Below are 246,370 nucleotides of genomic sequence, written 5' to 3' on the forward strand. Positions count from 1 at the left end.
ACCTGTCGCACAAGCAAACGAAAGGAGGTACGAGATGCTGATAGGATGGTATCTAAAGAAAACAGCCAATCAAAACAACACTTCTGTAAAACGCGTAATTCCACTCCTGTCAAGTGAACGATCCCTTACGTCACTTCCTTTGCGCGATGTTCTCAAGTTCCCGCCACTGGGCGATCACTGGGCGATCGACGCTTAATCAAAATTGCTATTTGTACAGATCCCAGTTTGACATTCTGGCCTCATGGTCATGTGGCATTTGCACACCTTACGTAGCCTCCCAGCTACCCCTCGGGGGGTTGCTTGTTCTTTATCATAAAGAGACAGATTGTCTCACTGTAACACCATCCACACGGTAGTCTTTTTTTTTTTTTTTAAGAGGGGGGGAGACAGAGAGAGAGAATTTTAATATTTATTTTTTCATTTTCGGCGACCACAACATCTTTATTTGTATATGGTGCTGAGGATCGAACCCAGGCCCCACGCATGCCAGGCGAGCGCGCTACCGCTTGGAGACAATAGTCTCGCTAAGTTGCTGAGACTGTCCTAGAAGTTGCATTCTTTCTACCTTAGCTTCCCAAGTCATTGGGGTTTCAAGCGTGAACCACCATATTTACCACATTTACCAAATCTTGTGATGTGCTGTTATTTGCAGTTTTACAAGTGACGTAATTAAGACACAGAAAGGCTAAATTGTTGGAGTCTGCATTCAAGCCCAGGGAGGGTGATTCCATTAACCGGTGTGGTTACTGCATCTACTAGAACTGGGTCAAGAGCTCATAATGACAACTAGGAGTTCAGGCAAGAAAACTAAATATGGTGGGTTGGAGCAGGTAATTTTCAATAAGTATTTTTTTTCTATACTGTACAAAAACCACACAAGAATAATAATAACTGCTATAATAACTGTTGCTAGGTGCTTGGTCATCAAATTTTTTTTTTTAGAAGATGACAAATCTTTTTTCTTATGTCAAAATTTCTGAATTTGGGGCTGGGGATATGGCTCAAGCGGTAGCGAGCTCGCCTGGCATGCGTGCGGCCCGGGTTCGATCCTCAGCACCACATACAAACAAAGATGTTGTGTCTGCCGAAAACTAAAAAATAAATATTAAAGATTCTCTCTGTCTCTCTCTTTCTCTCATCTCTCTCTTTAAAAAAAATTCTGAATTTTACATGTTTATAAATAAATTTAACATTTTGAAAAAACATAATGTGGGCCAAACAAAAAGTAGCATCAGTCAGCACATCAGCACATGTTAACTTCTGTACCACTTCTTTCTTAGATTCTGTAATTCTATAAGCCCCCAAATCACCGAGAAATAAGATATAGCCAAGGACAGAAGACTGAGGCATACCAAGGTGGCATTAGTTTATTAAGCCAAAGGTAGTTGAAACATACAGTCTGCTATTAAGCATATTTTAATGTCTAATATGAATATATTTGAAATAAAGACTATAGCATTCTGGGGAATTTAAGATGAAGGTACACTCAAGTTCATTGGCATCACTTGGGGTTCAATTAGTCATAAATTCAACAAATAAGATCATAATGTTTAAAAATAAATCAGGAATCTGGATATGTAGCTCAGTGGTAGAGAGCTTGCCTAGCACGTGAGAGGCTCTGGATTTGATACTCAGCACAGTAAAAAGAAAAAAAGCAACTTTAAATCAAAATGTCATAATTTTGTTTTTAGACAAACAGGAAATACCCTGTCCCATGGACATAGCCCCACCCCTCCACTCCCCACTGGAACTAACATGACCACATACCCTAGAGAGGTGCTGTTCAAGGTTTCTGGCTGATTTATGAAGAATACCTACCTCATTATGTCATTGCTCCTGTGATTTTTTTTAAAGATAGAGAGAAAGAGAATTTTTTTAATATTTATTTTTCAGTTTTCGGTGGATATAACATCTTTATTTTATTTTTTTAATGTGGTGTTGAGGATCGAACCCAGCGCCCTGCACATGCCAGGCAACCGCATTACCGCTTGAGCCACATCCCCTGCTCAACTCCTGTGATTTTTTTGTTTGTTTTACTGGGGGATTGAATCCAGGGGCACTCTACCACTGACTTATGTCCTCAGTCCTTTTTTAAAAATATATATTTTTAGTTGTTGATGGACCTTTACTTTATTTATTTTTTATATGTAGTGCTGATAATCAAACCCAGTACATCACACATACTCTACAACTGAGCTACAACCACAGTCCCTCCCAACCTCTTTTTTTGTGGGAGTACTGGGGATTGAACCCAGGGGTACTGACAACTGAGCCACATCCCCAGCCCTATTTTGTATTTTATTTAGAGACAGGGTCTCACTGAGTTACTTAGTGCCTTGCTGTTGCTGAGGCTGGCTTTGAATTTTCGATCCCCCTGCCTCAGCCTCCTGAGCCACTGGGATTATGGGTGTGGACCACCTTTGACCTTTGAGAACTGCATCGGTGTACTTGGCCACTCTGGTGAGACTGAGTGGTCAGCCTAGTTACAGCTGTTAAATAGAGGAGCTGGGAGCAATTTCAGCAATGCATAACTCCTGAGCCCAAGTCTTTCCCACAATGCCTTGTCTTTCCTTATGCTTTTTCGTTGTTGTTGTTGTTGTTCATTCCCTCAACCTCGTTAGCACTTGAGCCCTCACTCGGTACTTTGGCACTGTTGTCAATCAAATAGTAACAAAAAGAGGCTTACAGTCACTTTGCTAAAAAGTTTGCAGTGTGTGTGTGTGTGTGTGTGTGTGTGTGTGTGTGTGTGTTGCTGGGGATGAAACCCTGAGGCTTTCACATGCCGGGCAAATGTTCTACCTCTGAGCTACAATTTTAGACTATCCGAGGGAGAAGTGTACCCAGGAGGTACAGACAGAGAAATCTACAAAGGGGTGATAGTGCCCAATCTAGTTGTCATGCCAAGAACTTTGTTTTTTCACCACAGCCATGGGGAGCCACTGAAGGTTCTAGAACAGGGGAGTTACAAAATCATTTCCAGGTTTTGAGATGATCTTGTGGGCAGAGTGAGGAAGTACTGGGGCTGCTTGAGATAAGAGGCAAGGAGATCTGTTAGGAAACTGGATTAACAGACCAAGGTAGCCACGGTGGGGGCCCAAACCACACCAGACACAGAGGGAAAGAAAAGGACGGATAAACTGGGCGCAGTGCACTTGCCTATAATCTCAGTGATTTGGGAGGCTGAGGTAGAAGGATTGCAAATTCAAGGCCAGCCTGGAGGACTTGGTGACACCCTGTCTCAAAATAAAAAATAAAAAAGGGCTAGGGATGCAGCTCAGTGGTGGAGCACCTCTGGGTTCAATCCCCAGTACAATAAATGAATAAAACACAGATAAAGCAGAAGTCATAGAAAAGGGGAAGATTTAAGGTGTGTTTGTCATTAATTTTTTTTATTCATCTAGTCAACTTCATTTATTTCAACATACATTTATTGGTTTTATGAGTGCATATCTTGTAGGAAGAGATGTGTTAACCCTGACCTGACTCTCAATGAGAACCTGGGTAACAAGGAAGTCTATAGGCGAAGAACCACGAATGAAGTATGTTTCCTCAGTGAATATTTGATTGTGCCCATATTGTCAGCTGTGGCCAAATTTAGAATTTCTCTATGAGATTTTTGTTTGTTTGTTGTTTTGTTTTTATTTTGATGCTGGGTATTGAGCACAAGGGTATTCTATCTCTTCGGTAAATCCCCAGCCTTCCTTTGTTTTTGAGACAGGGTCTTGCTAAATTACTGAGGCTGATCTCAAATTTGTGATCCTTGTGCTTCAGTTTTCTGAGTAGCTGGGATTACAAGCATGTGTCCCTGCACCTGGCTGTCTTTGAGTTCTTTAGAGAGCAGCAATTACAAAAACTCAGCTTACAGCAGAAACAACTCTATGGTATAATTTAAGGCCTCCCAGGTTCTGAAGTGGCAAAGACCTTTGTCCATTCCTAGCCTTTCTCAACTGAAAAATCTTAACTGGGCCTCTCCAGAAATCTTCAACATGGCTGATTTTAGGACTGTCAGTAGTCTCTGCAAAAGAGTCTCTGCAAAAGAGTCCAATGTAGATAAACTTACTATTTTCGTGTCGCCCTGTTTACTTGGCCACTAGCCGAGAAGATACCAGCACTCCAGGTGCTGGACACCCCCTTACTAGTTTTCACAAACATATCAAGTATAGTACTTTGAAGAAATATGCAAACAAGGCCTCTGGCCTTGAGCTGGGCTTCACAGAGATGTCTACATTTTTAAGATAAGTTACAATTGGGCTCCATGGTAACAGCTGGCAGGGGGAGGAAAGAAAGGGGAGAAGAAGCTCTCCCCTTCTCAGGTGTTGTCCTTAAAGAGTTAACTTGCCCAGAACAGTGAAAGAAAAAGCTGCTTTTATGTGAACTTCTGCAGACTGTGAACTTCTGAGCCCCTCCTCTTATACACTGGGTATAAAACTCTGAAACTCCCTGAACTTGAGGTTCAGGGTATTAATTGATTACAGCAAAAGCTGTGCCCCTGAACCTGGCTGCAGCCAAATAAAACTGTTTCCTGCTATCTTCAGTGCCTTGCCTCGTTTGTCCCTATAGTTCCATCATCAAATACTTATTCTTTTGGATCAGTCACTGCTGAAGAGGGAATATTTTGAATAATTATTCTATGATCTTTTCACTTCCCTGCTCCAAAACTTTCAGTGGATCCCTATGACCTATAGGAAGAAGTTCAAGGTCCTAGAATGGCATCCAAACCAGATACCAACACAGTTATGGTTTTTCATTTATCTGTGTGAATCTACCTAAAGCCTCTTTATCTCACTAAACTGTAAACATTTTTGTTCATACTTTTTTCACCAGCACCTGGCTGAGTATCTGCTAATAAACATTTGAAGAATGAGTAGATGAATGTATGAGGGCAAAAGAGCAATGTACCTTTGCTTTAGAGTGCTTGGGACTCATATCAGCATTCACAGATTCTGTCCCGACCCCATTCCTGATCTTCTTGGACTATGTTCTCTGTGAACTTGAACCCCAGATCTACCACAGCTGCAGCCTGCCTTCCCAGAGGCTCCAAGGCTAGGAATGGACAAAGGTCTTTGGCATTTGAGAGCTGGCCCCCACCCACCACTCCACTCCTTGGAGGAATTTGCCACCAGGGTTCTTGTTTTGTGTACACTGTTGATTTGATGGGATTGAAGGGGCTATGCAAAGGTGAATGTGAAGAATGCTTGCCTCTTATTAGTATCACCCCAACATACTTTTACCTTAAGAGTGATGGAGATTTTCTGAAAATTTTTTTACAGTTACCAAGAGTCAAATAAATGTTTTTGGTCATTTAAAGAAGAAGAAGGCAAAATCTAAACCAGGCCAGAGGTACACACCTGTAATCCCAGTAGCTCAGGAGGCTAAGACAGGAGGATCTCCAGTTCAAAGCCAGCTTCAGCAAAATCGAGATGCTAAGCAACTCAGTGAGACTATGTCTCTAAGTGAAATACAAAACAGGGTTGGGGACGTGGCTCAGTGTTCGAGTGCCCTTGGGTTCAATCCCCAGTACCCCCCCAAAAAAAAAAGCAAAATCTGAATCATTAAGATTTCGTTGATTTCTGATCTGTTTACTTCCCCAGAAAACCCAGCACAGATTGAGCCAGCTGGTCAGACCTGGCCCACCAAGTAGCCACTACCATTTTAGTAACAGGCTCCTGGTAAAGGGATGGGTGGGACAGGACTCCCTTCTGGCTCCATTTGGTGCCAGCTGTGTTCATCAGGGATAGGAGCATCTTTTCTTTTCCCTCTTCCCTTTCTTTTTTCCTTTCTGTTTGCTTATGTTTTATCTTTGTGGTGCTGGGGATCCAACCTGGGCCTCCACCCAGACAAAGGCTCTAGCTCTACCACTGAGTTACACTCTCAGCCCCTGAGGGAATCTTTTCCTAATTCACACAGAGGCCTAGAGAAGTGCTTTTTAAAACTTGCCTAAAGATGTCTTATAGGTTAGTAGTGGTGATGGTGATGGGGCTTTTGGGAATACTGACCAAAAAGCTGAGTGTTTAAAGGAAGCCCCTGTACCCCAGTCAAAAGTGAGTGGGATCCCAGTACCCTTCAGGTGAGTTTATGAGAATCTCCTGTGCTCCTGATTCTCCCCCTCATTCCAATTTTGAGTCTCATTGCCAATACCCTGCTCAGCCCTGGGGAGGTGATGGCCTTAGACCCCTCACCTGCCCTGCCCCCACCAGCCCCATTGGTTACCTTCTAAAAGGATCTCAGGATGTCCTAGACGCCTTCCAGAAGTTGTGAATCAGGCCACAGGTTTGTATACAAGAAAATTCAGCTTTATTTTTTTTTTAAATCAATACTATTTGGTCTCTGAGCCCAAGCCCTCTGGACTGGCAGAAAATTCAGTCTCGATGGTTATTTTTTTTTAATTTTTATTTTTTAGTTAGACATAATAGTTTTATTTTGTTTATTTTTATGTGGTGCTGAAGATCGAACCCAGGGCCTCGAACATGCTAGGCAAGCGCTCTACCACTGAGCCACAAACCCAGCCCTCATTGGTTATTTTTTTTTTTAAAGAGAGAGTGAGAGAGAGAGAGAAAGAGAATTTTTTAATATTTATTTTTTAGTTCTCGGCAGACACAACATCTTTTTGTTTGTGCTGAGGATCGAACCCGGGCAGAATGCATGCCAGGCGAGCGCGCTACTGCTTGAGCCACATCCCCAGTCCTCATTGGTTATTTTTGATGGTGTCTTTCTGCTTGGAGTGACCCAGGGCTCTGAACAGGAATGGAGCTTTAGTTTTAATGGTTTGTAGGCACTGCTGATACAGTCTGTACTGTTCCTGGGGGCCACAGTTCTCCTGCGGTTCTCGGCTCTGCACCTTGGGGGCTTTGTGGATTCATCTGGGTGGTGTCCATTCTTCTGCTGAATGCAAGCTCTACCAGGACAGAGTCTTCCATTACTCACCACATTGTCTGTAAGGTCTGCAGTCTAATCCACACTCAATATTTACTGAACCCAAACAAATATCCAAGGACTTCCAATGTGAGGATCTGCTAACTCCTAGAGACGACCTGGACTCTTCTGGAACACAATCTCTGTCTGCTCCCCACCCCACTGGTGTCCTCTCCCTACTTTTACTATCCTCACTAACAGAACAGAGGACAAAAGCCTGAAAGTGGCTATCTTCAATGTGCTATGGCTTTCCACTGTGCTCCCCACCCCACAAAAGCAATCTTGTCTATCTACTTGGAACAGGGTTTTAAAAAGCAGATGTAGAATTGGGATTGTAGCTTAGTGGTAGAGTGCTTGCCTAGTATATGTGAGGCTCTGAGTTCAACCCCCAGCACTGAAAGAAAAAAAAAAGGTGAGAACACAAATTACCTCAACTGATCAACTGTCATAGTCTAGTTAATTCCTCCCTACCAGTACTTATTAGTTTCCTAATGTAAACTCTCCCCACTCCTCATGAGGATTTCTGTTATGGTTTGAATATTTCCTCTTCTTCTTTTTTTTAAATATTTCTTGTTAGTTGTAGATGGACCAATAACTTTATTTTATTTTTATATGGTGCTGAGGATCAAATCCAGGGCCTTCCACATTCGAGGCAAACACTCTACCACTGAGCTACAACACCAGCCCTGAATATTTCTTTAAAATATTTTTTTTTAGTTGTAGATGGACACAATACTTTTACTTATTTATTTTTATGTGGTTCTCGATGAACCCAGCCTAATTCCATTTTAAGATTGGGAGCCTCGGGGGAGCTGGGGTTGTGGCTCAGTGGTAAAACACTTGCTTCACTTGTGTGGGGCACAGGGTTCGACCCTCAGCACCACATAAAAATAAGTAAAGATATTGTATCCATCTACAATTAAAAAAAAAAAAAAGATTGGGAGCCTTGATAGACCCAACCTGATCTTTTCTTAAAATTGGGAGCCATCTTGCCACAAAGCCATGAAAAGCTAATTTCGGCTTTACTATAAATTACTGCAAATTCTGAACCTGCTTGGAATGCCTGCCCGTGCCTTGAACTCACCCATGCCTGGCTGTCTGACCAGATAGCAGCCCTCTCTGAAACTTTAGTGACACCTCATAAATATTGGCCTTCCCTGGCCAGACAACGACCCTCTCTGAGGCTCTAATGGTCTTCATAAATTCTGATGTTGGAGCCAGCAAAAAATGTAAACTACCATTAGTGTGATGCTTGTCAGAGTTCTGTTATCTGTAACCCCCCTTTGTGTAACTTTCTGGGCTATAATGCTGGGCTGCAGGAAAGCTGGGGTTGCTGTCTTGTTCCCGCAGTTTTGGGAGGGAGAGGCAGCCCGGCCAGTTGAAATAATAAGCTTGCTTTAATTTGATTTTAATTGGAGTCAGTGGTCTTTTCTTGTGTCCTGGTCTAACAGCCTCATCACAAAGTCATGATCATTTTTGTTTTACTTTACAATACTAAGATTTCTATTTGGCCTGACCATACTTTGATGTCTTCGAAACTTGCCTGGGATTCCTGACCGTGCTTTGAACTTACCTGTGCCCATCTCTTCCTGACCAGATAACAACCCTCCCCGAAATCGCAGCTGCTCCTCATTGATGTTGGATCTGAGTTTACTCTCTACCTTGAGATGTCAAGCCATGTAGATCATTAATCTGCTCCCTGCCCTTGTATTATGCTTGTCAGACCCTGTTGGTTGTAAATTCCCCCCCTGCCTTAGATCAGACGCTGTCCTCTGGCCCTGTTTTTTTCTGGTGAGGCAGTTGCTGATCAGCTCTCTTGTGTACACAATGTAAGCTTGCTTTAACTTGGTTTAAAATTGGAGTCAGTAGTCTTTGCATCATGGTTCAACAGCTAAGGAACCAACCAAGTGCCTCACACATGCTAGGAAAGCACTTTACCACCAAGCTACAACTCCAGCCTGGTTTGAATGTTTGTCACATGTTGATCCAAGTGGCTCAGAAGGCTGAGGCAGGATGATTGCAGGTTTGAAGCCAACCCCAGCAACTTAGTGAGACCCTAAGCAACTTAGCATAAAAAGGGCTGAGAATGTTGCTCAGTGGTTAAGCACTCGTTCAATCTATGGTACAAAAATATGTTGAAATTTTATTGCCATTGTGGCAGTTTGGGGAGAAGGGGTTAATATTATTTATAAAAGAGCAAGTTGAGGGCTGAGGATTTGGCTCAAGTGGGAGTGCACTCGCCTAGAATGAGTGAGGCACTGGGTTCGATTCTCAGCACCACATAAAAATTAAAAAAAAAAAAATAAAGATATTGTGTCCAATGTAAAAAAAAAAAAAAAAGTTGAACCTTTTGTCCCTTGGCCTTTTGGACTTCTGCCATATGAGGATCTAACCTTCTTCCCCTCAGAGGATTTAGTGTTCAAAGTACCATCGTGGAGGACAGAATGGTCTCACTAGACACCAAACATGCCAGCACTTTGACCTTAGACTTCTCAGCTTCTAGACATGTGAGCCAATAAGTTTCTGTTCTTCATAAATTACCCAGACTCAGGTATTCTGTTATAGCAACACAAAATGGATCAAGACAACTTTTCTGCCTCAGGTTCCTTGCTGGTCGACCCTAAAATCCATCTTTTACAGAGTCAGCTTTCTTAAATGCAAATTGGGTTGTGTCTTGCTCCTAATTAAGACTCTTCCATGGCTCCTATAGCAGTAAGCTCAAACAGCTGAGCATATCTGGTTCTTGCCTGCTTTCTCTTTCCCTTGCTCCAAGAGCTCAGGCCCAACAATACCTGACAGTATTCCTGGGATACTTCAGTATCTCTCTGAGTTTCTTTTATCCTTTTTTTCCCCTTTTTCAGTACTAGGAATTAAACTGAGGGCCTTGCACATACTAGACTGGTACTGCACCACTGAAGTACCTGCCTAGCCATGGATTTTTTTTTTTTTTTTAAAGATAGAGACTCATTAAGTTGCCCCTAGGCCAGCCTCAAATTTACAATCCTCCTGCTTCAGTCTCTGAAGTAGCTGAGATTACAGGCATAATTTTGCCTGGCTATGGGCTGGGGGTGCGGCTTAAGTGGTAGCGCACTCGCCTGGCATGCGTGTGGCCCAGGTTCGATCCTCAGCACCACATATAAAATAAAGATGTTGTGTCTGCCAAAAAAATAAATATTAAAACTCTCTCTCTTTAAAAAAATTTTTTGCCTGGCTAAATTTCTTCCTTACTAGATATAAATATCAGTACTGTAAGTAAATAAATAAAGGCAGGGATGCTGAAGCATCCCAGGGTGTGCTCATTTGTTTGAGCTCGGAGCTGGGAGAGACACAGAAGAGTCTGGAGATCAAGAAGTAACACAATTTGTTTTAGAAAAGTTGTTCCTTCTTCCTGGGATGCTCTCCTCCCTGGTTTTCCCCTTCTGCTAACTCCTATTTGTGCATTAAGATTAAGCTGATTGATTGGGACTGTTGGTGTAGCTCAGTAGTAGAGTGCTTGCCTAGCAAAAGTGAGGCAAGTTTGATCCCCAGCATGCAAACAACAACTAAGCAAAGGCATTAAGCGGGGCTGGGGATGTGGCTCAAGCCGTAGCGCGCTCGCCTGGCATCCCTGTGGCCAGGGTTCGATCCTCAGCACCACAAACAAACAAAGATGTTGTGTCCACCGAAAAACTAAAAAATAAATATTAAAAAATTCTCTAAAAAAAAAAAATACAAAGGCATTAAGCCTGTGTTACCTCCTCCCAGAAGACTCTCAGGTTCCACTATCTGAGTCTGATCCTCCTCTGGGCTTGTCATTTCACTTAACCTGCTGAGCTGGGATCCAGAGGTTTACCCTGCCTCGGGAGGGCAGGTGCTAACCAGTCCCATCATTTCCCAGCTACATGGTTCCTGGCAGAATGAACTGTATGTTTTGGTTCATTTGTGTTTGAGCATCTTCTACTAGCAGTTAAGTTCTTTTGATGGCCAAAGCCAGCCATTTCATACGGGTTTTGTCAGTTCTGCTGGGATGGAGTAATGTAATTCAGAAAGTGGATATTTGCATTCCAGTGATTGAGGTTAAGTGAATTTTTGGAGATTGCAGTTGCTGGTTGGACTGAAACATTTTTAATCCTACTGAATTATTTTGAAGTAAATTACAGAGATTATATCCTCTTGCCCATAATGCTTCAGTGTATATCCCTAAAAGATATGAACTCTTTCTAACACACATCTCCTGGCAAGATAGCGCTGCTCCCACTGAAGAGTGCAAAGGCCGGCCTTTCTGCCCTGACCGGTACATCTCCTCCGCCCACACCCTGCTGGGCAAAGGAGGAAAAGCAAGAGAAACCTGTGCCCTGGATCACTTGGAACACAGGTACAGGACGGGAAGTCGTGCTCAGGCACGTGGCCTGCAACAACAAGCTGGGAAGTTCTGGAGAACTTGCTGCTGCTGCTGCTGCTGCTGCTGCTGCTGCTGCTGCTGCTGCTGCTGTGAAGAGATTGCCCAGCATGAGGTTGTTCAAATGGCTGACTTTCCTGGCCCACTGGGGTGTCACCTGGGCTGAACCAGGTAGGGCGTCTTCAGGAATGCCTGTGATGTCTTTGTTTTGTACTGTAAACTTGGATTTCAGCAGTTCCTAGAAGCCACAGGAAACAAAGTGCTGCTAAAAATAGCAAGGTTGGGAGGCTGTGGAGAGAGGCAGCAAGCCAGAAGCCTGAAGATTTTACCTGGGGCCAGGTATAGGATACTGACTTTGTTAATACCCTGTGTGTGTAAGAGCCTGTGGATTGGTAGAGGTAGGAAAGATGCATGAACTCATTCAAAAAACACTGGTAGAGGGCTGGGGTACAGCTTGGTGGTAGAGTGCTTGCCCAACATGCGCAAGATCCTGGATTTGATTCTAGCACCACCAAACAAAATAAAGCCAAAAAAATTGTTGGTGGTGGGCCTTCTCTGTACCAGATAGTCATTATTCTAGGATCCAGGAAGAAGGCAGAGAGGAAGACAAAGTCCTGGTCCTCACAGATCATTCCTTCACCTGGGAAGAAACAAACAAAAACCTAGATAAACAAATGCATAGTATTCCAGGAGATAAGAATAAGAAAATAGAATAGGGAGGTAGGGAATGCGGGGGAGGGGAGCATGCACAGAGCGTCCAAAGAAGAGCTGTCTAAGTGACATTCCCAACGATTCCTGAGGCAGTGAAGGAGAGAGCCATGTGGATGTCAGAACATTCCAGTAAGAGGTCAGAAGATGCACAAGCCCTAAAGTGGATGCATGGGTGATATGCATGAAGAAGAGCAAGGAAGTCAGTGTGGCTGGAACAGAACAGACAAAGGGATGAAGGAGGCGGGGGAAGACATGGGTCATCATCAGTGCAAAGGGGTTAGGGCCAGCTCACAGGTAACCTTGAGGACAATTTTAAGGACTCAGATCTGCTCAAAATAAAATGGGACATCATTCAAGGGTTTTAAACATAATATGATTTGACTTGGACTGTGGTATTGGGAAGAGAATGTAATGGGTTCAGGGAGTGTGACCAACTTGTCCTGGTTCATCTGAAACTTTCCTCCTTAAAGTCTAGTGCTTTGGGAATTCCCTTGGTCCTAGGCAAACTGAATAGTTTGTCTCCTGCTAAAGGAGAAGCAAGAAAACCAGGGGGAGGGGGCTGGGGTTGTGGCTCAGGGGTAGAGCATTTGCCTAGCACATGTAAGGCACTGAGTTTGATCCTCAGCACCACATAAAAGTAAATAAATAAAGGTATTATGTAATCTACAACTAAAATATATAATTATATATATGCAGGGAGGAGGCCACTGCTGTCATCCAGTAGACGGGGTGGAGCTGGGAGCAGGTGGTAGAAGCAGGGGTGAAGGGAAATGCTCCAATCTGGATAAGATTTGGCTGTCGGATGTCTGGTGCGGTGGTGAATGCCTGTAATCCTAGTGACTTGGAGACTGAGGCAGGAGGATCCCAAATTTGAGGTCAGTTTCAGCAACTTAGTGAGAACCTTTCTCAAAATAAAAAGTAGGGCTGGAGATGTGACTCAGTGGTTAAGCACCCCTGGGTTAAATCCCCAGTGTCCCCCCAATCAAAAAAAAAAAAAAAAAAGGATTGGTTGTGGGAGAGAAGGAAGGATCGAGGGCGACACCACTGTTTTTTGGCCTCAGCCAATGGAAGGATCTAACTGTCCTTTCTGAGGTGGGGACAACTGAGGTGCCGGACTCAGTTCTTCTGCATCCTGGCTGGAGTTCAAAGGGTCAGTGTCTCTAAGGAGCTCCTCTGGTCAGTCCACGTTCTTAGACACTCAAGAGTAAAAGGGACCTTGGCAAAGAACTTTGCTGGTGTGACCAGGCATCTGCAGAAGCCAGCAAGGAGGAACACCAGTGTTAGGTGGTCAGGAGGCAAGAGCAAAATGCCTGGGAAGGACTGACCTTCAGAAGCTGAGACTTAGAGGTGGAAGGTACCTCTAGGAAAATCCCTGAGAGGACTGTTCCCTGGGTGGGCAACCTGCTTAGGAGAAGGCTAAGAATGACAGTCCTCCTTCTGCCCTGGAGACAGATACCCCAGGACCCTGGGGGGACTTGACACTGCCCATCTGATTTGTGGTTTGGGAATGATAGAAAGAATCTTCCACTCCCTCACTCTTTCATTTTAAAATATTTTCTTACGAATCCAAATGCCAATTGGCACTTTCACCTCAGCCTAGGGAATCTCCTTCCTCCCTAATTGCACAAAGATATTCATTGTAGCATTGTGTATAATAATAAAAAATTGTCAGCAAGAATAAAATAGCTGAGTAGATTATGGTCTAACCATCTGGTGGAAAGTTTTCAAGACAATACAATGAAACTAAAAACAATAAATAATATTTAGTACAAGTCACCATTAAAATTTCTGCATATATTATTTTTGCATCATAATTTCACAACAGCTTTGTGAAGTATTATCATCCCCATTTTATAGACAAGGAAACTGAACTTTAGAAAAATATCTAGCCCAGGGTTATACATTTAAGTGTCTGAATCTGGACATAAACCCAGGCTGTCCAGTTACACTCTGTGTATAACACGATGCTATATAAATACAAGCAAGCCACTAAGGAAAATAGTAAGATTTATTCCAAATCTTTTTTTTTTTTTTTTTTTTTGGTACCATGGTTTGAATTGAACTCAGGAGCACTTGACCACTGAGCCACATCCCCATCCCTATTTTGTATTTTACTTAGAGACAGAATCTCACTGAGCTGCTTAGTGCCTTGCTTTTGTTGAGGCTGATTTTGAACTTGCAATCCTCCTGCCTCAGCTTCCCAAGCCACTAGGATTACCAGTGTGTGCCACTGTGCCTGGCAAAAATAGCAAGATTTAACACTTAGTACTTACAATGGGTCAGACTTGATATTAGGCACCTGGCATACACTATCCTTTTGAAACTTATTTGAAAAATAAAAGAAAAAAAACTTTTAATTTATTATTATTATTATTATTATTATTATTTGATTCAGGGTTTTACTATATTGCCCAGAATGACTTTGAACTCCCGAGCGGAAGCCTTCTGGGTGGCTGGACTTCAGGGGCATACCACCCTGCCCAGCTTCATTTGATTTGGATAGCCTCTGTAAAGTAGGTACTGTTACCCTTATACCCATTTTGCAGATAAAGAGTCCTTGGGAGACTTTGTCAAAACCAACACTTGCTGTACTTGTGCTAGCCACCTGAATTACTCCCCAGACTTTGAGATAAGCTTTGTATCTTTCTACACATTCTTTTGGGAATTTTTTTTTTTAAAGATGGCATCTTGCTAAGTTGCCCAGGTTGGCTTCAAATTTACGATTCTCTTACTTCAGCCTCCAGAATAACTGGTATTATAGGTGTGTGCCACTGCACCTGACTAGGATAGTAGATTTTTAAAGTATTATCTTCTCTCTCCAAACTTTCTGGGATGTACACATGTCTAATTTTAAAACAAAAGTAATTTAAAAATAATTCCCTTGCAAGTTTTTTTTTTTCCTCTTCAGATTCCACATCTTCAAGAGAACATTGAAACACTCAATCAGAGAGCAGCCTTCCCTGCTTACCTGAAGCTGGGGTTTCTACCTCTCCCTTCCTTGGCCAAGAGCTCTGGTGGGGGCCAAGCTGCTAGTGCCTTTTCCCCACCACATACCAGTGAAACTTTCCACTTGTTCCTCAGATTCAAATTGCAGAGAAACAGACAAGTTCTTCCAGTGCAGGTTAGCATGGTAACTGGAAACAGCCTCTCAAATCTGAGGGAGCAGGACCAGCTGGGGAAGGGGACTGATGGCCCCCAGAGTGTCTGGCCTGAGCCTCTGACTCCTTGTCTAACTTGGGGAGCTGCTGTGAGGGGAGTAGTCCAAGTGGCTAGCACAAGTACAGGAAGTGTTGGTTTTGACAAAGGAACCCTGTGTGGCTTATTTTACAGAGAAGGAATCATAATCCAAGTGCTTTGGTATTAATTGCTGAACATCAGTAGCCAAGGACTGAAATAAGAATCAGGATCCCTTTGTGGTGTGGGTTATAATATAATAAAAAACAAAGTCATAGTATCAAGGGGAAAAGGGAGAGTGAGAGAGAAAGAAGAAACTGAGGCCCAAAGGCTAGTTTGGCCCAGGGAATGAGCCCTGGCTAGCTTGCTCATCCCATGGCCAGGTGCTCCATAGGAGATAACTCAGTCACACAACCCACCTTTGCTGAGGGCATTCTCATTTTCATCTTCCAGATGAGGAAACTGAGGCTCAGCTAGGGAAATACCTGGCTCAAGTCACCATGGCCTATGTGGAGAAGTGTTGAGAGCCACAGAACAAGTCGGGATGAAGCCTGGCATTTTTGCCAGAAGGAGTGGTTGAGAGGTGACGCCAGCAAGCCATTAAGATGATGATAATTAAGTGAAGCTGTGTATAATTGCTGTGACTGGATGATGCTGGATTGAAACAGGCTGTGTATTCAGTTGTATATTAGACCCCTGCTGTCCAGCAATAGGGCGGCTCCTGCTGCCTGGGGCACCCGCTACTTTTGAGTTCTTGCGGAGTTCCGGCAGGTTGAGCTCTCCCAGGGATTCCTGGAGAGTTCGCATTGGTTGGCGAAGTTCTGGTGGTGGGAGTTCCGGTTGGTGTGTGGTGTTCCTGAAAGGGCCCCCGTGGGTGGCGTTTGCGGGAGTTCGGGCAATAAAGGAGTTCCTATTTGAACCTACAAGTGCCTCGTGGCCGCTCCGTTATTTTGTGCCTAGCTAGACTGCGGCAGAGGAGGCAGGATTCAAAATAAGATTTCCTTGATTGCAAATTTTATATATACTCTTGCAAAAACAACCCACTGCCCCAAACCGGTGGGTTGGATCCTGCTCTGGTCCTGCCTTGAATACCTATGTGACTGTGAGCCTCTCTTTTGCTATCTATAAAATAGGGATGATAGCAGAGGAAAGATTAAGTGTTATAGTTAAGTGATATTGTGCATGTACATAAGATGCTGTTAAAGTTTAAAGGGCCACATATAATAGATATAGATATAGGTTGGTAGGTAGATAGATAGATGTAGATACAGACATAGACATAAATATAGGTAATCTCCAAGGTCATATTGACAGCTAATAGCAGAGTACAGTGCACTATGATCATTTCTTTTTTTTTTTTTTTTAAAGAGAGCGAGATAGAGAGAATTTTAATATTTTATTTTTTAGTTATCGGCGGACACAACATCTTTGTTTGTATGTGGTGCTGAGGATCGAACCCGGGCCGCACGCGCATGCCAGGCGAGCGCGCTACCAGGCGAGCCACATCCCCAGCCCTATGATCATTTCTGTTCTTGAGAAGCTGAGGCGGATCACAGTTTGAAGCCAGCCTGGGCAATTTAGCAAGAACCTGTCTCAAAATAAAAAATAAAAATACTTGGATATGGGGCTGAGGCTGCAGCTCAGCAGTAGCACACTTGCCTGGCATGTATGAAGCATTGGGTTCAATTCTCAGCACCACATATAAATAAATAAAAAATAAAGTTCTATCAACAATTTAAAAAATATGTAAAAAAATACTTGGATATAGTTCAGTGATAGGGTGCCCCTGGGTTCAATCCCCAGTGTTGCAAAAAATTAAATAAAAATAAAAAATAAAACCTCATATAAGAGTTTACCGTAAAAGATTTAAGCATTGCAAGTCTGTATAAAGCCTCCTAACTTTAACAAGATACCCAGGTGAGGCATCTGTACAGTGAAGTTTGGGAAGCTCTTTCTAAAAGGTAGTGTTAGAATACAAAATTCCTTATACCTTCCTGCCTCACTCTTGGACCAGGGGTAATTACAGGTAACAGTATGGTATGTTGGAATTTTATCTCTACAAGCCATTTCTTGTTCATTATTTTATTTGATGCTCACAGGGAACAGGCCAGATATCAACATCCTTGGGCTTGGCAAAGCCAGGTGGCTTGGCTTGTCCAAAGTCCCTTGGGCAATACATGAAAGAGCTTGGATTAGAAACCAGATGACCAGGGTTAGGGATGAAGCTCAGTGATAGAACTTTGTTTAATATCAAGGCCTTGGGTTCGAACCCCAGTATCACAACAGCAAACAAACCAACACCCCCCCCCCATACAAACTCCAGAAAGAAACCAGATGGCCACCTCCCACCTGGGTGCTCCCACCCAAGGTCCTGGGGCCCAGGATTTCTCCAACACATGCTAATTAGGGCTTAATTCCTTTGGAGTAGGGCCTGAGCCTTACCACCTGCAGTCAATTCCAAAGAAAACTGTGGTTCCTATTCGCTTATGGTATGTGTATTATAACATCCTCCTTCCCCGGCCTCAAGTCAGCCAGAATGACCTCAGCCAGGTGCAGTGGCATGTGCCTATATTCCTAGATACTCAGGAGACTGAGGCAGGAGGATCACTTGAGCCTAGGAGTTGAAGGTCAGCCTGGGTAACATAGTGAGGGAGTGGGGGGGATGGGGGCTGAGGGTGTATATCCATGGAAAAGCCCTTGTCTAGCATGTGCAGGGCCCTGGATTTGATCCCCAGCAACACCACACACACACACACACACACACACACACACACACACACCAAAAAGAAAGAAGGAAAAGAAAAAATCCCCACTGCACACAATAGTTGCAAGGATACAGTGAGGCAAGCATTTGATGGGCCAGGTGCCTAGCTGACATTCTCCAAGTGCTTCCTGGTTGACTCATCCTGCCCATGGTCTGAGTACATATCGGCACATCTTCCACATTCCAGGCACTGTTCTAGGTGCTCAGGACACAGAAGGGAACAAGACAGGTTCTGTGCTCTCATGAGCTGACACTGTACACTGGAGAATGGATGATGAGCAAGCCAGCAAGATAACTCCATTTTTGAGAGTGCCCCAAAGAAAATAAAACTGGAGAAGGCCATAGCTAGTGACCAGATCAGGGAAGGTTTCTTTGAGGAAGTGACCTTTGGGTTAAGGCCTGAAAGAGGAGGAACAAACAACAGTATGAAGACAGGGGAAGACTGGGCACGGCTGGGGAAGACGCCCTGTGAAGAGAATGAGCCATGGCTGAGGAGGCAGAACTGGGCTTAGCAGCAGATGAGGTCACAGAGATCCAGGCTTCCACAATGAGGTCACGGGAGCCCAAGGAGGAAGAGCCACCTGCTTGGATCTCTAGCACTCTCTGCGGTTCTTTCCACAATCCTGGCCACCTCTGAAGTCAGGTCTTGGGGGATATGCGCGCGCACACACACACACACACACACACACCCAACAGAAGGAAGTGCCAGGAAGGCTGGCATGAGTTTCGGTTGTACACACTTGCTAGAAACTGACAACTGAAATGAGTCTCCGTCACCAGTTTTGGAGGTGGGGAAATGTTCACTGTGAGCTGATGTCACATCGGCCAAATTGCTCAGTTTTTGTGGCTAACTGACAAACAGCCTACTTGAAGCAGAGAAATATCTCCCGTCAAGGTCAGGGAAGTGTGGAAAACCACAAGAAGGACAAAGGCCTCTTGCTGCATCAGCTTGGCCAAACTAGCCTGAGGCTCAGACACAGATGTGACCCACTCAGCATGTGTCCAGTAGCTGTGCCCACCTACTAATCGGAATGGGGCAGTTTGATCTTTTACTCTAGCTTAGGGTTTTGCCCCACTATAGGAACGATTTCAAATACATTAGGGATCACAATATATGTGAAAGGGTTAAATTCCACCCATTATAAGCAAAGACTCAGTTTGAATTTAAAAAAAAATGCAGACATTTGTTGTCAACAAAAAAAGCACATCTAAAATAAAATGGCGGGCTGGGGCTATAGCTCAGTGGTAGAGTGCTTGCCTTGCATGTGTGAGGCACTGGGTTCAATCCTTGGCACCACATAAAAATAAATAAAGATATTGTGTCCATCTACAACTTAAAAAAAGGATTTAAAAAATAAATAAAATGGAATTGTTTTTACTCCCTTAGCAATCATGTCTCTCTGGGAGGGGAGCTGAACCATAGGCTACCCCCCACGACTGACCATGGGATCTGACACGTTGGCCTCCAAGCCTTAGTTTCCCATCTTTAAAATAGGATAATGATCAAAACCTCCCAGGGCTGTGGTGAAGATGACTGTACAGTGTACATGGGAGGGGTAATGATTTGCTTAATCAGTCATTTACACTTTAGTGTGAACAAGTTTCAGATCCTTTTCTGAAGGTTTAGATCAGTAGAGGTGGGCAAGAGCTCAAGAAGATCCAGGAGGAAAAGTCAAGAGAGTTAGGGGCCTGTCCTGGAATCACATGGAATATCCTGTGGCTTGGGTGAGGTCCTGGCTATCCGGCCCTGAAACCAACAGAAGGAGCCCAGACTTGGGTGAGAGATGTTGACTATGTGCTGTGAGTGACCCAGGAAGTGGAGGAGGAAGAGACAGCAGAAAAATGAGGATATCTTAGCCTTCACCCTAATCTTAGCCTTCACCCTAATCTTAGCTAGAAACACAGGATTTAGGGAACGGGCCAGACCTGTTCAATCCTCCTTCAATAAGCAGTCATTAAAGCTGCTCAGTCTGGGTACACGTGAGAAGCCCACTTTGTTTGACCTGTTCTTGGGATTCCTTTCTCCGTATGATGTCAAGAATATTTTTGTCATTTCAACTTCCCTTGGTTTGGAGCTGGGTGTAAAGGGAGTAAAAACAATGTTTACTCCCTTTTGTTAAGGGAGTAAAAACAATGCCATTTTATTTATTTTTTAAATCCTTATTTTAATTGTAGATGGACGAAATATCTTTATTTATTTTTATGTGATGCCGAGGATTGAACCCATGTCAGTGAACAGGACCACTCCCAGCTACTTGAGCTGCCACTCTGAATCCAGAATTACTGTGGGTTCACCCACACCGGAAACTTAGCCCACACTGAAATCACCTTCCTTCTTCTCTGATCTAGTACTCGAAGACTTTGTTGCTGCCCATATCCCATGGGGTTTTCGCTGGTGTTCATTAGTTAGATCTTCCAACTCATTTGGGGTACAAGTCTCCTCCAGTAAAAATTTTTGTATGTATTCCACTGGCAGATGACAGAATCTGGCTATAGCAATGGGCTCAGAGAGTGACCTTGCTTGCCTGGAGTCACACAGCCCATAAATGGCTCCAGAGCCTGAGCACTAACCTCTATTCACTCTTGCCTTTGCTTGAAAACCAGCACCCTAGTCGGAGCATGTTGAGGGTCATGAAGCCCTATCCCCCTTACGGCCACTATGGATGCTGGGGTGGGCAATAGAAAGGGTCTTGCCAAGGGGCACGGGTCAGGGATGGAGGAAGTCTTTTCTCTGCTCAATACCATCCTGGTCAAAGCCCGGCTGTTGGGCCCTCCTTCTTGAACCTGGGTTCCCAGAGAAGGCCTCCGTCCACCAGTGCAGCATGCCCGCCCCAGCCCAGCTTCCTCTGGACTTCTTTCCCATCCAAGCTCACGAAGGGATCAGCATTGAGGGAAGGTCTCTTTTCCTCTGCAGGGAAGTTCTGGCACATCTCTGACCTGCACCTCGACCCCAACTACACAGTATCCAAAGACCCCCTCCGGGTGTGCCCATCAGCGGGCTCCCAGCCGGTGCCCAATGCAGGACCCTGGGGTGACTACCTCTGTGATTCTCCTTGGGTCCTCATCAATTCCTCCATCTACGCCATGAAGGAGATAGAGCCGGAGCCAGACTTCATTCTCTGGACGGGGTAAGAGCAGTCATGACAGAACTCCCCTTCATGGGGCACCTTCCAACTGGGTCCCTTGTCCTCATATTCTCTTTTAGTTCTCCCATCAGTCCTGTTTCAAGAACTTAAGTAATTTGGCCAAGGGACCCTGGCTGATTCCAAAGACTGCCCTCAACCTCTGTGTTCTGGTCCCAGTGGATCACAGCCTTCACTGGAGCTGGGGACAGGGATTTAGCCCATCTGGGCGCCTGAAGAACTCAGGTTTTAAGCTAGGGAGGGATAAGAGAGCTACTCCCTTTGTGTTTTAGAGACTCTAAGCCTGAGAGATCCAAATCCAGGGAAGGAAGAAGGGATGAGGATTGAAAGTGGTCCAGCTTCGGGACCAAGTGTTCTGGTCAGCTGCATGCCACCCCTGGGCTTCCTGGTGGCCCTAGAGTACTTGCGGGTCAGGGTACTACTTGTTTTGGGGAGAGCTGGAGGGGTGATTCCCCTCAGCCACAGAGACTCACTTTCTGTTACTCCGACAAGGATGCAGCTGTAAGACCATCAACTTTCCTGGGCACTTGTCCTCCTCCTCCCTCAAGGGCTCCCCATGCCCTTGCCCACTCCCTCATTTGGTGGGTCAACCTGTCACATCCCTGGGGATTGGGGATGGCAAGCACAGACTTGCCTTCAAGGAGCTCACAGTCTTGCAGGAAATGCAGAGAAGCCTCCATTTATCACAACATCCCAGTGAGGAGAGAGAGTCACCTGGGGCATATGGGAGCTTCACAGGACACTTGACCCATGTGGTAGGATTGGAGAGGACATCTTTCAACAAGTGGTGAACCAGGGGAGCTGGGGAGAAGGGCTGGAGGGAGCTCAGACTTAGTGTTCATCTGCCAGCTTCCATGGACACTTCTGGAAGGCAAGATGAAGCCCACAATGCCCCTGGCTGTCCTCATTTATAAAGAAGTTTACTTCTCTGAGCTGCAAACCCTTGCAGAACAGCCCATGGAAATTGGATTTGTTTTCTGTGAGACAAAATAAAGGTATTGTGTCCATCTATAACCAAAAAAAAAAAATAATAATAATAATAATAAATAAAAATAAAAAGGGCTGGGGATGTGGCTCAGTGGTTAAGTACCACTGGGTTCAATCCCCAGGACCAAAAAAAGAAAAGACCCCACCATAAATTAAGCCAGCTGTGAGCTCTTAGTGGCAACAGTAGCATTAGTGGTTAGCATTAAGCTAATGAACTTCCCTGGGTGAGAACCTGGACAGCCATTGCCTCACTGTTCGGTCTAGCCAAGAGGCCTCAGGATATAGATTGTCTGGATTACCCTGCCTCCTGCTACCCTCCCGGAACTCTGCCTGTCACCATTCTCCTTCCTTCTCCCCTCACCCTGCTGAGATATTTAGGTGAACCTAAGAATTTAGGTCAGTTGAATGGGGGACAAAATGGCCTCAGCATGCCCTAGAGAAGATCTGAACCCTGCACAAAACAGAAATGCAAACATGTTTCTGCAACGATGTGATTCAGCCAGTGGGGGCCCTCACCAGAAACTGCACCAGACTGTTTGGACCACCAGTCTCCAAAACTATGAGCTAAATAAACCTCTTTTCTTTAGAAAGTAATAATGCTAATAACTAATATTTTTTTTTAAAGAGAGAGTGAGAGAGGAGAGAGAAAGAGAGAATTTTTAATATTTATTTTTTAGTTCTTGGCGGACACAACATCTTTGTTGGTATGTGGTGCTGAGGATTGAACCCAGGCCGCACGCATGCCAGACGAGCGCGCTACCCGCCTGAGCCACATTCCCAGCCCCGCTAATAACTAATATTAATGACAACCTAACAGATGCTGTTAATACATTATGTATGTTATACATACATGTGTGTGTGTGTGTGTGTGTGTGTATTTTTCATCTCTATTGAAGTCTCATCAGTACTCTTGAGTTGGTGCCTATTATTCCCTGTTTTAGAGATGAGCTAGGCTGGAATTGTAGCTCAGTGGTAGAGTGCTTGCCTGGCACACGTGAGGCACTGGGTTCAAACCTCAGCACCAAACAAACAAATAAATAAATAAATAAAGATGAGCTAATAGAGGCTCAGAGAGGTTAAGAACCAGGCCAGGGACCTACAGCAGGCAAATGGCAGAGCCCATGTTAGAACGCTTTTCTGTCTCTGCTCCAGCCTGACCATTCCCCTTCATGTGGATATGTGAAGCCCAGTTCCACAACTTTCTTCTCACTGCAGTGTTGTCCCTTCCTCTTCTTTTGTCCCTTTCTGCGTTTCCTACCCCCACTGTCTCTGTGGTGTTTTTCAGTGATGACACGCCTCACGTGCCCAATGAGAGGCTGGGAGAGGCAGCTGTGCTGGAAATTGTGGAGCGCCTGACCAGCCTCCTCGGGGAGGTCTTTCCAGGTAAGACTCTGCCATTGATTGGTCTCTGAACTCCAGATAGTGCCCGGCACAGGGGCAGGACAGCAGCAGTGAGGCTTTTCTCCTCTGACCATGATGGCTGCTGCCCAGGTCCTGTGCCAGGTGCTTCACAGTGACCATTTCTTACCTTCTGCACAATCCTGCAAGGGACGCGGAAGGAGATGCCTGTGTTTTACTACCTTCTGCTCCTTCTTTGTGAACACTAGACTCAAACCTTTCTCATTTGTCTACACTTTTGTGGTGTCTTTGGGTAAGCATCATGTGGCTTACACACATGTCCTACTATGTCCCTGGAGTCGGCATTTGCTGTCTTCAAACCATCCAGGCTGCCAAGGCCTCTGGGAAAAGCTGATTTCTAGCCAAGGTGCTGTCTGTGTGCTTTCAAGGCCTTGTGAGCCTGGCAGAACAGACAGAGATGGAGATGGAGTGAGGCAATGACTTTGGGGCACATAACAGGGAGGAGAGTGTCTATGCCTCATCTCATGTTGAATATGTGTGTCAGGGGCTCTGCCAAATGCAAGGTCCTGGGGCCTGAATCAAGTCCACAGGCTGCCAGCTGGGGATTTGAGATAGCTGCCTACACCCTCTTCAGTTCTAGTACAGCTGCTCCTTCTAAAAGTCTTAGTCATGGGTCCCCAGAATCCAGATATGGAACAATGATAATAAAAATAAGTAACAGTTGCATTAATAACTGAGCCAAGTGTCCATACTGAGAATTTCACATCTTAGCTCATTCATTGTCATGATAGTCCCAGAGAGGGAAGCTCTTACCTGCTTACCTTTACTACTGAGCCTTTGGGTCAAGTCCACTGGTCAAGGTCATATGGCAAGGGTGAGGCCCTAAATCCTAATCTGAACTCTGTTCTTATCATCACTCCCTCTGCCTCCTCCCCTTAACATAAAACAACTAGGTCAAAGAGATGCCTGGAAGCTTCCAGCTTATTTAACTCAACCTCTTCCCGTTTATTTAACTCATGCCCAACCCAGACGCATTTGGGCTTATTTATCTTCCAGCAGATGTTACTACTTAGGATCAAACTAGGACATCCTCCTCACCCAGCAATAGGTACGATTATTCCCAATCATACATAGGGAACTATGGCTCCGAGCTAGTCACTTTCTAGGGAAGAATTCATATTCAGGTCCAATTTGAGCCTCTTTCCTCTGCTCCACGTGGAACTTCTATAGTAGAAGTAGAATAATGTATAAGAAAATGTTTTTTTTGGCTCTGATTTAACACACAAATATAAATGATAAGATTTTGTAGTCTATGACACCCTGGCACCTTTATTAAATTTCCTAATATCTAAGATGTCACTGACTAAGTGATATGTCATTATTTTATATATGGCCAAGAAGACAATGCTACCTGTTGAAAATGGCATAGTGCTTTCTCATGACCATCATGGGAAGACACAACTCACTTTTAGAGATGTTAAAATGAGACCAAAATGGAAGAGAAGAAATGAAACATCATCTTATTGGAGAATTATAATAACAGAGGCCAAACAGAACACCCCCATTTTAAATAAGTAAGGTCAAACAATTTGTTCGAGGGTTCTGGAACTGTAGCTCAGTGGTAAAGCACTTGTCTAGCATGTACCGAGCCCTGGGATCAATCTCTAGCATCCCAAAAATAATTTTAAAAAAAGAGGAGGAAAGGACACAGTTAGAGATTCCGTGTTCTATATCACCTGTATGACCACCAGTCACTGAGGACACTGGCCCTGCCTTGCTAGCAAGCAGGTTTATAAAATTAAAAACAACAACAAAAACCAGAACCTAATTCTTACTCTGCCACATTCTGACTGGGTAATCTCATCTAGACTCTGTTTTCTTCCTGTGAATAAAAGAGAACACTGGGACCTATCTCTGCCCCCTGGGTTGTTATGGTGATGAAAAAAGGTAACCCATTTACTCTTTTGATTAATCAACAAATATTTATTGAGCACATACTATGAGTGAGACACTACTATAGGGGCTGGGGAATCGGACAATAAACAAGATACCAGGTCATGCCCTTGATGGAGCCATCATGTCCACTTGTGCCAGGGCAGTGGGGTAGGTTGCTGAAAGGCCATATGAAGTCTTGCAAGACACGCAATTTGTTGGGGGAAAGTTTACAAGAGATGAGTGACTGCTCCAAGGAAGTTCAGAGGCAACAGGCTGTCAGATAGCACCTCCTCCCTCAGGACACTTTGTCAAGCAGCGCCTCCTCTCCCCTGTGGCATTTGTCCAGTGTCCTGTCTGGCTGAATGACACAGATCCTTTCCACAGTACTCTCAGTTCTGCACCTGTCCCACTCAGAGAGGAGTTTTACATGTTGGGCTGCAGAAGCAGTGACATCATCGGCATTAGCTTAGTTCGCCTGTCTGATCAGCATCCTCAGGGGCAACTGTCCTGACGTAAGTGCAAGAAAGCTTTCTACAGCTTTCTACTGAGTGCCCTAGTCCCCAGTGTGTGTAAGAGAAAGCCAGTGTCCTTCAAGATATATGTATCTGAAACTTCTGGCCGAGGCTTCCCGTCATTGTTCCCTTAACTTGGCTAGGTTCTTGGGAATAGAAAGGGAGCATTCAGGGACATGATGTTTCACTGTTGCCTTTTTCTTTAGGGATGATACAGGACCTTATGTTTGCAAGGAACCTGGAACTTGGCAGGAGTTAAAAAAAAAATTGAAGAGATTCCTTCCCTTCTCATCTGCCTTTGGGACTCTGGGGTTTGTGCTTTTTCTTAAAATAATTCTTGCCTTTTTTTCCTTCACTTTTTTTTTTTTGCAGAGCTGGGGATTGAATCCAGGGCCTTGCGCATGGTAGGCAAATGCTCTACCATTGAGCTGCACCCGCAGCCCTTCCCAGGATTCTTAGTGGCTGTTGGCATGTACTTTAGAGAGCCGCTTCCAGGCAGTTAGGGTAAACCATTAAACAACCTCCTCCTGATGCAGAGCTCTTTGCATTTCCAGATCTTGTAGGTTATACATGGCAATGGGTTTGTTAGAGGCATTTCCCAGCCTGGAATTGAAGGCTTCTGTTTCTCATGGTGGTTCAAGGTCACTCCCTGGGATGTATCAAACTTGTATATGAGCAAGGCCCATGTCTCTGAGAACAAGAGGGTCTCCCCCTACCCCTTCTCTTTCTAGAGGAGTTTTTATTCATTATCAAATATTTGTTGTGCACCTACTGTGTGTCAGACATAGAGCCTAAAATAAAATAAAAGCAGTAGTAAGGCTGTTAACAAGGAGGAAATAAGTCTGCTGAGCTCTCCTATACCCACTGTACATATTCACAGGCCAATTCCTCAGGGAGGCATCCCCTAATTCCCTACTTTCAGACCTTCATTATCACTCCCATAGCAAGTAACCTGCCCCCCCCCAACCCTTTTTAAACAGCGCTCATACCTCTAATTACTCAGTACCTAGTAACTTACTGCGCTGCAGATCCTCTGGGACTGCAAGTGAGAACCTGGTTCCCAGATCTATGCATTGACACATAGTAGGTGCTTAATAAAAATTTGTTGACTTCATGAATGTGGGAAATTTCTTAGTCCTCCCAGAGTGAATGAGGCTGCTCCCCTAACAGTAAGATGGATCTGGAATTGACAAGGTATCAAGTGGCTGATGATGATAATGAATTATTTAGACCCTCCCACTTTCCCCTTATCATCTGGGGCCTCCTTTATGACCAGAAAATTTTCTGCTGGGAATGGGTTTAGGGGCTGGGATCAGGCAACTTGCTGCTCTTCCTTCCTTCCCAGACTTGATCAAAGTTCAGCCAGATTTTATCAAATGTGGTTTTTTTATACTTATTTTTGTGTTTTCTTCATCTGTTATTGTTCTTTCCCATCAGCTCCAATGGCCAGTAGTCAACTGAAAATGGCTAACTCCATCAAGTCTTTTACATATTTAAAAAAAATTTTTGTAGTTGTAGATGGACAGAATGCCATATTTTTATGTGGTGCTGAGGATGGAACCCAGTGCCTCACACATGCTAGGCAAGTGCTCTGCCACTGAGCTACAGCCCCAGCCCTCTTTTGCATATTGTAAAAATATTTCTTCCTTTCCTCCCAGACACTAAAGTCTACGCAGCTTTGGGAAATCATGACTTTCACCCTAAAAACCAGTTCCCAGCACAGAGCAACAACATCTACAATCATGTAGCAGAATTATGGAGACCATGGCTTAGTAACGAATCCGTCACTCTCTTCAAAGAAGGTACAAAAGCCATTTGCTACTGTAAGGAGCACTTACTGTATGATCTAATTTCATCTTCACAACAATTCCTTGAAATAGGTACTGATTTTATCCTTATTTTACAGATTAGGAGACTGAGGCCTGAAAGTATCAAATCACTTGATTGAGGTTGCACAGCTTAGCAAAGGCAAGCTTGAGAGCAGAATCCAGGACAGACTCCAAAGTTTGCGCTTTTAACCTCACAGTATTAATGATGGTCATAAGCCAATAGATATTCAGCATTTACTGTATGCCAGCGTCTCTTAAGCACAGTTCTAAAATCTTCACAGCAACCCTAGGAAGGAGCTGACCTTCAAGCTCAACCTGGTTTGACCCTTGCCACCATTGACATTGTGGCCTGGATGATTCTTTCTTATAGAGGGCCATCCTCTGTGAGAGTATTGTAGAGTATTTAGCCTCAACCCTGGTCTCTACTCACTAGATGCCACTCACACACCAGTTGTGACAACTAAAAATTTCTCCGAACATTGTCAAATGTTCCCTGGGTCAAAACTTTCCTGGTTGAGAACCACTGGTCCAGAGACCCAGCCAGCCCCAGGGATGCCTGACCCTTTTCTTCCCTTTCTTCTGTCTCCGGCTGCTGGGACTCCCCATGGGTCTAAACCAACCACAAGTCTGCAGCGCAGAAGCCCATTGCTTTAGTCTGAACAGGTCAGCTCCTGGAACAGATAGCTGAGTGGAGGAGGGTCAACAATGGATCCGAATGGCAAACACATTATTATTATTCCCATTAGAAGATGAGGAAATTAAGGCATAGAGAGGTGAAGTAACTTTCTCAAGTTGCACAGCTAATGAATGACAGAGCCCCTGGTCTTACTCCTCGCTGCCCCTCGTAGGGGAAAGGTGGGAAGGAGAAGGTGGGAGAGTGAGGTGGAATCCGGCAGGAGCCCCCTTCAGGTTCTCCCTGGCTGTGACATCCTAGGTGCCTTCTATTCTGAGAAGTTGCCAGGTCCGAGCAGGGCGGGGCGAATCGTGGTCCTCAACACCAACCTGTACTACAGCAACAATGAGCAGACAGCTGGCATGGCTGACCCGGGCCTGCAGTTCCAGTGGCTGGAAGATGTGCTGACCAATGCATCCCAGGCTGGGGAGATGGTGAGTGCTCCTGCTTCTTCCTCCCTCTCTTCTGGGTTACTTCCCGAACAAGTTTCCCACTTGGCACAAACTCATCTGCCCACACTGAGATGCACACATCTTAGAAGGGGCCGCTTCTACTCCCACAACAGCCCTATGGGCTAGGAGGGTCCTGGGTCCTGGAGCCTGTGTAGATGAAGACCTTGAGGCTCACGGGAACAGTGATGGTCCCAAGTCACCCAGTAAATGATGGAGCGGAGGTAGAACCCCAGTCTCTAGAACCCAAGTTCAGAGCTCTTTCCACTGCTACTACACCACCCTGGCCACCTGTACTGTGCACTAGATCTCAGGGGGATGCCCTGGCCTTGAGATATGTCCATCTAGTCTGCTGGGATGGCACCTCAAGGACTGGCACAGTGTCTCATGTGCCTGAGTCCTTGCATTGCCCAGAATGTTCCAAGAGGGTATCACAGCTGGTGCTCATGAGCACTCATGATGCCAAGCTCAGTGCTTTTTATGGATGATCTCATTTAACTCTGAAAACTCCACCAGGTAGCTGCTATTCCAGATGAGAGACAGCTGACACTCAGAGAGTGACACAGCTGGTGTCCAAGCAGCAGTTTGACTCCAAAGCTCATGTTCTTAATCCTGTCCCCTGTTCTGTCTCCTGCAAAGGTGGCCAAGTAGCCAAGGTTTATTAACCAAGTGACTTGGGGAGTGTAAGGCATGAACACACATGGCCACATAGCATGCTATATAAGAATGCTCAAGCTCTCTGAGAAGGAATAGGAAGGCTTTATGGAGGAGGTGATTTTGGAGCAATGATCGGAAGTAAGGGTAGGATTTTTAGAAAACAAGAAGGGTTCTCCAGTTGGCACGAATAGCATGGACAAAGACACAGAGGTGGGAAGGCATGTGGCACACCTGTTTTGGGGTATAGAGCAAATGTCAGGGGAGAGAATGGGAGGAATGTCAGGGATGAGATTCTTGTGAGCTGCCCACCTGCCTTTGGGGGAGATGGGCAGTTTTTTTTTTAATATTTATTTTTTTTGTTTTAGATGGACACAATATCTTTATTTTATTTTTATGTGGTGCTGAGGATCAAATCCAGTGCCTCACGCATGCCAGGCAAGCGCTCTACCATTTGAGCCACATCCCAAGCCCCGAGATGGGCAGTTTTAAGAGGTAGAAATGAGGATCCGGAGAGAACACCTCTGTCCTGGACACCTCTTCCTTGCAGGTGTACATTATTGGCCACGTGCCCCCCGGCTTCTTTGAGAAGACACGGAACAAGCCGTGGTTCCGGGAGGACTTCAATGAGGAGTACCTGAAGGTGGTCCGGAAGCACCATAGAGTCATAGCAGGGCAGTTCTTTGGGCACCACCATACCGACAGCTTCCGGATGTTCTACGATGATGCAGGTACTCGATCTGGAGGGCAAATGCCAGCATGCCCCCTCCTTCTCTCACCAACCTCTCTCAGTCCCACTTTCTCTCTCCTAAAAGGTGCCCCCATAAGCGTCATGTTTCTCACGCCTGGGGTCACCCCGTGGAAAACCACATTACCTGGAGTCGTCAACGGGGCCAATAATCCAGGCATCCGGGTGTTGGAGTATGACCGAGCCACACTGAAGCTGCAGGTCAGGGGCCCTGGGTCTGCTGAGGCCAGAGGAGGAGGGTGGGAGGGACTTCCTTAACTCTCAGCCAGCCTGCTTACCTGCTGCTGACCCTTGAGCTTCTCCCAAGCTACTTCCACTCTTCTCAGGATCAGGTTCAGAACCCTGGAGCTGCCTGCCACTAAAGCAGGTCAGTTCTTCCCCAAACTCCCCTTCGTCCAGGATGGTTGCCATAGCCTCCTTCCCTGTCTTCCTGCCTCCCACCCTGACCTGCATGCAATAACCCATCCACTACACAAAAAGAAGGGATTCATCTCTCTGAAGCACTGCTTTCATCCACATGAGTGGGATGCCTTGGTGCAAGCCTGATATCCCAGCAACTTGGGAGGCTGAGAGAGGAATAGCAAGTTCGAGGCCAGCCTTGGCAACTTAGTGAGGCCCTAAGCAACTTAACAAGACCCTGTCTCAGACATAAAAAGTGCTGGGGATGTAGCTCAATGGTAAAGTGCTTCAACGTTCAAGCAATCCCAGTAACAAAAACAAACAACAAACTCTCCAAATGGCATTCCAGTGCCCTCAAGACAAAGCTGGATCTCCTTGGCTTGGTATTTGAGGCTTCCCACACTCTGATCTCAAGTCCATTGCCCACTTCTTCCCTAATACTGAGTAGGCTCTAGGCCCTAACTTGTCAAACAAGCCCTCACCTCCTAAGATGGCTATGATTGTTGAAATGCCAAAGAAATACTATTCCTTTATCTGTTCAACAAAATGTGGAACATGAAGCCTCTGTGATATGTCTTGTTCTGGCTCAGGAAATGCATATGACAGCTAAACAAGCTTGCTGCCCTTTTAGACTTGATGTTCTGACAGAAGAGAGATAATAAATGAATAGGTTAAAATTGAGTAGGGACAGAGTGGAGCCAGGAAGAAAAAACGGAAGGAGGAGAAGGTTAGTGATGGTAAAGGGTTTTGTGTGCTCTTAGGGGGAAAGGGTCACAGGTAAGGTGACATTTGGGCTCTGAATCAATTGAGAGATTGAGCCAGGTGGACATCTTAGGAAGACAAAGGGAACAGCAAGTGAGAGGCCCTGGGGTGGGAACGTGCTGGGTGCATTAGGGGAAGAGCCCAGGGTGGCCACAGTGGAAGGCACAGGGAAGAGTGGAAGGAGTGAGGCCAGGTCATGAAGGGCACAAGGAAGACTCTGAATTGGGAGGGTTTGGGACAGAGCAAAAATATATTCTGATACAGTTTTACAGAATCACCACGTGTGCTGTGCCAAGAACAAGTCACCAGGGCCAAGGGGAGAAATAGAGGGGCAGTTAGGACATAAGTGTCACAGAAACCAACTGCAAGATGATGGTGGTTTGGGCCAGGGTGGTGGAAGGGCACTGGTGAGAAGTGTCTGATCCTGTAGGTATTTTGGAAGCAGAGTAGCTAGAATTTGCTAGTGGACTGGTGTGGGATATGGGGCGTGTCAGAGACGAATGGAGGATTCTGAGGCATTTGGCCTGAGCACTGAGAAGATGAGGTTTCTGGTTATTGAGACAGGGTGACTGCAGGAAGGTGAGGTTTCAGAGGGAAGATCTAGTTTGGCATCCAAGTAGAGATGGCTGGGAGAAGCCTCTGTCAACTGGCTACTCCCTTATAGAACAGAAAATGCAGTGGGGTAAACAATCTGGGTCCCAATTCTACCCTTGCCACTATATGACCCTGGTCAAGTGAATTTACTTCTTTAGGCCTTCCATTGCCTCATTAGTAAAATGGGAGTAATAAGCCCAGTTACCTCATCAGAGGATGTCTGCCAAGCATACCTGGTAGGTGGCTACACATTCACTAATAGCAGTCATTATTATGACTATAAAGAATCTAGGGGTAAATGCAAGGTATAGAATTAGGGGTGCAGCTAAACAACTGCTCACCTGACCCTGTGCCCGCTCTTCAGGACATGGTGACCTACTTCATGAACCTAAGCCTGGCGAACTCGCAGGAAAGCCCACGCTGGGAGCTCGAGTACCGGCTGACTGAGGCCTATGAGGTGCCAGACGCAGGCCCCCGCTCCATGCACGCTGCGCTGATCCGCATCGCCACCAACCAGGGCACATTGCAGCGCTACTACGTCTACAACTCAGTCAGCTACGACTTGGCATCCTGTGGTGAGCCTTGCCGCACAGAGCACGTGTGTGCCATCCAACAGGTTGCCTTCGAGGCCTATGCCACCTGCCTACAGGCTTTCGCCACTGCGCCTGCGCCCCTGCTGCCGCTCCTGCTGGCATCATATCTGGGCCTGCACGCACTGTTAGCACGGTGACTTTAGTTGTCCCCGTGCTTAGCTCGCCTTCCTCCTGGCAAATTGGAGCAGCATCACCCCCTCGAGACCTGGACTTCACCCCCATTTCCCCGCATCCGAGGGGAGTAAACTAGACTGGGACTGCCGGATCAAGAAACGAAGCCCCAAAGACTCCTCCAGAAGCACATTTCTTTAAAGTTTCATGTCTTATCCACAAAACAATGCTCATGGTGCATTTTATTCTGTACATTATTCCTTTTAATATGTAAATGATGTTTAAAGTGGGTCACTTGCAGTTACAAGTGCACTCAATGAACCACCATGTCCGTCCTGTGCTCCTGGTGTATCCCCTGCTCAAGTCTAAACTGAGCACCTGTAGTTTGCAAAAATACCGCATTTGGGGTCAGAATATGTCTTTCCCTCCCCGCGCCCCGCCCTCGTTTGGGTTTGCAATAATGTTAACGTAAAGGATCACGGTTGTTGCCTGGACTTTAGGTTCTAGTTTTCCCGCCATTCTCTCCTTCTGGAGTCTCCAGGCTCCTGAATGTAAAACCAGTCAATTAGGAGCCAGCCAAGCGAAAGGTATCGGTCTTCCTGGCCCTCGCAGCTCCACTGAGCTGGTCCGGGAAACCCCAAGGGCTGACAGGACCAGATTCGGGGGCGCCATTTGGGATGCGGAAGGGCTGGCTTGGGGGCTCGGGCAATACACCAGCTTCGCTCCTCCCCGGACGGGGCGGGATTGGGAAGTCCCGCCCAGCAGGCCCGGCCCGGGGCTGCCCTAAGGGCTGCTCCCGCCTCCTTCCTGCGACCGCGACCCTGGGATTGAGTGTGGGTCCCAGGGGCAAGGGGAGGGAGCGGGCAGAGGCAGGCGGGTCATGCCCTGGTCGTCCCGCGCCGTTCTCCTTCGGGATCTGATCTTGGGCGTTTTGGGCACCGCCGCCTTCCTGCTCGACTTGGGCGCGGACCTGTGGGCCGCCGGCCAGTATGCGCTCAGCGGCCGCTACCTATGGGCCGCGCTGGTGCTGGCACTGCTAGTCCTGGCGTCGGTGGCGCTGCAGCTCTTTAGCTGGGTCTGGCTGCGCGCCGACCCCGTTGGTCTGCACGAGTCGCAGCCTCCCGGCCGTTGCTTGGCGCTGCTGCACTTCCTGCAGCTGGGCTACCTGTACAGGTGAGCGCTGCGCTCTCGGAAAGGGGAGGGAGATCGGTACCTCCTGCACCTGGGCTATTAGTAGTAGAGGCGAGACTCCTGACACCCTGAAGGGGGTGGGAGGAGAGGATGGACGCCAGAAGAGGAACCAGATCTCAGCAGCTGAGCCTCCAGACCCTTAAGGAAAGAGAATCCAGGTCTAGAGTCCCCAGAGCTTATCTAGCTCTACCCTTCAGGTTCCGGTGAAGGAAAGCGGTGTTCAGGGAAGAGGGAAAGAGGGCTTAGCAGTCAGATTTTCTGGAGTCCGTGTCTGGCTATGCCACCTGTGACTTCCTTTCTGCGTTTCTCTGAGCCTCAGTGTTCTCCTCTATAGAAAGAAGCAGTTGCGGAGAGACAGGTCTGGCAGACAGGTCAGTTGTGAGGAGTCAATGGAAGGAGTAGGAAGGTACCTCAGGCTGTGCTGGCACTGTTCAGCGCTGCTGTTCCTTTTAATCCTGAGCAGGGCCTTGGGCAGGTCACTGACCTCTCAAGATCTGTTTACTCATTGCTGCAATGCCTGCTTCTCTTTGGTGAGGATTAAATGAAATGACACCTGTAAATTGTCCTGGCACAGTGTAAGCATCCAACAAATGCCATCTAGCTTCATGATTATGTGGGCCACCCTGTGAGTTTCAGCAGCCCTGAACCCCCAGAGCATGCTCATTCCCTCTCTCCTTTTCTTTCCCAGTTGTGTGCTTCTCCCTCAACACTGGCTTCCCATCCCCAGATGGAGCAAGAGGGCAGAGGTGTGCTGGGCTCCCTAATGAACTCCTGTAATCCCAGTGATTTGGGAGGCTGAGGCAGAAATATCAAACATTTGAGGCCAGCCTCTGCAACTAAGCAAGCCCCAAAGCAACTTAGTGAGACCCTGTCTTAAAACGAAAAATAAAAAATAAAAGGACTAGGGATGTGGCTGTGGTAATGTGCCTCTGGTTCAATCCCCAGTACTATTAAAACAACAACAACAACAAAGAGATCATGCAGTTTGACTTATCTAACACCCCTGGAACCAGCCAGAGCTGGGCACAGGCTGGGTCTCCGAAAATATGTGCAGACTATGCTCCTTTTTAGAATTAGCAGGGGCCTGTAGAGACAGCGAAACTGAAATCAAAGGGTCAAAGCCATGCCATGAAGTCAGGACTTCATTGTGTGGTCTGGGTTAGGATGGCTGGAGGCGAAATCTGCTTTGAAGTCCATTTTTACAAATTCTATTAAGATCTTGCTTTGACAAAGCTGCATGGAGTCTCCAGAAGTAGAGAGAGGAGCTTTGATGTTGCCATTTTTCCCGAGGAACTGCAGGAGACACCAGTAAAACCCTGATGGGTATGGAGGGGCACAGTATTACTGTCCCGGAGGCCTCACTGGGCCTGCGTTCATGAGTGCTTCATGCATCTTGCCTTCTCCTGTTTCTGCTGACTTTTGGCTTGAAAATAGGGTCTCTGTTCCTGCTTGTGACAAGGCTGAAGTGGGGGCTTCTGTTGAGGCATTAGAGGACCAAAGGCAGAAGCTCCTATGAGGGAGAGCCCCAACAGAGCCCTGCCTGCCTGTCGCTCAGTGTGTGTCAGGTCTATAGAGGCAAGTGACAGCTGGCATCTGCTGAATGAATTTGCATGGAGGGAATGGACTCTCCCCCTAGAGCCAAGTGAGATCAATTCTGGGTGCAGAACTACTGTCCCCTTAGGCCAGTTAATCCCTGAGGCCTGTGTGGACAACCTTAATTCTGCCCTAGTCTCTATCCCCACCCATCTGGGCCAGCCCTGCACCCCCCATTTGTCCCTGGGCTGTTTCAGAAATCTCTCTTTTTCTTGGGGGGGGTGGGGTTACTAGGGATTGAACCCCGGGGTATTTTTTCATTAAGCTGTATCCCCAGTCCTTTTTATTTTTTATTTTGAGACAGGGTGTTGCTAAGTTGCTTAGGGCATTGCAAAATTGCTGAGGCTGGCCTTGAACTTGGAATCCTCTATCTCAACCTCCTGGGTCACTGGGATTACAGGTGTGTCCCACTGTGCCTGGCTCCAGCATCCTCTTAAAATGGGATTTCTGCTCCACTGGAACTCTTCCCACCCTTCCTCCTCGCCCCAGCCAGTGTCTTCTAGAGCACAATCTGATCCCATGTTGCCCATGCTCAGAAGCTCTCCATAGTTCCTTGCCCACAGGATCCCAGGAGATTCTTAGGCATAGTAAAAGTGAGAACCACTGCCTTGGACAACTTTATAGCGTGCCTTTCAAATTCAAACAGTTTTGGGTCCCTTTCTGATTCCTTCACTGCTAGCTGCTGTTGCTGCTGCTGCTGCTTTTTTTTTTTTGTGATGCTGGGGATTGAACCCAGGGCCTTGTGCATGCGAGGCAAGCACTCTACCAACTGAGCTATATCCCCAGCCCCACTACTAGCTTTTTGATGCCATTTCCCGAGATGTAAAATGGGGCTCTTGTGAGGGGTAAACAGGACAAGGTTTGTGATGCTCTTGGGGCATCGCCTAACCAGCAGGACTAAAAGTTGTGTTTATCCCAATTTATAGATGAGGTTCAGAGAAGTTAGGTAGCTTGCCCAAGTCCTTCTACCATGTGAGTAGACAAGTTAGGATCAGAGACTGTCTGCATCTGCCAGATGGGTAAGAGGCTGAGGAATTCCCTGGACGCTGACCTGGCCCTGTGGGCATCTGTGTGTGCTGCCTAGATGCTTGCAGGGGCTACAGCAGGGGCTGTTGGTGTGGCAGCAGGAGGAGCCTTCCGAGTTTGACCTGGCCTATGCAGACTTCCTGTCCTTGGACATCAGCATGCTGCGGCTCTTTGAGACCTTCCTGGAAACGACGCCACAACTCACACTGGGGCTGGCCATCGTGCTACAGAGTGGCCGCGCTGAGTACTACCAGTGTGAGTACCAGGCCAGCAGCTGGTCCTCCTTTTATGGATTAGCAGAATTTCCCTTCAATGTCAGCAATATATTTGCTTTTTTAGAATAACTGTTGAGAAAATAGGAGACCAAACTTTAGACAGTGGATCTGGGTTCAAATCTGAAGTTAATCTTTAGCTGCATGAGTATGGAAGATTGTATAACTTCTCTGAATATCAGTTTGGCCTCATCTGAGAAATGGATATAATGTATGATCTTGCCAGGTGCAGTGCATATGCCTATAATCCCAGCTGCTAAGGAAACTGGGGCAGGAGGATTGCAAACAAGACGCTGCCTCAAAATGAAAAATAAAAATGGCTAGGGATATAATTCAGTGTTAAAGTACCCTTGGTTTAATCTGCAGTACCAAAAAAAAAAAAAAAATCCTACCTCATAGAACTGATGAAAGGGGGTGCTACATATAATGCTCAGTGGCACATAATAAATCTTAATTATAATTTTTATTACTTTGATGATATTAGATAAAGCATGTAGGGTACCTGATATATAATAAGCAACTTGTTATTCAATAAACAATTTATTGAGTACCTTCATACAGTCAAGTTTTTATTGAGCATCTCTTCTGTACCTGTCACTGTGCTGAGGACACAGCAGTGAGTAAGACACGAGGAGCCTCTGCCCAGCCAGGATGAGTGACTATAAACACAAGTAGTTACAATAAATGTGCTGAGTGACTGGAAAACAGAGGCAGGTGGCGGAGGCTGGCAGAGCCCCAACAACCACTGGGAAAGTTTGTGTAGTAAGGAGCCTTGGGAGGCTTTCTCGGAAAAGGGAAGTAACTTGCCCAAAGTCAAGGGTGGCCACGCTAGACTCCAACTCACAGCTCATTCAGAGTCCAGTGCCTCCGCTTTGCTTTTGCCACCCCTGTACATCCCAAAGCCCCCTGCTAAAAATGCCACAGCCTCCCAAAGAACCCAGTCCCCACCCTGCCATCACTTTCAGTGTGACACAGGAGTCCATCTTCACTTTATACCAGAGGAAAGAGGTATAAAAGGTGAAGTGACAGCCTGGGTCAGTCAGCATTCATTGGGTGCATTTTTTTTTCTCCTGTTTTAAGGTGCTAAAATATCTAGGACCACAGCCAAGTGGAGACAGACTATACCATATGTTGGGTGGAGGAGATTGATTTCCTCAACTTTTTATTTAGCAAACATTATCCCAGGTGAGCAAAATCTGCCTGCCTTTTGCAGTACTGGGGATCAAACCCAGGACCTCACACCTGCTAGGCAAGCACTTTACCACTGAGCTACATCCCCATCCTTTTTTATTTAATTTTGAGACAAGGTCTTACTAAGTTGCCCAAGTTGGCCTCAAACTTTTAATCCTCCTGTCCCAACCTCTCTAGTAGCTGGGATTATAGGTGTGCACCACTGTGTCCAGCCAGAATCTGTTCTCTACCCTCCAGGAACTTAGAAATAAGGAAGTAGGTAATAATTAGTGTGATCAGACTCCATGCAGAAGTGGGTGGGGTATTATAGAGATACCCAACACAAGGAGTGTGTGGGCTGGGTGACCCAGTGGATATTCAAGCTGGGGCTTATAGGGTGAGGAGGAGTGGGTCAAGGGAAGTGAGGCATGTGCTTCTGGCTTTACTAATAAACCAGACAAGCTTGTCAAAAGTCACAGGCTGTGGCATGCTGGACAAACTGGAAAAACTTTAGCCCTGCTCAAACCTAGAAGGTGGGTAGTTGGAGACAGGGATGGCCACAGATCTGATGGGTATATGATAGGTTCCCAATAAACATTTGAGTGAATTAGGTGGATGGGAAAGGGGAGGAAGCATTCTAGAGACATTTCAGGGCTGCTTCTATCTTTCCTTGGAGGTCCTAGTGCTTCCAGTCCAGGTTGGGCAACGAGGATGTGGGATAAATATCTTATCGTCAGCTTCTGGATCTTGGGAAAGCAAGAGCAAGGTCGGGCTGTCCATGGAAGGGAGCAGAGGGGAATGAGGAGAACTTCTGCCATGCTGCAGGAACATCTCTTCTCTCTGACATGGAGAAATCAGCCCCTTTCTGATGACTGATTTTCAGACCCAAGAAAAGCTTAAGCTCTTCTGAGAAAGGAAGGGTTATGGGGCCTTAGAAGATGCTCAGGGTGCAGCCAAGGCCCAAGGGTGCCAAGTTTCATATCCTCCCATTCTTGAAAGATGTCCCAGGATAGCACCTAAAGTAAAGCCTCCTGGTGAGGTCAGGCTACACAACTGAATCCCTGCCCTCTGGTTGTGTGAACTCACTGAATGTTCTGGCACAGCAGTTTTCCCGTCTACAAGTGGGGGCATTCTAATACCCAACTCAGGGCTGCTAGCAGAACCCCCAGGGAACCTGTGTGCCTGGGGATGCTAGGCAGGCTGCTCACAGAGCTCACCTGTTTCCTCTTATTCTTTATAGGGCTTAGCATCTGCACATCCTTCTTGGGCATCTCCTGGGCACTGCTGGACTACCACCAGGCCTTGCGCACCTGCCTTCCCTCCAAGCCCCTCCTGAGCCTGGGCTCCTCTGTCATCTACTTCCTGTGGAACCTGCTACTACTGGGGCCCCGAGTCCTGGCGGTGGCCCTGTTCTCAGCCCTCTTCCCCCACTATGTGGCCCTGCACTTTCTGGGCCTGTGGCTGGTGCTGTTGCTCTGGATCTGGCTTCAGGGCACAGACTTTATGCCAGGCCCTGCCTCTGAGTGGCTATACCGGGCGACAGTGGCCACCATCCTCTATTTCTCCTGGTTCAATGTGTCTGAGGGCCATACCCGAGGCCGGGCCACCATTCACTTGGCATTCCTCCTAAGTGACAGTGTTTTGCTGGTGGTCACTTGGGTGACTCATAGCACCTGGCTGCCTGTCGGGATCCCATTGCACATGTGGCTTCCCTTGGTCGGTGTCTGCTTACTTTTAGGTCTGGCTCTGCGCCTTGTCTACTACCGCTGGCTCCACCCTAGCTGCCGCTGGGAGCCTGACCGGGTGGATGGGGCCCGAAGTCTCTCTCCTTTGCCACACAGTCAGCTGCCTCAGAACAGGCGTATGATTCACTTGGCTCGGAACTTTTTCCCCAAGGCTAAGGATCAGGCTGCTTTGTCAGGGAAGGGAGAGGTGAATGGGGTCCTTTGAGGCAGGGTCAGACCAGCCTAGGGAGTTCAGTGTAATAAAATGAGAAGGCCTGGGCCCTGGACGGCCAAGGGTGCCAATTATTATGTAGGAGACACTTTTCTCCTTTTCCCCAACCAGTATAGCTGGTGTCCCAGAGCTTCCCATGGCTGGTATTTTCACTTTTCAAGTAATTGGTGGAAGTGCCATGCCACCCTTGTTTTCCTGATCTTGCCTAGAAGGCCCCAGGACACCTATGGGCTGGCTCTCTGGATTTTTTTCCCTGCACTACCCCATTTGTTCAGTTCATTCAACAAATGTTTACTGAGAGCACTTTATGTGCTGGGAACATTTTTCTAACTGTGGAACCAGCTGCTGCTCTATAGTTTCATCCTCTGCCTGCTCCAGCCAATCCTGAGTAGGATCTCAAAGGCTGGTGGACCAACTCTGCACGGCCCCTGCCAGCACCTCCAGGGTCTTAGCACAGCTGTTTCAGCCTGGGCTCCTCCAGGGGCTGCTTTTTGCCCAAGTGCCTTGTGGGCCTGTGGTCTGGACCATGCACAGCCCATTGAGTATTTTTATTCTTTAACCAGTGTACCTCCTACCTCAGAGTTGATGTGAGAGGAAGAGAATGTGTATATATACGTGTTGCTGCCAGTGAGGACACGTGTTATTTTTGTTTAACAGTATTAATATGTTATTATTAAAAACTTGTGCAATCCTCTGGTCTGTGTCGTTAAAGTCTACTACCTCTCCTGGAAAAAAATGGATCAGGGATGTGGAATCACTTAAAACTGGAACACTCCAAATTTCAGGAGCTGGTGAGCCTGGGTGGGCTGGCCCATACACTCAGCAGGGAATCGAAATCTGGATCTGGGTGGACTTGGTGCTTTCTCTTACCACGGCTCTGCTGCTGGGCCTAGCGGGAGTAGCTACAAGCATCTTTAGGATTAGGAAGTATGAGAGGCCAGGTGCAGAAGGTTCTTTGTTGGGAGCTCTTTGAGGTTATATTCCTTGGAGAAACAAAGAATAGGAAGAGGACACTGGAGTCTGAGAAGACGGTTTTGTTACCACTGTGATGGCATCTGGAATAGTTTAGTTCTGTTATTCATTTATTATAGTAGAGAGACACAATAAACAGGATTACTTATTAAGATAGTGTTAAGTGCTAAAAGAAAAATAAAGCAGGGTGGGGAAGGTGTTTGTATGTTGGGAGTGGGAGTTAGCAACTTTAGAAAGAATGGCCAAGAAAGACCTCCCTGAGGAACTGGTAATCCCTAAAGGTGAGGGAGAGAAGCTTTAGTAGTGACTGTACCCTGTTGCTTCTAAATGTGATAAGGAGCAGGACCTGGAGTCACTATTAAGATAAGGAAGATTGTAAACACTGTTCCTGAAGACTGCCGTTCCGCTGGATGAAGGAGTACTTATAGTGGTGTTGGCCTGAAGCTGAGGATTACCCAGAGCTGAAGGCTGCCACCAGGAAGAGGCTCCTGGAAGATGTTTTACATAGAATGTTATAGGAAGAAAGAATTTTGCAAATCCTACAGTCTTTGAGACTTCTGAATTTCACAGACCAGTCAAAAGGCTAACATGAGAATGGGCATGGTGGTGTACATCTGTAATTGCAGTGACTAGGGAGACTGAGGCAGGAGAGTTGAAAGTTTGAGAACAGCCTGGGCAAGATAGCAACACTAGGTCTCAAAAATAAAGGGCTGGCCAGGTGCATTGTGCACACCTACAGTCCTAGTGGCTCGGGAGGCTGAGACAGGAGCATTCTGAGTTCAGAGCCAGCCTCAGCAACTTGGCGAGGCCCTAAGCAATTCAGTGAGACCCTGTCTCTAAGTAACCTGCAAAAGGGGGCTGGGGATGTGGTTAAGTGCCCCTGAGTTCAATCCTGGGTATCATAAATAAATAAATAATAAAGGGCTGGTCATATTATAGTGAAGTAACCACATCAATGGTGATAGCAGCTTAATTCACAATAGCTAAGCTATGAAACCAACCTAGGTGCCCTTCAATAGATGAATGGATAAAGAAAATATTATTCATCCATAAAGAATGAAATTATGGCATTCGCCTGTAAATGGATGGAACTGAAGACTATCATGATAAGTGAAATAAGCCAATCCCCCAAAACCAAAGGCTGAATGTTCTGATATGAGGATGCTGACTCACAGTAGGGTTGAGGGGGGTGGGAGAGAGGGAGGAGTGGAGGTTCACTTGATTGGACAGCATCCATTGGGGGGAAAGGGAGAGGGGATAGGAATGGGAAAGATAGTAGAATGAATTGGACATAACTTTTCCTATGTTCATATATAAACACATGACCAGTGTAACTCCACATCATGTACAACCACAAGAATGGGAAGTTATATTCCATGATATCTGTTAAAATACATTTTACTGTTGGGCTGGGTTGTAGTTCAGTGGTAGAGTGCTTGCCTAGCACATGTGAGGCACTGGGTTCGATCCTCAGCACCACATTAAAAAAAAATAAAAATAGGGCTGGGGATGTGGCTTAAGTGGTAGCGCGCTTGCCTGGCATGCGTGCGGCCCGGGTTCAATCCTCAGCACCACATACAAACAAATGTTGTGTCTGCCGAAAAACTAAAAAATAAATATTAAAATTCTCTCTTTAAAAAAAAAAAAGGTATCGTGTCCATCTACAACTAAAAAATATATATAAAAAATACATCCTACTGTCATGTATAACTAAAAAGAACGAATAAAAAATAAAAAATATATAGGGCTGGAGATGTAGCTCAGTGGTAGAGTGCTTGCTTAGCATGCACAAGGCCTTGGGTTCAATCCTTAGCAACGTGCATGTGCGTGCGTGCGCGCACACACACACACACACAGAAGTAGGTAGTATGCTATAATACTATGGTTACCAATTTAACATCAGCAAAAAAGGTCATTAAAAACAACACTGATCTTACATCTTCATCATCACATAAAGGATATAATCATCTTTTAGTTGAATACATTAAGTCACTGTCATTTTCCTTCATTCATTCAGGGTCAAGACCTAGAGAAGGTAGAGGTTTGGCCAAGGTTTAGTGCCAACACTTGCCTTGGAATAGGCCTTAGACATTTTACCAAAATAGTAAAATACTACTTTACTTTTCTGCCACACTACTGTTATATGCAAAGACAAGGCTCAGGGGAGTAGCCATATTTCCCAATAGAAGACCTAGTGTTTTAGGCAACTCCTCATCCTGCCTCAAAGTCCAAAAAGATGTGCTTCAAACTATTTTGGGGTAAGCTCTCATTTATACTGCTTAGATGAAACTGACAAATGATGGTAAATTCAATGTATTATAGCATACTACCTAAAAGACTATGGAATTTGGTAGATGATTCATTTTTGTGAGAGAGGGTATTTTTTTGTGGTGCTGGACATCTAACTCAGAATGTGGTGCAGACTAGACAAGGGCTCTATTGAAACTACACCCCAGCCCCATTTTTATATATTTTTAAAGTTTACAGCATCAAGAATTTTAAGCCTGGAGTGGTGGCGCACTGTAATTCCAATAGCACAGGAGGAGCAGGTTCAAGGCCAGCTTCAGTGATTCAGCAAGGCTCTAAGCAACTTACTGATACCTTGTCTCAAAATAAAAGGGTTGGGGATGTGGCTCAGTGATTAAGTGCTGCTAGATTCAATCCCCAGTCCAGGAGTGGGGCAGGGAAGAATTTTAAAAAGATGAGTGTGACATTACTTGCAAATAGATACTTAAGATTGCCGTCAAGGATTTTTCATATGTAGAAAAACTTGTTTTTGAAGATTAAAAAAAACCTCCTGAATTGCTGATTTTTTACCTGCCATTAAACACTCGTAAGAGAAATGTGCATGCTTTATTAATTATATTAGGGTGAGATGGAGATGTTCATTTACTCTATGGGCTTAGAAATCGACCAGCACTCCAATGTACACTTACAACTGAAAAGGGATGTAAGCAACTATCAGGTTTTCTTCAACCATTCTTTTAAAGGGTTCAAAAATCGGCATTTAATAATGAAAATATTTAATAAATAGAATAAAGGCAGCTTCCTATTTTCTGGGCAAATTGATTTTGGGGAAAAACACAATTTATAGTCTGACATGTATGGTACTTGGAAATAGAACCTAATTCTAATTTCCTTCATTGAATAAAAGGCAAAAAGCCTTTTTGAATCTGAAGAAATGAAATACAAAAAGTAGCTGATGTGACAGGAAATCAGGCCAAATCACAGGAGGTTGATATCAGTTTGTCAGTTTTATTGCTTTTGTTAAGCTCAACACAGCAAGTACTGATTTTTCTCATTAATAATTAAAGTTCAGCACATTTGACAGCAAATGAAATTTCTTATCATTCCAGTTCTAAACCTTAAAAAGCAATGCCATTTAGAAACATTTCAGAAATAAATGCTCCCTTGCAAATTACTTAAAAATATTTATTTTACTTTCCCCATGTATGCTTATTTATACCAAGTGGTTAGTCTTACTTTCTTGGTGAAATTAGTGACCCACTTATTGAAAAGGTGACATCTTTCTAATAACCTCTTCAGAATACTTATGAAGTCCTGATGAGGAGCCGCATGGCTGACCAACTGAGCCGATCCTATTTAGAAAAGACACAGGAGAAAACTGTATAGAAAATAAAAACTTTATTTTTTTCAAGTTTATAAGATAGTTCCCATTACATATAACATTATGATCAAGGATTCTACAGCCACAAATGCCCGCAGTCACATAAATACATCCAATCCAATCAATGCCTTTCCAGTTAAAAGAGGCATCTGAAGTCCAGAAAGTCATGTTTGGAGTAGAGGTCGTCCTTAATGCGATGGCTCCTGTCAGTGCATTAGGAAGCAGCCACGGAGCCTTGCTTGCTAGAGCTGACTCAGAGCAGAGGAAGGGACAGACGGCCCGTTTTCAGGGTTGGGATACAACTCAATTTTCCCTCTTGTGATTAAGATGTTCTACAATCTCAGAATTCTGAGATTTGGCTTCTATAGTGTATATATACCTGGAGAGTTCTAACTTTCAGCTGAAAAAGGAAACCAATTTAGTGGTAAGAAATAGAAGCTTGCTGAAGGAGGGGCCCTAATTATTCCTTGCAGAGGAGCGAGGAGAGGCAGGCCCCAAGGTCACCTCTTGCTGGACTAGGCATGGCTCTCCCAAGAAGAGGGGGTCAGGCTCTGCCCTGTACTCCTGTTAGTCAGTGGCACTGACACCATTCAAGGTAGCGAGCATCTAGAAGCTCCATGTGCTGCAGCTCGAGTCTGTTAACCAGATCTACTTGGAGCTGTGGAGTTTGTATAAACTGCGAACAAGCTGTGGCAAGAGTCTCTTGGGACATTAGCTTTGTCCCCCAACTTGTGGAGCAGAAGACAGGCACACCCCAAATCAAACAAAAGCCCAAATAGGCATCTAAAATCTGCAGCAGGTGTCCATTCTCCTGGACACCACCAGCTGCTCCAGGGGCAATGGACAGGGTGACGCTAAGGCACGATCAGTTTTACATTCGAAAGTCAAGCCACCTCTTATCCCGGGGCACACCAACACTTCCAGAGTCATTAATTAACAGTCCTCACCGTAAGATGTCCAGACCACTTTACAGAGCCACAGTGCCTGGCTGGGGGAGGACTCCTCATCTGGCTAATTTTATGTGCACTTTTTCCAGTGAAGAGGGCTTCCCCTTGATGAAAGGACTCAGCCTCCTTTGGCCTCAGCTTCCAACTGAGCTCTTGATATTACCCACTTATTTTCCTTTCCAGGGCTTTGTGCCAAGGAAGAGAAGACGGTAAGAAGGGCAATGTTCCTTGGACAATTTCTCTGTGGAAATAGATAAGTTCCTGCTTTATGTCTGCTCACTGAATGAGGGTAGAAGCCACCAGAAAGGTGTAGAGGCTCCTCTCACCTCTTGGTCACACTCAAGTTCCTTTTGGAAAGAGCTAAGCAGGGGCAGTCAGACCAAGAGGAAATTCATTAAAAAAAAAAAAAAAGAGTCCAAGTCATATTCTAAAATAAATAGCCCGCCACAGGTGGGAAAAAGGAACATTTGTGTGTTACCTGTATGTGAGTGGGTGCCTTTGTGCAGCCTCATAATCCTGAAGCACAGCACAGCACAGTAGGTGGTCTTTCTCCAGGGGAAGAAACCAATAGCTAAACTGGCAATGTGGGGAGGGTCTGAGGCATTAAAGTAAAACCCACTCTAGAATTTTCTGAGATGGACCATCAAGCAAGGCAGAGCAGCAGGTGGCCAGCTGTGCTGAACACACAGACCCAGAAGGTCTGCCTCAGACTCCATCTCCCTCCTTCCACACCAATCTGGAAACAAGCCCAAGGTGGCCAAGTGACAGAACAGACTTCAGCTCCTTTCTCAAAACTTCCTTTCTAAACTCTGATTTATGAAGCATTGTCCATCAGTTCTGAAGAAATGTGTGTGCCAGCCGTGCTGTTGCTCTCTGGGTGACCTGGCACTCTTTGTGCTACTGTATCTCTAGAAATGGGTGCAGAGCATCTCTGGGGATAAGCAATTACAGTTGGGGTTGGTCAAGAAACTCCTCCCGAGGATCAAGGCTGCTTCTTTGAGGTGCTTATATAACCACCTCTTTCAGTTCTAGCAGAAGTTTCTCACATCTGAATAGGTACCCAAGTTGGTCCTGGAGGGATGGGGCATCCAATATACATGGATGGGCTAGAAGGCTGGGACTAGGGCCTGGATCCTCACAATTCCTAAGAGGCAGTCTGAGAGATGCTCCTGCATTTGGCCCAGTCTTTGGGCCAGCACCCTCATTTAAATCAGGAAAATCTTTCTGATCTCTTGGCTTCCCATTTTAGAATGGGATTTGAGAAACAGGGCATTCCATGGGAAACTGGGTTTGATTACAGAAATATGATCTCTAGTTCCAGGCAGAGATCTGGGTACATATATGCCTGGGACACCCTGCATGTGGCTGAAGAGCTTCCTTCAAGAAGTTGTTACAAGCCTGTTCTTAGACTTGATCTGAATTGAATCCAATGGGCAGGGACTGGCTGGAGATGCACTGAGGTGGATGTGAAGTGCAGAAGGCAGGAAGGGGTCAGAGCCCAGCATCTGTTGACTAACACAGAAGAGGCTGCAGACTGAGCATCTGTGGGAAAAGGTGCTTCTCTGCAGAAGGAATAGGTGGAATCTTCCTGTCTCAAGAGCCAAAATTCCAATAAGCCTGAGTCCTTTCTCTCCAGTCTGGAGGCTAAGCTTCTTGGGATATAGCCTTTGAATTAAGTTGAAGGCTTAGGATTTATTCCCTAAGGGAAAGAGATTCCAGGGTAGTGCCACATGGTTAAAAAGGAAGAGAGACTGGCAAGGGGGTTGAGGCTTGCAGGATGGGAAATGCCAAAGTCCAGTGCTCCACAGATGGAAAGAAACCATCCTGGAGAACAGACCACTGGAGCAGCCAAGGAGGTGGTGTCGACACAGAGAGGTATTTTTGATATTTCAATTACTGTTTTCATGAAAAAATTACATGTCCCTTTCTTGCTAGAAAAAGAAAAGGGGGAGGGGGAATCCTGCTTCAGAGACCAGACCCTTACCTATAAAAATAACATACACATTCACTGGAAATAAGTTCTACAGCTAAGAAGATCCTAAAGACTGCAGGAGATGTTCTTAAAAAACTCTGCTGCATTTATCCTATCACAAGAGCAGTTCTCTGTCTGGTCATGGACTAAGAGTACAACTCTGCCCCCCAAATTTCCTTTTTTTTTTTTTTTCTTCCCATTCTTTGAAACAAAATAGAAGAAATGTAAGTACTGTAGCTGCAGTAGTCAGTCCACTGTGCTCTTATCCAACTGTCTCCTGCATCTGTACAAGGATAAACACAGAGCTGCAGCTCACTCATAGCAAAAATTGCAGTTGTTGGTTCTGATTGTGTTCTCGCCAGCATTCCATGGAGAGAGAAAAAGAGAAAGAGGGAGGGAGAGAAGGATGGGAAGGAAGTTCCCAGTTGGTTCTGGCCTCTGGCTCCCTTCAGGAATGAAAAAGGAGCTCATGAGGAAGACTCCTCATTTCAGTTCTTAGAGAAAATCAAGCTCCAAAGCCTGGTGAAGGGACACTAGGTCTCCATGATTTGTGATCCTCCAGAAAGGCATATTGTGCTGGAAGAGAGAGAGGACAACTGGTTAACTCAACTTCTTTAGGGAGTTTCTACTTACCCATACACCTTTCTCCACAGCCCTTTCTCTGAGGTGCTTGGTAACTAATTACCCTGACCCATCTCATAGGGCTGCCATAAGGGTGAATTAAGTCATGTGTACAAGGACCCTGTACATTATAGGATATTTTATACATGGGAGGAATTTTTATCAGGCTTGAGTAGTAACTGTGTTTTCATGCTCCAACTATTATATGAGGTCTTCAGGATCATATAAAATAACCCAGATAAATTAGAATATAAGACTACATTATCAAGACAATTTTCTACAAATTTTAGATCTATAGGGCCCAAATATTGTCCATGTTCAAGAAGCAGAATCTATAGATCCAGGAAATAACAGTCCCATATCATGTAGTCAGAATCATGTCAAGAATATTGTGTGCTGTTCTGGAAGTCACAAACTCAAAGGAGGACTTAGATATACCCAAGTACTGGAAACCATGAACCATGAAGTTGAAGGCAATTATTTTTACTGACCGTCTTATTCAAATGGGTTCCATGTTCCTCGGAACACTGAGGTCCTAGAACACAGTTCTTTTGACACATGGCAGTTTTTTCAGGTCAGTGGCTCATGTGTGGTATTTAAAAGGCTATAGTAGCCGGTGCATGTAATCCCAGCGGCTTGGGAGGCAGAGGCAGGAGGATAGTGAGTTCAAAGCCAGCCTCAGCAAAAGCGAGGCACTATGCAACTCACTGAGTCCCTGTCTCTAAATAAAAATACAAAATAGGGCTGAGGATGTGGCTCAGTGGTTGAGTGTCCCTGAGTTCAATCCCTAGTACCAAAAAAACCAAACCAAACCAAAACAAAACAAAATAAAAAAATGCTACAGCATACAGAAAAGGAAGCAGACTTGTTATGCTACACTCAGGAACGCCAGGCTAGGACCAGTGTGTGAAACTTAAGAGAGAAATTTTTGTCAAATGGAAGGAGGAACACCCTAACCTCACTCTTGGGTACCTATTCACGCAGGGCCGGAGTTCTCTGTCAGAGAGGCTGTGGTAAAGATCCTTCACAAGGAGGAGGCTGAATTGGATAAGGCACTAAGGCATTTTTCAGTGGGTATATCTAATTTTATTTTATTCTTTAAAAAAATACTTATTTTTTTGTTTTATGTGGATACAATATCTTTATTTTATTTTTATGTGGTGCTGAGGATAGAACCCAGTGTCTCATATGTGTTAGGTGAGCACTCTACCACTTGAACCACAACCCTAGCCCTTATTTTATTCATTTTTGTGGTGCTGGTGATGAACTCAGGGCCTCGTGAGTGCTGGGCAAGCACTCTAACACTGAGCTACATCCCTAGCTCCTAATGGGTACATTTTATGGTAGATGATTACAGACGTGAGCTTAGAGATGTTGGCTCTGCTAATGACTCTTTTTTCTCCCCAACTTTCTTCTACAGACTGAGAAGTACTGACACTTTCATTCAGTATTGCCTTCCGCAAAGAGGGTAATAAGAAGTACTTTAGAATCAAAGCTTCAGTGACTATATATGTGAAAAAGAAAAGTAGTAAATGAAAACATAATGAAGCAGGTGGCACAAGCTTGTAATCCTAATGACTTAAGAAACCAAGGCAGGAGGATCACAATTTAAGACCAGCCTAGGTGACTTAGTGAGACTCTGTCTCAAAATTAAAAATACAAAAGGATGAGGATGTAGCTCAGTGGCAGAGCACCACTTGGTTCAATCCCCAGTACGGGAAAAACAAAAACAAGAAACAAAGGAAAAGAGAAGGGATGACGTGAGTTGGGACCTGTACAGTGATAGGGTTCCCATTAGAACAAACTTTCTGGGGCTTAAAAGCAGGAAGGACTTTCTCTATAAATATAAACAACTACAAACTGATTGAGCTGTTTTTGTTGTTTGTTTGTTTTCTGAAATTCTGAAGCTGAAAAAGTCAGAATGATTTGCCTTCTTGCAATTAAGTCTGATGCTCTTGAGAAGGTGTTGCCTTCTTAGATGAAGACAAAAGATGGGGCCCATATCTCAGGTTTAGTGATGGGAAATCTCTGTAACAGGTCTGGAAGCTTTTAAGATTTTTGAGTTGGCAGGGAGGAGGGGGTAGAGGATTTACCAATTTAAAGGGAAAACTCCATTTAAGGAAAAAAAACTATTGTCTTTCTCTTTCTTTAGAAGAAGATGGGAGAGGAAGAGAAGATGTTGAGAGCCACAGCCGAAGGGACCCCAGCAAACTTTCAGACTGCCAGCTGATGATTGGCTCACAGCGGCCCCAGCAACAGCTAATACAAAATAGATTGCTAAGATTTTGTAGTTTCTTTAAAAAACATTTTTTGGTTGTAGGTGAACAAAATATCTTTATTTATTTATTTCCTGTGGTGCTGAGGATTGAACCCAGTGCCTCACATGTGCCAGGCAAGTGCTTTACCAATGAGACACAACCCCAGCCCCAATTTTGTAGTTTTTACCATTTTCCTAATTGCTCCATACACAACCAGACCTTTTTTTAAAAATCAGTTACCTGTTTGGCGGCAATTTCTTCATCTCGTCCATCCCCAATCACTACATATGTGACTTTCTTTCCAAATCTTGACACAATTCTCTCAAAGCAACTCTCCTTACCTGAATGAAAAATGGAAATTTCCTATTAGGATATTTTTCTCCTATCTTCTTTTCAGTACCAGGGTTTGCTGCTACATTCACCTGTCAGTGCTTAACAGACTAAGTGGCACTATAGTTTGTTTGGTGGGAGTTAGGGGTGGAAGCCAGAGATCCAGTAGGCCCCTCTGTCCAAAGACTGAGAAACTGTGTCATTACAACAACAACAACAACTTATTTTAGGCTTTACATTGACGGTGAAGTTCCTAAGATCTTAATGTAAAGGATTTTCTAAAAATGGGAAGAGATGGGCTTAGGCTGTGTGACTGCTCTGAAACAGCTTTCTTCCTGAATATACTTCATATATCTCCTGTATTTTGTATCTTACAAAATACCTTTCTATTATTTCTTCACTTAATTCTCAAAATAATCTAGTGAGATACCATTCCTTACTTTTCAGATAATCATGGGACTTTATAGGTTTGGTGACTTGTTCCAGATTACAAACAAGGTAGTAGCTAGAATTGGGATTTGAAACCCAATTGCCATTATTATGCCACAACGAATGATTTTTTTTTTTTTTTAAATTTTGAGACAGGGTCTTGCTAAATTGCTGAGGCTGGCCTCAAACTTGTGATCCTCCTATCTCAGCCTCCTCTGCTGCTTGGATTACATGGTAATTTAATTTTGAATGATTCTGATAAGAAATAAAAGTGAAACCATAAGGTCCTGATTTATTTAGAAATAAATTACAGATTAAAAAAAAGTCATTTCCTTCCAATTCTTCATTTTCAGAAATGGTCTTAGTCATAGGTCTTATGAGAGGAGAGTGAGAGTAAAACAGAAAAAAGTGACCAAGTAATATGGCAACTGCATTTGCTACATCTGGAATTTCCTCACTTACTATACTTTTTGGCTGCAACTGAGATATTGCATCACTAAAACTGATCTTGGGAAATAAGTGACAGAAATCTACTGCAGACAGTTCTTTTTTTTTTAATGTATTTTTTTTAGTTGTAGGTGGACACAATATCATTATTTTATATGATGGTGAGGATCGAACCCAGTGTCTCACACATGCCAGACAAGTGCTCTACCACTGAGCCACAACTCTAGCCCTACTGCAGACAATTCTAAGGAAAACTGCAGTGTATCAAAATGCAAATTTCACACCAAGTGACATTGTGGACACCTTCTCAAGCCCTATTTCCTGCAGCTGGCTAGAAGATAGGACACACCTCACATGCCCACAGAATGGCAGGATCTGTGGGTCATCTCACATCCAGTGCAACAGAACACTTGGCGATCAGAACATGCTTCTGCACAGGGCCCAGTCTCTGGCACACACTACACAAGAAATGTTTGTTGGCTCTGTGGTGAATGCAAAAATGAATACTTGTATTTCGTGAAAGAATAAACAGCCTAACAATATTTTTAAAAAATGCAAATTTCATCTGGAACCTGACACCTAAAACCTGCACACGATGACATTGTGGGAAAGATACTTTCTGGGTGTAAATAAAAGGAAATCAAATCCCTTCTTGCTCTTTGTTTGTTTTGTTTTGTTTTTGTGGTGCTAGGGATTGAATCCATGGCCTTTTGCATATGAGGCAAACTCCTTACCAACTAAGCTAAATCCCCAGCCCCTTCCTTCTTTCTCTTTCTTTAGCCTTTTTTAAAAAATATTCATTTATTTTTAGTTGTAATTGAACACAATACCTTTGTTTTCATTTATTTTTATGTGATGCTGAGGATCAAATCCAGAGCCTTGCACATGCTAGGTGAGCATTGTACTGCTGAGCCACAACCCCAGCCCTCTTTAGCATCTATTGTATTTTATTTCCCTGCTTCTGCCTGCTTCAGTTAAGTAAGGTCCTAACTTTGCTTCCTTCTTCATCCTGCTCCATTAATCTCATTTTTTGTTCTTGCCAGTTGCAAAAGTACTTTGCACCAGGGTTCCTGTGAAAAGATAAAGGTGCTGCCTCCTCAAGATATCTGACTTTCATCTGCTGGAAAATGACTGTAATACATAACAAAGGCTGATCTAGAAAAACCATATACCTCTATACTTAGAAGTCCTGCTTGATCATCTGAGCATATACAAGCCAATGTGGCACCTAAAAATAGATGGACGGTCTCCTGAACCAGACTCTAATCCACTCTGGGTTTCAGTCTTTATAACACAAGGCTTGTTTTAGAGCACTCAGGTGCTTTCAGTGCTAATATTTCATAATAGCACAGTCTTACCTTACATTCTGAGGAAGCATTCAAATGTTGTTTGCTGAGTAAATGCATATTAATCTCACACATAGTTGAGTGTAGGGCTGTAGTCCATGTATTGAACCCTGATTTAGTTGAAACATTAAATAATTGAACTAATAATGAATACTTATTACATTCAAGGTGCTGAAGAGAGCCATTACACCTTTAAAAATTAAGCCAAGACTCCAAACCCACAGTCTAATGTGATCTGTCTATAGAAAAGAACTTGAGTCTGATTTCAGACTTTCTTCCAAGACCTAGCAAAATGAACCTCATATTTAAGGTTGAGGACCCAAAGACATTCTCACTGTCATGGAATGCACTGATCAAGGATGAAATGTGTGTAAATGAATGTCCCCTCTAAAAGGACTAAGAGACTAAGAGAGTTATTAGTTCAAATAAGCAAGCTACACACATTAAAAAAAAAAAAAAAAGACTCCAATGAAGTTGGTAAAATACTTGTATTCACATTCTCAGAACAATCCTGGGCTTTTCTGTCCAGGAAGAAAGAGGCTAGTCAGTTTAACAAAAGTCTAGCAACTGAACGTGGTGAACTGAAAGATCAACCAAACCTTTGGAGAATATTAGTTCCTGGGTTTTCTCTATCAAAATCACTGATATTTCCAGAAATGATTCTGAGAATTCTCTATGGTGTCTAAGATCACAGAATGAAAATCATAATTTTCAAATTATTTCAGAGGAACTGAAAAATATCTCCCATTTCACTGTTGAGGAAGCCTCAAAACTCTCACTGCAGTCCCCATGGCATCAGATCCCACTGCAGCTCTGCAGGTCAGCTGTGGGTGAACTGAGACTGAGGAAATTCACCAAACAAGCATAATTACTGTAAGAGAATAAAATCATTTCCAGTAGTTTGATGAGCCAGTACTCATGAGGACCACAGAAAATCTACCTCTTAGGTGTGGGAAGCTCATAATGAGTGCCCTGGGTTCTTATGAAGTGCACAGTCAAGTAGCAGCAACAGTGGCCGTATCTGAAGGGAGCTTTCAGGTCCATTTCCCCTCTACCCAGTCCCTTGTAAACAGAATATTCAACCACATGAAAAAGTATGCAGAATAAACAACAACAACAACAAAAACAAAGTAGTAGGTAGTAACTAAGCTACCTACTAATAACTCAGTTTTGTCAAATCTCAACACTTCAACAACACCAGTAATCCTAGTGAGTTGGGAGGATGAGACAGGAGGATCGCAAGTTTAGACCAGCTTCAGATCTTAGCGAGACAGACCTTCAGTAACTCAGCAAGACCCTGTCTCAAAAAAATAAAAAGGACTGGTGGTAAAGTGCCCTTGGGTTCAATCTCCAGTACTAAAAAACAAAAGCCAGGCATGGTGGTGCAAGCCTATAATTCCAGTGACTCAGGAGGCTGAGGCAGGAGGACCACACATTCCAGGTCAGCCTCAGCAACTCAGTGAGATTCTGTTTCAAAAAGGACTGGGATAAAGTTAAATGGTAAAATGCCCCTGGATTCAATCCCCAGTATCAAAAACAAAAACAAACAAAAAGCTCTTAACATTTCACTACTGCTTTAGATTAGAACAATAAGATATTACAGATTTACTTGGAATTTACTATGTACCCCTAAAAGTGCAAACATTTTAAAACCTTCATATAAATGTTAAACATATTCTATGTTAACTGCAATGTGTTTTTTTTGTGTTCAACACTTTTTCACCCTACTCCTTTCACACTTCACAGGTGTTATTGAAATTATAATTTAGTTTATTCACTAAACTCTGGGTACTGAATCTAGAGCCTCACTTGTGCTAGGCCAGGGGTCTACCACTGAGCTAAATCTCCAACCCTTGTACATTTACTTTTTTGTTTTTTGGGTACTGGGGATTGAACTCAGGGGCACTCAACCACTGAGCCACATAACCAGCCCTATTTTGTACTTTACTAGAGACAGGGTCTCGCTGAATTGCTTAGCACCTTGCTTTTGTTAAGGCTGGCTTTGAACTCTCAATCCTCCATCTCAATGTCTTGAGCAGCTGGGATTACAGGCTCTTAGTTCATTTACTTTTAACTACAAAATAGTATTTTATTGTTTGAATATTTCTATTTACCTATTTTCTGTTCATGGACAGGTTCAAAATTAATTCCTTTCTATTATAAATAATCCTTGCACATGTCTTATTATGCATGTGAGATTATGCAAGTGCAAGGGTCAGGAAACTTTTTTTTGCAAAGAGTCAGGATAGATATTTCAAGTTTTGTGGGTCATATGTCTCTGTTACACCTATTCAGCTCTGCTTGCAGTGTGAAAGCAGTTATATATGTGAAACTGCATAGTCATAAGGTCATGCACATCTCAAGATGCTTTTTATGGATTTGCAGGAGTTCTTTATGGATTCTGTGTGCAAACTGTCAATAAATGTTTTACAAATATCTTCTTTCCCAGTCTGTGACTCTCAATGTATAAAAAATTAAAAGCTTCATGGAATCAAACTGTTCTTTTTTTTTCTTTTTATACCTCTTGACTTTTGTAAAAGACATTAAAGATACTCTTCTATATTTCCTTCTGAAAAATTAAAAAGTTTTGCTTTTCATGCTAAATTTTTTGGCATTAGAGATTGAGCCCAGAGGCACTTAACCGCTGAGCCACATCCCTAACCCTTTTTTGTTTTTCAATTTTGATACAGGTTCTCACTAAGTTGTTTGGGGCCTCAAATTCCTAAATTCCTGAGGTTGGCTTTGGATTTGGGATCCTCCTGCCTCAGTCTCCCGAGTGACTGGGATTACAGGTGTGAGCTCATGTTAAATTTTAATCTACCTGGAATTTAACTTATTCTTTCTCAGCCTCCATTACCATAACATGGTCCAAGCCAGTCATGATCATAGGTTGAATTACTCCAGTGACCTCCTAACTTGTCTGCCTCAAGACCCCACACATCAGCCAAAACTAATCTGTTGAAAGTTCAAGTCCAATCATGTCACTCTTCTCAAAACCTTACAACAGGGGCTGGGGTTGTGGCTCAGTGGTAGAGCACTCGCCTAGCACATGCGAGGCCCTGGTTCAATCCTCAGCACCACATAAAAATAAAAATAAAGATATTGTGCTCAACTATAAAATAAATATTTAAAAAAACCTTACAACAACATTTCTTTTTTTAAAATACTTTTTTTTTTTAGATAGAAACAATATTTTTATTTACTAATTTTTCTGTGGTGCTAAGGATCAAACCCAGGGCCTCACACTTGTTATGCAAGCACTATCCCACTGAGCTACAACCCCAGCCTCTTATAACAGTATTTTATTTAATAAGGCCCTACAGAACTCTCCCCACTCTCCAACTTCTCTGACTTATTTCTTACTATTCTTTTCTCCCTTGCACTTCTTTGAAAATGCCTCCAACCTTTCTACTTTTCATTTCCTCTTCTTGGTTGGCTGTTCTCTGGAAAACTGCTAAAGGCTCACTCTCTCATCTTGTTTAGGTCTTTGTTCAAAAGATATCTACCCGTAGACAGAGGCTTTCCCTAGTCCTATTTAAAATATGATCCTAGAGGGGAGGGGGGATAGTAGAGGATAGGAAAGGCAACAGAACACAAGAGACACTAGTATGGCAGTATGTAAAAAAGTGGATGTGTAACCAATGTGATTCTGCAATCTGTATACGGGGTAAAAATGGGAGTTCATAACCCACTTGAATCAAATGTATGAAATATGATATTCTCATTTTATGTGAGAAAACTGACTATATCAAGAAAAAAGACAATTTGCCTATAGTAAAAGCTAGTAACTGGGGGAACTAGACTTAAATCCTAGTCCTTCGGGCTAGGGATGTGGCTCAAGCGGTAGCGCGCTCGCCTGGCATGCGTGCGGCCCAGGTTCGATCCTCAGCACCACATACAAACAAAGATGTTGTGTCTGCCGAAAACTAAAAAATAAATATTAAAATTAAAAAAAAAATCCTAGTCCTTCCTTTTTAAAAAACTGTGGTAAATATGTGCAACACAGTGAGAACCCATCTCTCTCTCTTTTTTTTTAGTTGTAGATGGACACAATATCTTTATTTATTTATCTTTATGTGGTGCTGAGGATTGAACCCAGTGTCTCACATGTGCTAGGCAAGCACTCTATCACTGAGCCATAATGCCAGCTGGAGAACCCATCTCTTAAAAAAAAAAAAAAGTCGGGGCTGGGGATGTGGCTCAAGCGGTAGCGCGCTCCCCTGGCATGCGTGCGGCCCGGGTTCGATCCTCAACACCACATACCAACAAAGGTTGTGTCCGACGAGAACTAAAAAAAAAATAAATAAATATTAAAAATTCTCTCTCTCTCTCTCTTTCTCCCCCCTCCACTTCTATCCTCTTAAAAAAAAAAAAAAAAAAAAAAAAGTATAACCTAAAATTTCTCCCTGGGTTCAATCCTCAGTATTGCCAAAAAACAAAAACACCATAAAATTTACTAATTTAATCTTTAAAATTTTTTTAGATTGTGGTACAAAAACACATAAAATCCTCCACTCAGCATTTTTTAAATGTAGTATTGGTGCATATTGTTGTGCAACAGACCTCCAGAAGTTTCCATCATGCAAAACTAAAATTCTAACCCATTAGACAACAACTCCCTATTTTCTTCCAATCCCTAGTACCAATGTTCTACTTTGTTTCTAAGAGTTTTACTACTCTAGGTATCACATATAAATGGAATCAATATTTTCTTTTTGTGACTGTCTTATTTTACTTAGCAAGGTTTATCTATGTTGCAGTGTGTGACAGAATTCCTTTTACTTTTAGGCTGAGTAATAGTTCAATTATGACAGTCACAACACATTTTGTTTATCTATTCATCCACTGATGGGACACCTGGTTTGCTGCTTTTTCTTGGCTATTATAAATAATCCTGTTATAAAAATGGGTATGTAGGGCTGGGGATATGGCTTAAGCAGTAACGCGCTCGCCTGGCATGTGTGGGGCACTGGGTTCGATCCTCAGCACCACATAAAAATAAAAATGTTGTGTCCACCTAAAACTAAAAAATAAATATTAAAAAACTCTCTCTCTTTCCTTGAGACCCTGCTTCTGGATATTTGGACACAACTCAAGAATCTGAGCCCCAATTCTTCTGCATATTTACCCAGAAGTAGGTATATGCTGGATCATATAGTATTCCTATTTTAAAGTTTTTTGAGGAACCATTATACTGTTTTCCATAGCAGTTGCATAATTTTACAATCTCACCAACAGTGTCCCACAATTTCAATTTTTCCTTTTTCACATTCTTTTCAACACTTATTATTTTCTGTTTTTTTTGGTAACAGTCATTGTACTGGGTGCAAGGGATTTTCACTATACTTAAGTATACAATTTAGTCCTTGATTTTTAATCCAGTGCTTTTCCTATCATACTACATATTCTATGTGAAAAAGAGAAACTTGAAATGATGCAAAAAAAAAAAAAGATTTCAAGGCTAGAAATTATGTTCTTTCAAATATGATAAAAGAAAGAAGCATATTCATGTGAATTATTAGCTGTGAGTTCTTGAGTGAGTAACATAATTGCCAAGCCTCAGATACCTCATTGTAAATGTCAGACAACTATTGTAGAGATATTATATAAGAAGTGTCTCACAGATGAACTGGTAAATAATATACAAATAGTAGAAAGTTTTATTGTAAGGCCAGTGATGAGAAAGAGAATGCAAACCATACCAATTTTGGTAGCACTATAGATGTTTTCAATAGGAAATATTTCTCCTAGTCCATATAGGAGAACCTTGGCCAGGGCTGGAACCAGCTGGGTGGTTGTGATCAGAACATTCACACAATTCTTTCTAGAAGGGAACAAGAAGGAAAAGAAAAATGTGAAACTAAACCAACCTAGGAGCAAGAATTCAAATGGGCCAACTTTTTATGATCTAACTATCAAAAACTAATCTCAAAGTAAGGTATTATTAGTGAATACTCTTTTTTTTTAAAATTTTTTTTAGTTCTTGGCGGACACAACATCTTTGTTGGTATGTGGTGCTGAGGATCGAACCCGGGCCGCACGCATGCCAAGTGAGCGCGCTACCGCTTGAGCCATATCCCCAGCCCAGTGAATACTCTTAAAACTTCAGTTTTCTGGGGGCTGGGGATGTGGCTCAAGCGGTAGCGCGCTCCCCTGGCATGCGTGCGGCCCGGGTTCGATCCTCAGCACCACATACCAACAAAGATGTTGTGTCCGCCGAGAACTAAAAAATAAATATTAAAAAATTATCTCTCTCTATCTCTCTCTCCTCTCTCACTCTCTCTTTAAAAAAAACAAAAACAAAAAAAACCTTCAGTTTTCTTTTCTTTTGGTAGTGGGGACTAAATTCAGGAGTGCTTTACCACTAAGCTACACCCTAGCCCTTATTTATTTATTTGTTGTAGTTGGACACAATATCTTTATTTATTTTTATGTGATGCTGAGGATCAAACCCAGTGTCTCACACATGTGAGGCGGGCACTCTACCAATGAGCTACAGCCCCATCCCCCTTTTTATTTTTAGAGAATGAGTCCCCCTATGTTGCTGAGGTTGCCCTTGAACTTGCAATTCTCCTACCTCAGCCTCCTGAGTAGCTGGGATTATAGGCATGCACCTCTGTGCTCAGCTCAGGTTTTATTTTCTAGATCAAAGGGCAGAGATACTGTTTGTTTATTTTGTCTTTCAGTAAACAAAGAGCAGCAACTTCATTCATGACTTATTTCCCTGCTGACCATGCTGTAGCTTACTTAGTCACTGATATTATACATTACAAATTATAACAGAGGTCTCACTTAGTGTTCTATTTAATCTAAATATAATTTAGTCCATAAATGAGATGATTTAAATTCTCTTTGCTCTTCACACAACAGCTACTCAGATTCCAGAATACATATTAATTCCATGAGTACTTTACCTTCACTGGATATCAACCCCTCAGTGTCAGTTTTACTGTTTATTTGGCTGTGGATTTGGAATTATTGCTTTGAGAGAAGGTATAAATATGGCTGCATTTATTTCCTAGTCTTAAGCCTCAAGCTGATAACTCCTCATTATGCTTAATGTACTCTTTTTCTTTTGAATCTTTCCTTCTTTAGTGGGCCTAGGTACATTTCCTGAAACTGTGATATGCCTCCTACTTGTATTCTTTGATTTTTTTATCTCCTGGGTGGAGATTATAGGTGAGTTTTAGTTTGTAAGCAAAAACCAAGGGAAAAGAAAAAGGATTTATGGGCTGGGATTGTGGCTCAACGGTAGAGCACTCACCTAGCACATGTGAGGACCTGGGTTCGATCCTCAGCAACACATAAAAATAAATAAACAAAATAAAGATATCGTGTCCAACTACAACTAAAAAGAAATAAAATATTAAAAAAAAAAATAAAAGGGGGCTGGGGATGTGGCTCAAGCGGTAGCGTGCTCGCCTGTCATGTGTGCGGCCCGGGTTTGATCCTCAGCACCACATACAAACAAAGATGTTGTGTCTGCCGAAAATTAAAAAATAAATATTAAAATTCTCTCTTTCTCTCTCTCTTTAAAAAAAAAAGAAAAGAAAAAAGGATTTCACATATAAATGTTCTCTTAAAATTCTAGGGTGTGGGCTGGGGTTGTAGCTCAAAGGTAGAGCGCTTGCTTAGCAAGGGTGAAGCACAGGTTTAATTCTTGATACCACATAAAAAACAAATAAAAAATAAAAATTAAACTCTTAAACAACAACAAATTCTAGAGTGTGCTGTTATCATAAAATAACCTTGCTGCCCACCTAAGTACTTGCCTCAATCATTTAAATATTTCTCACCCCTATTCTAATATTTATTTTAGGAAATGGGTTATATGGGACTAAGATAGGAGAGATCATCTCTCTGAGAGGATGAGACCTAAAAGAACCATTCCCATACCTGGACTGGATGAGAAGTAAGGACTTTAATGCAGTTCCTAACCAGGAATCAGTTAAAACTTCAATTTCTGCTCTTAATCTCTGTAGTGCTTCCTTTCTTTGGGGACTGAGGAGGCCTTTGGAAACAAAAGTAGACAAATTTATCATTTGACATCATATACTTGCTGATACTGAAAAAGCAACTTACAAATTCAATTTAAAAATAGTTTGAGGTGGGGCTAGGATTGTGGTTCAGTTGCAGAGCGCTTGCCTAGCACACATGAAGCACCACATAAAAATAAATAAAATAATGGTATTGTGTCAAATAAATTAAAAATAAAAAAAAAAAAAGGAAGAAAGAAAAAAGAAATAGTGTGAGGCCCTGAACTAATATTTCTCTTCTTGGGGCAATTTTAGAGTAGTGCTATTCAAAATGCCACTTTGACTTTCTTCATCAAAATTTTTGCTAGGGAGCACAATAACAAGATCAGCTGGCAGAAACAGCACAATTAGATTCTGATACAAGCTCCTTCTTTCATCACCAACTCTATAAATATGCAGAATGAAAAACTACACTTAAGTAGCACTGTTTCAGAACAGGATATAAGGAACCAAAGAAGGAGAAATAAGTATTATAGCTGGAAGAGTTTTCAGCATTTCTAATCTCTTTCTAAAGAAATCAAAGCATGATGGGCAAAGATTACACAGTAATTTAAGAGCTTATGGTCTCAGGCAGTCTTTCCACCACCACAACCCTATGGTGACTTCAATTCCATGTGCCTCAGAACATGATAGTTAAAAGACTTCAGGTTGAATAACCATTTTTCTGTACTTTACTCATTTCTGAAATAACTGATTAATAAGAAACTAAAACACTGCCTAAGACTACATAGTTAAAACAAAACAGAACTCATATAACAGAAGCATGTCATTAGACACCTGAGTTACAATATTTAAATAGCAAGTCTGGCTCAGAATTTTCTGTAGTGAAAGTTAAAAAAAAAAATACTGTGCTCTATTAACAATACTCCATAAAACAGAAGACATTTTGTGAGGAGAACCAGAAGTATAATTTATTTTCAAATTGATGGTTTCACAATGCAAGCCTGGAATTAGATGATGCTCTCATTTAACATTCTGGATAAAACAAACAACAAAACTAGTACCACATACTTAACTAAGGTATGATATGACACTTTTGTTAAATTATCCTGTAACCATACATTTCTGTTTTCCAAAGAAGTTTCAGGGAACTCTGATAAAAGGTTGCATCACTTCACTTATGAAACTAAGTCTAGGAACTGAGGCAAGGAATGAATCATAGACTTAAGTTGCAAATGAAATCCAACAAAACAAAGGCTAATGCATGAAGAAGAAAAGTAAAAAGACTTGAAGTTGCCAAAATATAAAGTATTGGCTGTATCATAAGAAGATATAATAAAAAGGGAAATCTGAAGAAAGGAAATTAGATTTCTAAAATCTGGAAGCCCATAATTTTTATGTAGAATTAAGAGGGGTTTAACAGGAATAAACCAAAATGAACTTTAAAGCTCTGTCTCTACTTTTACCATTCTGTAATGCAACATAATATAGTACTAAGATCTTGACTAGAAGAATATACCTATTGTGGTTTTAATTTGGAATGTCCTCCAAAAGCTCATGTGCTGAAGGCTTGGTCCCCAGTGCAGCACTGTTAGAAGTAGGGCTGTGCCAGGCACAGTGGCACATGCCTGTAAGCTCAGCAGTTTGGGAGGCTGAATCAGGAGGATCACAAGTTCAAAGATAGCCTCAGCAACTCAATGAGATCCTAAGCAACTTAGTGATACCCTGTCTCTAAATAAAATAAGGGATGAGAATGTGGCTCAGTGGTTAAGTGTCCTTGGGTTCAATCACAGGTATTAAAAAAAAAAAAAAAGTGGGGCTGTTGGGAAGTTACTGGATCACTATGGCTCTGACCATCATCAATAGATTAATCCATGGATGGATTTATATATAAATGATGCATTGGGAGGTGGTGGAAACTGGGAGGTGGTACCTTGTTGAAGGGAGTGGGTTTTGGGGTGTGTGTCCTTGGGGGCTATGTCTTGCCCCTGGCCCCTTCCTCTGTCTCTGCTTCCTGGCTGTCCCAAGGTTCATCTTGTTCATCTTCTGTCATGATGTACTGCCTCACCACAAGCCCAGAAATAATGGAACCAGTCAACTATGGATTGAAACTCTGAAACTGAGCCAAAAAAATCTTTCCTTTTAAGCTGATTTTCTCAGATGTTTTGTCACAGTGATGAAAAGTTAACATAATACCTCCAGTCTATGTAATTCCTGAAACTTCATGCAACATTTTTATGTGTGTACTTTTGTGGGGGATGGTTCACATCTTTAAATATTTTCTCAAAAAGGGTACCTCACTAAAAAAGGAATGGCATGAACTACACTGGACCAAAAGTCAGGGGATGTGATTTGGCCAGGCCACTAAGTTGCTATGTGATCACAGATATGCTGTTTCCTCCCCCAACTACCTCTATGATGAATGTTAATTTCTCAACTGCCAAATGAGATATTTAGATTAGATTTCTAATTTCCTTTCTAATTTGAGTAAAGTATGATTAATTAATTCCAAATAACAGATTTTTAGGAATGACATTTGAAATTTTTTTTTTCGGGTAGAAATAATTTCTAAGGTCTTTCAAATTACAACACATTAAAATTGCTAACCTATAATCCTAGAGCTAGTTTTCCAGCCACTACAAACATAGTAACTAGTTCTACTTAACTTGTCCTGATGGTTACAGAATTAGCCCTCCAAAATCTGGCACCCTATTTCTATATTGACAATGGTTGTGACTCAAGAACAAAAACATGTTATCAAACATAATCTATGTAAATCATTTCCTTCAAAAAGTCATCTGTCTAAAAAGAACTTTCCAAATTTATGCCAAGAGAAATTAGAAATGCAGAGCTTTTTCTATTATTCTAACTATTTAGTCTAATGTCCATTAGAAGTGCAGAGCTTCTTCCCCAAAGGGTTTTAATCACATCCGCATTTTTTTTTTTTTGGACACAATACCTTTATTTTATTCATATATTTTTACGTGGTGCTGAGGACCAAACCCAGGGTCTCGCAGGTGTGAGGCAAGCGCTCTACCACTGAGCCACAACCCCAGCCCACATCCGCATTTTAAAAATACAGAATTAACAAACTGCTGTGGAATAAATTAATAAGCAGTTGCCAGGGTTATCTAAAGAATCCCTAGAAAGGAAAGTAGGGAATCAGGAAGAAACAGAATTAGACTGATTGTATGCCATACTTACCACCCACGTTGCTTTTATGCTTATCATAAATTTCTCTCACTTTTCGGTAGCGGAAAGCCAGTTTTCTCATCCAGTCCACACCTCCCTGGACACCCACAGAGGAACCATGGCTACCACTGCCTCCTGAGCCACTGAAGCCATCTGTTGAGAAACTATAGTTGCTGCAAAGAGAGCGGATAATGAAAATCAAAATCTATACAGCATGGGATTTTTGGTTGAGTGCTACCTGGAATTCTCTCACTTATTCCTAATATCTGATAAATAAAGTTTATGGTTTTAAAAATCTTCTCACTAATCTTTGTATGTCAGAGTCTATCTTTAATTAGTCTTCTGTCTCACCTCTACTACTTCCATCAAAGAAAGGCCTGAGAACTGGAGTATAACAGCTCATTGTTAGATATAGTGGCACATTCCTGTAATCCAATGACTTGGGAGGCTGAAGCAGGAGCATTGCAAGTTCAAGCCTCAGCAACTTAGTGAAACCCTGTCTCAAAACAAGCAAAACATAAAGGGATAGGGATGTGACTTAGTGGTAGAGCACTCTAGGTTCAATTAAAGAGAAGAAAAAAAAAAGCAACAACTTAGTTCAACTCAGTGGTAGAGTTTATGTTTAGTATGCATGAGGTCCTGAGTTAAATATCAAACACCCCATTCCCACTCCCTCTCTAAAAAAAAAAAAAAGTACTGAGAGGAAGGAAGAGAATTCAAGCACCAGCATTCCCTAGAGGTTGGCTTGGGGTGGGGCATCCTTTTCATTAATGCCAGAGAATACTACAAAGTGAAAAAAAGCAAAATATAAAAATGATGGATACAACTACGTAAAAAGGAAAAAAAAATGGAAGGGGAAAAAATGGGAGGAAATAACCCAAAATTCTAATAATGGTAAGATAATGGCAGATGGTTTTCTTCAGTGATCTGTTAGCTGGTTTAAAATATGTCCACAATTTCTTTGATATTCCCTTCTTCTAATTCTGCTCCCCTTGGGTACCAGCTATAATTAGAATGCAAATAGAATGTGGTAAAAGTGACAGTGTCAGGATTCAAGAGACTAGGCTTCTCTTGCTTTTTTTTTTTTTTTGTACTGCAGATTGAACCCAGGGGTGCTCTACCACTGAACCACATCCCTAGCCCCCCATTTTAAAATATTTTATTAGAGAAAGAGTCTCGCTGAGCTGCTTAAGGCCTCGTTAAGTTGCTAAGGCTGGCTTTGGACTCTCAATACTCTTGCCTCAGCCTCTGGAGCTATTGGGATTACAGGTATGCACTACTGCGCCTGGCTTTGCTCTTTCTTGCAGTACTTGTTCTGGAAGAAGCCAGCTGTCATGTGAGGATACTTAAGCTTCCCCATAGAGAGGCACATTCAGTGAGGAACTAAGGCCTCCTGTCATTGGCCACATTTGAGAGACTTAACACAGGCCCTTCAGCTCTAGCCAAGCCTTCAGATGAGGGAACTCCAGCTAACACCTAGTTTCCAGAGACCTGAAGAACTACCTAGTTAAGCTGATTTTAAGCTCTTGACATATGAAAACTGTAAGACAAAAAACAGTTAATTTTTGTTTTGTTTTGTGGTACTGGAGATTGAAACCAGGGGTGCTCTACTACTGAGCTACATTCTCAGCCCTTTTTATTTAAGATAGGATCTTGCCAAGTTGCTGAGTCTGGCCTTGAATTTGTAGTCCTTTTCTCTTGGCCTTGCAAATCACTGGGATTAAGGTGTGTACCACTATGTCTGGCTAGTTGTTTTAAGCCACTAATTTGGGGGGGGGGGTAAATTATTATGTAGCAGACAATTAATATAGTTATATAAACTGGGAAGAACTAGTATTTCACAGTAAAGATTTAAAATGACTGGCAGAGGGTTGAGGTTAGGGCTGAATGGTTGAGTGCTTGCCTAGCATGTGTGAGGCACTGAGTTCAAACCTCAGCACCATGTAAAAAAATAAATTAAATAAAGGTATTGTGTCCATCTACAACTAAAAATAAATTAAGAGGGCTGGGATTATGGTTCAGTGGTAGAGTGCTTGCCTAGCACGTGGGAGGCGCTGGGTTTGATCCTCAGCACCACATTAAAAAAAATAAAATAAAATAAAGGTATTGTGACCAACTACAACTAAAAAAAAAATATTAAGAAGCTCCTCTAAGCTTTAAAAAATAAATTAAGGAAAAAAAATGGCAGAATTCACGATAACTTGGTTTAATCTAGTCAAAATGGTGTTCACTATATTAAATGTGAGTTTATATACTAAAGTTGTCAAGACATAAAATAGGTAATTATTGGTTAGTCACATGTACAAAAGGAAAAAAATGGGGTTCAGAGTGGATCATAAGGTGCTTGACTGACAACCATGCTTTTTCTTAAAAAGACTAAAAAAGTCTTGTAAGATTGATGCCCTCCATGGCTGTGCGATACATGATATGCACAACTGATGCTGTTCCTTAAAGTGAAATATTTCAAGCTTCTCAGCACTTTATTAGGTTCTTACTAAGGTGATATTTCTACTTCTGCCATGTATTTGAGAATTCACAGATGGGATACTTAATTTTAGGGTAGTCACAGGAAAGAATACTTTAAGAGGGATACAACTTTTTTTTAACCTTTATTTTATTCATTTTTTTTTATGTGGTATTGAGGACCAACCCCAGTGCCTCACACGAGCTAGATGAACGCTCTACCATTGAGCCACAGCCCAGCCCCAAGGAATAAAACATTAAGATAAATTAATACAAAAAGATGCAATAGTCTTTTTTCTAGTCTTTAAATATAAGAGATAAATTTTTGGATAATTCTTAGCTAGGACTATTAGGCCAGAAAACAGTAATCCAGAGAGAGAAATGAGGAGACTAAGCATGCATTTTGCCACTGAGACTTCCTTGGTTTAGTTTTTGCTGTAGTATAATGGCTAAAAATGTCTTTCCATAAGGTTATTCCTGACACCATCAGGCTCCTACAATTAGTTTCCTTGAAGAAATTAAAAATTTTTGATGTTTATTTGCATCTAAAACTACACAGTCTGGAAGCACACTTTCTTCTGACTGAAAATCTGTGCAGAGAGATCTCTTCAATGCTGTTTCCTCATTCCATCACTGCTACCCCCATTTTTTTGGGAAGGGGTTTGTAGGTGGACATATACCTTTATTTATTTATTTTTATGTGGTGCTGAGGATTGAACCCAGAGCCTCACATGTGTCAGGTGAGTACTCTACCACTGAGCCACAGTTCCAGTCCTGCTATTACCCATCAGAATTACTTCTCTGTTCTCCATCACATTTTCTATTGTCACACTCTCAAACTGCAGGTCATAGTTAACTATGCTTGTTTCTGCCTCCTCTAATAGATTGTGAACTTTTTCATCTTTCTTTTCCTCTGAACCCAGACAGTATCTTGTACATAATAGGTGTACTGATGTTCAAAACATCACTGTTTATCACCTCAAGTCTTGGCCATTGTCATCAGAAGCCACATCTTCCACATGCACCTGGTCACATTCCTGTTAAAAGACAAAACACTATTTTAGTTAGAGGGTAGGGGCAGAAGTGCTATCACCATCATGACATTATAAAGTGACTATTTACAATAGCAGGATAATGAAATACCTCTGGTCTCGAAGGATCACTCACATTTACCACCCCTTTTGCTGTACAACTTCCTTTACAGCCTGATTTACATCCCACAGTCTTCATGACATCTTCCTTAACTAACCCTTCTTTAATTTCTGCTCTTATCTCAATAGTTCATGAGGATAAGCATGAGCTCTTATAATATCAGGTGTGCTTATGCCCTACACTAGACTATAAATCCTGTTAAAGCAGGATGTTTGGGGAAGGACTTACATCTTAAATACCCTTTGCATTCTACTAGTCTTGTTTAGTGACCTTATATAGCATATAAGCAATTAATTTTTGTAGATGAAACGGATGCTGGTGGAATGTGTACCAAAAGTGAGAATGAATGAAACTGAAATTTACAAATTCAAATGTAAGTTTAAGAAGAGGTCACCTAAGCCAATCTCATATTCTAAAAGGGAAGTAAAATGATCTTCTTAGGATCATACAACTAGTGAGTGGCAGAAAAAAACAAGGAAAAAACCTAGGTCTTTTGCTTCTTAATCCAAGGCTCTTTCTACCAAGTGTATGCTACTACTGACATAAAACAGCACCCATTGCCTAACTTTGTTGGTTGTACTCCTGACGCCTCTAGGGTACCTACGTTAGAATCCTCTGGGGAAGTTTTTAAAAATGCATATTCTTGAGTCCATCCCAGACCTACTTGAATCAGAATTTCTGGGAGCGAAGTCTTAGAATCTCCATTTTTAAGAAGCTCCCCAGGTGATTCTTATGCCCCCTAAAGTTGAGAATCACTGACCTGGGGGGGCAGGAACACATTCAGGTCAAATTCTTCACAGAACTTTCAGTCCTGAGTGAGGACTATGTCTAGAAAATCATTACAAATACAATTTGGCAATAATTATTGTTACATAGTAGGTTTTCAATAAGTGTTTGCTGAATAAAAACTATGCTGTCCTAATTTATCAACATATGAAGTTGAGGAAAAATTAAAGCATTATGGAATTCAGATAAAAGCAGTAGAGTTTAGAGCCATATTAATTTGGGATGCTGGGGTACCGGGGATGGAACTCAAGGGCCCTCAACCACTGAGCCACATCCCCAGCCCTATTTTTTTTTATTTAGAGATTCTCACTTTTGCTGAGGCTGACTTTGAGCTTGCAATCCTCCTGCTTCAGCCTCCCAAACTGCTGGGATTACAGGTGTCTACCACTATGCGTGGCTTAGAGTCATTTTTAAATTTAATTTGCTTGAGAAATGGCTGTTGAATAGAACTAGATTGTATTTAAATAGAAGTAGGATTACTTTGTGTTTGTGAAATGTCATTTTATTTTACTACAAAATCTTGACTACTTTTTAAAAACTAGGTAATACATATTGTATACATTTCAGAATTCAAACACACAAAATGAAAAGTCTGGTCCCTTCTGTTTCTCACTAACCCTTTACCTTAGACAGATAACTATTAGTTTCTTCTATAGGATAACTGCTTAACTGTGGCCCCGGATGGGAATATAAGTTTCCCAACTTGAAACTCACATTCTGGTCTTTAGACTCCAGGTCTGTGATCCTTCTACGATATTATTTTTACCTCAAAGGTAACTTCAATATCAAAGCCAAAAAAACTTTACCATGAAGCTCTCAGTGTTTCCTGATTTTCCTGGTACCTAGCTATAAAATGATTCTGTATATCAAGCTTAACTTATATATGAATAATAAATGTGTAAAAAAAATACAATGAGTTAGAGCAATCATTTACAGATTGGACAAATTAAAGGATTATCATTTAAGAAGGTATAATTGAAAAATGGTCAAAATATAATTGAGAGTATTAATTAAGCCCATTATATATATTATTTAATACTTATTAATAAACTGGAATATTCGTTTACATTTCAGGATTTTCCCCGATAAGTTGGCGTTTCCCTTAATACTATATCACTTCCAAATATGCAGACAAAAATGAAAAATCTGAGCCAATAAAACTGAGGGTCTGAGGAAAGAATCAAGACTGTAGAACTTCAACCATGATATTCCTCTAAGACTACATATGTGTGTGGCTGCTTGCCATTCCAGCCTGACTCTGTATTACCTAGCCTCTCCATCTTACTCTGTCTAAACATTTATCTTCCACATTCAACAGGCATAGGGTCTTAAAGTTATTGAACCAAACATCTCACTGAAGCACAGAAAAAAATTTTTACATACTTACTTCTAAGTCATTGAAAAACAGATGTGTATCAGCCACTTCAAAAATCATTTCTTCCATTGTTAAACCTGAGCCAATCACTACTGTTGGGTCCTGTAAGACAGTAAGAGAAAAAAGATACTTGACTTGGTACTCACAGTACTGGTTCATTTTCAAATATTTCAAAATTATTTTGGGTCAAGGCCAAAACAACACAGGTCTATAACAGTTCTTCAAGTATTATTGATAATATTTCACTGACATCTAAGAATGTGGATTGTTCAATAGAGAGGATATTAGAAATGTCAAAACTTTAGTTTGTGGAAACTAATATTTTCATAAAAGTAAAAGGAATATATTTTATACAGAGAATATATTTAAGAAATTAACTCACTGCTTTGCAGTTAAAATTGTATTTTTATCATTCCCTTTGGTGTTTTTTCCTCCACTTAAATTTTTTGGGAAATTCTCTGTTCCAGAGGAACTCCTAACTATTGCTAATATGAGATGCAATATCTCCCTGTCAAAAGCCGCCTGCCACACATGCAATATAACATCAGACGTCTGACAATTTCAACAACCAGAAAGTAAAGAAAGGTAAAAGAGTCAAAATATTTACAGGAAAATCAAGGCAAGCTGCTTTGAGATGAATTATCAGTCCTTTACTGAGAGTCTATATTTTTAAAGTCATCTTAGTAACATAACTTATGAGTTTATATCAGCTGGCCAGCCTAGATAGTAAGAGCCTGTGGAAGCACTCCTAGAAAAAAGAGCAAGTGATGAGATAAAACAATTGGGAAGTGTGAGATAGCAAGGGAGGTAGATATTTTTATAAAATTCTTAACCCAAAATTGAAAAATATGATTCTGGAGATAATTTGGCATAGAAATACAGTCCTAATCTTCTCAAAACAGCTCATTATTCTGCCAAAATTAAAGATTAAACAAATTAAGTTTTGTTAGGTATATTTGTTTTTTTAAAAAAGCATGCATGTATTTTAAGAAAGATATTTTATCTATATGCTTTATGTCTAACTTTTGTTTGGCTAAATGAAATGCTTGGTTTGGGTTATTAAAAGTGACTTAAGGTGCTGGGTGTGGTGATACATGCCTGTAATTCTAGCAACTTGGGAGGCTAAAGCAGAAGAACTGCAAGTGCAAAACTAGCTTGGACAAACTAGCAAGCCTCTGTCTCAAAATATAAAATTAAAAGGGCTTGAGATGTAGCTCAGTGGTAGATATACTTGTGTTCAATTCCCAGAACTCAAAAAAATAAAACAACCATGTAGCTGAAGGTTAAACAAATCATGTCTCTGCAAACAGAATCCCGAGAATACTCTGTTTTGAGCCTCATTCCTATACTTTATAAAATGCAACTTCAACTCAAACAACTTCAGCTTTCAACACTGGTCCTAGGACTAGTATCTGGCTTTATCATCAATTCCACTTGATCATATAGCTTGCCTGGTACAAGCCATCTGGTGAAATTTTACATGAGAAGTTAAAAGCCAACAGGTAAGATGAGGTAGCAGAAAAAAAATTTCTGCTCATATAGCCAGAGGAGGGATAGTTATAACAAAAGACTACCCAAATTACCTTTCCATACTTCTGGGCATAGGATCCAGTAAGAAGGGAGTGAAAGATGATGATGGTTTCATCCAAGTCCCACAGAAATACCCGCTGAAGGAATAAAATATAAAGCATAATGAGTATCTTCCAGTAACAAGGAAAATACATATATGACACAATCTTAAATAATGGGAACAAACTGTAAGTGGAATTAGAAAATACCTTGTGATGAATGAAAACACAAACACAACATATTAAAACTTATGGGATACAATGAAAGCAGTGCTAAAAGGGATGTTATAACTGAAAGTACATACATTAAAAAAAGAAGAAATAGGGCTGGGGATGTAGCTCAGTGGTACAGTGTATGCTTTGAAAGCACAAGGCCCTGGAATAAATCCCCAGCACCAAAAGGAAACAATTAAAACAGAAAACGAATAGAGAAAAGTCAATGAAACCAACAGTTGGATCTTAGAGAATATCTACAAAATTAACAACCTTTAGCTAGACTGACTATGAAGAAAAAAATAGAGAACACCAAGATCACTAAAATAATTATTACTAATTATTAAGATTACTAAAAGTAGGAACACTATTACTGATTTTATATTTATAGAAATAAAAAGAATTAAAAGGGGATACTGTAACAAACTAGGTAACTCAAATGAAATGGTCAAATTCCCAGAAATACACAACACAAGGTACCTAACTAAATCAAGAAGAAACAGAAAACCTGATTAAGACATATAAATAATAAGGAGATTGAATCAATAATTTATAACATTCCAACAAATAAAAGCCTGTTATGAGACAGCCTTGGGCAGTGTGTGTGAGCTATGGGCATTTGAGTACATGAGGGGACTAGACTGATGTTGCTGCTCTGACTGGGCCGTGAGACATATGTGTCCTTTTCCCTTGCTCTGCTTATGATCCTACACAGCACCTGAGATGGGTGTGGCCTTCCAAGATGTCAGTAAATTTGCTGACCGCAGGACATCACCAAGCAACCCCCTGAAACCCAATTCCTTGCCTTATTTGGGTTGAACTTTCTTGAATGTCTTTTTCCCCCCAAAATAGGATGGTTTCAGGCTTGCTCTCTATCTTCTGCCTGTCTCTTGCCTCCTCTGTGAGAGATGGGGCAGAGGAGCTGTCAATGAACCCCAAGAAAAAGGTACTTTCTGCGTTTGCGTTGTTATTTAGTGCCAGCCCAATTCACCTGGAATAACTCTGACTATTTTGTCACGTATACTTGCAAAAGCCCAGGACCTGATGGCTTCATTTGTGAATTGTACCAAACATTTAAATAAGAATTAGGGGGATGGGGGCATAGCTCAGTGGCAGAGCATTTGTCTAGCACATGCAAGGCCCAGGGGTTAATCCAAGCACCACAAAAAGAAAAAGAAAAGACTAGATTTAACACCAATCTTCTTGAAACACTCCTAATTTATGTAATGAGACCAACATCACCCTGTCAGACTACATTTGTAAGAAAACTATAGAAAATTTTTTTTTTTTTTTAATTTTTATTATTTATTTTCTAGTTCTCGGCGGACACAACATCTTTGTTGGTATGTGGTGCTGAGGATCGAACCCGGGACGCACGCATGCCAGGCGAGTGCGCTACCGCTTGAGCCACATCCCCAGCCCACTATAGAAATTTTTAAAACTTTTTCTCTTATGCTAATTGATGCAAAAATCTTTAACAAAATAAGAGCAAACCAAATTCAGCAGCACATTAAAATAATTATACATTGTGACCAAGTGGGATTAGTTCTTGGTTCATTCAACATATAAAAATAAATGTAACATATTCATAAAAGATGAAAAGACACATGATAATCTCAATTGATGCAGAAATACATTTGACAAAATCCAACATCCTTTCGTGAAAAAAACAATTCAGTAAAGTAGGAGTAAAAGGGAATGTTTTCAATATGATAAAGGCATATATCAAAAACCTACAGCTAAAATGATACTCAGTTGTAAAAGACTAAAAGCTTTATCCATTGGATAAGGAATATGCTAGAATGCTTTTTCATCACTTTCATTTAACATAGTAATGGAAGTTCTATCCAGAGCACTTTGGTAAGAAAAGGAAGAGAAAAAAAAAAAAGACATCCCAATTGCAAAAGATGAAATATAGTTATCTCTGTTTTCAGATGACATAATATTATTTGTAAAAAAAATCCTAAGGAATACACAAAAAATTGAAATCAAATCAGCAGTATTTCTGTTTATAAGCAATAAATAATGAGAAAAGGAAATTTAAAAAGCAGTAAATATCATCAAAGAATAAAATACTTATGGGACTAGGGTTGTAGCTCAGTGGTACAGCGCTTGCCTAACATGTGCAAGATGCTGGGTTCGATCCTCAACACCACATAATAAATAAAAATAAAGTATCGTGTCCAACTACAACTAAAACAAACAAACAAACAAACAAAAAAAAACCTTAGGAATAAATTTAACCAAGGAAGCAAAAGACTTATATTGTATGTTGAAAACCATTAAGATTTTGAAGGAAAGTAAAGAAGACACAAACAAATGGGAAAGATACACATATTCACTGATTAGAAGACTTAATACTGTTAAGATGCCAATACTATACAAACCAATCTATAGATTTATTGTGATCACTATCAAATTAACCATAGAAAAACTCATCCTATGGGCTGGGATTGTGGTTTAGCGGTAGAGTGCTTGTCTAGCAAGTGCAAGGCCCTGGGTTCGATCCCCAGCACCACATAAAAATAAATAAATAAATAAAGGTATTGTGTCCAACTACTTCTTTTTCTTTTTCTTTTTTTTTTTAGAGAGAGTTACAGGGGGAGAGAGAGAGAGAGAGAGAGAGAGAGAGAGAGAGAGAGAGAGAGAATTTTTTAATATTTTTTTTCTAGTTTTCGGCAGACACAACATCTTTGTTTGTATGTGGTGTTGAGGATCTCGAACCCGGGCCGCACGCATGCCAGGCGAGCGTGCTACCACTTGAGCCACATCCCCAGCCCTCAATTACTTCTAAAAAAGAAAGAAAAACTCATCCTAAAATGGAATCTCAAGACCCCAAATAGTCAAAACACCCTTGAAAAAGAACAAAACTAAAGGATTCATGCTTCCTGATTTTAAAACTCACTACAAAACTTCAGTAATCAAAATAGTGTGGTGCTAGCATACAGACCAATAAAACAGAGCTTAAGCAAGAAATAAACTGTTGCGAATTAATTTTGACAAGGATCAAAAATAAAAAAAATCATCCAATGGAGAAAGGAATTCGTTCCTTTGTTCATTCATTCATTCATTCTGCAGTACTGGGGATCAGACTCAGGACCTCATTCATGCTAGGCAAGTGCTCTACCACTGAGCTGCACCTCTGGCCCAGGAAAGTCTTTTCAACAAATGATGCTGGAAAAACTGGACATCCATATGCAAAAGCATAAAATTAGAACTTATACAAATTAACTCAAAATAAATTAAACACCTAAATTTAACAATAAAAATCTTAGAAGAAAATGGATGTAAATCTTCATGAGCATATTATGCTAAAAGCAGAGCAATAAAAGAAAAAAAATGGGACTTCATCAAAATTAAAAACTTTTATGCTTCAAAGGACACAAAAAAAAGTTGAAAAGACTGAGTGAAAAGTGTAATTTGGTGTTGAGTGTTTGCCTAGTATGCTCTGGGCCCTGGGTTTGATTTTCAGCACTACAAATAAATCTCTCTCTCTCTCTCTCTCTCTCTCTCTCACACACACACACACACACACACACACACACACACACACATACACACACACACACACACACCCAAAAAAAGAAAGAAAGCAAACCCAATAGGAGAAAATATTTTGGATCAATAATATGGAATATATTAATTTAACAGCACCAAAAATCCCATTTAAAAAATGGGCAGAGAGCCAGGTGCTACTGCAGAAACTGAGGCAGAAAAATCACTTGAATCCAGGGAATTTAACACCAGGCTGGGCAACACAGTGAGACTCTACCTTAGGGTGGGGGTGGAAGAGAAGGAAGGAGTTTAAAAGATCTGAATAGGTATTTCTCCAGAGAAAATATGTCAATGGCAAATAAGCATGTGCAAAGATGCTAAATATTATTAGACATTAGGGAAGTAAAAATCAAAACCATAATGAGGTATCACTTCACATCCATTAGGATGGCTTCTATCAAAAAATGGGAAATAACAAGTGTGATGAAGATGTAGACAAGCTGGAACCTTTGTGAATTGCTGGTGGGAATGTAAAACTGAAGACAATTATGGTGGTTCCTTAAAAAGAGGAAGACAGAATATGATCAAAATTAATATTCCTTTGTGGAACCCAAAAGAACTGAAAAGACAGACAAGAGGGACTCAAATAGGTAACTGCACACAGTCAGTATTCAAAGAAGTACTCATAATAGCTCAAAGGTAAAAACCTCAAGTGCCCTTCAACAGATGAATGAATAAAACAAAACATGATACAACACACACACACACACACACACACACATATACGAAATGTAATATTAGCTAGCCATTTAAAGGAAACGAAATTTTGACACATGCTACAACATGGACGAACTGTAAAAGTGTTATGCTTACTGAAATAAGCCTGACATAAAAGAATAAATATTGTATGATTCCACTTACATGAGGTATCTAGAATAAGCAAACTCACAGAAGGAGAAAATAGAACAATAGTTGCAATGGGCTAGGAGAACAGGAGTATGAGAGATATGGCTTACTTGGTGTAGAGATTTTGCCTAGAATCATGAAAAAGTTCTGGTAACATATAGTAGTGATGGTTATATAATAGTGGAAATGTATTTAATGACACTGAATTGTACATGTTAAAATAGTAAAATTTTACGTTATGCATATTTTGCTCCGATTTTTAAAAATGAGCAAGTTCTCAGTTTTCCCTAAGAAATGTATCAAAATTTTAGTTTCTCTTTCATGTTCCTTTGTTCCCAACCCAGGAATGAAAGATAACAGGCTCTAAATACGGCTTCAATTTACCTATGTCTTAGGGCACCTATCTCAATGGACTTATATTCAAATATATCTTTTCCCTTTATTAAATAATAAATAATTTTTTTAGAAAAATTAAAAACAAACCCCACTATTATTAGAATTTTTTATCTTTCTAGTCTTTAAAAAAAAACATTTATTCTTTAGTTTTGGTGGACACTATACCTTTATTTAGTTTTTAATGTGATGCTGAGGATCAAACCTAGTGCCACACACACATGCTAGGCGAGAGCTTTGCCTCTGAGCCATAATCACAACCCCTAGTCTTTTAAAAACACGTCCATAATAAAGTCTCACAGTGCTTACAGGCACAAAATAAATCAGTGTCAATGTCATTAAGAAGTTACCAGATCTAATTGTGTGTCTCACAGAAACTTGGGTTTGAAGCTCTCATTTTCCTTTTAGATTTCTAAATGGAGTGCACTATGACATCACTTGTGGCTCCCTCTGTTTTCTGAATAAGATGAACTGTTCTTTCTGTTCTCTAGAATACAGAGAATTGTTTGTTCTTTCCATTAAAAAACTGCCTTGCTACCTAAATCCAGCAAAGCTTTTTTAATGCTTTGGTGAAAAGCATCTGAAAGTGATATAGTAAGTTATGGACATGGAGAAACTTTGTTTTTCTTACCATTTTTCTAATTTACTTGGTCAATGCAGTTTCTTTTGCATAGGAATTAAAGAGCATACAACACACAACCACATAATCTCTGTGAGTTTCAGATATGTGTTTGATAAATTCAAGAAGCAAGAAAAAACAAAGAAAAAACCAAAAAAACTAGAATGAGTTTCTTCTCATACTTCCAATTCACTGTCTTGAGAAGAACTGGTATCAGCTTTCCTCTTGCCCCGGTTCTTGCTAGTCATGTTTTTCCTGGACTGATCATCAGCATCTTTACTTGGTGTAGTTTGGGACAAAGCTGGGCTTGTAGAAGCGTCTCCTGAAAAGAAAAAGTGGGACATGTACTGCCAGTAGTCACAGCCTATATGAACCAGAGCATGAAGAGGGCTGGCAGATTCTCTGCCCTTATGAGTCATAACTAAGGGAGAGAGTTTAGATAACTAGACTTTATGTAAAGCAATCTAGGAATGTAGATCTAGGCATTAAGCACCTACAGTGGCTAACATCATAAAAAGAGTCATAATCATGCTTTATATGCATGCCTTCTAAGTCCCTCAAAGTTATTTTTTGAGATAAGTTCATACTGTGTTGCCCAGGCCAGTCTCAAATTGCCCTCACATTGAAAATAGCTGGGACTACAGGTATGGGCCACTATACACAGCTCATCAAGTTAGTTTGCCAAAAAAAAAAAAAAGAAGACCCTGTTAGTCTGACCTGTGATTCCAAAGCTGGAGCTGGGATAGCAGGTCTGGTACTGATTCTGACCAAGAATAGTATAGGTGGGATAGATAATATAGGCCAAAGGGAACAGGGAGGAAACCAAGAGTCTTAGAAAGAACATAACTGCTGCTCTACTACTGGATTACTGGATCAGGATTTGCCAATTTGGCATAACTGACATTTTGGGACGGTTAATTTTTTTGTTGAGGGGGATATCTTATACTTTTTGGGGTATTTAACTAAGCAGTATTCCTGATCTCTACTCACTGGATGCCAGAAGCATCCCCGACCAATGTGACAACAAAACTATTTTCCATGTTGCCCAAAAGTTCCCTGGGGGGCAAAATCATCTCCAGCTGAAAACCATAGCTCTAGATCTATTTAATAATTTATAATAAAATACAGAAGGCAGAAAACATTATAAAACATTCTATAAGGATAAAACAAATCACAAGGGGAAAAAAGATTGGGGGAATTTGTAGGCTGAAAGAGCTGGTAGGGGTTGGAAATACAGTATAGTCTTTTCATTGTTGGTACTTTTCTATTCTTAGTATCAGGCAGACATCAGCCACCCATGACTCATCATAGCCTGCTTCCAAAGTTTAAATACTCACCTAGGAGGGAAAGCCAAGAGCATGATGAAAGTGGCTGATATCAGAACAAAATTATCTTCCCCATCACCTGACAACACCTTTTGGATTAAGTGCCCTTAATTTTAAGCCAGTTTTCTGAACTACGATACTTACCAGTTGAAAGTCGCTGGGCTGCTGGAGCAGGAACCATGACATTAGGTTTCTCTGCCTGGTATGTGGTAGTTGCTAATGTGGTACTCTCAGTATCACTGTTAGTCTGGCCTGTGACTCCAAAGCTGGAGCTGGGGTAGCAGGTCTGGTACTGATTCTGACCAAGAATAGTATAGGTGGGATAGTCCTGTAGGCCAAAGGGAACAGGGAGGAAACCAAGAGTCTTAGAAAGAGCATAATTGCTGGATGTAGTGGCACACACCTGTAATCCTGGCAATCTGGAAGGCAGTGAGACAGGAGGATTGCAAGTTCAAAGTCAGCCTTAGCAACTTAGTGAGAACCTGTCTCAAAATAAAATATAAAAAAGGACTGGAGATGTGGCTCAGTGGTTAAGCACATTTGGATTCAACCCCTGATACAAAAAAAGAAAAAACCCCCGAGAGCACACATATTAAATTTCAACCAAAGGGTTTCTTCTCCCTCTTATTCATAATTATTTCCCTAAAACATTAATTTGACTTCTTGTTTTCTAACAGTCTCTCCAATGAAAACAATAATTTAAAAATACATTATTTTTTAAAAAAAAATATTTTTCAGTTTTAGATGGACACAAAATATCTTTATTTGTTTATTTATTTTTATATGGTTCTGAGAATTGAACCCAGTGCCTCACATGTGCAAGGCAGGTGCTTTGCCACCGAGCCACAACCCCAGCCCCTCAAAATGCATTCTCTAGAAATATGAGACCAGAAAAAAGAGCTGCTATAATATAAGGAAGGCCGAAAGGGAAGGTTCCTGTGTACTTTTATACATATACATACTATGTCCTTTCCAATTTTATGTACCGAATTTCTGCTAGAATTTCTAAACAAAAATGTCTATTCTTTAATAAGGTTATAAACCCATGCATTAAACGGCAGTGTTTATAAGGGCAAATTAACTTTAAAAAGTATATACCCTACACTAAAGTTTCTTATTTCACAAAACTGATAATCTTTTTTTAAAAGTTTTCTTTAAAAATAAAAGTTTCCCTAAAATATCGAGAGGAAACTTTTGGTCATTTCACAAACATATATGCCAAAATTTATCAAGCCATACAATTTAAATCAATATAGTTTGATGTCTATTATATCTTAATAGAGCTATAAAATAAAACTGAGTGTGACACACCTTCAAAAAATTCCACTGACACTGATATTAGTGACAAATAGGACGACACTAGTTGACCAAACTAATTCTTTTTTTTTTTTTCTATCTTTCTTTTCTTTTTTCCTCCTGCCTTAGTCACTGGAATTATAGGCCTATGCCACTGTGCCTGGTTATGACTTAGATTCTTTACGCAACAGTATTATAGCTTGTCTGAATCAGAAAATGGGAACTCTCAAATTAAACCAACAGTAAAAACAAGAAAAAATTCTGAGCAGATGAGTAACTTCATAAATGGTAGCATTTGCAAAAAATTTAATCAGTATTTTAAAGAACAGACAGCACAGGGGAAAAAAATTAGAGATGAAATAAGCATTCAGCCACAGTAATTCAGTATTAAAGGAGGAAAAAACACAAAGTAACAGAAATGATAGCAAAATAAAAAGGGAAAATTTTGAGAAATGGCTGGGTTAGGGAAAGGTAGGAGAAATGAAATGGAAATCAACCAGTCTGATTTTAGGACTTGGTTAATTAAGAGGAAAAAAAAAATGGTGCCATTGACAAGAATTCAGAAATATTAAAAAAAAGTAGTTATATTTCTGGAAAAAAAGAAGACAGAAAAAAGGGTAGAACAAAGGTCTTGTCTAGATACTCTGAACTTAGGAAATAGCAAGATATCAAAAAAAAAGTAACCACCAATCAGCTGGAAGCCTGTAAACATCATGTAGCCCAGAATCTTCATCTTAGAGACAGTTTATCAGTACAGTTAAACACTCCTGAGGATGAAATTATTAAATGCAGAAAAACTAAATAGAGATGGTTCACATTAGAAGATAGAATCAAAAAGAAGAGATAGGAATGCCTGTAGCTCAGTGGTAGAGCACTTGCCTAGCATTATGTGCAATTGATCCCAGCTGAGGGGGGAGGGAGAGAGAGGAGGGAGAGGGGAGAGGGAGGAGGGAGGGGGAGAGGGAGAGGGAAGAGGGAGGAGGGAGGGGGGAGAGGGAGGGAGGGAGAGATGGATAGATTTATGAGAGATACAAAAAGAAACAGAGTTCCTATGAGAGTGCTAGGTTCAAAACCAGAAACTCAATAAATATTTGTGGACTAAAAGAAAGAACAAATACAAGGACAGTGAAACACAGAAAATGAACCAGAAAAGTAATGTTAATTGTGAGCAGAAAAAGATTCACAGAAGTGGTGAAAAACAGAGAAAAACAACACAAAAACAAAACAACAACAGCAAACCTTCTAAAACACTGAAGATGTTACCAGTGATCTTGTAAGCAGAGTTAATGTTAACAGTGATCAAGACCAAATTCCAAGGAATTCACAATGAAGTGAGTGCCAGGCCTTTTTGTAGGTTTTGGGGAATACATATATGAACAAAATAGAAAAGTAAGGGCTGGGGATGTGGCTCAAGCGGTAGCGCGCTCGCCTGGCATGCGTGCGGCCCGGGTTCGATCCTCAGCACCACATACAAACAAAGATGTTGTGTCCGCCGAAAACTAAAAAATAAATATTAAAATTCAAAAAAAAAAAAAATAGAAAAGTAAATCCTAGCCTTCATGGAGCTTGTTGGGAGAAGATTAAGAGGTAAAAACACATACAATAGATAGAGCAGCAGATATAACCATATTCAGAGAGGCTTAATAGAGAATAAGAGAAACTGATGCAGCTTAAGAAGCCATCTAGGGTTTAGTTCTGAGGGCATCCAGAAAAAGGGTTCCATAACCCATATTATTCCTGGTTATTTCTTAGATAGGCAAATTGAACAGAGAAAGAAGAGAGAAAGAGCAAACTAGATGAATTATACTGTACCTGGTTTGAGATGCTGGCAACTGCTGCTGCTGGAATATTGGCAATTGTGGATGAAGTGGATATCAGGCTGGCGTTTGTGCTTGAAGCTACAGAATTGAGAGTTTAAGAGATATTAGTTAAAGATACCATGTAAAAGTCTAGAAGATATTAAAAAAATACATTGTCTTAAGTGAACACATCTACAAGGAGATAAGAAAATTAGCAAGAGAAACAAATGCTCATTTTGCTTTTTTGTATGTCATACCTCAATTTAGACTTGATTAGAAACAAAACACTTCAAACGTCTTTCTGTTTCAACTTGAGTCTTCAACTCTTCCTACTAAAGTCCTAGAAGGATACATATACATTTCACAGCTCATACTAAAGATACCAATGAAATCAGAACTAACCCAGATTATTCCACTTCATATCTCTAGAAGCTGAAAAAAGACTCACCTGCAGTGTGACCTACTAACCATCAGTGGAGCTCTGATAAATCCTACACTATGATATTATCATTTACTATTACTTGCCTCAAATTATGCCTTTCTTGATGCAAGATAATTATTCTGAGAAATAATGCTCCAAATTCTAAAGTGCTTGGAAATTACTTCTTGAGTTCTACTCAAATAATGGATTATTAATGAGGAACAAAAAGCACCATGATCTGGCATTTAGAGACTTTATCAATGAATATACAAAAATTAAGAAAACATTAAATATATTCTAGTCAGGAGAAATGTACTTGGTAAACTACTTGGGCTGGCTGTCTTAAGACGAGGAATTTGGATTAAGTTTTACATTTTTTAAACACAGATTCTATCAGGGTTTTAGAATTTCTCTGTAACTAGTAAATAACACAAGGACTTTTGTAAATGTAATGATATGAGATAATAGTTTTCAACTCTACTCTTTCACTTATCATAAACACTGATGCATGATTTCTACTGTAATCATAAGTAATCCAAGGGTCCACCATTGGGTAGGGCTAACTGACTACCAACTCTATTAAGGGCAGTCAATAAGAAAACTATTTAGAACAGGACTGGAGCCAGGCATGGTGGTACACACCTGTAATCCCAGAGGCCCAGGAGGCTGAGGCAGGAGGCCTGCAAGTTCAAAGCCAGCCTCAGCAATTTAGCCAGGCTCTAAGCAATTCAGTAAGATTCAGTCTCTATAAATACAAACATAAAAAAGGACGGGGGATGTGGCTCAGTGGTTAAGCGCCCTTGGGTTCAATCCCAAGAAAGAAATTAAACAATCTTCAGTCCACTTACTAAATCGGGCTGGTGGTGAAAAACATTTGGCCACATACTCTATTATTCTTGCTAGGAATCTTAGTAACTTGATTTGCTAGTTGATAAGTGTCTGAGTTTTAAACAAGTACCAAGCTACAAATCAACGTTTTCTCCCAATAATAAGGGCTTAGGTGATCTCGGCCTACTAACCTAGAAAGTTCACAGGGTCCAATAACATTTTTCTTCTCCAACATAACCAAATAATTTCTAACATGTGTCATTCATTTATTCAGCAAAACAGAAAGTATATCAGCGTCTACTATGCACTAGAAACTTTTCCAGCCACTAAGGAATAAAATAGTGAGCAAGACAAAGTCCTTAAACTTATGGAGTTCAAATTCTAGTGAGGGATTGTTAGTTAATAATTAAGTAAGTAATACCTTTTAGTCTCTGTAACTATCACTGAACTCTCATTAAACTCATCTAAAAGTGTGCATAACTACTGTATGTTCTATATCATATACAACAATGACTAAAAGACCAGGAATTTTCAAAAAATGTACTGATTATCCTGCATATATATGTATATAAAGATATATAAAAATATGCTGGTCTCCACACATACAAAAAAAAGTTGCAACAACAAAATACGTAACAAAAGTACAAAGTTAGAGAATAAAAAATTTAAATGGTAGCAATTATTATATAACTAAAGGCTATCAGAATTCTAAATATCAATGGCATGGCCAACTGTATGTAGGTAGTCCTCACTCCTGAAAATGGAGCTGCAAAATCAGAAAAACAAAGCTTCTAAGAACCATGCCCCATTAGCTCAACCTAATATAGTCAACATACATAGCTTTGATCCAAAGGATGGTTACAGATTGGTGAGTGGCATAGCAGAATTAAGTGATATAGCCCCAAAGTTGAAAGGTTAACCCAAAGGGTAATGGCACATAAAAGTTTGTGTAAGATTTAGTTTTTACCTACCTGCCTAATTTTATGACATGTCTCTCCATCTACCTTGCTCTGGCTTTCTCTGAGTTACTCAAAAAAAAAAAAAAAAAAAAAAAAAAAGGACAAGGTCTTTATCATTCCAGCAACTCTGCAATATTGTTCTCTCTATCTGGACTGTCTTCCCCTCCAGTCCTCTGGCATAATGGCACTTCTCCTCAGCTTGTCTCACTTCCTCAGAGATGCTCTCTCTGACCTTTTTATTAAAACAAGTCCTTGGGCTGGGGTTGTGGCTCAGTGGTAGAGCGCTTGCCTAGCATGTGTGAGGCACTAGGTTCGATCCTTAGCACCCACATAAGAATAAATAAATAAAATAAAGGTTAAAAAAAAAAGTCCTTTCTTGTTTTCCCAATCATAGCAATCTACTTCGTTTTTCTTTCAGAGCACATTTCAATCAGTGGTTAAATGCCCTTATTTATTCATGTAAAAATTGTTTTTTTATCTCCCCCTACTAGACTATAAGTTCCACAAAGGTGTATCTTCTTATTTTATTACTTTTAGTGTCTAGCAAGGCACCTGGCATATGGTAGATGACACTCTATACATAGTTATAGGATGCACTAAGTGTCTTGCATACAGTAGGTATGAGGGGGCAAAACCACTATTTTCTGCTAGAGGTTGACAGTGGGTGGATTTCTAAAACTTACTTTCAGTGTGTGACCAATAAACCTGACCAAAAACTCATCCAATTCCTTTGAGACCCAGTAAAAACTGTGCATATTTGGTTAAGTGATTGTTTACGTAGGTTGCTCATCCTCTCATTTATCAGATAATATTGAGTGCAAGTACTATTTCATGTGTGTGAGTTGCATCAATGTATAGAACAAAGAAATCTGTTCACAAGGAGCTTAATAAATCAAAGTAATTTCCTGAACAACGTTTCTTAATGTTTGGAGTACAGATTTACAGCAGCAAGAAATAGAGTATAGGATGATTTATGTGATAATGGATTAAAGCTAGAGAATTCAGTAAGAACTCATGATTAATGTAACATATAGACTATTACATATAGAAATATTTTTACATATGTGTACTTACATAGGTTAGTATAATATGTATATTTCTTTCTCTGTTAATTAAAAGAATCTTAAAGAAATGACACTGAACCAAGTGGAGTGGTGCATTCCTATAATCCCAGCAGCTTGGAAGCTGAGGTAGGAAGACTCCAAGGGAGGCCAGCCTGGGCACCTTAGTGAGACCCTATCTCAAAGTAAAACAAGAAAAGGGCTGGGGATGTAGCTCAGTGGTAGAGAGCTACCCTGGGTTCAATCCCTAGTACCACAACAACAAAAGAAGAAGAAGAAAAAAGACATCTGATACTCCAGTAGCAACAAGCATCCCTCATGCCCATATTTTGGTTTCTAATATCATCTTTTCCAGTAAGAGGAACCAGGTCTCCTTAGAGAAATAGTTGATTATAGGACTTGGACAGGTAATATACAAGATGAGACTGGAGCATCTCATAGTGCCAAAAATTAAGGAAGTACTGAAAACAGAAACCAAAAAAGTGGGGCTATGTAAAAAGGCATAGGATTCAACCAAAAGTGTTCCTGGTGGTTAAGTTGAAACAACAAAATACACTTAACACTCTCAAGGTCATCAAAAACAAGTAGAGTTGGAGAAACTGCAAAGTCTAGAGGAACCTAAATGTACTGTGGTATCCTACATGAGATCCTGGAACAGAAAAAGGACATCAGGTAAAAATTAAGAAAATCTGGGGCTGGGGTTGTGGCTCAGAGGTAGAGCGCTCGCCTAGCATATGTGGGGCACTGAATTCGATCCTCAGTACCACATAAAGTAAAATAAAGACATTGTGTCCACCTACAACTAAAAAATAAATGTTAAAAAAAATAAGAAAATCTGAATAAACTATATACTTAGCTGGTTCTTTAATTGTAACAAAAATAACACATTAACGTAAGGTGTTAATAATAGGGGAAGTGTCTGCAGGGTATGTGGAGAGAGAGATGAAAACTCTCAGTACTATCTATCCAATTTTCTATAAATCTAAAACTATACTAAAAGTAACGTCTATTAATAAAAATGAAACAAAACACAAACTCCTGGTTAAAGAAAGACTATTGTGAATAGTTACCACAATAGTAAAGCCCAAAGACATTTAATAAAAGTTAAAATTAATTTTGAAACATCTTGATTTTGGCATTTGAATATTATTAGTTAAGCCACTTCAGCTGAAGAAAATGACTAAAGGCAGAGACATATGGGTTCCAGACCTTTAGGAAAAGACTAATACAAAAAGTCAGATCTGATCACTACCCTGAGGATCGGGAGGGAAAATAAGAAGTCATATCTACTTATTCAAAGATAAGTCATATCTACTTATTCAAAGATTTTTGTAAGTACACTAGAGCTGTCCTTTCTCACAATGGTACTACTGAGGTATAAACTTAAGAAAAGTTTTTTTAAAAATTTTTTTAGTTATATATGGACACAATATCTTTGTTTTATTTATTTTTATGTGGTGCTGAGGATTGAACCCAGTGCCTCACACATGCAAGGCAAGCGATCTGCCACTGAACCACAATCCCAGCCTAAGAAAAGGTTTGATTAGAGTTAATCAAGCCAGAAGAGGATTTGACTTTGATGTAATTTCTTCAGGGAAGATAGGTTGCTATTAATGCTTTGGAACAGGATGCTTTGACCACTTTTAACAAAATTGAGCTAGGCCAGCTCAGCAACTTAGTGAAGCTTTCAACAATTTAGAGAGAACCTGTCTCAAAATAAAAAATAAAAGAACTGGAGATGTAGCTCAGTGGCAAAGTATCCCCTTGGTTCAATCGCCACACCAAAAAATAAAAAATTAAAAGTTGATACACTGGGGCTGGGGTTGTGGCTCAGTGATAGAGTGTCTACCTAGCATATGAGAGGCCCCGGGTTCGATCCTCAGCACCACATGTAAATAAATAAAATGAAGGTATTGTGTCCAACTACAACTAAAATAAACAAATACTAAATATTTTAAAAATTTGATACACTGTACTTGTCTTTATTGTTTAATGACTGAGCAGTTATTTAGATGGAAAGCAGCAGCCCTGAATAACTACCCTTCATTACCATGCTAAAGTAAAGATAAGGTGGGTAGAGGTGGGAGACAGTGATAATGAGGAACCCAGGCAGTTCAAATTCACCAATAATATCCATATTTCTTTTTAGCCGATAGTTCTTCTTTTCTTTTTTTAAAAGCAGTTTATTTTTATTGATTTATTTTTTTATGTGGTGCTGAGGATTGAACCAGTGCCTCAAGCATGTGAGGCAAGCGCTCAACCACTGAGCTATAACCCCAGCCCCTTAGCCAATAGTTTTTCTACTAACTTTTCCTTCAGAATAAATGGCACAAATTGACAACCTGATAGTTAATTTCTGCCTTATTTTCTACCGTGTGTCAAAGTGTTAACAAACATTAAATGAGAGGAAAAATAAATTTATATTATGTTAGTACAGGTTTTCAAAATGGGAGAGGTGATACAGATAAGATGATTTCAATACTGAAAATCTAACAATTGCAGTCATGATCTGGGGTCAGAATACCCAACTTATATCCTGCCTATATTATTTACTCTATGCCTCTGGACAAGTTACTTAGCTTTACTGTGCCTCAGGTTCTCCATCTGCAAAATGTGATTAAAAATACTTCCTTATTGTGTTGTTTTAAAGATTACTTGAGTAAGTTGGGCATGGTGGCACATGCAGCAATCTCAGTTACTCAAGAGGTTGAGGCAGGAGGATAGCATATTCCAAGCTAGCCTGGAAAATTTAGTGAGATCCTATCTTATAAGAAGGGGGGAAGGGTGCTGGGCATATAGCTGAGTGACAGAGTGCCTGTCTAGCATGTGTGAGGGTCTGTATTCAATCCCCAGTACTAAAAAACTAACATGAGTAACATCTATCCATTGCTTAGAACAATATCAAGAATATAATAAGCACTTAACTGAATACAAGCAATTATCATTAATTGCAAAATAAGGGAAACCAGGTTAAGTAATCGCAAGAAAAAATATACACTAATACACAATAAGAAGAGTGGTTACTGATGTTTAAGCTTTTTTTTTTTTTTTGTACTAGGGAGGAGGAAGAAGTAAATATAGCTATCAAGATCTTCAAATTCAAGATACAACTAAAGAAGAGTTGTGGTTCTCCATCCTGGTAGAAAGTTATCAATATAAAAGAAGGGAACTCCTACTCTCACAAGGTTTAGCCATGAGGAATATACCTATTTAGGAGAGATGTGGCTACTTATTAACATAGAGAAACATTTCATAAAAATGAAAAGGAAAGTAGGGTGCTGTGGCACACACCTGTAGTCTCCATTACTATGGAGGCTGAGACAGGAGCATCACTTGAGCCCAGGAGTTCAAAGTCAACCTGGGCAACATAGCAAGACGCTGTCTCAGGGGAGGAAAAAAAAAAAAAGAAAGGAGGTAGTGAAGATAGACAAAGTCATGTTCTTGAGTTTTTCCCCTCTTGATTTGTTCCCAGCTTAGAAATAAAGAAGTGGAAGGAGACTAAGAAGGGAATATAAAGAAAGAGGAAACTTGATAAATGACAGGAGGTAAACATAGTGACCAATTCTGTTCCAGTAGACCAAACAGTAGTTCCACTAAACTGAAAGTCAAAATTTTGTTTAATTAACATAAATTTTTTTGTCATCACCAAAATTCATATTTTAAGAATACCTCACGAAAGTTTTAGCTGTCTATCATTTATCCATTTAGAGTCCATTTGTAAGAAATAAAAAGCCAGGAAAAAGGAGGCAGATGAAAAGTCAGGCACATGGACACTACTCCCAGAATAGAGCAATGACAAACTGCCTGCTCTGGATTTGGTAGGGTGGCAATTAATCCCATAGTGCCTTTGAGTTTTTTGTTCTCCTTCCTATTGTTCTGATATAATTTATCACCTTTAAAAAGAACAACTCAGGAAAGTAAAGTTACATAGAGTTTAATGCTAGGCTTTACATCCTGAAACAAATAAATACGAACTTTTTGAGCAAGAGAAATACTCTCACCAAGAAGTACTTAATGAGAACAGGTGCAACAAGGCCATAGCAGAAAAACAGCACGCAGCTCACATACCACTCGGACAATTCATACACAAGAGGTCAGCAAATTCAGACTTATGGACTCTTCTGTTCACTTATAAGATAAAATGCCACTGAGAACAGATTAGAACAAAATCAGAGAGGTTTTTTGGACACCAACATAAAAAAGGGAAGCTTCAAACTATTAAGCAGCTCACATCCAAAGGCTATACTACTTACAAACCACACTCTTTAGCTCTGATTTGCCTAATACAAAAAGCATGCACATATCACTCCTTTCTATTTAAGAATACAGAGCACCTGTATTATCCAATTTGTTTGGATATACAGGTAGATTTAAAATTAAAAAAAACAATAATAATAATAATTAAATAACACACACACAACCATGCCTATTTACCTTGAATGGGATAAGAATAATGTGCTGGGCTTGGCTGGCTTGTGGTTAACCCTGTAGTGCAGGTAAGAACACTGTGTTGACTTGGAGATGGAGTCTGAATTAAACCACTTTCAGGTTTCATACCTGGCCACAATGCACCTGAATCAGATAAATTGGACCAATTACAAACAATACACTGGGACTGAGGAGCATGGTTATGCTTTTAATTATTAGCCAGTAGGTTTAAAATCTAAATCTTAAAACAAAAATAAAATTTGCTTGTAAGAGAAAATTAAAGATTCTCCCACTTGTAATACACCACAAGCAAATACACTTTCAAAGAATTAGGAGATGGGGGTCATAAAAGCAAAACTCCTGCTAAAACCCCCAATATTTGTGTGTGTGTGTGTGTGTTTACGTGGTGTATACACACACATATGTTCATTTCAATGATTAAGGGTAACCAACTAGGGTTCAGAAAGAGTTACTGACACCAAACTGGAGTATCTGTCATAAAGAGTGTCTGATGTTCATTTATGCAAATTGTCAAGGTGGCAGACAATTTGGACAACTTCCACCCAAGTGTAAAATCCACTTACCCATTAAATAAAAACGGAATTTTTCTAAAATATATTAAATACTTCTCTGTTTCTTAAGCTGATTATTTATAACCTTTTTTCTTCTGATTATTACAAGACATACCTGCTTATTTTTATAAATTAAAAATATTACAGAAATATGTAACTGGGAAAAAAAGTAATATATAATTCTGTTGTTTAACTACTTTTAATAGATTGCAGAAGTGTCACCCAGATTTCTTCTACACATGTACTGATCTTTCTTATTTTTGATAAAAACAGATCATTTTATATATACCATTCATAATTTACATTTCCATATAATATCTGAGAGGCATCTTTTCATGTCAGAACATACAATCTGTTATACCATTATTCATAACTGTTCCCTTTTTTTTTGTACCAGGGATTGAACCCAGGGGTACTTAATCACTGAGCCACATCTCAGACTTTGTTGTTATTGTAGTAGTAGTAGATGGACAGTATGCCTTCATTTTATTTGTTTTATTTTTATGTGGTGCTGAGGATTGAATCCAGCACCTTACATATGCAAAGCAGGTGTTCCACACTGAGCCCAGCCCCAGCCCTTCATTTTTTACTTTGAAACAGGATCTCACTAAATTGCTGAGGCTGGCTTTGAACTTGGAATTCTCCTGTCTCAGTCTCCCAAGCAGTTGGAAACACAGGCATGCACCATTGTGCCTAGCTCACTTTTACTTTATTTTTATTATAATGCTTCTGAGTGACTATCTTCCCAAAATATATTTAGTCTTTTCCTGCCTTCTTAGCAAGGAAGAAATAGTGAATAGATGTTTCTCGGAATTACTGTTACAAACATCAATATTATGCTGTGATATATAAATATTAAAGTAAAGGCTACTGTAATATAAAGACATTTACTTAGTACTAAATAAAACTTGCTAATAGTTCTATGATTTTTAGGTTCTGAGATCACTGTTTTTTTTACCCAATGTATTGCTTCTTTACAATTTCCCATCTTCATTTGCACCTCTTTTAATTTGCAATAACTAGGAAACCATAAACAAAGATTTTATACATTGCAGCCTAATGGTATCTTTTGTGAGTGAAATACTCATCATTACATAGATTTGGTGACAATTCTGGCTATAAATAGGTTATTTTGTAAAAAAACAAAAACAAAAACAAAACAACAACAACAACAAAAAAACCACAACCCATTGCCTAGTTTTCCCACTATATTCTGAATAGCTATGGTTGCTGGAGTTGAAGCTGATATTAGGCACTTTGCATGTAATCAGTACTAACATCAAATATGGCTTCATTAATCAACATTAATTAACTTCATTTACTCCTAATATGATAAGAAATCTATATTCAACTAATAAAAGCAATAGAAATACTTTAATAAGGACCTTTGCTTCTTCAGGGTGCTAAAATACCTCAGTACAACTTGGACTTATCAATTCTGTTGATAAGAAAATCTAAGAATAGTAAAGGAGAAATGTGAAAATTTTGAATGGATAAAAAAATGTGGCATATATACACAATGGAATATTACTCAGCAATAAAAGAGAATAAAATCATGGCATTTGCAGGTAAATGGATAGAGTTAGAGAAGATAATGCTAAGTGAATTTAGCCAATCCCAAATAACCAAATGCTGAATGTTTTCTTCTTTGATATAAGGAGGCTGATTCACAGTGGAATAGAGAGAGGGAGCATGGGAGGAATAGATGAACTCTTGATAGGGCAGAGGGGTTGCAGAGGAAGGGAGGGGACATGGGATCAGAAATGATGGTGGAACATGATGATCATTATTATTCAAAGTACATGTATGAAGACACGAATTGGTGTGAATATACTTTGTACAACCAGAGATATGAAAAACTGTGCTCCATATGTGTAATAAGAATTGTAATGCATTCTGTTGTCATATATAAATTAAATAATAAAAAAAAGAAATGTGAAAATCTTAGGTTCACCTTGGAACATGGTTACTGCTTTGTCTCAAACCCTTAATGCATAAAAAAGATGCATATTCTTTTCTTATCTATGAACTTCATGAAATAACTTATCTGAGAAGATGGAATAATAATATCTTTAATATGAATTAGGAGAACTGCCTCTTCCATTTATTTCATGGTCATTTAACTACACCTTGTCCAGGTCAGCCAGTCCTAAGGTAATATTTGCTAAATTTGATTTTCAACAATAAAAATGTTCGAGGATTTATTTTTATTTACTTATTTATTTTGAGTACTGGGGATTGAACCCACAGGAGCTTTACTACTGAGCTACACCCCCAATCCCTTTTGTTTTTTGAGACAGGGTCTCACTACGTTGTTGAGGCTAACTTTGAACTTGCCATCCTCCTCTGCCTCAGCCTCTTGAGTCACTGTGATTACAGGCATGTGCTATCATGCCCAGTGAAGATATCATTTTAAAAACATGTATGATGTGAAATGACAATTATCAGTAAAGAAAATAAAAAGGAGATACAGAGACAAGATGCGGAGGCAGGAAAGAAAGATGGCAGAATGGCAGACAGGACAAGATGCCAAGCTTTATTTATATAAATAGGTTACTTTAGGCCATTGGCATCATTAGCACATATTGTTCATTGTATTACTGGGCAGGTTACAGACTTAGCAACATTATGCAGTTTATTCATCAGTTACATACTAAGTTGCATTATGCAACCTTAGGAGCTCTGTGTAGCTCTCAAGAAAGTCCACTGTATAAAGTTACTGTTAGCAGGTTTAGGCTCAGTGAAATAATGTGGTTGTCTAACAAGAGAGTTCCTTTATTCCCAGGAGCTGTGTGCCTGAAATCAAGGTCAAGGCTGATAAGACTCTAACACACAGTTTCCTCATGAAGGACAGTGAGTGTACAGCAGCCAGGCATCCTGTGTCTTTGCACAGAAGTTTTCCCAGCAGCCAGACATTTCTGTGTCTTTGCACAGAAACTTCCTAGCCACCAAGCATGCCACATTCATGAAGCTATCAGAGACCTCAATCCCAAACACAGAACCCCTACAAATATCAGTGCATTAATTCTTGGTGGTTATGTATCACACTTTTGGTAAGCAAATTACAATTTAAATGTCACAATTTCCAGATACATTGTAATCAATGTAATATCTTTTCTAAGCAGGTTTTGCCCATGAGGTATTAATTTGTGAACATATTGTTATAGTATATACTAAAGCAATGATAATAATTGATAACAATGTATCAAGTGAGAATACTTTTATTATTTAGTATGTGACTTAAATTTTATTTACCTATATTCAAACTGTACAATATTTATAAACTGGTCTCTTATAAGGGCACATGCATTTCTGGTCAGAAATACAATTAGATATTTAATATAAAATTATTTTATGAGAAACAGTTAAATAAAAGACAATAAAAATACTGCCTCCAGTATCACTGTAGTCCTGTACTTCAGAAATGTATGTATCTTTCATTAAAGGCACCTTGCACAGAATTCCAGTTAATAGGTAACATGACCAAATAAATGGTCTGACAATATAGAACTACCGCTTACAACAAAGAGAAAAACAAACTCTGGTTTCTTGATTCTTTTTTTTTGTCTACCAGTGACTGAACTCAGAAACACTCAACCACTAAGCCATATCCCCAGCCCTATTTTGTATTTTATTTAGAGATAGGGCCTCACTGAGTTGCTTAGCACCTTACTTTTGCTGAGGCTGGCTTTGAACTCTTGATCCTCCTGCCTCAGCCTCCTGAGCTGCTGGGATTCAGATGTGTACCACCGTGCCCAGCAGGTATCTTGACTCTTGGTACACTGTGCCAGGAGTATGACTAGAAAGCTTTTTGAGCTCTTTCAGGCTTTGGTGCACCAACAGCTGCTTAGAGAGACTATAGAAAAAGTAAATCTATACCTGAGTGTTAGTCTCCTGATGCCCCAGGGTGGGGGCCTTATCATAAATTCTACCACTCTAATCTGATCACTCAGTTTATAGTATATATCAGAGTCATGGCTCTTTAGAAATTAGTTTAATTAGGAAATGAAGGACACACATGCTAGGAAAAAAAATGTAAGACTATATTGGTTTGCTGATTCAATAACTAATTTGGCTGAACTATTTTATATACACTAATAGTGTAAGCTGAGTACTATTCCTGATTACAAAAGAAGTATCACAAAAAATATTACTAAGTGAAATGTAATGAACCATCCTTAAACATATCTCCAAATATTCCAACTCACATTAAATTTTTTTAAAGTAAATCAGAAGAGTGTCAACTAAGAACATATTGTATATAACCCTTAGAAATAAATCCTTTTCTTCACATAAAATTCTTCATATCACTAGGAATTAAGACTTCTAATCTCTTTTTCTATTCGACCATCCCATCCAACTCCTATAATAGTTCAGAAAAGAAAACGATCGGCATTCCTCATTTTTTAAAAAATATTTATTTTTTAGTTTTTAGTGGACATAATGTCTTTATTTAAATTTATGCAGTGTTGAGGATCGGACCCAGTGCCTCATGCATACCAGGCAAACACTCTACCACTAAGCCACAATCCCAGCCCATTCCTCATTTTTTAAAGATTATTTCTAACAAACCTTTCTAAAATTTCTTCTATTCGTTTCTCCTTTTTTTGAGAGGAAAAAACTTTTTAATTTCAGACATGATTCTGAGACCATCTTTTTGATACAGTTGTAAATTTATAAGTCCCTCTGGAATTAAACAGATGTAGGTTCAATTTTTATCCTGGGCATTTACTAATTGTATGACTTCGGGCTAGTGATTTAACCAAGTCTTAGTTTCCCTACCTATCAAAAGTGAACATGTTACCACTTACCGCTTAGGACTATTCTGAGGACTAAATGAGACAATAATATATGGTGTAAAATTGCTTGACAAAGTAAGTACTCAAAAAATAGATTATTATAAGAGGTTTTTCTCAAAGTCCTATTTATATCTGAAATAAAATAACAGACTAGCTAATCTTAAAATAGGCAGTACCAAAATCTTATTTTCAAAAAGAAATGTTTTCTTTCTTTTAAGTGAACAAACTGCCAAAATGCATGTATTAAAACCCAAGAAAATGTCTTTTAATGATACAGTAACTTTCAAAAGTACTACAAACATCTCTTTTTTTAAAAAATATTTTTTAGCTGTAATTGGACACAATACATTTATTTGTTTGTTTATTTATTTATTTATTTATTTTTATGTGGTGCTGAGAATTGAACCCAGCACCTTGCACGTGCTAGGCAAGCACTATACCTCTGAGCCACAACCCCAGTCCCATACAAATACCTATTATACACAGCTCCAGAAAAAAAAAAATCTGAGAATATGCTACATCCATCATTCATGTTACCTCAACCTAAATATCTCTTCCCCAGTAAGTGTCATATATTACTTAAAGTCAAGTTAATGACTATCTGTCTCTCTCATTTACTGACAGAAGAATTTATATAACACAAGCCTTTCTTACTCCGATATTAAACAAAAACAAATCAAGAGAGCCTTAATTATCAAATTTTTTTCTACAACATAAACAACGTTTCAATGTTTTGTCCAAGATTTTTTTTTGTAGTTGTAGATGGACAGAATGCTTTTGTTTATTTTTATGTGGTGCTAAGGGTGGAAGCCAATGCCTCACAGGTGCTAGGCAAAGCGCTTTGCCATTGAGATGTCCCCAGTCCTCCTCTACGTTTTTAACAGAATTTTATAAATATATATAATTTAGAAATAAATGATCATAATAGATATAATACCTAGGATCTTTATGCACATGGTATTATGTTAGCCATTCCATAAACTGAATTCAGAAATAATGGGAATCTTATTTCATATACAACAGCAGGAATGATTAACTGTTCAAAAATGTTGTAAATGATTTGGACTTGCTAATAATAAATTCAAATCAAAATAGAGGGTAAAAAATGTGAAAATAATTACTTTATAATTATTAGCTGTCCAAAAATTAGCTTTAATATACACAAATAAAAATAATCACAAAAATATTCTCAGAGGGTTTCTTTCCAAAAGGAAAGAGTCTTGGCTGGTTAAATATATGACTAAGAAGCTGGGAACAGAGGCATACTCCTGATATCCCAGGGACTTGGGAGGCTGAGGCAAGAGGATTGCAAGTTTGAAAACAGCCTCAGGAACTTAGTGATGCCCTAAGCAACTTAGCAAGACCCTGTCTTAAAATAACAAATTTTTTAAAGGGCTGGGGATTTTGCTTAGTTGTTAAGTACCCCTGGATTTAATTACTGGCACACACACACAAAAAAAACAAACCAAAAAAAAAAAAACACAAAAAACCACTCACTGACATAACATAAAAGACTATCCAAATGGGCCAGGAAAGATAAGAATGTAGAAATCAAAGGCAGGCAACAGTTAACACATCCAGAATCTATGTGGTGATTTTTGGAAATTTTTCTAATTCCCAGCTTGTTTAAATAAAGTCTACAAAGACATAATTTTATTAACATATTACATTTTTAAATTTTTCTCTCAATTTTCTGACACCAGTGCTAGAAAAATAGACAAGGGGCAATAAAGCACACTGCATATAGCTATCAATTTACACACACACACATACACACACACAGAAAAATTAGCATAGAAATTAGGTGCCCAAAAAACCTCAAGTTAACGTCTGATAAATCACTGATTTTCAGTTCATGTCCAAGATACCTAAAACCAATTAAAATAATTCCCTATGCACATTGTAAGGTTATAGAAAATTGGAGATTTTCTCGTTTTAAGATGACTTTTGGGGGGCTGGGGATGTGGCTCAAGCGGTAGGTAGCGCGCTTGCCTGGCATGCGTGCGGCCCAGGTTCGATCCTCAGCACCACATACAAACAAAGATGTTGTGTCTGCCGAAAACTAAAAAATAAATAAATATTAAAATTTTCTCTCTCTCTCTCTCTCTCTCTCTCTCTCTGACTTTTGGTTTAGCAGGACATTTGATCAGTTTGGGTCGGGGTGAGCATAGGCAGGAAAGAGAGAAATTGGCCCAAACCAAAAAGCAAAACCCCACAAACCATAGAGTATTTTACGAGGCATATTTTATCTGGACATTAAGACTACTGAATTTTAGCTGGGAGCAGAAGCGAACATCTGTAATCCCAGTGGCTTGGGAGGCTGAGGCAGGACAATTGAGAGTTCAAAGCCAGCCTCAGGAAAATTGAGGTGCTAAGCAACTCAGTGAGACCCTGTCTCTAAATAAAATACAAAATAGGGCAGGGGCTGTGGCTCAGTTGTCGAGTGTCCCAGTACTAAATAACATAAAAAAAAATCCAGACTACCTGGTTTGGGCAGAAAATTGGCCATTTCAAACTATACTTATGCTTACCTAACTATGGTACCATGCTATATATAAAGTAAGTTAAATCAACAGTAATTCTTTAAAGAGCTTTTCAAACATTTTAAAGATTTTAAGCTTTAGAATCAAAACTTTGGAAGTAGCTAAATTTTTGTGAGTGAACAAATGAGTACTGGAAAACAATTTTATATTACATGCATTACACATCCTGTATACCCAAGTTCTGAATAAGAACTCTGTAAAAGATGACACGTCTTTCAGCTTCCTGATTAGCCATGCTTGCTTTTTGAAGCTTCTGGAGTATAAAATCAACATTTGTAGAAATTGCTTACAATAGAATGCCTTACCAAAAGGAGGTAGTCCATATGTTTGTGTTGCCTGAGGATAGACAGCATAGGGTTGAGATTGCTGTAGTGTCTGGTACTGAGTCTGCCCAGGGTAAGCAGTTTCCGAAACAGGAACCGACAGAATATGTGCATAAGGTCTGGAAAAATTCAAGAAAACAAAAACTTTCATGAAAAATTCAAGAAAATAAAAACTCTGACTTATTTTAGTAATAAAAAATAGATAAAATAGTTAATAACACTAAAGTTAAAAAATCAGAAATGAGACAGCTTATCTGCCACATAAAATGGCTCTTATGGTCAGAAAGCTGAATGCTTTTTTCTTTTTCAGGTTCTACTACATCCACCTAAGGAAAAATTTTATGGAAAACTTAATACTTTCAAACATCCTTCCAAGTTCCAATTATTATCCTACAAACATCCATGATGTAGTACATAAAAGGCACTACGTGAGGTGAGCGAGGCACAAGAACTAAAAATATTTATGCCCTTATTTATGTCTTCATACAGAATAAAATCCTAAAATAATAGAAAACTAATTGGCAACTGGAACTCATTCTCCACCCAATTCCTTGGGCCAAACTAAAGTTCTGAGAAGGAAAGTTGGACTTGGAGACGAGGATGAGGCTGATTGAGAAAAGGCAAACGAGGGGGACTGGGGTTGGGGCTTAGTGATAGTCCACTTGCCTGGCATGTGTGAGGCACTGGTTTGATTCTCAGGACCACATATAAATAAAGAAAATAAAGGTCTATCAACAACTAAAAAGAAAGAAAAGGCAAATGACCACATCAGAAAACAAAGGGTAGGGGTGAACTCTAATATTCTCATATCAAGCTTATAAAATAAGAGCCAGGTTAACTAATAACATCTGGGAAATCTCAGATAAGACTTTATCTCCCCACTGATATTTAAGTAAGAGCAATACCATCACTAGTTGGTGGCAACCAATCAGGAATCCTTAAGGATTTGAATTCAGCAGGTAAGTCCCTGGGACTTCATACACTGGCTAGCTGACCTGGTCATTTCATCCTTGCAATTACACTGAATGTTTGAGTATCAGTTACTCTATTTGGTATATTATGATGTACTTCCAATGCAAGGAAAAAATGCTATTTGTATTATTATTGTATTATTTATGTAATAAAAACAAAATAAGGGTGGAAGGTATATGTTGTAGCAGGGGAAAAGATTTTTTTGCAACTTTGGAGGTAAAGGACAATAAGGGAAGGCTACAAAGAACTGGTATGTGAGCTGAGCAGATAGCATGTACACAAACAGGAGAGAAAGGGTGTTCTAAAAAAACATTTTCTGGGGCTGGAGATGTGGCTCAAGCGGTAGCGCGCTTGCCTGGCATGTGTGTGGCCCGGGTTCGATCCTCAGCACCACATACAAACAAAGATGTTTTGTCTGCCGAAAACTAAAAAATAAACATTAAAAAAATTCTCTCTCTCTCTCCTCACACTCTCTCTTTAAAAAAATTTTAAAAAATTAGAAAACAATTTTTTCTAAGGATGTTTCTAAAAAGAAACAGTATTCTAGAAGGAAAAAAGCCCTGGTACAGAGGAAGGAAAGCAAGGGTTTCAGTCTCTAAGGAACAAATACTATATTATTAAGGGGCAAGTATATGGAGAAGAAAAGTAATGAGCAAAAGACAGAAAGATTGGGGCTGGAGTTGTGGCTCATTGGTAGTGCACTCACCTAGCACATGCAAGACCCTGGGTTCGATCCTCAGTACCACATAAAAAATAAATACATAAAAAAATAAAGGTATTGTGTCCAACTACAACTAAAAAATAAATATTAAAAAATAAAAAAGGCAGAAAAATAAAGCAAAGCCCCTGGTTAAGAGTTCAGACACATCTGAAACAACTGGAAGGCACTAAATTGCTGAGCAAAGGAGGACAAGGTCAAAGCTATTCTTTAATAGTGGTTAATTTGACATTGTTTTTTAAAATGAATTAGAAGGAGGTAAAGCTGCAATGGAGGTCCAGTTAAAATCACAATACAATGTTTCTGATATGTAGTAAGGAGATCTGAATTAAGATAGAAAGCACAGCTAATAAAATGAATGTAGCAGGTATGCAAATACTTTGTTTGGCATATGTAACATATTCATGACTCAGTGGACCCCAACAGACTGTATTCATAGCTAGATCTGAGCTCAGGAAACAGTTCAGGTAACAGTTGCTATTCAAGTCATATGGGAACAGTCTGAAGTATTAGTGACCTTGGATGGATTCATTTTCAGAGATAAGAAAGATCACAGGGGGCTGGGGTTATAGCTCAGTGGTAGAACGCTTGCCTTGCACATGTGAGGCACTGGGTTCAATCCTCAGCACAACATAAAAATAAATAAAATAAATAAAGATACTGTGTCCATCTTAAAAAAAATTTGAAAGATCACAATTTTTTTATCCTTTTTCATGTGTCTGCAGATCTCAAAGCTCAAATGTGTTTTTATGTGTGTTTTTTTTTAATCTAATTTCTTCATAATAACCCCACAGAAAAGGTTTAATCATCTCACAGAAAAAACCACATGAAAATGACTAGGCAAGGCCATTAGTGTTAATATCAGATTAGAAACAAAAAACTCAATGAGTTGACTTTTTAATTAGTTTATTTTTAATACAAAATTCAAAAGAAAAAATGGGCACAACTAGAAAAAAATGCCAATTTCTTTTTACAACTCTCACAGGGGCACCTCTCACCATTTCTTTATGTCTCCTATGTTTGTAATGCATAAGGATATACCCTGGCTTAATAAGCATACTTATACTTGTCTATGCATGCATAGGTCTATCTCTTCACTAACTCACAATTGGTAATTTGGTATATATACTGTTCTGCATCTACCCATCTTGAGATGATTAACCTGGTTGGTCTTAACACTGACCTTACCTTACCTCTTAGTGACTTCAATCCACCAAATCTATCTAACTTTAATTTTAAGCGCAATTCTACTCTGAGGGCATTCCTCAAACAAGGAAATGAAATGAACAGAGATTAAGCTGAGAAGTGCCAAACCGGGGCCATCTTGAGCAGATTTTTTAATTTCTGGATTAAGGTAGAGGAAAGAGAAGGATCCCAGATCAATCAGTAGTATGTTTTGATCACTAACAGTATTTTCTTTTTCTTTTTTCTTTTCTTTCTTTTTCTTTTTTTTTTTTTTTTTTGGTGGTGTTGGGGATTGAACCCAGAGCCTTGTGCATGTGAAGCAAGCACTCTACCAACTGAGCTATATCCCCAGCCAACTAACAGTATTTTCCATTTTCAGTGTCTACTCATTTACAGTGGGTTCCTGTGTAACAATAATCTATTCCACGCAACTATCTACCTTTTAAAAGGATGTTGTAGCCAGGCATGATGGCACATGCCTGTAATCCCAGTGGCTCAAGAGGCTGAGGAGGAGGATCCCAAGTTCAAAGCCAGCCTTAGCAACCTAGTGAGGCCCTAAGCAAGAAAGTGAGACCCTATCTCTAAATAATATACAAAAATGGGTGGGGATGCAGCTCAGTGGTTAAGTGCCCCTGGGTTCAATCCCTGGATTAAAAAAAAAAAAAAAAAAGATGTTAGTTAGGTACAGCAGTGTGTGCTTATAATCCTAGCTACTCAAGAGGTTCACACAGGAGGATCACAACTCCAAGGCTAGCATGGGCAACTTAGAGAGACTCTATCTCAAGACCCTATCTCAAAAAATAAAAGGGGGACTGGGATGTAGCTCAGTGGTAGAGTGCCCCTAAACTCAATCTCTACTACCACAAAAAAAAAAAAAAAGGGTTTACATAGATTATATTTGGAGGAAACACAAATAGGAATAAAGACAGAGCATGAGAAGTGAAAAAGTATACATACTTTTCAAAAATAATCATTCAACTTACTTTGCAGAATACATTTGTGAGGTATAATCATTGGATGAGCGAGGGATGTAATCGGTGCATGTCATAACTGAAAAAAAGATATCACCAGGCAAAAAAGTTAGAACATTTCAAAAATGAAATGGAAAAACTGCACACTCCACTGCATAGTTGTTCAAACTAAATTAACAGAACAGTTTGGATATCACAAAGTTTAAAAGACTGTAGCAGAAAAATGCCACTTTTGTGTTTATAGACCTGTTTGTAGACTTTCAGAGACAATGAAAGAATTAAGAATGTGGGGTGACAGGGGTATGGAAAAGAGCCAAAGGCTGGTTCCAACTGATCATTATGCTTCTTCAGCTTATTCATTCTCTGGGTGCTTATTCTATTCTTAGTAAAAGACCATAAGAATGATCTCCAAATCTTTGGGGGAAGTAACCAATTTTATTAGAAAATTGTTGTTATTGTTGTATATAAAGAATGGTAAAATAGATGCAAGTACAGTACTGTTTTTTTTTTTTTTAATGTGCATAGTAAAGGCTTTGTTTACATTTGGCAAAGTAGAGACAGACTTAAGAAACTGACGAGATATTCTGATAAACTGTCAGGTACAAGTGACTTTACCAGGTGGTATCTCTTGACCCCCATGATTTTACATTGAAAAAGCTGCTGTGAAGCTATGACCCTTATGATTACATCTGAGATAAATGTTGTAAATATTTGATTCAAGTTTGATAGGTAGCTATATGCCATTCATTAGGCACTATTTCAGTTCACATTGTAGGCAGTTACATTGCAAAATGCTTTCATCAGACTCCTGAACTATTCAAGAACTTCCTTCAACAACAATAAAAGAAGCTATTCTATTGTCAACAGGGACTGGAACCAACTAAGTTTGTATCTAGCTAGGTTCACTGAAAGAGTACCTGAACCCAAAAGGAAACCCCAGTCAAGAACAGACAAGGGACCAATTCTTGCCCAAGGGCTAGGGCTGTAGTTCAGCGGCAGAGCGCTTTCCTAGTGTGTATGAGGCACTGGATTTGATCCTGAGCACCACATAAAAATAAATAAAATAAAGGTATTGTGTCCAACTACAACTAAAGTATTTTTTTTTAAAGAGTAAGGCAATCAATACCTGTGAGCTTATTATAGAAGATATTATCCAATGCCACTGTTTGAAGTCTTTAAAAATAATTATTGGACACCTGAAGGTCATATTCATCTATAATCATCATGTCAAAAATGAAGGGAATGGGCTGGGGTTGTAATTCATTTGGTAGAGTGTTTGCTTTGCATGTGTGGGGCCTTGGGTTTGATCCCCAGCACCACATAGACAAATAAATAAAATAAAGGTGTTGTGTCTGTCCACAACTAAAAAATTTTTTTTTAAATGAAGGGGATGTTTTTAATACCCATCACATATAATGAAAGGTAAGATCCTTTGACTTCTCCATGGTTCTCACTCTGATGAAAGGTACTTGACAAACTCAAAACTTTATTCCCCTCAACTTTAATTTAATCAAAACATTCTGGGAAAATTAGGCCAATTTTAACTCTCCTAGAAAATGAACAAAGCTTGATCTTGGCAATACTTGGGAATCATGAAAGGATTTTAAAGAGTCAAGGCATAATCTATCATTATGAATAGGAGGAGAAGAGAAGTAATATGTTGGCTTAGAGTAGAATATCAATAGTGAGCCAAGGCTTTGATACACACTCTGAAGGCACAACTAATGATGTTCTGGTGGGTTTGGGTATAGTAGGAAATAAGGAAAACATAGAATTGCAGGATGGTTTCTAGGTTTTTAGTTTGAGAGCGATGAGACAGTGATACCTCTTCCAATGATGGGCCAGTCTAGGAGATGAACAGACTTGATGGGAGCTTGAGGATAAAGCTCTTCTTCAGACATTTTAAGTATGACTTTCCTTTCAGACATCTAAGTAGAGATCTCAAAAAGGCAGTTGTATATTTAAATGAAATCAGGGGAGATTGGGGCTGGGGTTGTGGCTCAGTGGTAGAGCATTTGCCTGGCACGTGTGACACTGGGTTTGATCCTCAATATAACTTAAAAATAAATTATTAATATGAAGATATTAAATTTTTTTAATCAGGGGAGATATCAGACTGGAAATATAAAATTGTGATTCATTAATAATGTATTATATGTTTAAAGTAATGGGAGGTTTCTGAAGGAGAAAAGATGGCAGCTTTAGAACTAAGCCCTGAGGCCCATCAGTATTCAGCATTCTGCATGAGGAAGGAATGACCATCAAAGGAATAAGATAGAAGGAAATATGGTGGGAGGCAGAACATAAAAGAGATATTTCTACTACAATTGGCAATAAGAAAATAACAAATGACCTTGACAGGAGAAATCTCACTGGAAGAGTGGGGACATGAAGCTAAATTGAATAGGTTGAAGAGTGAATGGGAGATGACCAAATAAGGGCAACTCTTTTCAGAGCTTCTGATATGCCACAAAACAGAGAGAAAGTCTACAACTAGTATAAGATGTGAAACCCCAGGGGCTTTACTGGTGTGTGAAGATGGTAAATACCACAGCATATTTCTTTACTCTCCGGAAGGATTAAGAAGAGAAAAATAGGGCTGGGGATGTGGCTCAAGCGATAGCGCGCTCCCCTGGTATGCGTGCGGCCGGGCTTCAATCCTCAGCACCACATACAAACAAAAGATGTTGTGTCTGCCGAAAACTAAAAAAAAAAAAAATAATTAATTAAAAAAAAAAATAAGAGAAAAATATAATGATGTAGGAGTGGTGGGAGGATAACAACAGCACTAAAGTCCTTGAGAAAAATGAGACAGGTCGGACTACGGAACACAAGTAAAATGATTTACATCAGACAGGAGTAAGAATACTACTTCCATTACAACAACAAGGAAGCAAGAAAATAGGCAGATTTGAAGATTTGGTGGTGGTGAGATAATAAGGGAGTTTCCTGACCATAGCTTTTATTGGAGAAGGCATGATCATTCAAGAGAAAAGAAAAGTGAGTATTGGTTCTTTGAAAGAAGTGGTGTAAAATATTTAACAGAATTTGTTAAGGAAATGTAGGATTTCAAAGCACATTGAGTGTCCACCTGAAGTTCTATGACTAGAGTGCAAATAGTGACTTAGGTACATAATTCTATCCAATAATGTTGTTTGTGTACATTTTATGGGGAAGGTAGAAAGTTGGGTTAAATTAGGACTGGAGTATAACAAGGAGAATAAGGGTAAGAAAAGAGTTTATTATTAAAAGTTATTGAAAGTTGAACCAATAAAAATATGGAAAAATAAAAGTGATTATATAAAAAAAACAAAAAAAGAAAATTATTGAAAGTATATGTAAGGGAGATAAAAATAAAGGACGGAGAAATCTATGCTCAGTAAATAGGAAAATTAAAACAAAGAGAGATGAAGGGTACTAGCTAAGTAATCGATATCTATGTTAAAATCAGAGAGCTATAAAAGTTTGGATGGAGAAAAACAAAGAGGATCTAGTCTTTAAAGAATAAAATTGCTTGAAGTTCAGTCTAAGGTAAAAAGAAATGGGAAGGAAGGTAAAGATAAAGACTTCAAAAAAAACAAGAGTTTTTGAAGGAAAAATGAAGAGAGTGGGGTATGGTGGTGCATGCCTGTAATCCCAGTGGCTCTGGAGGATGAAGCAGGAGGATCTTGAGTTTAAAGCCAGCCACAGCATAAGTGAGACCTTGTCTCCCTAAATAAAATACAAAATAGGGCTAGGAATGTGCCTCAGTGGTTGAATGCCCCCAAGTTCAATCCCCAGTACCAAAAAAGAAAAGAAGAAGAAGACAAATTTTTTGGAAGGAGCAAAAAAGACTCATCTTACTTTCTGGCTGTGGTATGAGATTTTAGAGAATAGGTCTTTTTCTGGGAATTAGTATACTCAAGAAATCAGAGGAAACACTTCACTGATTCGAAGAGTTTCCCATATATACCAGACTGACCTAGTAACTTCCTGAAAATAAAGATTCCCCATTCATATTAGACTCTCTGAATAATAATACCTCTGAAAGTGAGCCTAGAATTCTGTTACAAACAAGCATTTCAGAATGATTCTTATGTCTTATGCTAACAGTTTAAGAACCACTGAAATAAAATCAGCTTTGAAGAAATAACATAGAACTCAAGATAAAAAAATTTTAAAGCCATGCCTTATTTAATTTCAGGAAGGAGTACTTGTCCTGGGGAGAAAAATTTAGCAGAGTAAGTGAGTTTGCTAGACAAAGCTATGTCTCTATAAGAAAAACACAGAACACTAGTGGGTGCAGTGGCACATGCCTGTAATCCCAGAGGCTCAGAAGGCTGGGGCAGGAAGATCATGAGTTCAAAGCCAGCCTCAGCAATTTGGTGAGGTCCTAAGCAACTCAGTGAGACCCTGTCTCTAAATAAAATATAAAAAAGAGTTAGAGATGTGGCTCAATGGTTAAACATTCCTGGGTTTAATCAAAAGAAAAAACAGAACACTATATATTTTGGGGGGGTATCTAATACATAAATATAATCAGGAGAGTGAAAATTGGTACATGGAGGGTTTATCTTATTAAGCTGGATCTTCCTCAGGGACCATTTATTTTCCTGACTAAGACTGATAGGTAGGATCACTTGCTTTTATTAGAAAGGCAGAAAAATACGAAGTCCTCCAGAGGAGCCATCAGGGGTAGGCCCACAAACTTTTCTGATTTGGGGCAAAGCACTATTACTTTTAGAATGTCCAACCTCAAAACAAAACAAAACAAAAGTCACTGAATATGACTGCTTGGGTAGGAAGATTCCATGTGATTTTTTCAGCTGGCATGTTAATAAAGTTTATAGGAGAGCACAAGTATGCACACACAAAGACTAGGAGAACCTTCTGGATATTCTAGAATAATCCAGCAATTAGAAAAAACCAATTATACAAGAAGAGCATTACTTGGTTATAGGAATGCCTCTTCCATCATGCATAGTACTTACTTTCCTCTGACATGGTAAGGTTTGAAGCAAGGCTCGATGTTTCAGGTTTCTGGTCACTGACATCCGGGCTGCTTACTTGACTGGGAGAATCAAAATGAATACATTAGCCCTTGGTCCGTTTGCTGCATTGCTAAAAGTGATGAGATTAAACTCATTTCCTCCTAGGCCATACAAGCAAGAAGCAAGGCAAATCTTCATGATATCCTTATTTGTGGTTTATAGCAACTATATGAAAAGAGCTAGGGACAGGGCTAGTACCCTCAGTATCCTACAGTTCTTTCTCATGGTCCTAGACACCTTAAGGGGGGAAAAAATTACACACACACACACACACACACACACACACACACACACACACATTTATCTATTTGGTACTGGGGATTAAACCCAGAGGTGCCTAACCATTGAGCCACATCCCCAGTCCTTTTATATATTTTATTAGAGACAGGATCTCACTGAGTTGTTAAATGCCTCACTAAGTTGCTGAGGCTGGCTTTGAACTTGTGATCCTTCTGCCTCAGCCTCCTGAGCCACTGGGGTTTACAGGTGTGCACCATCACGATTGGCTACATACATTTATTTTGTGTGTGTGTATGTATATGTGTATGTGTTTCTATTTGTTGTTACAACTAGGACCAGGCACCTTTTTTTTTTTTTTTTTGCAGTGTCTGGTCCTCACACATGCTAGGCAAGTGCTCTACCACTGAGCTTCATGTTCTAAGCATTTTTTAAAAAAAACATGTAGGAAAACAAAGAGAATTTTTAAAATATATATATTTTTTTACTTGTAGATGGGACACAATATCTTTCTTTCTTTCTTTCTTTATTTATTTATTTGGTGCTAAAGATACAACCCAGTGCCTCACATGTGCTAGGCAAGTGCTCTCCCACTGAGCCAAAACTCCAGCCCCAAATTAAGAGAAATTCTAAAAGGTAAATCAATGTGAGCTGGGAGGATATGTCATTATGTTAGATACTGTGATGATGGGAAGAGCCCACTGAAATTCTGGAATGGAAATCATTCCAACTTGAGTACCTCACAATGTTTCCCTTTTCCTCCTACTTCACATCCAACTCCCTAGTAATGCCCAACTTGTTAGTACAGCAGTGTGATTAATAGTAAATATTTTAGAGCAAAACTGCTCAAGTTTATATTCCACTCTTCCATTAACTAGCTCTATAACCTTGGATAGGTCAAAGTAGTTCTCTTCACTAATTTTTTGAATTGTCAATGAGAATAAAAATAGACTTCACTTCATAGGGCTGCTATGAGGATAATAATATCTTAGAAGTTCTTAAGAGCAAAGCTAAAAAACAGTTATGTACAATAAAATGGAACTATTATTATATTAAAACTTCTTTCCAGCCCAGGCACCCTTCCCATATTAACGCTCTCTAGAAAGAAACCTGCTTTGCTCTTCCATACTCTAAGAAGAGATAAAGGATGAAGTACCATAGCCTCCATATATCTGGAAAGATAATCTTGACTAATCAGAGGTTTGGGTAGTTTCTACATAAGAATATTTAAAGCTCCCATGTAATTTTTGAAACTTACCTCTAATACTGAAGTATTAATAAAAAAAAGGTTTTTTTTCTGGCATATTTTGAATGTTCAGTTAATTTTTTCTTAGTTGTATTTATTTTTAAAGCTAAATCCTTCAATGAAGTTTATATGAAATAGTTTTATCAATGTTTTCCTAAATTGCTGAATCATTATAATTATCTGAATTGGTAAAAAAATGACTTTAGCCCCATCTCATACTTACTTAAATAGAATCCTCATGGGGAAAAGCAAAAAACTGGACCAGAATTTCACATTTCCACTGTTACGACTAGGATATCTTCTGTGTGTACCTGGATAAATCTAGGGTTCACTCCACTGTTGAAGACTATTTCAAGATGGAAGACTATTTCTAGATCATGTATCTTACAAGTGCTATTTGTACAGCCTAGTATATACTGAGCCAGTTCCTAAGATCCTTTGGTCTTATAAACTTATATACAGCAAAATCCCCTACATATTCAACTGAGAAACTACAGACTAAAGAGAAAAACAGTACCAAAACAGTAAATTAACTATAGCACATAAGATGAAATGTGTTCTAGAGATGGATGGTGTTGATGGCTGTATAACAAAGTGAATGTACTTAAGGTCACTAAATTATACACTTAAAATGGTTTAAATGGTAAATTTTATACTATGCAAAATCATAATTTATTAAAATGAAGGAACAATAAGAGATTATCACAGAAAAAGGCAATGGTGGGAGGTTCTCAAGTACAAAGAGGGTTAGATTTGGATAAAAGCAGGAGAATTAAAGCCAGGCATGGTGGCACTCACCTGTAATCCCAGCAACTCAGGAGCTGAGGCAGGAGGATCACAAGTTCAAGACCAGCCTGGGCAACTTAGCCAAGTACTCTCTCAAAAAATAAATAAAGGGGCTGGGACTATAGCTCAGTGGTAGAGCGCTTGCCTAGCATGTGTGAGGCACTGGGTTCAATCCTTACCACCACATAAAAATAAAATAAAGGTATGCTGTCCATCTACAACCACACACACAAAATAAATACATAAATAAACAAGGCTAGGGGTATAGCTCTCAGTGTCATAGAACATCTCTGGGTTCAATCAGAAAAAACAAAAAAGAAGAATTAATTTCACAGAGAAAGAGCAACAGAGTATCTATAGAATAAGGTACTATGTTAGACAAATGAGGTATTCCTATCTAATTGTCCCGATTTTTCTTTGATTTAGGGAGCAAAATCCACAGCCAAGTGAATGAACATAGTGGGAAGAAAAGGGAAACGGAGGGAGGAAAGAAAGTAAGAAAGATAATTTTAAAGACTGGTAAATCATATACTGGGAATGCTGTGTACATGCCTAAGATATAAGCATGAATGGAAACTAAGACTAGTCAGTACGGTTTTGTATCTTTCCCTTACAGTGTTACAGTAATTGAGAATATACATAGAATAGGTGGATGGTTTGGTTTAAGCAAGATTATGGCTTTGCTAGGCAAGTATGATACAGAAAAAAAGAAAGTTAAGAATGTCTGCAAGGGTCTGATTACAGTATTAGATCTTATAATTTTAAGTAGCATAAGGAAGAAAATGAAGTTCTTTTTGAGGAAAAGGGTATAGAGGTGATAGTGAAAATGTGATAGATCATTTGATTGGAATGTGAGATATCATATGGCTAGCATGGCAGTTCTAGCATAAGTGAGCTGGAATCATAGTGGGTGGTGGTAAAAAAAAAAACAGGATTCTTGAAATTAATGTTTTAGAAGTGATGCAGTTACTGACTATCCTAGTTGGTGGACAAATAATAAGAGATAAAATCTGTGGAAACTGAAAACCATGGTGCCATGGAAGTCAGATCATGAGATGCAAAGAAACTGCCTCTTTCTATAGAGGTGATAAAGTTATTGACTAAGGCATCTCAGTCCCATTTGATAAAGCCAAACTCCTTGGATTTCCCTTATTTTGGTTCATGCTTTCTCTTCTGTAAACTGTACATTTGTGTGAAGAATATGGAATTTTTCATTTTTTACCGTCAAGTCTCCTGAATATAGTATAGTGCCTGATGTGTGTGTGTGTGTGTGTTTTGTGTGTGTTTATTACATGAGTTCAGTATACATTGTTGAATAAATAATAAATGCATAAGAAAAATAAAATCAGCATGTGAATTTTGGGGAAAAGTTATTTTGGAGGGAAATATTTTTGAGATGGGCTCTTGCTATGTTGCTCAGGTTGGTCTTGAACTCTTGAGCTCAAGTGGTCCTACTGTAGAGAGAAATTTTAACCTTAAATAAATTCAAAATGTGAAGGCTGCTGGTAAGAATCTTAAAGATGGCAGTAAACCCAAATGCCCATATACTAACCTACATATGAAAAAAAAATTAAAGTAGATCATTAAAAAGTACATCTATAATCCTAGCCATTCAAGACACTAAGGCAGGAGAATCACAAGTTTGAGATCAGCCCGGGGAACTTAGTGAGACCCTGTCTCAAAATAAAAAATAAGAAATTCAACTTTACATACCTTAAAGTTTGCTCTCCTGGTTCCTGCATCTTGGCTTTTTTCACCTGCAAAAACAAATATACAAACAAACTGATGCAGTGGTCTGTTTTTGAAATTACCTAGCTATTCAAATACAATTGGCTCTCAGTATCCTTAAGGGATTAGTTGCAGAACTCTTCATAGATACCAAAACCCACAGATGCTTAAGTCCCTCATTTAAAATGGTATAGTATTTGTATATATCCTATGTATATCCTCCTATGTACTTTAAATCATGTCTAGATTACTTATAATACCTAATAAAATATAAATACTATGTAAATCACTGTTTTATTGCTTAGGGCATACTGCCAAGGAAAAGTTGGTACATGTACAACACAGATGCAATTTTTTCTCCAATATTTCCAATATTGGAGTCATCCTATATCATTGGTTGAATCTACAGATGTGAATCCCAGAGACACAGAAGGCCAATTATATATTAATTAATAATATTAGAGGATAACTGTTTCATTTTGTTTGGCTTAGATTTATTTATTAATCCTTATTACTTTTGTTGGGGAGGGGGTACTGGGTGTTGAACCCAGGGTCACTCTACCACTGAACTACATCCTCAGCCCTTTTTTTATTTCGAGATAGTGTTTCACTAAGTTGCAGAGGCTGGCCTCAACCTTGTGATTCTCCTGCCTCAATCTCCCAAGTAGCTGGGATTACAGGTGTACATCACCATGCTAGGCTTCAGCTATTCTCTTAAAAAATCTTTATTTGATTTATTTTTATGTGGTTCTGACGATCGAACCCAGTGCCTCACATATGCTAGGCAAGCACCACCACTGAGCCATGACCCCAGCCCTCAGCTACTCTTCAGACTCAAAATAAAGTGTTTACCAAGAGTTTTACTCAATGTAGGATGTTTACCAGGATAAAGTATTCAAATGCGGATAAAAACTAGTTGGTTTTACTTTGTAAAGACATACTTAAATTATTACTAGATTACCAGTAATTAAAACAAATTTTTTCATACAATACTATCTTTTCTTCCATATTTCACTTTTTCTACTTCTCTGAGGTGAAGGCATTTCCATCAATAATTTAAGAGTCCGCAAATGAAAGATCAATGATTAAAGCTAATGAATTTCCCTGTTTTCATATTATAAAGAGTCTAATTTTAGAGCTCTCTAGTAAGAAAAATTGTAATAGAAACATGCTTAGTATGGTTAGTCATTCAAATTATGAATATTTAAAAGTATTTGGAGGTAAAAAAAAAAGAAGACAAAAACTCTACTAGTTAATTTAAAAAATATCTGGTGAAAACATAGTTATTTAATATGATTAACATTTCAGATAAGGTAAATAATAAAGACAAGGCCCAAAATTTCTCATTATAAAGATATTCAATTCCAAAATAAAATAAAATTAACCATTTTTGTTTTGTTTTTTGCTTATTGCATGTTAACTTGTGTTATATTTAATACTGCCTTAATTTTCATAGTTGTCCAGAAAGAAAAAAGAAAAAAGGGAAGAAAAAACTTCTGAATTTTTAAAAATATGATTCTCTAGTTGTTGATGGACCTTTATTTTATTCATTTATTTATTTGTGGTGCTGAGAATCGAACCCAGTGTCTCACACATGCCAGGCAAGTGCGCTACCACTGAGCCACAACCCCAGCCCAAAACTTCTGAATTCAAAAACCAATTATAGAGGCATTTTAAGTAGAAACCAAAACAAAAATCTTGAGGTAGGTAAATCCTTACCAAGCATGGTCCAAAAGCAATAAAGAAGAAAACAGAAGTGATTACATAAGAATCTGAAACTTTTGTATGATAGTAAATAACATAAACGAACTAGGTGCTTTGAAGGATTCCAGGATGGCATGCAGGCTGTGACCAGAAAAAAAATCTAATTATTATAAATGTATAATCTAATCTCATTGGAAGGGATGGGAGAAAATGAGCTGACCTAAGTATGTATTAACTACAAACTGTCAAACTAAAGATGGGAAAAAAATTCTACTTTCTAGATTATTTACCTGTCAAAATTTCACGAATTACAAACATCAACTCTTATTACAATATTCCATCCTTCCTACCTGAAAAGGATAGTATTTACATGAGGTCAGATAATAATGTACTTTTCTAATAGGAAGATAAGTTTATTTTTAGTGTACCCAAAGATTCTTTTTACTATCAAAGGAAAGTATTTATGAGCTGGTTGATTAAGTAACCAAAATAGTATATAGTCTCCATACAAAACAACAAACAAAATTTGTGTGGTGCTGGGGATTGAACCCAGGGCCTTGTGCATGCGAAGCTGGCACTCTACCAACTGAGCTATAATCCAACCTAAAACAAATAAATTGAAAAAAAAAAAAAAAAGAAGAAAGAAAGAAAAAAGAAAATTAGAGCATTCAAGGAATCTGATTTATTATAGAACTAAAAATTTAGCCAATCAACTTACAAAAAAAAAAAAAAAGTCTTGGAGCAAAACGAATTAAAAAAAAAAAGTAATACACCACATCACAATGTTTCAGTAAAGGACAAACCCAGACTGAATATACAGCAGTGGCCTCATAAAATTATACGGAGCCAAAAAATTCCTATCACCTAATGACATTGTAGCGACTATAATGGTGTTTGTGGATGCTGGTACAAAGCCCTATAAAAGTATAACATGCCAATTATATACAATACTTTATACTGAATAATTACAAACAATTATTTTACTCGTTTACATATTTACTCTCATAGCAGCTCTTAGCCTTTCCCAAACTGGTAAATACCCTATGATAGATTCTCCAATGTTAAATACTTATAAAAGGAGTTCTGGTCATAGTCATCCTATATCATTCATTCAACACAGCATTTTCTACCAAGTCTTCCTGATAATGATAAAAAAAAAAATACAGCCCTTGATCTTCAAGAATGTATAGTCTAGATGAAAAGACAGATAAGAAAATAGATCATAAAACAATTAGATTAAGGGTTCCTATAGAAATACAAGGTGCTATAGAACACAGAGAAAGGGTACCAAAATCTTTTTTATCAGGGCAGGTGGCCAGGGAATATAGGGACATAGTAAGGTAGAAAGCTGAAAAAACTTCTTGGAGGAAATGTTGTTTAAGACAGTAGTTTTAGGGGCTGGGTAAGGGCTGGGGTTGTGGCTCAGCAGTAGAGAGCTTGCCTTGCACATTTTAAGGCACTGGGTTCGATCCTCAGCATCACATTAAATAAATAAATAAACACACAAAATAAATAAAAGTATTGTGTCTATCTACAACTTAAAAAAAAGTATAGTAATTTTCAAGATTTTTTTTCTGACTCTGCATATGGACAATATATTCCCACTAGTTAACACTGCTAACAACATTCTGATTTTAATTCAATTGAGGACTTGAGGGATATACTAGATTTCAGCAGGAACTTACATCCAAAGTGGGAGGAAATACACTAATTCACATACAGGAAAGAACAAGTGTAAAAAAGGTTCACGGGAAAGAGAGAACATAAAATGCACTAAAAATTCACTATAACTGGGAGTAATGAGTCTGAGGGAAGGGATGGTAAAATTAGGTAAAATCAGGTAAATAGAAGCCTACTTGTGAAGAGCCTTATAAACCAGATTAAGGAGTTTAATGTTATTTTGAGAGTATCAAGGAATCTTCAAGTATTAGCAAAACAACATGATCCATTCTGAATTTTAGAAAGATCATTCAGATAAAGTACAGATGGAAAATAAATAGGAGGGGAACAACCCTAAATGTAAGAAAATCTGAAGAGGCTTTTGCATTAATTTAGATGAGAGATGGCCTAAAAATAATTCCCAGAGTGAAGATCACAACTGGACTGTGCTGGTTCTACTTGATTATCATAAATTTTTTTTTTTTAGCTCTGTGCTAATTTCAGAAATCAGAAACAAAATTGTTTAAATCCATGAAGTAAAATACCATTTGTGTATATATAAGCATACATGAAAACATTTATAATGTATCTATTCATACATACTTCCACTTACCTAAGTGGAATCTGATAACAAATGAGAAAAAAAAACCCCTTTCATCTATTTAATATTTTTTATCCCTATACAAACAGGACACAAAACTGGCATCCTTTAGTTACAACATCACAATAAAATAAAATGGATGATACCTACACCTACTTTCAGAGGAAGTGGCACTTCTACTAAGTAATGTTAATAGGCTCACACTTAGCTAATAATAATTAAAAAAAAACTTGAGCTTAAGTAATTTTGTTATCATTAGCAACCTTCTAAAAAATGCAATAATCCTATTTATAGATGGGGATACTCTGATTGACAATTGTGCAGTCTCTGCTTGAAAAGTACAGTATATGGAGCAGTACTAGGCCAAGCACTATGGCACAGCCCATAGTCCCAGCTTCTCAGGAGACTGAAGCAGGAGGATCAAAAGTTTGAGGCAACTTAGTGAGACCCTATCTCAAAAATTTTTTAAAAGTGCTGGGAATATAGCTTAGTGGTAGAGCATCCCTGGGTTCAGTTCCCAGTGCCAGGAAAGAGGGAGGGGAAAAACAAAACAAAACAAAACAAAAAACCTAAACAAAACTAAAAAAGCACTGCACCAACTCCGAAAATATCTAGGGACTGGGGACATCACTATGGGAAAGTGCCTGCTTAGCATGTGCAAGGTCCTAGGTTCAATCCCCAGGATCACAAGAGGAAACAAACAAATAAACAAGAATGACAAAAATCTTTGTACTGCAATTTACACAGTGAAAGTCCCTAAAGAAGTCATCTTATTACCCTTTGATACTTAAAAATATTATTTTTTCTATCTTTCTAGTGTCACACACACTTGATCCATTCATTCATATCCTAAAACTTGAAGCTATCAATTAATAGAAAATAATATACTTAGAAAATGATATGACAATTACCAGAAGCTAAGTATCCACAAAGGTCTAATCAATAATCTGCTTTAGAATGTTGTCATTAATCAGCATTAAGCTAGCACTACTCTATAGCTTTCAACACCTAATTCCTCTCTGCTATTGCTTTTAAATAAAAAGCAAACCAAAACAAAACAGTGCAACATTTATTTTCAGTTTCAAGACCCTTTTTGGAGATAAATGCTGGTTTGGCAAATGTTTGTAAGTTTCAGGTCTATGGAATTAAAACTTCCATCATGAGCCTGGAGGGTTAAACTCATTAGGTGCTTGCTTATATAAAACTAAAATAGTTTTTTTAAAAAATTCAATGGTCTGGGGTTGGTGTGGCTCAGTGGTAGAGTACTTGCCTAACATGAGTGACGGACTGGGCTAGATCCTCAGCACCGCATGTAAATAAATAAATAAAATAAAGCTCCATCAACAATAAAAATATTTTTTAAAAATTCAGGTATATTATCCTTTACAGTTTATTCATTATTTTCCTTGACAGAGAAGACAAAAAGAAATGTGAGGTTGAGTCAGTCTTTCTTTCTTCACTAGTTATTTCACCTCTTTCTTCTCTTTACTCTCCAAGCACCAAACAAAGATTTAAAGGTCCTTTCCACGCTCCACTTCTTTTCTATGTTTTAGTTTAGATTATACTTTGGCTAAATAAAATCATGTAGTACTTATTTTGTCTATGGAAAGTATAACTAATTTCTCTTTTTTAAAAAGAGAATACAAAAGGCATGAATGCTTTTTAAAAAATCCAAACTAAACAGATGTGTACAGAATAAATATGTGGATTTACTCTGCCCCACACACTGATATAATCAGTATCAAGTTTGGTATACAACCACCTAAAAATTTTTCCTATGCATATGTGTCATTTTAAAACTTGAATGATAGCCACAAAAGGGCTTGTGGTGGCTACCACAAAAAATTTTTTTAATGCTTCCAATTTACCAGGAATGGTCTTGTTTACATCTCTCATCCCAAAGCCAAGTGTAGTTAGTGTCCCCCTTTTACTCTTCAAAAGAGTCTAAGTTTGGACAATAGTATAAGCTGCTTCAGAGAAATTGAGTCAAATAAAGATAGGGAGAAAATGACTGAGAGATTTCAAAGTAAGCAGAATCATTCCTGTTTGCAGGGAGATGAGGGTTGATCAATAATAAAGAATAAGTGAGGTTAACGTTTTGTTGTGAATGCTAACCTGAACAAAATTTTTAGGTAGAACATGCAAGTAGAAGAAAAACAAGTGAAAAGGAATAATTCAGTAAGAAGAGTAAAAAACAATGAAATTAAAAACCCCAATATATTTGTCTTCCCATAGCTCTTTTCTGTGTCCTGACTGACATTGGTGCTTCCCTCTATGGGCCGAGGGGCATGCTGTACATCTTGTTTCCAGGAAAACTATGTATAATACTGGACTTTTCTTTAAGTGCCACTGACCCTTTCATGATGTCACATAATCACCTTTATAAATTTAGATCTGTGTACCAATCAGTAAGAAAATGATGCACCATGGCAATAACCATTTATAGTCAGCAACAAATTTATTTTAAAGTACTTCAATTTCTTACCTTCCTCTGAATTAGTTGCTGCATATCATATTATAGAAGTTGAATAAAATGACAAGGAAATGAAGCAGGGTAGAAGAGATAACCTGTCAGAAGGTTAGCCTTATTCTCATTACCTTAAATAGGTATGGAGTAACTAACAACAATACCATTTCAACGGTATGTCAACACTCATAAGTACCTTGAAAATGAGTAATTTTTGTCTTACTATAGTAAACACTTAATGACAGTTTTAATTTGTACATTTATTACTAAGCTATTTGTACCAATGGTGTGTATCCTACATACACAGCTCAGGATGTTTTTTTTAAATGGGATACCAGGTGATTTATTCTACATATATATTGTGCAATGTTTAAATCAGGCTAAACATATGTATCTCCTCAAATATTTATAATTCCTTTGTGATGAAAACTTTCAAAATTCATACTTCGAGCTTTTTGAAATATGCAGCACATTAACATTATCAATAGTCACCCTGCTGTTCAAGAGCACAACAGAACTTCTTTTTCCTATCTGGCTACATAAATAATTTATAGCTCCTTGATCAGCCTTTCTCCATCATCCCCTCTCCACCCATGCCTACAATATCTCCAGCTGCTTCTAACTACTCTTCATTTCAATGAGATCAACTTTTTTATAGTGCATATATCAGAGAGCTCACAAGGCACTTATCAGGATGATTTTTAATCTTACTGTTTCCCTGATTATTGATGTCCCACCAAGGATAAGAAATCACATTTTAAATGTTTCAAAAGGTCTTTTTATTAGTTGCTTATGTCTTCAAAGTTCTTACTTACCTCAAACAAGAAGGCTAAAAGAATAATGGCAAAGTAATAATCATTATTCAATTCTTAACATAAATAAAAATATTAAAATATTTCATTATTTAGGTGGAAGTGAGTGTATGCCTTTTTGTGATGTAAAGAATACATCTAGATTTTGAGCAACTAATAAAAAAATTTAAAAAAAAGAATACATCTAGAACACACACAAAAATACAATCTATTATCTGTTTTCAAGATTCATATTTTTGTAGGTTGGATCTTCATAAAGATAAGTAAATGAGACACAGTAGCACACACCTGTAATCACTATAGTAACTCAGGAGGTTGAGGCATGAGGATCACAAGTTTGAGGCCAGCCTCAGTAATTTGCAAAACCCTGTCTCAAAACTTTAAGAGAGATGGGGATATGGCTCAGTGGCAGAGTACCCCTGGGTTCAGTTCCCAGTGCCGGGGTGGGAAAAAATGAGTAAATAGGCACTACTCTGTATTCTCTTCTGCCTTTAAAATCAAAAAGCCCCACTCAGGATAGCAAATCAAATATGAACATAAAAGGAAAGACTCTTTAACATAAACTCATTTTGAAAGAAAAACACCCATAGGCTGGGAGTCTAGCTTAGTGGTAGAGTGCTTGCACATGTGAAACCCCTGTCTGGTTCCATCCCAGCACCACCAAACAAAAGAAAACAAACAGAAAAAAATCAAAACAAACAGCAACAACAGCAAAAACACATTTGCTTCATATTATTTACGTTAAAAGGTCAAAAAACAAAAAGAAGCCATGACAAAGCAAAAAAACCAAATTATTTGGAGACACTTAAATTTTTTAAAGAAGAATTCAATCTAGTCTTTAGGACCTTATCTATCTTAAAAATTACCTAGTGATCAAATTATACTTCCCTCACTACTACTCTTTTAAAAAATTAAGTCAATTAGGGAAATTTAGATAAAAATAAAATTTTCTAATGGAAATAGTGATGCCTCACTGGTAAACAGACATCCTTTTCTATTTTTAAAAAACTGTAACAGTAACCACTGATTTGTTAAAGAAAAATATAATGCAATATTCACTTTGTAATGCTGAATTTTCTGAATAATTTCTTAGCATTAATAGCCAAATATGAGTTTAAAAACATATAATATTGTTTTCTTAGAGGGAAACTAAGGAGCCTTTCCCTTATTTTCATTTTAAATTTGGAATCTATAACTGAGTAATATTTAAAATCTCTTAAAATTAGCTCCCCTCCTCTCCCTCTCCAGTGTTGGGGATTGAACTTGGGGCCTCATACATAATAGGTAAGTACTCCACTAGTGAGCCACATCCCGGTCCAGAATTAATTCTTCTACAATCAATTTTAAATTGTTAAAGGAAATACTTACTGGTTGCTCTGGTAAATCTTGCTCTTCTTCCATGAGGGCTAATAGTTCTTTACTAATAATTATGTGACTGGATTTCAAGTCTCTTTTTCCACAGTCTTCACAATCTGCTTTAAAAAAGAGGGGAATTCAAAGCTTTATATACTCTTAAAATATTATCATTGAGGTCATCAGAGAATAATTTTTTTAATATTTGCTACCCCAAGCTTTCTACATTCGTTCCAATCTCAAAAATCTCAAACTTGCACGTGGCTTTTCAAACTGACACGCTGCACCAAGTCAAGAGAGGTGTACACAATGACTTTTATAATACCTTGGAAAAGCCGACACGTGGAACCACTTTTGCTGGTTACTATAGTGCCTAATGAATTAAACATTTTACAATGACAGCCATGTGCAGATAATAAAATAAAATTTTTTTTTAAGGATTAGAGTTACATTTAAAATGATAGAGACTGGCCTAGCAAGTCAGTATGTTATGATAACATCTAACCTGCTTTAATGTGGAACATTTACGTAACTGTTAACACAGACACACAAAATCACTGTAAATAGGGCAAACTGGAATATCAAATAAATTCACAACCAACTATTTGTCTATATGTAGTGAATTTAAAGAAAAACTTAATTCTTCTGGATATTAATAATGAAAATAAATAAGTAAGGTGAAATCTTAAATATTTGAATTCAGGAAAAATAATCATGTAAAGCTAGGATCAAATTAAATTCTGAACTAATGAGCTCCCACTAAATATACTACTTAGTAAATTATTTAAGTAAAATCTTTATCTTTTCAGACTCTGCTCTTCCTGTTTTAATTTTCAAAACAAATAAAAGAAAAAAAAATAGGATTCTAAGCCCTGCATTTAATGCCACCTTTCTATGCCCTACTGACAGGAGACAGAAATTTAAAAACCAAATATGTTTTAAAAATGAAATACTCCATTTCTATTTAACTAAAATATGAATGGCTCACCTCCCAAACAGATGTGATTGCTTATGCTCTTAAAGTCGCACCTGCTTTCATTTCTTCTACTAACCACTATATCCATAGAAAGTTGAAGTAAAAATAGAATCTGTAGAAATAATGAAAATAGTTGGGTGCAGAGATGCACATCTGTAATTCCAGCTACTCAGGAGGCTGAGGAGAAGGGCTGCAAGTTCAAGGCTAGCCTGGACAACTTGGGAAGACCCTGTCTCAAAATAAAAATTACAAAGGGCTGAGTATATTGCTCAGTGGTAGAGTGCCCCTGGGTTCAATCCCCAGTGCTAAAAAAGAAAAAGAAAAAAAATAATGAATAGATAAAATAACATGAAACAAAAAACTTCAATTGTGCCAGGACCACCATTCTATTACTCTATTTTGCTGCAATACACTTCATTTTACAGCCACAGTTCAGAACAAGAAAAAGAAAGAAAACATGTGTAAAGGAAACAATTAGATGACACAGCATTACTCCCTGCCCTGGTCTAGAATGTCAAAAGAAAATTAAAAATAAGTTTAAAGGTCAGAAGTACTCAACGCACTCACGTGTAGCTCATACTCAGAGCCTCAAAAGCTAAGTTCTCCTACTACATGACGCAGACAGTGCTGTAGAATTACAGGGCAAAACTATAGCCCACAAAAGATCTTCCCTGCCTTGTTTTGCTCAATTCAGAAAAGCATAATCAATGTGACCATGAAATGGATTCATAATTATGAAAGATTAAACATTTTTGTTCTACCAGTTTATTTTATCTTAGTTTTAAATTGAAATGTCTTCTCCTACGGGATTATAGTACTATCCAAATGTACATTACATACATATATAATTTCAACCCCTACGAAAGTAAAACAGGGCCAAAGCATTAGGGAAATGTAATAAAGCCTTTAACAATTCATTTGTTGAATTTTTGTGTGACCAATTCCTATCTACACAAACAGTGATTAAACTCCATGTTTTCCCCAATTAAGGAACATGAAAGTAAAACTGCAATCTCTAATTTCTACATTTTTTTTAAATAAGAAAAATGGGAGAAGGGTTATAAACCCCATCTCTGCCTTAATTTTGTTTTTAAGCACAAAAACTAATTTATTTTAAAAAGTCTGAGCAACATTAAAATACAACATGAGAATATGGGATTTGTAATTGGTGTAAAGGGGTTATGGGTTCTCAAAAGTAAGGAACAGTATCTAAATAGTGGGGAAATAAATGTTCAGACTATACAAAAACTAAATATTAAAATTTCAAATTTTGTTTTTTAGATGTAAAATAACACTGACTTTATAGAAGAGAGGAATATGTTATTTTTCTTGAGTACATGGTCTATGATAGATAGTAAGACAATCTTCTTTATGGGAAACATTAGAAAGTATTCCTTTCCCCTCATTTTTTTCTTTGAAAATAAGCACCCTTTGTTGTTTCCATCTTAAAAATTATCATTATTTTCTCAACTTTTTAATTTAGTGCAATAGAAAAGGCATAATTTTTTTAAGAAAATAACTTAAAAATACGGCTTGATGCCTTAAACTAACAACCAATGATTTTAATCTTTTTAAACACAAAAAAGGCAGTCTAAAAAAAAGAATATGATTTATCACAGAATCTCCTGGGATTCTACTGGCCACATATTTGATTAGTTTGCAAACATACATTTTGGTCCATTTTGTGTATAAAATGTATCACTGATGACGAATTATGTAATTATGTAATTCTATCATAACATCCATCTAAAGACTATTTTTCATCAATACAGTATTATCCTTCCTTTCAGTAATTTGTAATCTGAAACATAAGAACATACTAAATATAAGAACACAATTTTATTCTCATTCTTGACCAATGTGGTAAAACTTTTAAATTTTATTTTGTGGTTCTAGGAATCAAACCTAGTGCCTTCAGCCACATCCCCAGTCCTAAAACTTCTTCTAATATTAAGATTTTACATCAATTTTTGCAAGTAACATGTGCTATGCAATCAAAAGTCACATTCACTAGCAATGAGATGAAATTGTTGTGTAATGTATACACAATGTTCCAGTACTTGATAATAAAAGTTTTAGTGTTCTCATTTCAATGTTAGTTCTATTGTTTGTTATTTATTTTACCATTAATGAAACCTGACATTATTCTACATTCAATGAGGTTTTCTCTTACAATATCAAATACTACAATGGTGATGATTTTTTAATATAATTAAAATGAATATAATCCAAACAGTCAAATAGTTGGTGAAATTACAAAACACACACAAAATTAATTTTTAGTTATGTACCTTTAGGGCATTTAAATTGTAAAGCTTTTCCACAATTTTTTAAATTTCAATTTTTACTACTGGTTTCTAAATACACTTGTTTTATCAACATTTTTGGAGATTGACCTTGTCAGTATCTATATGGCTTCATAGACAGAAGTCAGGGAAAATATAAAATTGAAAATAGAAACAGTATTTCTTAAGACTTCACATTTTCCTACCTGCAAAGGTTGACAATGAAAAGAACAAAAAATGGTTTGATAAAAAAAAAAAAGTCATACAATTTTATTTTGAGATGGGGTACATGTTGTTTGGGTTGGGCAATATGTTGTTGCCCTGGCTATCTGAAATTACTGGGCTCAAGAGATCCTTGTGCTTCAGCTACTGGTGTAGCTGGGACTACAGGCATAAGCCACTAAGCCTAATTTTAAAATACAGTGCAATTTCACATGTTCAAAAATAAAGGAAGATCCTTTATAAAAGGATAAAATAAAAGCTAAAAGATTTTATGTTCACTCCTTAGAAGATAGAAGGAAATAATAATGAATATTTTATTTTAAAAATCTAATAAGATGTCTACCTTAGAATATCTGTTTTGTACCAGCTTCAACACATAACTAGTAATTACAAATGGCCACAAGAACTCAGAAATTTAGGTTACTTGGATATGTTTTTATAACTCTCAGTAAGCTTACGAATGGAAAGTGTGCATACATATGTGTGTATGTGTGTGTATGTGTGTGTGTGTGTGAGGGGGGGGAGAGAGAGAGAATTGAATAAGGATCAGATTGTTTTTGGTGAAAATAAAATGTATATCATGCTTAATTACAACTTCAAAAGAATTGTCTAAATAGGTAAAAGTGTCTTAGAAGGGAAACTTGCATGCAACTATGAGTTCAGAGGACAACGAAATATCTTTGATATAGTCCAACATGAAAAGCAGGCAGCCCACAAATTTATCATTGGCTACAATTGTATTTTAGAAGTTCATTTACTACTCTTCCAAAGTGATTTTTAGAATACACCAAAGAAAATGCTACAGGAGTTTCCCTGGAGAAAATTAACAGCATCCTTCTAAACAAAATAAATTATATAACAATAATAGTTATAAACAATAGTAGGTTGAAGAAGTATCAAAAAATGCAGTGCCATCACTTCACTTAAAAAAAATTTTTTTAGTTACAGATGGACACAATTTCTTTTATTTATTTTTATGTGGTGCTGAGGATCGAACCCAGTGCCTCACACTTGCAAGAAAATGCTTCACTACTGAGCTACAGCCCTAGCCCATCATTTAGCTTTTAATTTGTATTTTAAAGTTTTTTTTTGTTTTTTTAAGATAGTAGGTTTGCCTCAAAATCCTGGGCTCAAGCTGTTTTTCCTGCCTCAGTCTCCCAGGTAGCTAGAATCCTGCCACCATTGCACCTAAGCTATTTATTACTGTGAGTTACTTTGGGACTTAAAAGAAATCAGTAATTAGTAAGTGACTACCATGACATCCTCAAATAAACTTTGTGTACTCAATGGTGAAGCATTTGCTTAGCATGGAAGGGCCTGGGTTCAATCCCCAGTATAAGGAAAAACAAACCAACCTATTTCTATGGCTTTAAGATGGTCCCTTCAAATATTGTTATTCAATAATTACTGATTTATTCTAAGGCATGTATTAATGAATTCATAAACAAGTATTCTGATACCCAAAGGTCCAAACCTAAAGCCTAAAGACAGCAAGCAGTTCAAAATAAATTATAATTTAAAAATTACTAGGAAGCCTTATAAGACAAAGGCAGAAAAGATGTCAGGAAAATGATTTTGACATGTAAGAAAATATTTCTGTAGTCACTTGTGGAACAGTGCTTATTACCAGGGTTAGTAGGATGATACTAGGTGGAAATTTGGGTTTCATAATCTACAGAATATATACATTTTCAAATAAGAAGAAAGGTTTACTGTACCTACAGATTTCTTAATGCAAATTAAGATAAAAATAACAATAAACATTTTGGGAGAAAAAGAGAATAAAAGAGGTCAAAAAGGAAGACCTCTGCTGCCCTACACTAGTCTTTAAAACCAATTATAGAAGGAAGGATAAGAAAATTCGCATTCACTGAACAAATACCCCAAGTATTTTTACCTTCACTGTCTCTCCACAATTATGCTAAGACACAGGTGGTGTGTTACACATAGGGCATCTGTAAAAAATTTTTTAAAAATCTGTCCCAGAAAAATATCAATAATGCTCAAGACTGAAGTGAAAAAGAGACTAGAGAACAATGATAGTTGCACATTGTCAATGTACCTAATGCTACCAAATTTTATACTTAAAATGGTTAAAATATTTAGTTTTATCACAATTACACACAAAGAAAACCCAAAAGACATTAGAAAAGTCAAGTCCAGGATAGGGCTGGGGATGTGGCTCAAGCGGTAGCGTGCTCGCCTGGCATGCGTGCGGCCCGGGTTTGATCCTCAGCACCACATACAAAGAAAGATGTTGTGTCCGCTGAAAACTAAAAAATAAATATTTAAAAAAAAAAAAAGAAAAGTCAAGTCCAGGATAAATTCTAGAAAGTACTTGAAATAGGAAATAAATGGAGAAAAACTGATATTTTAAAAATACTGTCAGAAAGACTCACTATCAATATGGAGAAAACATACCCACATCACATACTATGATTAATCCAATTATGTACTATGAATTCATGCCATGAAAAAAACAAGTAAAAGATTGAGAATAACAAATGCAAGCAATGTCTGCAATAATTACCATAAACAAAGCTTTATAAGATAAACCAAAACAAGTCAACATTTGCTGGTAATCTATCAAACAATGAACACAGAAACCTATCAAAGGATACAAAAAGGTAGTTTAAATAACCTAAAAAAATCCACTCAGCACTTAAGAAAAAAGAACCTCACTACCAAGTGAAGAAATATGAAGTGTAGTATTTTTAAATTTTTTTCAATCTTTTAAAGACATTTTTATTGAGGTATAATTTACATACAGCAAAATTCACTTTGGTGTGTGTGGGAGGGGTAATTGAACATAGGGCTTTGTGCACACTGGGCACACACTCTGAGCCATATCCACAGCCCCCCAAATTCACCTTTTTTTAAATTTAAAAATATGTAATTTTTTTAAGTTACTGATAGACCTTCACTTATTTATATACAGTGCTGAAATTCAAACACATGTGTGAGGCAAATGCTCTACCACTGAGCCACAACCCCAGACTCCAAAATTCACTTTTAAAGAATATACCTAGATGAAGTTTGACAAATTAAAATATATTTTCATCCCCCTAGCAAATTCCTTCAAGTTCCTTTCCATTCTCCAGCCCTAGTTCCTAATCTGACTTTGGTTCCTGTAGATTTGCTTTGCCATATGTCTTAAAAATGGAAACATATAGTACATATGCAGCCTTTTGTGTCCAGACTCTTTCTTCTAAGCATAGTGCTTTTCAGATTTATTCATGTCATTCGATGGTTCAATAGTCCATTCTTTTTACTGCTGAGTAGAATTCCATTGTATGGATGTATCCTAGTTTGCTTTTTGTTTTGTGGTACTGGGGATTAACCCATTTTGTGTGTGTGTGTGTGTGTGTGTGTGTAGGTGTGTATATGATGGATGGGTATTCCACTGAGCTACATCCCCATCCCTTTTTATTTTTATTTTAAAACAGGGTCTCACTCTGTTGCCCATGCTTGCCTTGAATTTAAGATGCTCCTGCTTCAGCATCCCAAGTAGCAGGATTATAGGTGAGCACCACCATGCCAGGCCTCAATTTGTTTATTCATTTATGAGTTAAAGAACATTGGATTGATTATAAAAATTGAAGTATTTTAAAAATACTACTTTGTACCTATCAAACTGCCAAAAATAAACCTAACAACAAAATCTAACGTTATAAGCTATAAGATAAAACATAGACACAGCTATAAAAATCACGGGTATCTTCAGATTGTTACCCAGATAATAGTACAAAAGGTCATAAAACTTGTTATTATTGCTAATCTAAGTAATCATGCTTAGATATTTTCCCAAGAATTACACACAAGGGGGAAAAAAGCCAATCTGTTTTTAAAAGTAATATAGCTGGTCATAATGGTACACATCTGTAGTCACAGCTACTCAGGAGGCTGAAGCAGAAGAATCACTTGAGCCCAGCTGTTTGAGGCCAACCTAGGTAACACAGCAAGATCCTTTCTCAAGCAAAACAAAACAGTATAAGTTTGTTGTTCACCAAAATGGAAAATTAAAAAACAACAAACATATATTCAATGGTTTAATTATACTATAATTCAATTGAATATTTTATATTTAAAACTAACTTATTTCAATATAAGCTTATTTAGAAGGTGAAAACATAAGTTTTGACATTATTTTAACAACAGCTTACATATAACTTGATAAAAATCCAAAAGCACCTAAAATTGTATATTCAAATGTTTATGTAGAAAATTGTTTAAGAACATGTTAAAAATGCTTCTAACAAGAGTGTTCAAGACATTAAGCTAAAATTGAATATAAATTCTGAAATCTTATCTGAACTTTTTCCTCATGAAAAAATTTCAACTTTGAGGAATAACAACTTAAAGAGCAATGATGCTCCTGTATCCTCAAAAATCTTAAAAGAAACTCATGACAATAATACAGGCAGGAAGATTCATATGATTTTCTTCCTTTTATTTCTTTCATAAGAAATCAAGTTACTTAAACACAGTACACAAACCCAGGGTTGCTTCACTTTATGATTCTGAGCTAAAATATTGAACTTCCAAAAGTTAAAGAATTTGCTATTTGAAGAGAGCTCACATTTGATTTCACCATTCTAGACAAAATTTTCTCTTGCAAACATAAGAAAATACATAACATGCTACAAGAAACTCATAGTATTGTAGATTGTTGGTGGTCATCATTATTTTAGAGTTGAGGAAATTAAATCCAAGAGATGAAGACACTGGCTCAGAACCTGTTAAACATCAGAATCAATGGCAGATCCTAAGATTCTGAGCTCCCTTGTCTGAAGCTCTTTCCCCCCTTTATACAGAATTGAGCAAATGGCCCTCCTTTTTGAAAATTATATTCCTAATATTATTACAGTAGGCTGCTTATTCCTTTTCTTTCACTAAATCTCTATTCTATGTTACATTTCTTTGATCTTAGGGTATAACAAATCTGTAAAGTTTTAAAATGTTTTAAATTTATAAACATAAAACTTCTTTTCCAATATGTAAGTTGGCACTGGAAGGACCTCCTAAAAATCCAAAAATGAGATACTTTTTATATTATTTATAAATTCCCAAGGAGTATAGCAAAAAAAAGTTTGATTTCTCTTTACGATCATAAATCCTTCATTTATTATGTACAGATTTTTATGGCCAGCCTCAGCAATTTAGTGAGAACTTGTCTCAAAATTTTTTTTTAAAAAAGGCCTGAAGATATGTGCTCAATCCCCAGAACCAAAAACAAGCAAACAAAAGCCTTCAAAATATGTAGAGGCACAAAAACTCAAATCTTCACTTTTCCCATTTTCATCAGGGATGCCTAAGTCATAACTTTGATTCTTTACAATGTTAAAACTAATTCAAGTAATATCATGTTGAAGTCTGTGTTAACTAAAAGTTCCCTTCAAATATAAGCGAAGAATAAAATATTTCAAATGAATTTTTTTGTGTCTGTGTGTGTGGTGCTGGGGATTGAACCCAAGGCCTTGTACATGCAAGGCAAGCACTCTACCCACTGAGCTATATCCCCAGCCCCTCAAATGAAATTTTAATGTCACATGAATAATAACAAGGGATCATACAAACTACTTACTCTGGGTTAAGAGCCCTTACATTTCTCCCTTTTAATTGGCTAAAGTTTTTAAATTAAACAAGAAAGAGAATGCAGCAAGAGAAGGAAGAGAGGAGAAGAAAGGCAAGAGGACAGAGGGAGAAGCTTCTTCCCCAAACACATACACATAATTATCACAAAATATATTTCCGGCCAAAGATGGTCCACATTCTAATGTCCAGAGAGGTGAATGGTACCTTATTTTGGAAAAGTGTCTTTGCAGATATAATTAAGGATTTCGAGACAATATTATTCTGGATTATCTAGGTAGGTCCTAAATGCCATGACAGGTGACCTTATAAAGGAAAGGATATAAATATAATACACAGAGAAGAAAAGGCATGTATAGATGAACAGACTGGAGTGATAACCATCAAGAAATGGCAAGCAGTAGAGCTTCTTCCAGAAGCTGCTAGAGAAAAGGAACAATTTCCCCTACAGCCTCTGAAGGGAGTGTCACCCTGCTAACACCTCAGACTTCTAGCCTTCCCAACTTTGAGAGAATTCATTTCTGTTGTTTAAAGCCTCCAAATATGGCCCAGTGACTCAGGAGACTGAAGCAGGAGGATGGCAAATTCCAGACCAGCCTCAGCAAATTAGCAAGACCCTGTCTCAAAAAAGGGCTGGGGATGTAGCTCAGTAGTGGAGCACCCCTGGGTTCAATCCCCAGTATGGGGGGTTGGGAGGCATGTCCAAGCTTGGTAAATTTGTTATAGCAGATACAGGGAATTAACACATTTAGCGAAAACATTTGTATTTTTGGTTTGTTTTTTGCTATTACCTCTTTGCCTGGGATTGTTGGCCATCTTCTGGCCATTGAATGAAATACACAAGCTGCAAACAAAGGTGGGAAATGAAGAAAAATATGTAAAGAAAAGAGAACATGAGTGTACATACAGTTAAAAAGGAGCTTCCAAACATTAAAAAAAATGGGATGAACATAAAACAACCAAAAACTTTCCAATTTGCCTCTCTAATAGAACTGTAAAATAACTCCAAAGTTAGCATTCTCCTGCTTTCACTCTGGGTCAAACCCAAATTTAAGCAGTAGAAGAAATACTCAAGTAATAGTAATTCTTGGCAGTTATGGGTTCTTCATGGATCTTGAGAAGTCTTACAGATATTTTCAATGTCTTAAGAACAAATTCAAGAACCATTACTTATAAGACAGCACTTAATATCAAGATATATATATATATATATTTTGATATGTTTTGTGAAATAAATTTACTGGTAGATAAATCTCAAAGATACACGAGTACACTTTTCTGATTGCTCTTAACCACCAATCTTAGGCAAACTATGGTACAAGATTAAAGACTGTATTTTTCTAACTTGAAGTTCATATTTTGTTTTGAGTTTTACAAAACTTTCATATTAGTCACCTTGCCATTCTCCACAAAAGCAATTACTAAACATTTGTTAATTCTGTAACACTGCTATGCACTGTACTAAGAATATTGATAAAAGCTGGCTTGTAATCCTAGTGACTCAGAAGGTTGAGGCAAGATGATTGTAAATTCAAGGCCAGACTCAGAAATTCAGTGAAACCCTCAGCAACTTAGCAAGATCTTGTCTCAAAATAAAAAAAATAAAAAGGCCTGGAATGTAAATGTAAAATGCCCCCGAGTTCAATCCTGTGTTTCCAACCCCCATTATACACACAAATTATCTATTGATAAATATGCTTGTGATCCCAGCTACTCCAGAAGCTGAGGCAGGAGGATCACAAGTTCGAGGCCAGCCTGGGCAATTTAGCAAGCTCCACCTCAAAATAAAATTTAAAAATGAGTGGGGATGTAGCTCAATGATAGAGCATTTGCCCAGCATATGCTAGGCCCTGGATTCAATCCTCAAGACCACAAAAATAAACAAACAAACAAACAAATCAAAGGATGGTACTAAATAATCAGAATTCTTATCATTAGAAAACTATGACTTTTCTACAACAGATGACTTTTTTTTTCTCATGTATTTCTTTCTTTGGAACTATGTTTCTTTTTTGTCTGTCTTGAACAAAGCCCTAAAATTCTTTCTAAACAAAATATCCATAGACTATATTGAGCCAGAAGAAAAACAGTGAAATAGAATCCATAGCATATTATGCCAAGTTATAAAGATGTATTCTGAAAGAAATAATAATTATTTTTGGTACTATGTGTCAAAAATTCATGTCAGTGTTGAATATACTATTTAACTTAACACCAAAATGTACATATCAAAACAATGAAAACATAAAGCATTAGCTAATTTCATCAACAAAAGCAAAGTAAATGTGAAGGGTAATATTTAGGGATTTATTAATTTTCTTGGGGAAAAAAAAAAAGCTCCTAATTGAGGCAATTTTCCCAGAGGTTCTTTCTACTGTTTTCTGGTTGCCTAAATAAGAGGACCCAATCTAGAGGCTAGCAATCCCAAACTCTGGAATCTCCTCAATGTAACACAAAAAGAATGATACAAGTTCATTCATCAAAAGAAAAGTACAGCCATAAGCAGAACTGGAGAAGCTGAGACAGGAGAATGAAAGCTCAAGGCCAGCCTCAGCAATTTAATAACACTCCAAGCATTTAGTGAGACTCTGTCTCAAAAAAAAAAAAAAAGTATATGATATTCAAAGCACTGTGAGATAGAGAAATTACACTAAATGCAAAGTGGTATCCTGAACTGGATTCTGGAATAGTAAAAAGGCACTACGGAAAAAGTAGTGAAATCTGAATAAAGTCTGGCGTCTACTAAATAGTAATGTATCAATGTTTACTGACAAATGTGCCATGTTTAAGTCAGATGCTAACAAGAGGTAAATTTGATGGGAATAAATGAAGGGTAAAATTTCTATCTCTGAAAGATCTGTGAAAATCTAAAACTTTTCCAAAATAAAAAACTTAAAGATGTTACTAACAAACCTAATAGAATGGCTAAAATAAAACAGACCAAGTGCTCTCAAGGATGTAGAACAATGAGAACTCTGTACATCTGGAACAATGTACAATTAGAAATTGTACTCTGCTGATAGGAATGTAAAATGGTACAGAGCAACAATTATGGAAAACAGTTTGGCAGTTCCTTATAAAGGTAAACATACTTTTACCGTAAAACCCAGTAATCCCACTCAGAGGTATCTACCTAAGTGAAAGGAAATCATTTCAGTGTGTTTCAGTGGCTTTTATATATATGTGTGTGTGTGTGTGTGTGTATGCCAAAATTTAGAAATAATTCAAATATCCTTCAAACTGTAAATAAATAAACAATCTGTAGTATAGCCATACAATGGTCTACTGCAACACAATTTACAGAACAATTTAGATACATTATGCTAAGTAGAAAAAGCCAGACTCAAGCCTACACGTTTTAAATTCCATTTATATGACGTTCTTTATATGATATTATTACAGGAATATAAAATAGATCAGTGGTTGCCAGGTGCTAGGGATAGAGGAAGAGTAGGCTACAAAGATGCAAAAGGGAAATTTGGGGGGATGATATAACTATTCTGTATCTTCATTGTAGCGGCAGTTACACAATTATAAGCATTTTTTAAACTCACATATGTATGTTTAAAGAAGAATTTTCTGTATGTAATTTATACCTCAAAAATTAAAATGAATTAAATTTTTAGGAAGAAAATCACATATGAAATTGATAAAATTCTATGCCTGGCCAGGCATGGTGGCACCAGCAGCTCGGAAGGCTGAAGCAGGAGGTTCACACACAAGCCAGCCTCAGCAATTTAGTGAGGCTCTGAGCAGCTTAGCGAGACTCTGTCTCAAAATAAAAAATAAAAAGGGCTGGGACACGGGATATGGCTCAGTGGTTAAGCACCCCTGGGTTTAATCTCCAGTACAAAAAAAATGACTATAATACAAATACATAAAATTATAAACACAGCTGGACCAACAGTTTTTAAGTACAGAGATCTGACATTTTGGCTAACAAAATTATAAACGGTTGGGTCAACAGTTTATTTATGAGTACAGAGATTTGAAACACTGGCTAATAAAATTATAAACAAACTTGGATCAACAGTTTATTTATGACTAAAGAGATTTAAAATGTAAACTATATTACCTGATATCATCATAACAGAAGAGTTTTCCATTAGACAGATGACTTAAATAAGGTCAAATTTTATAAATTCTTATTATTTTAAATGTGACTGTAGTGACAGAACAATTCTACCACTTTAAATTATTAGAGACCTATACAACAATCATTCAGAAACAATTACACCTAAAGCAGATATTGATAATCACTTAAAAAAATAGAAAAACTTAGATTTCTAGATTTCAGAACTGTGAGATAATAAATTTGTTATTTAAGTCACCCAGTCTGTGGTGACAGGGCAAACTAATATAGTTCTCATATTGTCCTTTAGTTCTTTAGATATGGTTTCCTTTAGTTAAAGTCTTTGCCTAGTTAAGTCCAATAACTGGGCTTTCTCAGGGACAGTTTCTATTATTGCTTTATTTCCTAAATATGGGCACATGTTTTATTGTTTCTTTGCAGGTCTTATAAAATAAAACTCTTCTGAAGACCAGGCATAAATAATACAATGTGGACAACTCAAGAAATCAGATTCTCCTTCTATCCAGTATTTGTTGTTGTTACAGCTTATTGTTTCTTTCTTTTAGTAATCTGAACTAATTATAGAAAGTTTGGGTTCTTTGTCATATGTAGTCATTGAAGTCTCTGCCATTAGTTAGTGGTTACCTAAGAGATTTCCTTAGGGTGGCTGGAACCAGTAAGTCTCCCAGTCTGTACTGATTGGCTCCTAACATATGTTAGGGCACACCTTTAACATAGTTAAACAGTTTCTAACTGTGTTAGCCTTCACTTGCTGCTTGCATAGAACCTCAAGATCAACCACAATTGACAGCTTAGGGCCTTCTTTGGTCTTTTTTAAGCATATATACAACCCCACACATATGAACAGTCTTCTAGATTCCCAGAAATCTAACAGTCTTACAAATTCCCTTAAGGTAATCTCATTCCCCAGCTTTTCCTTTCAGGTTTTTGAATTAGCCTTTTGTTTGCCCAACTGTTACTCACCATCACAGGCACTAGAGATATTAAACACTTGCTTTTAATTGTTTTCAGGGAACATTTGGAGGGGATGGGGAGGCTGTTTATATTGGGTGACCTTCAAGTCAGGTCAAATATAGTTGGTCTTGTGAATGAAGTCTTTGAAGAAACCAGCAGATTCATAAAATAATGACATTCTTGAGGAAAGCAGCTTTAAAGAAGCTCCAGATTTATTCTGTTCCTTCCACTGGCTAGTTTTTACCAGGCATGAGCTGTCAAGCAAGAGAATGAAATGATCTGATTTACATAGGCTGAATGATATGTGAAGAATAGACTTTAAGGAAATATATGCATTCCCTAGGCAAATTGTTCAATGTGTTTGAAAAGCATTTCCCTGGGCTTTATCCAGGGACAAACAGATGCTCAACACTGAGAGCAAGGGCCAGGACACTGATGAATTCTCTAGATACTCTTCCATTCTTCATATTTGTTTACTTGGAGTCTGGTACATTTCTGAAACTTCTACATAAACTTTCTGCTGTGAATTCTTCACCTAGTTTCTCCATCAATCCAATCTGTTTCCTATTTTTCAAAAAAAAAAAATTTAAATCTCATCAGTTGAAGCCAATCTTTCTTGATTGACATCTTTTGTCATCTTTTAAAAGTTAACATACAGAGCTGGGGTTGTGGCTCAATGGTAGAGCACTCACCCAGCGCGTGTGAGGTTCTGGGTTTAATCCTCAGCACCACATAAAAAATAATAAATAAAATAAAGGTATTTTGCTCAGCTATGACTAATATATATATATATATATATATATATTTTAAATACTTAACATACCTACTCAAAATCCTTAGTACTCATAGTCATGCAGAAGCAGACACAAACATCCAGGCAATCTAAATATGGCTGGCCTCCCTTCAAGGTTCCCTTTATAGTGATCCTAAGAGAGGTTTCCAGCTTCTACAAGGCTTCCAACAGCATAAAACACATGTCTATGGCCAAAAAAAAAAAAAAAAAATCACCTACACTGCAGATGCCCTGATGTACTTTTGACTGATGACTTTAAGCCATTACCATGCTGGTCTGCTCCCTCCATAAATAAACAGGCCAGCCAACTGACTGTGGTAAAGTTGGTGAATTCTTCTGGCTACTTTATTTGGGAAGCATGACTGACTAACATGTCACCGTATTGTCAGCTGTAGAGATATTTATAGTAACTTTACACTTAACAGAATACATCAGAACATACTGAGAAAGTTATATATATAGACTATACCAAAATCTTAATAAGAAAGATATTTTATCAGGAATAGAACTATTTTTATAATTTTTAACATTACTTCTTAGAAAATCATCCTTTGAAGTAATAAAAATATCCTTAATAGGGCTGGGGATGTGGCTCAAGCGGTAGCGCGCTCGCCTGGCATGCGTGCGGCCCGGGTTCGATCCTCAGCACCACATACCAACAAAGATGTTGTGTCCGCCGAGAACTAAAATAAATAAATAAATAAATTCTCTCTCTCTCTCTCTCTCCCTCTCTCCTCTCTCTTTAAAAAAAAAAAAATATCCTTAATAAAAATTAACACAAAATTTTGCCAGCAGTGTTGCATACCTGTAACCCCAGTTTCTTGGGAGGCTGAGGCAGGAGGCTCCTAAGCTCAAGGCCAGCCTCACCAATACAGAGGGACTCTGTTTCAGAATAAAAAATAAAAAGAACTGGGGATGAAGCTCAGTGGGAAGGTGGCCCTGGGTTTAATCTGTAGTACCAAAATAATAATAATACAAACTTTCCATCACAAGTTTTCAATAATAAAATAGAGAGATGTGCTTCACAGGAAAATATTCCAAAACCATAGCAAAAAAAAAAAAAATACTGAGAAGGGGCTAAAGTTATAGCTCAATGGTAGAGCGCTTGCTTTGCATGCATGAGGCACTGGGTTCAATCCTCGGCACCACATAAAAATAAATTTAAAAAAATAAAAATATTGTGCCTACCTACATCTAAAAAATATTTTTAAAAAATATTGAGAAGGAACTGGTTAATCTTAATTTTCTGTTACAAAGTGATCTTAGTAATAGCTCAACAGTTCTTCTACTACATTCCTTCCAGCACTCCTCAGACTTCCCTTCAGTTTTTAGTCATTTGTCAGTCACAGAACATTAGAACTCCTCTAATGTTTAAAGATCCAGACTCCACAGAACTCAAAAACTTGAGAACTTATTTGGAGATTCTAGCAGGGGAGCACAGCTACTCATAACCCCCACAACCAAAGAATGGTTTGAAAGGAAGGCACATGGAGAGGTGACAGAGGAAGGGAACACCCTCCTAGCCAGCCACATTAGCCAAATCAACCCTGGTGATCAATGGGGTGATAGATGTTGCAGCCAGATTACCCTCACATGCCAGACTCCACAGAACTCAGAAACTTTGTATCTTCATCCTTTAATCTGTGAACATTTTTAATAGGATCACATTATTTTTTATGTGGGTGTTGTAGCCTGACACATGAGATATACTCCAACATAAATATCTTAGAAATGTGTTGCTTCCAATTATACAGAAAAAAGTACCACATTTCATCTATTTTCTCACATTCTATATATCTATTTATCTTACCTACATGTCAATCCTATTTGAAATTGAAGAACATCTGAATATTTACTATGTACTATACTAATGGTAAAACTAAGTCTTTTGAAATTATATAATTTTTAGCTGTCAAAAGAACCACAAATCTAGGTTCAGTTCTCTTACTAATGTTATACTTCTCTAAACTTATTTATTTCTTTGAAAAACCTATACAACAAAAAAGCTATCATTCATAGTTTCAGTACTATCAACTCATTATTTTACCTTTTTCAACAAAATTCATCTAGGTAAGAAGCAGATTTGGCAAGCATAAGGAATTTTTAGAGCATAAACTCTGGGAGTGAGCTGGGATTTTGGCTCAGTGGTAGAGTGCTCACTTCGCATATGCGGGACCCTGGATTCGATCCTCAGCACCACATTAAATAAATAAATAAGTGAAATGAAGATAATGTGTCCAACGACAACTAAAAAATAAATATTAAAAAAAAAAAAACCCTCTGGGCGCCAGATCACTTAGGTCCATACTAGCTCTGCTATTAATGAATGGTATAGGATCTTCTTCTTCTTTTTAATCTAATGTGTTTTTTGAAACATTACCTTCATTTTATTTATTTTTTACTTTGTATGTGTTGCTGAGGATTGAACCTAGTGCCTCACACATGCTAGGCAAGCACTCTACCACTGAGCTACAATCCCATCCCTGGTATAAGATCTTAAGACTAGTTATTCACATTTCTTAGGCCTCACTTACTTCATTGGTAAAATGTGAATAGTAATAGTGCCTTTCTCATAACTTGTTATAAAGACTGCATAAGTTAATATCTATAAAACTCTTAAAGTAGTGCAAGACACATAATAAGCATGATGTGTGTTTTGGTTTAGATATTAGGTATCCCCCAAAAGCTCAAATATAAGACAATACAAAAAGTTTAGAGGTGAAATGATTGGGTTATGAGAGTCTTAACCTAATTGGTGTATTAATACCCTGATAAGGATTAACTGGGTGATAACTATAGGCAGGTAGTGTGAAGCTGGAGGAGGTGGGTCCCTGGAGGTGTGCCTTTGGGGTATATATTTTGTCCTTATTGAGCAGAGTTTTGTCTTTGCTTCATGGTAACCACGTCCTGAGCCACTTTCCTCTTCCACACTCTTCTGCGGTGATGTTCTGCTTCACCTTGGGCCCAAAGCAGTGGAGGTGGCCATTTACAAACTGAGACCCCTGAAATGGAGAGCACTAAATAAACTTTTTCTCCACTAAAATTGTTCTTGCTAGGTCTATTGGTCACAGCTACAGAAAAACATAGGCTAAACAGAAAAGAAATCTGGTCTTCAGTGAAAATCAATCCACTAACTAGTTCCTATCAGATTTTTTCCAAATGACAAAATATTAGAACTATCAAGGATAAGGTCCAAATAATAAGAGATTCCTATGAGAAAATAAATAAATTGGGCCTGTACGCCTGATAACTTTTGTCACTTGGCTTTGATTCCAAAACTCAACATAAGAACTTTCCAACCAGGTCCTAAAGAAAATATGTTTTCAAACTCCTGGGCTTATCATTAAATGTCAATCACATCCTGTTATTCAGCAAATACACAGAACTCATCACAATCACAGTCTCAGGAGATCCATCTGTGAGTCAATAATATTAATAGCTAACATTTATAGAATGCTTTTTTAATGGGCCAGGCACTGTTCTAAGTACTTCTCACATAACACTATTTTAATCCTTTCAAAATATCTGTAAGATAGATACTATTTAGTATCATCACCATTTTACAGATGAGAAAACTGAGGTAGAAAGATTAATTTGCCCAAGGTTATACATATTTAGTAAAGTAAGTGACCAACCTGGGATTCAAGCTCAGGCAGGGTAGCTTCAAAGCCTCAACATTCAAACCATAACTTGCCTCATAATGGAACAGCACAGACAACATTATTGATTTTAAAAGCCAAATGAGCTGAAAATGTGTGATATGCCATGAGTCACCAACAGCCAGGTAATGAGAAAATACTGAAAAGAAGGCAAGTTTTCTTTATTCATTCTCTTCTCTCTGATCTCCCGAGTATGAGTTAATACAAGTAAAGTGTTTTAAATAGTGCCTGGCACATAGTAAGCACTCATTAAGTGTTAAGAGGTGGTACTGGTAAAAATAGTGGAGTATGCCTACTGACCCTGTCTCACTCTAATGGCTAGGACAGACTAGGATAGCTATTGCTATCTCTTTGTCCCTCTGATTTCAAGAAATGAACTGAGACAATAAATAAATGCAGTCTATCATCACAAACCTCAATAATGTTACTTTAGCCTGACCACAAACACAAACTGTTTCACTCCTCATTCCTCTTTTCTTGGTTTACAAAACCTTTGGTGGAGCCAGGAGAAAAGTAGAATAAAGCAGCTTTATAACTGCTTGACTAGATGCCAAAAACAGAAGCAAGATTTGTGAAAAGCAACTGAATGGGCCTAAACATTGACTGTTAGATGGAAACTAGCAAAGGATTCTAATGACAGAAGCTTGGTATAAGACTGAATATTTTCAAACTCATAATTTTAGATTACCAGTTTTTATGTGCCTAGATCTGGTAAAGTGATGACAGGAACAGTATCAGGATAATAACACCTCTTTCTCTCAATTGTTTACAATTTTTTAGGCTAAAAGCTTTACGGACAACTTAGTGAGTCCCTAAGCAACTCAGTGAAACCCTGTCTCAAAGTAAAAGATTTTTAAAAAGGGGGCGGGGTGGGCGCGCACCTGGGGTTGTGGCTCAGTGATTAAGCACCCCTAGGCTCATTCCCCAGTACAAAAAAAAAAAAAAAATAAAACCTTTACAGAATCAGAATCAAAGTACATTTCAGGAAAGAAAACAAGCAAACAAACAACACAAACTAGCAAATCAAGCATTTCAATTCCCAAAAGACAATGTTGGGAAAAAAAACTAGCAGTCACTAGAAATTATTAAATTATCATAGCAACTTAGTGAATGAAGACCAGCAGTTGGTTTTAAATGAAATACAATATGACAAAATACAATAAAAAATATTAGGAACTTGAGGTATACCTCAGTAGTAGAGCGCTTGTCTAGGGTGCATAAGCCTGAGTTTTGATCCCTAGTACTCAAAACAAACAAAAATACATATATACATATTATAATGTACCATCAGTAGTAAAAATAAATATGGTTTCACAAAACTTGTTTCAATTTTAAATACTAATATGTACATATGTGAGTATGAATACTAACAATGTAAAATGCATCTTATAGTAAGCCATGTTCAAAAAAACTTTAAGTCACTTTACCAAAAACAAAAAACTGACCTGTCAAAAAAAAAAAGTAGGAAAATACCACTTCAAACTAAACACAAAGGTTTGGTGATTCTATAAATTATAGTTTTATTTGAAGAAAGCCTCTGAAAGAGAACAAAAGGGAAAACATCTGTGTATGAATCAATAGTTCAAGATTTAGTCCTAAACACAAAAAAATTTCACTTAATGTAAGTTCCTACACTAAAAATATACTAACAGGAGGGCAGGGGTATAGCTCAGTGGTAGAGAACTTGCCTAACTTGTATGAGGCCCTGGGTTTGATCAAATACACACACACACACACACACACACACACACACACACACACACACACACCCCTAAAAGGCGATATGGAAATGAGATAAAGCAAATACTTTCAATTCATCTATTTAATGGCCACCAAATATGAGACATGGCTATTCTCTGCCAAGCTCTAGTTCTCACTCCCAAGAACACTTAATCTGTCAGTATTATCTCATCACTGCTACCTAACATATAGCCAAGGAAGACCAAGAAAAAGCAGATTTGAAATTTTCTGCTTTACATTATCACAAATGTTCCCTAAATTTGACATCTTTAAATGTAAAAAAGAAAAATTCAGTAAGGTACCAACACAATGATTACTAGGGTGTTTTATAATACAAGACATTTATATGTACTATTTCTTTTTTTATACCTTTATTTTATTCATTTATTTTTATGTGGTGCTGAGGATGGAACCCAGGGTCTCACACATACGAGGTGAGTACACTACTGCTGAGCCACAAGCCCAGCCCCTTATGTTCTTTCTTATCCTAAATTGTTCTCTAAAGTCTGACATATTCCAAGACAAAAATTCGTACACACGTATTTTTAGATCATGCTGTCGGCAAAGTCAGATTATCAAATTTATATCATCAATCTAGTCAGAAAACATTAATATCACTGTGTTAAATATCACTCTTATTTTGAAAGGGGGAGGAAAGTAACAGATGAAGCTGACCTAAATCTTCTTTAAGTAGTATGGAAACTAAAGCATAAAGTATAATCCACCTAAGAGCTAATCATTCTAAAAGTACTGACCACAACAACCAACCACTTTTCCTAAACTCAGTAATTGCTACATTATTAAATTTCAGATGAAAGAAATCTATTAAGAATTTAAAAGACAAAATATCATCAAACCCTCTTATAAAAAAGAAAATTTATTTGAGCAAAAAGTTGAATGTTTAGGCAAAGGTAAAGGACATCTAAATCCCAACAAGTAAGTCACCACAGTAAAGCTTACTTTTTTCACTTTTCATAATAAAAGCCAAGGAGGAAAAAGTCAAGACAAAGGGGCTACTATTAAAAAAAATGTGCATTTAATTAATATCTGAATTAATAAGAGAAGTTAACAAATAAGAATTAAAATAAGTAGTATTTCTAATCAAGTGTTACTTCTTACTAGAATTATAATTTTTCTGTTAACCAGATTCCATGATTCTCAACTCTTCAAAATATTCCGAAAAATAATGTATTATTATCTGAGTACAAGACTAATATAAAATCATCTTCCGAAAAATAATGTATTATTATCTGAGTACAAGACTAATATAAAATCATCTTCTTCCCCCAGATAGCAATTGAAATGTTTTCATTTGAAATAATAAAGGCACAAAACAATAATACAATATTATTAAGCTCTAAATGGAGGTTATTTGCATTTTTTAGTTTAATGAGGACCTGGTTTTGGAAAAGTTTGGTTTTCTTTTCTTTTTAAAAATTTACTTATTTATTCTAATTAGGTATATATGACAGCAGAATGCATTTGGATTCATTGTACACAATTGCAAAAGTTTTCTTTTTCCTAAAGTAAAAATAAAAACACTATTACACTAATCAAATATATTACTACATATTACTGTATTTAGGACATGGTAGTCCAAAAAGATGGTGTGATTAAATTTTGCACAAATTTTCAAACCTGGAAATGAGACCAAAGGTAAGTCAGAAATTTCAGTTTCAGCCTTCTGTTATCATACTCAAAAGTTGTTAAATTCATTTGAGAGAACGTTAAAAGACTTTAGCATTTAAAGACTACTATATATTTAATATTCTGCAGATCAAAGACAGTAAAAACAAATATATGTGTACACACACACACACACACACACACACACACGCACATGTATGAAAACTTTAAGGGAGCATTTTATTAAAAACACTGCCTTTTCACTGTATAAGGTCCCAACAACTCAGGAGGCTGAGGCAGGAGGATTGCCAGTCTCAGCAATTTAGCGAGGTCCTAATAAGCAAGTTAGTGAGACCTGACTGAAAATAAAAAATAAAAAGGGCTGGGATGTGGTTCTGTGGTTGTGAAATACCCCTGGATTCAATCTCCAGAAGCAAAAACAAAAACAAAAGAACACTACCATTTCTCCAAGAAACTCCAAAGTAATTTCCATAAGACAACAATATTAAGAGGGGGAGGGATTTGATCAGTTTGCTTTCTAATATATGTTTTTTGAAATCAGAAAAATACATGTAGTAAAGGTTTACCATTTGTCTTAAGTCACCACTAATAAAAAGATGACGTAAAACCTTCCTCTAAGGTTCCCAACCAAAAGGAATATTATTTTGTGTTTCAGAGAAATTTGATTTTCTTTAAACCTTAACCTATAAAGAAGTAACTGAAGTAGTAAACCTTGTACAAAAAAATATCAGAAAGACTAAATTCAAATTCAAATCTAAATTGTTATTTTGGGGCAAGTTATATAACCTCTGTGTCTTAGTTTCTTCATATGTAAATTGAGGATAATAAAAATAGTACTTACTTCATAGGAGTAAGAATTAAAAGAGTTAATACATAGGGCTGGGGAGGAGTGCCTGCCTAGCTCAAATGGGCAATGCCAGTTGATCCCAATAACTAACACACACACACATACACACACACACACACACACACACACACACACACACACACAGTTAAAATAGGTAAACCAAAAATAGTTTCTTTTACTTTTTTACCACTCTGGATTTTTACAGTTCAGTTGTAAAAAAGTTTCCCAAATGAAAATTATTTAATTGTATCTATAAGGAAAGAACATGATTTTATACTTAGCTATGATGAAGATTCACACAAAAACCTTAAAACCCACAAATGATGAGAAATCACTGCTTTCAAAGCAACAGAAAATTATAATATCTAACTTAAAAATTACATGCCAACATCACTATAAAGAAGTGATACTTTTTCTCTGGTCCTCAGTGCTTAAATATATATTTAGGATTATGTTTTCTTTTTAGGCACCAGGAGCAAAAAAGAAAAAAAAACACTGAGCAATATTATCCCCAGCCCTTTTTACAAAAAAAAAAAAAAAAAAAATTTTTAGTTGTTGATAGACCTTTATTTTATTTATTTATATGTGGTGCTGAGAACTGAACCCAGTGCCTCAAACATGCCAGGCAAGTGCTCTACCGCTGAGCCTCATCCCCAGCCCTCTCCAGCCCTTTTTATTTTTTGAGACAGGGTCTTGCTAAGTTGCCTAGGTCTTAAATTGCTGAGGCTGGCCTTGAACCTGTGATCCTCCTGCCTTAATCTCCCGAGTTGCTGGGATTACAGGTATGTGCCACTGCATCCGGCTAGGATTTTACTTTAATTGTAATTAAGTATTATGTTCTTATATTTAATTCTGAAATGAACAATACAAACAAATTAAGAATTTAAATGCAAGGTGGGTGTGGTAGCAAACTCTGTAGTTCCTCCTACTTAGAAGTCTGAGGTGGGAGGATCATTTCAGTTCAAGAGTTCAGGACTAGTCTGGGCAACATTGTGAGATTCTATCTCAATTAAAAAAATAATGATTCAAATATAATTGTCAGTCCTATAGAATGTCATCTAGTTCATACGAACCTAGCCTAAATATGTATACTGTAATTGACAATATACAAATTATATTTTACTGAAAAAAAAATGTATTGCAGGGCTGGGTTGTAGCTCAGGGGTAGAGTGCTTGCCTAACACGCGTGAAGCACTGGGTTTGATCCTTAGCACCAAATAAAAATAAATAAATAAAATACTCTGTCCATCGACATCTAAAAAACATTTTAAAAAATGTATTGCAGGGCTGGGGTTGTGCCTCAGTGGTGGAGCACTTGCCTCGTACAGGTAAGGCACTGGGTTCAATCCTCAGCACTATAAATAAATAAATAAATAAATAAATAAATAAATAAATAAATAAGTTGTGTTCATCATTAAAAAAATAAATAATAATAATAATAAGTATTGCAAAGATACAATAGTTATTGATAATTATTTTCTAGGGAGGAAAAAAAATCCTAGACCTAGCTGGTACAAACATTAATAACCAAGCTTAAAAGTGCATCCAACACTACCTGTAGTAAGATCTTTTTTTTTTTTTTTTTTTTTTTTTGGTACTGAGGACTGAACTCAAGGACCACTGAGCCACATCCCCAGCCCTATTTTGTATTTTATTTAGAGACAGGGTCTCACTGAGTTGCTTAGTACCTTGCTTTTGCTGAGGCTGGCTTTGAACTTGCAATCCTCCTGTCTCAGCCTCCAGAGCCGCTGGAATCACAGGTGTGCACTCGGGTTGTAGTAAGATCTTTAAGATTTTAAATGCTGACTGCCTTGGACTGATCTGTTAACTTATTCACAATAAGTCAGTATTACTTAAACTATACATTTCCTTTTCTGATTCAAAATGTTTTTGCCTAGTCAAAAGGGGAAAACAGTAAAGACAAATGAAGTCCTGTTTTATGGTTTTTTTTTAATTTACCATGAATAACAGAAAATATCTTAATTAATTCTACTTTTAATAGGTAGCTATCTTAAGACTTAGTTGATGGGACTTAAAAAAATCAAGATGATGATATGTTCCATTATTTATTGTTTTCTGACAGCAAAGCATACCTATCAATAGAATAATTTGAGCCATACATACTATATAGGAGCATGCACTTGTATTTTAATCAGAAGATAAAGTCCACTTATTTTATTTTCTACTTTACTATAAATATAACAATTCAACTCTTTGGTATAAACCAATTAGATGACATATCGCAAGAAGAAACTGTTCCTAATATTTTAAAATATATATATTTCTATTTGAGCTCTTCTTCCATTTAAATCATGCATGAGCTAAAATATCCTCTAGTTATATGTAGTACACAAAAATCTTTCAAAAGAGGATGAAGTCATGAAGCAGCTTAGGCAGATCACAAAAACCACAATACAGCAAGGTACAAATAAATGGTAAGGACATGTTGGAGGTATATTTTGTTTTTTAAATATTTAAAGCTGTATCTTCCTTAAAACATATCATAGGAGGGCAGCAGAATAGAATAGACAATATGATTGATGTATGTACATTCCATGTATGTATTATATGTCAAAATACATTCTGCTGTCATGTATGACTAAAAATAAATAAATAAATAAAAATTAAAAACAAAAAACACATCATAGGATCCAAGGACAAAAATTAAAAGATGTAAGATAAGTACAGTACTAAAAAGATGGTAAAAAATTAACCAAAAAATTATCAACTCAAAATAAACAACTAATATGCAGAAATTATTTTTTTAGTTGTCAATGGACTTTTATTTATTTATATGCGGTGCTGAGAATCAAACCCAGTTCTCACACATGCTAGGCAAGCGCTTTACCACTGAGTCACAGTGCCAGCCCCAAAAATGTGTTTTAAATTGAGCTCCTGAATTTATAAACTAAGACTTTACCAAAGTAAGTTAGAAATGTCTATAGAAAACTAACAGTGAGCCCGGCACAGTGGCATACACCTATAATTCCAGCCACTCCTAGAGCAGAGGCGAGCCTGGAGTACCTAATGAGTGAGACCCAGTCTCAAAAAGAGCTGGGAATGTAGCTCAGTGAGAGTGCAGGGTTGGGGGGTGACACAGGTACTAAGCTGTCTCCAGTGATTTGGAAGGGGCTGGTAGTTAGGTAAGAGGGGCAGGCTTCTCAATAAACAGTCTAGTGTTCTAGACTAAGACCAGCAGCACAAAAACTGCTACAGTGAGAATGTTAGAATGCTCACTTTACTTGGTGGGCTCTATGCAGAATTTATATCATAACAGGCCAAAGTCATTTCAGAAGACAAAAGAGAAAGAGAATCCTAAAACTTTTCTATTTCTACTACTGCACAAAACAGTTTCCTTCCCTAGTCCCTCTTTAAAGGCAAAATGATTTTGGCACAGATTAAAAATCTGTGTCATAGATTTCTGATCCTAATAGCTTCATTCCTATGACATAAACATTTGAAATGACCAATTAAATAATATACTGTGTTCTCCATCTTACAGCTTCTGATATAACTAAAATTCATTACTCTAGTGAGTGTATATACAGGACTTCTTTACTTAAAAACAAACAAAAAATCTTGGGCCTGCAAAGTGGCACACACCTGGAATCCCAGAGACTTAGAAGGCATCCAAAATTTGAAAATGGCATCAGCAACTTAGTGAGACCCTGTCTCAAAAATAAAATTTAAACGGCTGGGGGTATAGTTCAGTGGTATAGGACCCCTGGGTTCAATCCCCAGTACTGGGGTTGAAGGTTCCTTGGGAAAAAAATATCAATTCTTTTAAGCCCCGATTTCCTTATGGGTAAAATGAAGGGGTATGCTTGAACTCTGTGGTTTCCTGAAACTGTAAACTAGAGAAATCTATACAGGTTTAAACTTAGTCATGCTCAAGAAATACAAAGTTCCGAAATGAGAATGGATGAAAGATGGTCTGGCATCAACACAAATATGGGGATATTTACAGAGTTGCCATGGCTTTGGGGAACAATATTCGCAAACCTACAGGTAAGGAAGCAAATGGAGTTAGCCATACTCATTAGGGTTAGGTTTTTAAGGATAGGAAATGATGGCCAGTTAAAAAAAAAAAAAAAAAAAAAAAAAAAAAAAAGCTAGTTTCCAGTGCAGATGCTGGGGAGGACGTACAAATTTCTAATGGGCTTCTCTCAGCAGTTACATTTTGATAGCCAACCAAAAGGGTTCTTCTTTGTGGCATCTAGCCTAAGGAGGCCAAGTTCCAAAGTCCTTTGCTAAAAATAAGCAAAGGTAAAGCCCAATTTTGGAATAAATTAAGGTCTATTCTGCACACTCATATGTATATGTATCATGTAATAAGGGAGAACTCCGCCAACAGGAAAGCAGATACTAATGTTGTATTTGTTCCGTTCACATTTAAATACTAAATTTTAGAGTGTAATTTATATGATTACAGAAACTGATCACACACAAATGAAAACCTTTGCAATCAAATGCTAGACATACATCATATACGCAACAAAAATAAAGATTATCCAACTCCTGTACCTCAAAATATACCTTAGACAACAAAATTTGAGAAATAGGATACCAGCCATCATTAAATCCAGTTCTTTCATGTTATAGATAATTTAAAACCTCCAAAGAAATTTAAGATAGATGACATGCCTCAAAATGAAAAGATATTTTTAAGACTAAGGTGATAGTGATAAAGAAAAAACACGTTAGAACATTTTAATATGAAAATTATTGTAATATGTGACTTAAGAAGAAGAAAAACAGAAAACACATTAATATGATAAAAATGAAAAAAATGTATAAGAAGCAAAGATAAGGATACATATCTGCATACTGCATTCAAGAAAAAATTACTTTGAAATTACCATAGTGAACTCTTTCGTCGTGGCAATCACAAAAACACACAAAAATTTTTGACAATAAATCTATAAGTTTGAGGCTAACAATCTCCCACAAACTCCATCTTCTGTCATAGCACTGTCTGCAAAATAAAGCTCATGCAGTACAAGAACTGACCGTCCCAGAACATCCGCATTTTTGCCACGGCTGTGCACATCCACTCTCCTGGGATAGCGAACACAAAACTGACAGAACTTCCTCATGACTTGTCAATTAACAAGATCACACAAGCCCAACCGCCAGCATTACCGTGTGCCTGCCACCTGTTAGCTGCTCTTGAGAGAGCCCCAAAACCGAGCTCCAGCAAAGCACTGGGAACGCCTTTGTTGTTCTCTTAACTACGGAAGCTACCAGAGTTCAGTCTAACCCCGCGCCTGAAAGCAAAACTTCCCCCAGGCTGGGCAAGTCTTCCAAGGTTGGGGCTTTGACAAAGCCCTCCTGTAGCTACAGCGAAGCACAAATGTCATCTGCTAGTCCCAGAAGGGGGTAAGGGTCAAAGGTGAGGAAAGTTTGGGGACGGATATCTAGGATCCTAATAAAAGCTCAGTTTCGCGGGGGAGGAGGGTGAGCACAACGAGGAGGTGGGCCGTCCCCTGGGTGAAAGAACTGTGAAATCCCGGCTCAGGGGTCGGGGAAGAAAGGTGCTAAAACGAGACTAGAAGGAAAACGGAGAGACAGTGGATCAGGCGAAAGACAAGAAACCGAGTTTAAAAGGGATGGTTATGCTGAGGAAAGAAAGGCTAAACTGAGGTGAAAGAGGCGAGGCCAGCGTGAAGGAAAGGGCCGAGATGAGGGAAGCACAGCAGAGACAAGGAACAGGCGGAGAGACCCCCATCCACAAGGTCCAAGGCAGAACTCTTGACCCGTCTTCCTACAGGATGTATTCGACTGGCTGCGCACAGACCCTGTCGGCAGCGGAGACTCACCCAAAGGCTGCAGAAGCCCCACAGCAAGACATGGGGACCGGTCCAGACCCACGGTAGAACCAGCACAGTGGAGGAAACCGCGGCGTTAGAGTAACCCGGATGCGCATCCTTAGGAACCGGAAATAAGCGACCAGGGTCACCTCGCAATCCACACCCCGTTAGGACCAGAAGCCCCTGGGCGCGTGTGTTGGGCCTCTGGGGGCGGGGAAATGCTTAGACCCTGCCCACTCCGCGACCCTGGCGAGCCCCGCCCCTGGTCACGCCCAGCTCGGCGCCCTCGAGTCGAGTAGCGAAGGCTGAGCTGATCCTAGCTGCGCTGCTAAGCCACAGTAGACCAGTTAAGGAGTACCACAGCCCTCTTTTTCAAGGAGGTCTTTTTAAAATGCGCGTCATCCCTGCCTCCCTAAAGGGAACGTGAGGAGAAATGCTGGATTTAGAAAAACTGTGGGAGTTAGAATGGGTGGGAAGTTCGGGAAGACGCTCGGAGGCTAGACCAAGATGATCTTTTTATGCCCATAGTTTATTCCTAATATTGCATTGAGCTTACAGTTAACCTCAGTTCTTGCACATTGTCTTCAGAAGCAAAATTTTTAAATTCTTCGTTAATTTTACATTACAACCCAAATATGGACAAAGGGCAAGGTTGAATTCAGGTTTTGTGTCCGAAGTATATTCAATTTAGGAGACCCTCTTTAAGAAAAAGAATCCAAAATTACACAGTATTAGATATAGAAGTGAGGTGTTTTTTATATAAGAGAAGAAATCACATTTTTTTAAAAAAACTCACAAATTAAAAATCGAGAAAAAAGCTCGGTGTGGTGGTACATACCTGTAATCCCAGCTACTCAGGAGGTTGAGGCAGTTCTGGGCCAGACTGTCCTGTCTCAGAAATAAAAAGGGCTGGAGATGTAGCCCAAAAGTACAATGTCCCTTGGGTTCGATCCCCAGTACCACCAGTAAATAAACAAATAAATATTTTAAAATCCAGAGGAAAGCCAATACTTTATTATCTTAGTGCTTCTTACATCTCTCAAATACATTTATCTATACTTTTTGGCTGTATACTAATTCCTCACCTCTTTTAATGACAATTTACTAAGAAACATCATTTGGTAAGATCCTTCACTCTTCTTTCTCACATCCCACATCTAATTCATCAGCATCATCTATAGGAGCTACTTTCAAAAATCTGTCCAGAATCTGTCCATTTACTGTCTCTGTTGTTATAAGCCACAAACTGTGACTCTGAGCGTCCTATTTATACCCTTGCCCTCCCACATCTGTTAACACAGTAGCGATGATTGGAGTTCAATCCCAGGGCTGAAAAGGCCTAAGCATACTGTATTCTAATTCCAAAGAAAGAACTTCCGAAACAACCAGCCATTAATACTGATTTAGTGATTACCCCAACAGGTGGGCTCCTGTTAAAACCTTAGTCAGATCATGTCCCTCTTTCAATGAATTCCTGTCTTCAAGTAAAAACCAAATGCTTAGGCTGATCTACAAGACCCTCAAGATTAGACACTCCCCCCCAGTACACCTCCATTCTGTCATCAGTCAGCTTAAGGCAAACTGGCCTCTTTGCTGTTTTTCAAACCTGCAGATAGGCTCGGGGCCTTTGTACTTGCTGATTCTTGTGCTTGAACTGCTTCCCCCCCCCCAAACACCTGCACCAATTCACCCTGTCACTTCATTTATGTCTTTTTTCAAATATCACTTTCCCAATGAGAACTTCCCTGACACTATAAACACCATCATCCTTCTTGTACCTTCTAACTGTTTCCCACATAATTTTTCTCTAATAAAGTGTTCTCCCCTCCAACAAGTAGCTTATAAACTTGATTTAATGTCCCTCCCTCCCCAGAAGAATATGAACTCCACAAGGGCATGTATGTTTGGCCATTTTGTTCATGGAAATATTTAGCACCAGAACAGTCTGGCACATTGTAGGTGCCCCCATAAGTGTTTGTTGAATGAAAGAATTAATTATTCATTTATTTGGGGGCAAATTGCTTATTAATTTGTTTTTGCTGTTGAAAAACCACCTAAACTTAACCACCAACTCCACCAGGGGGAGACCATGAGCGTGCAATGTGACATCTTCAGAAATGTTATTCCTGAAGCATTTAGGGTACATAAACATGATTCTAAAACAGAGCTATAAAGAAGCTCACAAATTCCTCCTCAAAGCAGAAAAGGCTGTGGCAATTAAAAACAAACAAATAAACAAAAACCTTCCAATGCCTTTTACAGTCCTTTGAGAATAAATTCTAAGCTACTTGCTATGGTTTTTAATAGGCCCTTCTTGGCCTGCCCTTCCCAGCTTTCAAATGGCATGTCCAGGCTCCTTTCCCTCACATATCCTGAGCTCCAGTCATGCTGGTACTTTTTTCTCTCTCTTTCACAAACCAAAATTCTAGCCTCAGGGCCTGCTATTCCCCGTCTCTCTCTCCCCAACCCTCCAATGCATGGTCCTTTTTATTTTAAATATTTTTTTTAGTTATTGATGGACCTTTATTTTTCATTTGCTTGCTCAGAATCTAACCCAGTGCCTCACACATACTAGGCAAGTGCTCTACCACTGAGCCACAACCCCAGCCCCCCAATGCATGGTTCTTTATACTGGTCTCAGTTAAATCTTACCTCTGAAGGTCTCCCCTCATTTCCTGTCTGTCTTCTTTTTCAAGTAGCTCCTTTGTCCCTTCTACATATGTTATTCTTTTTTAAAAATATTTTTAGTTGTAGATGGACACAATATCTTTGTTTTATTTATTTATTTTTGCATGTGGTGCTGAGGATCGAACCCAGTGCCTCACGCATGCGAGGCGAGGGCTCAGCCACTGTGGTACAACCCCAGCCCCTGTTATCATTTCTTCATGTTCCTATTGCCACTTTCAATTATCTTGTTTACTTATTTATTATCTGTCACTAAAAAGTGGAGTCTTTATCTCTCTTGTTCATTGCTTAATTGGAAGCACTGCATGAGTGATTGGCATATAGTGGGTGCTAAATAAACAAAACAAAGTAATTACTAACATTTACTGAAGTTTTTACTATGTGTCACTGACTTTACATAGTAAATATATAAGTGTTGTGGTTCTTTTTTAATTTTCCCACCAAACTTGGAAAGTATTATGATAATCTTCAGTTTACAGGTGAGAAAACTGAGGCAGGCTAAAGTTTTGTATTCCCTAAGACCATACTTGGGAGTATATTTAGGTTAACACTACTTAATAAACTATCTTAAAACTCAGTGACTTGAAACGGCAACCACTATATTATTTCCTTTGTTTGTTTGGGTTTTGTTATGTGGTGCTGGGGATGGAACCTAGGGCTTTGCACATGCCAAGCAAGCCTACTACCACTAAGCTGCACTCCTAGCCCAACCACTGTCTTATATCTCACATATTTTGAGTCAGGAATTTAGTGCTCAACCAGGTGATTCCTCTGTTCCATACAATATCAAGCAGAGTCAGTAGTGTTCTAGCTGGCAGTCTAGTAGGCTAGTCTGGAGGGTCCAACTATGTCTCTTACTCATGACACTGGAACTTAAAAGGAAGGACTGAAAGGTTCCCCTGGCCATGTGGTCTCAGAGCTCGCCACGTGGTCTCTTCATCAAGAAAGTTGAATGTCTTACAGGACAGCTGATGATGTCTCCAAAGAGACAAGTTGCAAACACTGTCATTCTTTTAAATCTCGCCTGGATGGCATAGCATCACTTCCATCCCAGTCTATTAGTTAAAGCAATCATAGAGCTCACCTAAACTCAAGGGAGGTAACATATACGCCACCTGCGTTGGGTGGGATGTCAAGGAATATGTAGTCTTCTTCCATCACCACAAAATATTTCCTTTGCCCCCTTTCTCTGATTCTTTTTTTTCTCTCTAGGGCTGCTGTCAGAATAACACAGATTTATTGCCGTTTCTGAAATCTATCTGATGTTCACCAAAAGAGTTTCTGAGAAAACATTCATTTTGGTCTGAATCTCCCTGCTTTTTTTTTTACCAACTACTTTGTAATAATTTAAGCTCTGAAGACAGAGTAAAAAATAAATCAAACAAACCCTCATGGAGTTCACATTCTTATCAATCCACAGACAGAACATGGTGTTGAATATATGCAGCTAAAGCTCAACTGAAGCTCATCATCCTTTTTCATTTCATTCTATGGAGCCTTTCCTAAACTGTAGAGGAAGTGCTCACATTTCTTTTCTTTTCTTTTCTTTTTCTTTTTTGAAATGAAATTCTATCTGGGTGTGGTGGCATGTGTCTATGTGGTCCCAGCTACTTGGGAAGCTGAAGCAGGAGGATTGCTTGAGCCCAGGAGTTAGGCACCAGCCTGGCATCATAGTGTGACCCCATCTCAAAAAAGGAATATGTAGTCTTCTTCCATCACCACAAAATATTTTCTTTGCTTTATGCAAAGCCCTGGGTTCAAACATATTTTTTTCCTCAGGCTCCAGATACAAACTAGATATTGTCAATTAGATGCTCTTGGGTAAGATTTTCAAGGTAGAGTTGAGGAAGAGGCATTTTCCTCTCCATTGGCTATTTCTGTTGGCCTTTATGATCATCAATAGAGACATGGGGTTTTCTAGAGCAGGATGTCAGTTTTTTTTTTCTTTTGTACCTGGATTGAGCCCAGGGGCACTTACCTACGGAACCACATCTCCAGCCCTTTATTTTTTATTTTGAGACAGGTCTTGCTAAGTTGCTTAGGGCATCACTAAGTTACTGGTGCTGGCTTCAAACCTTCTGCCTCAGCCTCCCGAGCTGCTGGAAGCACATGATTTTCTTGATTGTCCTCCCAGACAGTACACAACAGCTCCACAGCTTTCCAGGATTGAGTGGACATGCTGAGCTCCCTGGCCACAAGAAAACCAAGAACAAAATGTGTTTTATAGTAGAGGACAAGCCTTAGTAGCCAAAAACTACTTAGACACTTAGGAAGCAGCAATCCTAGTGTACTAGCTGTAGCGGCAGTCCCTTCAAAGTCAGGATGGCTGGGTCTATTCCTTGTTCCCTAGCAATGTTTGGCTATGAAATGGGATTAAGAACATTTTCCCTGATTTATGGTGCACTGTAAGCTGTATAGCACTATAAAAATAAAATCTATCATTCTTAATTACATCAGTGGCTCTCAAAGTATGATCTGGATTTCCCCTGGAGTTTTCAAAATACCATCAGGGAGTAAATTAAAATAGCACTGCTTTATGAATCAGGCTTGATGGTACACACCTGTAATCCCAGCTACTTGAGAGGCTGAGGCAGGAGGATCACAAGTTCCAGGTCAGCCTGAGCAATTTAGAAAGCCCCTGTCTCAAAATTTAAAAAGGGCTGGGGTTGTAACTCAGTGGTAGAACAATTGCCTACCATGTGCAAAGCCCTGGGTTCATTCCCAGTACCAAAATAAAATAAAATAAAATAAAAAAATAAACCTACTTTACTGCTTTAAAAATAATACTAACCCAGGGGTTGGGGATGTAGCTCAGTGGTAGAACACTAGCCTGGCATATGTAAGTCTTGGGTTTTATTCCCAGAACTGCAAAAGGAAAAAAAAAAAAACTAGCCCATTATTTGCCTTTTTCACTCATTCTTTCAAAAACATGGAGGTGCTTTCCGAACTATATGATGAAGTCCTTACTGATGAAAGTGATATAACTTGTAAATTTTTTGTTTTTAAATAAATTCTGACATTGTGGAAAGACAGAAATCTGTCCAATCCATATTAATGGCATAGCTCGTTTACAACATGTGACTCATATAAACAAAAGCTCTTTGGGGTCCTCAGTAATTTTTAAGAGTTTTAAGAGGGGGCTGGGATGTGGCTCAAGCGGTAGCGCGCTCGCCTAGCATGCGTGCGGCCTGGGTTTGATCCTCAGCAGCACCACATACCAACAAAAATGTTGTGTCCGCCGAGAACTAAGAAAAAATAAATAAATGTTAAAATTCTTTCTCTCTCTCTGTCCCCCTCTCTCACTCTCTCTTTAAAAAAAAAAAAAAAAAAAAAAAAGAGTTTTAAGAGATGCTGACGTCAAAACATTTGAGCACTGCCGCCCAAGGTCACTGTGTTTACTCATTCTTGTACTATCTGCAGTGGCCCCCACTTTGACCATTTCTGGATGCTTCATTCTACACGCAGTCATGCCGCTGCCGGGTCCAACCCTCTTTTACTAGGATGCCTTTCTATTTTGATTAACACACTTGCGACAGAATCTTCTTGCACAGATGTCCGATAACAGCTGTCTTGGCACAGCCTCAGACATAACTGTGGTCTGTTCTCATGAACAATGTTAGACCTGCAGACCAGTCCCTCGCCTTGCGGCTGCTAAATTATTCTTTCTGGCTGGACTCATCTTGTTACCTGGTTACTAACCCTGCCTTTACCCTACTGAGTGCTAGTCCGACACATAGCCTCCTGTTCCTACTTTTGATTTCCTTTCTGTTCAGATGACCCTTTGCTGTGGAGGTCATTTGTCAGCTGCCCACAACTAAGCTGGGCCATCCCCATCCTTATCCCTGTCCAATTCCAGAGTGTGAGCTGGGTCAAACTGAGGTCACTTGGAGGCTTCCACCCACCAGATAATGGATTAATATTTGCTTTTAAATATGGCTACACCTTCCCCCAAGATTGCCATTGTCTGTGCCTTTATATGCTGTAATCACTTAAACACTGTTAGCAATGGGTATTTCTTGTAGATGAATTAAGACAATTAATTCTTATATGTAACTGCCAAGGATGTTTTTTTTTTTTGGTGGAGGGTACTGGAGACTGAACTCAGGGGCACTTGACCACTGAGCCACATCCCCAGTACCCCACTTTTTAATCTTTATTTTGTTTTTATGTGATGCTGAGGATTGAACCCAGTGCCTCACATATGCTAGGCAAGTGCTGTGCCACTGAGCCACAACCCCAGCCTCCCCAGACCTTTTTGAATTTTGTCTAGAAACAGGGTCTCACTGAGTTGCTTAGTGCCTCACTTTTGCTGAGGCTGTCTTTGAACTTGCAATCCTTCTGCCTCAGCCTCCTGAGCTGCTGGGATTATAGGCATGCACAACTGCCTCCCCACTCCTGCCAAGGTTTTTTTTTTTTTCCCCTTCTCCTCCTCCTCCCTCTCTTCCCACCTTCTTCTTCTTTTCCTAAAGAAAGTATGTACAGTGATTGAGAACGAGACTCTGGAGACAGAGTGCATGTTTGAATCCCAGCTCTCCCCCTGATAGTTGTGTCCCATTGGATAGTTGTGTTTGATATTGTAAAAAGACACAAACATGTTCAGTCTGTGGACAGGTCAAGTAATCTCTTAGATCAAATAATCTCTCTGTGCCTCAGTTTTCTCCTGGGTAAAGTAGAAATTTTTTAAAGTAGCACTATTGAAAGGAAAAGAGAAGGAGGTTCTATGAGGATTAATATATGTAAAGTGCTTAGAAATGTGCCAGATAGGGCTGGGGATAGAGTATAGGGGGGAGGGCTTGCCTAGCATATGTAAGGCCCTGTATTCAATCCCCAGCACCATCCCCCCCACACAAATTATGCCAGATACATATAATATATAAGTGATTAAAAATCAGAAAAGGGCCAAGCACAGTGGCTCATGTCTGTAATTCCCAGCAGCTCGGGAGGCTGAGGCACGAGGCTGAGGCAGGAGGATCATGGGTTCCAAGCCAGCCTCTGCAAAAGCGAGGTGCTAAGGTTTCACTGAGTTGCTTAGCACCTCTTAGACATATTTTATGTCTCTAAATAAAATATAAAATAGGTCTGGGGATGTGGCTCAGTGGTTGAGCACCCCTGAATTCAATCCCCAGTTACCCTCCACAATCAGAAAAGAATGAAAACTATGAAATTTTCATTATTTATTTATTTTCTCTTTTTGGCAAAAGGGATTGAACTCAGATCTTGGGTGCTTTATCACCTAGCTACATCCCCTAACCTTTTTTTAAATTTTTTACTTTGAGACAGTGTCACGCTAAGTTGCCCAGGCTGAAACTTGCCAAGGCTGGCCTGAATCTTGTGCTTCAGCCTCCCAAGTAGCTGGGATTATAGGTGTGTTCTAGGGTGTCTGGTGCTTTCATGAGTTTAGGGATATGGGGGAAAGTTATAATAAACCTATTTTCAATAGGAAACTTGAGGTGAAACACTATTAACCTAAGGGCATTAAAGAGTGCCAAGCACTCCTTTGTTTAGAAAGATTAAGAAAGAAGGTTAGTGAATCTTTATATGAGAAGAATCATAAAATTTAAGCTAAATCTAAATGAGTTCTGAATCATGTCATTGTAAGAATAGTCTGCTTAATTAAAGAGAAAAAGAACTTTTCTGTAATATAAATTACTTTTTAAAATGATATTATATAAATTACTTTTTTTAAAAAGGTAGTATTTACTTGAAACCCTGAAGCTAACAATTTTTATTATAAGAGATTACATTTTTAAATTAATGTTTGTGACAGAAAATAGTGGTTATTCATTTAGAATGGTAAACTGCTAGGTGTATAGGAGCATGCCTGTAATCCCAGGGACTCTCGAGGCTGAGACAGGAGGATCTCAAATTTAAGGCCAGCTTCAACAACTTAGCTATACATTGTCTCAAGATAAAAATTAAAAGGGCTGGGGATGAAACTCAGTGGTAAAGTGTTTCTGGGTTCAACTCCCAGTACCCAAAACAAACAGAAAGAAAGTAGTAAACTCTGTTTATTATAGTGTTTACTCCAACTTGGTGACAAATTAAACTCTTGTGCTCTTGTGACCTTACCTTATTGATCTAAATATAATTAAGTTGGCCATTATAAAATTCTGGAAAGATTCTCTTAAACTTGGTAATAGATCTAAATACATTCCTTCAAGTGAAGAAAAGTGATAAGAAAATAAGTATAACAGTAAATTAAGGCTGGGCTGTAGCTTAATGGTAGAGAGCAGGCTTGCATGCATAAGGTCTTGGGTTCAATTCCCCACCACAAAAAAAAAAAAAAGCAGTACAGAAAATGAGATTCTGATACATGCTACAACATAAATGAACTCTGAAAATATTATGCACAGCACAGACAAAATTTCTAGCATGAGAAATCTATTGCTTTTATATGACAGTTTAATATTTTCCGGTCAAGAGACAAATTACAACTGTGAAATGAGTTGTGAACCATAAAACCAGTAAAAAGCATTCAGAGTGAGCAAAGGCGAGGTGAGAGAGGAATTATATTTACTCCCTCTCTTGAATACACTCCCACTTTCTTCCCAAAGTAGGAAATGGAAGAGAAAATAGAAAAAGATTTTCTGGCTCCCCTGAGAAGTAATCTCTCAAAAATATGATGCTATTTATGGAGCACCCATCCTTCCCTGCCCCATGTTAACCCTTCACGTGCATCCCTTCACCGAACCTCCCAACGACGCAATTAATTATCATCTAATAATATACTATACTAATATTTGAATATACTCAGGTTATCTCCACTTTCCAGAAAACTGAGGTTCAAGGTTGTGAAATCACTAAGCCAAAGTCCCAGAAGTCACAGCGTGAGACTCCAGCCCTGGGGTAGCAGCACCAAGCAGCTCCAGCTCCAGCTTCGTATTAGCATCCCTGAGACTTAAGCCCCGCCCCCTGAGGTTCCTGAACCAATCCGAGAGAGGCCAGTGGATATTGACCAAGTCTGCTTGTCTCCACCCACTCTGGACCCAAGAGCTTCCTAGAGCTCAACTGCTGGCTCTAACCTTGCCTGAAGGACTGGTTCTGGGTGAGCTGTAGCCACCTCTGTGTCCCATCTCCCAAGATATGTCACCTGCAAAGTACTGCTTCTCCAGGTTAGCATCATCTCCAGGTGCTGGGCTTCTCCCACTCTCGTTCACCTTGACTTAGTAAAGCCTGATGGTTAAATGAAGCAAGGAGTCTTAGGGTTGAACAGAGCTTCGTTCCAGTCTCTCCTTCACCACTTCCTCTGTAAGATTCTTCATGTACAAGGTACTCAACCTAAAAATAGGGATGGTAAATGCTATAGATTTGGAAGTGATTTGACCCTCAAAGGTTCATGTGCTGGAAAACTGAAAAACAAAACAACAGCAACAATAAAAAGGTTCATATGCTCGAAGCTGGGTCTGCATTGAGGTGTTGGAGCCTTTAAAGAGGTGGCTAGTGAGAGGTAATTAGGTCATGGGGGCTCCACCCTCCTAAATGGATTAATACTGATCTCTTGCAGAATGGGTTAGGTCTCACAGGAGTGAGTTAGGTCTCAAGATAGTTAGGGAGTTATAAAGCAAAGCCATCCCATAGGCTTAGCCTCTTCCACACAGTCATTTCTTTTTCTGTTACTCTGTCGTCTGTCACAACCAAGGTGGCCATGCCAGGATGCAGGCTCCCTGGGATTTGGATCTTCCATCCACCAAAATCATAAGCCAAATAAACGTCTTCATTTATAAAGTACCCAGTCTCAGGTGTTTTGTTGCAGCAACACAAAATGGACTAATACAATAGTCCTGCCTCTTTAGTAGGATGGTTGTGAGAATACATCTTTGGAAAATATCTGGTAGAGTGCCTGGCACCTTGTAAGCACTCAATAGACAGATTTGTCATTCTTAGGACTTTCATTGTTATCCCTGTGCTGTAGTCTATCCAGCCTCTCAGTCTCAATTTTCTGATTTGAGGCCTACACTTCATGTCTTCTCTTATCAGTATTTCTTCTCTTCCCTTCATATATACACACACACAAAACACACACCACACCTAAATCTCTCCATATATAGATATATGTCTCTGAATATATGTGTATATCTATCTATAGATAGGTATAGATACAGATACATATCTGAATTCAACCCTGGAGGACTCCCACTCACTGATGGGTACTTCTTCAACTATACAGACTTCCCAGAACCAAAAATTTGACCAGCCTGACTTTTCAATTATTAAACTTATTTCAGGTGGACATTTGATGCAAAGCCCACCAATTTTTATCTGAACGTAGGTGGTAGACCTCTGAGAGAACCGATAAAGGATTGGGGGGACACGGGGTGAGGCTAGAGCTGCGCTCTTGAGTCAGCTGGGCCTGATTTGGAACTTGCAGGCTGCGAGGCATGGATATACTACTACACATCTCTGAACCTCCATGTCCTCAGCTGTGAAGTGGAGGGTCTCACCATTAACTCGAAGGGGTGTGATGAGGATTCTGTGGGACAATGCTGGAAATCCTATGTGCCCGGCACAGAATAGGCATGGATGATGTTAGTGTCCTTCCTCCAGCAGCCCATCATTGTCTTGAAATACTGCCAACAGTATCCGAAAATAAAATGCCTCATTTCTAAGGAAATAGCAATGCTCCGTTTTCCCTGTTGTCCCCTTGACTTTCCACCCCATAGTCACTCCCTCCTTTCTCTAAAGCTTAGTCATTCTGACACAGAAAGGCTATTCCCAGGGACACAACCCACACACACACCCAAAGCAGCCCTGCTCAAATGCCACTTGGTCAGAAGCCAGACTTGCTCTTTAGAAAAGCACATCAGAGATCTGGGGACTCAGCTCAGTGGCAGAGAGTTTGCACCCACAGGCCCTGGGTTCAATCCCCGGTACTGCAAAACAAAAGAAAACCATGTTCACCCTGGGCACCACCACCTCAGGGAAAATTCTCCCAAGACTTTAAAAATTGCAGTAAAAATGATTCATGAGTTAGAGAATAGGACTTCTGAGGAAAATTACAGAATCTAGATTGTTTGGGTTTAGGAAGTAAAGGCTAGAGGAGACAGGGCTAGAGAGGCAGTGCTGAGAAACCATATTCAAGGACGTAGAGGCAGCTCAGCCTGGTGGCCCACACCTGTAGTCCCAGCTATTTGAGGGTCTGAGTCAGGAGGATCACCAGAGCCGGGAGTCTGAGGCCAACCTGGACAACCTAGTGAGAGCGAGACCTGGTCTAAAAAAAAAAGAGGCAGAATCAAAGATTCCTAGTAAGTACATGCTGTATGCTGTAGATTGGGAGGGAAAATGGCAGAGCATTAGAAGGGTCTTGGGAAATCCACTGAATCAGGAACAGAAGATGGGGGACCCTTTTTATTTTTAAATCTATTTACTTATTTGTATGTGGTGCTGAGGATCAAACCCAGTACTTCACGCATGCGAGGCAAGCGCTCTAGCAGTGAGCTACAACCCCAGCCCAGGGGGACCTTTCTTAAGACAAAGAATGAAAAATTATAAACACAAAATTGCTAGGGTCTTTCAGGCTTAAAAGGGTTTGGGGAAGGTAAGGGATCCTGAAGTTGAAGCTCTGCTGATTTCCCAGTAAATTTACCTCTAACCAGGAATGTGACAAGTGACCTGGTCAGAGGGCTGGGGACGTGGGTCAATGGGACAGGACCTGTCTAATATTCATAGTTTCCATCCCCAGAACTGCCCCAACACACACACACACACACACACACACACACACACACCACACACACACACACACACACACACACATACACACACACACACACACACTATGTGCTGGTAACATGGATTTGGGAAATGGTCTCAGTTTGTTCTATAACCCTGACTAGAAACTCCTTCTCTCCCATCTTCCTCTAAATCATGCCTAGTTAGTCTGCAAAATGCAACACAAGCCTGCCCTCCTTCCAGGAATCCTACCATTTGTGACCTTCCCCACCACAGTGACGTATTGCCCCACCTTCGTGTGTGCACCTGTTACACACTGTGCTTATCTGTGCCATTCCACTTGTGTTAGTTATTTATTGATGTGTACAAATTCCTCCAAAATGCAATAGTTTTAAACAATACAGCTTCATTGATTCACGGTTTCTATGGATCAGGTATCCAGGAGTGACTTTGCTATGACCTTTGTCAACCTAAGGCCTGACTGGAAAAGATCTGCTTCCTAGCTCACATGGTGATGGTTACAGGATTCAGTTCCTCTCAGGCTGCTGTATTAGGGTCTCAGTTCCTCAAGTGCTGCTGGCCAGAGGCCTCCCTGGGTTCCTAGCCATATGTAGGCCTCTCCATTAGGCGAGCATGGTAGCTTTCTTCATCAAAGTGAAGATAAACGGGGAAGGGATGTCGGGTAGACAACTAGCTGTTGCCCCCTTTACATAGGCACAGTCACCTCACTCCTTTTAGTCCCATACTTAGATGGCTTTACATAGCTCATCACCTGCCAGGCCCCTGAAGACATTTGACCTTTCAGTAGTGGCACAGGGTTGGAAAGTAGGAAAGATCATTTCTCATCCTCTATTTATCCATTGTTTTCCTATTTCTTCTAGCCAATAAAAAAAAAAAAAAAAAACTCTTCCCAAGATGTAGCAGGGTATATGGCTGCCAAGCTCAAAATCACATTTCCCAGCCTCTCTTGCAGCTAGTTGGATGTGACCACCTAACTAAGTACTCATCTTCAGAAAATGAATAAAATTGATATAAACATCATGTCTACATCTTAAATAGAAATTATTCACAATCTATTTCCTCTTTTCACTTTTCTAACAGGATGGAGTGTGGATGTATTGATGGAAGCATGTTTCCAAGGAAACAACAAAACAACATGATAAGGAACCTGTCTGCATCTCTGAATGACTACCTGTAGCAGATCTACTTACCTCCACTGACCCGGAACCACTCCAATGCTTAAAGAGATAAAGCAACTAGAAAAACTAGAAAAATAAACAAAAACAAAAACAAAAACAAAACTTCCGGGCAAGCTCTGGGAATTCCACTTGCAAAAACTTCTTGTTTCTCTAGGGTACTTTTCGGGGTGCAAAAGAATCGCCCGGAAGCGTTGTTAAACCACAAAGTGTTGAGGACTAGCCCTGGAGTTTCTGATTCAGTAGATGTGGGTGGAACCTGGGGTTTGGGATGTCTAACAAGTTCCCAGATGCTGTTGCTGCTGGTCTGGGGATCACAGTAAGAGAAGCTCTGCTCTAGGGGAAACACGTGAACTGACTCAGTGCCTCCTGCCTTTCATCCTGGGGTGTCTCCACATCTGGTTCCAAAGTCTTAAGAAAACCTAGTTGACCCAGGACTGAGACATTCCTGTGGTTCTGTGATTGGCAGCCCAGTGAGTATCACCTAGGGTGGGGTTGAGGGAGGTTTCCCCAAAGAAGGAAATACTGGACATACAAAACTAGATGTCTTCAAAGTGGTAGCTGGACAGACTCTCACCATCTGGAGCAAGGTTTGCTGCAGCAATGTCTCTTCTCAGAGCAGAAAGCACCAGAAGACAGAAGGGGTTGTGGGGGAGAGATTGTGCTCCTACAGCTGATTTATCTCTATTCAACCTCATTGTATTTTTCTGCCCAAGAGAGGGGATTTCTGCCTCTTAGAGGCCTGTCATCCATTTCCCAGCTGCTTTTGGTGACTACGGGTAGTGAGAGGAGGCAGGAGACTGTGTAAATCCATCTTGACCAGTTAGGCTGCCACCCAGGACAACAGGTCATCATGAGTATTGTAGATTTTCTCAACCTTGCAGATATTGACACAAACAGATAGTTCCTAAAAATCCTGATCATCTTATTTTCACATCATATTTTCTATGCTGTAGGAGAGGAGATACTTCCTTCTACGCTTTTAGGTCCCTGTGGATAGCCTCAGAATTAAACTGACATAAGAGAATAACAGTAGAAAAGGGTACAAATGTATTTAATATTTTTACATGTCTTAACACAGGAGTCTTCAGAAGGTGACTGAAGACCAGAAGAAGTCATTAGGCACAAAAGCTTTTATTCATTTTTACACAAAGAATGATAACATTAGAGCAACATAACAAAACAAAGGGGATTGGGTTAGGGGCAGTAAATTGTGGGACAATGACCAGAAAATATCTGGAGGAAAGTAATGGAAGATAAGGGTTATTTTTGGTTTGTTTGTACAGTTCTATTTTGGTGTCAGTCTGCAGTGTCTAGCAATGACTGCTCTTCTCTTCCCAGACAGGGAAGGAACCTTTCTTAGAGAATCTTTCATGAGATGCATTCAGGTGGAAAGGAGGAAGTCAGAGAGCTTTTCCTGAATCTGTTTCTCAAGGGCCTTTAGTTCATCATAATAAACATTCGAAAATGACACATTCTGGGGTGGCATGTCCTAAACCCCTTTACTCACAATTTCCCTTCTGAAAAACTCTGTACCCTGGTGGCACACACCTGTAATCACAATGACTTGGGAGGCTGAGGCAGGAGGATTGCAAATTTGAGGCCAGCCTCAGCAACTTAGTGAGAAAGAAGAAGGAGGAGGGGGGGAGGAGGGGGGAGGAGGAGGAGGAGGGGGAGGAGGAGAAGGAGAAGAAGAAGAAGAAGAAGAAGGAGGAGGAGGAGGAGGAGGAGGAGGAGGAGGAGGAGGAGGAGGAGGAGAAGAAGAAGAAGAAGAAGAAGAAGAAGAAGAAGAAGAAGAAGAAGAAGAAGAAGAAGAAGAAGAAGAAGAAGAAGAAAGGGCTGGGGATGTGGCTTAGTGGTAAAGTGTATCTAGAATCAATCCTTGGTACAGGAGTGGGGGTTGGGGAGAAAGAGAAAGAGAAAGAAAAACAAAAAAAGAAAAATTCAAAACAAAACTTTGTTACCCTAAGGGAACAAGCCCATAGTTATTTTAGTCTAGATTTTCATCCATCAGATTTTCTTAAGATGGGACCACTTGAGCTTATAAAGCCACATGATGGTTTAACACTTAAACATGAATGTGTTAAAACCATCATATTAATATTTACAGAGCAATCAATGTACTACACCATACTCTTAGAATAAATGACAAAAACAACATGATTTCTTAATAGACATTAACATTTGGAAGAAAGTGACATCACCCTTTCATGATAAAAAACAATCAACAAATGAGGAATAGAAATTTTAGTGTCTCAAACTGATAAAGGACATCTACCAAAACTTACTGGCTTAACATTATTCTTACTGGTGCAAGACTGAATGCTTCCCTCTGAGATGGGTTGTTAAGATTAATGGTTGTGGGCTGCATTGTGGCTCCGTGGTAGAGCACTCGCCTAGCATGTGCAAGGCCCTGGGTTCAGTTCTCAGCATCACATAAAAATAAAATATATTGTGTCCAACTACAACTAAAAATTAAAAATAAAAAAAGATTAATGTTTGGCATCCTCTGGAAAAAGGAAGAATAGAAGTTCAGTGGATTAGACAAAGAGGAATGAAGGGAAGGGAGTGGGGATGGGAATAGGAAAGACAGTAGAATGAATCAGACATCACTTTCCTATGTCCATATATAAATACATGATCAGTGAAGTTCCACATCATGTACAATCCCAAGAATGGGATTCTAATTAGAATAAGTTATACTCCATGAATGTATGTACAATATGTCAAAATACACTCTACTGGCATGTATATCTAAAAAAAAAACAAAGAAACAAAAAAACATATATTTAAGACGCAATGGACTTGCTCCTTTGTTTAGAAGGGCACTTTAATGAGCCTCTGTTGGTTGCCTTCAGCCTGTGATTTAGCCTGAAGTCTGGGTCAGAGAAGAAAGTATTGTGTACTCCAGAGAAAGAGAATTTGAGAAGTTGAGAGCTGGAGGCTAGAAGGAGCTGGAGAGAGGCTGGAGGGGTGGATGGTAGCTAGCTGATTCCCAGGGCAGGATGTGACCAGAAAGAAATTTTGACAGGGAAGGCCCATGAGATTTTAGGACAGTGACAATTTATGTAGTCAGCCCTCTAGATCCGCAAGTTCTGCATCCTTAGATTCAACCAACTACAAATGGAACATATTCGAAGTGAAAAACCCAGAAAATGTTGCTGACATATCGTAGTTAGGCCGACAACATATAAATCTATACAGAACATACATAGACGTTTTTCTTGTTGTTATTCCCTAGACAATATAGTATAATAACTACTTACATTAGCATTTACATTGCATGAGGTATTGTAGGTTATCAAGAGATGACTATGCAAATATAATAAGAGATTATATGCAAATATAATGCCATTTTCTATAAGGGATTTGAGCATCATGCATGGGTGTCCTATTGATCTGCCATGATACAGGGATGACTGTGTAGCTCTAAGTTGGTGTCGATACTGTATGTTGGCATTCTCCCTTTCTCCCCTACATTTCAGTAGAACATGCTAAGTGTTAGAGATACTTGGAGAAATGAAGAAATCAGGAATGTGCCCAGAAGAGACCAAAAAGGCCCGTGAGAAGCCCTGAGGTTGTAGCTCAGTGGTGGACCGCTTGCCTAGCATGTGTGAGGCACCAGGTTCGAATCTCAGCACCCCCATATAAATAAATAAAGTAAATAAAGGTCCATTGACAATTTTTTAAAAAGCATTAAAAAGAAAAGATATTGTGTCCATCTACAATTAAAATTTTGAAAAAAGACCTGTGAGGAAAAAATAATATCAGAAAAGCAGGTTAAACGGTGAGAAACAAGCTGTCCCTTGGCCTAGGAGGCAGGGGTTCTGGGTGAGGTGGGGTGAGGTGAGGATGGGTGTCACCCCATCATCTCCTTATCCCTTGCCAAAAGCACAGGAAGTTGGAGAAGAGGACTGGAGGGCAGGTTTTTGGCTACATGTAATTTTAAAAACCTGATTCAAAATTATTTAGTCAATATAATAAAGAAATATTATTTCATATAACAAGAAGTCCTAAATTAAGCTTCAGGGTTGGCTAATTCAGAAGCTTAACTGTGCCATCGAGTGTCTTTGCCTCTTGCTACTCTGTTACTCTTAGCTTGTTGGCTTGGCTTCTGGTCACCTCACATCCGGTCATCCTGTTTGCATATTAAAGTGAACTCCTACTGGTGAAAATTCCTTTGGTTCAAATGTCAGAAATCTAACCTAGACCGGCTTAAGAAAAATAGTCCAAAGAGACTTCAAACACATCTGGATCCAGGAGAGTTTCAGAGCTCTCTTTTCTTCCTTATTTCAGGATTATTTGATTCTGTTTGGCTTCACTTGCGACAGGCAGCAAGATGGCAGCTGGTGGTCAAGCCTTCATGCTGACCTCAGAGAGAGAGAGAGAGAGAGAGAGAGAAGGAGAGAGTGATTTTGTCTTCTAATGTCCATATAAGAAGCAACATGAAGGGACTCTGTTTAACTCACAGACCTGTCCCTGGACCAATCACTGGGACCAGTAAATAGAGAGCCTAGATTGGCCAATCATGGATCTTTTGAACACCCCTGGAACTGGGAAGTCAGGACCACTCAAACCACAAGGACTGAGCTGAATTTGTGTGTGTGTGTGATGGGGGGGAAATGTTTTCCCTTAGGTAGACAAGCCAAGCAACAGAAAATATGGCTGCCACTCCCCAGATGGCTTTAAAGGACATCCAGGACATTGGAACCTAAGGACAGCCAGGTTCCAATGCAAAATGATGCTAAATGGGCACCTTCCAAGAAACCAGAAGGAAAGAAGGAAAGAAATGTGGCTTTTTAGCCACTCTATGCTTTCCAAAGGCTGAAGAGCTAGAAAGTAGCACAATCTGGACTTAAGAGTTGATTTTTGATTCCAAAGCCTATGCTTTTAGCACTGGGGTGATTGTGTGTGTGCGTGCATGTATGTGTGTGTGTATGTACTGGGGACTGAACCTAGGGACATTGAGCCACATCCACAGCCCTTTTTTATTTTTAAGAAAGGGTCTTGCTAAATTCCGAAGACTGGCCTCAAACTTGTGATCCTCCTCCCTCAGCCTCCAGAGCTGCTGGGATTATAGGTGCTATTACACCTGGTTTAAGGTGACTGATTAAAGGCAGAGAGGCCAAGACAGAGAGGACTATTGTGACAAGGAGAGGTGCCCGGAAGGTGCTGTGGAGAGCACTTAGATCAGTCTGGAAGAACAAATCTGGGGAGCCCTTCTGGAGGACTTGATATTGTAACTGATCCTTAAAGGACTACAGAAATGTGTCCAAAAGGGTGAAGGACAGAAGTGAGAAGGAAGTTGGTTGGGTAAGTAGGGAAAGCCAAGAGTTTCAGCTTTGGACTGTCACTGTTTTCATGAGATGGGGACTTCCTCATCCTCCCTGGATCCTGCCTCCTCCCAGCTCTCTACCCCAGGCCACTGCATCACTATGACCCATCAGTTTTCCACTTGGGGGTTTTCCAGAAGCATCCTCAAAGTAGTGGGATGTGGCCAGGATTCTAGCAGCCTGCTCTTTGTGTGACCATTAGTTAAACACTTTCCCTCTTGGGAATGGAGCTCCCTTATTTATAAAATTATGATGGGTAAATCTACTATAACGATGATTGCCCTGTAGCTACACTAAAAACCACTGGTTTGTATGTTTTAAATGGGTGAATCCTGTGGTATGTGAATTGCATCTCAATAAAACTGTTTTTAAAAACAATTGCCGCGGGCCCAGTCATGAAGGAAGGTGACCTAAGGGCTACAGGGCTGCCACAATCCAGGTCTTGCTACTCTGCAGCCACGTGACCTTGGGCACAGTACTTTATCTCTTCAAACCTCATTTTCCTCCTCATAAGAGGGGAATTAGAGTCCTATTGTGCAAGGTGAAGTAGATGGTTAAGGGCAGGTGCAGTCTGAGGCTGGAGCAGCTGCTGGCACCCTGGCTCATCACTGCCTCTGCTTCCTCATTTAAATGGGGATGAGAGAACTACTTCATAGGGTACTTGGTACCTATAAGGTACAGGCATATATGAAGTTTTTACAACTATGCTTGGCACATAGTTCAATAAATAGTAGTAGTTTATTATATCTATTTTATATTCCAGATCCTATTTGGGCTCTCTGTGACAAGGTGTAACTATCTACCCAAAGCTAGTACTGAATTTTTACTCCCCAGGACTGAGTATTCCCTGAGTATTGTCTGAACCCTATCCTCAAGGTACTATGCAATTTGGGGTGAGGGAGTTCTTATAGCCCATGCTCCTCTTTTTTGAAAAATGCCCTTCCCATAGAGATGGGCTCCAATAACACTCAGCCATAACTAAATGGGAAGGGGTGGATCCCTCACCCAGTTTAGGCCAGCCAATTTATCTCTCCCAAAAATGTAGAATTAGGATTCTGGGATATGTTAGCAAATGGTGCTGGAGCTGAGGAGTGACATATCTTTAGGCTGGGGCAGTCTTTGGAGTCATATGAATATCAAGAAGCCAGAGAAAGAATCACAAAATAGATTTATGGAGAGTAACAAGAAACTCTGTAGCCTCTGAGGGAGAAGATCAGAGAGATCCTCTCATGGATTCTTCCTTGGTACATTTTCTGTTGCTATAACAAAATGCCCGAGGCTGGAAACTTTATAAAGAAAAGAGGCTTATGGATGGAAATGTAGCTTATTGCTTGCTTAGCATGTGCAAATCCCTGGATTTGATCTCCAGTACTGAATGTTCTGATATGTAGATGCTAACATGCAATGGATTAGACAAAGAGGAATGAAGGGAAGGGAGGTGGGGATAAGAATAGGAAAGACAGTAGAATGAATCAGACATAGTTTCCTATGTTCAAATATGAATACACCAGTGAAACTCCACATCATGTACAACTACAAAAATGGAAACTTACACTACATATATGTACAATATGTCAAAATACATTCTACCGTCATGTATAACTAAAAAGAACAAATAAAAAATAAATTTTAAAAAAATCTTAGGCCTCACATATGCTAGGCAAGCACTCTACCACCAAGCTCCATCCCCAGCCCGAGCTTACAGTTGAAGACTGAAAGTCCAATAATGGATGGCCCCATCTGTTCAGCCTCTGGTGAGGGGCCCTCCGCTAAGTCACATCATGGTGAGAGCACATGGGACAGGGAGAGATCACATGACAAAAATGGGTCACGTAGGGGCTGGGGTTGTGGCTCCGTGGTAGAGTGCTTGCCTAGTACATGTGAGGCACTGGGTTCAATTCTCGGCACCACATAATAAATAAATAAAGATATCTTGTCCATCTACGACTGAAAATATTTTTTAATATTTATTTCTTTTAGTATTCGGTGGACACAACATCTTTATTTTATTTTTATGTGGTGCTGAGGATCAAACCCAGCACCAAGCACATGCCAGGCGAGGGCGCTACTGCTTGAGCTACATCCCCAGCCCTAAAAATATTTTTTAAATGGGTCATTTAGACTATCAATATTCATCACTACTCAAGAGCATGGGTGAAAATTCTGCTAATTCTGATACAGAGAAATTCAGGGGGCCAGACCTTCTCTTTTATAACAATTCACTTTTTCAGGAACGACCTGGGTCCCATGAGAACTACTTCAGTGCCCTCCAAGGGTCGTGTCCCCAGGGAACTAATTGCCACTCTCCTCTTAAGTGTTCCACCACCTCTAACACCACCACACTGGGGACCAATCCTCCAGTGCATAAAGCTTTGTGGGACATACTATATCCAAACCACAGCAGACCGGAAAGCATTTCATTCTTCAACAAATTTCTTGAGCATCTTTTACATGCCATGCCCAGATATAGTGGCAAACAAGGACAATTTCCTGTTCTTATGAAGCCTACAAACTAGTGGGGAAAACAGTAAAGCAGTAAATAAAAGCTAAAATGTCAGGGAATTATGTCTACTATAAATTTTTTTAAAAGAATGAGCAGCTGGGGAGGGATGGAGGTGAGTGAAAGGGCAGTCATTTTATTTAGTCTGGCTGTTCAGGGCTGAGGAGGAGATAAGAAGTTAGAGATGAGAACCCCAGGATAGAAGGGCAGGGTGTCAAGGAGACTGGATATTCACAATAGCAGCAAGAAAGCCTTGAGTTTTGTTTTCACAAAAACCACTGAAAATTTTTGTACAGAGAAACAACACAATCTTACTGCTTTTTGTAAAAATGGCTCTGGCTGCTCTAAGAAGCAGGGACCGTGGGGGAAGGCAAGGGAAGAAACAGAGAGAATGTGTGATAGTGTGGGCCCTCATGGTGGCCGCCAGGACTCGGGGTCTTGGAGGGAGAAGGAAGAGTGGGAGTTGGGATCTATTTTGACAGTTCCAGTTCCTGCTTCTGGTTCCTCTTGAGGCCTGTGTACATCTTGCCCCTGAGTTCATCTGATTTCCTCTTTTTACACTCCCTTCAAATTTCCTTCCTGCTTGGGCTAGTAGGCAAGAAGGGTTCTGGTAGTAGACACTGAACGCATCCTGGCTAGACAGACCGGCTTGCCAGGGTGGTCTAACTCACCATCCAGGGCAGGACAGGCCTTAGGTTTTTCTTTTTCTTTCTTTCTTTCTTTCTTTCTTTCTTTTTTTTTTTGTAGGGGGTTACTGGGAATTGAACTCAGAGGCATTCAACCATTGAGCTACAACCCCAGCCCTTTTTTTGTATTTTATTTAGAGACAAGGTCTCTCTGAGTTGCTTAACGCCTTGCTTTTTCTGAGGCTGGCTTCGAACTCGCGATCCTCCCGCCTCAGCTTCCTGAGCAGCTGAGATTACAAGCGTGCATGCGCCACAGCGCTCAGCCAGGCCTCAGTTTTACTTTTCTAGAGTTGGGCAAAGTGTTTTCTCTTGTGCGTGATATACACAGTAATTAACAACCTCCTAAGGGATTTTTTTTTTCCTTTTTGGCAGGGAACTTAGGAAGTAGTCAAGGAAAATTTACTTTATGATGTGAGGGAAATACTTATGATCTGTTATATGCCACCCCCAGTGATGCCTGCCACACCAGATAAGAGGTGCTGATAACAGTATCAGATGCCCAAATATGTAAAATAATGTGGGCCAGGGCTGTTCTAGAAGAATTGCAAATGTCAATTCATGTAAGCCTCGCACAGCCCTGGGGAGTAGGCTGTCACTGTTCTTATTTAACAGATGAGTTAGCTGAGAATGCTTCGGTGCCTAAAATTGCAAAACCAGAATTAGAGATGTAGTTTTGTGGCACTTGCCTGGGACGTGCAAGGCCCTGGGTTTGATCCTCAGCACTGCAAGAAAAGAGAGAGAAAAAATAAAATCACAGAACTAGTAGAGGCAGGAAGGTGGTCAGCTGAGGTCTTTGGGCTGCATGCTCTTAGCCAGAGTGTCTCATGCTCTACTTTCATGTGGGTTGGGAGGATTCTTTGTTGCATAGGACTGTCCCTCTCTCTCATAGAGGTGAGTTTAGTAGCCCTGGTCTTACGAACATTAACTCAGTTTAACCTTCTTGGCAGCACCATGCGTTAGGTGTTGTTACATGTGCCAGGGATTGAACTCAGGAGCACTTAACCACTAGCCACATCCCCAGACCTTTATTTTTATTTTTAGAGATAGGCTCTCACGAAGTTGCTTAGGGCTTTGCTAAGTTGCTGAGGCTGGCTTTGTACTTGTGACCCTCCTGCCTCAGCCTCCTGAAGCACTGGGATTACAGGTGTGCACTACCATGGCAGGATGTTGTTACATATTCTTTTTTTAAAAAAAAAATATTTATTTTTTAGTTGCAGTTGGACACAATATCTTTATTTTATTTATTTATTTATTTTTATGTGGTGCTGAGGATGGAACCCAGGGCCTCACACGTGCTAGGTGAGCCCTCTCCTGCTGAGCCACAATCCCAGCCCAGTTGTTATATATTCTAAACACCATTTTATAGAAAAGAAAACTAGACACAAGGAGAAAAAATAGTTTACTCTGACTTGCCCAGCTCATGATCGAGGATTCAGCATTTGAGCCCAAGAGTTTGCCTCCAGGTCCTATGCTTTTAACCATTCTGCTATCCTGCCTCACTAAGGGTTAAGAGAATAGATAAGGGGTGGAATGCCCTTGAAGTAGAGTCCAACAGACCTTTCACGTGCAGCTCAGGAGTTCAAGAGAGCCACTCCAGGCTGGAAAGACAAAGATTTGCAGGAACCAGAGTCCCTTCCCTTAGGCAGGTTTGGCCAGCAGCAGATGAGGCATGTCTTAATCCATTTCATGTTGCTGTAACACAATACCTGAGGCTGGGTACTCTACACAGAAAAGAGGTTTATTTGGCTCATGGTTTTGGTGGCTGGAAAACTGAAACAGCACAGTGCTAGTGTCTGGTAAAGTCCCCTACTCTCCATTGCATCACAATATGACAGAGAAAATAGAGAAGGAAATAGCTGGGTGCAGAAGGGACCGCAAGCGCGCGTGTGCGTGTGTGTGTGTGTGTGTGTGTGTGTGTGTGTTGGCTGAGATGCACAGCAAAGCCAAGCCCAAGGAATGTCCAGAATGCTGCCCTTCTGGTTGGTACCTTATCTTCCCCAGCTGTTTTCCTCCAGCCCCTCCTGCTGCAGCTGTTCTTCCCATAAAGAACATCCTGGACCCTCTTTACCTATAAGTCTGTGCCTTCATACTCTTTGCTATATGCTCACACATGGCTTATGGCGGTGCTAATATTGGTACCACTGGAGACAAAGTCAAATCTTCTAACACTATAATCCCACCCCAAAAACAATTTAACAAAAGCTGGAGGTCAAAGGACAGGAGACAGAGTTGGCTGCCCTTCCTGACCCTGTCCCTATTAGCCAGTCATACATCATAGGCAACAAACAGTGTCTGAAAAGCAGAAAAAAGAGCAGACCATTGCCCAAGACACCAATCAACAGCTTTAATTACAGCTCAGCTGCGAGGCCCTGGCCGTGACCCCTAACTCTGTCTTCTGATTTCTGTTCAGCCTTTGAATTTGTGGAGGATTTTGACTCAGACTCTGCTCTGGTTCCTCTTCCTCCTGCCCACTTCAAGAGGACCACCCCATCCAAGGTCAGTAATTAGAACCTGTGTCTTGATTAGCAATTATTTGTTCACAAGTAAGAGAAACCAACTCAAGCTAGTACAAAGGAAGACTGTATGCTGAGAAGGGGGGGGCCGCGGGGCGGGGGGGCCGCGGGGGGGGGGGGCGCCCAGAGTCCAAGGCAATAATCGCAGCCATATAATAGAATGTGGAAATGACCTCTGTTTCCTTCATTCCTTTTTTGTTGCAGTACTGGGGATTAAACCCAATGACACTTTACTACTGAGCTACATCCCTGGTTCTTCTTATTCTATATTTTGAGACATGCGATGTTCCTGGGCCGCCATTGCTTAGCGTCTGATCGCTATCAGTGAGCAGCAGCTCTTGACAGTTTCCTGTTCCCAGATCCCATCACCAGCACCATGTGATACCTTGATCTGATAATAGCCTTCTGAAAAGCTGTGAGGCAAGAGAGAAATTAAGTAGTTGAGGAATAATGAAGATATACCGAATTCCTTTTCTCCTATAGAGAAAGACACTGCTCACTAAGTTGTTGAGGGTCTTGCTAAACTGCTGAGGCTGACCTTAAACTTGAAATCTTCCTACCTCAGCCTCTTAAATTGCTGGGATCATAGGCGTGCACTATTGTGCCCCACCAACTCATTTAATCTCCAGAAGACCATGCAAGGCATGGTATGTGGAATTATCTCACTTGCAAATGGGGATAGTGAAGATTAGAGAGCCCGAGACACTCTTATTCAAGTTTCCACAACCAGAAAGCAGCTGAGCTGGGGTTTAAACCTAGGAGCAGAACCTACAAATCACCTGCTCTTTCTTCCACACTATGCTGCCTCTGCCCTGAAACAAATTTAGCACCTCCTTTCCCCAGCCTCTCTTGGTCTTGGCTTAATTCCTCCTCCTGCTCCCAAGACATGTTTTGGCAGTGAACTCCTAGCAGACAAACCTGTTCCCTTAGAAGATGACTTCATCTCTCATTCCTCCCCTGCCTTTCAGATAGAGAAACTGAGTCTTAACATCTTCAACAATTTTCTAGAGGAATTCAAGTTTCTCCTCTGAATTGTAAAGTCATGGTACAGTGCATTTGAAGGCGTTTAGAAATCGATCTAACATTTTATCCCATATTTATCTCCAGCTGTTAAATGGTCATCACTTCCACATTGCAGACCTACCAGAGTCAAAGCCAGGGGAACTGAATGAGATACATAGAAATGATGTCCCAGAAAAGAGAAGCAGCAACAGTTGACAAGAACAACATCCTCAATTTTCAAGATATTCACAGAATGTGTGTATGTTTTTTCTTTCTAAGTTCCCTCTTCAAAGAAAATATCCCACCCCAGTTCCAATTAACTTAATGGCACGCCCTAGTCATCTTTTTCTATTAAAGGGACAAAAATGAAGTCAGGGGCTGGAATTGTGGCTCTGTGGTAGAGCACTTGCCTCGGAAGCATGAGGAACTGGGTTTGATCCTCAGCACCACAGAAAAATAAATAAATAAAAATAAAGATATTGTGTCCATCTACAGCTAAAAAAAATTTTTTTAAAGATGAAGTCAGCTATGAAAATCCCTTATAAAAACTAAAAATGATTATAATAGTCATGGCTGGCAACAATATGACAAAACCACTTCTTACATAATTTGCTGCTAACATTGTAACTGGAACAACCCTTTTAAAAGCAAATTGGCAATGTATTTTAGGAGGCAGGAATCCCTCTCTTGGAGTTTTATCTGAATGAAATCGTATTACATAGGAAACCAAGTAATGAAAACTTTGATATATCAAAGGTGCATTACTTTGATATACAGGTGCTTACATTGGGACAGGTCTCACAATAAACTCAGCCCAGGTGACCTCATTTAGTCCTCAGCACAATTCTGAGGTGTGTGCTATTTTACCTCTCATATACCAAATGGGGAAACTGAGGCTACAGGAAATGACGTCATTTGCCCATGGTTCAACAGAGTTGAATCTGTTGGGTTCTGTTGAGCAGCTGGGTTCTTAGGATCACATATTATGTTCCTGGGCCACCTTTACTCAGTGTCTGATGGCTATCAGTGACCAGCTGCTCTTGATAGTTTCCTATTCCCAGACCCAACCACCAGCACCATGCTGATATCTTGATCTGGTAATAACCTTCTGAAAAGCTGTGTGGCAAGGGAGAAATTAAGTAGTTGAGGAATAATGAAGATACTGAGTTCCTTTTCTCCTATAGTGGTGTATGGAGAAGCCATTACTCAAGCTTCTACAATGTGCTAAGTACCCTAGATGGGTCACCATTAAAACCACCCAACTCCAAGATTGGGGATCATTTGTCTCTCTGATAGATGTGAAAACTGATACTCAGCTCAAAGTCACACAGCAAGTAAGTGGTCACAGTCTCATAGCCTAGCCCAGCCTGTCTCTTTCTCGAGCCCAAGTTCCTTCTCTAGGCGATCTCTTTGACCAAGACTCACACTAGAGTAACCAAAGTCAACTTGGGCAGAGAACATTGGCTGGTGGAGATGGGAGGATGTTTGGCTGCTGGGTCTAAGGGATACAGACCCAGCTCCAGAGGCAGGTCCTGGATGGGAAGTCCCAGGTTTTGGATCTAAGGAGTGGAGAACTTGGTGTGGGCTCAGCAGAGGCTTAACTGACTCAGCTAAGAGAAGAAGATAGTATGCAACGTCTAAAACTATATTCAGCATCAGGTGGAGAAATAAATAGACAAACTGAGGCAGAATCCCAGTGAAGGACCAGGCCAGGGCTGGAGATGTGTCTCAGTGGTAGAGTATTTGCCTAGCATGGGCGAGGCCCTGGGTTTGATCCCTGGCACCACAAGAAAAACAAAATAATGACAATGACAACAAAATAAAGGACAAGGCCAGCATGACAGGAGAAGGCTAAAGACTGTGATTTGTGGGTCTCCAGGAGCACCCTCCAACACTTTAGGACCTTTCCTATATCCAAAACTTCTTTCCCCAGAAAAGAAAAGGGACAAGTTCTAGGACAATCTGAGTCAGTTCTGGGGAATCTCCCTCCTATTTGTCAGCTGAGGGACAAATGGATACAGGGTCTGGAACCATCCACCCACTTAACCGTACTTCATGCCCTCGCTGGCTCAAGGGGTACGTGAGCTGACAGAGGAGTCCCGAGGGAAGCACTGGAAAGGCTGAGGAAGCTGGTCCAGTGAAGGAAAATGTCTCTTCAGTGGACTTCTTCTCCACCCTGGAATATTATCACAGGAAACAAGAAACCCTGTCCATGCCTCTTGCCCCATGTCCTCTTACATTAGTGACACACCTTTTCCCTTTCTCTTATGGTTCCAAGAAGACCAATAAAGGGAGGGTGCTGGCAGGGGACCTAGGAGGGAAACTGGGTAAAGGTCTCTGTTTTTCCTACAAGAGCTGCTGTGCCCCGAGTTACTTCCCAACAGTAAGAAAATCTAGAGTGGATCAAAGATGAAGACTTCCTGCCGGAGGCCACCTCAGGATCAGTGACTCACTCCCTGGAATGTAGAATGAGGTGTCAAGGTGAGTATTCTGAGAAACCTGTCAGAACAGATCAGACTCACCTTTGAAAGAGGCCAAACCAAGCCATAGGCAAGACCACCCACACCAGAAGCACCATCTCCCTGCCTTGGATCCAGCCTGGCCAAGGCAGATGAAGACGGACAATCTAGACCAGAGGGACAGGAAGAATGGGGAGCCTGAGAATATTGAGCGCCTGCGGTGTGCCCAAAATTCCACGCATCTCAATGAGTACTCACTACCCCCTAAGAAGTCGAGATTCTTAACTTTCAACATTTTACAAATGAAAAAAGATATTAACTCAGATATTCCATTAATATCAAAAGTTCACTGAAGTGACCTATTCCCCAAAAGAAGTAACTTGGGGAGATAAAGGGAATTAATTTTTTAAAGACCAAAGGGCACGGCCTGGAATTCAGACACTTCAATAACGAGAGATGCTTCATACTCACCAGGTGTAAGGTATTGTTCCACACACTTTTAATTCTTAGGGCAACTGCATGAAGTAGATAATAATATCATTTCCATTTTACAGAGAACTAGGACCTAGAGAAGTTACATGACTCACCCAGGGTCACACAAGTAGGAAGTGGCAAGGCCAGCCAGCATCTAAACCAAGGTAGTCTGGGTACAGAAACAGTGCCCTGAACCATTATAGCAAGGGTTATATCTTGTGTGTGAAAAGTAGCTGGGCCTAAGGATAATCTAGAGTGAAGGCTTTATTCTCTCCTGCTATAATCAATTCTCGGGTGGAGAGGTTCTTACCTTTCTCCACAGTCACACCCTTTTGTCATGAAACTTTGCTATGCTCCATTTCTAATGTTGGGCTTAATCATGTGACTTGATGTGACCCATAGAGTATTAGCAAATGCCATGTGCTACAGTTTGGATGTTAAAGTTCCCATGTATTAAAAGTTTGGTCTCCAGGGTGATCCTTTTGGAAGGTGGTGGAACCTTTAGGAGGTAGCTTCTAGTGGGAGGTCCTTAGGTCATGGGAGGTGTGCCCTCAAAGAGGCTTTTGGCTACTGGTCTCTTCTTCCTTATCTGCTTCTTGGCTCATGAGGTGAGTGATTTGCTCTACCATGTGCATCCACCATGATGTGCTGCCCTTACCAGGGTCCCAAAACAGTGGAGCCACCTGATCTTGGATGGGAACTTCCAGAAACATGGCCCAAAATAAACCTTCTCTCTCTCTCCCTTAACCCCCTCTTAGGCATTAAACCCATGACCTCACACCTGCAGGCAAGTGCTCTACCACTGAGCCACAACCCCAGCCCAACCTTTTCTCTTCATAAGTTAATTGCCTCAGATATTTTGTGTTATAGTGACAGAAAGATGACTAATACACCTTACAAACTGGGGCTATATAAAGCACTTGTATGGGGCTGGGGCTGTAACTCAACGGCAGAGTGTTTGCCTAGCATGCTTGAGGTACTGGGTTCAATCCCCAGCACCACAAAAAAAAATGAACAAATAAAATAAAGGCATTCTGTCCATTTACAATTATGGAAAAAAAATAAAAGCACTTGTATGATAGGCTTGCCCACTCTTGTGCCTCTGCCATACTTGTGGGATCATATCAGACTATTCTAAGGAGAAACAGAGTTGAGATACCAGCCAAGGTCAAACTAGATCAACCAATCAACCTCTACACAAGAGCAAGTCCAATCCAGACCAGGAGAGCTGCCAAGTTGGCCATCAAATGAGCAATACATGTTTATTGTTTCATGCTTCTAAGCATGTGATTATTCCAAGCTATGTACCATTATTATTGAGGTATATACTTGAAATAACACTCCCCCAACAATATTTTTATCAAGTAACTCAAGATGGCCCATTCACTAAAGAAACCATATTCTTCTTGCCCTGCAGTACTGGCCCATGATGAAGGTCGATTCCATCAGACTCCCTGTCCTGAGAATTTGAATTTTGAGACACTCACCCTCAATTAGGAGAGATCCTGTTGAACATTGCTCCTCATGGTGGTAGTGGCAGCTACAACCTGGGGCTAGACCTTCCAGCTCTCCTTTGGTTCCTCTCTGCTCCACTTACTTCTTCAGCTACTCATAAATTCATTGATCCCCACCTACATACTTTCAATAAATTCTCTTTTGCTGAAAACAAGCACCGATGATGTCGTTTGTGTTCTATCTACTGGTCAAGTTTCAGGCCTGCTGCCTACCAGCTGCACTGTCCAGAGGCTTGATGGATTGATGAACTCCCAAGAAGTTCTTTGGCCCTGATGTCACCCAAGAACCACAGGACAATGGTGTCTGAGCATTGGAAAAGAAGCAGATATATCTCCTTGCTGCTTCTAGGTAGCAAGAGTCTAGTCAGGTAGTCTGTGCTGGGTTCACAGGATGCTCCCAAATAGAGCATTTGACTCTGAGCACTCGACTCTGACTCTTGAGGGACAGTCTTAAAAACACTGAGAGAGCTGAAGTGGTCTCAGTGGGAATAGTGACAGTGACAATGCTAGGGGCATTGTCCACTGTCCTCCAAGTCCATGTTCCACCTTGCTCCTGGAACATGGACTTGGTTAGCTGCCCACCCTCTTGCTTTCTGAGCCTGGTTCACCTACTTTCCTTTCGATCCTAGAGTTCATTGGTTATTCCTTCATAAGTTCAATCACAGAATCAGTTTTAGTTGTATGTTTCCCAGAATGACTGAAATATTAAAAATGGCACCCATTTTACAGAGGAGGAAACCATATTGGGTTGTAATTTATTTACTAGTCTAGACCTCTGTTGGACTAGATTTTGTGCTCTTCGAAGACAGAGGCTGTATGATTTATTGCTGTTGCCAGCTCCCAGGATAGAGTCTAGCAGTGAGAAAAAACACTTCATGTTTTGGAAGGACGGGAGGGAAGCAAGGAAGGAAAGAAGAGAGCAAGAGAGATGGGGAGGAAGGAAAAAAAGAAAAAAAATGTAAATGGAAGAAAAGCAAAAAGAGAACTTATCCTCTTTCCTCTGAGGCCAGGCAAACCATCAGCCTCTTTAGATTTATTTCCAAAAGCTTGAAGAAGCAGATGAGGTTTCTAGAGCTACATGCCCAGGAATGGCAGAATCCCAAATCTTCTCCCATCTCAGAGGACAGGAGAGTGAAAAGATAAAAGGGCAAGTTTTAGAGTCAAATCCCCCTTGCTTGCTGTACGAACTTGGGACAAGCCTCACTGTTCTGATCTGAAAATGATCATGTGATCAAGATTCTGAGGATTTAGTGGTGAACAGACATGGGCCAAGTCCTTTTCCCCCTATAGCTTACAGATTTATAGAGGTTGTATTGAGGAGAATAGGCATTAATCAGATAAATACAAATTCCTGAACAATTAGAATTGTGTTAGTTCTACTTAGGTGAAATATACAGTGTTTAAGGTCTGTAACGGAGCCTAGCAACAGGGCACAGTGAGGGGATTTGATCAAGTCTGGGAAGTTGAAGAAGGATCCATGAAATAACCATAAGAGAAGAGTTGGAAGTAATCTGACAGTGTCTTAGAAGGTGGCACAGACTACACAATGGCTAAATGGTAAGAACTGCAAGTTTGAGGGAAAGAAAAAAGGTAGAGAGTCCCAGAACACGATGGAAGACGGGTTTGAGAGAAATAGGGAGCAGATCCTTCAGAGCTTTAAGGAAGAGTTTTGATTTCTCTCCAAAAAGCAGAGGGAAGCCAGAGAAGTACTCCTAGTGGGTGAGTTACATGGTTAGGCCCTCTTAGAGAATTACTAATTCCTTGCGTATCTCCCATGTAAAGGTGAGACACACGGGTAAATAAACTTGTTTCTTTTTCTCTTATTAATCTCTCTCTCTCTCTCTCTCTCTTTTTTTTAATAAAGCTCTGTCCTAGCTAAGAACTAGGAAGGGTAGAGAGAAAATTCTTTTTCTCCCCTACAACTTCCATCTCATTGGCCAGAACTCAGTCAGGGGGAACGAGCTTCAAGAAAATGTCATACTCTGGCGAGGTACATGGCTACTGCTAAAATAGAAGTTCTGTAATTTAGGAAGAGGGAGAGAATAGATATTAGGCCACTAATCACTACAGATAATTTTTCATGTTTTTTTTTTAATTTTTGATATTTATTTTTTAGTTCTCGGTGGACACAACATCTTTGTTGGTATGTGGTGCTGAGGATCGAACCTGGGCCGCACGCATGCCAGGCAAGTGCACTACCGCTTGAGCCACATCCCCAGCCCAATTTTTCATGTTTTATGATAAAATAATAGTCCTTGACAGATTACAAAATGACTCTCTCTCTACTCCCTCCCCAGAACCTGCTAATATGACTGTGTAGTAGTTATTGTGGTTTGCATTTTTACAGTTGGGGAAACTGAGATTCAGAGACAGGCAGATATTACCTAAGGCAAAACAACTAGGAATGGCAGAACTAGGAGACTTCAGATCTAAATCCAAACCCAAGTTCTTTCCCTTTTCCCCTCTGGCTTTCCTGAACTAATCTTGACGTCTGCTATAGTTCAAGGTCATTTGTGGTAAAACATTCCTAATGTTAAGAACCATTATCAGGCCATATGATCAAGTATAAACAATGAAACAACAGAACTTGAAGACCTTCAACCATCTGCTTCCTTTTCCTCTCTCTGCCACCCGCCCTCACCCTCCCTTCCCAGCTCCCCTGTGCCCACAGTGTACACAATAAGTGTATGTAAAGTTACTTCTGGGACACTGCCTCTCTGGCCAACCTCCAGACGAGGCAACACTGATGCCAACTGTGGAGATGGGGGGAGGGGATCAACAATAACCTAAAGAGAGGCAGCCTCCCTGTCACTCAAGAGCAACCAATGCCCCCCATCCAGTGCCAAATTATCCTTCTTCCTCCAAGAGGGATGTTGAACCACGACACAAAGAAAAGACCAATGACTCCAATTTTAAACCAAATTAAAGCAAGCTGATATTGGGTACACAAAGAGAGCTGGCCAGCAGCTTCCTCACCCAAAATTTCAGGACTTGAAGACAGCCCCGCTCCCAGGGAAGAAAAGGTTTTTATAGCACAAAAAGTTGCAAAGGGGTGTCTTGGGAACTTACAGCTAATAGGGTTCTGGCAAACGGAATACAAGGGCAGAGAGTAGATTAATGATCTACATGGCATGCTATTTCCAGGTAGGGAGTAATTTCAGATCCCAACATCAGAATTTATGCGGCGCCACTAAGGTTTCAGAGAGGGTTGTTATCTGGTCAGGGAGAACAAGGATTTATGAGGTGCCACTAAGGTTTTAGGGAGGGTAGCTATCTGGTCAAGGAGAGCCAGGCATGGGTGAGTTCAGAGCGCAGGCAGGAATTCCAAACAAGTTTAGAATTCTCAGTATTTTATAGTAAAACAGATATTAACTTTACTTGACTTTGTGACGAGATGACTCCCAATCTTAAAATGGAATTAGACCGGGTTCATCAGGATGAGAGGTGAATTAACATTTGTTATACATACTTTTCAAATTAAAAAAAAACTGAGGCTCAGGACATGAAGTGATTTGCCCGGGATCACACAGTATGTGATAGAGCTGAAATTCAAATGATAATACCCCTACTATCAATTATTTTAGATATACAACCAAAAATGGAATTACTAAATCCATGTTTAATTTTTTGAGGAACCACCATACTGTTTTCCACAGCCACTGCACCAATTCTCGTTCCTATCAACAGTGCACAACGGTTCCAGTTTTTCCACATCCTTACCAAACTTATTATTTTCTGTTTTTAATCTTGTTGACATTTTGATTTGTTTTCTCATAATAATTGGTGGTATTAAATATCTTTTCATGTGACTTTTCGCCATTTGTCTAACTTCTTTGGAGAAATATATATTCAAATCCTTTATCTGTTTTTTTCTTTTTAATGTCAAGTTGTTTGGGTTTTTTATTAAGTTGTAGGAGTTTTCCATATATTCTAGATATCAATTCTTTTTTTTTTCTAATATTTATTTTTTAGGTGTAGATGGACACAACACAATGCCTTTATTTTTATATGGTGCTGAGGATTAAACCCGGGTCCCGCCCACGCTAGGTGAGAGCTCTTTGCTGAGCCACAATCCCAGCCCCTTAGATATCAATTCTTTATCAGATATGTAATGTGCGAATAGTTTCTCCCATTCCATGGGAGTTGCCTTTTCACTCTGTCGATAATGTTTTCTGATGCTCTATCCTCCCTTTCAAGGAACTTATTCACCCAAACATGGTGGCATATGCCTGTAATCCCAGTGACCTATGAGGTTGAGGCAGGAGGGTCACAAGTTCAAGGCCAGCCTCAGTAACTTCGCAAGACTGCGGGTGTAGCTCAATGGTAAAATGCTTCTGGATTCGATCCCCAGCACCAAAAAAAAAAAAAAAAAAAAAAAAGGAACTAATTCATCTTTTCCATTCAAAGATCACAATCCCCTGATTCATACAATTGTGACAATTGTGACTTCTTAAAACACTCTCTGAATGTATGTAGAATGACCTGGGATGTCAAATAAAAGGAAAGCCTGACTAGTCACACTCTGTTCCTCTCTACAGTTTCACATTCTAAGGAAAGTACAGGGTTACACAATATTAACTTGGCAAAAAGAAGCAAGGCCCTGGGTTTATGAACTGGAGTAAAAAGGGAGGCTGTGTGGAGAACACACAATCCATTAGGATAGGTACAATGTTTACTATTTTTATTCTGGGCCACACATTGTCCTGGGCAATTCTAATTTCACAAAACCATTTATTATGTAAAACAGGGTAATTATTCCCATATTACAGAAAAAGAAATAGGCCCAGAGAGGTTACATAGCTTACCCTAAATCATAGACAAGCCAGAAATGGAACCCTGACCCTGAGCCCCAGAGGCCATTGTATTTGACCACTCTGTGACACTGCACAGGCTTTAGAGTCAGAATTAATTCAATTCCAGTTCAAATGACTTGTGAATACCTGTTTACTCTTTAGTCATCTGAGAGAAATTCAAACTGAAATTTGGATTTAATTTCACACCCACCTGCAATTTGAAAGTTGGAGAATGCCAAGTGTAGGGAGGGACACAGGGAAAGAGAAACCTTCATGTAACTATGGAAGAGTCCCTGGGGGACTTTAGCTTGCATGAGGAGCGCAGGAGACCTCAAAGTGGAAGCCAGAATTAGCAAGATAGAGGCCCCCACTAGCTGCCGTTCTGTAGATTCCTGCCCCAGCACCCACCAACCTATCTAGAGGAACTGGATGAAGATTACAGCACATGGTCAAGAGGGGAGGTGAGAAGGGACACTACTTTCTGAGGAAGATCTAGGTTTCAATATTATTCTGCTACTTACCAGCTTTTTTACCTTTACCAATCTCTGAGCCTAATTTTACCCATATGTAAAATGGGCATGAAAATAACTATTCAGTAAGTGCTCAGTGAGACAGGATATGTGAAAGAGGCAAGCAAATAACTGGGGCTCAGTGGAAAAAAATAGGCCCCCTCCCTTCTGCACACCTGGGAGGTAGCCACTGTGTCTTATTCAGTCAACTCGGGTCCTTGTTCATTTTGTTCTTTAATGTTGATAAAACCACCTATCTTTCAGGGAAGGTATAAGGTTTCAGCGAGATAACAGATTTAAAAAAAACTGCTTTGCAGGAGATGGTGGTACACATCATTAATTCCAGCTGCTCAGGAGGCTGAGGAAAGAAGATCCCAAGTTTGAGTCCAGATTGGACAACTTGATGAGACCCTGTTTTATTTTATTTAATAAAATAAAGCTAAATTTTAAAAGTGGGCTGAGGGTGTAACTCAGTGGTAGAGTGCTTGTCTAGCGTGTGCAAGGTCCTGGGTTTGCAAAAACAAACCTGTAAAAGGGACTCCACAGGTGTTTGTTGGGTACCGGATGGATGGATGGATGGATGGATGGATGGATGGATGGATGGATGGGTGGTGGTAGGATGGCTCACTGGCAGGATGTCAGGAGGATCATGATTTGTTCTACAGAAATATATACTCTGAACAAAACCAGGTGCTTTAAAAGAGGGTTTTGTTGTAACTCTTTGCAGCCTTAGGTCTTGAGCACGGATTTAACATAGATGAGTAAAAATATGGTATAAACACACCCAGTTCTAGTCACCATGACCTGCACTGACTACACTAGTGTCTGTGATTCATCCTGATGAAGCCAGGTCTGTGTGAGCCAACAGTTCACCAACTGAGATCACACTGGTTTCTTGGGTCAAAGGATGAGATAGGTAGGGGATGGTGTGTGAATTGTAGGGTGAGCCTTTCCTGACTCATAGGGCATCTTGGAAATCCTAATTGGTGACGTTTCATAAAAAGAATTATAAGTGGTGTCAGCACCCCTGACACCACTGCAAGAAGAAAGAGATACAAGTGAACAGCCAGCCCTGTTTTTGCTGCAATTCCATGCTATGTAACTTCTGTGATAACTTAGCCCCTCTGAGTCCTTTATTCCCCCTGCAAAACGAAGGAGTTAGACACCCCCCCCCCCAGCTCTAAACTGTTCTGATCCTCTGAGAATCCTCCACATTGTCCATTAAAATATGGACTTTGGAACATATATTAAATTTCTTCCCCATTTGTTCCCACAGAGTCTCTTTAAACCCACTTGAAATGCATGCATGTGTTTACACCCTGGGGAAGTCATACTTCTTGGAGACAGGCAGATGTGAGAAACTGGATACATAGATGATTGAAATCTAGTTCCTGCTTAAAATCTAGTTCCTGCACCACAAGATAGGGATGACAAACATTAAAATGGATTGACCTCAATAATCATGATAATGAAGGTCTATAAAGTTGGGTCCTCCCGGGCTCTAAAATGTTGCCTGGAGGAATTTGGGAAGCCTGCCCTTTGGAGGTGTTCTAGGATGTCACAAAGAAAAGATGCCTGAGGTCACAACCAGGCAAAGACTACAGGATGAGTAAGTGTGGCTGTCCTGGGTGGTGAGATCGGGGCTGGGGCACAGCTACAACCTACTACAGTCATTCCACAGTGTCCAAAGAAGATTGATTCCAGGACCCCCACAGATACCCCAATACACAGACGTTCATATACCTCAAATAAAATAATATAGTTGTTGCATATAATCTCTGCACATCTTCCCACATGTTTTAAGTCACTCTAGATCACTTATAATACCAAATACAATGTAAACGGTATATTAAATAGTTATTTTAGCCTGGCGCAGTGGTGCACGCCTGTAATCCCATTGGCTTGGTAAGATGAGACAGGAGGACTGTGATTTCAAAGCCAGCCTCAGCAAAAAATGAGGGGCTAAACACTTCAGTGAAGACCCTGTCTCTAAATAAAGTACAAAAAATAGGACTGGGGGGGCTGGGGATGTGGCTCAAGCGGTAGCGCGCTCACCTGGCATGCGTGCGGCCCCGGGTTCGATCCTCAGCACCACATACCAGCAAAGATGTTGTGTCCGCCAAGAACTAAAAAATAAATATTAAAAATTCTCTCTTTCTCTCTCTCTCCTCTCTCACTCTCTCTTAAGAAAAAAAAAAATAGGACTGGGGATATGACTCTGTGGTTGAGGTGTTCAAACCCTGAGTTCAAACCCTATTACCCATCCCTTCCCCGCAAAAAGTTGTTTTACTGTACATGTTCAGTACAGATGCAATTTTGTTTCCAAATATTTTTCAATCTGTAGTTGGTTAAATCTGGGGATGTGGAACTGATAGATACAGAGGGGCAACTGTATACTCCTTCTAAGACCCTGGCCCTAGGGTGGACATAAGATCCTCATCTGTGTACTGGACAACATCCTGGGAGAAGCAATGGGGTAATCATAAGTTACCATGTTATGAATATCAGTTGTTTTTTATTGAGCAATTACTAAATGCAGATCCTGGGCACTATCCACATGACAGCAGGGTTCCCTGAGGTATGCGATACAAGTCACTGGGGCATATGTGGTTGCCGGGTTTCTGTTCTCACGACTAAAAGGCTCAGGGGTCACTCTAGTTAAACTGGGCTAAGTGGGCTGCACGAAATAACCACACAAGAGACACAAATTCCTTTTTCTTTGGAGTCACTGTGACGGATCCTCTGACCTTAAGAGTCTGCAGAAAGAGAGAGAGTGCGAGAGCACGCGCTGACCCCTTTTATTGAGGAGAAGCTATTCAAATGAGGCAAGGGGTCAGGTTTCAGGGGGCTCAGTCTATCTTCATGATGTCCACTGTCAGCAGGTTGACTGACACCTGGGTAGGCCACACCCAAGGGCACAGTAAGAGGAGGGGACACACACAAGGCACTTCCATGGAAGATTCTATCCTAAACAGGGCAAGGGGTTATATTACAAAGGAACAGGTGAGCATAGCTTCACCCATGGGACTGTAGCAAGACACAACCATTTCTGTGACTGAGCGCCTCAGCACCCAGCTGGGGAGAGTAACTCAGTCACCCATAAGGTTGGCCTCCCACATGTGGTAACTTCAAATAGAACACAGAGAAACATGTTTCCTAGTTATGTTTTCATGCTCACATTTACCTTCTACTTGTGGCTGGTGGCATTTAGTTTTCATTTTCAATTTTAAGTTTTTTCTTTTCAATAAACAGAAGTTCTAAAAATTGACTGCAGGAAAATATTTATTAAGTAAACATCCAGGTGATACAGCCATACTGCAAACATCGCAAGAAGATATGCAAATGACTGACATTCAGGAAATACTGTGCAATGGCAATAAACACTTACTTCATTTGGGACTTTTTTGGTTGCAAGTAACAGACCCTATTCAGATTAGATTAAGCAAGATAAGAAAAGGTATACTGACAAGAGAATTTCATAGGACACAAAGGAAGGAGTACAGAGGATAACCAGCAGGCCCCTGGAAGCGCTGTCCCCTCTTCTCTTCAGGCTCCTGTGGTTTCTCTCTGCACATCTTCTCTTGGGCAGAGCCATTTTCTCTACTACACTCACACAGTGGCCACCCCAGCCCCTACATCCACAGACGAACACACAGACAAATTCACAGCTCCAAGGTTTGCATGTCTTCTTGCAAAGCCTGAAACAGCATCCCTGAATCTAGTGCCCACCTCTCATCCTTTCAGCTCCAACTGGAAGACTGAGGGGGTCAAGTTCTCAGAAAAGGGGTGACTCTGTTTTAGGCAGTTACCCTGATCAAGGGGTGTCTGCCTTAACACTCACTGCTCATAACCCATCAAGGTAGGGTTTACTCCACAGGTAACAATGAAGAGGTAGAAAAGTGAGTTCCTGGTCCCTTGGCAGGAAGTGAAAAGCCAAAACTGTCTATGTGATATGTGATACCATAGTTCAAATATGCTGCTCTAACCACCTGGTCACCATCAGCTAGGGTCCAGCCCATAGCTACTGTCCCCAAAACAGGTTACTGACCAAATGGGAGACATTTATCAAGATCAGCAAGCCAGTACTTGCCTAGCAAAGCAGAAACAAGAGTCCCAGCTTCATGGGAACACTGGCTTCAAAGAATGAAGATTTCTTAGAAGGAGTACAAGGCTCTAAAAATCCAGAGAAGCCTCCTTCAATCCCTTGAATCTAAGGCTAACAGGCTCACACAACAGGTACTTTTCTCAGGGTAAGATTTGAGTCTCTTTTAAATATACTTGCCAAAAATCATAAATAGGTATCCAGAGATCCTCAAGAGAATCTGACCCCTGCCAGACCTTAGGACTATAATCGTCCCATCCACCTCCTGGAGACTTGATTGGGAGGGTCCTCCCAGAGATCAAGCAGGCTCCTTCCATGCAGAAACCTCTGGCTCTTCCTAGCCTAAGTGCCTGTTTCAAATAGAAGCCTCTGGACATCAAGGTGCCCTGTCCTGGACAAATCCAAATTTTGTGTGGGTGGCTGCTCCACAGAAGGTATTTAATTAGGGGCTGTTTGGGGGGCTTTGGGGGAGTACTGGGGATTGAACTCAGGGGCACTTGACACTGAGCCACATCCCCAGCCCTATTTTATGTTTTATTTAGAGACAGGATCTCACTGAGTTGCTTAGCATCTCACTTTTGCTGAAGCTGGCTGTGAACTCATGGCCAGGCCTAGGAGCTGCTAAGACAGAAAGATGGCTGGGGTGGCCATCTTTCTCCCCCTCACTCAGAGCTGAGTGAGGCCCGAGGTGAGGCCTTTGCAGAGAGATACATATGCCTCAGGAAACAGGCTCCCATTCTAGTTTTTTATTGTTCATGTTTTATCTTCTCTGGTTGTCATTGGATCAGGCTGCTGTGTGAATCAGAAGATTCCACTGAGCCACTTCCCCTGAGAAATGTCACAAAGGCCTTGTACCTGTGGGTGGAAAGAGGAGGCACCATCCTACATCAAACTCTGCCCCAAAGATTCTTCCACACAGCAAATCTCTTTCCCAAATACCTGTTTTCGTCTTTAGCACTTGGGAGTCACTGCCCAGAGCTTTAGGGGGGAGTACTGAACCCCTCGGGGGGAGTAGTGGGTGGCTCTGACTCTACCTCCAAAGTCAGAACCTGGCTCCTAGACCCATCAGACTTAGGGGCTCAGGATAAGTTCATCAGCCAAAGTTAGCATAGTATGTGCCCAAAAGCATATGAGGGGCTCATTCTAGCTCTGGCTTTTCCAGCAGTCCCATGCTGCTCTCATCCCTGCTTGAGTGAGGTTGCCTCCAAGCTTAATAAGTTACCAATTCCAGGGAGTAGGTGACCACAGCAAATATCCCTTCTTCCTCCAGCTCAATCCAGAATATGGATGAAAGAGAAGATTTGGGGCCTGACCCCAACAAGCAAGGACTAATTTTTGAGAGAATCCACAGGGATCTGGTTGATTGGCATGACCACATCGGTGCCTGTGTCAGTGGTGACCCGGGAGCATTTCCGGCTGCTGCGTATATTGTAAAACTTTTCAGTAAGGTGTTTGCGGAACTTCTTGGTGAGGAAGCAGTAGATGACAGGGTCTAAGACACAGTTGGTGCTAAGGAGGCAGAGGGTGACCTGATGTGCATCGTTAATAGCCTGGTGGAAGTAGCTGTCCTGGTAGCCCAACTCAGCCAGGGTCCAGGGCAGCTGGACGACGTGGTGGGGCACGAAGCAGATGACGAACACCGCCAAGACCGCGCAGACCATCCACAGCGCCCGGCGCTTCACTTGTGCATTGTGCTTCTGCTGCACCGGCTGCAGGAGGAGCGTGCGGATAATGACCAGGTTGCAGAAGAGGATAATGAGGAAGACCAGGAAGAAGCTGAACACAATGAAGATGTGGATGACAAGGACAGGCACGCTGCCCTTCTCGTAATGCTCAAAGCAACGGGTGATGTTGCCCAAGCCGGCCTTAGGCGTCACTATGTTGGTGGAGTCCAAGATAAGGAAGTAGGATGCAGCGGCCACAATGAACACCCAAATAACCAGGGACAAATAGATGCCACGTTTGCGGGTGGTGGCCTGAGCAGTCCTGATGGGCCGTGTGACTGCCTGGAAGCGGTTATAAGTGATGACTCCAAGGAAGGCCACGGAGCAGTAGGTGTTGATGAAGAAGAGGCAGCCAGCCACATTGCACAGAAATTTGGGTAGAATCCAGTTGCCCTGGTTGTAGTAATAGATGATCCACAGTGGCAGGGTGATCAGGAAGAGCAGGTCAGCCACAGTGAGGTTTAACATGAAGATCTTTATCTCATTTAGTTTCTTGGAAGGATACAAGTGGGCAAAGACCCATAGCACATAGCCATTGGCAATGACCCCCACCACAAAGATGATGCTGTAAATAATTGGGAAGAGAATGTACCGAAACTCAGAATCCACACGGGAGGAACCATTTGGCTCCATTGCTGTAGGCTGAAAGGGTCAGCTGATCATAGGATCCCGGGTGTGCCTGAAAGACCACACAAAGGTACTGGTTAATAAAGAACCAAGAAAAGTCTATCCTATTTCATCAACTCCAAGACTCCCTGCTGTGGTTTGAAACAATGGTGTCCCCTCCAAAATTTATGTTGAAACTTCATCCCCAATAACATTAGGAGGTCTAGCCTTTGGGAGGTGACAAAGGTAGAGCCCTCATGGATAAGATAAACACCCTCATGAAAGGGTTTAGGGTTGAAGGGTACAATCTTTCTTGACATTTCCATCCCTTCTACCATGACACAGTGTTCAAGACGCCATCTTGGAAACAGACACCACAACTCAACACACAGAATCTTTTTTTTTTCATTTATTTTTTTATTCTAATTAGTTATACATGACAGTAGAGTGCATTTTGACACATCATACATAAATGGAGTGTAACTTCTTCTCATTTTTTGGTTGAACATATAGAATCTTGACCTTGAACTTTCAGCTTCCAGACCCAAGAGAAATAAGTTTCTGCTCTTTCCAAATTGCCCAGTCTCAAGTATTTTGTTATAGCAGACTAATAAATTTACATATTCTAATTTTGCATATTTTTAAATTCTAAAATTAATGTCATCTTCCAAATAATTGGCAGGATTTTTTTCTTTCTACATAAAATAATGTTTTTATGAGTCTATTTCCAGTCATAAAATCCATAAAAATCCATATCACAAAAATTTAACTTTTTCTGATAAAATATGAATATTTTTCTATAGACAGAATTTGAAATTAAAATTTTGAGACCTCCCAAGTATATAGCACTATGGGTGTATGCCACCATGCTTGGCAGAGGGCACATTTTATGTTGCTTCCCCCACAGCAAAATTGCTAGCTTCTACTCTCCTGGGATCTTTTCCTTTCCCCAAGGTAGTCTTGCCATCTGATCTCAAAGATCCAGGATGATAGTTCTCAAAGGGCAGGCCATAGAATTAGGGATGGAGGATAAGAATGCAGGAGAAAACTATTTTCACAATAATACCAAAGCATTATTTTCCTTTCCACTGTGTTGACATTTATACTAATCGTGCAAAAGCAATGGTAAGCAAAACTGCTGGCTCCTTAGCACAAAGCAAGGAAGTGAGACCAAACTGTACTAGGAGTCACTGTATTCTTCACAGCCATGGACTGGCAGTGTAAAAATAATTGAAAAAATAAATAAAACGTTAATTTGACTTTAAAATTTCCTTCATAGCCAGGCATGGTGGCACAGCCTGTAATTCCAGGATGACGAGTTCAAAGCTAGCCTGGACAAATTAGCAAGACCCCATCTCAAAATAAAAAATAAAAAGGGCTGTGGGTGTAGCTCATTAGCAGAACCCTTGCCTATCCTTTGCAAGGCCCTGGGTTCAATCACTAGTACCACAAAATAAATAAATAGATTAATTAAGTGTCCTTCATAAAGTGAGGAAAGTTCTTATTTTGGTCAACTTTAGTATACATCTTTAATATTCTGTGTGTAAAATGGGAAACACACATGAAAGACTTCTATAGCAAATGGAAACAAAATGATGGTCAGCAAACAGCACTTCTCTGATTGTTTGAGCTGTGAACTGAACGTTCTTCATGGGTCGCCCTTCAAAATGACTGACAAACTATGGTTTTTCAGATGTGGGGAATTGGCAGACATTTTCTCATATATAAATGAAGGAAGCCTGTCACCTCAAATGATAGGATTAGTTGTCAGTGGTGAAATTTGAGTGTTCAAGGAACAATAGGAATTTTTTGTATCTACCAGCTTGAGCTTCCCAGCTTTCTAATACTTAAAGAATTTTCTACCTGGGGTATAATTCAACGGTAGAGCACAAGCCCATGAATTACATGAGCCTATGGGTTCAATAGCTAGCACCAAAAAATAAAATAAAAAGAATTTTCCAAGATTGCTGGAAATATTAACAAATGCAATTTTTATATTATATAATGAAAGGCTGACATTAGAAGACCTGGGTAAATCACTGAGCCAATATTTTCTGAATAAAATTCTGTGTGGATTAAAGATCCATTCAAATTAAAAGATAAATCAATATACTATAGTGTAAAGGGTTTCAAAAAGGTTACAGCTGGGCACAATTGTGCACACCTGTAATCCCAGTGGCTCCCGAGGCTGAAACAGGAGGATTGCACGTTTGAGGCCAGCCTGGGCAATTTAGAGAAACCAGTCTCAAAAAATAAAAAATAAAAAGGGGATGGGGATATAGCTCAGTGGTAGAGTCCCCCTGGATTCAATCCCTACTACAAAAAATATATGTAAATAAATAAAAGTTCATGAACATGATTCACGTCCTACATTATAACTAATCTTTAAGAAATTACCATTTGTGCCAGATGCAATAGTGACACTCACCTATAAACCTAGTGATTTGGTAGACTGGCAGGAAGATCACAAATTCAAGACCAGCCTCATCAACTTAGCAAGATCCTGCTAAAGAAAAAATTAAATTAAACTTAAAAATGGCTTGGGATATAGCTCAGCAGGTAAATTGTCCCTGGATTAAATCCCTAGTACAGGGGCAGGAGAAAAGAAGTGCACAGTGCACAGTTATATGAGGGCAGATTTCTTCATGTACTTCAACCCAAACAACACATCTCAACAGACAGAATGTAGAAGCAGATATGAGGATCCGGCTGTCTTCGTTAAGCCCGATTCTAAAGAGGTTTATAAAAAATATAAATCAATGCCACTCCTCTCCTTAAATTGTTTGTTTTAGAAAATCTAGTTATTTTTCAAAAAAAAAAGTTATGTTAATATGGAAGGAATTTATTCATGGATTTTTAATTTTTTTTTTTAATATTTATTTTTTAGTTCTCGGTGGACACAACATCTTTGTTGGTATGTGGTGCTGAGGATCGAACCCGGGCCGCACGCATGCCAGGCGAGCGCGCTACCACTTGAGCCACATCCCCAGCCCTGGATTTTTAATTTTTAAAAAAATATTTTTTAGTTGTAGTGGACACAATATCTTTATTTTATTTATTTATATGTGGTGTTGAGAGGCTGGGGATATAGCTCAGTTGGTAGAGTGATTGCCTTGCATACACAAGGCCCTGGGTTCAATCCCCAGCACCACAAAAAAGAAAAAAATAAATATATGTGGTCCTGAGGGTCGAACCCAGGCCTCACAAGTGCTAGGCGAGCACTCTATTGCTGAGCCAAAACCCCAGCCCCATAATAGGTTTCTAAATTTAAAAATGAAAATGTTTAGAATGTCTTAGCTTTCGTTTTGAATATAGTAAATATTGATGGATATACTCTATATAAACCAAAACTTTCTGGGGGCTCTCAATAATTTTTTTCTCATGTCGTGTGCACGGGTGTGGGTATGTGTGTGCATGCATGTCTACCTGTGTTACTGGGTATTGAATCCAGGTCTGACCCAAGCTAGGCGAGTGTTCTTCCACTGAGCTACATTCCCAGTGTGCCCTTAATAATTTTTTTAAGGATAGAAAAGACTCCTGAGAGAGCCAGGCGAGGTGGTGCTTGCTTGTAATTCCTGTGGCTCAAGAGGCTGAGGCAGGAAAATCAAAAGTTCAAAGCCAGCCTCAGCAACAGTGAGGCGCTAAGCAACTCAGTGAGACCCTGTCTCTAAATAAAATACAAAATAGGGCTGGGATGTGCTCAGTGGTTGAGTGCCTCTGAGTCCCTGGTACCGTCAAAAAAAAAAAAATGATTGCTGAGAGATTTGAATATTGCTGCTCCACAGTCTCAGCTCCCCTTTCCTTTAAGCCCCCACCTGGGACTCTCATACTGTGCAGGACGCACAGATGGTCAGCCCTGAGAGACGTCAGGGTGAGGGCAGCCCACAGGGCAAGGCGCTTACTCTAGTTCTTTGGAGAAGTCATGTCCCTTTCCCCCAAGCCACACAGGAAGTGCCTTCCTCTTCTTTGGGTTTTCCTTCTTCTTTGGGCTCTGGCTCAACAGGGTGAGGGCAACTCTTTCTGGAAATATTTTTAGGACATCATGTGTCTTGCCCACTGTGCCAGGCCTGCCCATGCCTCAGGGCCAGGGTGAGGGTAAGGCAAGTAAAGCACTTACTGGGTACAAAGTGCAAAGCAGAGCACTAAAACTTCAGTAATCAAGAGGAAAAAAAATGGTTTTTTTAGTGCTGGGCACTCTACCACTGAGCTACACTCCCAACCCTTTTTATTTTATTTTATTTTATTTTTCCCAACCCTTTTTATTTTGAGACAGGAGCTCACTAAATTACCCAGGCTAGCCTTGAACTTGTGATCCTCCTGCCTCAGCCTCCTGAGTAGCTGAGATTATAGGTATGCACCATGTGCCCAGCTGGGAAATAATACTTTAATGCAATATTTTTAAAAATCAAAATGAGTATTATTGATTCTCCCTTTTCCCTGGCATTAATTGTGATCCTGTCTTCACTTAAATTCAAAATCTGAAGTATGTTTTCTACTGATTACACATCAATTTTGCACCATTGCAAGGCTGAAAAAATCTTAAATTGAGCCAGTGTAAACCAAGGGCCATCTGAACTCTATTCTGCAGAAAATGTGGAGTCACTGAAGGATTCTGAGTAAGGAAGAGAAAAGGCTGGACCTGAGTTTGGGGAAAATGGCTTTGACATCTCAGCTATATAAAGTATAAACTTCAAGGGCTGCAGATGAGGGGCAGGGAGATAACACATAGTCAGCCACAATTATCTGGAGAGCCAGAGGCCTGGTTCTGGCAGAGTGAATAGATAGAAATGGATAGTTGTGAGATTTATTTGGGAAATTTGATGGACAGACATGGTGACAAATAGGATATTGATTGAGAGAAAGGGAGTAATCAAGGAGAACTGCTAGGTTTCTGGGCCAGATGACTGGGGCTCTGGTGGTCTGTCTCCATGGAGATGATACGGAGAAGGAATAGCATAGAGGGGTGAGGAGAATGAATTCATTTAGAGACATCACATTTGGGGTGCCTCTGAAACATTTAGGAAGATCAAGTTTAAACTCCTAAGAGCTGAACATCAAAGGAATCAAAGGCAGAGAAACCTATGGAGACAGCAGAGGTAGGTTGGAGAGGTTGGAAGAGAACCAGATCTACCATGCCGGAGATCTAAGGGAAGAAAATTTCAAAAGCATAAGATCAAGTAGTCAACAATGTGGAAAGCCACAGGGAGACCAATAAACAAACAAACAAACAACAAAAAAAAAAAACACCAAACACTGAATGTGGCAATATAGAAATCCATCTTGTATGATCAGAGAGCAGCTTCTAAGGCTGAGCTGAGGAGTGAGAAGAGAACAAGGGGAATGTCAAATTCTCATTTGTGAAGTTCAGTTGAGTAACCAAATGCTGGGTATGGACCTTGTTTGGATCCTGATTCAAATAAACCAATTGAAAAAAAAAACCCTATTTTTTAGACAATTGGGAAACTAAAGAACAAACTAAATAAATATTAGAATTAAGATATTAGCTGGGTATTGTGGTGCACACCTGCAATCCCAGCAATTCAGAAGGCTGAGGCAGGAGGATCGCCAGTTCAAGACCAGCCTCAGTAATTTAACAAGACCCTGTCTTAAAATGAAATTATTAAAGGGGATAGAGATACAGTTCAGTGGTACAGTACCCCTGGGTTCAACCTCAGTACTGCCAGAAAAAGAAAAAGAAAAGAAATTAGCACCAGGGCTGAGATGTGGCTAACCTGAGTGAGATCTTGGGTTCAATTCCCAGCACCACCCCCAAAAATATTTATGTTAATTATGTTAGATATGATAGTGAGGTTATAATTATTTTTTAACTCTTTGTGCATTTGATACACATACTGAAGTATTCATTGATAAAATTATATACAACCTGGTATTTGCCTACTCCAGGAAATATGGGCCTATATGCCAACCTCCAGCTCAAAATTGGCTGAAACCCAGAAACCCCACCTTGAAGAGTGGACACTCGGGTTTGTCTCACTGTGGATCCTCCCCAGTCCACATGGCCCCCACAGGAGGCCCAGGAGAGATGGGCTTCTTCCTTCCAATTACAGGGCCAGAATCAGTGAGGGGGTCCTTGGTAGAACCCTGGCTTTCCCAAAGCTATTGCCCTTGGTGCCCACAGGACCCATCACCCTGGCTCATCCCATTTCTGCTGCCCTCCCTTCAATCCCAGGTTCCTAGGCCCCATGTGACTCCTTCTCCCTTGGTCTTTCCTCCCTTAGTGCCTAGTTGCACCTTGTTGATCAATAGAACTTTGAAGTCATCCAAAATGTAACCAATGTGTCTCCTCTGGGGTTGGGGCTCACACCTGTGTGCTTTTATTCTTGCTATTTGTCTGCCTAGAACATCCCTCCCTCCTTCTCTTTGCCTGGCTGAGTATGGAACAGCCTAAGATTGTTCAAACCTCAAATCCTCCAGATCATTTTTCCTCATTCTCCCTGCCTCCTACATCCATGTCCCCACCCCCAGGTTTCCTTTGGGTTTCCTTCACTCATGGCTTTTTAATCTTATTGAAATTGCCTGCATGTGTCCTCTCTGCCTTCCAGAAGCAGAGACCAAGTTCGTTCATTCACCTCACAGTTATTGACATCCTGCTGGGTGAGGGCACCACTCTGGGAATATACTGCAGGAATGAAATAGATGAGGTTTCTGCTCTCAGGAGTTTATTCTCTACTTGGGGGAGTAAACTAAAAATATGTAAAAAGAGCTGAGGGTGTGGTTCAGTGGTAGAGCATTTGCCTAGCATGTGGGAGGTCCTTGTTGCTATCCCTAGTACTAAAATAATAAATTAATTAATTAATAACTTTTAAAAGGTAGAGAGATAAAGAAATAATTTCAAATTGTGATGAATTCAATAAAGAAAAAATTTTTAAATGGTGACATGATAAAGATTGGGAAGAGGGCTGCTTTCAGGAGTGCTCTACCACTGAGCTACATCCCCAACCCTTTTTGAGACAGGGTCTCCCTACGTTGCTCAGGCTGGTCTCAAACTTGTCATCCTCCTGAGTAGCTGGCATAACAGGTGTGCACTACATCACCAGGCAGAGAGCTGCTTTAAATAGAGTGGTCAGGAAAGGCTTCTCAGAGAAGGTAACATAAAAGAAACCAGAGATAGATTTACCATGAAGTCTGTGGCCCTTAAGTTTCCAGGACCCCTCCTCAGTCCTATATATAATAACATATTTGATATCTTTTCTTCATAGAGTTCCCCCACAAATTTTGTATGCTCTAAGGATCTGCAAAGCCTGTACTTTCCCTGGGCTGAAATTTAAAAAGTGAGAAGGAATAAGTCAGAGGGCAATCTGGAAGAAGGATATTCCAGGAGAAAGGATGTGCAAAGGGCCTGGGTGGGAATAAGTCCATCACGTTCTGAGGGAAGGATGAGTTTGCCATGTTTAAGGAACTAAAAGGTTAGTGTAGCCCTAAAGCAGTGAGAAATGGGAACACTGAAATGTGATCAGACGGCAACAGGCCTAGGCCCAGTTTGCATCTTGTCCTGTGATCATCTCAGAGTTTCTGGAGTGTTATTAAACAGAGAAGTCACACAATTTGCCTGGCATTAGCTGCTGGGCAGAGAATAGAGGGCAGGAGGCAAGAGTGGAAACAGAGAGACAGACTGTTTTGGAGGTAAGAGATTGTGGTGGCATGAACCAGAGAGTGGCATTTCCAATTCCTCTCTCCATCCCCAGCACTCAATAAGAGCTTTGCCAGAGTAGGAATTTGGGAAATATTTGTCCATTGAGCAACCCACAGGATTACCTGTACTCCCAGAGCAGCTGCCTGAGTGAGTAGAGCGAGCCCTCTGCCACCTTTTTACCTAAATAGCGGACCTTGGACCAGCAACAGCATGTTAGAATTGCAGAACTCATGCCCCACCCAGATCTGCTGTTTAAGAATCTGTATTTTAACAAGATTCCCAGGTGATTCATATACACACCAAAGTCAGAGATAATTTGCTCAACACAGACCAGCTAGAGACTTGTTTGATCTAACACTGTCCATGGCTCCCCAATGCCCAGAATAAGTCCAAGCTTCTCTCCCATCTCATCTCCCACAATTCCATGCTACTCATACTCTACCCTAGCTGTGCTGAACTTCTTTGCTGCTTCCCTAAAAAATCCTTCTTGTTTTATGCCTTTGCACAAGCTGTACCCTCACTGAGAATGCCCTTTGCCTATGGGTCTACCTAGAAAAATCTTACCCTCTCTGACTTAATCTAGAGTGCTTCTACCAGATGAGGTAGCACATGCTTATAATCCCAGGGACTTGGGAGACTGAGGCAGGAGGATCACAAGTTCAAGGTCAGCCTAGCCAATTTAGCAGGACCCTCAGCAAATTAGTAAGATTCTGCCTCAAAAATAAAAAAATAAATAAAAGGGCTGGGGATGTAGCTCAGGAGAATGTTTGCCTCACTTGCACATGCCCTGGGTTTGATCTCCAGTCCTGCAAACAAACAAGCCAAGAGTGTTTCCTCTGGGATGCCTTCCCTGATTGCCACAGGCAAAATGGAGTTGCCTCCTTGTCTAGGACACTGGCACTGGGCGCACTGTTCAGCACAGCCCCTGACACAATACATTTTAAATATTGACTTCTGTGACTATTTCCTCACCAGAATGGAAACTTATTGAGAGCAGGAACTAATCTTTTTCATCCCCTTATCCCCAGTGTCAGGCACTAGGGAAAGAAGGAGGAAGGAATGAAGGAAGGAAGGGAGGGAGGGAAAGACTAAGCCTCCAACTACTATTCCAGGGATCCTGACACAGTCCCTCTGGGGCAGGTACACACTGGGTGGGTGGGATGGGAAAAACAAGGCTCTGGAGGCAGAAAGACCAGGGTTTCTTCCTGGATCACCATTTACTTGCTACGGGATCCCAGGCAAGTGAACTCCATCTTTTCATTGGTAAAATCTTATAATTCGTTAAATGGTTCCATATGTGTGAGGCCCTGAGTTCAATCCCCAGTACCACAAAAAACAACCAACCTCCAGGAGCAGTGGCTCACACCCGTAATCCTAGTAGCTCGAGAGGTTGAGGCAGGGCAATCACAAATTCAAAGCCAACCTCATCAATGATGAGGCACTAAGCAACTCAGTGAGACCCTGTCTCTAAATAAAATACAAAATAAGGCTGGGGATGTGGCTCACTGGCTGAGTGCCCCTGAGTTCAATCCCTGGTTACTCCCTACCCCCCCCCCAAAAAAAATCCAACCAACCTAAAAATGATTCCAAAGATGAATGCAAAGTGACTAGAACAGGACCTGGGCCCCAAATAACCAGGTCTTTCTCTCCTCATTGGCCCAACAGCTTGGAGCCAGGGGAGACTTTGGTTAACCACTGACCCAGGAACTCTGACCCACATACTGGCTCTCCCACCAGCTCCAGATAGAGCCTCCAGCTAATGCCAACAAAGCTTTCAAAAGCTCAGGAAGAAGACAAGCATTTGGAGGAAGAGGTGGCTCGGACCACTCAATTTAACACATGGGCACAGTTCCCTGATGGATCAAAGCTGGGCAGCTGGCCCAAGCCCTGTCCTCAGCTGGGGGTGGGACAGGGAGGCCATAAATATTCATGGAGACAGAAGAATTCTAATTCTGTCATCCGGATCTCCCACCTTCTTCCCTGCACAGCGTTCAGCCTCCATCTTCAATGGAAACATTCCCAACTCCTATGAACCTGGAGAAGGGGCTCCCATCCATTGATGGACGGTCAGACATGAGAGACTATCAGGAACTGGGCAGAAGAAAATATGTGCTGGTTAATTCCACAGTGCAGACTGTGAGTCTGGAAGTTGGATTCACCATTCAGGCCAGCCCCTAACATTGGGGACAGTTGAGGTCAAGAATAGAAATGTCTAAATATTTATAAGCTATAAGACAGATATATCCAAATTCATCTACATTCCTTATATTAGCAACTCCTTACAGCCCTGCAGGCCTGAGAGTGCATTTACCAGTTGAGTTTGAGCTAGAAGCTGGGGCTGGAGGATACATACACGTTCCCTATGGGCATACCCACTTGTATTCAAGAACCTCTTGCTCTGTAGGGAGTATGTGGTTGAAGAGGAACCTGAACTCAAGGCACTGAGTACCATTTACCAGTGAAATGTAGACATTTCTTACTCATTATCATATTTCCAGCTCAAATCAGCTTTGCAAGATGGTTTTACATCCATTTTTTTCAAATAAAATGCCTATTTTTCCAGGGGAAAAAAAATGAGGTTAGAGAAGAAAGTAGACTTTTGCATAGTCACAGAGAGTGACAGACTGGACATCTTTTTTATTTTATTTTATTTTATATATATATTATATTTCATATTATATTATTTATATTATATATTATATATTATATATATATATTTTTTTTAGTGTTGGTACTGGAGATGGAGCCCAGGGTCTTGTGCATGCTATGCAAGACTCTACCACTAAGCTACGTCCCCAGTCTTTTTTATTTTTTATTTTGGGACAGGGTTTCACTAATTGTTGAGGCTTGCCTTGAACTTGTGATCCTCCTGCCTCAGCCTCCCAAGTAGCTGGGATTACAGGGGTGTGTCACCACACCTAGGGATTTTGAACTCTAAAGACCATCTTGACTCTCCTAGGCCAAGGTGTGGTCCCTGCTAGAAGCCAACAGCTCTTTGGCAACTCCTTCACTTATAGGCTTGTCCTGTGGCCCAAGAATAGAAGTTCCAGATGCTGTAAAGCCCCAGAAAGAGATGCCTTTGATCTGGGACCTTGATTTTACCTTTATAACCTGAAGTCAGAAAGGGAAAAAGGCAAAAGGAAGACAGGCTCTGCTCTGTATCCACCTGACTCTTGCCTTGCATCAGAGCTGGGATCAAATTCTTCTTCAAACAGTAAACTCATTCTGTGACCCTGAGTCTCCATTTCCTCATTGGCAAAATGAAGATTTGAAAATGGACCTTTAAAAAAGGAGAATTAGGGGCTGGGGATGTATCTCAATGGTAGAGCACTTGCTTCACATGTACAAGGCCCTGGGTTGGATCCCCAGGATCCCCAGCACTACCACCCCCCCAAAAAAAAGAAATAATTAGTTTAAAAATAAAATTCCATTTACAATAGTATTAAAAATAACCCAAGCTGGGTGCTATGGCACATGCCTGTAATCCCAGCAACTTGAGAAGTTGAGGCAGGAGGATCATAAACTCAAAGCCAGCCTCAGCCATTTAGGAAGACCCTAAGCAATTTAGCGAAATCCTGTCTTTTTAAAAAAAAAAGGGGGGAGGAGGGGGATTGGGCTGGGGAATGTTGCTCAGTGGTTTGAGGCCCTTTGGGTTCAATCCTTATTTTTTAAAAAAAGAGCAAGGCCTAGTGGTGCATACCTATAATGAGACTGAGGCAGGAGGATGGCAAGTTCAAGGCCAGTCTCCCCAACTTAGTCAGACCCTGTCACAAAATAGAAGATAAAAAGGCTGGGATGTAGCTCAGTGGTAGAGCACCCTGGATTCAATTCCCCGTGCTGCAAAAATAAAATTAAATACTCAGGAATAGGCTTAGTCAAGGACTGAAGCCTTATACACTGAAATATACAGAACATTATGAAAAGAAATGAAAGGCAACAGAAGACCATTTCCAGTTCTCCTCCCTGGAGACCCCACCTTGACACCAGGTATGCATATTACACTGATGTGACTCAGCCTCCACTCAACTGGTCTAGGAAATCTCCATAGAATTGGGGGACCTAGAGCCTAACCAGGTTCTCTCCTGCTCCAGATACCCAGGTGGCATCGTCTTTGAGTCACTCTCCCTCACCTTGCTTCCTGGAATAACCTGGGCAGGGAAGAGGGAGTGAGGAGATGCCTCCATCCCTGGGCCTCCCAAGCACAGGGTACTGGCTTTTGTTATACCAGGAATTGCAAGCACTTCTTCCCAGCCTGGAAGTCCTGGGTTTTGCTGGTGCCCTCAGGGCCAGTTCAGGGCCTAGCCCAGGGGAGGACATGGAGTCCCTGAAGAGTCTGCTCTCAGCTCTCTTCTTTCCTGGTTGAGGCCCTCCCAACTTTCTTCATCTACAAAATGATGATAAAACAACCTTCTTCACAGGGTAGTTGTGACAGCCAAATGAAGCAATTTGCTTAACAGCAGGGCACTCTCTTACCTACTGTTCTCAGAAACATGTGTTAATAAGCAAATCAGCTATATACCAAGCTATTTATGTCTCTTTTGGAAGAAGCCAGGGGTGGTTGGAGAGAAAGCACCGCAATTGGAATTGAGGATCTGGGTCTCTGGTCTCAACAGGGTCATATACAGCCTCAAGTAAGTCTCTTGCCAGCTCTGAGCCTTGGGACTTTTATCTGCAAAATGGGGTTCGCTGACTACCTTGACGCACTGCTGTAAAAAGGAAGTAAGATTATTGGGGGGTGGGGTGACAGAAAGTTTGGTAAATAGTAAAGCACTTGGAAAATTGAAATAGACTTTTTAAACCAGAAAGGGCACTGCACATTTCTGTCATCAGCCACCTGAGCTCAGCTTCAAACCTGGGCCCTAAGGATCCCCCTTTTGAAAACTAAGAGGGAGGGGAAGAACAGCTGAGTGGGGTCCTTCTCATGTATTCATTCTTTCTCTCTCTCTGTCTCTCTCTTTGCCCTTCCCCCCATACACAGACACACACACACACACACACACACACACACACACACGTGTCTGGCTCCATATTCCCCCTTGACTGAAGACACACAGACATACCACCCTTTCAGCAGGCTTTGTTGGCAATCCTGCTTCTGGGACCTGTCAGAGCAATACCAGTCCCACCTGTAGGCACCACTTCACGCACCATGGACAAAAACCAGACCCAACTCCCTATCTGGCCCTCACAACCAGATACCCATGCACACAGAAAAAGACACCAGAGGCTTCTCTTGCTCTTGTCATGCTGCTGGGGAACCCAAGAGTGGCTGTTCAGGGAAGTGGCTGTGCTAGGAGCCCAGCATTTGTCTTTGGGAAGTGACTCCACTCCCAACACAGCTCCCAGGAGAACTCCCAGGACCCATCAGGAGAGCTCTCAAGACTCATCAGGAGAGCTCCCAGGCTGTGGCTCAGTTGTTGCCCTCCTGGGCCCAAGCCTCCACCCACTAGGGTGCCCAGTATGGAAAGGGGGGGCATCAAAAAAAAAAGAAAAAGCTCTCCTCTTTAACAAAATCTTGTTCACAGGCCTGGGGTGAGGAGAGGGAAGTCCCTGGTCCCCATAAAAGGACAAACACAGGATCTCAGTCTCTCTTCATATCCCTTTTCTACCCCAACACCAATCAAGAAGAAACCCAGTTCTGGAGGCACATTTTATCAAAGGATCTCTTACCCAAACCTTCATTGATCAGATGGAGAAACTAGGGGTTGCCCAAAGTGACCACAGTGTCAGGGTTGGATCGGGGCTTGTGGCTCACTGCTCATTCTCTACAAACTACAGCATACCACTTTATCATCAGGTGTTCAATGAGTGTTATTGGTATGTTCTTACTACATGCCAAACTCTTCTAAGGGTAAGGAGAAAACGAATTTCTAAGGCATTTCCTTATCCTAAGGCATTTACAGTAAGAATTACAGTGTCCTTATTAGCTAGTGCATGTTGGCTCACATTAGTATATCATTTTACAATTAATAAAACACTTCCTACCCAGCTTGTTACTTCATCCTCTCCACAAACCCAAAAGATCAGTATTTTAATCCCCAATCTGCAAAAAAGGAAAGAGGCTCTTGAATTATCCAAGGACCCAGCTTGTCAGCAATCAAAACTCTGGGTACCCACCAGAAGCCCACAGCCAATCACCTCCAGAGGCGACGTCCCTTTCTGGCCAGGTTGTCGGCACGCAAAGAAAGACAAATGTCTCTTTCTTTAGCTTTCCTGGCAGAAACCAACCTACCCCATCCCAGGTTTTAAGCACCTGGGACACAGCTGGGCATTTAGTTAGAGGTCATGTGAAAACCGCCTGGGGTTTAAGAGAGAGCCTGCTGTTCCCTCAATCTTCCCTTCATTCCAGGTGAGTAAGCTCTGATCACTGGCCCCATAATTGGACGTTCTGACAATGAAGGAAAGGAGCTGCCAGCCTGAGCTTTGTCACTAGCAACTGAAATATGATGGCAAAACTGGTGGCGGGCCTGGTCCTTCATACCTATATGCTGGTTATCTTCATCATCCTCCAGGGAAACCCAGCATTTTGTGAGTCCCTAAGTACCCAGCCCTGTACAAGACCCTTCCTCCTCTCTTGACAATCCCACCAGGGAGATGGCATTAGCCTCATTTAACAATTCGGGAAACTGCACAGAGAGTGGGTATGACTTGACCAAAAAACACACAGCCAGTAAAGCAGATAGCATTGGGCTTCCTAAATCCAAGTAACCCCTTCTCATCACCATCATCACCTCCTAGTGAGTCCTCTGAGGTCACCTCAGCTCTGCCTTGGTCTCAGAATACAAAAGAAGTGTGCTGGGCTCCCTGAAAAAGTATGGTCACAAAATGCTCTTTCTGGGCCTAAGAAAGATGCCGGAGTAGTCCCTTAAAAACAGAAACAGTGGGCACGGTGGCACATGCCTGTGATCCCATCGACTCAGGAGGTAGAGGCAGGAGGATTGCAAGTTAAAGGCCAGCCTGGACAACTTAGCAAGACCCTAATGGAAAAATTTTAGAGTAAAAAATAAAAAGGACTGGGACTGTAGCTCAGTAGTAAAGTGTTCTGGGTTCAATTCCCAGTACAAAAAAAAAAAAATGAAGAAGAAGAAAGAAAAGTAAAAACAGAACCACCCATTTGCAGCCAGTGGGCACAATCTTGGCCTCCTGAGGACATTTTCATAAACTACTCCCTTTCCCAGCCAGACTGGGACGCCCCCTTACCTGTCCCAGGACCAGTCGTTAAGCCGAGGAGCCTGTCTCTCTGGGTCTGGGCCCTAGTTCCAGCCTCTATGCCGTCTTCTGGCAATTGCAGAAGTGAGGAAAAAGAACATATCACTGCCAAGTCACCACCAGGAGGAAATGCAGTGACCCTAGGGCCTCTTCGACAGATGCCACAGGAACCTCCAAGCTGACCCACAAAGGCCCTGGGCACTGGGCAGAGCTTCTTGAGGAGCTAGGGGCGGGGTAGAGTGTGGGCAGCTCCGCAGGACCAGAGAGGCAAGGCCAAAGAGAGAGAAGCAAGAAAAGTATGAAGGGGTGTGCTCAGGAGAGATGGAAGAGTGAGAAAGAGGAAAAAGGAGAAGAGACCAAAAAACATTTAGCCAGCCGAGAGGGCGGGAGGGAGTCAGGAAGGAAAGGAGAAGGCCGAGGAAGAGATGGAGGGAGAAGGACAGAGGGAGGTAAACAGAAGTCCAAGAGAGGCATGAGGGAGCAAAGAGCAAGACCGAGGGATTTAAGAGAGAGAGAGAGGTGGGGTGTGTGCCTGCGGATGCGTAAGTGCTCATCAGTGTCTGTGTGTCTCAGTGCGGGGAGAAATTGAGAGCCAGGGAGCCAGGAAAGGGAGCGGCCACCAGGATATAGGAAGGATGGGAAGAGGGAGCTTGAAGCACTGCTGTGGTCAGCAGCATGATTGGACAGGGCAGCCCTGGCGACCAAGAAACCCTGAGGCCCCCAAATCCTTGGGGACAGAGCACTGCAGGGCTCAGGGGAGGACCCTGAGCTGGAGATTGGCAGCAAGACAGTTCATGGAGAATAGTGTGGGCAGTTGAGAGGGTGAACACAGGTGAACTTGTGTGTGTGTGTGGGGGGGGATTTGGGGGTAACAAAGTTTCTAATCCACTTATCCATGCATTTATTCAATCAACCAAGCAACATTTACTGAGAAGCCCTTGTGGTGGATACTGTCTAAGGAAACAAGTCCCTCAAATATAAGCTGATCTAATACTCCCTTGAGCAGAGAGGGAAACTGTGGCCCAGAAAGGACCAGGTCTCACAGTGAGGCAGGTGCAAAACAGTCAGGAGTGCAGGGTTCTGGCTCTTGATTCAGGGTCCAGCCTCAGCTCCACTCTGGTTGTCTAGGCTTGCCACTTCCTACTGTTCAGATCCCTTCTCCTGTTCCTTATCAAAGCCAAAAATGGCTCCTTTGACAGGTGTTTCAGCTCTAAAAACCAGAACCAAAAGTCCAGTCATTCTCCCCAGCTCCATCCCCATCACAGGAAGACGCACTCAAACCACCCCACACACACACTTATAAATACCATCATGGAGATGATCACTCAGGTGCCCATTCTACTCTCCCTGTCACTCACATCTGCCCCCACACACCTCCTTCCTCATGCTCATTCACCCATACCACTCCACACATTCTTCTTAGGTCCCAAGATACACCCCAGACCTCAGTCAGAGATCTCCAAACAGGCTCAATTTGGTCGTCTCTCCTTGTCTCTCTTGCTCAAGGGCCCTGAGATGCAACATGACCTGGTCTGTTTGCTGCCTTTAACCTTCATGCAAACTATTTCCCTGGAAGACGAGGCCCCAGCTCTGCTTCCCAGCCTGAATCATCCTTCCCCAAATGGCATTGCCTCCTCAGCCCTCCTTTGGCCTCCAAGTCTGGGAGAGATCCTATGGATCAGCCAGCCTCCATCAGCCAATCTTCAGGACTCCCAGCTCAAGGTCCAGGACTGTTTGGCTCAGCCTGTTTTCCAATAGTCCCTTCCACATGTATACATGTAGCAATTGTGTATCAGGATCTTTTTTGAAATTAATAAGCAAGGTAGGCCAGGTACGGTGGCCCACCCTGTAATCCCAGAGGCTTGAGAGGCTGAGGCAGGAGGATCATGAGTTCAAAGCCAGCCTCAGCAACTCAGCAAGGCCCTAAGCAACTCAGCGAGATCCTGTCTCTAAATAAAATATATTAAAAAGGGCTAGGGATGTGGCTCAGTGGTTCAATCCCAGGTACTGGGGGCGGGGGGGAAGCAAGGTAGGTAGGTGGACGTTACTACAACATTTTACAAATAAGGAAAGTGAGGTCAGCTCTTTCTTTCCCATGCCATAGCCATTCTGATAATAAATTCTATCAGCTCTACTTTAAAGTATATCCAAGTTTGAATCTAATCAAACCTCTAGATTTAACCTAAAGGGAAAGAGGAATAAATTTGAGGGCCCCACAAGGAAGCAATCAGCCACACCCAGAATGCAGGACGTTCTATGGAACAATGGATCCACTTATTTCAAATAAGTCACATGAAAACAAAAAACAAACAAAGGAGGGCACTGTTCCAGATAAAAGGGACATAGGAGATACAAAGATCTAAGACAACACACGGCTCTTGTTTGGAACCCAGATCATCAAATCAACTGTAAAAGGACATAAGTACCAGGTAGGGTCCTGGACAGAGACGGCACACCCACAGTGGGCAATTGGGGACATAGGGTTTCTCTCTTTCTCCCCTTTTTTTTTTTTAGAAAGATGTGGACAGGGCCAGAGACCCAAAGGAATGGTGTAGTCTTCAGCAGCTGCCAAGGATGAGAAGCCTGTGTCATAGCACAACTGAGAAGAGGAAGCAGCTCCTGGAACCGAAGAGGGTGGCTGTGTGGGGAGGTCCACTTGACAGGAGCTGTGACCTTGGGTAGAAAGCTGCTGCCGACCCTTAGTGTTGCGGCAGGAAGGGAAACAAGAAATAAATACCCCCACTGCTGTCTTCTTCCATCTTGTGATGGCTTTCTCGTGCCTAGGTTTGGCTGACTCTTACAGTCAGCTTCAGGGGTAGTGTGAGATGGCGAGTGAAAGATATAGAAAATGACAATCCCTGGGGAAAAGGCAAACATAATCCTTTCCCAGTGACAATGAACCTCAGAGGAAGAAGATAAGCTTGGGACTTTCCATCCTTTCCCAGCAACACTTTTACAACCTGTTTCCTGACTGCCCAAACACACACGTTCTGCAGAAGTCTCCAATGATTAAGTCACTCTCATTGTAACCTATAAAATGCAGACCCCTCTTGTAACTGGGGGCCATTTTCTATCCGAAAAATGAGCCCCTCCAATGCCTGACTGATTGACTCTGCAGCTTAATAAATGGCATCACTGAATCTGTTGAGGTATGCTCCTGTCTCTGTTACTTGTGCGGACAATGGGTCTGGAGGACGAAACAAGTTGTCCAGGACACAGACATACTTGAGAAAATAAGAGAAATTGAAATATGAACAGTATTTCAGATTATTCTAAAACATTACTATTAATTTTATTAAGTGAAAATGGTAGTGTGATTATATAATAAAATCTCTGTATGTGTACAACACGCACACATACATATGGAAATATATATATGGAAATATTTAGGGATGAAATTACAGAGATTTTCTGTAAAAATATTACAGCAAATTAAGAAGAGGGCTGGGAGCATAGTTCAATGGTAGAGCATTACATAGCATGCTCAAGGCCCTGCATTCAATCCCCAGCACTGAAGGAAGGAAGGAAGGAAGGAAGGAAGGAAGGAAGGAAGGAAGGAAGGAAGGAAGGAAGGGAGGAAGGAAGAAAGAAGTAAAGAGAGAAAGAAAGGAGAAAGAAAAGAAAGTAAAGAGAAAGAAGAAAAGGAAACAAGGAAGAAAGAGAGAGAGAGAGGGAGAGAGAGAGAGAGAGAGAGAGAGAGAGAGAGAGAGACACCAGGTATAGAGATACATGTCTGTAATCGAAGTTACTCAGGAGGCTGAGGCAAGAGGATTACAAATTTAAGGCCAGCCTTAGCAATTTAGTTGGCTATGTCAAAATAGTTATCCCTGTTTCAAAATAAAATTTTAAAAGCCTGGGGGGGTGTGGCTTGTGGTAGAGTGCTCATGAGGCCCTGGATTTGATCCCCAGGAGCCCGCCAAAAAAAAAAAGAGAATTCTAGCAAGAAGGAAGAAGAGAAACAGAAAAGAAATAGAGAATGTTGCTGAACATTGATAATTATAGAATCTGGGAAACGTTATTATAGTAGTCTGAATAACAGACTTAAAGATATCAGGTCCTGTGGGGCTGGGGATATAGCTCAGTTGGTAGAGTGCTTGCTTCTCATGCACAGGCCCTGGGTTCAATCCACAGTAACACACACACACACACACACACACAAAAATTAACTACCATTTGATCCAGCTATCCCACTCCTCTGTCTATACCCAAAGGACTTAAAAACAACATACTATAGGGACACAGCAACATCAATGTTTATAGCAGCACAATTCACAATACATAAACTATGGAACCTAGATGCCCTCCAGTAGATGAATGGATAAAGAATATGTGGTATATATACACAATGGAATATTATTCAGCATTAAAAGAGAAGAAAATCATGGCATTTGCAAGTAAATGGATGGAGTTGGAGAATATAATGCTAAGTGAAGTTAGCCAATCCCAGAAAAACAAATACCGACTGTTTTCTCTGATATAAGGAGGCTGATTCATAATGGGGTTGTGGGGGCGCATGGGAGGATTAGACAAACTCTAGATAGGGCAAAAGGGGTATGAGGGAAAGGGAGGGGGAATAGGTGTAGAAAAGATGGTGGAATGTGATGGACATCATTACCCTAAGTACATGTATGAAGACACGAATAGTGTGACTCTACTTTGTATACAACCAGAGATAAGAAAGATTGTGTTCTATATGTGTAATATGAAATATAATGCATTCTGCTGTCATATATAACAAATTAGAATAACAAATAAATAAATAAATACATTTAAAAAAAAGATATTAGGTCCTAACCCTGAAATTTGTAAAGATTACTTTTTATTTTTTATTCAATTTAATTGATTGATAAATACTAGGGATTTAAGCCAGCAGCACTTTACCACCAAGTTACATCCCAGCCCTTTTTATTTTTTATTTTGAGATAGGGTCTCCATAATTGCTGAGGCTGATCTCCAACTTTCTTTTCTCTCTCTCTCTCTCTCTCTCTCTCTCTCTCTCTCTCTTTTTTAAATATTTTAGTTGTTGGACCTTTATTTTATTTATTTGTATGTGGTGCTGAAAATCTAACCCAGGGCCTCATCCAAGCACTCTCCACTGAGCCATAACTCCAGCCCCTGATCTCCAACTTTCAATCCTCCTGTCATCAGCCTCTCAAATCACTGGGATTATAGGCATGTGCCACCATGCCCAGCTAAATTAATGATCTTTCTTTTTTAACTTTATTTTGTTTATTTATTTTTAGGTGGTGCTGAGGATCGAACCCAGGGCCTCAAACATGCTAGGTGAGTGCTCTACTGCTGAGTTTATAACCCCAGTTCCTAAATTAATGATCTTGAGTGGAAGAAACTAACTTGGATTATCCAAGTGGGCCTTCTTCATACAATCACAAGTGCCCACATGAGAGAGAGCCTGAGGGAGATTTGACACAGACCGAAGAGGAAAATGTAATGTGGCCACAGCAGCAGAGTGGTGTGCCCATAACCCAGGAAATCCAGCAGCAACCAGATGAGACAAGGACTGGATTCTGCTGTAGAGTTTCAGGAGGGAGGATGGCCCTGCTGTGTTGTCTTCATTTTGGCCCAGAGATTTTGGACTTCTGAAGTTTCAGAGAATAAATGTATGTGGTTAAGCCATCAAGTCTGTGGGAACTCGTTACAGCGGGTATAGGAAACCAATATGGGTGTGTAGAGATTTATCATACTCTTCTCTTTGTGTATATTTGAAATTTTTCCTGATAAAGTTGTCCTTGTGGGTGCACAACTCATAGCACTATCTATGAAAGAGTCTTGCTAAAAAAGTGCAAATAGAATCAGCAAGTTCGCCTAGCGTACGTGGGGCACTGAGTTCAATCCTCAGCACCACATAAAAATGAAATAAAGATATTGTGTCCACTTAAACTAAAAAGTAAATAATAAAAAAATAAGCAAGTTCAACCACCACTTTAGAGAAAACACAGAGAGGACCAGGTTGTTGGGACACACCCAACAAGCTCAGACAATAGAGAATGCTTCAGAACGGACAATCTCACTTCTTCTGCAAGTAAATTCTAAGTGAAAAAAAAAGGTGAAAGGAAACACTGTAGATGAAAAGAGAATTAAGAAACACAGCAACCAATTAGTACATTTGAATGTTTTTTGGATCCTGATTCAATCAAATGGAAGAAAAAAAAAGAAATTTATGAAAAATTAGGAAATGCGAACACTTTTGGGACGTTCAATTATATTGAGATAGAAATATTTATTATTAGGTATGTTAATTGTTTCACAGTTACGTTAAAAAAAAGAATTTTTATCTTTTAGAGAGACACACAAAACATATACAGATGAAATTCTATATTTGGGATTTGCTTCAAAATAAGATGGAACACACTTCACTGGAATAAAATAAATAGATTATTGTTGAAACTGTCCGAGGGTACATAGGAATCCATTATACCATTAAGTGCACTCTTGTATGTGTTTTCAATTTTTAAGATAAAAACCTTTATCATTGTTTGTTTTTTAAAACATTTCAGCACTTGTTTGGATTTTGTAGATCAAAACAACAATGAAAAGAAAACTGCTTCAATGTTATAATAATGGATAATGGGCTGTAATTTCCTCTGATAGCATCTTAGTAGGAGGTTAAGTGCTATATTTCTTTTTTTTTTTAATTTGTTAAGTGCTATATTTCATTCAGTGTCAATGGAAGTGAAAATGATGTCCTCTGGAACATTAATTAATGCCAGAAAAGGGACTACAATAACAATGGAGATATTGACATTGAAGATGTAATGTAAAGTTTTGAATCAACTTGTTTCAAAAATTCAAAATTTGAGAGTATAAAAAAGCTCTATTTAGGGGTTGGGTATTTAGTTCAGTGGTTGAGAGCTTGTTTAACATGCATGAGGCCCTGGATTTGGTCCTCAGCCCTGGAAAAAAAATAAAAGGCAATATTTATAAAATAATAAACTATTTCCTAAAATATTTAAGTGTGTGGATAACTAAAGGAATAAATTAAATATTTTAAGTAGGCATTTGAATATACCAGTGATTCATAGCCAGGGCTATTTTACACTCCAGAGGATGTTTGTCAACATCTGGAGACATTTTTGGTGGCCACAGTAGCAGGCAGGGTGTGTGTGTGTGTGTGTGTGTGTGTGTGTGTGTGTGTGTGTGTGTGTGTGTGCATGAGCTACTGGCATCTGGTAGGTAAAGACCAGTTTTATGGTCTGAATATGAAGTGTCCCCTGAAAAGCTAAAGTTAGGCAATGTGGGTAGTGTTCAGAGGTGAACACTCCCACATTACATTACATCATGAGAGCTGTAACCAAATCAATGGATCAACACATTTAACAGATTCATCATTTGAATAGATTACTGAGTTATAACTGTAGACAGATGGGGTGTGGCTGGAAGAAGTAGATCACTGGGATTGTGCCCTTAGGGATCCCTGGCTTTTCTCCTCCCCCCGCCCTTCCTGGCCACCATGAGCTGATCAGCTTTCCTCTGCCATGCCCTTTCACCATGATCTTCTGCCTCACCTCAACCCAGAGCTATAGCCGTGGCTGACCATGGACTGAAGCTCTGAAACAAAATAAACTTCTTAACCCCATGTCTTTTAGCCAGGCATGGTGTCTCATACCTGTAGTCTCAGTACTCAGGAAGTTGTGGTGTGTCTGTTTTTTTTACAATGGTGGGGACTGAGCCCAGGGCTTAACAAGTGTTAGGCAAGAGCTCTACTACTGAGCTATATCCCTAGCTCTCCTCTAAGTTATTCTTGTCAGGTATTTTGGTCACAGTGAAGAAAAGCTGACTAACCGCTAGGGATGCTGCTAACAACACAGAAGAGCCCATACAATGAAAAACTATTTGGCTCAAATGTTAATGAAGCTGGGATTCATTCTGGATTGTAGTCTTTATATTCCTAAGAGTTTATATATTCAGATGGCCTTTAAAAAAATCTCTTTGGGGATATTATCATCAAGAAAATATGGGGCCGGGGTTGTAGCTCAGTGGTAGAGTGCTTACCTAGCACATATGAGGCATGGGGTTTGATCCCCAGTACCACAAAATAGGGAATTATTTATTTTAGGGATTGCCCAATGTTTGGTTCACATTTCAAAGATTTCCCCATCAAATTTAAACTTGTTGGAAATTTAAATTAAGTTTACTTTTTTTTTAATGTTGCTGGGGATGGGAAATTTACTTTAAGTGAGAGATGAATATGTAGGTAGGTAGGTAGACCACGGACCAGCAGAGAGATCCAAAATCTGATCACTTCTCACTGCTCAACTGCTGCGGTCCTGGTCCAAGCTCCTACCACTTCTCACTAGTTCCCTGCCTCCTCACTGGTCTTCCCTGCTTCTCTCCCCATGCTCCCTAGCATAGCAGCACAGGTGAACCTCAATCAGATCATATCACTCCTCTGCTCAAAATCCTACAGTGGCTTCACCTCACTTAGAGGAAAAAAATCTTTAAAATGCCTGCAGGGCCCTGTAAGACCTGACTTCATCTCTACTTCTCAATTCCATACTCTAGTTGCTCTGATCTCCTGTTTCTTCCCTAACACACCAGAATCACCTGTCTTGACCTTTTGCACCTCTGCCTGGAACACTTCCCTGGACATCCAAAGTTCAGGTCTTTTCTCAAATGCCACTTTCTCAGGGAGGCCTCTCCTGACCACCCTAATAAACTGCAGTCATACCTCAACATTCCCCAGACCTCTACACTGCTTTATTTTTTTGATAGCACTTACAAACCATCTAAAATTCTATTTATTTTACTTATTTACTCACTTTCTGTCAGCTCATCTTAATTATAGCTCCTTGAGTTTGTTTATTGTAATATCTCAAGATCTAGAATTATTGCTGATGCATTGCAGGTGTTAGGAAAAGTTTACTGGATGAATGAATAAGATCAGAGAGAAGAAGTGACTTATCTAAGGTAACATAGCAGGTAGCAGACCCAGATGCACTAAGCCCTATTTCAGTCCCATCCCACTATTATAAAGCCTTGCTTCCCAGCCTGTCCTTAACCTAGAGTGATATGGACACTAAATTTTGTGAATAGCTTTGTACTAATCTATAAATGAAAGATAACATGGGAGGAAGAATAGCACAGGAAAAAGAGCATGGGTTTTAGAATCAAAGGGACTTGAGTTCAAATCTTGACTGCCACCAACTCTGTATGAACCTGAGAAAGCCAGTTTACCTCCTCATGCTTCAGTTTCCCAATCTGCAAAATGAGGATAATCATATAGATTTCTATACAACTTTTCTCTGTTGTGCAGAATATGATATTTTGGGGGAAAAGTTTATGAAGATTAGAAAGAAAAAGCAAATCTTTCATTTTGATAGGCCATATGATTATTTACATTAAAAATTAAAGTAATTCCATGGGAAAATTATTAGAATCGACAAAGAATTTCAACAAGATCTCTAGATATAAAACAACAGATAAAAGCAATCATGCTCCTATAAAGAAGTAAAAAACAGAAAATGTCACTTAAAAAAGATATTTGTCATTTTATTTTTTGAGATGGGGTTTCACTCTGCTGCCCAGGCTAGTCTCAAACTCATGGGCTCAAGTGACCCCCTGCCTTGGCTTCCTGAGTACTAGGACTACAGGGGTGAGACACCATGCCTGGCTAAAAGACATGGGGTCAGTTTATAATTGCAAGAGAACAATTTTGGCTTTTTATTTCTTTCTATTTTTCTTTCTTTCTTTTCCTCCTTGGTCTAAGATGTGCAAGATATTGATGAAAGAAATTTAAGAATAATTAGAAAGTCATTAAATAAGAATTGAATAAATGGATAGATGTACCACATTTATGCAGAACAATATTATAAACACACCAGTTGTCTCTCTTTTTGTTTGGTCCTAGGGACTGAACTCAGGGACACTCAACCACTGAGCCACACCTCCAGCCCTATTTTGTATTTTATTTAGAGATTCAGAGACAGGGTCTCACTGGGTTGCTCAATGCCTTGCTGTTGCTGAAGCTGGCTTTGAACTCTCATGATCCTCCTGCCTCAGCTTCCCAAGCCGCTGGAATTACAGGTATCACCACTGCCCCCAGCACCAGTTTTTTTTTTTTTTTTTAACCCAGAAGCGCTTCAACACTTTACCACTTAACCACTCAGATATATCTTCAGACATTTTTTATTTTAAGACAGGGTCTCACTAAATTGCCCAGGCTGACCTTGAACTTGCACTCCTCCTGCCTGGGCCTCTCAAGTCACTGGAATTAAAAGCATGTGCTACCACGTCCAGCAAGACATCAGTTCTTCCCAATTTAACTTTTTGCATTCAATGAAGTCCAATCAAAATCCAAATAGAGTTTTCCCAGGAACCATACGAACTGACTCAAAAATTCCAAATAAAAATTCAAAGTTCCAAGAATAGTCAAGAAATTTTTGAAGAACAAGGCTATAAGAAAAATAAGGATGTAATCCAACTTCCCCTATCACATGTGAAGTCTTCTTACAAGGTTACCAATGGACACAATGTTAGACATCAAGACAGAGAGACAATAACAAAAGAACAAACAGTCAAAAAGAATAGAATAGAGACCCCAGAAACAGAGCTCATCTATGGAGATTTGACTCATGTAACAGTGAGGATGGTGTTCTGACCAGTCCCAGACCTGCCTCGGCCCTGACTGAGCAGCAGCATCCAACCACCTTAAAGACTTCTTGCGGGGCTGGGACTGTAGCTCATTGGCAGAGCGCTTGCCTGGCACATGTGAAGCACTGGGTTCAGTCCTTAGCACCACATAAAAATAAACAAAATAAAGGCATATTGTCCATCTACAATTACAAAAAAAAAAGAAAAAGAAAAGACTTCTTGGGAAGAGGGGGATCTGTGATTTGTGCAGGTGTTTTGTTGGTGTGTGTTGGGTGGGGTGGGGCAGGGAGATGTCTGTGTGACCACATGCAGTAGGTTTGTTTATGTGAGTAAGTGGAGGGTCTTCCGTATGGTAGTGTGTACATGTCATATGTCTAAAGATGTGTGTTTCATCCTGTGAGCTACAATATGGATCGCATGTGGAGATACTAGGCCAGTTGGTGACAGTTTGTATATTCTGTTTAGTGAGGGGTCATGGGTTATAGAGATATATATATCTACGGATGATGAAATTCTGTGAGTTATGTGCGTGAGAATGTGTTTTTGTGTTGTATGTAAAGGAAGGCTACATCTATTGGTGTGTGGTTAGTGTCTATAAAGGGTAAGAAGATGTGTACATGTCTATGGGTGACAGAGAGAGGTTATATGTCCATGAGGTGGGGGAATAAAGGGAAATTAGAAAATCCAAACATGCTCCAAGGACCCCTCTAAGACCTAAGCAGTCTTAAGGATTCTGGGGAGCAGCTAGACAAAATAGCCAAGCCTGACCCTCTCACCCAAGCCAAAACCTCTTACCTGAGCAACAGTGAGGACAGTTGTCCGGGAGGTGACAGAGAGGCTGAGGGCCTCTGAGAGCAAGTTTTCTGGATATGATCCCAGGGAGCTAAGGAAGCAGGGTGGGGAATGAGGAGGAGGCAGAAGCAGGCCCAGTGCCAAGTGTATTACTCATGTGATTCTACCCTCCAATCTTTTTTGGTGGCCTCAGCAACATGAAGAGTTAGGGGAGGACTGCCTGATGACTCTGCTGGATGGGCAGGGCATCTCAGGCCAGAAAGCCAGCTCCTTAGGGCCCCTGCCCTAAGTTCACCAGAAATACCCATATACAACCAGGAATCTGCACATCAGCTCAGCCAGCACTGGGCTACACCCATCCGATGCTGAGCCCCACTAGAAGGGCTGGGCCTGGTCTGGCAGAAGAGAAAGGAAGTGGGCTTCTCTTCTGTTGGGGAAAGGGAGCTCTTCAAAAGTCCAAGTTTTAATGGGCACAGTCCCAAATCCAGTGAGCCCCAACCCGCCAGAAAAGACTCAAAGCTCTTTTCAGAAGACACCCCTGTCTGTGGGGGACATATAGTTTTGCCTATAGAGGATCACAGTCCAATGGGTGTGACATATCTTGCCTGCAGGTGCCCCCAACCAAGGAAGACACAGCCCTGCCTTCAGGGTTGTCTAGTCTGTTAGGAAAGGGAAGATTCTGAAGCCACCTCTAGCTGGAGGGAGAGAAAGCCACACCTCACTCATGAGTTCAGTAGTTGCTCTGAGTCCCTAGTCTGACCAAGGCAAAAAAACGTTCCTAGTTCTGACAAAAGCCTAGGACTGATTCAGAATTCCAACTTTACCTGTTCTGCCCTGAAAGCTACCGCCTATCTCTACTTCCACCACCTCCTCACCAAAATATCTGACTGAACTTAGCAGGGAGCAGAGGTGGAGGCATAGAGGAAGGGAAACTGGGCCATGGCACAGTGGACATTCTTAAATACCAGTCTAAGAATCCACTAGATTGAGATTTGACTGCCACATCTGGTTCTCAGATTGAGCTCTACAATGAATATCTCTGAGCTTCTGTTTCCTGGGTCTATAACAGTGATTCATATTCCCTATATCATACCCAGCTTGATGCCTGGGGCATGACAGGGATTTAGTCAATGAAAATTACTTAATTCAGGCTGGGTATATAGCTCTGATGGTAGAGTGCTTGCCATGCATGCCCAAGACCCTGGGTTCAATCCCCAGCACCACCAAAAAAAAGAAAAAAAAAAATATATATATATATATATATCACTTAATTTACCTAAGCTTCTCCCTTGCACGGCAGCATCAGAGATCAACTACTTTCCCCACATCAGACTCAGCTGAAGAACTTCTTAAAACTGAAGGTTAGGCTTGGGGCACAACTTAGTATATACAAGGCCCTAGGTTCAATCCACAACACAAGCAGACACACACACACACACACACACACACACACACACAAAGGCAGTTTTTCAGATTCCATTTCTGAACATTCTGATCCCACAATGCCCCCAGGAAATGAAATTTCATCAAGTACCTGGAGGATTCCAAGGTCTCAGTCTATGGCACAGAGCAGACTTGGTGGGACTCGGAGAAAGTCTGGGATTGGGGAAGAAGAGTTATATCATGTGGGGGTTCTACCTTGCTAGCTCCACTAACCTATCTCCCACCTTGAGTATGTCTACACCACAGCTATGAGGATATTGACAACTCTGAGGGAAACTAGAGCTCTTCCAACATCCTATTTTGTGAAGAGTTGTCTGACCTTGCCCAGTAGTTCCAACCCGGCTGAGTTAATCTGGGAGCTTGTTAAAGATTCAGTTGTAGGGGCTGGGATGTGGCTCAAGCGGTAGCGCGCTCGCCTAGCATGCGTGCGGCCCGGGTTCGATCCTCAGCAGCACCACATACCAACAAAGATGTGTCCGCCGAGACCTAAGAAAAAATAAATAAATGTTAAAATTCTCTCTCTCTCTCTGTCCCCCTCTCCCACTTTCTCTTTAAAAAAAAAAAAAGATTCAGTTGTATCCCCCCACCCCTAACGCACATACACACACATTCACACACATCCTGAATCCTGAGCCAGAATATTCAGGGAAACCACAGAATGACCTTTTAACAAGTGTCCTGATATCCTTAGTCACCAGCTCTTTCATCTAATTCTTGGAAAGATACACCACACTGGGGAAGTGGGGCAGCCACTGTGTACCCTGCTGTGCCAGGCACCTGGTTTCCCTGATCTTCTCAGTCCTCAGGGCAACATATGTAAGAGATGAGGAAGCTGAAACTCAAGTTTCAAGACTTGCATAAGGAATCTTAGTTCATAGTGCAGCAGATTCCAGCTCCAGTCTGCAGTGGTACACATGTACTTCCCCAGCTACTAAAGGAAGGGAGGCGGAGGATCACTTGAGTCCAGGAGTGTGAGGACAGCCTGGACAGCAGAGCAAGACTCCACTTCAAAAGTGAACAAACAAAAAACAGGGCTGAGGCTGTGGCTCAGTAGTAGAACATATGTCTAACACAGATAAGGAGCTGGGTTTGATACCCAGCACTTTTAAAACAAAAACTTGTCTGAGGTTTGTTCTTTTGCCAATAAATGGAATCTCACTAGAGTCCACAGGACAAAGACAGGAGGGGTTGTTACCTTCATTTTGTCAAAGATGAGGCAGCTAAAGTCCAGCCAGAAGAAATGAATTGCCGGGGTCACAAAGCTAAATGAGTGACAAAGCAGATACTCCAGAGGGTGTCTCCAAGCCCCTCTGTGCTCTTTTCTCAATACCTGTGGAACCCTGAGCTCCCAATTCCAATGATAAGTACTGATAACTCCAGCAAAGGGTCCATGAACCAGATGTGCTAGGATGGGATTGGGAGGAAATGGAAAGAGGCAAATCCTGTTTCTCTGAGGTTCCACCCTCCAAGCAGGCTCAGACCCATCATCAACCTCCTACACACTTCCTTCTACCTCCACTGGGAGGTGAGAGGGGCCAGAAGGGTCACAGTCTGGTTGTGGCTGCCCTAAGAAGCAATTGATGGGCCGAAGGCATGGGGGAAGAAGGGTCCAGGTGTCTGGACCACCAAAGGCAATGAGTGATTTTTTCAGTAATTATACTTTGTTTTAAAGGTACAATTCCCACTTTACACACAAGGAAGTTGAAGCTGAGCTTATGTCATCACTGGTCCAAATGCCAAGATTCTCACCCTACCTGACCGGCTCCTTCCACTTCACCTCTGCCCAGGGGCACCTTGGCAGCAGTTGCCTGTACAGTGGGAGGTGTGGAATAGTGACTTTGTTCCATTACTCATAGCAAACCACAGGAAGAGCAGTGGTGTGGTACCTCTAGCTTCTCATTTTCTCTGGGTCTGGCATTCCTTCAAGTAGCCTTTCCTGTTAACCTCTTCATGGGTGAAAGGGATACAGAGCTGCCAAGGCCCTCTGGAAGCCAATCTGGCCTAAGCTGCCTCAACTCAATGCTCAAAACACACCACTCTCCCTAGCCAGGTCATTACTAAAATGACTGCTCTGAGTGCCAACCATGGTGGCATACACCTGTAATCCCAGCAACTCCAGAGGCTGAGGTAGGAGAATTGCAAGTTCAAGGCCAGCCTGGGCAATTTAGTGAAACACTGTCTCAAAACAAAATTTTAAAAAAATAAAGGGCTAAGGATGTAGCTCAGAGGTAGAATGGTCATGGCTTCAATCTCTAGTACTATTTAAAAAAACAAGACTGCTCTGAGCAGAATTCAGGGCTGGACCTCTGCTGATCTTCCAGGTGATTCTGTGGCCAAAATATGCCAGAAAGGAAATGGGAAGGCATCAGTCCTTCTGCAAAAATAGGCTATCCTCACTGCAACCCAAATCCCTTAACATGTGTGTTCTGCCTCACCTTCCCTCACTTCTAAGCTCCAGGCACAGCAAAGGATTTTCTAGTCTATGAATGGGGCTATGCTCTGATCTCCAGACCTTTGCCTATCTGTTCCCTCTGTCTTGAAACATCTTGTGTCAGGTCCTCTCCACCTGTGCCAGGCACTAAGCTGCTCCTGGCAGACATTCATCCTTTCCTCCTTGATGACAAAACTTGACTTCATTGGAAATAGTAGGTGCCCAGTCCCAAGGAACAAAGTTCAGTCTATGGCCTGCCCATATTCCTTTGCTATGTTCTCAGCCAGACTTTCCATTAGAAGTGTCCAGGGGACCCATTTGCTGGCCACTGGGAAAACTGCTTCCCTGATGATTTCTGCTTAATAGCTATTATAAGATATGGAGCTGACACAACCTTCCTGCAACTGAGAGGACAAGCCTTCCCAAGAGGATGAAGAAACACAGTAAGAACCTATTTACTTGGTGATATTGTTGAATTTATGAAAAATACCTGAAACCATCTGCTTTAATGTCAAGTGAAACCTTCTCCTAAAACATTCCTAACAGACCAGCATCTGCTTCTGGGTTCCAATTTTTAAAATGGGTCACTTTCTCCAGGAAGCATTCTGTGACTGCTAAGATTAAGAGCTCCCTCTGGAGCGGTGGATGCCTATGTCTCTCCTGATCTGTGTGCCCCAACTGTGAGGAAGACAGCAGAGTCTCCGTGATGCTCACCATTTTATTTTTAGAGTATCTGCTGAAGGAATATGCACATCTGTAGCTGATTCCTAGCACAGCCTTCTGGCTGAGGGTGTGGCTCATTAGTAGAGCACCTAACTTCAAGGAGCAAGGCCCTGGGTTCAGTCCTCAGCAACACACACACACATACACACACACACATACACACACACACACACACACACACACACACAAATTCAGCAGTCTTCAATCAAATCAGGAACTCGTCTAAATGTAAAACAATTTGCCAGGTGCAGTGGCACACACCTGTAATACCAGTGACTTGGGAGGCTGAGACAGGATGATGGCAAGTTTGAAGCTAACCTCAATTGCTTAGTTAAGACTCAGCCTCAAATTTAAAATAAATAATGTGGGCTGGGGTTGTGGCTCAGTGATAGAGTATATTAATTTATATTAATAAAATAATACATTTTATTAAATATAAAAATAAAAATATTGTGTCCACTTAAAAAAATTAATAAATAAAATAAATAATGTAGTTCAGTGGTAAAGTACCCCTGGATTCAAACCACAGTACTGCCAAAAAAAAAATTAGGAAAAAAAAATTAAAACTCTAGCACAACTTATGGCAAAGCTGTGCTCTTCAGGCCTGCTAATAACCATGGTTGACCTCTAAGGAAGGAGTGGATTTAATAGCACCAACATGCTGGAAGGGTGTCACTTTGCCTGCCTAAAACCCATCAAATGCTGCTCCCTGCAGACTGCAATACCTCATGACACTTATCAGCCAGGTAGGGTGACTGAACACAACTTCTTTCTACCTTAATCTGGTATTAGTGGAGTCACACCCACCCATTCATAAAAGGTTTGGACATGCTCAGCTGTACTTGAAAGGACAGTAAGATAACCAGCTTTCTATTTCCTTGTGCAAAGAAGCAAATTAAAATTGTTATATCTTTTTTTTTGGAAATTCTTTTTTTTTTTTTTTTTAAGAAAGAGGAGAGGGGGAGAGGGAGAGAATTTTTTTTTTTTAATATTTATTTTTTAGTTCTTGGCGGACACAACATCTTCGTTGGTATGTGGTGCTGAGGATTGAACCCGGGCCGCACGCATGCCAGGCGATCGAGCTACCGCTTGAGCCACATCCTCAGCCTAAAATTGTTATATCTTGATATCAGCAGACATCATGCCTTTCATGATCATTTTGTTTACTCATCTTTTGATACTACAAAAGGAAAAAGTCTTGTTTTGAATCACCCAGCTTCTCACACCTTCACATATCTTCTTCACTTCTCCCTTTATGCCCCTCCTGAGGGCTGATCCATTCTCTCATAGCAAGCAGAATGTCTGAGGATATACAATAAGCTGGGTACTTTCATCCATTGTTTTATTTAATCCTTGAAATGATCAGTATCTCAGGCTTGGGTGCAGTGGTACATGCCTAAAGTCCTGTGGCTACAGGGAGGCCAAGGTGGAAGATCACTTGAGCCCAGGAGTTTGAGACCTGCCTGGGCAACACAGTGAGACCCCTGATCTCAAAAAAAGGAAAAAATGACAACCATCAACTCCGGAGGCTGAGGCAGGAGGATTGACTAGTTCAAAGCCACCCTCACAACTTAGTGAGGCACTTAGCAACTCAGCGGGACACTGTCTCTAAATAAAATACAACAAAAGGGATGGGGATGTGGCTCAGTGGTTAAGTACCCCTGGGTTCAATCCCCAGTATCATAAAGAAAAAAAAAAATGACAAAAAAACAAACAAAAAAAATCAGTATTCTCATTTTACACAGAAAAAAAATAGTACACTGGCAACACTGATTTGCACTATGGTAGCTATTCTAAACACACCAAGGATAAACCTTCCCTAAGAGAAGCCACAGTCTTTGTGTGTGAGGTACTAGGGATTAGGCCTAGAGGCTCACACCTGCTAGGCAAGCACTGAGCTACATCCCCAGCTCTCCTTTTGCAGGTGAAGAAACTGGTAGGGAGCTATGTATGTTCAACTCCAATTTCAGGACTAGAGCAAGCTAGACAAGGGACCCATCTTTGGAATAACATCCGAGGGAGAGTACATCAGTGGTTTGGGTATAAAAATTTATTATACATAAAGAATATTACCACTAACGAATGCAGACAGGCTAGGACACAATGGTACTGGATGGAAGATGGCTAGCTCTTTGGAACAGGTTTATAAGTAAGTGGCTCAGTGCTTCATGCTGATTGGTCAGTCAGACAGAAGGGCACATGCCAAATACAAGAGGACTTCAGGGCATCAAGCGACTGCTCTGTATGCCCACACTGCCTTCCTTTTCTGATCCGGGGCTTCAAAAGATGGCACACCCAGAAACAAGAACTGAGGCAAAGGGGCTTCCTAATGCAGCCCAGTCTTGTCTCTGAAGTCACAGCAACACCACTGTAAGCAATATGTTTAATTGGATGATTTCCACAAACTATGGAGTTTCTAACCATCACAATTCAGTGAAGTACAAAACATTAAGTTACAGGCTGTGGGAAAGAAGGCAGCACCAATGGTGGCACCTTCCAATCCTGGTTGTTCTAAGGGTAACGGGTGGGGGGAGTCTTTTTTAAACAGAGCCCCTCATTTCAATGTACAAAAGAATTACTCTGATCGATATTAAATTGTATTGAAAACAAAATGGACTAAAAAGCAAAACTATTCTATGTTGGGGTGGAGGTGGGAGGAAAAGAATGAGTCCTTCAGAGCAGGAAGGAGAGAGCTGGGGGAAGCTTCTGTGGCTGTGACCCAGGAGGGTCACTCACGCTGCTCCATTTTTACTTTCGGTGGTCTCAGGAAGGTCCGATTTTTCTTCTCTTTCTTCCCCTTTGTATTTGCTTGGAAGTTTCGCCAGCTGTCCACCCGACCATCTCGACTTTCCTAAGAAGAAAGAAAAAAGAAGAACAAAACAAGTTTGAGATGAGGAGACTAATTAATAAGAGGAAGGACCTGACCCTGCCTTGCCATCTGTCCACCCTCTGTAGCCCAGCCCAGTTCAGCCCTCTGGAATAATACAAGAATACAACAAAGCCAAGCTTTCTCCCACTTCCAGGGGCCCAGGAGTCTAATACCACCTCCCAGAAGCAAGTGAGTCACAGGTTGGAAGAGAAGGGCACAATGAGTAATACTCATCACAATAATGAGGTCCTCATTTGTTGGAGACCTCTGGGCTAAGTGGTCAGCATACGTTCTCCTTTTTTTTTTTTTTTTTTTTCAGAGCTAGGTATAGAAGTCAAGGCCTGGGACATGCTAGGCAAGTGCTCTATCACTGAGCTACATCCCCAACCCTAGCATATGTTATTTTTAACCTTTACTACAGTATGTACTGCAACTAGCATTTCACAAATTTCTCTGGATTTCAGAAAGGTCACACAGCTAGTCAGCAGTCCCAGCCATTCTTTCCACTACACCTTCCTATTGTTCTCCTGAACTTGGATGAAGGCACCAAAGCCAGCTGTGCTGAGAGGGCCACAGAATCTATATCTTATTATCAAGGGACATGCTCTTTTCTTTCTTTTCATACATGGGACAGAAACAAAGTCATCAATTCTAGATAACCAATGTAGCGTTCCTTGCGACAAAAACACTCAGGGTCACTCCAGGGGAACTAGGCTGTACAAAATAACCACACAAGAGACAGAGATACCTTTTTCTTTGGGGGTCCTGTCGTCACTCCTCTGACCTTAAGGGTCCACAGAAAGAGAGAGTGAGTACTGAACCCTTTTACTGAGGTAAAGCCATTCAAATGAGGCAAGGGGTCAGGTTTCAGGAGTGTGAGTCTAGCTTCATGATGTATCCTGTCAGCAGGTTGACTGACATCTAAGAAAGCCACACCCAAAGGAAGAGCAAGAGCAGGGGACCCACAAAGGGCATTTCCATGGAACATTCTATCCCAATAGGGCAAAGGGGTAATATCACAAAGGAACAGGTGATCGTAGCTCAATCCATGGGGCTACAGGAAAGACACCATTCTGCTACTTCGAGGATCAGGGCAATATCCAGGTCACTATGAAAGTGACTAACAGAGTCTGTTGCGATCACAGGAAGGAGAATGCCAGTCATTCAGGGAGACCGCCTCCAACAAACCAAGCCTGAGTCCTAAATTGTATAAAAGAAAGACCAGTGGGTGGAGCTATAGATCAGTGGTAAAAATGCTTCCCTAGCATGTCACAGACTCTGGGTTCAAGTCTTAGCACTAAAAGAATTTTAAAAAAAGACAAAGAAGGAAGATCAAATGATGCTATAACCCAGAAATTGACCAAGCAGTTTAAGTATATAACGAAGAATATCAAAGAAGAGTCAAGTTCAAAAACCTCAAATCTCAGCAGGAAAGACACAGGGGTCACAAGGACCTCAGTTTCTACTAACAGTCCTCTAGGTAGGGTACTACACTATGTTTACCCCCTTAAATTAAATGCACAATCCATTTTTCTTAGGCCCACTTTGCAGCTTTGCCTACCACAATTTCTAAAAAACTACTTGGGGATCCTCATTGCCCCTGCCAAAACTACAGAGCTTATGAGGTTGAGTCAGACCAAACTCAACCTCTACAGCTCCCACTCTTCCCCACATACCCCATTTCCCTCTGTTTGCCCTAGTAGGTCCTGGGAATGCCCCAGGAACCAAGTTTCCTTATCCTGAAATAAGAATCCCTAGCCACTTTAGCAGTTTACCTCAAAGTTTTTCTGCCATTCCCTTTCTCGTTTGGCTTTTTCTTGAGCTTCAATCTCCTCTTCCCTTTGTCGTTTCCTAGTGGAAAAGACATAAAAAAAATATTTATGTGATATTTACAAATTGTGTTAACTATAAAATTTAAGGTATGTCCCTACAGAAGCAAACATATAAAGTCAATCAATTCCTTAGAAGTTTATAAGACGGCTGTCTGGAAAGGGCTCAAAACATTTTTGTGAAGGTCTCATTCTAAACATGCAAATGAGACTGTGGGCAGGGGTTTGGGAAGGATGTAGCCATCCCTGTTATAAAGAAAGATAAGGTAATCAAACCTGGCCTTTAGTAATCTAAAATGTTTGGTTTAGCCAGCAACAAAGTTATGTTGAGAACCACCTTATTTCAGAGAAATGAGTTTCTTTATCAAAAAGATCTCTGGACAACACCCAATTCTAAAATAACATATCACACAACCTCAACTAGCAAAATCTAGTTACTGCTGAACTCCAACCAACAATACAAAATACAGGAACCAAACTAGCCTCCACATTTCTGATGATATGGAGGCTAGTTTGAAATCATATATTAGTATAAATGATTACATTATACAATATTATATACTCACCAAAGTTGCAGCTACAAGTCCCATAAAAGGTTCTGGCCTCAGTAACAATGGCCTTAATTACCGTGCCTATTTTATTCCAGAAAGTCAGGAAGAAACACACAATACTTCTGAGTAAAACTAAAATCCCTAAAGGACAGGTCAATTTAATATTTCCCAAAAGTCAAACAACACTTCTTACCATGGTAATTCAAAATCTTGGCAATTTCATATAACTATTTTAGACAGCCTCTTAAATGATGTACTACCCAATTCCTTCATTAGGAAAATCCCAAGAGACCAAAGTTAATTAATTTAGGCATTTAGATATAGCTCAAAGGAATGTACAGATGTGTACCTTTCATGCATCTCTTTGGCTTCTCTCTCTTTTCTTTTAATTTCCAGCTCAGCAAAGAGTTTCATGGTCTGTTTATATACTGCTTGTTTGAACTACAAGAAAATTAAAGACAAAAGAAAATAAAATTAAGTATTTTACAACAACTTTGAATCAAGTACTTGCATTTGGAACCCAAGACAAAAAGCAGATTAAAACCCAGCAATGAAAAAAGATTCTTCAGAGAGAACCAGTTAACAATGCTGCTCTTTTTTTTTTTTTTTTTTGAGTGAGAGAGGAGAGAGAGGAGAGAGAGAGAGAGAGAATTTTTAATATTTATTCTTTAGTTCTCGGCGGACACAACATCTTTGTTGGTATGTGGTGCTGAGGATCGAACCCGGGCCGCACGCATGCCAGGAGAGCGCGCTACCGCTTGAGCCACATCCCCAGCCCCAACAACAATGCTGCTCTTAGAAGATAAATCATCTGTCAACCTAAGAGATCTTTCCTCTTCTACCACACACACAGATGGCACCAGGAATCTGGCTCTGGCAAAAAGCTCTTAAAAGAATTCTATACTCTATTACCACCACTTGATGTTTTAGAGGGTACTCTCCTCCAAAGAGCTTGTAAAAATAATTTTTACTTTTTTTCAAAAATATTTTACAATTATCTACTCAGCCAGACCAAAGCTAGGCAGTAAGCTGGTTGCTATGAAACTGATAAGTCTCAAGGGTCTATTAATAAGGCAGAGCTACTTGTTACCCCTCCACTATAATTCCCTAAGGGACAAAGTCACCCAACATAAAAATCTGTATTTCCACCAAGCACTGTGGCAAATGCCTGTAATCCCTGCAATTTGGGAAACTGAGGCAGGAAGATGGCAAATACAAAGCCAGTCACAGCAACATAAGGAGACCCTAAGCAATTTAGTAAGACTCTGTCTCAAAAATAAAAAGGGCTGGGGAGGTGGCTTGTTCAGTGGTAAAGTACCCCTGGGTTAAATCCCAAGTAACCAAAAAAGAAGAGTCCGTATTCCCCAGGTTTCCTGGTAGCTAGGTATGGCCCTATAACTTAAGTATTATTTAGTCTATGGGATGCAAGGAAAAGGGATATATACAACTTCTGGAATGCTTTTTGAGGTTCTTCCCCCTTTCCTCTATTCTCCTGTTTGGCACATGGGTGAGCTGATGAGACAGACATCCTGAACTATGAGGATGGGGCAACATCCTTGTTTATAAAGCAAAAGAACAGAGTAGTCCAAGACCATGGGTGACACACAGTATAGAGCTGCCACACCAGCAGCGACCCTCCCCAACACTATCATACAGGAGAGACAACAAATCTCTATCTTGTTCAAACTACCACCATTTTGTATCTCAGTTGTATGCACCTAACACAGTGACAAAACTGATAATACAGCATTGAGGAAAAGACACAGGAGTAGTAGTTGTTGTTTCTGATGCTGAGGATCAAACCTAAGGTCTGATACCTGGTACACAGGTGCTCTACCTCACTCCCAGCCCACAAAGAGCCTTTTTAAAAAGTGTATTATAGGGCTGAGGATGTGGCTCAAGCGGTAGCACGCTTGCCTGGCATGCGTGTGGCCCGGGTTCGATCCTCAGCACCACATACAAACAAAGATGTTGTGTCCGCCAAAAACTAAATAAATAAATAAATTCTTCCTCCCTCTCTCTCTCTCTAAAAAAAAAAAAAAAAAAAAAAGTGTATTATAAGCCAGGTACAGTGGGGAATGCCTATAATCCCAGAAGCTCAGGAGGCTAAGGCAGCAGGATCGCAAGTTCAAAGCCAACTTCAGCAATTTAGCAAGGCCCTAAGCAATAGTTAGACTCTGTCTCAAAATAAAAACAGAAAAAGGCCTGGGGATATGATTCAATGGTGAAGCATCCCTGGCACTCTAGCACCAAAGAATTAATAAAAAATAAATATCTTTTTAAATTTTAAGTGAATTATATAACAGCCTTAAAGAATTTATAAAAATTGGGCTGGGGATGTGGCTCAAGCGGTAGCGCGCTCGCCTGGCATGTGTGCGGCCCGGGTTCGATCCCCAGCACCACATACCAACAAAGATGTTGTGTCCGCCGAGAACTAAAAAAAAACTAAAAAATAAATATTAAAAATTCTCTCTCTCTCTCTCTCTCTCTCCTCTCTCACTCTCTCTTTAAAAAAAAAAAAAGAATTTATAAAAATTACAGAGAAATAAGTGAAAGTAAGTGACCTAGCCTTATCACACAAAGTTATTAATAAAACCTTAGTCCCGGGGCTGGGGTTGTGGCTCAGGGGTAGAGCACTTGCCTGGCATGGGTAAGGCACTGAGTTCGATCCTCACCACATAGGAGTAAAGTAAAATTGGGGTGTTGTGTCCATCTACAACTAAAAAGTATTAAAAAAACAAAAATAAAAACAACACACAATTCCCTCTCCACTAGCTTTCTTTCTCTCTTTTCTCTCTCTCTCTCTCTCTCTCTCTCTCGCTCTTTCTTTCTTTCTTTCTTTTTGAGAGAGGGTCTAAATTGCTCAGGATCTTGCTTAATTGCTGAGGCTGGCTTTGAACTCCTGCCTCAGCCACTGGGATTACAGGCATGCACCACCCCAGCTTAAACCCAGGAGCGCTTAACCACTGAGCCACATCCCTAGCCTTTTTTTTTTTTTTTTCCTTAATTTTGAGACAGGATCTCACTGAATCTCTTAAGGTCTCACTAAATTGCTAAAGTGGGCTTTGAACTCATGATCCTCCTGCTTCAACCTCCCCAGCCATTGGGATTACAGGGATGTTACCATACCCAGATTTCCACCAGCTTTTAATTCTTTAGTTTCAGGAGTTCTTAAGAATAACTGGGTGCAGTGGCACACACCTGTAATCCCAGCAACTGGTTCAATCTCCAGTACCACAAAAATAAATAAATAAATAAAAAGCCAGGTGCAGAGGCGCAGCTTGTAATCTCAGTGACTTGGGAGGCTGAGCCAAGAGGATTACAAATCCAAGGCCAGCTCCAACAAGTTAATGAGGCCCTGTTTCAAAATAAAAAATAAAAACAGCTATAGTTCAGTGGTCAAGCACCCCTAGGTTCAATCCCCAGTAACACCCCCTCCCCAGAAAAAAGTAGAATCTCCCTTAACCAATGTCCACTAAATAATCCATGGGTTATCTAAAACCCACTATTTTCTCTGCAAAGCATCACCTGAAGCACCATGAACGCCCAGGACCAACAGACAGACAACTGTTACCAAGGGTTGGCTATATTCTTCCCAAAGCTTTCTACGACAGCTATAATTATTATAATAGCTACAGGGATTTAAATCTCAGAAATTGATGAATATAGTTATAAAATAAATGCTTGTTTCTTTGAAAGATCCATTGCACTTGAGTTCTAAAAAGTAATTGCTGGTGAATTACATAAAAGAAATCTGGAAAAGACTAAAAAATGAATCACATTTATTGGATTGCTTCAAAAAGAAACCAAGTTTACAGTATACTTCAAAAGAAATTAAAAGTAGATAATATTTGGTGAGCGTGGCTTATCCAATAGTCAACTGCAAACTCCAGTCAACAGATGTACACCCAAAGTAGTAGTGACAGTCCTTCATCAGAGTAAGGTGAATGAATGTAAAATTATGTTTCAGTGTACAATTATAACATTTTAAGTTAAAATGTTTACAGCACATATGCATCTTTTTCAGGCCTCCCTCTCTTTAAACCCACCAATCAGTGCACCCAATCAAACAAGATAGAGTGGCTTTTCTCATATCTAACTTACCAGCTCAGGATCATCTTCCTCTACATTTATAGGTTTTCCTTCCTTCTTTAATTGTTTTTTCCGCTCTTTTACCTAAAAAGAATTTTTTTCATCAGAAGATGAGCACCCACACTTTGAGATTACCAATGCGCTGCACACATCTGATGTGTACACTTTTCTGTAGATATAGACATAAAAGGAAGTTTACAGTAAGAAACAGCAAGCCTCCCCTCACCAAAACAAACAAACAAAAAACTTAGCAATGCAACTAAGGAAAACTAGGAATATTAGGTCCTTTCTCTAACCTCATCTAAAATCCAATCTACCAGAAAGGATGAGAGAGGATCTGGAGGATCAGCAATTCCTAAGACTGAGTCAGATCCACATAGCCTTTGCTACGCTGAATAGATTACCTGTTTACTTTTCTTGACTTGTGGTTACACAGTTACAGTAATAAAAACTACTACAACAACAAAAACACTGCTTGTCACGTTTTAGAAGAAGCTACAAAATTGTGGCATAAGTGTAAGTAGGATTTTTTTTTAGCATTTCTACAACTACATTCTTATTCCTTTTCACTGTGAAACTCCCTGAAACCAATAATTTTCACATCACATTAACTTATATTTTTATCACTTTAGCCACCACTGAGTCTTAAAAAAAAAATCAAATATACCTATTCACACAAGATTGATACCATTGCATTAAATAACCTATTATATCATCCAAGTCAAGTGCATTCCAAGCTCTGAAAGGCCCTACTGCCACCTTGTGGTAAAGAAGTATAAGGGTGACTTTCTTACAGGTAAAATACAAAAAGGAAGGGTTCCTTAACTACTACAACGACTTAAGGAGAAAAGGTCATGCACTTTTCTGATATCTACTAGGATTGGACCTACAGGTGCCATTTCCAACACATGACCAGCGGGATGCAGTTATGGTCCTTCATCTTTTCTTTAAATTTACTTAATTCATCTAAATTGAATTCTTCTTCTTCTTCTTCTTCTTAATTATTATTATTATTAAAGTTCTATTTCAGACTCCAAAGCTCTTCAAAAGGAAGGTCACATTCCACATTCACTCACCATTAAAACAGCTCTTATAACAGCCTTGAGATTCTTGCTCCAGCAAGTAAAACATTAAAGACCTTTCTTACCTCAAGCATGCCTCTTCCCGTCACTTATAAGATTTATAAAATTCCCCAAAAGCAAAAAACAAAAACAAAAAACACCAGCCATATCTGAATTTCTTTCAACTGAGTCCTTTCCAACTCTGTTATTAACATGAATATGTACCTTCTTTAAAAAAAAAAAAAAACTTTACTCAGATCCCCTAGCCAGCACTTCTCAAGTCCATGTTCCAAGCCCTTCATAGGGACAAGAACAAAAATCAAGAATCAAGCATCATATCACACAGCTGAATCACTTTTCTACTATGAGCGGAAATGTGGCAACATGTAATGAGCAGCTCTGTCCACAACACAGGACTGTTTGGGAAAGAGAGAAGCAGTATCCTAGCCATTCCTTATCCTGAGCTCTTCTCTTGGGGTGAATTTTAGCTTTAGGCACACACTATTTTTCACTACAACAGATCTGTGGTGGAGACCACATAAGTAGTCAGAAGTAATGCTAGTAGGCACTACTATGTTACATTTACCCTCTTACATGGTGCCCAAGGCTTGCTGATACTTCCTATAAACACAGCAGCACTATAAATACTTACAGTGTGTTCCACGTATTCTTTTCCTGCCTGAATTACATCCAGGGCCCTCTTCTTTTGTTCCTGATCCAGTAGCAACTTGTAAGCTTTGTCCACAGCTAATGCAAAACATTGAAATTAACTGTTTCTGCAAACACCCTCTGAAAATCTGAACTATACTCAGGCAGTGTAAATGGACTTGTGCTGTCTAAAAGCATTCCCTACTTTGTTAAATTATTTACTTGTTAAACTAACTTTTTTTAAAAGCACTGATCTATAACAATAACCTTGAAAGCTTTGGAAAAAATTTAGTACACCCTCAAGGCTAAATACACCAGATCTAGATTAAAACTCAAGAGATAAAATATTTCCTATTTTTTTATATTCAAAGAAAAAAAATATCCTATGCAATAACAGTCTTGTTGGCACATAAAAGTTTTAACAATATTAAGGTCTACTTTTTCTTTTTTTGCAGTGCTGGAGATCAAACCCAGGGCCTCATGCATGATAGGCCCACTAAGCCACATTCCCAACCCCCAAAGTCTACTGCTTAAATAGCAACATTAAACAACTGTTTTACTGAAATCCACAGCCTTTTCATGACCAGAAAATAAAACTATAACATTCTTTTTCAGAACAAGGAACAGTTAGCTCCTAGCATTGAAAATATATTACTCAGAAGCAGGTAAATTTACAAATACCTTCAAAAGCCTTTTGTGCTCTATCAGCATCATCTTGATTTTTGTCAGGATGCACCAATATGGATAACTACAAGAAAAGTTAGGATCATCAATAAGAGAAACATTTGGTAACTCTTGGAATGCATTGTATTCCCTTTACTACACAAAATGCTTAAAAATACTATGACCAAAAAAGGCTCAGTAGGAAGCATTTTCAAAATTTTGACAAATCTCATCAAATACCCCAAAATATTGGTCTTTAACAAAATTAAAAAAGTAAATGCACAAGTGGGAAACATATACGCAAATCTGAGACCAAATGGAAGGCTAACATGAAGATGTTATAAAAATTCAGGGGAAGAGGGAAATCAAAAAGTACTATTTTGATCCTTATGCTGAGCACTGAGGGGGACAAAGCAGGTCTGAGAAATCATCTTTCCTAAAAGAAACTTTTCCTAAAAGAACCCCTAATATAAAATAGTGGGTCTCAGTTCCAGTTACACTACAAACATCTTTTCAAAAATACAGATGTCTACTTTCCACCCCCTGACCTGAATATCTGGCACCTGGACTTCGTAAACCTCTATTACAACAGGTTTCAGATAATAATAAAGAATTATTGTTAATTTTGTTAGATGAGATAAGCAGTTGTACAAGAGAATGTCCTTTATTTTGGGGGGATATATACTGAAGTATTTAGGGGTGAAGCATCGTGGTGTCTGCAATTTACAAATGATTCAAAGATATACAGTTAATGAAGTGAATGCTAGACATAGATGTTGGGTATATGAGTATTTTTGTTCTTTCTTTTTAAAATATAAAATTTTCATAATAAGGGTTGGAGGTGTGGCTCAGTGGTAGAGCACTTGCCTAGCATGTGTGAGGCACTGGGCTCAATTCTCAGCACCTCATATAAGTAAATAAATGAAATAAAGGTCCATCAACAACTAAAAAAATATTTGGAAAAAAATTTCATAATAAGAAAGTGAAAAAAATAAAGAAAACTTACACAGGTGATTCTTCCAGACACCTGTAATTAAGATACCTGACATAATGTTATTGACAGACAAAACCCAACTTTTTCAAACAAAGGAACTGTTAAGGAACAAAAACAAATGGGAAATTAGGCCATTATACAAAAGGGCGGGAGGGGAATACAAAGCTAAATTGAGCATTACTAGAGCCATAATCCTGTGGTCTAATTTCCAACTTAAATCACTTACTAGTATGAGACCTTGAGTCACTCATCTAACCTCTATCTGCCTCAGTTTCCTGCTCTAGAAATGGAAGAATATTAGGTACCTATATCTAAGTGGGTTGTTGAATGAATGAGATTAATATAAGTAAAGAAATTAGCATAATCGTAAATATTGACAATAGTTAGTATATAAGAGGACATGATAAACACCAAGACATTCTAAGTGCTTTAAATACTTACTCATGAATTTTACAAAGAAAGTAACAGGCATAAAGGTTTAAAGAAACTTGCCCAAGTTCACTCATACTGCTTGTGGGTGATACAGTCAAGATTTAAACTAAAGTCATACAGCTCCAATGCCTCTCTTGTAAGGCCATATAATAATTCAATAAAAATTCTTGACTCTTAATGAGTTCTTAAATACATAAAAAGCTGTTTAGATTAAGGACTTGAATGCTTGCTTATTAAATTGGAAAAACTGCTAATGCATTATATGAGGAAGCAAGATTTTTGGAAAAGGAAAAAAAGTCAAATTTAAGTGCAGAGTAGAGCTCAGAAAAAAAAAGTTATAGAGTTATATAATGGGAAATGACTGAGCAGGCAAAGATAAAAACAATTTTGGCTTAACAGTAGATCAAAAGATGACTATGAGTCAGCAATATGGAGAAAATTCACTGAAGAAGCAAACATAATACTGAATATTAACAAGCACATCATACAAAACTGAAGTATTACATTCAGTTAGGTACTATTAAAATATGAAATACATCAAAGAAGTTAGGGAAGGTTACCAAAAAGTATAAAACAGAAAGCCCAAATATGTGGGGGGAAAAAAGAAAAAAGAAATCCAGGCACGTTTTTTTCAGTAATAGTTAATGAATTCAGTTTCAGATAACATTGCAAATATCTTCGCAAAATGACTAATTTTTAACTTTGAAGTATCCTTGGCATGAAATTAAAATATGATTAGTGTATTTTAAAAAATAAATATAATAAAATAGAAAACCCTATTTGCAAAGATAAATTATAAGGAATATCATCATTCAACTCCTAGGTTATTCAGCTATGAAAACTGAGACTGTTTTCAAAAAAGTTACTATAAAACTTTGTAGTTCAAGTCATTAAACATAAGAATGGCCAAGAATCAGAGGCTGATAGATCTACTTTCCTGGGGAATTTTCAAAAAGAACTTTAAGTCAGGCAAGGTAATGTACACCTGCAATTTCAAGCTACATAGGAGGGTGAAGCAGGAAGGTCACAAGTTCAAGGTTAGCCTGGGCAACACAATGAGACCCCATCTCCAGTTAAAAGCACTCTCAATGTTAAACCAGGTATTTCTTAGGTATCTACGTAAGTTGGGAGATAAAATTGAAAAATAAGAAAGGCACCATGGTACACACCTGCAACTCAGCAACTCAGGATGCTGAAACAGGAAGATCACCTGAGAGTTCAAGGTCTGCCTGGGTAACATAGGCAGATCCTTGTCTCTTTAAAAAAAATTATTGAAGATCGAAGTCTTAAAGATAAAAAGGTGTTATGAATCACTTTAATGTGTTCTCTCCTACAGACAGGGGATTTAGTAAGCATGACTCCATATAAATTCTACTAGTCTATTCTTAATTAAGGGGCTGGAGAGATTCTCTTTGGATATAAAATTCATTCTATTCACAGGTAAGCTAAAGTCATTAAATTATTTAATATCTTTTATCATTATGAGTTTTTTTTTTTATTGGTTGTTCAAAACCTTACAAAGCTCTTGACATATCATACTTCGAACAATAGTTTCAAGTGAGTTATGAACTCCCATTTTTACCCCAAATACAGATTGCAGAATCACATAGGTTACACATTCACATTTTTACATAATGCCATACTAGTTTTTTAAAGAATAGTTATCTAGTCTTAAATTGGGGAAAAAAAGTTTAAACTTTGGCCCAAAAGTATCAGGTTGAATCATATGTTTTACAGATTTTTCAAAAGATTCAAACTCTATTACAGGAAAATAGTATTGTACCTGCCGAAACCTCTTTTTTATTTCTTCATCTGTCACTTCTGGATCTATCTGAAGAACCTGCAAGAGTCAAAATCAAAATTGTAAAAAGATTAAATAATTTATATTTGAGAGGTAGCCAATAATTATATTTAATAGAGCTGGGATATATAGATCAGTCAGTGATAGAGCCCAGCATGCACAAGGCCCTGAGTTCAATCTCCAGCAACACATACACACACACACACAGAGTAAAATTATAATCAGCATTTAGAACAGTACCCTTTGTTCTAGAACACTGACTGGCACATAGTTCTAAAAACTGCTCTAAATAATGCTAACTTTCCATCAGAAAATAATTTACCTTACACCCAGAGACATATTTTGTTTTGTTTCTGTGGTGCTTGAAAGTAGAATCTATTTTCAAGGCAAGCACTCAACCCCTGAGCTACTCCATAGCCTAAGAGACATTTCTATATCATGAGAAAATATATTTCTCCTTCATTTGTTAAGTACCAGCCATCCCACCTCCCTTTATTCTTTACAAATGTAAATAAAGCACAGCAACTCAGAGAAAAAAATTACACCCTACCTGATTTTCATCTCAGTAAGAAAAGATCACTTTGTAATTTACATAGCCCAATGACTCTCAACCCTGAGTGAACATGAGAATCACTGTGGAAACCTGTGAGCAATACATGAGACCCACTTTAGGAAAGTCTGATTCCAACTCTGTAGAGGTAGAGTACAGACAAATGACAGGGACATCTATATTTTTTGAGCAACACTGTTTCAAAAAAAACAAATTTCATCACTCTTCTCTAACCTGATGCATTCTGGTGTTGACATTCCCTATCAAGGACTCTGACCTCATCACCACAAATATACTCATTCATTCAAATGTTCATCTTATAATTACTACCTGAATATATTCATATGTACTAGAAATGCAGAAATAAATAGGGGGAACTTTTTTGTTTTGTTTTTATTTTTGTTTTTGGTGGTACAGGAGATTGAACTCAGGGACACTCTACCACTAGTCCTTTTTTCATTTTTAAGACAGGGTCTTGCTTAGTTGCTGAGGCTGGTTTCAAATTTGCAATCCTCTTGCCTCAACCTCCCAAGTTGCTGGAACTATAGGCATGTGCCACTTCACCTAACAGGGGCACATATTTTAACTGCTATAGTAAGTGCTTTTTACAGAAGAGAGTGGTATAAGTAGATGAGTTCGTAGTGCAGTCCATGGGTTTCACATAGCATGTTTATTTGGTATTTAGGGCCTGAGGATGGTGCCAAAAAAGCAGAGGTTAAAAAGAATGTTAGAAATACTGAAGAATAGGCCCCACTTTGGCCTGAATAAATTATAATAAACATTTTAACAAGAGTCCCATATGATCTGTATCATAGTAGAGTTTGAGACAGACCCATAAGGAACGATGACTGAGGTAGAAATAAGTACATTCCAAAGTTAGTAGAAATGAGGATTGGTTAATAAGGAAAGCAAAGAGAAAAAAATGAAAATAAGTCTTGAAATAAAAATAAAGAACAGAAAAATCAAAACTGAAAAAAGGTCTTTGAAGCAGAATAATCATTATTGCATTAATAAACTATTTTTTCCTAATCCTGGGGATGGAATCCAGAGGCACTCTACCATTGAGCTATGTAGTCCTAGCTCTTTCTTGTTTTTGAGACAGAGTTTTACCAAGTTGCCAAGGCTGACTTCAAACTTGTAATTCTCCTGCCTCAGCTTCCTGAGTCTCTGGGATTACAGGTGCACACTACCACACCTGGTTTTTAAATTAACAGACTTTTAAAGGGTATAACAGGAGCATACCCATTCTCAAATACTAGGCACACAATCAAGGATAAGGGAGAAGTGAGACCAACTACTTCAAAACAAAAATTTTCAAGAGTCAGTGTACCCACTGATATCTTCCCAAGGGAAAAAGATTTGGGGGCTGGGGATACAGCTGAGTTGGTAGAGTGCTTGCTTGCATGCACAAGGACCTGGGGTCTAATCCCCAACACCACACCACACACACACACACACACACACACACACACACACACACACACACACAGAATTGGGAGTCACTCAATGAGAAGAGCAAAGCCATTTAAGATTACCAACAAGGGGAGGTTAACTTTACATACAAAAATATTCAAAGGAGAACCATTAGTTTTAGGGAAAAAGCTTAAGGACCCTAAAAGGTATCCAAAGTGAATGATAAAAAATGGAAATTCTCTCATCTTCACAAAAAGGTCTCTAAAAAAATTACAGTTTAGAACTAATCATGCCAAATGTACTCCATAAATCTTGGTAGGTTCTTTTAAAAAATATATATTATGGTGTATATTTGAGTTTTGTAGCATGTCATGGGATACACACAGATAGAAAAATGATTACTATAGTGGGTCAGTTAAAAGCATAAAATTGCTATACAGGAGATCTGGGGGACAACTGGGGCCATTTGAGTGTGGATTATATGCTGGATAATGTCTTTTATTTATTTATTTATTTATTTATTTATTTTTAATGATACTGGGATTGAAACCAGGGACACTGTAACACTGAGCTATATTCTTCCTTAGCCCTTTTTTAAAGATTTTATTTTGAGACAAGGTCTTACTAAGTTCCTTAGAGCCTCGCTAAGTTGCTGAGGCTGGCCTTGAACTTGTGATCCTCCTGCTTCAGGCTCCCAAATCACTAGAATTACAGGCATACTGCATCATACATGCCTGATGATATAATTTAATCAATTTTTTTTAATGTGTGGTAATAGTATTGTGGTTATTTGGGACAGTATTATTGGGTTTTGTTTTAATTGTAGATGAACACAATACCTTCACTTTTATTTATTTATTTTTATGTGGTGCTAAGGATTGAACCCAGTGCCTCACATGGTTAGGCAGGCACTCTTATCACTGACCCACAACCCAGCCCAAGTGTTCTTGTTTTGGGATGCATGCTAAGGTATTTAGTAATGAAGTGTTAGAATATGTACAGCTTGCTTTCACACATATGGTAAAAAACAAACAAACAAACAAAAAAAGACCCCACAAACACACAAAAAAAGTTATTTTTCCAACTTTATATCATATATGCACTAATTACTGGCAACAAATATTCACCAATTGCCTTCAAAACTAATCAACTCACAATGGGTACGTTGGCACATGTCTGAAATCCCAGTGACTTAGGAGACTAAGGCAGGACTGCAAGTTTGAGACTAGCTCAAAAAATAAAGAATGAGACCCAGTCTCAAAAAATAAAGAGGGCTGGGTAGAGTGCCCCTGAGTTCAAACCCCAGCACCAAAAGCACACAAAACTAATTCAACCCTCAGTCTTTTTTTTTTTTTTTAATATTTATTTATTTTTTTTTTTAGTTTTTGGCAGACACACTTGTTTGTATGTGGTGCTGAGGATAGAACCCGGGCCGCACGCATGCCAGGCGAGCGCGCTACCACTTGAGCCACATCCCCAGCCCCTCAACCCTCAGTCTTTAAAAGTTGAAAGTAGCCATTAAATAGTGAAAATAAATGTTTTACACCTGTCACCCAAACCTCTTTGAAATCAATTTTCTATATTCAGTACAAACTTCAGAAGCACTGAAGACAGCTAGATAGAGTAGAACATAAGATTCTAGAGTAGAACATAAAAAGTAATCCTGACAATAATGAGTAACACCAGGTTGCCAGTATGGCTCTAAGAAAACAAAGAGGTGCTAGGAGCAGAGATGAAACCTGTAATCCTAGCTACTTGGGAGACTGAGGCAGGAAAATCAAAAGTTCAAGGTCAGCCTGGGCAACTTATTGAGACTGTCTCAAATAAAAATAAGGCTGGGGATGTAATTCAGTGGTAGAGTATTTGCCTAGCATATGTGGAATCCTAGGTTCAATCCCCATCCCTGGGATTAAAAAAAAGCAAACACTTTTTTTGTGTGTTCCAACTCTGCAAAGGTTTATTGTAACTCCATTGTGCTTCGGGCTTTGGAGATATAGTAATGAGAGAGATGCAGTGTATTGAACCTCAAAGAGCTAATAAATCATCACACTGTGGGGCAGGAAGAAGACCTTACTGTGGCATTCAGAGAAGTTCCTGAACTCAATTACAGTAGTCTCCTTTGTATCTTCAGGAATGTGCTCTTAGTTCACACCTGATTACAATTATAGTAGTCTCCTTTGGTATCTTCAGGAATGTGGTCTTAGTTCACACCTGAACTCCCTGACCGGCTAATAATGTGTAAGTTCCAGAGTCTTGTAAAATAAATACCTTGAAATCCTAATACTGAACAGGATAAACAGAAAAGGTCTGTGGATCTGGCTGGTGGATCCTTATAATTTCAAAAGGAGCAAAGGACAGAGTACATCTAACCTTAAGGAAGTGGAGGGAGGGCCTTTTTTTTTTTTTTTTTTTAATTTATTTTTAAGTTTTCAGCGGACACAACATCTTTGTATGTGGTGCTGAGGATCGAACCCGGGCCGCACACACGCCAGGCGAGCGCGCTACCGCTTGAGCCACATCCCCAGCCCAGAGGGAGAGCCTTTAGATTAAGAATAATCACAGAAGCTGGGCTTGTGGCATACCTATAATCCTAGCTACTGGGGAGGCTGAGGCAGGAGGATCGTGAGTTCACAACTAGTCTCAGTAACTTAGTGAGGCCCTAAGCAACTTAGTGAAATCCTGTCTCAAAATAAAAAATAAAAAGAGCTGGGGATATGGCTCAATGGTTAAGAACGCCTGGTTTCAATCTCCAGTACCAAATTTTAAAAAAAAGAATAATTGTAGAGCCAGGCACACCTGTTATCCCCGTGAGTTGAGACTAAGGCAGTAAGGCCAGCCTCCACAAATTAGCAAGACCATGTCTCAAAACAATTTTTTTTAAAGGCCGGGGATGTAGTTAAGTGGCAAATATCCCTAGGCTCAATCCCCAGTAATGAAAATAATAATAGTAACAACTATAGAATTCCTAAGAAAGATGCTTACATAATGGCTTAAAGAAATGTGTCCAAATAAAGAAAGGTAGGAAGGAGGGGGTGGGGTTATGGCTCACTAGTACAGTGCTCGCCTAGCATGCGTGAGGCACTGGGTTGGTTCCTCAGTACCACATTTAAAAAAAAAAAAAAAAAAAAGAAAGAAAGAAAGAAATGGCAGGTAGGAAAGAAAAACACATGAACAATGCTCCCTAGATAGAGATTTCTGCAATAAAACTCTCAGACTTCCAATCTAACTTTTCCAGTTTCTATCTGTTGCTCAGTAAGGACTATTGGAGGATGGCAAGTTCACAGCCAGCCTCAGCAACTTAGCAAGGCCCTAGGCAACTTAGTAAGACCCTGTCTCAAAAATTAAAAAAAAAAAAAAAAGAGTCTAGGGATGTGGCTCAGTGGTTAGCACCCCTGGGGTTCAATCCCCGTACCAACTAAAAAAAAAGTTTGAGGACAGCCATCACTGCAGTGTCTCCTCTAACTAGAAAAAGACCAGTATGCACACCTTTGTAGAAGATCTGATTCATTTAATGTCTCAAGAGGTACTACATTAAAAAACAGAAGTCACACATTTTTCTAATGGGCTAATAACACATAATTCTGAATCAAAAAGTAACTTTAGGGCTGGGAAGCTATAACTCAGTGATTTCAATCAACAGCAACATCCCCCCCCACAAAAAAAAAGCAACTTTGTAAGGCAATCACATATACTAATACATATACAAAGTAGCTGACATGTTCATATGAAACATAACAGACAATAGTTCTAAAGGACAGTCATAGAATCTTGCCTAAACATAACTTCACACCTTCCTGAGGATGCAACTCTATCTTCACATATTCAGAACTACTTACTATGCTCAGAACAAGAGCTATGAGGCAGTTGGTTCCACTTCTAGAATGATATCAACTACTAGCGCACTAAAATTCTAGCTTTTACCTTGGTCCCCAATAATCTGTCACTTTTCATCAAACAGATGAAAATGCCAATGACAATTAGCCCTCTGTAGTCACAGGTTCTACATCTATAGATTCAATCAACTATATGGATCAAAAACCTTTAGAAAAACAGCTGGGGTTGTAGCTTGCCTAGCATGTGTGAGGCACTGGGTTCAAATCTCAGCACCATAAGTAAAGAAAATATTTAAAAAACAACAACACAACATTTAGAATAAAACTGCATCTATATTAAACATAAAGACTTTTTCCTGTCATTATCCCCTAAACAATATAGTACAATGACCACTTAAATAGCATATATACTACAGTACACAGAGAATGTGAATAGGTTATTTTCTTTTTTTTAAAGAGAGAGTGAGAGAGGAGAGAGAGAGAGAGAGAATTTTTAATGTTTTATTGTTTAGTTCTCGGCGGACCCAACATCTTTGTTGGTATGTGGTGCTGAGGATCGAACCCGGGCCGCACGCATGTCAGGCAAGCTCGCTACCGCTTGAGCCACATCCCCAGCCCGTGAATAGGTTAAATGTAAACAACACCCCATTATGTATCTCAGATTTTCCCTCTATGAATATTATGAATATAACAATATTCACTTTTCCCCCTATGAATATTATGAATATAACAATATTCACTTCAAAATTATTTATAAATGTCAACAGTTAGAAGCTAGTTTGAACCTGTCATAATAAAGAAATTATTAAATATAATAAACTTTTTAAAAATGTTATAAAAGGGCTGGGGATGTAGCTCGAGCGGTAGCGTGCTCGCCTGGCCTATGTGAGGCCCGGATTTGATCCTCAGCACCACATACAAACAAAGATGTTGTGTCCGCCGATAACTAAAAAATAAATATTAAAAAAATTCTCAAAAAAAAAAATGTTGTAAGAAAATATTTTTAGGGCTGGGGTTGTGGCTCAGCAGTAGAGCACTCGCCTAGAACGTGAGAGGCCCTGGGTTCGATCCTCAGCACCACATACAAACAAAGATGTTGTGTCCGCCGAAAACTAAAAAATAAATATTAAAAAAAATCTCTCTCTCTCTCTCTCTTTAAAAAACAAACAAACAAACAAAAAAACAATATAATATAGCATAAAGTTGGGGCTAGGGCTATAGGTCAGTGACGAAGTGCATTACCAAGGACCTGAATTCAATTCTCAGCTCCTCCAGCTCCCTCCAAAAAATACTATGAAGTGTATGATCCTATTTTTAAATAAAACAGTTTAACAGGAATGACTATATCTCTTAGATGGGATTAAACACAGTTATTTATTCTTGTTTGTTCTATTTTTTGCCTATATTTGTCAAGGCTGGTCTCAAACTTGTGGTGCTCCTGCCTTAGCCTCCCTACTCACTGGAATTTCACACTTTGTTTTACAAGTAGTTTAAATCAAGGACCCTAAATTTTTAAGGCTAGCTACCCCTTTACATCTGAAAATATTGTATATTTTGGTTGCTAAAAGATAATGGAGGGGATAGGGCCGTGGCTCAGCAGTATAGCACATGCCTAGCATGTGTGAGGCACTGGATTCGATCCCCAGCACCACATAAAAAAAGGTAAATAAACAAATAAAGGTATTGTATCCATCTACACCTGAAAAAAAATTTTTTAAAAAGATAATGGAGAACATTTCAAAGGCAAAGACCAACTCATTTTCTTTAACATGCTGCCTAACTGTGCTCACAGTAAAACTACTCAAGTTCAAAGACAACCTACCTACTGCATAAACTTCTTTACTACAGAATTTTCTGAATTCCAACAGATACAAATTAACTGTGTGTTCTGATATAAGTCTGCCTGCAGATATCAGAGAGACCATGGCAACATCAATCAGCTCACCTCAAATGGGTTCAAGTTGAAATAAGAGGAACCAGGACGGGTCAATCTTTCAATCTGATTTTTGGACGTCAGAACTGAATCTCTCTTCTCTATTTGTTTCACCTAAAGAGGATTAAACAATTCATTAGTAACCTCAATAATAAGCTCAAAGTTATCTTAACATAATACTCAGTAACATGTTCAGCAAACAATTATTTATACATCTATCATGTGCAAGATATTTTGCTAAACACTGAGGAATAATTACAACAGCTACTATTTATTGAATTTCAATAACATAATAATTTTACATGTATTTATTAATCTAAATAATCCTACTCGATAGGTATTACTATTATCCCCATTTTGCAGATAAGAAAATAGACTTAAAGAGGTTAACCAACTTTTTCCTAACTTTGTAAAAGTAGAATTTTTATCCCAGCAGTTTGACTCTAGAACTGGCATCAAACTTCTTTTTCCCTTAAAAAAAAAAAAAAAAAAAAGATTCAAAGAGTAAGACACTGGGTTCAATCTCAAGCACTGCCTTCCCCCCACCCAAAAAAAAGGATTTGAAGATAAATAAGTCATGACCACCACCCTCAGTTTCCACTCTAATGATGAAAGATTCACTTGTATATGTTCACACTTAATTTACAAATTTTTATTTAAAAAAAAATATAATGGTTAAAATGAATCATGAACTATAAGCAGCATTAATAACCCCGAGGGAAGGAGCAAATAACTCCTCCCACATATCTCTAACAGAATTAGCAAAAATCCCTGTCTGGAAGACAATGCCAAGGAGAACAAACACTAGGTAGTCCTGCGGAAACATCCTAGGTGCCACTGTCAGGGTTGGAATGCTGGCTAGAATGAATCTCTAGTATGTTTTCTAGCATCTATGGTCAAAACAAGGTTGCAAAGAATTTCAATAACATAAAAAAGCCATTCCTTCTCACCATCTTCTCTCTTCACTCTAAAACAGAAGGATCACTCCTATCATACTCTCTAATCCTCTTTCCCAGACTTATTTTCCTCACAATACTTATACTCATAACCCTTATTCCTACTTACATATTACACTGTATATGTCTATGGTCCTTCTCTACAGAATGCAAGCTTTATGAAGACAGGATCTTTTCCTGTAATTCACTACCATATTCCCAGAACCTAAACAGAACAGTAGTGCATGGCAAGTGCTCATTATATAGTGGTTAATGACTGAAGACTTTCCTTAGGCACTTTCTCCCATCCGATTCAAATAAACAAAGGTTGCTACTTTTTTAAATTAAGAGATGGTAAATATGGGGCTGGGGATGTGGCTCAAGCGGTAGCGCGCTCCCCTGGCTTGCGTGTGGCCCAGGTTCGATCCTCAGCACCACATACCAACAAAGATGTTGTGTCCGCCAAAAACTAAAAAATAAATATTAAAAAAAAAATTCTCCCTCTCTCTCTCACATTCTCTCTTTAAAAAAAAAAAGAGAGAGATGGTAAGTAAAACAAGTCCCAATAAATTGCTGAGTCATTAGAAGTCAATAAACTTTAGTATCAGGGCATGGACCTGTATATATTTACACTCAAGTGAAAGTATTTCAAAAGGACAGATTAAAAAGGATGTGCTAATTCATGGTTTTAAATGTAATACTATGAAGAAGATACTATGTAACAAGTGCCATTACAAATCCCAGAGTTAGCTGGGTTGTAGCTCAGTGGTAGAGCTCTTGCCTAGCACACAATCGAATCCCTGGATTCGATTTCCAGTACCACAAGGGGAAAAAAAAAAAAGTTTGCAAATACCAGATATAAAAGATAAATAAGGCATGGTCCACAATTTTAATTAGCTCACAACTATTTCCTCATATCCATACCCTCTTACAGAGATCCCATCTTCAGCTTTAATTTAATTCTGGGAAAGATTCTTGTGCTTTATATTTTGTAAAACCCTTTCTTATATGTTAACTCCCTTAATTCTAATGAAAATTCTTGCTTTAATATTAATTTCCTTGTTTTATAGTCATGTAAACTGATGACTGCCAATATTAAGGCCCTGAAAGAATTCAACCCAAATCAAGTTAATTGCCTTGCAAAACTTCAACCTGAGGGCCTTTGAGTCCAAACGGTATGCTTTTCTTTCATATATTCATTCATTTACTCAACAAATACTTAGCAAGCATCTACTGTACCCTAGGCGCTGGAGATGCAATAGTAAATAAAGCTCGGACCAAGCATGCTCCCGTCCTGACACCAAGTTGTTACCTGCTATAAGATCCCGAACAAATTACTTCACCTCCCTACACCTCAAGTTTCTTATCTGCAAAATGGGGGGGGAGAATGTAATGCCTACCTGTCATGATGCAGTGCCTAGTGTTGGTGAACCACAGAAATAATCACTAATACAACTCACTACAGAGGAGTCATGGCTTCTGTTTAGAATAAGACAGCTAAGTCACCCCCACTAAGGGCTCAATCTCTGCCAGCCCAAGCCTCCAGGTCTTAGGGCACTGTGCCCGCGCTCAGGCACCTCGCTGGCCACACTAGTATTTTCCCTCCAAACGTCGGGCACCTATCACTCATACAATGCAAGGGGATTCCCCCAGCAGCTATAGCTGCCAGAGGCGCGCACACACCCCCAGACCCCGCTGCCCCAAAGGCCGGACAGGAGGAGCCGGCCAACGGTCCAAGCCAGGAGACCCACTGCCTCCGTCCACTGCGAAAAAAGGCCCGAGTGGGATCTCCAGGCTCCAGTATTCCTCATTCTGTGTTCACCTCACTGTAAAAGGTCATAAATGCTTCCTCTGTGCTGCCTCCGCCGGCCGAAGCCCCGCTCTCTCCTGAAGCCGCCATTTCCCCGGCCCAGCCACCACGTGACCCTTCTGCGCAGGCGCTGCCTCACGTGATTCTCACAAGCCCGCCTCTCTGGCCCCACCTCCCCCACCCAGTCGCGATCCTTAAAGGGCTCCAGCTCTTAAATGCGCATTGTTGAATTGCGGTGAAACACTCACAACATATAGTTGGCTGTTTTTTTTTTTTTTTTTTTTTTTTTTTTTTTTTTTTTTTTTTTTTTTTTTTTTTATATTTTTTTTATTTTTTTATTTTTTTTTAAAGAGAGAGTGAGAGAGGGGGACAGAGAGAGAGAGAATTTTAACATTTATTTATTTTTTCTTAGTTCTCGGCGGACACAACATCTTTGTTGGTATGTGGTGCTGCTGAGGATCGAACCCGGGCCGCACGCATGCTAGGCGAGCGCGCTACCGCTTGAGCCACATCCCCAGCCCCAGTTGGCTGTTTTTAAGTGAACATTTCCGTGGGTGTTAGTACATTGACAGTGTTGTGCAACCACCACCTCTATCTACTTTCAAAATAATCACCTCAAAAGGAGATTTGGTATCCATTAAGCAGTTACTCTCCATTCCCCTCCTCCCCAGTTCTTGACTGCAACTGATGTGTTCTGTTTCGATGAATTTACCTATTCTGGATATTTCACATAGATGGGAATCATACAATATGAGACTTCTCTGTATATGTTCCTTTCATTTAGCATAATATTTTCAAAGTTTATTCAAAGTCTGTTATGTATCAGAATTCCACTTATGGCTGCATCATATTCCACTATAGCATTTTATACCACAGTTTGTTTATCTGTTCACCAGTTCATGGACAT

At 40.1% G+C, this 246,370-nt stretch overlaps 5 protein-coding genes, 1 long non-coding RNA gene and 1 other non-coding gene across 15 annotated transcripts; 3 read left to right on the forward strand and 4 right to left on the reverse strand.

Moving 5' to 3' along the window:
* The first annotated feature begins 11,202 nt into the window (after positions 1-11,202).
* Smpdl3b (sphingomyelin phosphodiesterase acid like 3B) lies at positions 11,203-33,163 on the forward strand. Its single transcript, XM_005318085.3, has 8 exons — positions 11,203-11,461; positions 20,854-21,067; positions 23,355-23,452; positions 27,534-27,677; positions 28,639-28,811; positions 30,031-30,211; positions 30,296-30,429; positions 32,348-33,163. The coding sequence occupies exons 1-8, from the start codon at positions 11,401-11,403 to the stop codon at positions 32,711-32,713; spliced, it is 1,371 nt and encodes a 456-aa protein (XP_005318142.2). The 5' UTR covers positions 11,203-11,400; the 3' UTR covers positions 32,714-33,163.
* Positions 33,164-33,421: 258 nt separating this feature from the next.
* Xkr8 (XK related 8) lies at positions 33,422-40,589 on the forward strand. The gene is made up of 3 exons (XM_005317677.5): positions 33,422-33,860; positions 36,556-36,752; positions 39,180-40,589. The coding sequence occupies exons 1-3, from the start codon at positions 33,568-33,570 to the stop codon at positions 39,887-39,889; spliced, it is 1,200 nt and encodes a 399-aa protein (XP_005317734.1). The 5' UTR covers positions 33,422-33,567; the 3' UTR covers positions 39,890-40,589.
* On the reverse strand, positions 36,183-36,256 carry Trnaa-cgc (transfer RNA alanine (anticodon CGC)). The gene has a single exon. It is a non-coding gene; the product is annotated as a tRNA-Ala (tRNA).
* A 3,906-nt stretch (positions 40,590-44,495) lies between the features above and the next one.
* Positions 44,496-147,582, reverse strand: Eya3 (EYA transcriptional coactivator and phosphatase 3). 5 transcript variants are annotated; one of them, XM_005317678.5, is made up of 19 exons: positions 147,434-147,559; positions 119,795-119,894; positions 118,822-118,925; positions 110,196-110,239; positions 106,154-106,233; positions 101,196-101,262; positions 97,320-97,456; positions 89,107-89,244; positions 81,417-81,502; positions 78,453-78,636; positions 77,166-77,305; positions 71,373-71,456; positions 69,802-69,891; positions 67,455-67,513; positions 64,026-64,186; positions 60,742-60,856; positions 58,548-58,669; positions 50,534-50,634; positions 44,496-47,990 (listed from the first exon to the last, which is right to left on the reverse strand). In XM_005317678.5, the coding sequence occupies exons 2-19, from the start codon at positions 119,868-119,870 to the stop codon at positions 47,910-47,912; spliced, it is 1,869 nt and encodes a 622-aa protein (XP_005317735.2). In that variant the 5' UTR covers positions 119,871-119,894; positions 147,434-147,559; the 3' UTR covers positions 44,496-47,909. The 5 variants fall into 5 exon arrangements, with proteins under 5 accessions (XP_005317735.2, XP_013219999.1, XP_021590351.1 ...); XM_013364545.4 differs by lacking the exon at positions 119,795-119,894 and having other exon boundaries at positions 118,822-118,928; positions 147,434-147,582; XM_021734676.3 differs by lacking the exon at positions 119,795-119,894 and having other exon boundaries at positions 147,434-147,567.
* A 24,216-nt stretch (positions 147,583-171,798) lies between these two features.
* Positions 171,799-177,610, forward strand: LOC144367968 (uncharacterized). 3 transcript variants are annotated; one of them, XR_013427631.1, is made up of 5 exons: positions 171,799-171,989; positions 173,114-173,263; positions 174,193-174,342; positions 175,362-175,489; positions 177,359-177,610. It is a non-coding gene; the product is annotated as an uncharacterized LOC144367968 (long non-coding RNA). The 3 variants fall into 3 exon arrangements; XR_013427630.1 differs by having other exon boundaries at positions 174,193-175,489; XR_013427632.1 differs by lacking the exon at positions 174,193-174,342.
* Positions 177,611-186,021: 8,411 nt separating this feature from the next.
* Ptafr (platelet activating factor receptor) lies at positions 186,022-216,844 on the reverse strand. 3 transcript variants are annotated; one of them, XM_040288212.2, is made up of 3 exons: positions 204,044-208,342; positions 191,618-191,695; positions 186,022-189,262 (listed from the first exon to the last, which is right to left on the reverse strand). In XM_040288212.2, the coding sequence occupies exon 3, from the start codon at positions 189,214-189,216 to the stop codon at positions 188,188-188,190; it is 1,029 nt and encodes a 342-aa protein (XP_040144146.1). In that variant the 5' UTR covers positions 189,217-189,262; positions 191,618-191,695; positions 204,044-208,342; the 3' UTR covers positions 186,022-188,187. The 3 variants fall into 3 exon arrangements, with proteins under 3 accessions (XP_040144146.1, XP_077881838.1, XP_013218703.1); XM_078025712.1 differs by lacking the exons at positions 191,618-191,695; positions 204,044-208,342 and adding an exon at positions 215,456-216,844; XM_013363249.4 differs by lacking the exon at positions 191,618-191,695 and having other exon boundaries at positions 204,044-208,337.
* Positions 216,845-222,081: 5,237 nt separating this feature from the next.
* Dnajc8 (DnaJ heat shock protein family (Hsp40) member C8) lies at positions 222,082-245,618 on the reverse strand. The gene is made up of 9 exons (XM_005317682.5): positions 245,476-245,618; positions 242,731-242,832; positions 234,972-235,028; positions 231,781-231,847; positions 231,104-231,198; positions 229,403-229,474; positions 225,648-225,739; positions 224,694-224,769; positions 222,082-222,900 (listed from the first exon to the last, which is right to left on the reverse strand). Exons 1-9 carry the CDS (start codon positions 245,551-245,553, stop codon positions 222,778-222,780), a joined length of 762 nt encoding a protein of 253 aa, XP_005317739.1. The 5' UTR covers positions 245,554-245,618; the 3' UTR covers positions 222,082-222,777.
* Positions 245,619-246,370: the final 752 nt, after the last annotated feature.

Source organism: Ictidomys tridecemlineatus, chromosome 11, assembly GCF_052094955.1.
Source record: "Ictidomys tridecemlineatus isolate mIctTri1 chromosome 11, mIctTri1.hap1, whole genome shotgun sequence".
NCBI lineage: Eukaryota > Metazoa > Chordata > Mammalia > Rodentia > Sciuridae > Ictidomys > Ictidomys tridecemlineatus.

Bases quoted from the DNA above. Each gene is read 5' to 3' on its own strand.
- Smpdl3b (XM_005318085.3), top strand. From the start codon at position 11,401: ATGAGGTTGTTCAAATGGCTGACTTTCCTGGCCCACTGGGGTGTCACC. The intron at 21,068-23,354 runs GTAAGAGCAGTC...GGTGTTTTTCAG, and splicing joins GACTTCATTCTCTGGACGGG to TGATGACACGCCTCACGTGC. The intron at 28,812-30,030 runs GTGAGTGCTCCT...TCTTCCTTGCAG, and splicing joins CATCCCAGGCTGGGGAGATG to GTGTACATTATTGGCCACGT.
- Xkr8 (XM_005317677.5), top strand. From the start codon at position 33,568: ATGCCCTGGTCGTCCCGCGCCGTTCTCCTTCGGGATCTGATCTTGGGC. The intron at 33,861-36,555 runs GTGAGCGCTGCG...TGTGCTGCCTAG, and splicing joins CAGCTGGGCTACCTGTACAG to ATGCTTGCAGGGGCTACAGC. The intron at 36,753-39,179 runs GTGAGTACCAGG...TATTCTTTATAG, and splicing joins CCGCGCTGAGTACTACCAGT to GGCTTAGCATCTGCACATCC.
- Eya3 (XM_005317678.5), bottom strand. From the start codon at position 119,870: ATGGATATAGTGGTTAGTAGAAGAAATGAAAGCAGGTGCGACTTTAAG. The intron at 78,637-81,416 runs GTACAGTATAAT...TTTGGCCTACAG, and splicing joins TTGCCAGCATCTCAAACCAG to GACTATCCCACCTATACTAT. The intron at 67,514-69,801 runs GTAAGTATGTAA...GTCTTTTAACAG, and splicing joins TGTTTTTCAATGACTTAGAA to GAATGTGACCAGGTGCATGT.
- Ptafr (XM_078025712.1), bottom strand. From the start codon at position 189,216: ATGGAGCCAAATGGTTCCTCCCGTGTGGATTCTGAGTTTCGGTACATT.
- Dnajc8 (XM_005317682.5), bottom strand. From the start codon at position 245,553: ATGGCGGCTTCAGGAGAGAGCGGGGCTTCGGCCGGCGGAGGCAGCACA. The intron at 242,833-245,475 runs GTGAACACAGAA...AATCCTCTTTAG, and splicing joins TTATGACCTTTTACAGTGAG to GTGAAACAAATAGAGAAGAG. The intron at 229,475-231,103 runs GTAAGTATTTAT...AATTCTTTTTAG, and splicing joins AAGAATACGTGGAACACACT to GTAAAAGAGCGGAAAAAACA.